General features: G+C 37.5%; 3 protein-coding genes and 1 non-coding gene across 9 annotated transcripts; 2 read left to right on the top strand and 2 right to left on the bottom strand.

Moving 5' to 3' along the window:
* Positions 1–36121: 36121 nt before the first annotated feature.
* Positions 36122–150366, bottom strand: PHTF2 (putative homeodomain transcription factor 2). 6 transcript variants are annotated; one of them, XM_035020436.1, is made up of 19 exons: positions 150210–150366; positions 120380–120459; positions 87479–87535; positions 87122–87133; positions 80359–80428; positions 79626–79784; positions 74194–74359; positions 73114–73278; positions 63670–63856; positions 61974–62129; positions 58304–58522; positions 51458–51586; positions 49769–50041; positions 49432–49563; positions 46531–46617; positions 42553–42708; positions 41461–41556; positions 39138–39263; positions 36122–38542 (listed from the first exon to the last, which is right to left on the bottom strand). In XM_035020436.1, the coding sequence occupies exons 2-19, from the start codon at positions 120422–120424 to the stop codon at positions 38522–38524; spliced, it is 2256 nt and encodes a 751-aa protein (XP_034876327.1). In that variant the 5' UTR covers positions 120425–120459; positions 150210–150366; the 3' UTR covers positions 36122–38521. The 6 variants fall into 6 exon arrangements, with proteins under 6 accessions (XP_034876327.1, XP_034876329.1, XP_034876328.1 ...); XM_035020438.1 differs by lacking the exon at positions 150210–150366 and adding an exon at positions 147496–148094; XM_035020437.1 differs by lacking the exon at positions 150210–150366 and adding an exon at positions 124210–124253.
* Positions 150367–150728: 362 nt separating this feature from the next.
* TMEM60 (transmembrane protein 60) lies at positions 150729–155204 on the top strand. Its single transcript, XM_035020442.1, has 2 exons — positions 150729–150939; positions 154515–155204. The coding sequence occupies exon 2, from the start codon at positions 154565–154567 to the stop codon at positions 154964–154966; it is 402 nt and encodes a 133-aa protein (XP_034876333.1). The 5' UTR covers positions 150729–150939; positions 154515–154564; the 3' UTR covers positions 154967–155204.
* An 8259-nt stretch (positions 155205–163463) lies between these two features.
* On the bottom strand, positions 163464–229239 carry RSBN1L (round spermatid basic protein 1 like). The gene is made up of 8 exons (XM_035020435.1): positions 228663–229239; positions 194421–194537; positions 185564–186204; positions 173705–173842; positions 172014–172156; positions 167850–168017; positions 166834–166942; positions 163464–166752 (listed from the first exon to the last, which is right to left on the bottom strand). The coding sequence occupies exons 1-8, from the start codon at positions 229237–229239 to the stop codon at positions 166111–166113; spliced, it is 2535 nt and encodes an 844-aa protein (XP_034876326.1). The 3' UTR covers positions 163464–166110.
* Positions 206040–206151, top strand: LOC118021422. The gene has a single exon (XR_004682168.1). It is a non-coding gene; the product is annotated as a U6 spliceosomal RNA (small nuclear RNA).
* Positions 229240–265345: the final 36106 nt, after the last annotated feature.

The raw sequence follows: 265345 nt of genomic DNA, 5'->3' as shown, positions 1-265345 counted from the left end.
AAAGAAAAGAAAAGAAAAGAAAAGAAAAGAAAAGAAAAGAAAAGAAAAGAAAAGAAAGAAAGAAAGAAAGATCTGGTATTATCCCAAGGATTTGTTAGAAACAAATGCTCAAGAAGGTAGGAGTAAGACAAAATGACATTTCCATTTACAAATCCTTTGAACATTGTAAGACCCAGCTGATCCTCCTGGTGATATCTGTTGTGATTTGCCTAATGATTGAGGCCTTATTTTATTTAATTAATTCAAGAAACATAAACTAGCCTCATTTCATTAGTGCTTAAAATGCCATTAAGATCCGGGCACTTGGTGGTGAATGGTTGTATTTGTGTTGTATAAAGTAGAACCTCTATTTGAATTGTGACTAATGCTCTCAAACTAGTCATCTAATGTATTTAAGTATGAGTGGGGAGGGGGAGACACAAAGGATGTTAAAAGGAGCTCATCAAACAGAAGGATGTACCATTTCTGATTGATTTCCAGACTCACTTTCTCACATTTAACATCTCTGTCAATGGCAGTGCCCTTTCTTTCTTAGCAATACACGAAACAATGATGCACTTTAAAATAGAAGGTATCTTAGATTCAATAAAACACTGTCCAGCAAACAACTTGTTCATATGAAATTATTGAGTGATTTATGATTTGGGGGAAACTAGAATGTAGCCATTTCCTCATACTAATATTTACATGTGGAAAAGAAGATTATCCATAATGTCTATAACACAATGGCAATCCCAAAGATTAAACTTGCCTTTGCTTCAGTCCACTGTGGCCCACCCAACATTTACTTTCTGGTAAGACCAGATGCTCTAAGACTTACATTATCTTTAACATACCTTACTCTGTTAGAGAAACAGACTGATTTGGTGACGATGACTTCGTCAAATATGGCCTTATTAACTGGAGAAAAGTAAAATATGAAAACTGATCTAGTTATAGACAATATAAAAAAGGCAAGGCCCTAACTTCCATTGTAGAATCAGTAGACTGAGTAGGGTTTTTTTTTTTTCCTTCTTTCTCCTTTTTTTTTTTAAATTTTATTTATTTATTTGAGACAGAGAGAATGAGAGACAGAGAGCATGAGAGGGAGGAGGGTCAGAGGGAGAAGCAGACTCCCTGCCGAGCAGGGAGCCCGATGTGGGACTCGATCCCGGGACTCCAGGATCATGACCTGAGCCGAAGGCAGTCGCTTAACCAACTGAGCCACCCAGGCGCCCCTTTCTCCTTTTAATTAAAAGAAAAAAGAACACTCTGATATATTTCAATTTCAACATTAATGATGATGATTTTCCCTGCTATGAGCACTTCCTATGAGTAAACACATTCAAGCCTCCCAAGGTGATATAAATCATCTCTCGGATCCAAAAGATGAATGCCAAGTTGTTTTCAGCTTCTGTGTTGTTGCTGACACAGGATAAAGACAATTCACAGCTAGTTCAGACATGAGTAACAAACGGTTGCTGGTTTTACTAAGAGATTTAATGCGGAACCTGAAGAGTGGGGTTTTGAGTGCAACAGAAATGACTGGGAAGGGAGTAAACTTACTGCATATAACATGATTTAACATGTAATTACAATGATTTTTGTCATTTATTGAGCAATTTCTATTGCCAACATTGTACCCCCATTTTATTTCTGGGAATCAAATAAACTACCTGCTTCTACCTGTGAAGAAATCAAGCCTCAGAGGGGAGACGTGCTTCTCCCGGATCTCACCATTGCTGGGTGAGAGCCAGATTCACACCAGATCCGCCTCCCGGGCCCGTTCACACTCTTAACCACGACCTGATGTTATTGGTGGGTGCTCAGGGCTCTTTGTAGGCTTCCAATCGTGACTTTGCTCTGGAACACGGAGACCGTGAGTCAGAAAGAGCAGTTCCTGCAGTCTGGGTCAGAGAATTGAGTGCTACCGCACTGCCCTATTCTCGGGAGCATTCTTCATCCAACGGGGGTGTCTCTGCGTGCTGGCAGACACTATCCAAACTTGACACCTGAGCTTGCAGGTGCTCGGCAGAGATGAGCCAGAGTCCTGCTGGCATGTGGTGCATGTAGACTAGGTAAACGCTTGAGAAGAAGGCTCAGGAGTGAAGGGTCTGCTTCTCAGGCAGTTTGCCTGTGGCTCCCCCCGCCACATACACACTTCTAGGGACATGCTCCTACCCTCCATCTCGCCCCTCACTCCCAGAGGTTGGGGGAAAATTCTCTTCTATTTGACCTCTTCTGAAAGCTTGTGAACTGCAGACCTGAACTTAAGCTCTGGAGTCCCCTCTGGGTCTGTCCTAAGAGACCTGATCATGCTCGTGCAGACAGGACTCCTGCAGGCCTAATGGTACAGCAAAGGGTCCTAAGGCGGGTGCACATGCCAGACACCGCTGGGATCCTTCCCTCAGAGCCAAGGCAGAATTGGAGTTTCCAGAATGCGGTTCAAGCCAAGGAGTTTTGTGGGCATCAGTAAGTTTCACGCAGTAGGTATATGTCGCTTAAACATAATTTGGTGTATGCCAAGCACTTTCACAATTTAGCATGGATGGAATTTTTAAAATTATATTATGAAAGTGGTATGTGTTCACTGCAGAAAACTTGAACAGTAGAGAAGAGCGGACAAAGAAAAATTAAGATCACACATATTTTCACCTCCAGAGACAACTTCTGCTAACTGTTTCGAGTGTTTCTCCCCTGCAGCCCACCCATTTAAGGGCACACAAGTGATTCTTGTCCTTACTGAACCATGAGCATTAACTGGATCTACAGAAGAGCAGGGGCTTTATAATTAATTCCAAATGCAAATTTGCTTGAATATTCTAGAGCATAATAACCACCTGGCATGTTGCCTTTTCATTTTGATAGTACTCATCTAAATATAGCAGGTAGGTGCTAAGCTGCTTTCTGAAACTATGCCAAAATGACACTAGTCATAGATATTATTTTTCTGAGTAAACAGATTCAGACTCTACATTTTCATTCAGTCCTTCTGGACAAAAGGGAAAAACACAAGAATGAGTTCCAAAGTGGATTAGTGGAAAGAGCTTTTTACTAGAGGCTGCTACTCCAGGGAGAAGAGAGTATGTCTTGCATACCAAGCATTTCTGGTGCAGTGACTAAATCCTTCACCTGTATGTTCACTCTATTTTGCAGTCCCAGGGAACCTGGAGGTGATGACTCAACTAAATGTTAAGTCTGATGAGGGCTCCATATCAAGAGATCATCCTCTTTGCCTTTTATTGATTTGTAGTCTTTTTGTATCAACCCTGACTCTACATCTCTGTTACACATCAGGGTTAAAGAAAAGGTTCAGGTAGAAAAGAGTTAGATAGATCTGAAAGGAAGCATGAATGTATTGGCAAGAATTGGAATCACTGACTTCCTGGGAATGCTCTGGGTACAGTGGACTCTATTCTTGACATAACAAAAGTTGGTAAAAGGCTTCAGAGCAAAGATGGAATTTAAAGCATGTAGATGAAATACCTGAAAAGCAGCAGGAAAGGATGAAACTGTTCCTAAGAAGAGAATCAGGGACTCAGAAGAAAATGTCAAATTCCCAGCAATGCTGTAATAGCCACATGGTTGTATTTCTTTTTAAAATCATTAACACAGGTGGCTGGGTGATAGACACTGGGGAGGGTATGTGCTATGGTGAGCGCTGTGAATTGTGTAAGACTGGTGAATCACAGACCTGCACCCCTGAAACAAATAATACATTATATGTTAAAAAAAAAAAAAAATAAACAAATAAATAAATAAAATAAAATGGAAAAAAAATCATTAACACATAACAGACAGAGTTTGCTTCACTTCCTGGCACTTCAAGAGTGCAGACTGAGCTCTGCTCAGCACCCCACTGTCCCGAGCTGCCCCTCATCTTAGGTGGTTCTGATGGGACTGCCAGTAGTAATGCCACAGCCCCTCCCGCCAAAGGAGTGGGCACATAACCCAGTCTGGCCAATCGTGGTTCTCCATGGTCCTGAGGTCATTGGTTCAAAGGATGGCCATGTGACCCAAGTACAGCCAATGAAAGAAAGGGATTGGGCCGCTGGCTCCTGGGATAGATTGCATCTTTGTTTCTGTCTCTGGGCTCATGATCGCAAAGGTCCATAAGAGCTTAGAGCTTCTGGGGGTTATTTTGTGGTTGAATGGAGAACAAAGCAAACAGGAACGCAGAAGGGAATGGGCAGAAAATGGGAAGGAAAAGATGGAGGGAAGAGAAAATAGAGTGAAGCCATGAAGACATTGAACACTTGGATCCAACTGCGTCAGAGTCAGCACTAGCTCAGCTTGGCTTCCCAGGTATACGAGTCAATAAATGCTCTTTGGCGCTTAAGCTAACTGATGTGGGTCCTGACACTTGCAAACAAAGACCTAGAAAATCTCCTCTCATTTTGTAAATGTAGAGAAGCTAAGTTCCAGCAAGGTGTTGGCCAAGATTAGATAGTAAGATGAGGGAAGATTCTGGTTCTCCTCACGGTGTATTGCCAATAGACTAACCAGCATACTGAAAATAACCATAAAATCACAGAACTTAGATTCCTTTTCCACACCTCGAAGTGTGATCTGTTAGTCTCTGAGCATCATGAACAGTATCAGCCTTTGTCATAACATTGTGATTTCTGGACTCCAAAAGGACCCTAGGCTCTCAAAATGTCTTCCTTTTAAGCCTACCATAGTGTTTTAATTTTTCCCACCAGTTTCTTTTTTCTCTCAAGGAGAAAAAGAATTTATTTTTAGTATTATCTCAAAGATTCCAAAGGCAGGAGGTATAACTGGGCCTTGCAAATGTCTAGACAAGAACTGGAAAATGAGAAATCTGTGCTACTTTCTGTGTCTCTTGGGAGCCAAATGGATTCTTAACTTTTCTTTTATTCTTCTTCTTCTTCCTTCTTTTCTTTGTTTATGGTTCTTCTAATCTTTGTACCCATGCTCTCCCCCACATGCAGGTTACCCAAATTTTAGGTTCAAGCATCCAACAATAACCACTTCAGTACATTTAGATCAACTGTTCTCAGACTTTTTGGTCTCAGAACCCCTTTACACTCTTAAAAATCATTGAACCCAAAAGTCTTTTGTTTACATGGGTTATATCTATTGATATTTACCATGTGTGAAATTAAAATAGAAAAATTTTAAGTATTTGTTAATTCATTTAAAGATAGTGATAATAGGGGCACCTGGGTGGCTCAGTCATTAAGCATCTGCCTTCCGCTCAGGTCATGATCCCAGGGTCCTGGAATCGAGCCCCACATTAGGCTCCCTGCTCAGCAGGAAGCCTGCTTCTCCCTCTCCCACTCCTTCTGCTTGTGTTCCCTCTCTCGCTGTGTCTCTCTCTGTCAAATAAATAAATAAAATCTTAAAAAGATAATTATAATAAACCAATTATAAGTTAACCTAAATGTTTTTATAAAAACTGTATTTTCCAAAACAAACAAAATAACTTAAAGAGTAGAATTGTTTTAAATCTTTGCAAATCTCTTTAATATCCAGCCTACTAGAAGATGGCTGGAATTTCTGCTTCCAAATAAGATGGAGTAACAGGAATCAGGTTTATTCTCTTGCTTGAAACATCTAAGAAACTTGACAAAATATATAATACAGTAAATTCTCAAGACATTTGGCAAAGAAAGGCAGTGATCTCTGAGAGATGAAAAACACATGAGATGAACCCTAAAATTGCTCAAGCCTTGAGAGAGTTCCCAGTAAAGTTCTGTGGTCTTCCTGAGTTGAGATGGAGCTGGAGTGTGGGTAAGTCAAATTGAATAGAGTATACAGGGCAGAATACCAAAAAAGACAGCTACAGAAAGAGAAAATTCCAGAGGCCTCAGAGAACACCTGTCAAGTATTGGGGTAAGAAGTGACCAGAGAATTCATGTAAGAAAACTACCTGAAGTTAATGAAAGAATCACCTGAAAAGATTGGGAAGTGCACACAAGATTGAAAACAGTGTCTATTTCCACAAGCCAGAGTGGAAAACTTCATAATTCATGAGGCATCAAAGTAGAGTACTCAGAAGAGTATGCCCCAGTAATGGGGAAAAATTAATCTGAAACTAATCCTAAACACTGTTTTGGTCCTGCTTTTAAAAGCTTAAAAAGTGGGACACCTGGGTGGCTCAGTCAGTTAAGTGTCTGCCTTCAGCTCAGGTCATGATCCCAGGGTCCTGGGATTGAGTCCCACATTGGGCTCCTTCCTCAGCGGGGAGCCTGCTTCTCCCTCTGCCTCCCACTCCCCCTGCTTATGCGCTCTCTCTCTGACAAATAAATAAATAAAATCTTTAAAAAATAAAAAAATAAAAAGATGGTACTCTTCTTAAAAAAATAAAAATTAAAAAAAATATAAAAGCTTAAAAGAAAGACCCAAAAGGATCAAACTGTTACCAAGTAACTTATTCACTTCCCAGAACAAAGTTTAAGAATACTTATAGGAGGGGCACCTGGGTGGCTCAGTCATTGGGCATCTGCCTTCCGCTCAGGTCATGATCCCAGGGTCCTGGGATCAGGCCCCGCATCGGGCTCCCTGCTCAGAGGAAGGCCTGCTTCTCCCTCTCCCACTCTCTCGCTGTGTCTCTCTCTGTCAAATAAATAAAAAATCTTTAAAAAAAAAAAAAAGAATATTTATAGGAATACAAAAATATCCAGCACCCAATAAAGTCAAATATACAATGTCTGGCATCTAATAAATCATTACCAGGCATTCAAAGAAGCAGGAAAATATAACCAAAAATTAGAAAAATCAACCAATTAACACTGAACCAGAAATGATACAGATAATAGAATTAGTAGAAAAGAAATTAAAATAGTTATCCTAACTATATTCTGTATGTTTAAGGAATAAGGTGGAAGAATGAACAGGTTAAGCAGAAACATGGATTCATAAAGAAGACCCAACTTGAAATTCTAGATAGGAAAACTACAATGTCTCTGATGTAAAATATACTGCGGATTAATGGAAGATTAGACACTGAAGAAGAAAAGATTAGTACACTTGAAGGTATCACAGTTGAAACCATACAAAATGAAACACGGAGAAACAAAAGGCTGAAAAAAAAAATGAACAGAGCAGGGAAGATTTTGAGCAGCTTAATATTCATGTTTTTGGATACCCTGAAGCAGATGAGGACAGAAAAAAAATTTTGAAGAAATAATGGCCAAGATTTCAAGAAACCAAATTTGATAAAATCTATAAACCCACAGATCGAAGAATCTCAATGAATTCCAAGCACAGGAAATATGAAGAAAACTACACCAAATCACCTCATAACCAAATTGCCTAAAACTAGTTGTAAAGAGGAAAATCTTAAAAGCAACCAGGAAAAAAAAAGACACATAATATATACAGAAAAGAGATAAGGATGAAGGTAGATTTTGTCATGAACACAATGCAAAACAGAGGACAAATGGAACTGGAAAAAAAAAAAAAAATCCCTACCAACCTATAAGCCTTTATTCCATGAAAATATCTTTTAAAAACAAAGGCAAAATAAAGACTTTTTCAGACATACAAAAGCTGAAAGAATTTATCACCAACAGATCCACACAATAAGAAATATTAAAGGAAGTCCTTTGAGCAAAAGGAAAAAAATCAATAGACAGAAATCTTCATCTACACAAAGGGATAAAGAAGACCAGAACTGGTAATTATGTCAATAATTATAAAGATTTATTTGTATTGTTTAAATACCTTTAAAATGTAACCAATTATTCAAAGTAAAAACAATTACAATGCATTGTGGAATTTATAACACATGTAGAAGCAAAATGTTTGATAAGAATAGCACAAATTCTCAAAGGGAAGAAATAGAAGTATATTAGTATAAAGTCCTTTTACTATATGTGAAGTATATAACATCAATTCAAAGTAGAATGTGGTACATTTAAAACAAATTCTAAAGCAACCAATGAGATCAACCCAAACAAATAGCTATAGCCAGCAAGCCAACAAAAATGATAAAAAGGAATTGTTAAAAAATGCTCAATCTAAAAGCAAGCAGAAAAAAAGATAAAGGAGGACAAAGAACTGATGGGACAAATAGAAAACAAATACCAACGTGGTAGGCTTAACCCCAGCTATATCAATAATCACATTTTATGTAAATAATGTAAACGTCCCAATTAAAAGACAGCAATTAGAAGATGGATAGAAAAGACCCAACTATATTCTGGCTACAAAAACCTCACTTTAAATATAAAGACACAAGTTGGCTAACAGTGAAAGCATGGAAAATATATCATGCTGACACTAGTCAAAAGAAAGCTGAGTGGCTACATTAATATTAGACAAAGTAGATTTCAGAACAGAGTATATTACCAGGGATAAAGATGGCCATTTCATAATGATAAACCAATCAATTTATCAAGAGTTCATGATAATGCTAAACATGTATGCACCTAATAAGAAGACTTCAAAATAAAACGAGGCAAAAACTGAGAGAACTAAAAAGAGAAATAGCTACACCAATAATTATAATTGGAAATTTCAATGCCTGTTCCTCAATAACTAATAGAAAAAGTAGACAGATAACTCATAAGTATATAGAAAACTTGAACAACACTACTGACCAGTTTGACCTGATTGAAATTTGTCATATAATCCACCAAACAAGAGCAGAATACACATTCTTTTCAAGTACACATAAATCATTTACCAAGATAAGCCATATTCGTGGTTGTAAAACAAGTCTCAATAAATAAAAGGATCCAAATCATACAAAGCTTGTTCTCTGACCACGGTGGAATTACAATCAACAACAGAAAGATTATCTGCACCCTTGGAGGCTTGAGGAGGAAAAAAGCAGAATGGAATTAAAGATCAAAATGTTTATCAATGGAACAGAAAACAAACAAAAAAAATAGAGAAAATCAATAAAAAATTGATTCTTTCCGTACCTCTGAAACAAATAACGTAATATATGTTAAGAAAAAAAAGAAGAAGAAGATAGCAGGAGGGGAAGAATGAAGGGGGGGAAATTGGAGGGGGAGACAAACCATGAAAGATGATGGACTCTGAAAAACAAACTGAGGGTTCTAGAGGGGAGGGGGGTGGGAGGATGGGTTAGCCTGGCGATGGGTATTAAAGAGGGCATGTTCTGCATGGAGCACTGGGTGTTATGCACAAACAATGAATCATGGAACGCTACATCAAAAACCAATGATGTATGGTGGTTAACATAACAATAAAAATAAAAAAAAATTATTCTTAGAGTATTGTAATAAAATTTATAAATCTCTAGCTAGACTAATCAGGAGGGAATATATAAATTTCTAGTATCAGGAATGAAGGAGGTGATATCACTACAAAGCCCATAGATGTTTGAAAAATAAGGGAAATAATGAATAAACTTTATGCCAATAAATCAAACAACTTAGATGAAATAAACAAATTCCTTAAAAGACACAAAGTACTGCAACTCATGGAAAATTCCCTGAAAGACACAAGCTACTAAAGATCACCCCTACTAAAGAAATTGAATTTGTAGTTTAAAATTTTCTACAAAGAAGAACCAGAGCCCAGATGGCTTCACTGAGGAGTTCTGCCAAACCTTCAAGGAAGAAATAATACAATTCTACACAAGGCTCCTCTAGGAAAAAAAACTGAAGAGGAGGAAATACTTCCCAACTTATTTTATGAGACCAGTATGACAAAACCAGACAAGATATAATGAGAAAAGAAAAACCATGATCCAATATTTCTCATGAACGTAGATATAGAAGTTTTTGACAAAATGTTAGCAAATTGAGTCTATCAATATAAACAAAAGAGAAATACAAACATTTATAACAATATTATGAAAACTTATATGCCAACAAATTGGACAGTTTAGAATGGATAAATTCCTAGAAACATATGCCCTACCAAAACTAAAGCAGGAAGAAATAGAAAATTTGAACAGACTGATAACCAGCAATGAAGTTGAATCAGTAATGAAAAAACTCCCCCAAAACAAAAGTCCAGGACCAGATGGCTTCACAGGTTAATTCTACCAAAAATTTAAAGAAGAGCTAATATTTATTTCTTTCAAACTATTCCAAAAAATACAAGAGGAAGGAAAACTTCCAAATTCATTCTATGAAGCCAGCATCACCCTGACACCAAAACCAGATAAAAACACTAAAAAAGAGACAACTACAGGCCAATATCTCTCATGAATATAGATGCAAAAATTCTCAACAAAATATTAGCAAACCAAATCCAATGATACATTAAAAAAATTCTACATCACAATCAAGTGGGATTTACTCCCAGGATACAAGGGTTGTCCAGTATTCATAAAATGTCACAACAATAAAAGAAAGCACAAAAACTATATAATCATTTCAGTAGATGCAGAAAAAGCATTTGACAAAGTATAACATCCATCCATTCATGATAAACACCCTCTGCAAAGCAGGTCTAGAGAGAACATATCTCAACATAATAAAGGCCTTATATGAAAAACCCACAGCCAACATTATACTCAATTGTGAAAAACTGAGAGCTTTTCCCCTAAGGTCAAGAACAAGACAACGATGTCTACTCTCACCGCTTTTATTCAATATAGTGTTGGAAGTCAGCCACCCACAGCAATTAGAAAATAAAAATAAATAAAAGGCATCCAAATTGGTAAGGAAGATGTAGAACTCTATTTGCAGATGACATGATACCATATATAAAAAACCCTAAAGACTCCACCAAAAAACTACTAGAACTGATAAATTTAGTAAAGTCACAGGATACAAAATCAATGTACAGAAATCTGTTGCATTCCTATACACTAATAATGAAGGAGCAGAAAGATAAATTAAGAAAACAATCCCATTTACAACTGTACCAAAAATAATAAAATATCTAGGAATAAATTTAACCAAAGAGGTAAAAGAACTTGTACCCTGAAAACTATAAAACACTGATGAAAGAAATTCAAAACCTCACAAAAAAATGGAGACATTCCATGCTCATGAATTGGAAGAATATTGTTAAAATGTCTATACTACACAAAGCTATCTACAGATTTAATGTCATCCCTATTAAAATACCAAAAGCATTTTTCACAGAACTAGATCAATCCTATAATTTGTATGGAACCACAAAAGACCCCGAATAGCCAAGGCAATCTTGAAAAAGAAAAACAGGGGGCAGAGCAAGATGGCGGAGGAGTAGGAGACCTGGATTTCGTCTCCTCTCAGGAATTCAGCTGGATAGGGATCAAACCATTCTGAACACCTACAAACTCAACAGGAGATCGAAGAAAAGAAGAGCAACAACTCTCTCATCAGAAAAGCGACCAGTTTCTGGAAGGTAGGACGTGCGGAGAAGTGAATCCGAGGCGATATTCGGGAGGATAGATGGTGGGGGAGGGGCCTCCGTCGCCGCTTCTGGCAAGTGATAGAGCCGCGGAGCACAACATCGGAACTTTTAAAAGTCTGCTCCGCCGAGGGACGTCACTCTGGTGGCTAAGCGGGGGGTGGAACCCTCCGGGACAGTGTGGTCTCAGGACCCTCGGGGTCACAGAAAGACCGGGGGTGCCTGAGTGTGGCCGAGCTCCCAGGTAACGGAGCAGGGAAGCCGGCTGCAGAGGCAGAGCCCAGGCGCGGGCTCTCAGCTCGGGGTGGCCATAAACCGTGATCCGCGGCACAGTCGGGCCCCTGCTCCTCCAGCAGGGACCCAACGAGCGGCAGATCCGGGGAGACTCACCTTCCTCCCCTGGGAGGAGCCACGAGGGAGTGCACCACAGGGATCTGCTGGGTTTGGAGACTCCACCCAGGGTTGGGTGCCAGAGATAGAAACGCGCGGTCTTGGGCCGGGCGAGCACGGAGTGCGGCCGGAGACCGGGGAGACGGGAGTGACTGACGGCTTTTCTCTGGGGGCTCACTGAGGAGCGAGGCCCGAGTTCTCGGCTCCTCCGGGGCGGAGATTGGGAGGCCGCCATTTTCACTCTCCGCCTCCAAAGCTGTACGGAAAGCTCGCAGGGAACAAAAGCCCCGGAGAGCAAACCTGAGCAGATTACTTAGCCGGGAGGCGGCAAGGGCGGGGCAATTCCGCCTCCGGCAGAGACATTTGGAAACCACGGCGACAGGCCCCTCCCCAGAAGATCAGCGAGAACAGCCGGCCAAGACCAAGTTTACCGATCAATGAGAACGGCAGAACTCCAGCGCTAGGGGAATACTGCACATAGAATTCACGGCTTTTTTACCATGATTCTTTAGTCTTTCAAAGTTTATTTTTTTTTAACTGTCTTTTTGTCTTTTTATTTCTTTTTGAATTTTTCTTTTTCCCTTTTTCAACCAACATCTTATCAATACCTTTTTTTAAAAAAAACATTTTTATTTTTCATTTTTAGAGTCATATTCTATCACTTCATAATAGTTACCCATATTTTTGGCTTATATATATAAGTTGTTCTGTCTTTAAAATTTTGAGATAGTTTCTTCTAACAGATTAAAATATACCCTAAATCTCTAGTATATGGTGTTTTCTATTCCCCTGCCTGATCACATCCTCTCCCTTTTTTTTTCTTTTTCTTTTTTCTTTTTTCAAACAACTTCTTTCTTTTTTCAAACAACTTCTTATCAATTCCTTTTATAAAATTTTTTATAATTTCCATTTTTACAGTCATATTCCATCCCTTCATCATATCAACCCTTATTTTTGTACATATATAAGTTTTTCTTTCTTTAAAATTTTGGGAGGCACTTCCTTCTAAAAGACCAAAATACACCCCAAATCTAGTGTGTCGCACTGATCTATATACCATATAGATCATATTTGATCACATTCTGGGTTTTTTTTGTTGTTGTTGTTTTGTTTTGTTTGTTTTTGTTTTTATCTTTATCTTTTTCTTTTTCTTTTTTTTCTTTTTCTTTTTTCTCTCTTTCCCTTTCTTATCCCACTGCTTCAGGTCTTTTCTGATTTGTTTAGAGTATATTTTCTGGGGACGTGGTTACTCTGCTAGCATTTTGTTCTCTCAATCTATTCTCCTCTGCACAAAATGACAAGATGGAAAAAATCACCTCAACAAAAAGAACAAGAGGTAGTACCGACTGCCAGGGACCTACTCAATACGGACATTAGTACGATGTCAGATCTAGAGTTCAGAATCATCACTTTAAAGATACTAGCTGGGCTTGAAAAAAATATGGAAGTTATTAGAGAAACCCTTTCTGGAGAAGTAAAAGAGCTAAAATCCAACCAAGTAGAAATCAAAAAGGCTATTAATGAGGTGCAATCAAAAATGGGGGCGCTAAGTGCTAGAATAAATGAGGCAGAAGAGAGAATCAGTAATATAGAAGATGAAATGATGGAAAATAAAGAAGCTGAGAAAAAGAGAGATAAACAACTACTGGATCACGAGGGCAGAATTCGAGAGATAAGCGATACCATAAGACGAAACAACATTAGAATAATTGGGATCCCAGAAGAAGAAGGAAGAGAGAGAGGGGCAGAAGGTATAATGGAGCAAATTATAGCAGAGAACTTCCCTAATTTGGGGAAAGAAACAGGCATGAAAATCCAGGAAGCACATAGAACCCCTCTCAAAATCAATAAAAATAGGTCAACTCCCCGACATCTAATAGTAAAACTCACGAGTCTCATAGACAAAGAGAAAATCCTGAAAGCAGCTCGGGAGAAGAGATATGTAACCTACAAGGGTAGAAACATTAGATTGGCAACAGACCTATCCACAGAGACCTGGCAGGCCAAAAAGGACTGGCAGGATATATTCAGAGCACTAAATGAGAAAAATATGCAGCCAAGAATACCCTATCCAGCTAGGCTGTCATTGAAAATTGAAGGAGAGATAAAAGCTTCCAGGACAAACAAAAACTAAAGGAATTTGCAAACACAAAACCAGCCCTACAGGAAATCTTGAAAGGGGTCCTCTAAGCAAAGAGAGAGCCTAAAAGCAACATAGACCAGAAAGGAACACAGACAATATATGGTAACAGTCACCTTACAGGCAATACAATGGCACTAAACTCCTATCTTTCAATAGTTACCCTGAATGTAAATGGGCTAAATGCCCCAATCAAAAGACACAGGCTAACAGACTGGATTAAAAAACAAGACCCATCGATATGCTGTCTGCAAGAGACTCATTTTAGAACCAAAGACACCCCCAGATTGAAAGTGAGGGGGTGGAAAACCATTTACCATGCTAATGGACACCAAAAGAAAGCTGGGATGGCAATCCTTATATCAGACAAATTAGATTTTAAACCAAAGACTGTAATAACAGATGAGGAAGGACACTATATCCTACTTAAAGGATCTATCCAACAAGAAGATCTAACAATTGTAAATATCTATGCCCCTAACATGGGAGCAGCCAATTATATAAGGCAATTAATAACAAAAGCAAAGAAACACATCGACAACAATACAATAATACTGGGGGACTTTAACATTCCCCTCACTGAAATGGACAGATCGTCTAAGCAAAAGATCAACAAGGAAATAAAGACTTTAAATGACACACTGGACCAAATGGACTTCACAGACATATTCAGAACATTCCACCCCAAAGCAACGGAATACACATTCTTCTCTAGTGCCCATGGAACATTCTCCAGAATAGATCACATCCTAGGTCATAAATCAGGTCTCAACCGGTACCAAAAGATTGGGATCATTCCCTGCCTATTTTCAGACCACAATGCTTTGAAACTAGAACTCAATCACAAGAGGAAAGTCATAAAGAACTCAAATACATGGAGGCTAAAGAGCATCCTACTGAAGAATGAATGGGTCAACCAGGAAATTAAAGAAGAATTAAAAAAATACATGGAAAACAATGAAAATGAAAACACAACTGTTCAAAATCTTTGGGATGCAGCAAAGGCAGTCCTAAGAGGAAAGTATATAGCAATACAAGCCTTTCTCAAGAAACAAGAAAGGTCTCAAGTACACAACCTAACCCTACACCTAAAGGAGCTGGAGAAAGAACAGCAAATAAAGCCTAAACCCAGCAGGAGAAGAGAAATAATAAAGATCAGAGCAGAAATCAATGAAATAGAAACTAAAAGAACAGTAGAACAGATCCACGAAACTAGGAGCTGGTTCTTTGAAAGAATTAACAAGATTGATAAACCCCTGGCCAGACTTATCAAAAAGAGAAGAGAAATGACCCAAATCAACAAAATCATGAATGAAAGAGGAGAGATCACAACCAACAACAAAGAAATACAAACAATTATAAGAACATATTATGAGCAACTCTATGCCAGCAAATTAGATAACCTGGAAGAGATGGAGGCATTCCTAGAGATGTGTCAACTACCAAAACTGAACCAGGATGAAATAGAAAACCTGAACAGACCTATAACCACTAAGGAAATTGAAGCAGTCATCAAAAATCTCCCAAAAAACAAAAGCCCAGGGCCAGATGGCTTCCCAGGGGAATTCTACCAAACATTTCAAGAAGAATTAATACCTATTCTTCTGAAACTGTTCCAAAAAATAGAAACGGAAGGAAAACTTCCAAACTCATTTTATGAGGCCAGCATTACCTTGATCCCCAAACCAGACAAAGACCCCATCAAAAAGGAGAATTACAGACCAATATCCCTGATGAACATGGATGCAAAAATTCTCACCAAAATACTAGCCAATAGGATCCAACAGTACATTAAAAGGATTATTCACCATGACCAAGTGGGATTTATCCCTGGGCTGCAAGGTTGGTTCAACATCCGCAAATCAATCAATGTGATACAATACATTAACAAAAGAAAGGACAAGAATCATATGATCCTCTCAATAGATGCAGAAAAAGCTTTTGACAAAGTACAGCATCCTTTCTTGATCAAAACTCTTCAGAGTATAGGGATCGAGGGTACATACCTCAATATCATAAAAGCCATCTATGAAAAACCTACAGCGAATATTATTCTCAATGGGGAAAAACTGAGAGCTTTCCCCCTAAGGTCAGGAATGCGGCAGGGATGTCCACTATCACCACTGCTATTCAACATGGTATTGGAAGTCCTAGCCACAGCAATCAGACAACAAAAAGAAATCAAAGGCATCCAAATTGGCAAAGAAGAAGTCAAACTCTCACTCTTTGCAGATGATATGATACTTTATGTGGAAAACCCAAAAGACTCCACCCCAAAACTGCTAGAACTCATACAGGAATTCAGTAAAGTGGCAGGATATAAAATCAATGCACAGAAGTCAGTGGCATTCCTATACACCAACAAGACAGAAGAAAGAGAAATTAAGGAGTCGATCCCATTTACAATTGCACCCAAAACCATGAGATACCTAGGAATAAATCTAACCAAAGAGACAAAGGATCTGTACTCAGAAAGCTATAAAATATTCATGAAAGAAATTGAGGAAGACACAAAGAAATGGAAAAACGTTCCATGCTCATGGATTGGAAGAACAAATATTGTGAAGATGTCAATGCTACCTAGAGCAATCTACACATTCAATGCAATCCCCATCAAAATACCATCCACTTTTTTCAAAGAAATGGAACAAATAATCCTAAAATTTGTATGGAACCAGAAAAGACCCCGCATAGCAAGAGGAATGTTGAAAAAGAAAAGAAAAGCCGGCGGCATCACAATTCCGGACTTCAAGCTCTATTACAAAGCTGTCATCATCAAGACAGCATGGTACTGGCACAAAAACAGGCACATAGATCAATGGAACAGAATAGAGGGCCCAGAAATGGACCCTCAACTCTATGGTCAACTCATCTTCGACAAAGCAGGAAAGAATGTCCAATGGAACAAAGACAGTCTCTTCAACAAATGGTGTTGGGAAAATTGGATAGCCACATGCAGAAGAATGAAACTGGACCATTTCCTTACACCACACACAAAAATAGACTCCAAATGGTTGAAAGACCTCAATGTGAGACAGGAGTCCATCCAAATCCTAAAGGAGAACACAGGCAGCAACCTCTTCAACCTCAGCCGCAGCAACTTCTTCCTAGAAACATCGCCAAAGGCAAGGGAAGCAAGGGCAAAAATGAACTATTTGGACTTCATCAAGATAAAAAGCTTTTGCAAAGCAAAGGAAACAGTCAACAAAACCAAAAGACAACTGACAGAATGGGAGAAGATATTTGCAAATGACATATCAGATAAAGGGCTAGTATCCAAAATCTATAAAGAACTCATCAAACTCAACATCCAAAGAACAAAGAATCCAATCAAGAAATGGGCAGAAGACATGAACAGACATTTTTCCAAAGAAGACATCCAAATGGCCAACAGACACATGAAACAGTGCTCAATATCGCTTGGCATCAGGGAAATCCAAATCAAAACCTCAATGAGATACCACCTCACACCAGTCAGAATGGCTAAAATTAACAAGTCAGGAAATGACAGATGTTGGCAGGGATGCGGAGAAAGGGGAACCCTCCTACACTGTTGGTGGGAATGCAAGCTGGTGCAACCACTCTGGAAAACTGTATGGAGGTTCCTCAAAAAGTTGAAATTAGAGCTACCATATGATCCAGCAATTGCACTACTGGGTATTTACCCCAAAGATACAAAAGTAGGGATCCGAAGGGGTACGTGCACCCCGATGTTTATAGCAGCAAAGTCCACAATAGCCAAACTGTGGAAAGAGCCAAGATGTCCATCGACAGATGAATGGCTAAAGAAGAAGTGGTATATATATATACAATGGAATATTATGCAGCCATCAAAAGGAATGAGTTCTTGCCATTTGCAATGATGTGGATGGAACTGGAGGGTATTATGTTGAGTGAAATAAGTCAAACAGAGAAAGACATGTATCATATGATCTCACTGATATGAGGAATTCTTAATCGCAGGAAACAAACTGAGTGTTGTTGGAGTGGGGGTGGGGTGGGAGGGATGGGGTGACTGGGTGATAGACACCGGGGAAGGTATGTGCTCTGGTAAGCGCTGTGAATTGTGCAAGACTGTTGAATCTCAGATCTGTACCTCTGAAACAAATAATGCAATATATGTTAAGAAAAAAAAAAGAAGAAGAAGAAGGTAGCGGGAGGGGAAGAATGAAGGGGGGAAATCAGAGGGGTAGACGAACCATGAGAGACGATGGACTCTGAAAAACAAACAGGGTTCTAGAGGGGAGGGGGGTGGGAGGATGGGTTAGCCTGGTTGTGGGTATTGAGGAGGGCACATTCTGCATGGAGCACTGGGTGTTCTGCACAAACAATGAATCATGGAACACTTCATCTAAAACTAATGATGTAATGTATGGGGATTAACATAAGAATAAAAAAAATAAATAAAATATTTTTCAAACACACAAAAAAGAAAAAAAAAGAAAAAGAAACAAAACTGGAGACATCACAGTTCCAGATTTCAAGTTATATTACAAAGTGGTAGTAATTAAAACAGTATGGTACTGGTATAAATATAGACACATAGAACAATGGAATAGAACAGAAAACCCAGAAATAAACCCACAATTATATGATCAATTAATCTTCAACAAAGCAGGAAAGAAGAGTCAATGGGAAAAATAGTCTCTTCAACAAATGATGTTGGGAAAATTAGACAGCCACATGTAAAAGAATGAAACTTCATCACTTATGGACCTGAAACCATAAAAATCCTTGAAGGGAGCACAGGAAATAATTTCTCTGATATCTGCCATGGAAACCTTTTTCTAGATGTCTCCTGAGGCAAAAATAAACCATTGAGACCACATCAAAATAAAAGTTACTGCAGCAAAGGAAATAATCAACAAAACTAAAAGGTAACCTATGGAATGGGAGAAGATATTTGCAAATGACATATCCAATAAAGGTTAGTATTCAAAATATATAAAGAACTCAACACACACAAAAATAAATAATCCAATTTAAAAATGAGCAGAAGACAAGAACAGACATTTCTCCAAAGGAGACATATAGATGGCCAACAGACACATGAAAAGATGCTCAACATCACTTATCATCAGGGAAATGCAAATCAAAACTACAATGACATATCACCTCATACCTGTTAGAATGGCTAAAATAAAAGACACAAGAAACAAGTGTTGGTGAGGATGTGGAGAAAAAGGAGCCCTCTTACACTGGTGGGAATGCAAACTGGTGCAGCCACTCTGGAAAACAGTATACAGGTTTCTCAAAAAGCTAAAAACAGAACTACCCTATGACCCAGAAATTACACTACTAGGTATCTATCCAAAGGATACAATAATACTGATTTGAAGGGGCACATGCACCCCAATGTTCATAGCAGCACTATCAAAAATAGCCAAAATATGGAAAGAGCCCAAATGCCCAACAATTGACGAATGGATAAAGAAGATGGGGTATATATATACAATGGAATACTACTCATCCATCTAAAAGAATGAAATCTTACCATTTACAACAACGTGGATGGAACTAGAGTGTATTATGCTAAGTGAAATAAGTTCATAAGAGAAAGACAAATACCATGATTTCACTCATATGTGGAATTTAAGAAACAAAACAGATGAACATAGGGTAAAGAAAGGAAAAATAAAATAAGATAAAAACAGAGAGGGAGGCAAACCATAAGAGACTCCTAACTATAGGAAACAGGTTGCTGGAGGGGAGGGGGGTTGGGGCATGGGGTAATTAATTGGGTGATGAGCATGAAGGAGGGCAGTTGTGTAAGTGATGAGTCACTAAATTCTACTCCTGAAACCCATACTACACTATATGTTAACTAATTTGAATTTAAATAAGATCTTGGAATTAAAAAAAAAAGAACTCAGCTTGGCACAGGTATGTTGTTGGAAAAGAGAAATATTTTATTAGGCTTCTGATAATTGTAGATATTCTCCTTTGCTACTGTACCAAAACTTGGCATGTTATCTTCTTTAAAAAAAAATGATTTTATTTATTTTAGAGACAGAGAGCGAGCATGCGTGCATGAGTGTGGGAGGGGCAGAGGGAGAGGGAGAGAATCTCAAGCAGACTGCCTGCTGAGTGTGGAGCCCTACTCTGGGCTCAATCCCACAACCGGAGATCATGACCTGAGCAGAAATCAGGAGTCGGACACTTAACCAGTAAAGCCACCCAGGCGCCCCTTGGCATGTTATTTTCTTAAAGGTAAATCACAGGGTGGAATCTGAAGCCATACCATGCACATTTTATACTGTTACACTGAAATCCATCGGTCCATAATACACTTTTATGAATCTCTTACCTGTGCATGATTTTAACCTTGCAGACCCCTGAAAGAATCTTGGGAACCCCCAGAGCTCCCTGAACCATACTTTGACAACCAATGATTTAAATTATTCATTTTTTTTTTTTTTAAAGACTTCAGTTATCAACTAAGATGTAGGCAATTCTTGCAGCTGAGCCAACCATAAAGGATCTGTGACAAAGTGAGGAAGGCAGGGTTCATGCTGATTTAAAGGCTAGCTTTCCTAGGTAGTTTGGATTAGTTCACTTTCAGCAACAAACTGCTACTCTGTCCTTTTTAAATATCCTCTTGAAACAAAGTTCCTAAAAGACTTGGAGTACCTGTGTACCACTGATGAGCACCCAGGGGAACACAGAGGGGCTAAATGTCATGGCCACTACTCAGCGGACATACACTGTCTGAACATACCGTTTATCTCTAAGTCCTTGAAGCAAGAACAGTAATCACTTGGGTGTGTTGTCAGCATGTATCAAGGATCAGGGGCTATGGCAGGAGAAGCGCCCCCCCACCCAATAAATAAATAAATAATAGAAAACAGTGATACATTATTTAGGACACAAAATTTTAAGTTGTCAACATAGTAGATACATTTGTTCTCGCCTCTTTGCTCATGTACCCACTGACAATGTCTTCATCACTGTCTAAATTCTTTTGATAATGTAGATCATATTTTAGTAATGACAACTCTTGCTCCCCAAGAACAACTTGGTGAGGAGTAAAAAAATCTCCTCCTCTCAGAATCTCTAGGAGTGGAGCAAAGATATCAGTATTTTCGTGTGTGTGTGTGTGTGTGTGTGTGTGTGTGTGTCCAGGCCTTTCTAACAGGCAGCCAGCATTGAGTCCATTATGAAGACATCACATTCTTAGTAAACCTTTTGGTCTCCCTCTGCTGCTCCTCCTTTATCCTACCCTCAGTGAGTACCCATGTTCAAAGACCTACGTTTTGAGACTAGATGCTTATAAATTACATATTTACATTAGGAAATTACAACCACAGTGAACTCTCTGAAAATAAAAGAATTCTTAATTCTATTGCTCATTAGGAGAGAGAAAATAGTAAGACATCTCAGAATGGTAAAGCTAAAGGAGGATAGATAGATCAACAAATTCTAATTCTGAACTATTTCTATTTAGATACAGGGTAAACGGCTACTCCAGGTCATGCAGGAAATCAGTCTAACAGCAGATAGGAGCCTAGGTTCCTGGTATTCCGAGTGAGACCTTCCGTCCATGACATATCTCACTGCGTATTTTAACTGTACATGAGAAAATATGACTTTCAGGATCACTGGCTAAGTGACAAAAGCATATGCAGAATCATAGTATTGAGGAGGACCCAAAGTATCAAGTAAGCCAGTCCTCCTTTCCTAGCAGGTGAACTCCACCAGCGTCCCTGGGGTCACGACATCCACAAATTCTATTAGCATTCTGCATTGAGTAAGTACTTGATACTTTGTGTGTGTGTGTGTGACCAGCCAAAATCTCACAATGCAATTCAAGTTACCATCCGCTGCTTTAAATCCTGGGATTGATGAAGAACAGCTCGCTTGTCAGGACCCTGGCTGAAACCTGTCACATGCTTAAAGACGAATGTAAGCCTTCCACTTGTCTGATTTCCATACTGAAAAATCCTAATGCTTTCTCCCAAAGCCTTATTTTCATCCCTTTAACAGTTTAGACTTGTTCCTTTAGACAGCTTCAGTTTCTCCAGTACATTTTCTAGTTGGATAATTTCTTTAATTTACTGAGATCTCTCTGAACCCTTGCCTATTAGCCAAAAGGGATGCTAATAAAAATAATGCTAATAGTTAATAGTTATTGTGAGATGACTGAGCATGTTCCCTAAGTGGCAAGATAACTTGGGATATTTGCTGCTGAAAGAGACTCAGAAGAATAAGCAGTGTCTTTCCTATCCACTGTTCCAAGAAGATGGTTACACAATCCTCTTTTGAACTCGATTCCCTCCCCTCCATGGGGATTACTGCTGCTGGAGTTCCTGGGCTGACAGGAGAAGTTGTCAAGTCCCAGAAGACAAGTCAGCCAGGCTTTGGCTTGGGAGTCCAGTGGATTGAAGGCAGCTAGTGGAAACTGAGGGAGCGGGAGTTGCTGGGAGAGGGGCTCCTCCTCCAGAGAGGTTGCGGATGTGTCTGATGGAGCATGGCTGAGGGGTATGTGTGGGAGATGGGCACCGAGATCTAAGGCCTTGAAGGAGAGGTGACAATTGTGAGGCTGAGTCTGGGGTCAGCAGGGAAGGACTCTATGGGGAGCATCTCTGAGTTGGCTAGAGCATCAGTGCCCAACAGACACAGGAGGTGTCAGCCGGACAGAAGCGCCAGGATGGAGGAAGAGCTACCACCAGAGAATAAGGACGGGGCCATTTCCACACTTCCCAGGTGCTGGCTGAATCCACTGGATTTCTGTATCGAGGAAGGAGGGGCTCCTCCAAACCTGAATTGGGTTTTTTTTTAAGATTTCATTTATTCTTTTGACAGAGAGAGCGATAGTGAGAGCAGGAACACAAGCAGGAGGAGTGGGAGAGGGAGAAGCAGGCTTCCCGCTGAGCAGGAAACCTGATGTGGCACTCAATCCCAGGATCCTGGGGTCATGACCTGAGCCGAAGGCAGACGCTTAACGACTGAGCCACCCAGGTGCCCCAACAGATTGAATTGTTGATAGTGTTTTGAGCAGGTGCTCAAGGCCAGATTTAGTTTGACAGAGGACAGATACGTTGATATTTTGTTACACAGGAGGACTGTAGGGCAAATCCATGCCCATTACACAAACCCTCCCCGATTTCATACTTGCAAGAACTGCATTAGGCTCCAGCATTAGCAGCCCTGCCCTGTATTTTACAGAGGAGAATCAGGGAAGTAAGGTAACTTGCCCAAGGTCATACACATGCAAAGAATCCCAGCTTTGCCTGACTCCAGAACCCATAATCTTTATCATAGTGCACATGACTTGGTGCCCCTTATTCTGTAATTTAAAAAAAATCACTTTGCAAATAATTATAAATTAATTCCATCACCCAAATGTGGACAAAGAAACTGAGGTAAATTTAATTATATACACTCTGGGATACAAATTTGTGACATCTCAGGTTGTTTTTTTTTTTTTTAATTAAATAAAAATTCTAACAGAGTCCTTAACATGTGCTAAAATTTTAAGTTAGAAAAATTAATTCTCGGGGCGCCTGGGTGGCTCAGTTGGTTGAGCGACTGCCTTCGGCTCAGGTCATGATCCTGGAGTCCCAGGATCGAGTCCCGCATCGGGCTTCCTGCTCGGCAGGGAGTCTGCTTCTCCCTCTGACCCTCCCCTCTCTCATGTGCTCTCTCTCATTCTCTCTCTCTCAAATAAATAAATAAAATCTTTAAAAAAAAAAAAAGAAAAATTAATTCTCAGTCTGGAGCCAGTGACTAAGTGTCCCTGTAAAAATGTGACCCCTCGGTTTGGTATTCAGCAAGCAACTACGACATGCCCACACTGTAGCAGGCTGTCCTAATCTTTGACGAGAAAATTCAAATTCCTTGGCTTCACAAAGGCATCTTCCAGCCCTACTACTGTTTGCATGTGACGTTTACACTGAGCAACTCCATTACAGCACATGCCCTCCACAGACTGTAACTGATTTGCATGGCTGTACCGCTTCCTACTTCCAAGGTAAATGGAAGGATGGACTATATTTTAATTTCTGTATAGCTAGTGCCTTGCTCAGTGCCTGGCACATAATATTCAAAAACTGCTCACGGAATGGATGAAAGAGAAACTGAATAAAATTGGAAAAGTATTTGGTCTGTTTCCCACATTTCCGAGGCTAATGTCTTCCAACGTCTTCCCCCAAACAGCAGCATTCGTGTTGTGAGGACTTTCCAGCACCACTGCTCTGACCCAGCAGTTCTGTCTGAGAGCGAAAGGAAGGATATAAATAGAGGGTAGAAGAGGTGCTAGCTCCACGTCTGCATTTCTGGGTACAAACAGGGAAACGAATCTGCTGGCACTGGGTATAGATCCCAAGGGACACAAATTGGTCATAGCCTTTGGCAACAAGTCTATTTTTTTTTTTTTTAAGATTTTATTTATTTATTTGACAGAGAGAGACACAGCGAGAGAGGGAACACAAGCAGGGGGAGTGGGAGAGGGAGAAGCAGGCTTCCCGCAGAGCAGGGAGCCCGATGCGGGGCTCGATCCCAGGACCCTGGGACCATAACCTGAGCCGAAGGCAGACGCTTAACAACTGAGCCACCCAGGCGCCCCGGCAACAGGTCTATTTTGCCTTAAAGCATACCTCTTGGTACCAAAGTTGGGAAAAACAGAAATTCTCATATATAAATAATTAATCAAGACTTGTACGAGAATTTGACTAAGACAACCCCGAACTCCTGAAAACCTACCTGTTAAGGAGATTATTGAATAACTACAGAAAGTCAATGATTAAATTTGGCAGTAAGAATTGGATTAGCTTTAAAAGACAATAAAAAAATCAAGCCACTAATTTGAACTTCAGGTCACTGTTGAATACACAGAGCTGAATAACTTTATATGAACTAAGCAACAAGCACAACTCTTGGTATGGAGATTGAGAACTATTTCATAGACAGAGGATGTCTAAATATGCTGAAAGAGTGGATTGCCAAGTACTATATTTAAGTAGATATGGGGAGAAAGACACAGAGTGAGAGCAATCAGAGAAGAGAAAGGGCTTAAGATGAAACAGGAAGCCTAACGTGCGAGGCTTGTTCAGGCTGAGAACCAGCCTTCGGTTATTTCGCGTGATGAATTTATCAGAAGATAAACGGGGACATCTTGGCCTCACGATTCAGGCTGCAGAATGAAGCCACCACAGTCTGAAACTAAGGACCCAACAGCATGGCCTGCCAAGCTATCAGTGTTTTTCTGCCTCTGCCCGTTTGGGGGCAGTTTCTGTTAGCTGCTTCTCCCTTCTCCACTATAACGACTTCCTCTCTACTTTATGGCTCTGCTTATTAATTCCTGGCTTCTCTTGGGGTCTCTGCTTTTCTAGCAAGTCTCCCTGCTCACACTGTGTCCTGACTCAAACTTGCAGTGACAGAGATTCTGACTGGGTTGGCAAGTCGCCACCAAGGACAGGGTGCCTCTACTGGGCACAGCTCTTGTCCAGCTGGTCTCAGAGGTTACTCACAGGCCCATAAAATCGTGGGCTACCTTAGGGCTGGGCATCAATCACTGTCCATTCAGCTGTGCCTGAGAGAGAAAAGTAATAGAGTGTTCCCTTGCTGCCTGAAAGAACAGCATTCCTATTTTGGAAACTGAATAGTGTAGAGCAAAGAAGCAATTACCATTATTACTTTATAAAGAAAACTTTTTTAGTGTCCCTAGACCCAAGAAATAGCCTGTCTTAGGCTTTTCAGATACCTTAGGACTCATCTTGCTAATGGATGCACAGAATAAACGGAGATAAAGCACAGATACTCATAGACACAGTTAAAAACTATGGCAGCTTGATGCTGAGATTCTGTCATTCCCTGGAAGGAGCTCGACAGGGCCACTCCTGGGGCACGGGGTGCTTGCTGCTTCTATAACGGCTCGTTGCAAAACGAACTCTGAATGCTACTTTCACTTTTCACCTTTTCTTTATTTTTTTTTTTAAAGATTTTTTTTTTATTTTTATTTATTCATGACAGACAGAGAGAGAGAGAGAGAGGCAGAGGGAGAAGCAGGCTCCCAAGGAGCAGGGAGCCCGATGCGGGACTCGATCCCGGGATCCCGGGATCATGACCTGAGCCGAAGGCAGACGCTTAACCATCTGAGCCACCCAGGCACCCCACCTTTTCTTTAATAGCCAAAATCTTCTTCAATTTCTTTTGGTTAGAGAAAACAGGTACTAATGTAAGTCCTTCATAAGAGCATAGTGGCATCACACAAACTTTCAAAAAACAGGGGATACCTGTATACAGGTCCAACAGAGCTTGATGAACATGAAGAAGCAAATTCCTGCTTTGTTTAGACGAGGGCTGAGGGTATGGCAAGCCCCTCACACTGCCATCCAGCATACCATAGTTCCAACCAACCCATAAACCTTAAATAGTGCTCTCATACTCTAGATTAAAGCACCTCTCATTGAAATCTAAATAGCTTATAGCATGAAATCAGAAAAGGAAAAGATTAAAGATGATGGTAGGGCAAAACCAAAGAGGTATCATATAGAAGGGCAGCGACAGAGTCCTGAGTGCTGATGGACAGCAGGCCTCACAGAGCAACACCTGTTCCATGGACTTGACAAAGGGAGAAAGTGATAGAATTCACACATGATGACTTCTATCTCTTCGATGTAGAGGAAAAAAATGCTGATAGTGTTAGGATGAGAGGGATTTAGGAGCTCCAGGATGACAGAGAAAGTTTGAAAGAGCCATTGTAGGGAACATACAAATGTACAAGAGATTAAAAAAAAAAAAAAAAACCCTGCCAAATATACAACTCAGAGTTTCCAGTAAAATCTTCATAAGCATGATTTGTAGAAAGTCAAGTCAGATGTTTGCTACCAAGTCAAAGCATGAACAGTGAGCAGACAACTTAAGGTTGAGAGTTGAGACAAGGCAAAAGATAAAAAGGCTCCTGGGTATTATTAGTGAGGGAATCCACATATAAATGAAACAGAGCTCTAACTAACAATAAAAAGATATGAATGGGATATGCACCTGAGAATTAAGCAAAATTGTTCATAATTGGATAGAACATATAGGCTTACAAAAGAATGAGAAAACTTCCCTTCCATATTTTATTATGCCTGCTTATGAACAAATTAAATGTTGACTCCCTGTAAAAGAATTCTTCCTGTATGATAATTTATATGATGTGTAATTCTTAATTATGTCTCATATTTGCCAGAAATGCACATGATATCATATGTAATATGAATGGTTTAGCTTGGAAATTCTTGTTAATTGCTCTAGGCCATTACTTCTTTGAAGAGGAAAAAGAACCAATCTTTCTGCATAACCCATACATGTCAGTTCTTTGCTAGGTGCTTTACATATGTTGTCTCATTAATCCTCCTAATAGCCCTGTATCTTATGTATTAGTTATCACCATCAGTAATTTACAGCTGAGAAAACCAAAACTCACACGTGGCTAAGGAATTTGCCCAAGACTGTAAAACAAGTGTGACTCCAAAGCATATACACTTTCCAACAAACCACACTGCCAAGAGTTGAATAAGGATGTCAAATGACTTCTGACTTTTTCCTACTGCCAAGGCCTATTACCTTATATATAACCTCACTACCAATATGGACAGATAATTTATCAGTATCTTTGCTCTCTCCAGAATATTTTTCCTATGATTAAGTATTTTGGTCAGTCAAGAGGTACAGAGGTACTATTACAGAATATACTTTCTTTTCTTTCTTTTTTAAATAGGGGAGTCTTGAGTTTATTTTTAAGTTTTTATTTAAATTCTAATTAGTTAACACATAGTGTAATATTCATTTCCGATGTACAATATACTGATTCAGCACTTCCATATAATACCTGGTGCTCATCACAAGTGTGCTCCTTAATCCCCATCACCTATTCAACTCACCCCCCCACCTACCTCCCCTCTGATAACCATCAGTTTGTTCTCTAGTTAAGAGTCTGTTTCTTGGTTGGCCTCTCTTTTTTTCACCTTTGCTCATTTGGTTTCTTAAATTCCACATATGAGTGAAATCATATGGTATTTGTCTTTCTCTAACTTATTTTGCTTAGCATAATACTCTCTAGCTCTATCCATGTCATTGCAAATGGCAAGATTTCAATCTTTTCTATGGCTGAGTAATATTCCATTGTGTATGTATACCACTTCCTGTTTATCCATTCATCAGTTGATAGACATGCGGGCTGTTTCCATAATTTGGTTATTGTAGATAATGCTGCTATAAACATCAGGTTGCACGTGTCCCTTTGAATCGGTATTTTTGTATTCTTCAGATAAATACCTAGTAGTATAATTGCAGGATCATAGCATAGTTATAATTTTGACTTTTTGAGGAACCTCTATTCTGTTCCCCACAGTGACTGCACCAGTTTGCATTCTCACCAACAGTGCAAGAGGGTTCCCCTTTCTCCACATTCTCGCCAACACCTGCTTTTTCTTGTGTTGTTGATTTTAGCCATTCTGACAGGTGTGAGGTGATAACTCATTGTAGTTTTGATCTGCATTTCCCTGATAAGTGATGTTGAGCATCTTTTCATGTGTCTGTTGGCCATCTTTAGGTCTTCTTTGGAGAAATTTATGTCTTTTGCCCATTTATTAACTGAATTATTCATTTTTTGAGTGTTGAGTTTTATAAGTTCTTTATATATTTTGAATATTAACTCTTTATCAGATATGTCATTTGCAAATACCTTCTCCTATTGCCTTTTAGTTTTGTTGATTGTTTCCATCACTGTGCAGAAGGTTTTTATTTTGATGTATTCTCATTAGTTTATTTTTGCTTTTGTTTCCCTTGCCTTAGGGACCTATCTAGAATAAAGCTGTTACAGCCAATGTCAGAGAAATTTCTGCCCATGCTTTCTTCAAGGATTTTTCATGGTTTCGGGTCCCACATTTAGGTCTTTAATCCATTTTGAGTTTATTTTTGTGTATGGTGAATGAAAATGGTTTAGTTCCATTCTTTAGCATGTTGCTGTCCCCTTTTCCCAAGACCATTTGTTGAAGATACTCTCTTTTTCCCACTGGCTCTTCTTTCCTGCTTTGTTGAAGATTAATTGACCATATAATTATGGGTTCATTTCTGGGTTTTCTATTCTTTTCTATTGATCTTTGTGTCTATTTTTGTGCTAGCAACATACCGTTTTGATGACCACAGCTTTGTAGTATAACTTGAAGTCCAGAACTGTGATGCCTCCAATTTTGCTTTTCTAATACTGCTTTGGCTACTCGGGGTCTTTTGTAGTCCTATACAAATTTTAGGATTGTTGTTCTACCTCTGTGAAAAATGCTGTTTTGATAGAGATTGCATTAAATGTGTCCACTGCTTTGTATAGTACATTTTTTTTTTTTTTAAGATTTTATTTATTTATTTGACAGAGAGAGACACAGTGAGAGAGGGAATACAAGCAGGGGGAGTGGGAGAGGGAGAAGCAGGCTTCCCGCCAAGCAGGGAGCCCGATGCAGGGCTCGATCCCAGGACCTGGAATCATGACCTGAGCCGAAGGCAGACGCTTAATGACTGAGCCACCCAGGCGCCCCAAGTATAGACATTTTAAAAATATTCTTTCAATCCATGAGCATGGAATGTCTTTCATTTCTTTGTGTCCTCTTCAATTTCTTTCATCAATGTTTTATAGTTTTCAAAGTACAGCTCTTTCACCTCTTTGGTTAGGTTTATTCCTAGGTGTCTTATTAATTTTGGTGCAATTGTAAATGGGATTGATTCCGTATTTACTCTTTCTGCTGCTTCATTATTGGCATATGAAATGTGCAGATTTCTGTACATTGATTTTGTATCCTGCAACTTTACTGGGTTGGTGTATCAGTTCTCACGGTTTTTGGGTGGAGTCTTCTGGGTTTTCTATATATAGTATTGTGTCATCTTCAAATAGTGTAAATTTTACTTCTTCCTTGCCAATTTGGATGCCTTTTATTTCTTTTTGTTGTCTGATTGCTGTGGCTAGGACTTCCAGTACTAGGTTGAATAAAAGTGGTGAGAGTGGACCTCCTTGTCTTGTTCCTAACCATAGAGGGAAAGGTCTCAGTTTTTCCCCATTGAGGATGATGTTAGCTGTGCATTTTTCATATATGGTCTTTATTATGTTGAGGTATTTTCCCTCTAAACTTATTTTGTTGAGGGTTTTTTTTCATGAGTAGATTTTGTACTTTGTTAAATGTTTTTTCTCCATCTACTGAAATGATCATATGGTTCTTTTTTTTTTTAAGATTTTATTTATTTGAGAGAGAGAGCAGATGGAAGAGCAGAGGGAGAGGGACAAGTAGATTCCACACAGAACACAAGGCGCGATGCGGGGCTCAATCTCAGGACCCCGAGATCAGGACCTGAGCTGAAACCAAGAGTCAGACACTTTAATGTGTTGTTGCACTTGGTTTGCTAGTATTTCGTTGAGGATATTTGCATCTAGGTTCCTCAGAGATATTGGCCTATAGTTCTCTTTTTTAGTGGTCTTTTTTTAGTGGTTTTGGTATCAGGGTAATGCTGGTCTCATAGAATGAATTTGGAAATTTTCCTTCCTCTTGTATTTTTTGGAACATTTTGAGAATAGGCATTAGCTCTTCTTTAAATGTTTGGTAGAATTTGCCTATGAAGCCATCTGGTCCTGGGCTTTTGTTTGTTGGCAGTTTTTTGATTATGGATTCACTTTCTTTCCTGGTTATCAGTCTGTTCAAATTTTCTATTTCTTCCTGTTTCAGTTTTGGTAGGTTATATGTTTCTAGGAATTTATCCATTTCTTCTAGGTTGTCCAATTTGTTGGCATATAGTTTTTTCATAATATTCTCTCACAGTCCTTTGTATTTCTGTGGCTGTGGTTGTTACATCTTTTCTCTCATTTGTGATTTTATTTTTTTGGGTTCTTTCTCTTTTCTTTTTGATAAGCCTGGCTAGAGGTTTAACAATTTTATTAATTCCTTCAAAGAGCCAGCTCCTGGTTTCATTGATCTGTTCTGTTTTTTTGTTTTTGTTTTTTTTTAGTTTCTGTATCATTTATTTCTGCTCTAATCTTCCTTCTGATGGCTTTAGGTTTTGTTTGTTGTTCTTTTTCTAGATGCTTTAGGTGTAAGGTTAAGTTGTTTTTTGAGATTTTTTTTGTTGTATTGCCATATACTTCCCTCTTAGAACTGCTTTTGCTACATCCCAAAGGTTTTGGACTGTTGTGTTTTCATTTTCATTTGTTTCCATGTATTTTTTAATTTCTTCTTTGACCTCCTCGTTGGCCCATTCATTGTTTAGTAGCATGTTATTTAACCTACATGTATTTGTGGTCTTTCCAGATTTTTCTTCTGGTTGACTTCTAGAATGGTCCATGTGCACTTGAAAAGAATGTGTATTCTGCTGTTTTAGGATGGAATGTTCTGAATATATCTGTTAGATCCACCTGTTCCAGTGTGTCTTTCAAAACCTCTGTTTCCTTGTTGATTTTCTGTTTGGATGATCTATCTATAGATATAAGTGGCATGTTAAAGTCCTATACTATTATTATATTATTATCAATTTGTTCCTTTATGTTTGTTACTGTTTTATGTATTTGGGCGCTCCCATGTTGGGTGCATAAATATTTACAATCGTTGTATCTTCTTGTTGGATTATCCCATTTATTATTATATAGTGCCCTTGTTTGTCTTTGGTTACAGACTTTGTTTTAAAGTTTAGTTTGTCTGATACAAGTATTGCTACTCTGGCTTTCTTTTGACATGTTTTGTATGATAAATGCTTCTCTATCCCCTCACTTTTTTTTTCTAATAGAAAAATATTGAATTAATGTCATAAGTTGGGTGCCTTGGTGGCTTAGTCGGTTGGGCATCTGCCTTTGGCTTGAGTCATGTCCCGGAGTCCTGGGATCGAGACCCATGTTGGGCTCCCTGCTCAGCGGGGAGCCTGCTTCTCCCTCTCCCTCTGCCTGCCGCTCCCCCTTCTTGTTCTCTGTCAAATAAATAAATAAAAAATCTTTAAAAAAAAGTCATAAGTTTCAAAACCAAAATTCAAAAAGTTACTTAGACATAACCTCTAAGTTTCACGATTTCACTGCCTTATAATATTTTGCATTAAGCCTTTCATTGTCTTTTTTTTTTCAAATTTTTATTTAAATTCTAGTTAAGATAACATATAGTGTAGTATTGTTTTCAGGAGTAGAATTCAGTGATTCATCATTTGCATATAACACCCAGCGCTCAACACAACAAGTGCCCTCCTTAATACCCATCAACCATTTAGCCCATCCCCCACCCACCTCCTTCCATCAAACCTGTTTGTTCTTATTGTCTGGTTCCCTCTCTCTTTTTTTTTTCTCTCCTTCCCATATGTTCATCTGTTTTGTTTCTTAGATTCCACATATGAGTGAAATCATATGGTATTTGTCTTTCTCTGCCTGACTATTTCACTTAGCATAATACACGCTAGCTCCATCTATGTCATTGTAAATGGCAAGATTTCATTCCTTTTGATGGCTTTATCCCTTTTATTTTTTTTTTTAAGTTTTATTTAAGTAATCTCTACACCTAACATGGGGCTCTGATTCATGACCCCAAGATCAAGAGTTGCATGCTCTTCTGAGTGAGGTGGTTTCTGGTTTAATCTGCAGGTGGTTTGAGGTTTAAAATGTCTCTGGCAGGCAACATATACATGGGTCTTGTTTTTTTTTTTTTATCCTTTTTGACACCCTGTCTTTTGATTGAAGCGTTTAGCCATTTAAATTCAAAGTAATTATTGATAGATACGTATTTATTGCCATTTTATTAGTTGTTTTGTGGTTGCCTCTGGAGATTTTCTCTGATCCTTTCTTGTCTTTCTCTCATGTTTTGATTTTCTTTAGTGACATATTTGGATTTCTTTCTCTTTATTCTTTGCATGTTTATTAGTGATTTTTGATATATGGTTACCATTAGGTTTATATGTAGCCTTTTTTTCACACAACAGTCTATATATAAAGTTGATGGTCATTTAAGTTTGAACCCATTCTTTTCTCCTCTCCTCCCCCATTTTTAAGTATATATTATTACATTTTATATCCTGTGTGTGTGTGTTCCTGATTTTTTACAGAAATATTTTTATTGCTTTTGTGTTCCCTACCTTTATACTGTCATTTTTGGTCTCTCCTATCCACTCAGAGTCCCCTTTAATATTTCTTGCAGGGCTGGTTTAACAGTTTTTAACTCCTTTAGTTTTTGTTTGTCTGGGAAACGCTTTATCTCTCCTTCCATTCTGAATGATAGCCTTGATGGATAGAGTATTCCTGGCTGCAGACTTTTCCCATTCAGCATTTTGAATATTTTATGCCATTCCCTTCTGGCTTGCTAAGTTTCTGTTGAAAACTCTCCTGCTATCTTTATGGGTTTTCCCTTGTAATTTACTAACTTTTGTCTTACTTTTAAGATTTTTTTTATCACTATATTTTATAAATTTAATTACAATATGTCTTGGTGTGGGCCTGCTTTTGTTGATTTTGGTGGGAATTTTCTGTGCCTCCTGGATCTGGATGTCTTTTTCCTTCCCCAAATTAAGGAAGTTTTCAGCTATTATTTCTTCAAGTGAATTTTCTGCCCCTTTTTCTCTCTCTTCTTCTGGGACTCCTATAATACAAATGTTATTATGTTTGATGGACTGAGTTCCCTAAATCTATTCTCGTGTTGCATAATTCTTTCTCTCTTTTGTTCAGCTTCATTGCTTTCTATTACTTTGTCTTCTAGGTCATTCATTCATTCCTCTGGTTCTTCCAACCTGCTGTTTATTGCACCAGGTATGTTTCTAATCTCATTTATTGCACTCTTCATCTCTGATTCTTTTTTAACTTTTATCTCTGTGGTAAGGGTCTCACTGATGCCTTCCATTCTTTTCTTAAGTCCAGTGAGTGCCCTTATGATCACTGCTTTAAATTCTCCATCAGGCATACTACTTATATCTGTTTTCACTTAGATCTCTGGCCATGGCCTTATCTTGTTCTTTCACTTGGGATAAATTCTTCTGTCTTCTCATTTTGTCTAAGTCTCCACCTGCTTCTGTGTGTTAGGAAAGTCAGTCGTCTCCTGCTCCTGAAAGTAATGGTGTTACGAAGAGATCACGGTAATGTCCGGGGCCTGGCACTTCAGGGAGTGTCTCCAGTGTGTGTGGTGTGCTCTCAGCTATTGTGTTCTGGCTGCTCTATCCTTCAGGCCAGTTGTCTGCACAGGCTCTCCTTGCCTGCTATGGGCAGTGTGTGGTCCTTGGCCAGAATGTGGTGACTTTTAACTAGGTGTGCTCTGGTCTGTTTGTGAGACCTGTCACCACCACCACCAGAAAGGAGGCCCTGCAGAACTCACTGGTTGGAAGAAGTAGTGTGGGCAGGAGTTTGTGCTAGTCTTCTGGGGAGGGGCCCACCATGCTGGGACTAAGGTAAGTGTGACTGAAAGGGCAGTTCCACCAGAGTGCAGGGGGCTGGGGCTTAGCCCAAGAAGTGAGGCAACCAGTGTCCACACTGTGCTGCTTTCCACAGGTAGCTTTATGTTTATGCTGGGGGCGGGGGAGGGGAAATGGCACTGGCCAGCTCCCTCGTCCGGGAGAGGAGTCTCCATGAATACTGCCACTCTGGGATACACTCTGAAAAAAGCAATTAGTCTCCCCACCGGGTGCTCCAGGTGCTCTTCAGATCGCTGCTTCCATGCTGTATGCCCGCCCCCGCCCCAGGTTGTTTGCCTACCTTTTCTCCAGCACAGTGCTCTCTAGGCTGTATTCCAGCCAAGCCTGCTGACCTTTAAAACTCCAGGCTTGGGGGCCTGGGTGGCTCAGTCGATCCTAGGATCAAGCCCCACATCAGACTCCCTGGTCAGCAGGGAGCCTGCTTCTCCCTTTCCTGCTCCCCCTGCTTGTGCTCGCTCTCTTTCTCTCTGTCAAATAAATAAATAAAAACTTAAAAACAAAACAAAACAAACTCCAGGCTTTAAGCCTCACAGGTTGCAAGAACTCACAAAATTCAGCCCCTCTCACTTTCCAAACCAATGGCTATGAGGAAACATTCTCTTTGTGCATTCCCTGTGACTCCTCTTTCCCTCTCTCTCTCCCTTCTGTGCAACCACAGTTACCTCCCCTCCACAGCAGCCAGGATCTGTTTCTCCCCTAAACCATGTCTCCACACTTCCTACCTTCTTCAATGTGACTTCTTCTCCACCTTCAGTCGTGGAGTTTATTCTGCCAGTCTTCAGGTCAATTTCTGGGGTACTTAGGATGATTTGATAGTTATCTAGTTGTATTCATGGGATAAGGCGAGCCTAGGGTCCTCCTACTCCACCATCTTCCTGTCTCTACAGAATATACTTTCAAGGAGAATAAAAGAGAGTGTGGGTTCTATCATTAACTAACTAGGGCAACCTTGGGCAAGCTTCTTAACCTCTTTTGTGGTTTCAGTTTTTTTACCTGGTAAAATAAGAACCTTGGACAAGGTGGTGTCTAAGGTCCTGTTTCACTCAGGTCATTCATTCATTCAGTCTGAGATTTTTCTATGTATTAGGCACCGTTTTATGTGCTAGGCCTGTAGTTAAAATCTCATGGAATTCCTGATCTTAAGGTAGTAATTCTCAAGGTGGTGAGGACTGACAGGTGAGGCAAATTTTCCAAATCGTTTGGGGAATCTTTTTGAAAATATACTGCCTCCTAGATCTGCAGTCTCATCTCCAGGAGGTAAGCTCTGTGGGGAGCCAGTGTTATTGATAAGCATTTGTGATATCCTTTGTATAGGCTTGGCAGAAAAAAAGGTTGAGAATTAGTGTTCTAAGTGATATAGCAATTCAAGGAGGTGCCAATCATGGGCTCTATTTTGCAGTCTGAAAGGAGATTCACTAAAAGAGCCAATTCTAAGCTTAAGGTAAGTTTGAAAGTACACTTGAATTAACAGCCCCTGATTTATTAAAATCCTATGAACGCTTGTACCAATTAGGTAATAGAAATATTAGAATGCTTACCCATCTTATTTTTGGCCATGATCTGTCCTGCTGAATTCATGTGGCAAAATTGTTAGATTAAAAATACCACTATCCTTCTGACAGTGAGTTTTACTATCCCAGGCCACAGCCAGTTTTCTGTATTTAAATACAAACAAACAAGCAAAAAAAAAAAAAAAAAATTAACGATATGATAGCATTTTGGTGATGAAAGACCTGCATATGTATTATTATTCTTTCATGTTAAGAATCATAACAAAATCTTAAATGTCAGGGAGTTTAAAAAAATTTACTTCCATTCTCCTGAAATCTAAGAGTTATAACTAAAGTTCATGCTATAGTAAATACAAAATTACCATAGAAGTGTATATGGATTGCAAATGGGAAGAAAAACAAAACAGAAAACACCTCCAGCTTAACACTGTCAGCATAGAATATTTTATTTTAAACTTGCTGTTCAAACTTTCAAATACAACACATGTGGCAAAGAAACAACAGTTAACACACAACATCTGCCACAATTCTATCTTTGAACTGCCTTTTCTATATTATGTGATATGTTACAATTTCTTTCGATTTCTTACATTCATGGTATTCTTAAAGGCAGCAAATGTCAATTTTTCTGCTTTGAAACAGTTCCATTAATGTTTTGAAATTGCTTAAAATGACAACTTTTTCCTTTTGGTATTCTACTGCTGCCCACCTTAGTGACATAATTCATATTATTTATAGGTCATTGAGAGGTATACTGTACTCAACAAATCAACTCCCAACTCTAAGTTAAAATGAACTTCAATCCAAAACACGCATACTCAGCTACCTTTCTCAAAAATATTTCCATTCTGAAATAAGTTTTTTTTTTTTTTGTGAGATACAATAGTTTTATCTTTTATTCCTAACAGAACTCATGCTGTACTTTTTTTCTCAAAATATATTTGATATATTCTGTGCAAAATGTTAAGTTCTGTATAGGTATGTACCTTATTCTGAAAAAGTTTATAAAATATAATTCCTAAAAACAACCTCAACATTAGACAATAGAGGAAGAAGAAACATATCAAACAAAGCCTAATTTTTCACATGAGAAAATAAGTATGTTCTTAAAGCTCCAGTAATACATTCCTTGAAAAAACTCAGAATGCACTTTGGTCATTATTAAACATATGAGAACACAGGCAAATAAAACAAATTGCTTTTGTTGTTTTCTACACAAAAAAAATACACTACACAATGAGGCTGAATTGAGGCTGATCAAAAGGAATGGTAAGAGCAAAGTGATATTATGACATGGCTCTGTTCTCTACGCATTCCTGATCTTAAGATTACGATTTGGGGATTAAAACGGCACCAATCAAATAAATCATTTACAATTAATTATTTTAAATTCCCTAAAACATGGTAAAAAATGTGAGGATATTCAACATGATACACCTTGCACCAAGAAAATTCTATACTGTTTCAAATAAATTCTTTGTTTTAGAAACTAGATACCCAGTTTAAAAAAAATTGCAAAAACATTTCATGTTTCATGTAATTCCTAATATATTCTTGATTGTACAAATGTAACAACTTAAAATCAAGGCCCAATGTAAGATACCATCATATTCACTCTATTTACCTAACATGCCAACATGTTAAGTTCTCATTTGGACACTTGGCAAATTGCGGGTTTGTGTGTGTGGTGGTGGAGGGGGGGAGGGGGAGTAGGTAACTTTCCAGGTTAAAAGCATCTAAAATAGCCCTTATAAAATTGGGGGTAAGGGGGATGCACCAGATTAAGTTTAGAAGATAGAATTTGCAAACTGAAGCTCTTTTCTGAAAATCTGGATATAGTTTTAATAACTAGCAATCAGAGGAATATTTTATTGGTTCTTAACCTTATTCTTAAGTTGTTCATTTGAGTGTGTATACACTATAGTGTACCATGGGGAAAAATTATTTTACTTGAGTAAACATAATGTACTTTAGTAATATCAATAGGCACTTCACTTGTGAGATGAGTGTATACCTCACTCAAAAGGATACCAGATCATGCCCTAGTACACTATAACATATCCCATATAAAGATACGCATTTAAAAGTAACAATTTTAAAAAGTGCACATTTTGAGCATGCACAGTTGGAGCTGTGCAAACAGCCCAGTGTTTCAAATAAATACAATTATTACTAGTTAATTTTTATCAAAATATCTTACAGTATGGTAACCATTTACAATTATTGCTCTATTAAGAGTTTTATCATCAAAGAGCACTTGTTGACCTGTTATGTAATACCATATATATTAATACTGAAGGGTGTGTAACTGCAGCTTAATCAGTGTAGATCCTGGCATTGTTCCAAAATAATTCAAAAGAAACCCTGACTGGATCTTGATTTACCAAAGAAGATACTTCCTGTGTCTAGCTGAGTCCAATGCAATATTCCAAAGTTAAAGAAGTTTTCCTTTCAAGTAAGGCAAGTTCACGGCATTGATGGAGAAACAGTGCTTAGAATGGCTTCTAGTCTCACGATTTGTTATTTTGTCAACTATTTATGAACAATTACCAGGATCTCAAGTATCTGGATATCAGTTTTATCACCCTTGCAACAACTAAGTACATCAATGCTAAAAATAAAATATAAAGACTAAAATAAATGTAAAAAAAAAAACAGTGAACAAGTAAAATAAATATAAGAATTGCACAAGACAGTCTGATGTAAACACTTCGATTTCCCAGCTGAGACTCCTGAAGCAAAGAGTCAGTGACTGCTTGCAGGCAGCTTAGTTGGTACTCTTATTCTGGAAAAGAGGCTACATCTTCTTTTCTCTGAATTGTCATGATTTAATCTTCCATAGCTAGTGAAAAAATAACAGAAGTAGTAACCATTAGAGTCAGTTTTACTACTGCAAATTACTAAATTACATCACATATTGCTTTTGTCTAAATTTCATTCATAAACAAGAGTAGGTTCTACTATTTTAAACTCCTTTATTCCTGTGTTTTCAAGAATTCACCTTAAAATAAAAAAGTGAAAATCAGATTTCCCCTGCTTTCTTGTACTGAGAAGTAGCAATATATACATACTACTGGTATAATATGAATATGTTAGAGGATGTATGTACTGCTATATAATAAATATCACTTTTAGCTAAAAAAAGAAATAGGGCTCTTCTTTTCCTTTTTTTATCACCTAAATTAGATTCAGATTATATAAGTAAAAATAAATCCCTTTACTTATTCTATACAAGAGTCCTATTTGTATGAACACTGTTCCAAATTAGGCATTCCGTCAGCATTATAAACCAAGAATATTATTCATTCTTTGCGTACAGTATTACTAAAATGACTTCATCACTGCGCATAGGTGATCTCTAAAGAGTAATGGGGTAAAATAAATGTCACAAAATATAACAGGGCACTAAGAAATAAAAAATACCGGGAAGGTCTTACCTTTAAATTAAATCCAAGCAAGTCACTGATAACACCAGAGACAGCTGACAGGATGACAACCTGGGTGATGTTATAAAGCAGTGGATTCATTGTAAGCCCATACAATCTAAAGGGACTGTCCAATTCCTAGCAGAAGAAAAAAACCCATGAGTCTGGAAACTCATCAGGAATTACCAGTTAATGGGATGGGTTAGCCTGGTGATGGGTATTAAGGAGGGCACGTATTGAATGGAGCACTGGGTGTTATACGCAAACAATGAATCATGGAACACTGCATCAAAAACTAATGATGTAATGTATGGTGATTAACACAACATAATAAAATTTTAAAAAAGCAAAAAGAAAAAGGATTATCAGTTAAACTAATTCAGGGCGATATACAATGAGAATTTTCAAAAACACTTTCAAAAAACAGTTACAAATTATGGGTACTTTTAGGAAGGATAAACTCGATTAAACTTGAAAGAAGTAAATACACTGTGTTTTTTTTTTTTAGAAGGGATTTTCATTAAAAGAACTCTATAACCTATATTTGTAACTCTAATTCCTGTCTCGAATGAATGACTAGTAAAGTATCGGTCCAGTAGCTACCAAGGGGTTTGGAAACATTTTCTAAGATAAGAAGAGAAAATGGATGGTTTTTGGAAAAATCAGAAAATTAGCCAAATTTTCTGCCATTATTAATACATACATACATAAACTTCCCTTTGAGACCATTACTTTTCGAATATAAGAACTGACTGATTCCAAGATTTAATATTCTTTGATTTATTAATTCTCAGATTTACAGTTATAGGGCAGGCCCTGTGTTAGGCTCTGGGAAATTAGGATTCAGTCCCTGTGCTGAAGGACTTTATGGTCTAACAGAAATGCAAAATAAACAATTCAGCTGTGAGCCTCCCACAGAAGAGGTGTGTATAAAACGTACAGGCCCTGGAGGGAGGAGAGAACAGGCATTCCGCAAGACACATGACAACATGGCATCTTTGAATGGCTACAGGTTGCTCAGCATTTGAGAGCCCAGGGGCAAGGAAAGAAGTCCTTCAAATTTATAAAACCACTGAGGTAAGGGTCATTCTTTATGCAGATTGTACTGACACAATGGCACCAGTGGAATTTAATTCGGGGAGAAGTGTATGAGATGTGCAGGTGAGAAAGACCACCGGCAGAGGGGCAGCAATGTGGAGGACCAGAGGCAGGAAGGCCTTGAAGGTTCAGTGGATAGTGAGACAATGAGGGTCTGACTCAGGGCAGGACTGACAGGGAAGCGGGGATGTACTGGAAACTATCTGAGAGGGTGAATCAATGGGCCTCAGAATTTCTTGGCAGGGAAGAGGGAGAGAGAGGGAACAACCGATGTTAAGTCCCTGGTTTCTGAGTAGAAGACTGTGTACGACTGTGTGTGATCAAAAAGGATCACACTGTTGTGCTCTGTACTTTAGTTATCTCCTATGTCTCTCTACTCGGGGACTGAAACTGCTTCTGAGTCTCATCCTGTCTAGCGTAGCGCCCACACTCTGAAGGTACTGCACACACGAGACAAGCCCCCCGCCCCTTCAGAGCCTTGTCGGTGCCAAATGTACGCTGGGAGGCCATACAGCCCATTAAGACTTTTTAATTGAAGAAATAATCGTAACACTGAGACACAACTAATTCTGTACCATTCTCTGAACACTTGTAAACAACTCTAAGAATTCATTCAACTTGCTATAGAAATTGAGATTTTAAACATTTTCCTTTTAAGAAAGAAAAGCATTACCAACACTGCAAAGCAGTGCTAAAAACATTTTATTGAATTACCTCCAAGGAGTTATTATTATGAAATCAGATATTTTGAAATTATATTCTTTTTGATTGTTACAAAAAATGATTTGAAAATTTAAATGTTTACTGGTAATATATACTTACTATAATTATTATGTATTACTACTTTTTAAGCTAACTCAGGCCAAGCAGAAGACTGCTCTCAGAAATACAAAATGAGAAAATTTCCAAGTTAACATTAAATCTCCCTTTTTGAAATCTATTTTAAGTTCTAGGAGGCAAAATTTCCAAAGATGCCAACCTCTACAATACTTTAAACATTATTAAAGTCTTAAATTTTTAAAAGTTATTAAAATTTCAAAATGAGATGATTTGGATTACTTTGATTCGTTTTACAGTAAGTAAAATGTACATGGCATAAATGTGTTCAAATATATTTTGGAAACAGTTTGGATAATCATAGAAACCAAACACAAGGTAGGATCTGCAAACAGAAGACTCAGTTATAATGTCAGAACAGCATATTCTACATTATATCCATTTTCAATTTCATTTTTACCTTTAGCAGTTTAGTAGCCAGCTTTAAAACATTATTCACTAGTGTCAGTTCCTCTTTTTTGTTAGGTTTCTTCTCCATTTTCAAGTAGAGGTTTATCTTTTTATAAAAAAGGAATAAATAGTTAAAAATACTGCACGGAGCACTGGGTGTTATACAAAAACAATGAATCGTGGAACAACACATCAAAAACTAATGATGTATGGTGACTAACATTAACATAATAAAATTTTTAAAAAATGACAATACTCATTTTTAAAAGGAACTGAAAGACAGGCACTGAAATATTAGTGGTGGTTCTCTGGTTATTGAGATTACAGATGACATTAATATTCTCCTTCATACTATATTTTATAGTCCAAATTCCTACAATAAACATGTTATTCTATAATAAGAAAACAAGGACTTATTTAAATTTTCAAATATAATGAAAGCTGACACAAGAAAGGCAAACCGGATGTCATTATTTAGTAACAGGTGAAACACTGTAGTCCCAGAGCAAAAGCAACCTCAAGAGTAAGTGAGAACTAGAGCAAAGTAAATCAACCGGTTTGTCTGTTCCTCTCCCCTTTCCCTTTAATTGAGCTCCTGTGACAGGGTTACCGATTTTTAAAAATCAAACTATCCCTGACAAAAACACTAAAAAGGTTTTCACTGGCTGTAAGTTTCTCTGAATAATTCCTATGAAACGGTAAGGAAAATATTAAACAAATTCATACAAAATACAGTTAACCATCAAAATTATTATGCTTTACCCTTCCTATTGAATAAAAATTCATACTTATTCAAATATGGCTCTGCTACACTGCCAAGCAAATATATCCCACTAATGGTTTAAAATTCATCATTTCTATAAATAGCACTTCCTTCTTGTCAAATAAAAGTGAAACAGAAAAACAGCAATTAGATTTGAAATCTGCATCAAGGCAGGAACACTGAAGATGAGGCTTGTGTTCTATCAAATTTCAAGTTTTGTTTTGTAACACAAATGCAATCTAACAGGTTCCTAAAAAATTTGAAGTAAATGAAAAGATTTTTAGTTTAATATGTAGATTATAGACATTAACTTATAACAGAATAAACACGCATTCTCACCTGTTCAGTAAGTAATATTGAGGTATTGCTATATTTTTTACTTGTTTCTGATCCAAGGGTAACAAATCTTAGGAGGAAAAGCGTTAACGAGATGCACCAGATTACTAGCTCCCAATTGTAGTGACAATCAAGGAAGATCTCATGCACATGAAGCAACTAAAAGTGTTATGAAAAAAGCAACAGGAAACAGCAATGTGATTCAAACAATTTCTTTTTAAAAGGAAATAACATTTTATTTCATACAAATGGATCATGAATGTAGTAGTACATTTTAAAAACATTCCACATTTATTATGGAATATTTCAAACACATAAAACATATAAGCAAAACCCATGACTAGAAGTGGGAGAGAGGATAACTGTCTCATTCCTAATTTAAAGTAAAGGTAATAAATATCATATGAACAATGTTTGCTCTAATTTTTTAAAGATCTACTTTATCAGATTAAGAACATACTTTCCAGTATTATGAATCTCGACTAAAATTCACCAATTTATTTTCTGCACCTGTTGAGATGATCAGATGTTCTCTCCTCTAAAAATCAACTAAAGGAGCTCAAGCCAGATTTGGGGATTTTCCAAATTGAAAATCTTTGCATTCCAGGGATAAATTGTATTGGTCATGGCATATTTATTGTTCCTAAGTTGCTGGCTTCATCTCCCTAGTATTTTGCATTGAAGTGAACAAGGAAAATTAGTTCATAGTTTCCCATTTTCATATTGTCTCTCCCGTCAACTGGTATCAAGATTCTTTTAGTCACCTAAAATGAGTTGGGGAATACTCCCTTTTTTTCTATTCTCTAGATATTTTGTGTAGGATTAGAATTAACTGTTCAGGGGCGCCTGGTTGGCTAAGTTGATTAAGCGTCTGCCTTCGGCTCAGGTCATGATCTCGGGGTTCTGGGGTCGAGCCCCGTATCAGGCTCCCTGTTCAGCGGGGAGTTTGTTTCTCCCTCACCCTCTGCCCTTTCCCCCTGTCTTTCTCTCTCTAATAAATCAATAAAATCTTAAAAAAATATAATGAGCTGTTATCTGAATAATTGGCAAAATTCAACTGCAAAACCACGTGGGTCTAGGGGATTTTTGTTGGTGGCAAATTTTTAAACTATTGAATCAATACTGCTTTATAGTAATAGGTCTCCTCAGATTTTCAATTATGTTTTGAGTCAGTTTTAATAAATTATGCATTTGTACAAAATTGTCCGCTGAAGCTTTCAATTTCAACAATATAAAGTAACTTATATTAGCATTCTTTAAAAAAAAACTTCCTAACTGTGCCAGTAGCTTATGGTTTAATATACTGTGCTTTTTCTTTTTAAACATTTGTTATTGTACATTTTAAAACTTCCAAATGCATGAGTTTTCTTGCTGCTGCCATTGTTTCCTACTATAACTGCATTAGATCAAGTGGCCTGAATGGTCTCAGCTGAGAATTACTTTGTGTCCAAGTACATGGGAAAGTTTTATAAACTGTCCTTGTGCCTGAAAAAAATATGTATTCTCTGATTTTAGAACAAAATCTTAACTGTTGCTTACATACATATATTCATTATATTTTTTTATCTGTTTAACCTATGAATTACTGAAAGAAATGTGTTGAGACCTCCTAATGAGGTTTTTTTCTACAATTTCTCACCTTAGTGCTATTGATTTTGGCTGTCTATACATATATTTGAAGTTATATGATTACATGCATGCAAGGTGGGAATTATTAGATCTTCCTGATGAATTATTCTTTTAATTTTTGTCGTTTCCCTTTATCCCTTGTACTTAAACTACAGTCTATTTCATCTAATACTAATATGAACTCACCAGCTTTCTTTTGCCTGCAGTAGCTTTTTCTATCTTACATTCAAAACCTTTCAGAGTTATTATGATCCATGTGTCTTTTGTTGATAGGCATAGAAAGGTTTTATGTTCCTAAGAGACAGAACTACTACAACATGTACTCCAGGAACATGGAAATTAAATCTGGAAGAAATGGCTGAGATGTGATAAGGAATTGTGAGTACAGAAATCAGTCTTTTCGGGGCACCTGGGTGGCTCAGTTGTTAAGCGCCTGCCTTCGGCTCAGGTCATGATCTCAGGGTCCTGGGATCGAGCCCCGCATCGGGCTCCCTGCTCAGCGGGAAGCCTGCTTCTCCCTCCCCCACTCCCCCTGCTTGTGTTCCCTCTCACTATGTCTCTCTCTGTCAAATAAATAAATAAAATCTTAAAAAAAAAAAAGAAATCAGTCTTTTCCTCTTCATTGCTTTTATGATTTTTCTCTTTGTTTTTGGTGTTCTGTGCTTCTCCACAGCATGTCTAAGTGTGGATTTACTTTTATTGCTCCTTCTCATTCTTGTGCTTCCTAAATCTGAAATTAATGTCTTTTATCAATACAGAAAAACTCTTAGCCATTATCTCTCCAAATATTGCTCTCCTTCTTTCCATCTGGAATTCCTACTGGATATTTATTGGATCTCCCATCTGTCTCAATCTCCTTTTCATATTTCCATCCCTTCATCTCTGTCCTATATTCTGGGTAACTTCTTCCATCTCCCATTCACTATTTTTAGCTGTCTTCAATCTGCTATTTATTGTTTATTGCGTTTTAAATGTCAATAACTGTATTTTTCATTTCTCTGAAGTGCTGTCAGTTCTTTTTCAAATCTGTCTGTCCTTTTTCCATAGTGTTATCTATGTCTTTATCTTACAGTTCCTATCTGATCAGTCTATCATCTGAGGTAGCTGGAGATCTAATCCCGCTGTTTGTTGGTCTGTTGACTCACTCACGATGGATTGTCTCTTCACAGTGTTTTGAAACCTGAAGGGGCTTCATCTGTGGAAATCCTAGGAGGCCTAGGTTGAAGTCACATCCCCCTAAGAACAACCTTGGTTTTATTTCTGCCAAGTATCCAGGTATCCAGGAACCTAGGACCACTTTTCACATTAACTTCTTGACACAGAGGTTACAGGACAAGATCTGTAATGTACATTTTAAACCCTGAACCTATAATAAGTGCTGACCTACAGTTATATATTCTTAGAGGAGAGTCTTATCCCCCCTCATTCTTGTCAGTCCAGGCAGAGTCAGATGAGCTTTCTTATTGTCCTCCTGTGCTGGTGAGCAGGCTGTTTTTCTTATTCTACCTTTTCACTGAGACTGTAGTCCTTTAAGGGGAAGCATGTATAAGGAGGCATGCAGGCTGAGGCCTCATTTTCTGTCCTGTGGACATAAAATCTCAAGTCTCTAGGATACTAAGATTGACAATGTACCTCATTTTATCTGAGGGCTGCCACAGCATTAACACATATACTTAATAGCTGTTTTTAATTTTATCTTCATTTTTGGCCCCTTACCGTCTTATAAACTCAGATAAGTCATATGTGTATAAAAAAATTTATATATGTATATTAAAAAGCTGAGTTTTTTTCTTCCCCCCAGCATTATATAGTGTTTTAAATAGCATAAGAATCTTCAGGTAATCTAGTATGTCATATTACTTGAAATGGAAGTTTAATTTTATAACCTAGACTATCCTGAGATATTTTTGTGCTTCCTGACTAATCTTGGACAATGAGAGTTCTTTTTCAGAGCCTGAGGCAGTCAAGTCACAGTGACAATCCAGATATAAAATGAAAAAATTAATACTAAATGTGAATAAAGCAGAGATTCATGAAAAACAGTCTGAAACAATCTCATAATTCTAGTCACTCATAAGTTTGTTTTGGGAAATAAATTTAGATAACCAAGTGAATGGTGGGTAAAAACTAATTACTATATATTCAATTAACAGACATCTGAGAATATGCTAGTCACTGTTCATACACAGAAATGAATAAAACACATTCATTGATTCTACTGAAAAAAGATAAACTGCAAAAAGTCAATTTTAAAACTTGTATAACTAGGTTTATTATTATTAGAAAGCCTTCTGGAGCTAAATAATTATAGATGTGATTATCTAATTTTTACACATTGGAACGTCAACTCACCTGGGCACAACAGATAAACACAACTGATATAGTCAACAAGAAAGCAGATGAAACTATTACATCAACTGATCGCTGAGGACCTCGACGCTGTGGAAAAAAAGGGAAAACACTTTTAAATATATTTACTAATTAGCAGCTAATTCCATGCTTTCAATTGAAGTGTTGATCCATCCCTGCAGGTTGATCATAGCTTACAATGTTGAAAATATACCTAATTTGTCAGATGAATTTTAATTACAAAGTGTTACTATTTCCTGAGGATTGCAATACAGTCAAGATGGTGAATACATAGCACAGAATTCTTGGCGTAACTTCCACATTTTTCATTTCATTTCATTCCAAATATTTTGTCAAACACTAATCATTTATTCAACAAATGTTTCTTGAGCACCTGCTCAGAATGGGGCCCTGTGTTAGGTACTGGAAATATAGCAGAGAACAAAACAGACATGGTCCCTACCCTTCACAGGAACTAGCAGGAGGCCAGACATCAAGCTTATAACCACAGATCTATGTGATCAATTGTAACGAGTGCTATTAAAGGAAAGGTAAAGGATGCTTTGAGAAAACTGGTAGGGAATTTGGTGTAAATATCACTTCCTTAGGGAGATCTTTCCCATTTCACACTCCTAACTCTCAATTACAAGTTAGGAAGATGGCCTGGGAAGATCTCCCTAATAAAGAGGTATTTATGCCAAAATAAGGTGCCAGGGCACGATGGCACAATGGCAGTGTTCCTGGCAGAAGGAAAGGCAAGTGCAAGAGCACAAAACAGGAAAAATAATATTGCAATTACAGAACTGAAGCGGTCTAGTGTGGCTGGAATGGAGAGAGGAAAGTGTTTCAAAATGAAAGGAGAGAGAGGCTATCCTCAAGCGCTAGGTCGCGAAGGGCACTACAGGCCCTATTCAGATTTTGTTCTTCAGCCTAAGAGCAATGGGGAACCTCCAAAAAGTTTTAAGAATTATATGATGAAATCTACATTTTGAAAAGATTGCTGGTGGCAGACTGAGGAATGTACTGGAAGTAGGGAATCGGAATGCAGGGAGGCCAGTTAACAGGCAACTACAGCAGCCCAAAAGCAGATGATTGACAGTTTCAGTTAGGGTGGTGGATATGGAAACAAAGAGAAGTAAATGGACCCAAGATATATTTTGCAAGTAGAAAGGGTGGGAAATGGTGTTAAGTTGGGTGTTGGAAATGCAAGAGAGGGAAGTAAACACCAAGGATAATTCCTAGGTCTAGGCTACATGTTTCCCTCGCTGAAATGTAAGCTCCTAAAGATAAGGACTCCCATGTCATCAGTAGTGGATATTACATGGTTAACATTAAATAAATGCTTATTAAATAAAACAATGTACAAAAGAATGCAACACCTACTTAGGGTTGATAATGAGTAGGAATTCCAGGTGGCTTCTTACTAAGCTACATAACAAAGATCATATTCGTCCCTCCATACAACAGAAAAGCCACAGTGGGCAAAAATAATCGAAGCCAATTTTTAGCATTTCCCAATGGAGACTAACAAGTTAAATCAATGAACAGAATTATGAATTTTTTAAATAGAAGGGTTGACAAATAGTGCAAACTTTTTTTTTACTTCTTTCATCGTCACTTCAAAAAAATAAAGATCTAGGTATATCAGAGGGTTTCTGGTCTTTGGGTCAACTTTATTTAAGACCTGATTACTCCATTAATAATGAAAATCATTGTGTCTTAATGCAACAAAGAAATAATCCTCAGAAGAAGTGCTTTCCTAAACCTAATTTAGGTGTTTCCCATCTCCCTCCTGAGTTTTTATATCTTACTTCCATAATTAGGAAAGTTATTTAAAAAAGATTAAAGGAAAAGAACAGCATGAGAAAAATGGCTTAGAACTGCAAGCTAATATTTTTAAATAGTAATAGGCCACTTCAGTGAGGCTACTCACTGATTAGTTTTTTTTTAATTCTTTTTTTAAGCAGTGGGCTCCCTCTGCTGGTTTCTGATAACCATTCTAGGTAGAAACAAAATCTTTAAGCTTTTTAATGAGTAGAAGTTGGTGAGATCTACGAAAAAAAAGATGTCAGACCTAAAAAACAAAACATATGGATAAACAAATATAAAGCAGAACCAGATCTATAAATACAAAGAACACACTGCTGGTTGCCAGAGGGAAGGGGGGTGGGAGGACGGTCAAAATGGGTGCAGCGGGTAGGGAGGTACAGGCTTCCAGTCACAGAAGGAGTAAGTCACAGGAATAAACGGCAGAGGTTAGGGAATATAGTTGGTGGTACTGTCATAGTGCTGTACGGTGACTGATGGTAGCTACACTTGGTGGTAAGAACAGCACAACACAGAGAGAGGGTGAATCACTATGTTGTACACCCGAAACTAATGTAACACTGTATGTCAACTATGCTTCAATTAAATAATAAATTAAAAGAAGATATATTTAGGATAATCCGATCTTGAATAACCTACCTAAAACGTATTTAAGCCTTTTATTATTTAAAAAAAAATTTTTTTTTTAAAGATTTTATTTATTTATTTGAGAGAGAGAATGAGATAGAGAGAGCATGAGAGGGGGGAGGGTCAGAGGGAGAAGCAGACTCCCCGCCGAGCAGGGAGCCCGATGCGGGACTCGATCCCGGGACTCCAGGATCATGACCTGAGCCGAAGGCAGTCGCTTAACCAACTGAGCCACCCAGGCGCCCCGTATTTAAGCCTTTTAGACCTCAGGTATTTTACTCTAAAGAACCAGTTTCTGCATATGGACTGAAAAGACCTCTAATTATGGCCACACAGCACCACCCTAGTACACAGGTAACTATACACCGAGATACACATCCATACTGACAAAAAGACTGAAACCCTGAGGGAGTTCGCATGTTAAGAGTACTTTTATCACTGTCATTCTACCTTAAGGTAGGACCGGAGAGATAGCCACATTTTTATATTCTGTACTTTCTTCAACCGGAAATGAGGAACCTCAGATTTTCGAGCCCTCCTCGCCGATGTTAAGTGTCCAAAGAGTTTTGCAAAAAGCAATCGCTAAAAAAGATTAGGGTAAGGATTAATTTTCAAGTAGATTACCATAGAAAAACACAAATTGACAAAATATGTCTTAAAAAAACAAAACAGGAAAACAATTAGCAGGTCAAAATGATTTAATGAAATACTAAAATACTTCAGGAATTCTTTAAATATTATGAAAAGGATAAAATATTCTCTACTCAGAATTCTGTATTATACCCACCTGTTTATAAGTTCTTTCTGCTACACAGAGCAAAAAAAAGAAAATCCACACAAGAGATACACGAACCACAAAGCTTATTATAACCATAGAAAGAACTACGACATCTTCATTAGAACCAAATGCAATCACATAAAGTTCTGAAGCAGAATGTGCTGTGAGTTGTTCCAAGTCTGTAGCTTGGGAGAGTCGGAAAACAAATGGAGTTAAACCCAGGATTAGAGAGATTGCATTTCCAAAAATCTGGTATCCTATTCCTGGTATATGGCTGTTCACCTTTACAGAGAAAGAAAAAATAAGAAAAAAAAAAGTATACAAATTTTATTTACAGTAAAATGAATTCCTATTAACCATTATTTTATTTATAGGCATATGAAACATTTTGTTAAAATATGAGTTTTAATACATGAATAATGAAATTCAAATTTACTCAAAGTTTGGAGAGCACATTACAGGGAAACTAAGTCATTATGTCTTCAGTTTTAAAAATAGTTCATTATCAGAGTTCTAATTCACTAAACAAATGCAAAAGGATGAACTATCTTGGTCTTACCTAGATCTGGAAAAAAAAATTCTATGTATCTCATTATTTCAAAAGTTAGAAATATTCATATATACTTTAATATTAAAAAGAATGAGGAGATCTCATATCCACTTAAGCTCAGTTCATAAAAACAAAACTTATAAATTCTACTTATTTGATAAATTTGCAATTTGTGTTTTCCTTCAAAGAGCACAAAATACAAATGGATTTCTCCTTAAACTCTAAAACCATTTCAGAAGACAGAGTATGTTAGAGGGGGAAAAAATTAAGAAAAGGGGAAAAGGGGAATTACAGAAAAGGAAATTGGAAATTAAATAATGGGAAATATAAGACTGGTAGGACTATGAGGGATCTTAAATCCCAGCTAACTTTCAATCCTCATATTATACATTCTGTAAATGACCTGCTGGTTCACAGGCAGTTAAGGTATGGAGAACTAACTAGAGCCAAATCTCCAGAGACTCCTTCTGCATTAGCAATAGGAAAGAGATCAATTTCTAGAGCAGTTACTTTCATTTCTGTCCTCCAGAAAGTGTGCACCATAGTTCTCACACAACGAACAACAGACAAGAAATTTAGAATTGCAAGTTAAATCATGACTAGCTTCCAGAGGAATCAGATAAAATTTAAAAACTGTGTCTGATAAAAGACACAATTTAATAGAAATGGAAATTAAAACCCATAGTGTTTGTACTCTACCTCCTCAAACTACTCACGATTTTTACGCCACTAGCTGCATTACTTCTATATATAAGCAAGTATCAAGACAAATATTCTATTTTGGAATTTTTGGGGTACTAAGAAATAAATGAAGCAGGAGGGAAGACACAGGAGAAGATAAGCCGTCATCAACACTTGTGTGTCTAGCAGCTCCTCAGTTTGATCCATGAAAAGCAAAAGAAAGAATTAAACATAAAAGAAGGAAATTTTAGATTGCACCATCTACTCTTGGTGAGAAGCATGAAAACACTACAAGATGACAGTGGTTTGGTGATAAATCACTATTTACAGAGCGCCAAATACAAATAACTGTCTTTTTCAGGCTGAAGAAATGAGTAAGTTGTAAATATAACCTCCTAGTAATTATTTAATGTATTAATAATCACGGTCTTATTCTTGAACTAAAAGAACAGAATTTAAAAACTCACTCTGTTCATTATCATTCCGCTGATTTCAAGCACGGACATGTCTGCTTTCTTACAGTCATTGCCTTCCCACACTATAGCACTGATTTTTTCTAATCCTGGGTGGGAACTATGGAGCCAGGGCAAATGACTCTACAAAAAATAAACAGAAATAGGTGAATACATTTGTCACATTTCATAAATAAAACGTGTATGTATATATAAACTACACTAAAAAACAAACTGGTGAATACACATATTTTATAAATAGAACACATATATATATATATGGGTATATGTGTATCTACACACACCCAACATCAGTGACATTAAAATTCCATCTTAATGTTAATTAGCATATACATTGAGCAGATGGCATATGAAATTACACAGTTATAAAAAGCATATAAGTGGGCGCCTGGGTGGCTCAGTTGGTTGGGCGACTGCCTTCGGCTCAGGTCATGATCCTGGATCCCGGGATCGAGTCCCACATCGGGCTCCCTACTCAGCGGGGAGTCTGCTTCTCCCTCTGACCCTCCTCCCTCTCATGCTCTCTGTCTCTCATTCTCTCTCTCTCAAATAAATAAATAAATAAAAAATCTTTAAAAAAATAAGTAAAAAAATAAAAAGCATGTAAGTTAAGAACTTCCTGTAACATTAGAGTATTAGTTAGGCAAGCTATTGTTCAAAAATCCTCTAAAATGTGTCAGCAAAAGCACTCAACTTGTCTATCTGTCTACATAGCTACTAATATACTAATGTTCCAAGACAAATGGCTATCAATTTGTTCATATTACTGACTCTCAAGCTTATGGTCATTCAATACAAAAGCACATGAGAGGTCTATTTAACCTTTTGGAAGACCAAACGGTGACACAATCTCATCCTGAAAGAGACTCTCCCTCACACCTTCAGCCTCAGTATTTGATTTAGTTACTTTTCTGATATTTTAGTCTAGCCATTCCCCAAAGGATCGATTTAACTTTTTTTTTTCATTATAAATATTGCAACCGGAAGCACATGGAACTAGAAGTACTCTCCCAAGAATAAAACACCTCTCAATGTTGCAAGAATAGAAAAAGAAAAGAAAAATTGAAAGCCTTAATACAAATGATCAGACACTTAAGTTTGGGGTTTTTTGTTTGTTTTAGATTTATAATTTAAAAAATAAAACTGCAGGGCTCCTGGCTGGCTCAGTCAGTGGACTCTTGATCTCGGGGTTGTGAGTTCGAGCCTCACATTTGGGTGCAAAGATTACTTAAAAATAAAACCTTTAAAAAAAATAAATAAAACTTCAAAATAGGATAGTTGGGGATTAAAGATAGCAACAAAATTAATACAACACTAATCTTTACATTGTCAGATATTGATAAAAGAAGTTACCATTAGAAGATTAGACCCCAAATGGGATGACTCTATTTACATTACAGTATTGTTAACTTATTTATATAATGTATTTCATTAAAATAACTTCTAACAATGAACAGAAGAATCTACTATAGTTATATTTATCCTCTGAAGAATAAAAATGTGATTAAAATATGGTAAAGATTTTTGGAAAACTTAAGAAATATAGTATTTTCCTGTAAGGAGAATAAAATTGTATTGATTCATTTTGATTAAAGATATAAAATAATACTTTAATAATATGTAAGAAAACAGATATGGGAAGTTATTATCATTCTGACTTATACATTAACTTTCTTGATGTAATGCCAGTAGCCATATTATTGGCAAAGCTCTTTTACATTTAGTTTATTTGACTCTGAAGAAGTTTCCTCTGAATATTTATCTTTTTCCCAAAGATTAGTATTTTAATATACATTAACCATCACAGCATATATTTCACTACTGGAGAGCCTTAAAAACTGTAAGATACTAGTTATTAACTATCCACTTAATTCCACAAATATTCCACGAAATATTCTAGCTAGCATAGAAGTAATTTGTACCAAAACACATATCCAACTTTCCATGGAAATCTAGGTAATTACGAAATGGAACGGAACTACAAAGCCAGGAACAAGCGGGACAAGCTGAATACAGAGTATGAAGTCTGAGAGGCAAGGTTTCCACCCCTGATTTACAGGCTCCTAATCTTTTTAAACTCTCAATCTGTTAACAGTGAATTAAAGGCTTCCCGATTACATGAAGCAAGGCATATCAAGGTCCACCTAGAGACAGAAATAGGAATTCAAGAAGTTCTTCACCCTCCTTCCAGAAGTATTCATTTTGCCCAGCTACCTTTGCAGTTACTCTAACTAGCATTTGATATCATCTTCCTATTTCTAGAAAGCCAGAAGGCAGGAGAAAAAAGAGCAACTAGAAACTGGTGAATTTAAAAAGAGTTAATTGAAAAAAAAAAAAACCAACCCTGTATCTGTGTGTGTGAAATATATTCTGAAGTAACAGTCTTGTTGAAACATGTACTGCCTACAGTGTATGAAGAACAACATTACATGAAACATTTTTCAAAAAGGCTCAAGGAAAACAGAGCAAATAATTCCATTTTATAATTTTATCACATAGGTTCTTCTTAGTGTTTTTCAACCCCAAATTTGGAACTCTTTTAATGATTGTTCTTTATCCTCATTCAAAATCTCAACTGCTTTGCTCTGTGTTCATTCAGAACTGCCTGAAAACCTTAACACTTAAATGATGGTGTGTTTTAAGTAAATTCACCATGACAACTGCTTTACTGGAGTTTCTACCTGTGGGAGCTGTACACATTAAAATCTGGCTTTTCCTACTGAAAAATGAATTTCACTTGAACATGGCCTCATACTTCATTATATACTCAGCCATGATTAGAGGAGAGAAATTTTCTGCTGTAGAAATGTTTCAGTTACTATTGCCAAAGAAAATAAAACAAAACAGGGACGCCTGGGTGGCTCAGTCATTAAGCGTCTGCCTTCGGTTCAGGTCATGATCCCAGGGTCCTGGGATCGAGCCCCACGTCAGGCTCCCTGCTCCGCAGGAAGCCTGCTTCTCCCTCTCCCATTCGCCCTGCTTGTGTTCCCTCTCTCGTTGTGTCGCTCTCTGTCAAATAAATAAAATCTTTAAAAAAAAAAAAAAGAAAAGAAAAAACAAAACAAAACAAAACTACAAATTTGGTAACATCCTGACTAGAACACATGGATTCAAATGCTCATTGTTTCTTCATAACGAGGGATTTTTTAGTCTTTATGGTGGGTAGAAAATGGTCCTCCAAACCTAATACAGACCTCAGTCAAATAAGAAAAAAAACTGGTAGCTTTTCATTAAAGGGAGCTAATTTCCATTACATGGCTACTATTAAAACTGAAAATACTGAGATTATTTTTTAGAAGCCTGAGAATACTAAATGTGTGTAAAATCAAGTCTTTAATCCAAAAGCAAAACCAATGTAAGCCTATGATACTAAAATTAATATGCAGACTAGAACATTAAAAATCTTATCAAAAAAGGAGCAGAATGGGGATAGATTTAGGGCCAATTTATTCTGTACAGCATTCATTAAAAAAATGTTATTTCCTTTCATTCACTCGATTTTATTTAAACACCTACTATGTACCAAGCACTGTGTGATTCAACAATGAGCAAAAGAACACCTGGTCCCTGCTTCTATGCCTCTTTATGGTATCACTGAGAAAATAGCTCTCAGGCATTTTCTGAAACCTCAATTCCAGTTATTATGCTCAGCGACGCAGATGAATCTCCAGATGACTCATCCAACACCCTATTCTCATGGATTGTTCATTGTTTTCTTTACTTCTTAAAAGCCAGGGACCTTCAGCTACTCCCATGGCCACAGCCCGGATCTTGTCAAAACACTGAATTGCTCGACTTCTGAACTGAGTCTTCAACCACAACTCCTCTTACCGGGTGTCTCAAACCTTCAATTCTAAAACACTTCTGAACACATCTATCCTTCAATCTATCAGTCCAAGTTTCTTGGTTTCATTTCCTTCTCAATCTAACACGTCTAGATGCTTACCATATCCATTACTTCTTGGCCTCTCCTGTACCTTGAATTGCAACTATTTATTGAGCACCTACAGTGCATTATTTAATTCCAAGCCTCAATTTTTCTCATCTACAAAATAAATATATACAAAATACATTGCATTGTCTTAGGTTGTGAGAATTACATGACATAATGCATCAGGATTACTATGCACAGTGCCCGGCTGATAGTGAATGCCTTTTAAAGGTTTGCTATTACTGATTACCGCAACTGTGTTCCACAGAGTATCACACAACTGTGTGGATTGGACAACCACAAACTCATGGTTTCAGATTCCAGCTGGACCCTCAACAATATGGCAGTGTGACTCTTAATGTGTTCATTGACTTGCATACATGTGCACACATACTCTCCATTTCCCACAAATGGTAACTTCGAGCCTTCACCACCATCTACAAGCCCCCCAATCCTATCATCTCACTTACTGTTAATAGACCTCCTGCATCCTCATCATCCTACTTTCTCTGTGCACTTCCTCCTCCTATCTCAGCAGAAGATGTGTTCTCCTTCCTATCGAAGGCAAAACTTCCTAATTATGCTTCCCCTCCAGAATCTTAAGAAATCTCATTCAACAACTTTTTCTCCAGTGTGTCTTCAGTCCTTCCCTCCTGATTTTCCCCTACGTACACATATACTTAACTATCTCACATCTCAGGGCGATGGGGACCACAACATTCCCTCAATTCTATTTCCCCATCTTTTAACAATGTTTATGGCTTAATTTGTAGCCCAAAATTTTAAATTTCAGGATATTCAAATTTATCAATCCCTTCATTTTTGATGTTTGCTTGTAGTTTTTGTATCTTCTTTAAAAAATTCTTCTCTTGAGCGTGGAGCCTGCTTGGGATTCTCTTTCTCCCTGCCCCTCTGCCCCTCCAACCTGCCACTCACCCTCTCTGTCTAAAAAATAAAATAAACTGAAAAAAAAAAAATAAAACATAATTTCTTCTCTTATCAAGAGTAACTAAGATTTTTCTCCTTTATTTTCTTGAAAATATTTTAAAGTTTGCTTCTTCACATTTAGAACTATTTGGAATATATTTTTGTGTAATCATTTGACCTACAACTATATACTGAAGAGTCCATCCTTTTCCCACTAGCCGTAATGCCACTTATGTCATATATTAGGGACCCACATAGACACGTACTACACTTCAGGGTTTTCTATTATGTCCCATTGGTCTATTTCTTTATACACTACCTTGGGCTGCTTGGGCTGCTATAACAAAATACCATGGACTAGATGGCTAAGAAACAACAGACGTCTCTTTCTCACAGTTCTGGAGGCCGGGAAGTCCAAGATCAAGGTGCTGGCAGATTTGGTGTCTGATGAGATCCCACGTCCTGGTTCACAGACTACCCTCTTTTTGCTGTAGGCTCACATGGTGGGAGGGGCAAGGGAGCTCTCTGGGGTCTCTTTCCTTGGGCACTAAACCTATTCATGGGCGCTCCAACCTTACGACCTAATCATCCCCCAAAAGCCCCATCTCCAAATACCATCACCTTGGGCATTAGGTTTCACCATATGAACTGATGGGTGGGAGGGGGTAGGCACAAACATTCAGGCCATAGCATACAACTATAATACCATACTATCTTTATTAATTACTATACTTTTAAAGTAAAATTTTACATCCAGTAGGGAAAGTCTCCCTGTTTTTCTCCAAAATTGTTTTAGTTATGCTCAACATTTTGCTCTTTACTGTGGACTTTAAATCAGTCTAAGTTCAACCAGACAGACAAACATAACTGGTAGGATTTTGATAGAAAAAGCAGTGATAATGGGTATCTCTGACATGTTTCTGCATTTAACAGAAATACTCCTAAAATTTCATTATTAAATATGATAGGTTTTTAGAAGGTTCTTTGGTAGCTACCCTTTAGCAGATTAAGTAAGCTCCCCTCTAACTTTAATTTTCTAAGAGCGTAGCTGTTGGTTTAATTATTAGGATTTGATGAGAAATTACATAAGAGAAAGAAGAGGAAGAGTGAGGATTTTAAATGACCACGGGTTTCCGGACTGGTGCCTGGATGGATGGAGATGTCATTCACTAAGATTTTGAGAGCCATAAGAAAAACAGATTTATGAGGGAAGATGGGGTGTTTGGTTAAATTTGAGATACTGGTGGGAGATTCAAAAAAAGATATGGCATAGACATGTGCTGTGCAATATGGCACCCTACTCACACATTGCCACTAAGCACTTAAAAAGTGGCTAGTCCAAATGAGATGTGCTATAAAGGTTCATAACAGATTTTGAAGATGTAGTATAAAAAAAGTAAAATATTTCATTAGTATTTTTCACACTGGTTATTTGGTGAAGTGACAATATTTTGAACATATGGGGTTAAGTAAAATATATTAAAATTAATTTCACCTTTTTAAACATTTTAAATGAAGCTCCCAGAAAACTTAAAATTACATAGGTGACTCTCATTAGACTTCTGTTGGAGAGCATTGCTAAAGCTCTTGGGAGATATAAATCTGATATTCATGAGATATAGATTTGTGAATTATAATCTTATAGGTGGAGTTAAGGCCACGGGTGCTGATCCATGAAGTATGCTGAGTGAGAAAAGGACTAATGCATCTAAAACACAATTTGACTTATAAAACTCCATTTACCAACAACTCTCAGGAACATACGTTTGCAAGGTGACAGACAAAACCATAATATAAATACTGAAATTCTATGTTCCAATGAAGCCAGACCACAGCTCACATAAAAAGAAAAAAAAAAAACAAAACCCATAGGAATTCTACTTTAATTGAATGTAAGCTTTTTTTTCACCTCTGTAAAATTTGTACATACATTCAAAAAAGCTGGACTGAGAGCCCCAAATAACCCAATGCTGTAAACCAACCTGATGAAAAGGGTCGTCTCTATATTCTTTTTTCACACTTGGATTAATTTGAGGATTTTCCATATCTGTCTCACTGGTACAAGATGACCGGCATTCTGCACAGTGTAATAAGTCTTCCCATAATACATCTTCTGTTTCAGATTCTGGCCTTGTACTCTCAGAATCCTGTCTGGAACTTGAACAGCGAGAGCTGCAACTAGTACCCGATTTAGGGGCATCCTGAAATCAAGATATTCTTTGACATTAATACAATTTATGTACCCTTTCCAACTCAAAGGGTTCTATCAGAACCATACATTGCTACTTTTTGCTACAACAACAAATACACCGTCAAATGACAGTGGGACTGAGAGCAAAACATTAAAAATATGTTAGTTTTTAAGGAATAACAAAATTTCCTCATATCAAAATTTATTTGATTTCACATCTCAGCTCAAGTGTTGTTTTGCATGCAAAGGTTGTGCCTGTTTCCTCCTAAACTTTTATACAAAGTTCAAAATTCAGGAAGGCAGAGACTAGCCTAAGTTCATATGGCTATTATTTTATCAGTATATATATTGGTATTATATTATCAGTGAATATTAACCAACTTTAACTGATGTGTTTAATGGAGTTATTTTCTTACTCTAGTCATGGGGCACCATGAATATAATATTTAGTGTGTTGATTAGGGATTTATTTATGGGAGGAGAATTATCTGTTTGAAGGAGAAGTAAAAATGTTTTGAAAGAGTTGAGCAAGAAAGTAAGTAGAGAAATAAAAAGAAAAAAAATTCAGAAAGAAAAAAGGTAAGAATCAGTCTGCTTTGTTTTATAAAAAACACTCCAAAAATGTTTGATTCACTAACGTCAACCAGAATACTTGAAGCATACACAGTTTTTATCACAACTGTTTTCATTAGGTAGTAAGGCACAGAAAGAATTAAGTAACCAGTAATTGATAATTTAAAATTTTTGAAAAAGCTAGCTTATTACCTATGACTAATTTCTGATGCAGACTTGCTAATCAGGTACAGAAATGAGTAACAAGATTAAAGACCTGATAATTATGTAACTGAAACTAATGGATGATTTCAGGGATAGGAAGCATCTTTAATTCTTTGTAAAAGTATTTTGCCAAATACTGATTAAAAAGTGGGCCACTTTACAAATGTAAAATCTAAAAATTATGACCTATAACCACTTACATGTCAAACAGAATTTTACCTGCCACATTTAGGTTATTAAGGGCCACTTTGAATTTCACTAAAAATTGCTGAAAAAAGGCTAAAAATTGGGAATTTTTGAACTAAAGAATATAGCTAACAGCTCATTTAATTTGGCTTGGTCTGCTTATTTTAAATCTTTAGACAGATAGTTAAAACTGAGCATATAATCAAATTAAGGGGAGAAAAATTATTTATTTGAAGGAATTAAGAATTTACAACATAAATGCTTTGTGCCAGGCAATTGTGCATAATCTTATTTAATACTAACAATCTGAGGAAGCTAGTCTCCTCTCTCCACCATACAGATGCAGAAACTGAGACTCAGAGAAGTTAAACAATTTTTCCAAAGTCACTTAAATGTTCTGAGTCTAAGCCCATGGTTTCTTCATTGTGCTTCCCATCAAATGCTACCTTCATTAGATGAAAAGCTAATTTTCAATAGGGAATAAAAATTGAAAGATGCTTGTAGAGTTAAACAAAACAGGAGAAAGTAGGAAACAGGGCAAATGCTTAAAGGAAGTTATCAATTCCACAGGACACCTCCTATTCCAGATAATCAAGTAACTACAAGAAGACAACCAGATATACATAGCAGATAGCAGAAAAAGGCAAGAAACTGGGGCAGGGGTAGGGGTGGGAGGAAGGGGAGTTAAGTGAAAGTCTACACATAAATGACAAGATCGCCACCTCATCCCCAATCTCCTGGATGCCAAACACTATGGCAGCCTAGTATAATATCTACTACTCCCACACCACCAGAAGATTGGATGATTCTTCCTGAAAAACTAAAAACCCCTAAAAAGTATATCTATAGATATTGACATATGGGAGGCTTATAACAAGTGGCTGTGTCCCTAACCAGTCATTTTATAGGAAGACCATGAGTTCTACCCAGGCACAAAGTGCTTTCCAAAATGCTTTCTTTGTGTCTCACTCTTAAAGAAAAAATATCACCAGTAATTTGAAGAGAACAGAATAATACATACATAAAGATGTCAAACAATAGTACAACACTACCCATATCCTGTCTCAATTTTACTTCTTCAAAGGAGTTTTTGTTTTGCTTTTTAAAACTACCCTGTGAAGCTGGCTTGATTTGGGAGAGTCAAAATTTTCTTGAACTGAAATGCACCTTTTAAGATATTTTCTAGTCTAAAGCTTCCTACTTTGCAGATAAAGAATTTGAAGTCCAGGTTTTAATTGTAGGTAATTTTTACATCATTAAAAAAAGATTTAAAACAATCAATGCTAACTAGCTAGTTATCAGTGTTACTTAGCTTGAAACCCAGAAGATTTTAGGCAACATATTTATTTAAAAGTTAAGATCAGTAGAATATTATTCTGCCTTTCAAGAACCTCAAGAGTTCAAAATATAGCTGCAAACCAAGGAGAGCAAAGATTATGGGGTGAGAATACTACCTCTAAAGCCAAATAATTTATCTACTGGAGACTGAAGACCTCCTTCTATAGAAGGCCCTGAATCCCTTCCAGTACGAACTGACTTCTGACTGAGAAATTCACAAGACTGAATTTCACAAGGATAAGGGGACAGTATATCAGATGATCTGGGTGAAGGCAATGAGCAGACACAGTGGCGTTAGTGTGTGTCTAACGGCAGCCACTGAGAGAAGAAACACAGCCAGAGTCACCACTAAGATTAAATAGAGATACAACCACAGAGAAGATTGTATGAAGAACAAGTAACTCTTCTAAGCTTAAAACAATCAAGGTATTCACACTCCAGAACAGCATAATATCTTATTTTTCAAAAGTATAGCCCTAAATCATCAAGAAAAAAATTCTAATATACCCTCGAAGGAGGAGAAGGCAATGTTTATCAAAAAAGTGTCGTAAGTGCCATTTGCCTTGAAGTGAGATAATGAAATGTTCTGTCCTTACAATAAAAATTAAAAATACAATTGAAATTCTTTTTCTATTTAAATAGTTTCAAGGGATGTGATGACTTCCAAGAGATGTGATAAAGTTGGAAAAGGGTTTAGGGAAAAACAAATATTAATAAAGAAAGAATCAAAGAAGAAAAAAGAATTGAATTTTATAATATGGGCAACTTAATAACTAGTGATAGTAACATGAAGAAAGTCACTTAGAATGATAACTGCTATGATCCAGAAGCTATAAAGCCTTTCAAACTGCGAAAAAGACTTAACACAGGAGTTCACAAAGTGTCTCTCTAGGGTGGTTGTCTTTAGAAGTAAACAACAAACTGAATGGATGAGTCTTCAGAGATAATGCACAAAATGAGTACAAATGTATAGCTCTCTATCATGTGTACAGGACAGAAATCTAAAACTGCTACCCTATAAATCCAGATAATATAACAAGATAATTGATACTGATCGGAAATATTTATTTCAATAATTATATTCAATTGTTGAAAGAAGTTGTAAATTAGTAACACATAAAATAGGTACGTATACATATACGTAAGGACAAAGTATATACCTCATTAGGGTAATGTTTCTTATAATGGTGTGACTTTCTGTTCCGAAGAATGCTCTCAGAAGTCCTGTCCACATGACGGCGTAATGGGTATCCTGTTTCAGGACCTTCCTCACTGGAGACTTCATCAGAGACATTTGCTATTGTCCTTTGAGTATCCTGGGGGTGGGGGGGTACACAAATAGAATTACTGGTAATTTATGACTGAATTTGTAGCTTTAAAACTGTAAAATTTTAAATTATATGTACACACACGTGCGTACACCTTCAAATAATCTTCAAAAACCTCAAAGTGATTGATTAGTATTACCTGATCTTCTTTAAAAATGTCTTAAATTAGTGACTCTACTATCATTTCAACTTTAAGAGTAATTCAACAGCCATTTGTCAAATATTGTCCTATAACATTTCTGTTCATGAAAGGATTTGAAGTAGCTTAGAAAATTAAGAATATAAAATAGGATAAGGGTAGAACAGAGGCCATTTAAAAGAAGCTGAGAAAACGGAGATGAACTAATTATACTATTTCTACAAACCCCAAATGCCATCAATTTTAAGACCATTACTGATTTAATAATGACATGAAGCAGGAGGAAGTAAATAGTAGTTGTATGCGTGTACGTATCAGACAGACAACATTATGTACGTATCAATTTGTAAGAGACATCCAGATTTTGGAAATTCTGAAATTGAGAGACCCCAGAGCTTAAGTTTTATTGATCTTTTCATGTTCCTCTCATATAACTTCAGTAGGTAATAAATAGCTGAAAATGTGTTTGAAAGCTGTATGACTGAAAACTTAGCTGTTGAGTGATGATAGTGATGTGAGGCTCACATTATCAGAGAGCTAAATGCTTCAAAACTCCAAAATCAGAATAAGGGATTCTATTTCACTGAAGACCCATGCTATTGATTGTATAGCTACTGGTACTGAAAACACATGTATTGTCAAGTAGTTAACACATACTTCACTCAAAATTGAAGAATCAACACAAATGTTCATGCTCCCATTTCTATATGTAACGAAGCAACATCTTTTAATTTGGCCATTTTTTTTAACTAAGTTTTTTAAAGAAAAAATTATTTAACCAAAAAAATTCAGCAAAACAAAGACAGAGATGATATTACATTAGGCTTTGTTATAATAAATGCAAGATTTCATTATTATTTTGGAAAAGTAAACAAATAATTGTTATTCTTAACAAATATCCTCAATAAGAATTTTTTTTCAAATTAAAAACAAATGTGTTGACCCCAAAGGTAATGAAGGTAGAAAAAAAACAAGGTAATATTTTCTTTTGGGGAACATGAATGGAAAGCCAGATTCCTAGTTCAGTTTCTAAAATAATTTAGATGTTCTATTTAAACAAATTCACGCGCACACACACACACACACACACACAGAAATGAGGAAAGAGAAGACAAGGTTTAACAAACATCAACTATAAATTACGAAGTGCCTTAACATTTTGGAAAAATTGGAGCCATCAATCAATTCAGAAGGTGCCAATTTAGAGTAGCAATCAAGTTTATTCATGTAACTTTATTTGATTTTCAACTTTATCAGTGTGATTTATAATGGTTCACAGAATAAATTTTGGAGAAAATACAGAGTTCAAAGGTGATTCCGATGTCTAAGTCACTTTTCATTCTCTGTTGTAAAATCACACAAGCAAACTATTTTGGAAATCACACTTACTTTGCTGGAAATGTTCCTCAGTGTTCCTGGGTGCCAGGCTGCCTCTTCTGGTCGAACAGTTTCACACTGAGGTTCATGGCTTTGAATTCCCTCTTCACTGCTTTTAACAGTCTTTTTCCCTTCAAGGGATACATAGCCATTGTCAGTCTCCGTTGATTTATCAATTGAATTCTTTGCTTTCTTTGATCTAAAAAGAAAAAATTGCAGAAGCATGTTATGTGGGCTTAGCTTATTTTGGATGAGTTACTGACTGAAATTATGATCTGTTAATAATTAAATCTGGTAGTTATTTTTCAGAATGGCTTCCTTATGTTTATAATAAGTAACTTAGAAATATAATACCTATCATATAAAATAAATCAATAGTTGTAAATCAATGCCCTCATTCAGCTTACTTGATAGGTTCTGAGGTCTTAACAAAAAGCAACTCTAAGAGACATGCCCTAACTTAACAAACAACTCTTGGTCAAAATCACTTGGTCTTTGCACAAAATCTATGATCAAAATTTTGCCAATTTTATTATGGTTAATAATATACTGTAAAGTTTTATTTAAAAAACTGTTTCTATAATTATTAATTTGCAGTTAGTGGTTTAACTTGGTTTTAACACTTTCACTTACCCAATACTACTAGTATATATACATAAGTATCTCTGATAAATTCATTTTACTGTTCAAAGGAGCCATAGGACCTATTGTAACATAAAAATATATGAAGAAAAGGAAAACCTTATAATACAAGTTTTTAAATAATGGAAGAAGTAGAAATGAAGAAAACCAAAAAAATAAAGAAGTAACTTCTCTCACCCACTGAAATACTCTGGAAAAAATATTACCATCATGTACCCATTAATTACCTAGAAGGCGACCACTGATGTTCTTCATCTATAGGAATTTAATTTTTTCAATACATAAAATACAACATGGAAAGTAATAAACAAGACATTTTGATTAATAGGCCAAAGCTTGAGGAGTCTTCTTCAGAGACTACAGTGGGTGGAAGAATAGCTACCAAAAGAAATGGTTAGTAGAAATATAGTGTAAGTCCCAAACAAAATTAAAATGTGCTCAATGCAGATTAAGTTTATCATGAAATTTATTAAAAAGCACCTGCATTTAATTTTACTTAAATAAGTCCCCTTGAATTTTCTGCAGAGTATCCATTTTGCAAGAAAAAAACATTAGTATATCGCCTTCATACAGGTCAAAAAACAAGTTTTTTAAAAATGCACAAAAGAGGGGCACCTCAGTGGCTCTCAGTTGGTTAAGCGTCTGACTTAGGCTCAGGTCGTGATCTCAGCGTCCTGGGATCCAGCCCCTCGTCAGGGCATCAGGGCTCCCTGCTCAGCGGGGAGTCTGCTTCTCTCTCTCTCTCTGCCCCTACCCCCACTCATGCTTGTCAGTGCTCTCACTCTCTCAAATAAATAATCTTAAAAAATGCACAAAAGTGGGGCATCCTGGGTGGCTCAGTCGGCTGGGTGTCTGCCTTTGGCTCAGGTCATGATCTCAGGGTCCTGGGACCGAGTCCCACATCGTGGCTCCCTGCTCAGCGGGGACCCTGCTTCTTCCTCTCCTCCCCGCTCGTGCTCTCTGTCACTATCTCTGTCTCTCTCAAATAAATAAATAAAATTAAAAAAAAAATGCACAAAAGAATTATCTTTAACACTGGAGTTACTCAGTCCTACCGGAATCTTTTAGAACTGTATAGGACCTTAGAACTCACCTATTCTAAATGCTCATTTTGCAAACAATGGATCAGAAAATATAAAGAGGTCTAAGTAACTTACGTCAAGTCACACAACCAGTCAGAGGCAAAGCTAGCACTAGAATATAGACCTTCTGACCATGAGGGTAATTATATTCTCCACACTATCTCCAACTGCCCACTCTTGGGGAAATTGCCTGATAGGATTTCTTAACACACTCAGCAAAGCCTAGAAAGCTTTTGTTTTATACAAAAACAAAAGCTTCTCCTTTCTGACCTTCTCCTGCAAGGTTACTAAAGGGGACAGACAGACAGACCCCCACTTCCCACCTGCTTCACAGAGCTCTGATGCTTTCTAGTCGTTCAGAACACATCCCAACAGAGTTGCAAGGCTCAGGAGCCCCATCTTCTGACCCTTTTCTTTCTATATGACCCTGAGAGACATGGCGAGACCAAGGGAAAGAGCCACAGAACGAAGATCACTTAAGAATGGAAGGAGGAAAATGGATTAAAGTAGAGAGGAAGGACAAAAATAGAAAATAAATGGTGCAGAGAAAACTTGTGACCTTCTCGGCCTCAGGAAGAAAGTGATAAAAACAGCAGTTATTAATTATCCCCATCACCTCTCCCTTGAACATTGTGCAACATGTAGATGTAGAAAAAGACCTGAGGGAGGTAAAGTTCCTGATATGCCAAAAATGTGAGAAACTCAAAAGACAGAGAAGGCGTGTGCTGGAAAGGTATCTGTGAAGTTTCCTGGAAATTACACTGGGCTGGAAAAACGGGGGGAAAAGGAGGTGGATGAGGTGAAAGAAGACTAGAGAGTTGGTAGAACCATTAATCAGACAGGATAAGCAAGGGGCGAAATATATTTTGGAAGAAGGATAGAAATGCTGGACCTTAAGGGCCTAGGAACACCCTTAGAAAGATCACTAGGCAGTTGAAAACATTGCCTGGAGGCAGGCAGTCAGTGTAGAAAAAGTGGCTGAAAACTTGCAGAGCGAACCAGAACCCCAGTGGGCAAAAAGATAAGGGCCTAGTAAAAAGGGCTTTGAATCCGTAAGAAGTGCCGCTTCCAGGGATTTTTCTAAGGGGAAAGTACTCCTTCCTCACCAGGACAGGGTGAAGACTGCTAAGCACTAAGAGTCCCCACTGCACACCACTTTCAGCTATCTCTCTCCTCTCTCAGGTCTGCCTACTTCCAGTCTCCTCTGGGTTGTTTCTTTCCCCACCATCTCCTCAAAGTACACAGGACACTCTCAGGAGACATGAACAAGAAGTCAGCAGCTTGCTGATGTTTCTCAGGAACTAAATGCAGGTTAAGTTGCAAACCGAGCTGAAAGGACAAAGAAAATACTAAATATACGTACCACCCTCAGAGTTTACAGTGTGGCTCAAAATACACATTGAGGCCGCTTGGCGGTGGCTGGTAGTAACAGCTCTTGCATGAGAACTGCGGCCACCACACGGCAGGGGCAGCCCAAGCGCAGGCAAGAATGGCGCCCCACTCGAAGACAAGTTTAGGCAAGGGGTCAGGCGCAGCCCAGTTGGGTTGGGAAGGCGCTACATCCAGGTATTAACTCAATCAGTAAGTGTACTGAGGACAGTGGGAACCAGGTTTTTCAGTGATGGAGAAGGAAGATATAAAGACAAGATCAAATGAACTTTGAGGGGCTGTATTTGAACTGGAGCTACCACTGCAAATCCATGGCTTATAAAACATCTAAATATAGAGATAAATACAAATGTGGAGGGATAAGCACACACATAGACACAGACACACACACAACTTTCCAGCTCTACCCCGGAGAAGGTCTGGGGGTAGTAACACCACAACAGCAGTAAGCACTTCTAGCACTCAGATCTTGCTCTCTATATACCACCCTCCTCGAAGAAATGGTTGACTCCAAGGCTGAGGCAGAGGAAGGACAAGCTGAACCTAAAAAACACTGTTGCCCTAGAAAGTAAGAAAGTGATCAAAGAATGAAAGGGACCTATCAAAAAAGACAAACTGCTCAAAGGGGTTCCACTGGCCAATTTAGGCCACTCTGATCATCAAAATGAATAATGACATTAATAAATTGAAAAAAATAGAAATCCGTGAGTAAATAAATAGGGGAAAGCTTAGCCTTAAAGCAAAATGCCAACTAATAAATGCAGAAGGAATGATGGATTTAGAAAAATCACCATTTGGCAACCATCACAGCAATAATTCACGTAATAATCATCAATGCCTGTTAAAACTAGAAGGTGAAGGTGGGATAAGAAATGGGTTATTTTTATAATCTTAGTGTGTCTCCACATAGGACATTTGTTGATTATAAAGGGAAAATAAATTTACAAGGGAGAAATCTGACAGATATTAACCAAGTGATTAATGTAAATATCATCAGTATGGGGACAAATTTATGTTGTTTGCCACTTGACAGGATGCAATAAGAAGAGCTACATATCACTTCTACCATATTCCTGCCAAAAATGCATAACTGGTTTTAATAAAGAAACATCACACTACTCAGTATTATGCTGCTAATTGTTAAACAACTAGCTCTCCAGAGGTAAAAAGTCCTTATTTGTAGTGCTTCCTGATTTCCATAGTGTAAATAATCCCACCATGGCCAATTTAAAGTGCCAACTGATAATGCTGACCTAGGAGTTGGGAAGAGACACACATATTCCACATTCACAAGTCACTTGGAGTCTGATCCCGACCAGGGACACAAACCAAAATTAAGGGACTTTGTGCAAAGTGACTGCCTTGTAGTCTTCAAAAATGTGAAAACCATGAAACTTGAGGAAAGGCTGATGTCTGCTCCAGAATGAAGGAGACTAGAGAGACATGACTGCTGTGGGCAGCACATGATCCCGGATTAGAGCTTCTGCCAGAAGGCATAAGGCTGTTAATGGGCTGTTAATAGGGACAGTCAGCAGAATTTAAATGGGATCTCTGAGTGAAAGATATATGGGAGTTCTTTGCATTGTTCTCTCAACTTTTCTAAAAGTTTAAAATTGTTTCAAAATAAAATCATATCTTTTTCAAAGTATAAGCTGATTTGTACCCTCATTAGGACATTTTGGATGTGAGCATAGGAAAAATGCTGAAAGGAGAAAGAGTTGGGAGAGCTAACTTCAGCTGAAAACCTCTGACTGCCCCAGGTGACGTTTAATTCTACCCCCGACTGCTGCTTCGCTCATACTGCCTTTAACAGCTGAAACTAAGAACCTCACAGAATAATATTAATTTCTCAAAAGGAACACAGGTTACCAAGACTCAGATGTTTAATTACCCCCATTCCCTTGTTTTAGGGCATAAAGATACTAGGGAAAGGCAGTGGGACTGAGAAATTTACTTAAAATACTAATATTGTAAAATTCTACTTAGACTATTTTTTAAAGCGAAGCTACTTCATTTAAATCAACTTTAAAATATGTCCAAAAATAAATTAAATCAAGGTGAAGAGCATTCTGGTTTTAAAATAAGCATATATATATATATATATATAATATATATATATAAATCATCATTCTCTACCCAAAATAAAAAACAGGGTAAAAGGGTGCCTGGGTGGCTCAGTCGGTTGGACGTCCGACTCTTGATTTTAGCTAAAATCTCAGGTTTTGATCTCAGCGTCATGAGCTCAAGCCCCATACTGGGCTCCTTAAAAAAATAAATGAAATAAAATAAAATAGAACAGGGTAGAAAAAAGCTGGTATCAGGGATTAAAAGTACTGCAGTATAGAAAGAAATGGTACTTTTTACTATTATCCACAAAAAATCTACCTTTTGACGGCTACACCGAATGCATGTAATATATCCACTTAGTAAAACCAGAGTTAACAATTTTTGCTTAGATCAACCCAAACACCATGAGTCATAGTCATGTAGGCAGTGAGGTTAGTACTGCCTTGAAAACAGGAGACTTACAAGTCTATAGTGATCTTACTTATTCTGTGATAGAAACATTGGATTTTGAACGAAAAGCATTTGCAAAGAAACAATGTGCAATTCCCCTGCCATGGTTAAAGTGTGCCATGTTTTATAAGTTCAGAGCTAATTCTGTAACTACCCTACTGCATTAGTCTTTGAATGGTATGGCCTGTGTAGAATTTTCTTTAAAGTGTTATGCTTGACATTCAAGAAGGATAGCTCTATGTTGCAAATACTCTTGGGAGGAAATGACTTTTAGAAACATAAGTAGTATAATTAGCGTAGTTCCTTTGTGAGATGAATGATGCTTTTGGTCTTGTCTGAAAAAATGCAAATAAATGTACAACCTACACCATAAATCAATCATAAAACTGGATGTGTTTTTCAACATTAAAAACTTTAACCAGAGAGTTAACACAACTTTTAAAGAACTTACTAGCTTATGAAATCTCAAATCTACTGTATCAAACATGAAAAACCAGTGTGCTTCTATTTGAAAAATCTTGTCAGGTAATCAAGAACACTCATGGTACTCTGTACTGCCACGGGGAAAAAAGTTGGAAGTATTTATTGGTGCTCTAGAACTCAGAGGTATATAAATAGATCCAACTGAAGATCATCCTTCCAGTACTAAAGGACATTAGAGAATAACTATGGGGAAAGTTAACAGTAGCAAATAGCTCTTGTTCTAGAACATGATATGAAATTTCTAGTCCTGCTCTCATTTCTACAGGGTTAGGAATCCAGAGGGAGGGGAGGCTAGAGTAACAGACTGCATAAAATCTTATAAATGCATTTATAAGAAAATGACACATACGCCTACATATTATCATCACTGCTGTGTGCAGCTATGCATACATCTTGATGACATGCTAACATAGCCCTTCAAAGACTTTTGGGTCCCTATGTTTCCCTAGGTATCTTCTACAACACCTGAGTTTGAGAGCTGTGTACCAAATTATGCATTATGTACCAGGTTTGTCTATGGTACCTGTAATTTTTCTAGAACTAGTCCAATTCTAAAATAGAGTGGCTATAGCAAAGTTAATGAGTTATCTAGCTATGGCCTAAGATACATATTTTTAAAAATCTGGGATATACTGACATTTACATGGTCTTCATCCTTGTCTGTGGGAGACACACTTCACCCAGTTTACAGCTTAAATGACTGAACTATTTTAACTGCAGGCACTAAAAACCAAATTTTTAATCCTTGTACCAAAAATTTATGGTGGGGCTACCTACATACCCACTCTTACTTACATTGTACACTATACTCCATTATGTGAAGAAAATCAATTTATTAAATCTTTAACATCCATTTAAGTGTTAAAAACATTCAATATGGAGGTTAAATGGGACAGCAATCTTTAAGGTAGGTCAGTCAGAGGGCACCTGGGTGGCGCAGTCGGTTAAGCGTCCGATTCTTGGTTTCGGCTCAGGTTGTGATCCCATGGTCATGATCTCAGGGTTGTGGGATTGAGCCCTGCATCCAGTTCTGCGCTCAGCACGGAGTCTGCTTGAGTGAGACTCTCTCCCTCTGCCCTCCACTCCCCCCACCTCTAAAATCAATAAATCTTTTAAAAACAAACAAACAAACAAAACCCCAAAATACCCTCTAGGCTTAAAAAAAAGAGTAGGTCCATCAGGCATGTGAGTTAACATGTGACCAGGTTTTACTCTGGCATCTGCATCTAATCCACCAAGTCAATTTATATTGACTGTTTTTCAGTGATACTGTGATGGTGAAATTAATCTTAAAGAACATGTAAAAAAACTTAGTATCTGAATTCTGAAAGGCATTATGCTGAAGAGATATACTATCTAGATGTAATTCTTCCTACTCAATCTTTTTAGTAGAGATTATAATTATGCTAATTTAAGACTATAATTCTTTGAAATTAAAGTACTAAATACTTAGGAAATACGGTTGATTTCTACATCTTTTTAAATTGATACTTTCTTTGGCTTTGTTTTCTCAGTTTCATAGAGTTCTTTTACAATAATTCTTATCTTTTTTCAAGTGAGAAATATTATGTCTTGTTTAAAAAAATAGTTTTATCCTGGGAATGAAATGTACTTAGAAATGATAAATAGGGCCCTTCCAACTTATAAACACAGCATGTAAAAATAGTAGTTTTCGTCCTAACATCTAGAAAACCAAAAGACACTATACACAAAGCTTAGACATTTGTGTGGTTATACATTTATTTTCCCATCGGTTATGTTAATTCAGATACTTTAATGGAAGTATCCAGCTTTTCAATTTATTATCACCAGAAACAATTTTAAGTCTCAGTTGATCTTTCAGTCTAAGGCCTTTCTGGCTTATCAAAACTTGAAAGAACAAGACATCATCAAGATTTCAGAACTCAGTTTAGAACTTCCAAAATTAACATTTTTCTTAAGATCTTTTTGTACCTAATATTTAAAACATTCTCATTCATATGCTAGCAAACCAGTTCCAAATGAGACAGCTGAAAATAGTGCATCTTTAAAAACATTTAGATTATGAAGTTGTCATTTTAAAGAGAATAAATCCAAAGGGATTTAGCCATTCTATTATCAATGACTGGTAGTCAAGATCATCCTACAGCCAGCCCAACAGAAGAAAATTGAAGTCTGAATCTCATTTGACTAGAGAAACATAACAGAATTCCAAAGGCACTAAAACCTGATCTAGGGGCATTCTGAATGCTATGTAAGAGAAGATTAGTTTTGGTCAACCGTAACAACTAAAGGATTCCCCCATAGCAAAACATATCCACTGTGCCATTTATTTTATAACTGCTCATCAGAAAGTCTTGAGAAATGCGCTTAAGAAACTGACTTTGCAGAGATAAAATTATCAGTTCCTACTGTCAGAAAGGAGAGCTATTTATTAAAAAGAAAAAAAAAAAAAGACTAACAAAGAGAGACAGAATGCAATTCGAATTCAAAACCAAACCAAACCAAACCTAAATCTTTTCTGGATGAAGAAGAAGTGGTTGGAATAGTCAGGGGATCCACCTCAATGCCATAGTTACTTCAAACTATTAGGCTTTTGTACAATTTCCCTCAAAATTACAAGCAATGAAAATATCCCAGGATACAACTGCTTAATTTTATAATGCAGGTATAAAGTTATAAAATGATAAACTTTATCATAAGAGCACAATCACAAGGGGATGAAATAATTATATTAGTAGAGGAGTTAACAAAAGTGATCAAAAACAGTTATGTGCAGTATCCCTTTTCTTGATTTATTAACTTAGCAACTTTTATCATTATACTCAGTAGTTTGACCATAGCGTTTTAACTTTTTTCAAATTTATTACATGTCTAGGTAAACTAGTAATATAACTCTGAAATGTTGTGAATTAACTATTCAAAATAAAAATACAAGATTGAGTTAGGTTTATTTTTGCAGTTTGCTATAATTATATTTTCATACTTGGTAAATCTTTACTGTGATACAAACTATACAAAAAGCCCAATTTGACCAAAGTGCTGATAAAAATAGAATAATCAATTTAATAGAAGGAAAATAGTACTTGTGAAATCACAAAATAAACCAAAATCAAGAAATCCCAACTAGATATACTTTGATGGTATCTACTTATGCTCACAGAGGTATATTTTTACACATATCCCAAAGTAAACTTTATGGTCTCTATTTTTCCATTTTCTAGATAGCATTATTATTTATCAAAACAAAATCCATAATGGGACTGTCATAGTTAAAGTCATTAATATTCATTACCTGAGACTGAAGTGCCAGAAAAGGGATAGTGCATCTCTATTCCATATAAAGCCTTGAATAAATACAAACCCTGATAAAAAGAAAGCGGCATGCCAGAGATCTCTGAAGACAGCACCAACGCTGTAAGAGGTGCTTGTCCCGTGGCTCTGAGCTGCTCCCTCCTGTGTGTTATCTGTGGTACTAGAACCATCTCCTTCCCTATGGACTTCCAAATGGGCTGCTTTTCTTAATTTCCTTCATCAGAAGAGACGAAGAGCAGAAGGTAGCTTTAAAATGTTAACAACCACTTTCTTAGTAGCACATTCAAAATTTTGATCAAACATAAAAACAGGAACTTCAATACACAATAAAATTCAGATTAACTGGAGAAAAGTTAAGGTACACATTGAAGAACAACTTCTATAAATGTTAGGTTATTGTTCCTCGCTCACACTGACAGGTCAGTGGACATTAGGCTGTAATGGTATTATTGGACAGATTTTTACAAAGCATTTCTTCCCTATTTGAATGCCACTTATCTGCAGAAGAAAGAAGAAAATCTAGATCAGAGAGAATTAGAATCTAACCGATGAACAATGCTATTTATCTAATGTAGGTATTATCTTTTCAAAACAAAAAGGGCTTAAATCTCAACACCCCCATACTGCAAATGTCTCAATCTCTTAGCAACGATATTCAAAAGAGGAATTGCTCCAAAGGACCCTTACAACAGAACTCCATTGTGCTGAGTGGCCAGCGAGACTTGCTATGTTTACTTAATCAAGAGGCAATATTAAACAGCTTTGAATAGCATTTAATAAACAGAATTTAGCTGAATTTTTTTCCTGGCTATCGATTTTGCCAAAGTATAAGTACAAGATTTTATAAATAGAGGGAATTACCAGCAATTCCAGCTTATATATTCCCTACAATGATATTAGGTGCCTTGGGAATGAGCTTTAGGAAAGAGAACAAAAACAACAAAAACAGGTATGTGGTCTCACAATGGCCTTGGAGCAAATACACAAACTAAATCATTTGGTAGGTTACTCTGAAGCTTCCTGCTCTACCTAAAAGAGTGACTTTACAAGGTAACATTTTATTCAAGTCGAGAACAATCTTAGATTCAAGTTACACAAATCCACAGAAAGACTGCTTTCAGCAGAGTACCTTCTTCTTTTACCCCCTGCACTCAGAGGGGGTTTTGGTGTTCTTGTTGACACGATCTGGCAGTGAACAGTTCCCAGGAGCAGCATCAGCCATACTGGCCCAATCACTTCCGTCAGAGGTATGCTGTGTGGGCTAGAAGCGGAACAGAATAATACTACTGCAGCAACTACAAAAAGGGAAAGAAAATATGTTTAATTATAGATCTGACAGTCACGTCTTCAAAACTTTAAAAACTGTTCTAACATTGCTTCTTGCCAGATTACTTTTCTAAATTTAAATAAGTTAAAAATGTTACTGCAGACAAGCTCTCTCAGACTATTTTTTTGTTTGCCACTGGCTAACCACACAACTTGGTAATAAACTCCTGGAACAAGATAACATCCAACATAGTCTCTAAAGTACACATTTTCATGCTGCAATGAAAACCAGCTGCATATGAATCTAAGGGCATTCCTGATAAGATCACAAACAATCAAAAGAACCACTAACCTCAGGTGTACTTAAGTTCTTTCTTTTACAAACAAGGGAAGTCTATGATGGTGGGTAGTAAGGCTATAAAGAGCTTCTTCTTCTTTTTTTTAAGATTTTATTTATTTGACAGAGAGATACAGAGAGAACACAAGTAGGCACAGTGGCAGGCAGAGGGAGAGGGAGAAGCAGGCTCTCCACCGAGCAGGGAGCCAGACACGGGGCTCGATCCCAAGACCCCAGGATCATGACCTGAGCCTAAGGCAGCCGCTCAACCGACTTCTTTTCAAATAGAGATTTATCTGCTCAGAAATAATAACATAAATTTACTTGGGTACATTTTTCGGGGAAACCAGTAAACACTCACCAATGTTAACCATTGCCACATGAAGAAGAAATCTTGTTTCTGCCTGCTCAGCATCCTTTATACTTTCCAGACATTAAATCTCTTTATCTTTTGGGAGTCTGCCTCCTATATTTGTCAATCAAATGGTCTTATTTCTCCCACTTCAGGGAAAGACATGTAATCTAGTTTTACCAGAGTCTTAATTCTGGGCACAGGAATTAGTAAGGAAATGGGCATGTAACCTTAGCAGGACCAATCAGAATCTTTCTTGGGGATTAATACAGGTAGTTGGAAAGAAAGTCTTTCTCTTACATCACAAACACTAAGGACTATGGGAATATGAAATTGCCAGGGGCCACCTCAGCCACCTCCTTAAGAGACCAGCATGATGAGAACAAAATCAACAGTATAAAAAGTGAAGATATCATCTGAGGCTCTAGATCCAGCAATACTTGGACACAGGGCCTAGGAGTTCCTAATTCTGTTTTGGAACAACTGGAGAATTTGAAAATTGGGAGATTTTTGTGCATTTTGTTAGGTGTGATTATTGTAATGTGCTTGTGTAATGTGCATATTTTGAAGAGATGCATGTTGATGTATTCAGGAGTAAAACATCATGATGTATATAATTTAACAAAATATATTAAGTAAATATTCCAAAATATTAATAATGATTTAATCAAAAAGATGGGCATATGCTATTTAGAATGACTATATAACTTATCATGTAAATCAGGACTCTTTTGAGAGTGAAAGGAGAGCTGTTAATAAAAGCACCAGGACGACACAAGTAGGTTTGGACAGTTGGACAGTCCCAAGCAAACCAAACAAATGGCCATCCCAGTTATTGTTTTTGTAGTAGCCCATCTAGTTTCCTGGTTTTTTTGAAAATTTTTATGATCAGCAGTAAAAACAAACAAAAAAACCCAACACTTTTTGCAAAAGCTAGTTTGCATTTGGTTTTTGCCACCACAACTGAAAGAAAGGATTCTATCATACCAAGATGAAGCTTAGCTCCTCACATGTGTTTAAGAGGTATCATAAACACAACTTACAGCTTTATATTCTCCTGAATAATAATTTCTTTAAAAAGAAAAAAAAAAAAAGACTTAAATTTTTTAAAATGCCAATCATCTTTATGAATTCCCTGGAATTTAACCCAAATTCTCTAGTTGTTTTTTATAAGAGTCCAGAAGTTTGAAAAGTATAGAGTTTTTGTTGTCTTTAATAGGAACTCTAATGTGACCTTTATTAAATTCCTTTACCTTTTTGAGCCTTGGTTTATTTTTTGTACAATAAAACAGGATATAGGTACTATAAATACATGTGAGGTAATACAATAAAACACTTTGAAAAGCTCCTTACATAAATAAATGTGTACCTAACGCTGGCAAATAGTACTTTTATTCACCATCATTAACTATCTTTAAAAAGAAGGGGGATGCAAATGCTACTTAAGATCTTGTTTCAAAGTTTCTGGTATAACCTCCAACCTATTTTTCCCCTTTGAGTGAAGGGTTAAGAAGAAATCATTCACCTCTCTTATATAATGCTAAATTATACTTTTTGATCATTTAATGAAGTCCGATGAACTAGACAGAACTACTAGAGATTTTTGCTAGGCAGTACTTCTACAGATTCCTCCAAGAGCTCAACAAGACAACATGTTTTATTAGCCACAAAAGTCCCAAGGTAGGACTCCACATACTGGCCAAGCAGAACCCTAGGGATAATTGTCAGAAATACAAAATATCTAAAGTTTAATTCTCAGGTCTGTCCATCTTTGAGATTTAGTGGCAGATGTTAGGCACTGGGAGTAGTAAGACAAATAAGACATAGTCTCTGCTCCCTGCCCCTCCTCAATTCAGAAGAAAAGGGGGACACATAAAGAAACAAAATACCTGTAATGGACTGAACTGTGCCCTCCCCCGTTCATATGCTGAAACCCTACAGTGCCTGTATGGGTGTAGTAAAGGTTGAATGAAGTCATAAGGATGGAGCCTTAATCCAAAAGCACCGATGTCCTTTTAAGACAAAGAGATACCAGAGATCTCTCTGCTCACACACAGCAGAAAGTCCATGGGAGGACACAGTGAGAAGGCAGCCATCCACAAGTCAGTAAGAGAAACCTCACCAGACACTAAGCTGATGGCACATTGATGTCAGACTTCCAGCCTCCAGAACTGTGAGAAAATAAATCTCTGTTGCTTAAGCCACACAGTCTGTGGTATTTTGTTATGGCAGCCCAAGCCAACTAATACAATTCCTATGAAGAGTGCTATAATGTGCACAGAAAGACCTATAGCTAAACTGGGGGTGAGGGGGTAGGAAAGGATTCTCAAAGAAGGTGGCACCGGATGCCTAATCTAACTGAGAGAACAAGTAAATGCAGATTAGGTGAATATAAGGCAAAAGGGCCACCCAAACAAAGAGAGTTGCACATTCAAAGGCATATAGGATTTAAAACAACAAACAAACAGGGCGCCTGGGTGGCTCAGTTGGTTAAGCAACTGCCTTTGGCTCAGGTCATGATCCTGGAGTCCCGCATCGGGCTCCCTGCTCAGCGAGGAGCCTGCTTCTCCCTCTGACCCTTCCCCCTCTCATGTACTCTCTCTCATTCTCGCTCTCTCAAATAAATAAATAAAATCTTTAAAAAAAAATAAATAAAACAAACAAACAAACAAAAACACCACAAAACAACACAAAAAAGAAAGAGCAAAGAGCTAATTTAGTCTGGTAAAACCTGGGGAGAGATTCAACAAGGGACTGGCTAAAAAACTTGGCTTTCCTCTTGAAGGCAATGATAACTAGAAAGAGATTTAGACCTTAAGTGGCTGGTTTGAATTTGCAATTTAAAAGGTAAATGGACAGAAGGCAGAATATATAAGGGCTCTTGGCAGTAATCTGGGTGAGAAATGATACAAGCAAAAAGCATAAACAGAGTTGAGAATACATAGTTGCGATACTTAAAAGGCATGTAATTGAAGTAAAAACCTATACTTAGTTATACAAAACCAAATCTGACTGCACACAATTCTTTCTACCTTTTAGGAGGTAAGGGTGGGATAGAGAATGAGGTAACTCAGAGCACTGCACCTTATATGCAAAAAGATGGAGGCACAGGGGTTTCGAGAGGTACCAGCAGATTCCTGAGGGTCATTAAGGGTCGTATCACTTTGTCACTGGCTGTGACTCGAAACAGGTTAAGTCACTTCTTTGATTTGGTAGGAGAATATTCAGTGTTCACCACTTAAAATGTTAAACTTTGGTTCTGAACTGAAAAGTATCTATTTCATGTCTGATCTAACCTGTCTTCCTTATTTAACGTAGACAAGCCAGTAAGTGAATTTCAGATACAATATGTGAACTTCTAGTTACAATGGAAACTAGTCATTATAATAGCAAAAAAACAGCAAAAAGCTTAAGTGTCCAACACTGATGTAGGATAGAATATTTTACAATAATTTAAAAATGTATTTTTAAAAGCAAAAAAACACAATTGTTTATACAGAATAATCTCAACATTTAAAAATGTTACAAAGTAAACTGCGAAAGGCAAGATTATGGGTGGGTTTTTTGTTTTTTTCCTATATTTTCCACATTTTCTGCAATGAACATTTATCATTCCTTCAATCAGAAACACACACATACTCTATTGACAAAAATCATAAATCTTCAGAGTTCACTCCTTTTATGTATATAAGATGTACCCTGGCTTCAAAGAAACAACTTTACCTAAATAAAAGTCTGTAGGTTTTATTACATTTTCATTTACTTAAAAGACATTTATCTGAAAAAAAAAAAGATATTTATCTTTTTACTTAGAGTTTGTTGATAAACCATATTTAAATAATCATTCAAGGTTACAACGATGTTTTTAAAAAAGCAAGACATTAGAAAGACTGAAAGGGTACCCACTAAATTAAAATCATTGCTTTTATTAGAGTGCGGGGATGAGTGGTGTCTCCTTCACACCCCCAAGCGCGCCACGGCGCCGTGTAGTACGCGTGTGACTCGGCAGTCAGAACGCTGAGACTTGAATCTGGACTCTCCCACACCTGCAAACTGTGACTTTGCGCCCTCAGGTCCTTCGGGTCCCCTTTCTATCAGCTAGGCAGAATACCAGTACTTACACTTCCCTGCATGGTGGCTGTGAGAATTAAATGAGAATCTGAAGAGCACTCAGAAAATGGGGTACAGACTCTCAGTACAGAATGAGGACAGTCTCAGAACACAGTGGTCAAAAGAAAAGAGAAACCATGGCTGAGACAGGAAAAATGAACTCCCACTGCTTGTATAAAAAAAGACTAGCGTGGTAGGTATATGTGGATGTATGTGCATTTGAAGAGACTGTGTAGTTGTTAAGTTCCTCTCAATCTGTATTTTTCTTTAGTCATCCACAGATTCTAATTTTCATAAAATTATACTGGAAAATAACTGCTTTGTTTTCTCAAACATTTTTAATACCAAACCAGTTGTGTCTTACTAAATGAAATATCACAATAAAAATGTATCTTCATACTCAGTATAATAATGTTTTTTAAAAAGCCTTAGTAACCCTAAAAATATAACATCCTGAAAGTTAAAAGCAAAATGAATTTCTATCATTTAATTATACCTTGCAGAAGATAAAGGACAAGAAGCCAGAAAAAGATGACTTTTGATGTTACTTGTAACCACCACCGGAAGAAAAAGGGGAAAAACACAACTCGAACGATTCCCTTTCTAGTCAGAGAAGTCCAAGGACTTTCAGGTTTTGCCTTAGCAAATGCAGACCCTGAAAAAAGTAAAATAAATGACAGAGCACATTTATCATTCTTTAATTTCCTCAGAGAAAAAATTTCAACATTTGAAGAACAAAAAACCATGTCTAATTTTATTTTGTATTACACTGTGAGAAATGGCCAATTTTGGGTAGTACACAGAGTTTAAAAACATTCTTCATGCTATCATATTAACATTAACTCAGGTACTCTGAAAAAAAAACGATTTTAACTGAAATGACAGCAGAATTTCTCCCACATATTTTATAAATATAAGACAATGTTCAAATGTCAGTTCCAATTAGGAATTAAAAGTTACCACTTTAATTTTTATAATCAAGCCATATAGCTTGCTAAGCAAACACAAGCTGGTTTTCTTTCCTTTTTATTATTTCTTGGACTGATCTCTAGTGGGAGTAAAGACTAGTAAAGACCAGTAAATACCTCCATTATCTCTTGTACGACTCCTGCCTTCGCTTATGCTCACATTGCTTTTATTTCTACAAACATATATCTAACCCGCTTTGAATTCTGTTTCTTCAAGGTCAATTTCTAATTGCATTAAGCTTTTATTTATTCAAGACTCACCTCTTACAAGATCAACATCTATGAGGTCTGGTTTCACATGTGCTGTTTTCTTTGGTTTATTCCTTAAACCCTATAATATATTAAAGTAGGATTGATAAGAGAGTAGGTCTTAGAAGTCCTCATCACAAGAAAAAAAAAATCTTTGTGACTAGTAGGGGGATGGATGTTAACTACTTATTGTGGTATCATTTCTCAATACATACAAATATTGAATCATGCTGTATACCTAAAATATAATCTATATGTCAATTATACCTCAATAAAAAAAACAGTATTGGAATTCAATAGATATATTTTTAAATCCAGAATAACAGAAAATAATCAAATTCTAAAGATCTCAATTAAAAAAAAATTTAATATACTGGAGAAAAATATAACACATTGTATATTTGTTACAACTGGAATGTAATTGTAGTATTGAATACATTTTATTACTTTCCAGAAGGATAAATTCAGGGATGTGTGTAACAGGGGAGGCCTGTTTATTACTAAAAGTAAAATTCTAGAACAAAGACTATCACTACCACTCAATTTGGATGTCCAGTCTGAGATGGTCCACGAGACTGTGTTGGCCCCAGATTTGCACAAGAGCGTGCACTGAGGCTGGCTGGGAGAGCAGGGGCCCTGAAAGGCCCTCAAGGTGTGATGATGGGGGCGTTGGTGCAAGAAGCAGTGGCTCACAAAGCTGGGAATGCAGACTTCTCAGCTGATGCCAGCATGTGGGGATGTATTAGCTGAGACCCAGAGAGGATGATGCATATCTCAGGGTCGCCACTATGTTCACATGCCAACCACTAACGAGACCACGATGCCACCTAATCACCTTAGAACTTAGACGCCATGCCCAGGCGGAGGAGGAGGAGGGAAAAGCAGGAGTCACAAACTGAATTAGTTTAAACTCGGAATTACTGAACACTAAGATTAAGTTTCTGCCACCAATGTACAGAGTGGGAATAAGGGTAGAGATCAAAATCATTGGGGAAAAAAAACCCTACACTTTAAACTAGGATGTTAAGAATTGGAAGAGCTTAGGCTAAATTCCGCAGGAGCCAAATAGAGGCTGAGATATGAGACGCAGTGTTTAGATGCTTTGTTTACTATTCATTCAATTAATCAAGTGTGCAGTAAATTCTGTTTGGTCCTGATCCAAAAAACAATGACCCCTGAGGTAAAAATTTAGTTAAGTACTGTTTGCATCTAAAACAAAGAAGAGGAGACTATTTGAGCTCAGAATTAACTGAGATGTTTAAACCAAAATGTACCCTGAAATCAAGAAGCAATTAACTCCAAACCCTTTCAGTCTGTCCATGTGAAGTTGAAAACTACTCAGAGGTACAAATACAAAAGAGAAGAAAAGAGGACAGAAGACATAGCCATGGTAGTAATTTTATATACAGTCGGATCCTCATATTCATAGATTCTACATTTGCAAATTTATTTTATCCCCAAATCAATACTTGCTGTGCTTTTGCAGTCATTTGGAGACATGCACAAAGTAAGAGTGGCAAAAAATTTGAGTCACCCAATGTGCACATTCGCCGCTGCAAACAAGGCAACAATCTGCTTTCTTATTTCAGCTCCCATGCTGAAAATAAGTATCCTTTTCACAGTCAATTAGTGCTGGGTTTTGCTTTTTTTGTACTTCTTGTTGGTAATTTTGTTGTTTAAAAATGGACCTCAAGCACAGTACAGAAGTGCGGTCTAGTGTTCTAAGTGTAAAGAAGGCTATGATGTGCCTCACTGAGAAAATGCACGCTAGATAAGCTCTGTTTGAGTGTGAATTATAGTATCATTGGCCATGAGTTCAGTTGTTAATGCATCAACAATATCTATTAAACAAGGTGTCTTTCAACAGAAACATACATAAAACAAGGATACGTACTGATCACCTGACGAAAGTGTTATGACTAGAGGTGGAGCAATGGTCAGTATTTGCTAATTCAGTGTTCATGGTGACGTCACAGAATGTAACTCCTGCGAATAACGAGACTTGACTGCACCTGTACTTAATTTCCCATTTTAATGTCATGATAGAGTGGCTCGCAGACTATGAATCACCCCCAATATTTTGCAAATTGGAAAACCAATTCTAATAATACAAACATGTAAAAACAAAATTTCATTAATAGAGCACTATTTAGATTTGATATGAAGTTTGAGATTTAACCTTTGTTACTGCCAACAAATGTGAAAACAGTAACATATTTTGATTTACTTCTATCTTTTATACTTTTTTTCTAATAATTTGAAAATAATCTTATTGCCAATGTTTTATGACAAATATGAAGCTTAATTTACTGCTGTACACCTAAAATTTTTATCAGGTTGTTTTAAGAACTTAAAGTGCTTATGAGAGGAATAGTAAATTAACCTGATTTATGCAACTGTGTTGTTTTTCAATATGTTCATTCTTCTTGACCTTTTTCTATGTGGTTCATTTCCTATTTAATATTTTATTAAAACATTTATTTTGAGCTACATTGTAGAGTCACAGCACAAATGCCAGTTTTATTGACTGATTGATTGACTTTGAGAGAGAGGGTGAGAGAGTTTGTGCTCATGAACAGGGGAGGGGGGAGGGGCAGAAGGAGAGGGAGAGAACGAATCTTAAACAGGTTCCACGCCCAGTGCAGAGACTGACATGGGGCTCAATCTCACAACCCTGAGATCATGACCTGAGCCAAAATCAAGAGTCAGATGCTTGGGGTGCCTGGATGGCTCAGTTGTTAAGTGTCTGCCTTCGGCTCAGGTCATGATCCCATAGTCCTGGGACTGAGCCCCGCACTGGGCTCCCTGCTCAACTGGAAGCCTACTTCTCCCTCCCCCACTCCCCTTGCTTGTGTTCCCTCTCTCACTGTCTCTCTCTCTGTCAAATAAATAAAAAAAATCTTAAAAAAAAGAGTCGATGCTTAACTGACTAAGCCACCCAGGCAACCCCTTATTTATTTATTTTATTTTTTATAATTGCCAGTTTTGATAAAACTCCCCTTCATGGTAACCTATCAGAATATTTAGAGGGTTTAAAGTAAGAAAAACAGGGGCACCTGGGTGGCTCAGTCGGTTAAGCAGCTGCCTTCAGCTCAGGTCATGATCTCAGGGTCCTGAGATCGAGCCCTGCATCAGGCTCCCTGCTCAGCAGAGAGTCTGCTTCTCCCTTTCCCTCTGCCTACCGCTCTGCCTACTTGTGCTCTCTCTCTCTGTCAAATAAATAAATAAATACCTTTAAAAAAAACAAAATAAAATAAGAAAAACAAAGAAAAGTATCACTGATAAATCTTCTAACATTAATGATTTTAAACACCAAACTAAAAGATATCAGCACCCATACGTAAGCATTCATAAAATCTGATTTTAAGTAAGTAGATATTTTAAGTTGGAAAATTTTAAATTGGTTTAGAGTAAACTATATTCACGCAAAATAGCACAGCTTTCCAGACTATCAAAAAGTTTAAATGAACAAACAAAAAATGAAAACTAAGTTCCAAAGAAAAGATTTAGTAACTACTGACTTAACTAGAAAGTAGAAACAATCAGGCACTATAAATACAATTACTCTCCAAGAATCCAAGTAATATATATATATATATTTTTTAAAGATTTTATTTATTTGACAGAGAGAGACACAGCGAGAGAAGGAACACAAGCAGGGGGAGTGGGAGAGGGAGAAGCAGGCTTCCCCGCGGTGCAGGGAGCCCGATGTGGGGCTCGATCCCAGGACCCTAGGATCATGACCTGAGCCGAAGGCAGACGCTTAACGACTGAGCCACCCAGGCGCCCCCAAGTAATATATTCTTTACTGAATATACACTTAAACTCTTACAGTATATTCCTAAGGCACAATAACACAAATTGTATGAAGTTTTGTATTTTTTCAAATCTGTAAGTACACAGCTAGTGTTGAGCCAAAAAGCTTGTAACTGCTGTTTAAATTTAGAAAGTACTTCTGTTCAATGATGCAGACGTCCCATATTTGGAACTATTATAATACCGTGACTCCACCAAAGGACGTAACCATCAGTTTCACTTTCCAGAAATCCTGTTTAGTTTCCCCCATCCTGTTTTTCCTCTATAATGACTTTAAATAGCATGGTTCTTTTTACTAAAGCTTTATAACTCTAGTAAGTACTAAAACTGGGGGAAATTCCACATTTACTTTTAAATTTGGGTCAAGGTGAACAGAAAGTGGTAAGTTTTTGGTTATAATTTCTAAAATGTTTAAGGAAAAAATAATTTGCGGGCGCCTGGGTGGCTCAGATGGTTAAGCGTCTGCCTTCGGCTCAGGTCATGATCCCAGGGTCCTGGGATAGAGGCCCACATCGGGCTCTCTGCTCCGCGGGAAGCCTGCTTCTCCCTCTGCCTCTCTCTCTCTGTCTCTCATGAATAAATAAATAAAATCTTAAAAAAAAAAAAAAGAAAAGAAAAAAATAATTTGCAACTTACAGAAAACTTCAGCAATATCAACTAAGGGTCTTCAATTTTAAAAAAATAAACATTTCCAAAGAATATATTTTGATTTCTTTAGTTGCTGCTCACTGCTGTGACAGACAGACAATTGAGTAGAGAGGACAAACTCAATGCATTCCGTATAGTGTTTTCTAAGTACCTGGTCCTTAGAAACCTTGGGTTTCTTTTTAAGTCAAATATTAATACTAATACACCACAGTTATTTCTCTACCTTTCTTAGAATGCAAAATTATTTTACACAATAAATAATTTGCCTCCACTAAAATGTTTAGCAAGAATAGAATGTTTTAGGCTTATCAACAAATTGACCCCTTTATTTAATTCAAAATAATAAGAGTAAGCTTTAATACTGTTTTTAATTCTTCACTTACTATTACAAAATACTATCTTTAAAGGGAGACATATTTCAGAAAAAAAGTTATAGTTCTTAGCCTTCTCCAAGTTCATCCTGTCAGTGCACCAAGGAACGGCTAATATAATTCCCGTTACACTAACCTCTATTTAGGCATTAAGATAGTTCTGAAAGTGAGGAATATAGCATTTTGTGATGAGCGGATTAAAAGGTTTCAAGGCATCTTTACTAAACCTGCATGCTGCTCTTCACTTGTTTGAGTATTCTTACTCTTCATGATACTCTTGCCAGACTACCATCTCATGGATCTCTTACCTCCCTCACTTACATCTCTCCCTTTACTTATCCATTAACTGTTGTTTCCCAGTGTTCTGTTCTCAGACTTTTCCTGTCATCAACCAGTGTAAATCTCACTCCTATAGCTGTATTGATATGTGTTATTATAGATAATATATACAGCACACATATACACATACCTATATACACACACACTTTCATACTGAGGACTCCCAAATCTCTCTCCCAAGTACCACCTGAATATTTCTAAAGCACAATTTTAAATCTGCTCCTCTTCTAGTATTTCCCATCACACTTGCTGCTGCCTGAGTGAAGTTTCTAAAACAGAAATTTAATCAGGTAACATTTTCTGTTTAAAATCCTTCAATGTCTCCCTCATTGTTTTCCAGATTATGTCCAGACTCTCCCGGGTGAGGCAGTCAAGCCCCTGCACAATCTGACTCCCCTTTTCTTTTCTAGTTTCATGCTTACGCACCCCAATCTCCTTCCTCCATCCAACCTATTACCAATCAAGCTCCTTGAGGATTCCTCAGTCAGTCATGCTCCTTCTTTCCTGCATGTTTATTTTCATACGCTCTTCATTCTGTCTGGAATGTTTTCCTCATTCTTCCTAATGTCTGTCAAACTCAGCTCATGAGTCACTTCCTCTGTGAAGTCTCTCCTAACCTACCCAGGGCTGCTTCCCCCTGCACTCCCCAACAGAGACCTACACTGAACCAATCTCATTTGTAATTATGAATCTCATCTACAAAATTATAATCCATTCCATCTTTTCCATGATTTAATCCTGTATTTAACACATAGCAGGTGCTTACGGCAACTTTAATTCTTTTTTTTAATTAATTAATTAATTAATTAATTTATTTATTTATTAAGATTTTATTTATTTGTGAGAGAGAGAGAATGAGAGACAGAGAGCATGAGAGGGAGGAGGGTCAGAGGGAGAAGCAGACTCCCTGCCGAGCAGGGAGCCCGATGCGGGACTCGATCCTGGGACTCCAGGATCACGACCTGAGCCGAAGGCAGCCGCTTAACCGACTGAGCCACCCAGGCGCCCCCGGCAACTTTAATTCTTCATGAAAATAGTTTAAAGATTAAAATTGACCAATGGCAAAGAATCTTGCTCATTATTATAGATGACTAAGTTGTTAAACACTGAGATTTTTTTTTGACAGATTTTTAAGAAACTATAGACACTAGTTTCCAATCTAACATAAACCTTTTCATACAAAATAGAAAATGTCAAGCCACTGAAGTAACATTCTCTGGGCTCAGATTAAATTTAGCTCGTGCAGGAACACACAGATTAGTATTATCTATGCAAATGAAAAATATAAATCTTATTATCAAAAAGGAGCAATTGCTGAGAAACAGAACAAATTCAGTTAAAAAAATATTTGTCATGCTAGCCAGGTAGCCTATGAGAACGTCTTGTCAGCATAAGTGATTACATGTTCAAGAAGAAACCACCTACTACAAAACATTTCCATTAATGCTTTACTTTCCTAAGTTCTTTTAAGAAATGACCAACTCCTCAGCGACTCTACTTGCGTTCAGGTCATTCTGTTAGTAGCACCAAAAGCAGATCTCAATGAAGCAGAGCAGCATTTGACAGGATCATTCAGGAGGGAGAAGTCCTGAAACACTTACCAGTTTGATAAACTGTACAGAGCAATGACAGCATCAAAAGGGAGGAAAAGCAAACTAGAAGTATAAGGTGACAAGTGAAAGGGGAGGAGAGCTGATAAAAAAAATAATCATTAGAAACGAAATTTTAAAAGAACAGAAAGATGCTAAAAAGCAAAAAAAAAAAAAAAAAAAAAATCATCAGAGGTAAAGACACACGACTATGCCAGGGTAAGAGTTTACCTCTTTATTTAAAAGTCTGGATAGAATAAGTAATATTTATACCTTAAAAGTGTATGGAAAGATAAAAGATAAAATGTTGTTAATAATCAATTTATAGAACTATATTTCAGAATATACAAAATTAAATAAACTTGTTACCTTGATTTCTCTTTGTTCAACAGATTTTTCCCATATTTGTTGATCATATGCTCCAATCTATGAAAATAAATAAAATACAACACTGCGTTAAGTGATCGCTGTTGGTACCCGTCCAATAGGTGTAACTCTGCTTGCACTATAAGCAACTCAGCGTTCGTTCAGCACAGAGTAGATTCAGCTTTGTCTCAGACTTCTGGGATCGATATTGTACTGCAGTAGTTCTCAAAGGTACAGTTTCAGGACCAGCAGTTTTAGCATCACCTGGGAACATGCTGAAAATGCAAACTCTCTGGCCTCACCCCAGAGCTGCTGAATCAGTAATATGGCTGTGGCACCCAACTATCTGTGTTTTAAAAATTCCTCTAGATGATTCTGATATACTACTAAAGTTTGAGAACCACTGCCCTAGGGAATCCTTTATTTTAAATAAAGACAGCTCTGGTACCTCCAAGAAAAAACCACCAATAATAAATGTTTTATGGAGTTATTTTTAAAGAAAAAAATACAAATGTTCTACAGAATTAAAAATTCATAAACATATAGATCAGAGTTACCACTTGGGTTACAGTTTAAACTGGAAAATAGTCTTGAAAGCGACTGAAGACACAGGGTAAACATCAAGAAGTAGAATTCCTTTTAGCTTCTATGCCCATCGCTCTCAGATGCTGGGAAGTTCTCTGAACTATACCTTCACCTGGGCAGGATGAACAAACCATTTTTACTCTCTGTCTCTAAGTTCTTTGCTGTTAACACCTATTGTCCCAGCACCTTAATCCCCAATGTCCAATGGGACACTGAAATGGGTCATTAGCTTATAGTTTTAACTGAGGATTTTCACTTTTGGCGTTAATGGAAAATTAGAATCCTGAGAAATTAAAATCACTTCAGTTAATTACAATTACAAGATGAGACAGAGACCAGAGACAGGCAGATATATTATGAGGATATTCAGCAAAGAGTATTTTCTGACTTATAACATCATTCTACCCAGAAGTCTTTTTTATCTACAACATTCTTTAAAATCTTGTTTCAAGAAATGAGAAATTGAGAATCCAAGCTGGTTTAAAGACAGACATGAAGGGGGTAGAATAAAATGATTACATGACTCCATAAGGACCTTCATTTCTATTATTCTCTCTTACACATCATCTTATTCGTACTAACTTCTCTGGCCCGTTAAATCCTTTTCTCTTTTTCATCAATTTCCTGTGACTCCTTTCTTATTTTTAAAATCACTTTGTCATATAATATACACTGCAAATTAGAATCTTAGAACATCTAGACCAAGCCACATGGACTGAACAACTCACTTAGATGTAACCAAAATTGCCATGAGTCTCTCTCTAAAGCAGGACAGATTAGCAATAACCAATTGGTTGGACTTAATGGCCGAGCTGACCTGCAGTGACTAGTTGCCCTTTACCCTCCTAAATTTTAAATTCAATCAATCATCCTCCTTAAAATCAAAAAAGTTAAGCATGGGGACACAGATTCCACAAGAGCAATTCTGCTTTAACTTGATAATTCAGAATGACTGGGTTTAATTCAATTAACATTTATTTTTTATTTTTTTATTTTTTTTAAGATTTTATTTATTCATTTGAGACACAGAGATACAGAGAGAGAGCGAGAGCATGAGCAGGGGGAGAGGCAGAAGAAGGAGAAGCAGGCTCCCCACTGAGCCAGGAGCCGGATACGGGGCTTGATCCCAAGACCCTGGGATCATGACCTGAGCCTAAGGCAGATGCCTAACCATCTAAGCCACCCAGGTGCCCCAACATTTATTTTTTTAAATGTGCAACTATTTCAATGGCACTGCATACTTTTTAGTGAAACAATAACCCAAACTAATAAAGAATAGGTACCTATATGTTTTAATGATTATTTTGACAGTATTTTGTTTTGATGTATAAAAGAATGCACTAAATTCTCTTTAAAAAGAACTCTATTTTTATTTCAAGATGACAAGAACATGGACATGGAAATACATGTCTCACAATCTTAAAATCAGGGAAAATAAAATAATGCATATGCAAAAAAACAAATCAGAAATGCACTGTCAATCCTTGGCCTACCCAGGTTTGATGCAATCCCAGCAAGGTACTCAATGGCTCCAGGCTTAAAAAGGTTCAGAAAGTCTAATAAATCTTGCAGGGAAGCGGTGGCTAAAAGTGGAAAAGCTTTTTGAAGGCCAAGGTACTTGTAAATAGCAGAATGTAACCCTAAAAAAAGGACAGTGGTGGTGAAGGATAGTCCTATAAAAAGGATGAAGGTGGCTTATTTTATTGGAGAGTCCATTTTTTTTTTCAAAGACTTGATGATGGGTTATCTTAACCTTTAAAAAAAAATAGATAAATGTCACTTTCCATTACAAGCAATTAAATGTCTCTCCAGTGGAGACATCAGTTTTCTTTTGCAGCAGACATTTTTGTTTTAAAAATACTACCAGATACACCCTTCAGTTACATAAACAAATAGACCACTTTCTTGAAAAACACTGTGAGGGTGCCATGAACCTAAATGCGGGTTCTTTACATGGTCACAGCTCTGCTTGCTAATGCATATACCCTTAACAAATTAGTCTTAAATATAAACTCAGACTGAATTGTGTCTGTATCTTGGGATGTGTGTGTGATACATCAGAGGCCTGTGAAATCAGGGTGGTGGCAGGATGCCAGAAGGGACAGGGAAGGAATTCTAAAGATCCCTTCTGATCTAAAGCCTCATTTGATTCCATGATGAAATCTGTCAAGATAGACCGGAACACCTGCAGCTGAGGTCAAGCTATTCCCCTGAAAGAAACATAATCTTTGGGACGCCTGGGTGGCTCAATCAGTTAAGCGGCTGCCTTCGGCTCAGGTCATGATCTCAGGGTCCTGGGATCAAGTCCCACATTGGGCTCCCTGCTCAGTGGGGAATCTGCTTCTCACTCTCTCTCTGCCGCTCTCCCTTCTTATGCTGTCTGTCTCTCTCTCTGACAAATAAATAAATAAAATATTAAAAAAAAAAAAAAAGAAACAATCTTCTGGTCAATCATCGTAGAGCAAGAAAAGAAGTGAAACAAACTGAAAGAGAAGAACCATCTGCTCAAGACTTAGGGTCAGGGATGAAGAATAACTTGTAGAGCTGTGCTAACAAAATTAAAAGCAAATAACAAATTTTCTAAAGATTCTATTTCTATTCTACCTCTGACATATAGACACTTGGCAGACTTGACTAAATCACCTAAACTTGAAACTCTTCTTTTTTTTTTATTTCTTCTACAGAAAATTAAATCAAAAGCTGAGTCCAATTATAGTTCTCTGCAAAAAATCAGGTCAAAAAATCACCTTATTTTTTAAATTCCATACAAAAGATTAAAGGAATCTCAGTAGTAACATTTGTCTAACAGAACAGAAATTTTAATCAGATAATATGTTCTTCAAGTGAGAAAAGAATATTATGTAATATTTTGGCTACTTCTATATTTCAGCTATCCTAACATATTCTCCCCTGCCCCCCACAAAGCCTCCACTATTCGAGTGTCTAGAAGAGTGCCCAACATTCTACAGAAACAAAAGGATGTATACACACAAATAATGCTTTGTTGGTAGACAGACTTACAAATACCGAGCTAATTAGTGTATGAGTCGTTCTGTGGCCTTCCAACCATATTCTTCATAACTGACAAGCTGTTTCAAGGAGGGAAAAACACTGCTTCTCTCACGAGAGAAGACTCTTAAATCCTGATTTACATTTGATGTGCAGGCAACAGTTCTGTACATGTTCAGAAAGTTCATTCTCTGGTGCTTGGCTATGGTAAGCAATTTTATTAACACTTTGGTTATTATTCGCACAGATGCCATGAACACCTTAAGCTTCCAGTGTCCTCTTACCCAACCAGAGCTGACCTCTTTTTTTTTTTTTTTTTAACTTGGTCCCTTTGCTCTCTACAAATTCATCCTGCATCTTCAACAGCAGGTCTGACAACCCTATATTGATCTCTTATAATACTTCCCATAATGACAGTAAGGACAATTCTAAATTTCCTTCCCACAGGCTTTAATTCCTAATTATTGTGAGCATTACCCTTCCCGGCAGAACATCTAGCCAACTACTTCAACTACTAAGATTGAAGCCATAAGATGCAAATATCTTTGTTTGCTATCTTCTCCATCTCTAGTATCCATTTTCTCGATTGTTTCTAGTATTTACATTCCTCCTATTTTTATAAATGAACTTTGCACCTTTACAGAGGTAAAGACTGATTAAAAGCAAACCAAAAATAATAATAATAACTGAGGGAACAGCATCCTGAAAGTGGTAAAAAAAATTTTTTTAAGGAAAAAATGAGAAGAAATTAAGACACTATAGTAATATCAAGTGAATTAAAATTGAATTAAATGAATACTATAGATATTTTCTGACCTCCTGAAGACTATCATAAAAGGAAAATGTATATGGTATAAATCTGAAATTAATGTAGCTAATGTTACATTAAGTATATATGTAAATATGAAGTAGATATTTAGAAAAAAACATGAAAGCCATTAATAGAAATTATCTAAAAGAAGTATATAAGAGAACAACACTTTTACTTTCTTCTTTGTATTCACTGTTACTGTACCATTTTTTTTTCTAATAACAGATATGACTACTTTTATAAAGCAGGATTCTAATGCAAGTCTGGTAGACTCCAAATTAATTTGAACTAATTATCTAGGAAATTAATGTTACTGTCACTAAATAGTATCTTTACAGGGAATCCTCTACCTCTACCTGTCATCAGTCTAATTTTTTACGTTTCTGTACACTGAGACAAACAAAATGGCGCAGGGGAAAAGGAGGGAAAGTCAGGGATAGAGAGGGATGAGGGAGGAGAGGATTGGTAGGTGGAGAAAAAGACTGTCTTTGTCTAGGTGTCTGCCAGAATCAGTCTTCTAAGAAAAAAAAATTTGTAATGAATATGATGGTATCAAGAGTACAAACGTTAAAACCTAGACAATTAGATGGTGAAATGAGAAACACGTATCACTCAGGAATTCTAGAAAAGAAACGTTTGAAAAACAATTTGAAAAGCTACTCTTAGGTGATCCGATTACCTCCTAGGTCATCACATTCAGAACAGCAGTGGCTCAGATATCAAGAGGCTAAAGAGAAGGTATCTTGCTTCAAAAAGGTAGTTACCAATAGTTTAATTAGATTAAGTGCTTAGATAAAAGATTTAGAGTTCACAAATAAATATAAGCTGGGCAAATAGAGGCCCAGATTTGCACACATATTTTAGGCACCTCATTTCCTTAGCGAATGAACAGATAGACCACAATACTATATATCGAAGTCCTAATTCTTCCTATCATTTTCTATCATGCTCAGTTTCATTTCTTGGAATCTCATTTCAGAAACTCTGAAAAGCAAGCTATTAATTCTCATAAACATCAAATTTAATTCAAAAAGTTAACACAGAGTCCAATCCCTTCCTAGCTTGGTACACTCAGTAAACAACAGAGGCCAATCGTGACCAGGACAAATGTAGTCCACCTTTGGTAGCAAGAGTGTGTGTTAAAAGCATGACAAGGATACAGGCTCAAGAATCTCTTGAGACCATTTCATCCTAAAAAACAAACAAACAACAACAGCAAATAAGAAGAAAGAGATGCCTGTGACCTTGCTGATTCTTTCCATCTCTAAAGTGACAGTAAATATATTCTATTTTTTTCTGTGACTATTTTTTGTACATACATCATCAACTACAAGACCCTTATAGGTAAAGTTCATATTGCTTTTACACTTATGACAAGTCCCATATTTTAATAGTGATTTAATAGCTGTACAACCAAAGATAACTTTTAACTTTGAGTCTTTTTTTTTTTATAAAAATAGAAGTTATCAATCAGAAAATACCCTGTTATATTTGGAGTGTTGGTTTTTAAACTTTCGTTCTCTCATTGCCTTAGTTGATCAGCTTCTAATGTTTCCTGACAGGAGTAGAGAAGACTCTGGATTGTGCAAGAGAAGTGGATTTTCATCCTGCCTCCTTCATAACTAGTCTTATGGTCTTGGCAAGTTTCTTGACCTCTGAGCATCTGTAAAATGGGGACAACGAAACATACTTCACAGAACGAGAATGTAAAAAGGTGATGTCTGGTATACAGTTGGTGCTCTTTAAATATTAGTTCTTTCCTTTCTTGGTAAGTCAGTCTCTCTAAGCCTTAATACCTCATTTTTAAATTGATAAAGTTGACCTATACTTAAATTAATTTTATAACAATATTTATATTCACTAATGATGATTTGGATGGCCACAACTGCTTAATGTGTGAGTATAGGGACAGAAAAGACCCATTACTACTATGAAAAAAAGAACCAACAAAAGCAGCTAGAAATGCCTGAGCAAAAGGTACAAAGAAGAAAACAAAAATAAGGTGTGTGGAGATAAATTCATTTTCTTAATTAAAAACCAATGTTATACTTTTTTAAAGAATTGTTCAGTTTAATTGTGTAAGACTGATGAATCACAGACCTGTACCTCTGAAAAAATAATACATTAAATGTTAAAAAAAAAAAAAAAAAGAAGATAGTAGGAAGGGAAAAATGAGGGGGGAGGAAATTGGAGGGGAGGAAGAACCATGAGAGACTATGGACTCTGAGAAACAAACTGAGGGTTTTACAGGGGAGGGGCATGGGGGGATGGGTTATCCCAGCTATTAAGGAGGGCACGTATTACATGGAGCACTGGGTGTTATACGCAAACAATAAATCATGGGACACTACATCAAAAACTAATGATGTAATGTATGGTAACTAATGTAATAAAAGAAAATTTAAAAAAAAAAAAAGAATTGTTCACAGTTTATAAATGAAAACAGGGCTGTCAACACCCAAAACCTAATTTGCCCAGACACCTAAACTATGTAACTTTCATTCTCACAAGTTTGATAAAAAAGAGAAATTGAAGTGTGGAACAATATAATAAAATTAAAGTTACTGAACAAAACAGTGACTCTGAGAATAAAATATCCAGTGAAAGGAAACTTATATCTATAATCCCCCAAATGATGCTGTCACAGCGGACATTCTGAAATCAGACCTAGTACTTCTGTTCATATCACTAAATTATACTAAAGAAACTACTTGGGTCACTCAGAACTATTAGAATTATTGATTAACCTTGAGATAAATCTCTACCTAGCATTAGCAGAAACTAATTCTTTAGACATTTTTTAAACTTTTAATTCCAAAGTATAGCTCTCAAAGTTTATCAAATAGGTTTTCACTGTTCTTTGCTCATAACTGCTGCCTTTCAAACAGACTTCTCTATTGAATGCCTGGCAATATCTCTGAGTCCTTATAACTGCTCCTGAAGAGCCTTGTTTCTAACCTATTATCTTAAAAGCAATTCCCCTTACTTCTCCATTTATATGCTCTCCTATTCTATTCTCTTGTTTCTTCACAATTGTCCTATTTTAATCAACATACTGCCCAATGTTTGTGATTGCCCATCATGTGCGTGCACATGCACCCCCTCCCCCAGACCTATAGAAGTCAGACACTCAGGTGACTTTAACGATGAGGAACAAATGAGGAAATTGAATCATTTAATTTTATGATATGAAGTATGAAAGAGGATGATGTCAAAAAGGTGTGGTCTGAGGACATGGCAAGAGCCAGTAACTCTTTTGAATGTATAACAACTACCAAATTATTTTACCAAATCTTTAATTCTTCTGAATCAGTCTTTTCTTAGAACTCTAAAAAACATGAAAAGCCAAATCACAGAAGCCTTTTAATCCAACCATTAAAATATTCCTCTACAATTCTAGAGTTATTTGGGGGTAGGGGAGAACATGGATAAGTATTAAAAGAAGTCTAAATCATGAAATAAATATGATAATTATAAGCAAAAAGTTTCTTTGTAACCTGTTTGTTTCAACTGTCCTTTATTTCTTCTATTAGTTATTAGCAGAATCATATTATCAAATATGTTAACTACAGAAAAGAAAAGCTGCTTGAGAAAAAAATACAAAACTTTTAAAAAGATTAAAATCCTTTTTTGGGGGGGAGGAGCATGGGGGACAATAAAAAACGTTAAGAAGCAACCATTCAGAGAGAAGCATACAGTGTCAACTAGAGGGTTAGATTAGGGATACCATGAAGAGCAGACACGGCTGAGTTGGTATTAGAAGCAGTGTACTGGGTGATATTTGTATTTTTCCTTTTACCACCAAGATCAGGATCAGGAGGGGAAGAATCAAATACATGCATGCACACCCTGCCACCAAATACCTACAGTATGTCAGGCACGATGCTATGCACCTGGCAAGACCCCTCAGTAAAACTTCCATTTTCCTTTGCCCTTTCCCCTGCCTTGCCTAAACAATTCAATGCTAAAGTCATTAAATAGGGCAGGAACCATGGCGGCCCCAAGCAGAGTGTGAGAGTGTCTGACACATGGGTGGGCTAGGTGTGAGGTATCAGCCCAAGTGGGGTATAAAGGGGGGGCCCATGGGCTATGGGGACTCAAGAGCCTGAGCAGGGTGAGAAAGGTGACCACATTTGGGGGTAACCCAGCACAGACAGGTCGTTGAAATCTATGCATAGTGAGGAGGACATTCAACTGGAGAATATCTTAATATGGGTGTCAGAGCCCAAGAAAGGTGAAGAGGTCTAGAATAAAAAGGCTGAACGAGATGAAAAGGGTATCCAGATACAGAATGGGATAGCAGCTGAGATGGGAGACTGGTTACATATGTGGAGATTGAGGTCTTGATAGTCTGAAAATGTTCACTCCTGTTTATTCAGAAATCTCTACCTATAAAGCTATTAAAGAAATAAGAGAGTAGTTCAATGACATGAATGCTATATATAAACAGGGGAAGGGTTTAAAAAATTATGGCATATTTATACAATAAAATATTATGTTCATTAAAATTATGTTTTAAAAGGATATTCAGTGATGTGAGAAAATACTTTTGCTATGTTACATGAAAACAGGATAACAGAAAAACTAAATACAATAGGATCCTAATTTTGTTTGGGAAAAGTCACAAGGTTAACAGTAGGGCAACTGCGTGATTTTATATTTACCTCCATTTTTCACTTTTCCTATGATAGACATTTATTACTTTTTTTAAAGATTTATTTACTTATTTGAGAGAGAAAAAGAGAGGGAAGAGGGGAGGGGCAACGGGAGAGGGGAGAGGAGAATTCTAAGCAGACTTCCTGCTGAGATCAGAGCCCAATGCAGGGCTCAATCCCACGGACCATGAGATCATGACTGAGCTGAAACCAAGAGTCAGACGCTTAACTGACTGCACTACCCAGGTGCCCCAACATGTATTACTTTTAAATCATGATAAAACATCATTTTAAAAATCAAGAGAAAATGAAAGCTAATAATCACAGTAATATCAAATGTTAGGTATTGGGCTTTCGAATACATTTTCTCATGGAAAAGTACTGTGAGGGGGCAGTCATTAAGAAAGCAATTGCCACTGCACAAAATCAATTTAATTAAGTATCATTATGAAAATAAGGTTTTCCCTATGAGTTATGGAATGGAAATTTCAGCCAAGAAGTTATACCTTAATTAAAAAAAAAGTTATACCTTAATAACAAAACTGTCAAAGTCTATTACATAGAAGGGCAGATAGATACCTACATCCTAGGATATAAGGGGAGGGGGGATGAGTTAAAGAATCAAGATGCTAAAATATATACCAAGTGTCCCAGAAAACAAAAACATTTCAAATGGGACTTTAGTGGCAGAAGGGTAACTTAAACTGCATTAGGTGATAATGGAAGGAATTCAAACGGTTCACACAGGAAAGGGAGGGAATGGAGGGAAGGGAGCCCAGTAAACGGCTACATGGTGGAACTGGGAGAACTCCAAGTTCTGGAAGCCAAGAAGAGAAGGCCATCATTAGCTTTTTAGCCCTTAGAGTAACCATCAGGGACTGGCCATATGAGAAAAAGCAGGAGCCATGGACTGTCTCATCTGACTCCTGTTCTCTACTCCCCTCAGTTCCCAAGACATTAAAAAGATTAACCTTCAGAGCTATTTACTCGATACAGTGTGATTTCAGGGGTCCCTCAATAATCCTCAAATGCCAAGCCCCCATCTTTAATAAGAACATAACCTTTGATTTAAGATTAAAAAGCAAATACCTAATTGATTCAATACCTGTCTCTCAATTATACTTAAGTAGAATCATTAAATCACTAAGCATGAAGAACTGAGGGCCTGCTGTATGGTGAGGGGTGCTGCCAAGGACCAGGTCTGTGTTATTTGATCCTGCGCACACCCCTCCACCACAGGGATCCAAAGCTAGATAGCTGACTCACACTGAGCCAAGCAGTTCTCTCCCCATTCCAAATGTCAGAAGAACAAGAGAAACAGAGATGGATGGCTAACAGAGGAGAATAAAATTAAACAACAAGGCCCAACAGACAAGTTTCTAGAAATTCTACTACTAAGAGGCCCAACACAGGCCTGGTTTGCCTTTCCTTCCCAGGTGTTGGCTATGGCTGTTGGCTCAGCTGACATGTGTAGTGAAAAGTAGAAGCAGAACACAGCGGTGTTTTTTCCTGGCCCAACTTTAATGAGAACATTGCTGTTAATGCAAACCAACACCACTCTGCATAATTTAAGAAGACTGTTTATTTTCCAACTTGCCGGTACATGGCAGTACATTCTTGGTGGATTTATTAATCAAGGTACTGCCCAATTAATAACCTTTCCCAAGAAGTCATCTTGGCAAAGATAATTTAACTTCTCCTTTTCCACTTAACCTAACCTGGCATCATGAATTGTGAAGAACCCTGCTAATGAGGAAAAAAAGATCATTAGTGGCTTTTATTAATCATATAAAATAATTCAAATGTGCCTTACTTCATGAATTAAACAGAGGGTCAAAACATATTATCCAGGGTAAATACCAAAGTTCTAGTTAATAAATTTATAACATTAATCCCCAGGTTTTAAAGTTTTTACGGCCAAACCCTTAAAATTTAACATTACTTAATTAATAATTATTTGAATTTTTCAGTAAATGTTATCTCAACAATTCATTTATTAAATAAAAAATTTAATTTTATTAAAAATAGTTAAAATAAATTATTAAACTATTTAAAATGGCTTTTAAAAAGCTATTTATTACTTAAAATAAACAGCTTAGTTAAAAAAAATTAAGGTTTCACTTCTTTAGCTTCTAAATTGTCAAAACTTAATGAAAGACCAAACACAAACTATTTTCTCTTTTACCACTAACAGTGCTGTTCATATTTTATATATCAAATTTAATGGGAGAAAAAACCCCTAAAAAACATGAACTTCATCTTCCCACCTAGTCTAAGAAAAGGCTTCCACCAACAACAGAGGTCATAATTCGCTTAGCCGAACATGCATTTATGAAAATTAATTTACTCGGTTAAATAACACTGACCAAAACCAGTCAGTATATGTACAAGACTTCCAATAGACTAGGCAAGTACATTCAAGCTAAAACAATAGTGCCATCAACTATAATTGCTGCTTTGTTTACTGAACACTTGCTGTCCCTCACGGGCTGCAGTGCAGGCAGGGAACAAGACACAAAAGGCACATTTAATGCCATCACCCACAACCATTTGAGAGCTCACAGCCAGGGGAGAAGAAATAGGCCAGGTTTGGACATAAGGTTGAAAGTGGAATCACTCACACTCAGTTAAAGAGTGTACATTCTGTAGCCCATTGTAGCTGGGTTTAAATTCTGGCTCTATCATGCATTCTCTGTGGGGCGGTAAGGAAACTATTAGAATTCTCTGAATCTTAGTTTCCTTAGTTATAAAATCAGGATGATGGCAGGAATGCCTATTTCATAGGGTTGCTGTGATGATTACATGCATGTAAAGTACATGGGAAAGTGGGTAGCACACAGTAAGTGCTTAATAAATGTCACCTGTTGTTATTCACCCAGTATAACACTCATGACAGAGGAAGCTCTGGGCCAACTACTTTACTTACACAATGTCATTTAATCCTCATAACACTCCCTGACATAGACAGTGTTATTCCAACTTTAAAGAGAACTGAACAGATCTAGAGAAGTTCTGTAACTTGCCCAAAGTCACAAGACAGCAAATGACAGAACCAGATTCAAACAAAAGATGTCTGGCCCCAAGGACCTTGATTTTTTGTTTACCTGATTGCTGTCTAAGTTATTAAGACTCACAGAGTATCTGTGTGAGGTACAAACACAAACTGTATCAACATGAAAGGGAATGTTTATTTTAAGCTCTCAGACGCTATGCTAGAACTTTCTCACAAACTATTCATAAATCAACATTTTCACTCCTATTTTTTTTTTATTTTTTGTATTAACATTTATTTTTTTCTCATCTACATCCTTCTCTATCTCTAGAATGTGAACTCCTGGAGGTGTGCAAATCATCTGTCTAGTTTTGTATTCCTAGCACTTAAGATCAACACATGGTAGGTTTTCAAAAAATGATTGCTGAGGGAATTAACATGATTATTATTACAATTTAAAGACAAAGAAATGGAGTCTGAGAGAGACTGAAACAACTTGCCCATGGTCAAACAGCTTTTAAGATACAGAATCTCTCCCATCTCCAGGCACAGATGCCCATAAAGGCTGGCTTTCCATTACACAGTGTTACCTTTCTAAGATAAATCTTAATTGTCTTTTCTCAAAATAATAGCAATCTGTAGCAACTGCTATGTCTTAGTAGCAGAAACCATTTCAAATTATTTGTTTAGAAAAGAATTAAGTAAACATACCACCTATTTCAGATATATCCATTCCTTCACTTGCCAAGATTTGTTTTTAATTAATCACATGCCCAAGAATAGCTATCATTTTTTCTTTGTATTCAGGATTATAATTAAAAGTCCAATTTTATTACTTCCTGTGCATTGAAGAGGTTAAGGGGCATCCCAGAAGAGTGGGGAAAGTCCCCACTCAAGGCACTTCAGGTAGACTGAGGGGGAAAAAAAAAAAAAGTAAACATCTCCTTAAAATTAATGTGTATATTTATAATGTCCTCCCAACTGTACTGTTTAACTATAACAGGGACTGGGCATGATTTAACCCAAAAATGCAACTTGTTTTAAAGTTCTGCCCAACCTGTAAATTCCTTAAACAGGGTTTCATCAGTCTAATAAAACCAAGAGGAAAATTCCAATAATGTTTTAAAGCATCAAACTGTAGATTAAATATTTACTTTACTACACCTTTTATTGCCCAACCTAAGAAGATGAAAAAAATGGAAATATTTTTTGCCAAGTGACATCTATTATTTGATATTTTTTCTTAGATATACCAGAAAGGGGAAAGAAAATTCCATGACTACTTCATCAATTGGAAAATGAAGTAATATTTAATGATAATAGGTAAGATCAAGACAAAAACAAAACAAACAAAAACCCACAAAACCGCTACAAATCAACTAGTCAATGGCAGAGCTAAAGTAGAAAATGATCAGTAATATGCCAACCAACAAAGATTGATTATTGTTTTTGTGACAAGTATTTATTCTCTTTTCCTTTTGATTTTACCTGAAGAGACCTAAATTTTAAATCACAATTCAAAGACATTATTTCACAGGATGAAATGGGAATCTTCTGGGAAACCAATATTTCACATGGTAAAGACAATCACGCCACTTTAAGTCTCTTCCAGGATTTCTAAAGCTACAGGAATTTCAAACTAAAATTATAATACCCAAAATAAACAATCAATGAAAAGAAAGAGCTATGCAAATTAACCTATGAGACTCTATTTCATACCTACTAAAGTGGCTATAACCAAAAGGCAGACAATAACATATTGGCAAGGACATGGAGAAACTGAAATCCTCATACATTGCCTGTGGGAATGTAAAATGAAGCAGCCACTCTGGAAAAACAGTTTGACAGTTATGACCTGGTAAATCTACCCCTACTTACCTACCCAAGAGAAATGAAAATATATGTCCATACAAAAATCTGTATATAAATGCTTATACCTGCATTATTCATAATAGTCAAAAACTAGAAACAATCCAAATGTCCATCAATTGTGAATAAACAAAATGTGGCACAATGGGATTCTACAGTGCAATTAAAAAAAAATGAAGTACTCAAACATGCTACATCTGAGGAGTGCAGAGCCTGATGCAAGGCTAGATCTCACAACCCTGAGATCACAACCTGACCCAAAACCAAGAGTTGGATGCTTACCCCAGCACCCCAGTAAAAATTATTGAATTGAATACTTAAAACAAGTGAATTTTATGGTACTTATTTGTACATTAATAGAGCTGTTTTATTAAAAAGGAGTACCTATATTTCTGTAAAATTTCTTCAAATAAAAATAACATGAGGGAAATACACACACCCCCACACAAAGACATTAGATCCTAGGGGAATTGGAATAAAAACATTTTTCCATCAAGTTTTGACTCGTAGCAGGCTTTTCATCTCTATATCCAGAAGACTGCTTCTGCTTTTTTTTTTTTTTGGTGCATATGCTAGATTATTATTAATTAATTTTAATACTGGCTTAACATTAACTTGCATATTAGTAAGATCTACTTCCCAAGGGATTTGAGATATTTAAACATTATGCAGTATAAATTACTGCAACTGAGAAAATCAATAACAAAGAAATTGTCAGGGTGTTTGGCTGGCTCAGTTGGAGGAGTCTGCGATCTTGATCTCAGGGTTGTGAGTTCAAGCCCCACATTAAGTATAGAGATTACTAAAAATAAATAAACTTTAAAATGGCTGCATTTGCAAACAGTTCTATTTTTTTAAAGATTTTATTTATTCATTTGAGAGAGAGGAAGAGGATGGAAGGAGAGTGAGAGGGAGAAGGAGACTCCCCCTGATAAGCAGGGAGCCAGATGCAGGACTCGATCCCAGAACCCTGAGATCATGACCTGAGCCGAGGGCAGAGGCTTAACCGACTGAGCCATCCAGGCACCCCTCTATTTTTTTTAAGTAGGCTCCATGCCCAGCATGAAGTCCAACATGGGGCTTGAACTCACAACCCTGATATCAAGACCTGAGCTGAAATCAAGAGTTGGATGCTTAACCAACTGGGCCACCCAGGCGCCCCTCAATGGTTTGCATTTCTGTGCAGTTACTTTTGCTTGAGATTACATAAATGAGGATTTTCCTCATAGGAATTTCTAATATATATCACCCAAGTGAATTAAAAAAGGAGTCTTGTGCTAATTTGTATCATACAAAGACATCAACCAAGGATACTGTACATATCAGACTTAATATTTAACTCCATTTTGATTTGATTTTAAAAATCTAACAATATCAAACTATAGTCTGTTGACACCACAGGATTTGCTTTCAGGAAAAAATCCTTCTATACTTAGAAAGGAAAGCAATTTTTTAAAAGATGGAACCTAGTCCTACTACGTGACCAACTTAAAACATTACCCTCTTTACAAAAAGAAATTAAATCAGAAAATCTATATTCACTCTAAAATAATTTGTTTTATTGTTTCTTTTTAAAAGCAGGAGAACTAATTAGTAGTAAGGGCACCGAATTAAATTCCTAGATTTAAATTCCGGCCTCACCACTTACTAACTCAATGACTTCAGTCAAATTACTTTGACTTCTCTGGGTTTTCTCATTTATTATAGTAGAGAGAGATTTCTGAAGAAATATCCCCATTCTTAGAAATCTCTCCCCTAACTTTTCCCCTCAAGAAATCCTAAAACAACATCATGTTTATCAGGAGTTTTGTTTGATAAATAATATGTATAAAAATTATGGGTAACTTGAAAATAAAAGTAAAAAAGTGTTGTTATTGGGAAATATTCATTGAAAACAAGTAACTTTTACACCACCCAAGATGGCAATAAGAGCTTATCTATCTCTAAAATAAACATGGACTGGGCGCCTGGGTGGCTCAGATGGTTAAGCGTCTGCTTTCGGCTCAGGTCATGATCCCGGGGTCCTGGGATCGAGTCCCGCATAGGGCTCCCTGCTCGGCGGGGAGCCTGCTTCTCTCTGCCTCTGCGTCTCTCTCTCTCCCCCTGTGTTTCATGAATAAATAAATAAAATATTTTTAAAAAATTAAAAAATAAGTAAATAAATAAATAAAAATAAAATAAAATAACCATGGACTGACTGGGACCCAGCCTGGATGGAAGGCCCCAACCCCAATCTTGATGAAAGATATTAGGGTCTCTGGTTTCCAGTCCTGAGAGAGTGCGCGCATGCACATGGGGCAGGGAGGAGGGGCAGAGGGAGAGAGAGAGAATCGCTCAAGCAGACTCCTGACTGAGCACGGAGTGCAATGCGGGGCTCCATCCAGGGACCCTGAGATCATGACCTGAGCCAGGGAGGAGGGGCAGAGGGAGAACTTTTGGCAATTAATATTGGTAATAACAACAATAATAAAGAGTTAGCATTTATTATTTATGAAACACCAGATACATGTTCCATGTACTAACTCATTTAATCCTCACAACTCTATGAAGTAGATATTACAGTATCCCTATTGCACAGTTACAAAAACTTAAATTATACAAAGTTAAACATAAGTAGCACAACACAGGAATTCAAATCCAGGTGACTGGCTCCACAACTGAGCCAGTAATTACCTACCAGTATTTTCATTCTTACCCTTACACAAAACCCACTTATGTTCTCTTGCCTTGACTCTGATCACTAAGGTGCCTGTGAAGAGTGGCATTTAACCCCTAACTACTGTCAGATACTTCTGTCTCTCTTGTTTCTCCGATTGCCTTGCCAAGAGGGAAGCTATCAGACCCTGTTAAAAAAGCGAAACATAAAACTTCACAAAGTCCAATTTATTCAGCCTAAAAATATGTAAAATAGTTAATATTAATCATAGGGTAACTATGAGGATACAATGTGCTAATAGACACTGAGCAAACAACAGTAACAGACACATAAGAGCTCAATAAAAGTTAGCTATTATGTCATCTGGATGAATTACCCAATGCTTGCTTTTCCCTCATACTGAAGCATGAGACAAGGAAGGAACACATATGCTTTATTTACATTCTTTCAATATTTATCATAGGATGTACTCTGGTTTATTATTCTCAAACATAACTCTGACTAAACCATGTGTACATAATACCAATCAAGATGACAGTACTTTCCTTGTTTACATATTTCTAACAGTGTACTATAAATAGCATAAAAATGTGTATCATATTTTTAAGTCAATTTCAATGCCAAGAGTATTAATATATATTGTTTATTTAAGTACATTTGTATTTTAGAAAATACCTAATATTACTGCTATTCATTCAATCATCTGAAATAAAAAATGAGACCATGAAACAGATCTAAATTATTCAAAATCAAATACATTAATTTGTTTGGCTTCCTTCCATTTATCTATATAGGATAACATTAAAATGGAGAAAAAAATTAAGATAAATTGCTTCTGGGTGCTTAGTCCAGATGGCTCAGAATAAGAATCTAAGGGAATTGGACCATCATCATCGTTGGTCAAGAAAAGGTATGCTGTGGGGCACCTGGGAGGCTCAGTTGGTTGGGGGGCTGACTCTTGATTTTGGCTCAGGTCATGATCTCAGGGTCCCTGGATGGAGCCACGCATTGCGCTCCGTGCTCAGTCAGGAATCTGCTTGAGCGATTCTCTCCCTCTCCCTCTGCCCCTCCTCCCTGCCCCATGTGCATGTGCACGCTTTCTCAAATAAATAAATAAATAAATAAATAAATAAATAAATAAATAAATAAATCTTAAAAAAAAAACCTCAAGTATATCTACAGAAGTTACACCGTTAATCTTTAGTATAGAGATTTAGGAAAAACTCTGCAGAGGAAGAAATAAAATATTCCCTTATAGTATTTGTTAAATTTATAATGAACTATTTATCTTGGCACTAAGACTGTACAAAGTACCAATTTTTGTCGAGTGTTTTGTAAAGGATTTGCAGTCTTACACCGTATAGACCAGTATTAACTTCTTACACTGATAAGACAACTGAGATTTTAAGAAGTGTCAGAAAGTCCTACACTTAGTATTTGGGGGCAGAAACCCAAGTTCTGACTTACAACTCCATGCCCTTTCCACTCCACCACATTCTCTGATGTAACTTGGCCAGCATTTTCCTAAGTATGTTCCATAAACACTTAGGGGAAAAAAACTAAGTCCAGTAAATTGAGAAATGATATCTTCCCTGTCTGCCTCTTCGGCAGTAAGTAACACTACACATATTTGCATAATAAAATCCTGTAATTAAAAACTTGTTTATCTTTGTCTAGCTCAGTATCTCCCAAACTTCTTGACAACAAAATTCCTCTATTCTACTAACACCCGTTAACATTATGCAGTACACACTTTGGGAAATGTTGTTATAGGCTAAAGCATTATGTTTATTAGCACTTAATGTAATAGATATAGTATAGGGACTATTTCACTACTATTACTACTAAATAAGTTACTTGAATAAGTGTCTAGCTTGGTGCATGCCACCTCCTAGGCACTCAATATAATAATGAAGAACTACATGAACTAAATAGAAGCTTAATATAAGTACTGTCTCCTGACAGCACTGTTATCAAAGCAGCAAACATTTACCAAGTACCAACTATAAGATAAGGCACTAGAATAATGGAGATACAAAAATAATGATTTCTACCCTCACAGATTAGCAGGAGGAAATTAATTATAATGCAAGTCGAGCAGTGATAAATGCCAGAATACACAAAATACCACTGTAACAAAGAGATAGAAGAAAAACTGAATTTATAGAAAAAGAGTTCCCTAAAATTGCTCCTGGATGGAGCAGAATGAGTTCAGTTTATAACTCTACCACCAACTCAGCATGTTCGTATCTGATGGTAAAAAGGATCAAAATCTCTCTGTAGCTTTCCCTGTCTCTATGCAGAAAGGATTGCTCCCATTTCAAATTTGTTTCTTCAAAAGAACACCAATATGACTAGAGACTCAGAAGCCACCTAAATAGGCTCCTGTGGCAAGACAGAACAGTCTGAGCATCAACAAATGCAACGGGCTGAATCACATCAAATATCTTTAGGCCAAGAGTTCACAATGATAATTAAAAACAAACAAATAACAGTGTTGATATTTGAAGGATGATAGGTAACTACCACATTACTTTGTATACTTGTAAAAAGAGAAAGAATCAAGGTAAAAAAAAAAAAAAAAAGAGCACTCCACGACTGCCATGAACAGAGCACATACAACTTTCGTAGAGGAGCACTAACCTGGGACCTAATCCAGTCTCCATGGGATTATGAAAGATTTCCTTGAGGGAGAAGACTAGCTTTGAGTTTTAAGGATCAATTTGAGTTAGATTAAAAAAAAGAGAGAGAGAGAGAAAGAGAAATAAAAAACAGAGGTGGGCATCCCAAGCAGGAAGGTGAAAAACAGCATGGGGAGACTTCAGCAAGTTGTATCTGGTGGAGGACAGTTAGTGAATAAAAAACCTAAAGGCTGGATGAGGCTAGAAAGCTAACTGAAATTAGATTTTTAAAAAATTCCTTAAAGGCCTTGTGAAGAAACTTGGGAGTTTCTACCACACTTGAGAGGAAGTCTTAGAAGAGTGCTATTCAGTAGGTAAAGACAAGGTCAAATTTTATTTACGATAAACCACCCTGGTGGTTGTGAGGAGAAAGTACTGAACTGTAACAAGAAGAAAACAAAGAAGAAAGGGAGATCATAGCAAATCTGAAAAATATTTAGGAGATAAATGTAGTGACAGAACAGTGACTGGAAAAACAAATTTAGATGGAACTTTCTGTGACTTCCCACAGCACTTTAAAAATAATTCTATTGTAGCATTTACCATAAAGTCTAATAGTTATTTGCATTTTGGTTCCCCCATGATGCAGAGTTGTATTAAGATAAGTACTCAGTGCCTGATACATAGTAGGTCTACCACAAATGTTATTTAAGTATAGAGAGATGCAAATTTTACCAGGACATTATGTTTCTGGGGAGAGAAAGAGGGAGAGAGAGAAAGAGAGAGTGTCTTGGTAATAAAAGTCTTTAATCCTAAAAGTCAAACTGTATGGATAAAACTAAATGTACTGGGGCGCCTAGGTGGCTCAGTCGTTGAGCGTCTGCCTTCAGCTCAGGTCATGATCCCGGAGTCCTGGGATCGAGCCCCGCATCGGGCTCCCTGCTCAGCGGGGAGTCTGCTTCTCCTTCTCCCTCTGTCTACCACTCTGCCTACTTGTGCTCTCTCTCTGTCAAATAAATAAATAAAATCTTTAAAAAAAAAAAAAAAAACTAAACTAAATGTACTGAATTTTCCCTATATGAAGTCAATATAATAAGGCTTCACCTAGCAATTTCCTTAGTTTTCTACCAGTAAATAAAAATAAATCATATAAGAAAGTACTACATTATCCATAAGGCAGTAGTAAAAACATATCCTGCTGTCTACCATTTTGAGATTGCAAAAATAAGACCTCATCTTCTCATTTCCTAAAGTTCTAAAAGAATTAAACTTTAATAAGGCCACCTGACTTTCTTTTTATAATACTGTCTTTTACCTGGTTACAGCCACATACCAACCCATTTCTCCATAAACAAGGTAAACCAGAACTCTTTACCTGTATTTCTAATCCCATCATGGGGTGGGGTAGGGAAGACACTAAAGACAGAAAGCAAACTAAAGTAAGATGCACTTTAAATGAACAAGTATGACATATCCATTTGATAAGGATATTAATTTTAGGCAAAAATTTGAATGAATACAACTTAAATGTTTAAGTTGTATACTTTGTTCAGCATTTTATTCTTATGAATCAATCCTTGGTACTGAATTAACAGCTTTCATTTGAATAAACTCTTCGGGCCATATGGCAAAGAGCAATTTAGCTTCTAAGTCACTGTTAAACAGCATTTATAACTGTTATTCTTTGTGGAACTATAAACATACAGCAGGTTAACACCAGTGTTGTAGACACTCTCAGGCTTTTTCAAACCTGGTACATTTGCCTAATTTTAGGCAGTCAGTGGCAACCTACCAACTTATTTCACCACTATGTCTGTTACCACGGTTAAAGACAAACTGACTGCAAGATATTTGGAATATAACTGGCAAACATTATATCCTTGACTAACATTTCTATTTTAAATCTATTCATCAGAAAATGAAAATGGTTAGAAACTAGTTTTCCAGGATGTCATAAAATAATTTTCTTCCCAACTCCCAAGAGATATACAAAGTTTTATCCATTAAAAACTTCAACTCTAGTCAAATAACACCGTTTCTTGGATTTTCTCATACCTGTGTAAACAACTACTTTAATTATTAGGCCCTGTATATGGCAACTGCTGTAGGCAAATAGATGTTTCCTTTTAATGCAATAACTTACTCCGTTTATCCAAAAGAAAAAAAAAAAAGTCATAAGCAAATTAAGAAAACCACAGCATTTCAAAGAAGTTATGTAGTATGTACAAATTCCTACTTCTGACGTATCAAAGTATTTGCAAAACAAAAACAAAAATCTTCTATTACCAAATACTCAGTTTCTAAAGAGGACAAACATAAATAATAACTATTGAGGTGTTTATGTATTCACGGTATCTAAACATGGTAAAAAGATGTTGCAAAAACTTTAAAAATAGATAAAGAATTTTCTACTGAAAGTGTTTTTGTAAAACCAGTACTTTTATACTTAGGAGTACTGAATATAGGTCCCTTTGCAGTCTGTAAACATTACTGGGTAGCAACCCAGAAGGACACTGCTAGGGAACAGTGCAAGGTATTTTTTTTTTCTATTTTTTCCATTTTCTTTACCCATGGGAGTTGAATTGGCTATCTCAATTAAGTATAGGTTCTGCTCATTCAAAAAGTGAAATTCTATAACTCATGGTACAGCTGACAAGATCTCCAGACTAGATTTAAAAAACAAAACAAAACCTTGTTCCCTTATCTCTCAGTGTCCTCATCTGTAAACTCAAAATATTAGAATGGTTACTTTCTAAGGTCTTTTCCCTCTCTACATTTCTGATTCCTTGGTAAGAAGCTAGATTCTAGCACCAAGCAACCTCAGGTATAGCCTCAGGTGAAGAGATATGGAAGGAAGGAAGGAAGGAAAGAAGGAAATGAAGGTTTCTCAACCATTTAAGGACCTGTCTGAAAAATCCGTTCACTGGAGTACTTGAATTTTTACCCAAATTGAAATTCCCTTGAGCTTTCCCTCAGGTTTTGCTTCAGGGCAATGCAATTAATTTACCTACAATTATACTACTTGATTAAACAACAAATGGAGATAAGTCCATAGAAATGAAAATTCACAGCAAAGGAAGAGAGATAAATCACAATGCATTCTACACCAAAGCTGTAATTAATAAAACAACCACTGCTCAGGAAAATATTAGAAGAGGCCATTTCTATTCCATTTGCAGTGAGTGTTAAAGAACTTTTGGAAAGAGCCAAAAATAAAACAAAGTTTGGTCATTTAAGGAAAGATACCCAGAAAATTCACCAAATAGTGCAGTGTGTGTTTGCAAATACTACGTAAAGCTAGGTGCTATTAAACTTAAGAAACTGCACCTGTCCTTCTCTATATTTAATCTATCCACTCTTTTTTAAAGATTTTATTTATTTATTTGAGAGAGAAGAGCACAAGTGGGGGTGGGGCAGAGGGAAATGGAGAGGGACAAGCAGACTCCCTGCTGAGCGCAGAGCCTGACAGGGCTGATCCCAGGACCCCAAGATCTTGACCCTAGCCAAGTCAGATGCTTAACCAACAAAGCCACCTAGGTACGCCTAATCTATCCACTTTTTAATGTATTTTTGTTTTGTTCCTTCCCAAAGCACCTCTCTTTGCCATGAAAGAAAATAATGATCTCAAACACATAATGACATAGGCTGAGAAAAAAACTATTTGTGCTAGAAATTAAAGCAAAGGATAAGGGAAAGAGCAATTAAATTCAAGTACAGAATTCTCAAAAACACAAAAAAAATTGATGTTTTTCTATTTTAATAGACACAAAATGTTCAGTTTAGAAGAACTACTAACCAAAACCTTTAGTTATCCAAATATATTATTAATATCAACACTCCATATTTAATGAAAGAGAACAGAGGGCAGAGGAATTGCTATTCAGCAATATTTACTGAACACAGATTATACACCAACAGTGTACTTGGTATTAATGTTATCTCATTTAATTATCATAGCGATCTTTAAGGATTCTCATCTCAACAATGTAGACAAATTAAGCTCAGTAAAGTTAAGAAACTAACTCAAGCTTAGCAAAATAAAAATGAAATCAGTTAATCTAAAATCGTTCAGGAAAGCCAAATACGTCCTCCAGCACATAATCAGTCTAACGTGTTGTACATATTTAGCCCCAAATACAAAATCCTGAAGCATCAAAGAGATAGAGGATTATTCAAAAGTCTGTAGCAATTACTGGAAAAAAATAGAAAAAAATATGTTCTTGTACATTTGATTCAATAAGAGTTTCAATTTTTCGGGGCGCCTGGGTGGCTCAGTCGTTAAGCGTCTGCCTTCGGCTCAGGTCATGATCCCAGGGTCCTGGGATCGAGCCCCATATCAGGCTCCCTGCTCAGCGGGAGGCCTGCTTCTCCCTCTCCCACTCCCCCTGCTTGTGTTCCTGCTCTCGCTATCTCTCTCTCTGTCAAATAAATAAATAAAATCTTTAAAAAAAAAAAAAAGAGTTTCAATTTTTCAAACTTCATACTTTAACTCAACTGCTATAATTTTATATCTGGAACAATAGATTAATATTTAATACACATTTAAATATTTACTTTTACATACAATATTGTCTGGTTCAAATAGAAACAATTGGCATTTTAAGAGACAGTCAAAAATTTATCAAAAAGTAGATCTGACGACCCTCAAAGACTAGAATATTGAGAAATACACACTGTGGTATAATTTACATGCACTTTTTTAAAGGGAAAGAATATTATTATTATTTATAATAAGTAAGACACTAAACCTCATATAATTAAAGAACATAAATATCTATGTATTTAATAAGAACTAGATGCAGAAAATTGTGCCTAATTCTACTACAAACTTATTCCTTAACATTTCATATAGGAGGAACTAAGTAAATCACAACCTTAACTTTTAAGAATATGAAGACAATATTGAGGATCCTGATCTTCTTTTACTCAGTCCAATACTGGTGGTCTAGGATACAGCTACACAGAAGGACATAAAGCTACACATCTCCACATGGAATCCATTCAAACCAATCCAATCCTACGCTTTAGACATACTTCCGTAGTGGGGAAAACAGTATCCCACAAAAATTCATGTCTGCCCAGGACCTTGGAATGTTACCTCATTGCGAAATAGGGTCTTTGCAGATGTAATTGGTTAAGGATCTCAAGATGAGATCATCCTGGATTTAGAGTGGAACTAAATCCATTGACTGGTGTCCCTGTAAGAAGAGTGAAGGAGGCAACGTGAAGATGGGGGCAGAGACTGGAATGATGCATCAGAAAGCCAAGGACACCAAGGATTGTGTTCATCAGAAGCTAGAAGAGACGCATGAGGCAATTTCTCCCTCAAGCCTCCCTACAGAGGGAACCAACCCTGCTGACACTTTGATTTTGGACTTCTGGCCTCCTGAACTGTGAAAAACATTAATTTCTGCTGTTTTAAGCAATCTAGTTTGTGGTCCTGTGTTATGAAAGCCCCAGGGACCTTATAAAACTTCTTTTAATATCTTGACATAGCCACTAAGTTAAGTCATTTCATTATCATAATAAATGAAACCTAAAAACAGAAATAGAAGCACTCTGAAAAATAAATGCTATTTAAATGTGTGGTGGTACTATCATCATCACTGTCATTACTGTTGTTAAATCAATAGATGTGTATATATAATACTCATCATCTTAAAAGAAGATGTATACCTCCCCACGTTCACATCAGAAGTCATCTAAAAAAAATTCTCAAATCAAATAAGGAAATTTTATAGAAGTTTCTTCAGTTCATTTTTCAAAGCAACTTTAGTACAGAAGGAAGAATGACCTCAAAGTCAGTACACCGAGTTTTGGCTTTATTACTAATTCATGACCGTGATCAAGTTATTAGATCTACAGGCATCAGGTTTCTTATCTATAAAGCAAAAAGTTTAACAGAAACTAGATGATCTCTAAAGTCCAACTACTGTGACTACTGCACAGCATAGTTTTTCTTCCTTGCAAACAAAACTGAAACTCAAATTATTTATGCTAGAAATAGCCAACGTGGGTGTCCTTCAAAAAAGAAGAAAAAAGGAAAATTAAGAGAAATAGCCAACCTGGGAGTGGATGAAGGTGGAAAATTAAGAACTTCATGACTAAAACGGGGAGAAAAATCTTAAGTGAAAAGGCAAATATTTTAGTAACTAAACCAAACAATCTATTTCTGGTAGGACAAGTCTTGTTTTTGGCAAGTAAGTGACATGAAAAAGGAAGAAATGGAAAACATGACTGGTGACTACAGTAAAGACAGCTGGGCTTCATAAATTACACTTAATCATGACTTTACTGTGTGAGTGTTAGACAGCAAACATCAACAAATACCCGCTGTTCTCACACTGAATATTAGAAGCCTGACATTCTAGGTTTTTCATTTACAAGTAAGAGTAAGGATCTTTTTTTAGCCTCATAAGAATTTTTAGAATCCATGAAATAAGTCTGAGGAGCAATTCATCTGATAAGTAAGGAGAATATGAAGTAAGAGTAACTGAAATAACTTTCATTTATTGAAGGCTTACCCTGTGGAGCACTTGGCTTAATACTTTACATATATCATCAATTAATCCTCAAATAAGTACCAAAAAAATAGCATTTACATATATGAAGAAAGTAAAACTCAGAGATATTGAGCAACCTGTCCAAAATCATACTGGCTTCCAAGAACAAGGATTCAAATCTCAGCTTTCCAACCCCAAAACCTATGTTCTTGTTACCCACTAAGATACACTGCCTCGTATAGTGGTCACCCTCAAAGAGGGCAGGTTGTGACTGAAAGGGGCAAGGAAGGCTTTGCAGAGCTCATAACATGGTTTCTTGACCTGAGTTCTGTTTCACAAACAGGACACAAACAGGTGTTCAGTTGGTCAAAATTCATGAAGCTGAAAGCCTAAAATCTGTGTGAGCTTCTGAGTATGTTGTACCTCAGTAAAATGTGTATATACTGCCTCTGCATTAGTCAGAACTCTTTTACAAGTAAAACTCCAACTCACACTAGCATCAACAAAAAGGGAGGCTTTAATGGCTGACATGGCTAAACAACTCAAAGTTCAGGGGTAGAGTGAATGTCAGGGTGGACTGAATCCAGGGACTAGAGCACCATGGTGGCCTGTGGTGTCTCTTTTTTCCCAATTCCTAACCCACTCTGGTGCTGTCTCATTCTCTTCTGGCTGCTGATTTTCATCCTTCTAGCTCCTTAAAAGAAGTAAAAAGGTCTTTTCAATCAGCTCTAATTAAAAAGAAAATGGTCAGGGGCAGCTGGGTGGCTCAGTCGGTTGGGTGGCCGACTCTTGATTTCCACTCAGGTCATGATCTCAAGGTCGTACAATTGAGCCCCCTGTCAGGCTCTGCGCTGGGCCTCGAGCCTGCCTGGGATTCTCTCTCTCCCTCTCCCCCTGCTCCTACCCTCCACTCCCAGCGCGTGCTCATGTGCACTCTCTCTCTAATTAATTGAAAAAGGGTTTGTAGAAGGACAGTTGGGTCATCAGATATACCTGGGCCAATTACTATGGCCAAGGAGATGAGGTACCATCTCTGGTCTTATCTTAGCCATATAGCCACCTCTTTGGCCAGATGGAAGGAGGAATACGTGCACTATAAATATGGTTATTAAAGAAACTGTTCAGTACACAAAACCACTCTAATTCTTCATCAATTATATCCTAACTCATAAAATACATAACTAATACTATTTTTAAGAGTGATGTTTCGTATATATTAAACAATTCATAAACCACTTCAAAAATTTTTTTAAAAATCATAGTTAAAATAGATTTACTCCTTCATAACCCTGTGAGGCACACAGGGGAACCATGACTATCTTCAGTTTACAAAAGAAGGAACTGAGGCTCAGGAGATTAAGTAACATGTTCAATATTACAAGCTGATAGATGTCACAACATCAAATACCAAGTGTTCTTTCAACCATAACATACTATGAGTCACAGTAGTCTAAAATTACATTAAAGACTTAACTGTACATATGAGAACACGGTTCAAGAAAAAGAATTAGGGTGCTCAGTCATTAAGCGTCTGCCTTCGGCTCAGGTCATGATCCCAGGGTCCTAAGATCGAGCCCCACATAGGGCTCCCTGCTCCGCGGGAAGCCTGCTTCTCCTTCTCCCTCTCCCACAACCCTGCTTGTGTTCCCTCTCTCGCTGTGTCTCTCTCTGTCAAATAAATAAATAAAATCTTTAAAAAAAAAAAAAGAAAAAATTAATAGAGAAAATATAATAAACCATTTGTCTGAGGCTCAGTACTTCTATTTTGGTAAGCCTTAATTTGCTATCTACTACTATAACCATTCAGAGGCAAAAGAGGACTGCATGGGAATCAACATCCCATTAGAATGCATTTCTTGTATATAACTTAGAATACTTTCAGCTGCAAGGAAATAAAACTCCAGCTCAAGTGACTGAAAAAATAAGGTATTTATTAACTCTCACAATAAGAAGTTCCTAAGTAGGACATTTCCCGAGTTAATTCTGTGGCTCAAAAATCCTGAAAACTCAGGTTCTTTCCATCTGTCACCTTTGCCATCCCCAGCCTGCTGACAAGCTCCCCTCATGGGAGCAGGTCACTATGACAGCTTCAGGCAGCAGAGCCTCACTCACCAATGTCCAGAAACAGGCAACAGACCTTCTCTCTCTCTCTTTTTTTTTTAAGTAGGCTCCACACCCAACAGGGCTTGAACTCACAACCTTGAGATCAAGAGTCACATGCTCCACCGACTCAGCCAGCCAGGTAACCCCAGACCTTCTCTTTCATTTATTTACCTCTGTTGAATTAGTTCATAAATGTAAAGCAATTAGAAAATGCCTGGCACACAATAAATGTCATGTAACTTTTGCTATTATTACTGTTGAGTCTCTTTTTAAGAGATGGCAGACTTGTCCCAGAAGCTTCACATCTCCTAAGCCAGAATTGGAATACATGACCCTTTCTTTCTTTTTTTAAAGATTTATTTATTTATTTTAGAGAGAGAAAGCACGCATGCAACAAAGAGCATGAGAGGGAAGAGGGGCAGAGGGAGAGAGAGAATCCCAAGCGGACTCTGTGCTGAGTGTGAAGCCCGATGTGGGGCTCGATCCCACCACCCTGAGATCATGACCTGAGCCGAAATCAAGAGTCGGATCCTTAACCAGCTGAGCTACTCAGTCATCCTAAAAGCTGAAATTTAATACTTCTTTAAGGTTTATTTATTTGTTTTAGAGAGAACTCGCGAGAGAGCTTGCAAGTGAGGGGAGGGGCAGAGGGAGAGAATCTTTAAGTAGACTTCCTGCTAAGAGCAAAGGACTTGATCTCAGAACCCATGAGATTATGACCTAAGCCGAAACGAAGAGTCAGACACTCAACTGACAGCCACCCAGGAGCCCCAAGACATAACACTTCATCATCTGTGCAACTCTGAAACGCTCTATGTAAATACTTAGTACACACACACACAAAACTGAACTTTACTAAAAACGTAGAGAATTTCAAGTATCAGTCAAGTTGATGTTACTTAGGCTAGTTTCTCATTTAAAACTAAACCTTAAATGAATCCCACTGTTAGCTTATATTTAAAAGCCACTAGGCATATCCATTCAAACTTTCTTGCTGGATATTGACTCCATAAAGGTAAGGACCAAGATCTGTATCATACAGTTCTTTCTCATTTCTACAGATGAAGTTAGATTTGAGGGTTATTTCTGGGCCACCCTTCTCTTACGTATTCACCTTCTGAAAACAAAACCTCATTCTCTCATAATTTGACCTGCGTATTTACAACGAAATCCTATGGGTCAACATCGTAGTGTGTCAATTATCTCTGAAACCACGTAACTCCAGGCCCCTATTTAGAATGACTTCCAAAAGACAAATAATCCCCTCTCCTTAGGAACAAGAAACTAGAAATATGAAAGCACAGTATTATGTTATAAAAAACATTTAACAGCCCAATATTAACAAACTACTCTGGTTTCTCCTAATTCCATTCTTGAAGCATTAATTGTTCCTCCGAATTAATGACTGAAAATTATTTTGTTTCAACAGGAACTTTCAAATTATTCATGACTCTGGATGGCTCTAGTAGTACAAAATGAAGTTTAAAATCAGATGTTAAAGAACTTTTAAAAATCTCAAAAATAAATAATGCACAGAATAATTTGTTAAAAGGTACCTGATACCTAATTAGATCTTCTACACACATTTTAATACTTTAAAAATTTTTGTTTTTATTTTCTCTTGGAAATTTCACATCTGATATTAGAGTTCATGGTCACAACAGTCTACAAATCAAGTCATGGTCTTTCAAGTTAGCTAGTGCTCAGTACTAAAAAAATATAAATATGTCACCATTTTCTAGTGGGAAAGGTGACACTGAAGTGAATTACAACTAAACATATATACATATATATGTTTTTTTTTTTCAAGAAAATTCAAGGTGAACATTGCTTGGTTTTTATTTATAGTGATACTAAGCTGAATACTATCAAATGGTAGTCACAAAATCAAAGAGTGTTCAAATACTAATGTTTCAAAAATTATTTAATCTAAGACTTACGAGGTTCAAATCAGATGTGAAATTTTGTTGTGTTTATATATTATATACACTTTTCTGGAAATAAGATCCTGAGAACTTGGAAATTTCATCACAATTTCAAAGGGATGCATGACTGAAAAGAGGCTGAGAACTTTATCAAGTTAATGTAGAGAGTGGTAAGTGAACCTCAAAGAAATGAAATGATTTGCCCATGGTCAAATAATCAGAAAGTATCAGCATCAGTACCCAAGCGTTCTTTGCACTGAAACATAACCCCTTCTAAAAGACTTTTTAAATAAACATACATTTAAGAAAAAAACAAGTCTGTATGACCTAAGAGCAGCGAAAGGAGCTCTCAGGCTGATGATAAAAGGGAGTAATACCAAGATGGCAGATGAGAGGTGTAACATGCTAACAACCCCCCCAGCATGGAGCATGGGGCAGAGTTCTAGGAGGCCATTCCCAAGGGGCGGAGAAAAAAAAGGAACTACTGGAGTTAACTACTGGAGTACTTGAATGTGAGAGACTACAACAAAAGGAGTTTTATAGTTCTATCAGAGACTTTGGAGAATTAGAAAAATCAAGCCAAAGGGGAAAAAAGTTGCAGACAGAAAATATCATAGTATATTACATGACACAGTTCTAAACAACAAAGGCTGCATACTGATTTCACCAAAATTTGTAGTCATTTGGGAGGACTGGAGGAAGAAAGACTGGGGCTAAATCTTTATCATACAGTCAGAAGTCAACAAGTAACATCTCTAATGAAATAATCAAGAAAAAGCAAGGTTTAAAAACATAAATCATAAATCATAAAAACATAAAACAAACACCATTTAAAAAAAAAACCAATCAATATAATTTAACAGAGCACTACTGCATTTTGAGCAGGGCAATTCTCTGTTGTGTGGGGCTATGTTAGAGCACAGATAAGCAAGCTAAGACCTGTGGGCCAAATCTAGCCCACTGCCTGTTTTTGTAAATTATTTACACAGTCGTCCCCATTCCTTTCATTTACTTACATACTATCTATGGCTGCTTTTGTACTATAAACCAGCAGAATTGAGTAATTGTCACAGAAACCCTATGGCCCTCAAAGCCTAAAGTATTTACTATATGGCCCTTTACGGAAGAAATTCGCCAACCCTAGTTTAGAGTATTGTATTACATTTAGTATCCTTTTTTTTTTTAAGATTTTATCCATTTATTTGACAGAGAGAGACACAGTGAGAGAGGGAACACAAGCAGGGGGAGTGGGAGAGGGAGAAGCAGGCTTCCCACTGAGCAGGGAGCCCGATGTGGGGCTCGATCCCAGGACCCTGGGATCATGACCTGAGCCGAAGGCAGACGCTTAACGCCTGAGCCACCCAGGTGCCCCGACATTTAGTATCTTTGATTTCCAACCCACAAATGTCAGCATTCTCCCAAAAGTGATAAATTTCACCCTACATTTGCAACCCATCCTTCCTAATTCCCTACCAGGGATGAGGAGTAGAACTTTGGTTTAAGCTGTAGAGAATTTAAAATAATTGCCTCTAGGGAGCAAAACTCCAGAGGTTGGGTAAGGATAGAGAAAGGCAGTATTAGTAGCTGCTATTTTTTTTTAATAGGCCTTAAAACAGTAATATTTCAAAGTATTCACATGTATTTCTTCAAGAAAATTAAAATTAAAAGCACAACTAAAAACAATAAAAATCTGGTTAATAGTTCTGGTGGCTCGCTAACATAAAATGTGTGATCACATTTGCTAGATACCATCTGTGACATCTGTAATGGTTGCTCTGGAGAATTTTTTGGTTGCACATATCCAAAGCTGCTAGGTAAATGACCCTCAGATAAGAAGGGTATTAGTGTACTCACTGAATGCAAGTATAATATTTCAAACCCTCTGTTACCAAGAAAGGTCAACCAAGGATGTTCTACAAATGATCTTCAGTGAAGTTCAAAATGTTTAACATAAAAAGCCAAATAGATTAGATGTTTAATAAACATTACTACTCTCATAAGTTGACAATAAGAGAAACGCTTTCAAAAATCTATGTAGGAAAGACAAAATAATTTTTAGTTTTATTTAATTCACTTTTAAGCTGACTGGAGTTCAAAGGCAAAGATGACACTAACATAGAGCTACAAAAGACTAAATAAATAGTATGATCAACGTCAGTACTTCTGAATCAGTATGAAACGTGATAGTGTGTATCTGTGGTATGTTCTACACAGAAAAGAAATAACACATCTAAAGATGGACTGTATTCTTAGGTTTGTTTCATCTTTAAAGCACTCTAACTACCACTTCCAATTCAACTAAATTTACAAACTGTTTGATTTTACCCCCCATGGGAAAAGCTTTCAATATATAAATAATTATATTTTGTGAACAGGGACCTGAAGAATCAGGCACCAAAAATGTTTTAAAGTATGAAAAGAAACATAATTCACTACATACACTAAAAACTGAAAATACCACATATAACAACATACATTTTAAAGAGTGTAAACAACACTCCTCAGGAGTAAACTCTCCTACACAAGTACAGTAAATACTGTATTTTCAAAAAAGTAATTTATTCTCTTTCACTTCATAAAAAATTACTTTGCAAAACTTATTTTGAAACGTATAGGATGACACAGCTAGTTAAGTAGTTATGACAACTAATCCTAAAACATCAAAATAAACATTTTAATATTTTGGTTTGAAAAATACAGTCCTCAAAGGTTTATTTTACTGAAAAGATTCAGCTGTTGAATTGTGACTTACAAGAAACAGATTAAGATTATAGTTTGATATAAAACAGTTATAAAATTATAACAGCTCTGCTAACATAGCTATAGAAGAAATTAATGCAAGAAAAAAGTAATGCTTTTATAAAATGCTAACTATATTCAAAATCCTGGAAATTTGGCTTATATTATAGCTGAAAATAATTAATCTAGCTACTTTAATAATGTGGAATAAAAAGTGGAGGAAAAAATAGTGTTAAGCATCATCTTTCTAACTTCTTTAGAAGTAAAATTAGCACAAGGGAAACCAAAATGCTCCCCCTTCCACTTGAAATATCCTGAAATCTATTTGTCATTATTTCAGGTAATATTTGACATAATTCCATGGCACCAAAAGAAAAAGTACACATTTTTAGAATAAGAATATTTAGAAGGTTGAAAACTTTAACTATGAACTTACCTTCTTTTGATACCAGACTATAGCATCTGTGACTTTGGACGCCATTTATTCCACTGAAATCACACATTCGTCATTTTAGGCTGTGCAAGAGAGAAAAACATACAGACGACTTTACTTCCACCTTCCAAAAGGAGACTGAACAACATGCGTATATAGCACTCTGGTTACTTGCAAAGCAAGGGGTGTATGACTATACTTACATTACACCCTTCCTCATTACTATTTTAGCAACAGGCTCTTCTTAAGCAAACAAAAATCAGTTGCCATAATAAAAGGATCTTTCTATGTGAATTAAACACCCGAATTTTCTAACATGATGGATTTTTTAAAAATAAGCCTTTTAAATAAATTTCAGAATCTCCCAGGTTATACTGCAAATTCTTCATTTATAAATTCATATATGATAGAAATCAATTCATTCACTCCGTAACAGATCGGTTTTGCTATAGTTCCCATCTGGGAACCAACGCCAATTACTGTTGCTAAAGGATGGCTTGATAAAGATGCCAAAATTTATAATCATATTTAATGTTCCCTGGCACTCAGTAAACACCAATTTGAAGTAAAATCAAATAACTGGAAAAACTTAATTAATTTATGTTAAATACTAAACCAATATTAGAGTTAATTACACAGAAATAATTAATATTAAAGACTTCCCAGATATCACAGTTTGCTAATATTTAGAAATTTACCACAGACCATTTCATAGGCATCTTGTTTGTGTTTGCCTAAACCAGTTTTGCATACTAAACCTAATGGTTCCTTAGCCCTGGAAAGAATTAATTCCAGGTTGATTCCAGTTAACTCTGGAATACTTCTCTGGTCATAAGACCCGGATGGCATGGAGGGCATCTCTGGTACGGTGTTAGGGATGAGCCTAAACAGGTTCAAACGCGGACACTGGCCCCAGAAGTCATTACAAACCAGGATCATCCAAGGCCACAGAGGATTTTGGGAAAATCCAGGGAGTAATGCACCGTAGTGAGCTGATCCTAGCACGCACGGATCTGTGACTGTACAGATAGATGCTACAGCTCCAGAGTTTGCCCAGAGTCCAAAGAATACCAGAGGTTTATAAATCATTCTTGGAAGCATATTAGGATTCAAATTTAAAGAAAATTACTATCCGGAAGGTCAAATGTTCAGATGATCAATCTCTAAATAAAATTTAAGTCAGAATTTATTTGATGCCTGTATTTTTTTTTAAAATATTTTATTTATTTATTTGACAGAGAGAGACATAGTGAGAGAGGGAAACAAGCGGGGGGGTGGGAGAGGGAGAAGCAGGCTTCCCGCGGAGCAGGGAGCCCGATGCGGGGCTCGATCCCAGGACCCTGGAATCATGACCTGAGCCGAAGGCAGATGCTTAACGACTGAGCCACCCAGGCGCCCCGATGCCTGTATTTTTGACAGTGTTGTAAACCAGATTGTTTTATTACCTTTCCTAAGATAACAATTCTGTCTTTAACTGACAAAATTCAAGCAAACTAGGTTTTGAAATCCCCGACAAATGCCCTGGCATTTGTCACAGAAGGAGCATAGAGTCAAAAGACTCGGATTCAAATACTATCTAGTATATAATATTGAAGAAGTAATTTAGTCTCTCTAACCTCAGTTTCTTTCACTTGTACAATAGGAATAACTACCTATTCATCCCCTGGAGGGTTTCTGTGACTGATGAGATATAATACATAAAATGCCTACCACAGTCCAGGATATATAGCAGCTGTTCAATTATAATTATTTTTATTATTAGTTTTTATATTAAAAATTCTGCAAGCCAGGAACTGGGAAATATTTGTATTTCCTTTTTAAAACATTGCAAACATTTTAGAAAAGGAATGCATGCAATCAGTTTTTGTTGACATTTAAAACAAAAATAGCCACCAGACTATCATAAAATCACAATGTCAATTCCCAACTATATGTACCTGGAGTATTTAGAGATTTCAAAGTTCACCTCCACTGAAGTTTCTCAGTCAGGTGTGGCTACTTTCACTTCTCCCACCAGTTGGGGAAGCTTTCCCTTACTGACTTAAAATCCCCCATTTTGGGTTTTCTGTCCTGGAGACCTCTGGGGGTAATTCATCAGCTTTAACACATTTCATCCCACAAGTTTTTTCCACTGATTCTGCTACAGGACTGTTCATGACAACATTACACCTTCATTATATTTGTTGAGACACATGCTTGTCAAGACACATGTTTTCCAAACTGGTTAGAACTCTCCTTCTCCCCTCTCCTGCCACCCCCCTTGCCAATTGCAAACTACAAAAAAATGGTACAAAAACTATGAGAATGTCAACTTTTCATTTTACCCTCCTTTCACTTCACCCAATCTTTACTGACAAAAATTCCAGATTATCTACCAAGATAAAGATCCTCTCTCCTAATCCCCCAAGAGTGTAAATAATATGCATTTCATATACAAAATGTAAAAGGATTTTTTTATTCACTCCATGTATTAATTGTATGAGATATTTAACATATTTGGGGAATATTTAAGTGGGTACATGTAAGTACTAATAATTTTTTTAAAAAGCTTCAATGGAAGTGAGGAAAACATTGCTTCCTTCAAATAAAATGATCTTTCATTATCTTTTAAGGTAATTTTTAATACACTTTGGTTTATACCAAGCTACACTTAGAAATAAATTTTGAAAATCAACTATAATAGGACACAAGGTATATGGAATGTTATATTTTATTTATATTTATTTGAATCTACAGAAGTAAAAATTCTATTTAAAAAAAACAACACAAGCCTTTCTTCAGTAATGGCAAGGTTTGCTCTGCAAACTCATTTAATAGTTTTTCCATTGTGTCAACCACCTTTCAGTGACACAACTGGCTCATACCTATTTTTAAAACAGGCTTTACAGCATGCTGAGAGAGTGTTCTGAATCAGACATCTGACAAAGCACACCCAGAGCCACCCAAATTTCACATGAATATCAATAACAAGCATAAGTCAACAAATGATTCCATGAATAATTAAGATTATTTCCAAAGCCTTTCCAACTTCTTTGATTCTGACAGTCCAGGAACACAGGTTTACAGTCTATTCTCATGACACTTTGAACCAACTGTTTTAATGCTAAATTATGAAATTAAAATTAATTCACAGGAAAAGAAAAAGAGCATAGAAAGCTTACTGGGTACCTTGAATTGAGAATCTTAATCTTTTTTGATCAACTGATCTGATAGAAGGATGGGTATTAAGATATAGAAATAATCCAATTATAAAACCACAGAGCTAACTGTAGGCATAATATTTAAACCTTGGTATAGACAGTTACTCTGAGCTAATTCTCTCCTTGACACTGCTTTAATCATTACTCCTTGTCAAAACATCTGAAATTATTCTTTACCATGTCAAGGACCAGACAAAATGCACTGATGATGTAAAAGCCCGGGAAGAGGAAAAGGAGGACTACAAGGAGATCGTATGTTAAGTCTGCCTTTATAAAATCTCACTATCAAATAGAGTAATACCCAGGGGTACTCTTTGTAGCCAAAGAAATGGTCATGTTTTTAACCATTCCCTATGTTAGAAAAAAAGGCAGTCTATCAAATACTACATGTTACAATGCACTTCTCTCATTACTCTGAAACAAATTTCTCCGTTCTAGTAACGACTCTCACTGTGCTCGGAAACAACTTATGTCTGTCCCTGACACTTGGCTTTTGCTGTTATTCTCACTCCTTTTCTCCACTCATCCATCCTCTTAAGTCAGTTCAAATCCTACTTACTCTAAGATGAAGCTTCCTACAAGTGTTCACTTGGGAAAGAAGTGTTGAAGTCTGATGGCTCTTCTAGCACTTACCTGTACTGATAAATCTGGTATTTAAATAAAAACGAGGGGTGCCTGGGTGGCTCAGGTCATGATCCCAGGATACTCTGCTCAGCAGGGAGTCTGCTTCTCCCTCTCCCTGCTGCTCCCCCTGCTCGTGCTCTCTGTCTCTGTCAAGTAAATAAGTAAAATCCTAAATAAATAAATAAAAGCAGTATACCTACATGTCATTTGATTATATATAAACACCCTAGAGGGAAAAAAAGAGGCATCTTTCCTCCTTCATGATTCTAATCCTCCAGTACATTATAATATGCAGGAGAGGAAGTAGAGCAGAGAAAAAGCTATGACTAAGTGTCAGGAGAATGGGTTCTAGATCCAAGTTCTGACAGTAAATGCTATGTGCTTTTGAATAAATTTCTGAGTTTTCTGGGCCTTAGTTTCTCACCTAAGAGAATGTTTGCCATCTAGCCAAACATTCCACAAATCAATAAAGGCTAACAATTCCAATAACGTACAGGAGTTTCTCTGAATTCCTTTACTAACTCACCCAAAACACTACTATTAGTTAAATCAATGTTACATATACAGAACTTAATACAGCAGAAACTTTTAGAAAAAATGGAACACGGGCTATTTTTTTTTTAATTTTATTTTTTATTTATCAAAGAGAGAGAGCACAAGCAGGGGGAGTGGCAGGCAGAGGGAGAAGCAGGCTCCCCGCTGAGCAAGGAGCACGATGTGGGACTCGATCGAGCCACCCAGGCATCCCCGAACACAGGTTATTTTTAAAAGGTAGTTTATGTAAATCTCCTTAGGCCCTGATCTCGGTATTCTTTTCAACAACCTTAGATCACTCCCTACTGCCTTTAGAAAACTATTTAGACCCACTACCCTTTAGAATTATATTCAGACCTTCTAAAACCTCACCCTAACCTACTTACCAATATTACTGCTACCATCCATCTTCTCACACATCCTGTTTCAACCACACTACATTTCCCTTTTTTTTTTTTAAGATTTTATTTATTTATTTGACAGAGAGAGACACAGCGAGAGAGGGAACACAAGCAGGGGGAGTGGGAGAGGGAGAAGCACAGGCTTCCCGCAGAGCAGGGAGCCCGATGCGGGGCTCGATCCCAGGACCCTGGGATCATGACCTGAGCTGAGAAGGCAGACGCTTAACGACTGAGCCACCCAGGCGCCCCTACACTACATTTCCTACACTTTCTACCTCTGTGCCCAAATTAACACGTCTTTCCAAAACACAAGGGATTTCCAGAAGAAGGCCTCCTAAATTCCACTTTCTCTACGGGTTTCTCCCAAATTCCTCCACTAAAGATTGCTTATCCTGTTCTATGTTCCCATTATACTTAATATATTGTTTTGTTTTTTATGTACTTGTTGATATGTGCCCCCATCCCATCCATAAATTTGAGAGCAGTCTAATGTCTTCGTTATCTCTGAATTCTTCTGTAGCTTTTTTGTATATATTAAACACAATGTTTACAAACCAAATTTAAAAATTGCTAGCCAAAATACCCTCACAGATGAACCAATTTAAGGACCAGAACTGAAAATTCTACCTGTTCCAACTCCTGTACTACCGCGACCTGTGCATAAACACAAAAACACACTCTTTCCTAACACTAAGAGGTATAAAAATATTGTGGGGATGCCTGGGTGGCTCAGTCGTTAAGCGTCTGCCTTCGGCTCAGGTCATGATCCCAGGGTCCTGGAATCGAGCCCTACATCAGGCTCCCTGCTCAGCGGGGAGCCTGCTTCTCCCTCTCCCACTCCCCCTGCTTGTGTTCCCTCTCTCGCTGTGTTTCTCTCTGTCAAATAAATAAAGAAAACTTTAAAAAAATATATTGTGAGGTATAATAAATACGGCGGGTTTTTACTGACATGTCAATCAACCAATATGTAGATAAATCTGTAGATTTAAAAAGTACAATGAAAAGGAGTTAAAGCCAAACCTGCCACATCGAGTCTAACTTCATTTCTAAATGCTAAAATTAAATATAACTCAGTTGCTTCCTCCACAGCTAAAATAACCAATTTCTTTACTTCAGAAACTAGGAACAAAGCGGTCCTGTCCTTAAAAAGATAAGAAATGCTAAGGTTCAAATCAAAATTTTTATGCTGATACTGAAAACAGTGAAACTGTGGTAGAGGGAACATGGTATGGGCAAAAGGAAATCTACTAGTTCCCAGGCTGCTATTTTCTAATCATGTGACCTATAAATTGTTACAATTTCTTAGAAAGTTTTTAAGCTGGAATGAGGATATGATTTCATGGAAATCTTGTGAGGAATAAATACCACATACTACATGTTTAAAGTTGTTTTCAATCTTAGGATAGAAAAATGAAAAGCAAAATGAGGTCTAATAAAAAGAGCTATCTATTTCCTCTTACACCAACCAGTTCATAAAAAGAGTATTTATAATTTTTATTTTCCTGCATGGCACCAATGTCTGTGTATTTTAGGCTAGAGGATAAAAGCTAATTGGAAAATTATAGGCAAGTAACTTCTCTCTAAAGCTGTATGTTCAAAAACATTTTGGGCTATTGTGAAATCTAAGAGAATCTCTAGAGTTCTCATCTTAATACTACCCACAAAGACCTCTGTGAACTTCCTGATGGGTACAACCAACCCACCCTGTATGTCCTTTAATGCAACTCTGTAAATTTCAGGGTATCTTAACCTTAGCATATACCCACAACATCTCTACTATTTCTGAAGAATTCTTTTGTGCTTTTTTAAAAAAAAACACTTAATACTTTTATTTAACTGTTGTGCCACTTGGAAAAATCAAATAGTTATAATCCATTTAAATGGTTTAAATTCCTCATTTACTCCCAAGAAATTTTTGCCATCAACCAACCAGGCTCCATTCAAATATGGATATATTATTATTGGCCTCTAGTAGAAACATTAACTAAATAAGTGGTCCAGGTACTCTTTATCAAAATAATAATGCACTAAATAATATTCAAATGGCTTAAAGATTTAATAGATCTTAAAAATGATTTTACTTAGGGCGCCTGGGTAGCTCAGTTGGTTAAGCGACTGCCTTCGGCTCAGGTCATGATCCTGGAGTCCTGGGATCGAGTCCCGCATCGGGCTCCCTGCTCAGCAAGGAGCCTGCTTCTCCCTCTGGCCCTCCCCCCTCTCATGTACTCTCTCTCTCTCATTCTCGCTCTCTCAAATAAATAAATAAATCTTTAAAAAAAAATGATTTTACTTAGAGATTAAAAAATGTTAACTATACCTCATCAAAAATGCTATGAATAAAATTTGAAAATCATTACTTCAGAGATATTTAATCCAGTGTCTGATCATCTAATAAAAATACTTATTTACCAACATTACAAATACTGCACTATTCTAAGCACTGAGGATACAGTGAACAAGAAACAAGGTCCCCGTCATGATGAAACTTACACCTCAAAGAGAAAAGATAGAAAATGAACAACAAACAAGATAATTTTGTGCTGAAGAAGTGCCAGGAAGGACATAGGGAGAGATGACTGGGATGCGGTGGGAAGTTTTGAAAATAGTGGTCAAAGAAGTCCCCGTGAGATGACATGGGAATTGAGATCTGAAGGATGAGAAGAGCCAACTACACAAAGAATTGAGAAAGGGCATCCTGAGCAGAGGGAGGAGCAAACACAAGACCTTGAGGTGGGAATGAGCTTGGTATTTTTAAGGAACAGAAAGGAAGCCAATGTGCCACAAGTATAATGGACATAAGTGACAGTGGTTCAAGACGGAGTATGAAAGGGGGCATGGGATCACAGGTACCTGCTCTTTGGAGTGCCTTTCTATTTGCTAGATGGGATGCCACCCAATTCAAGAATCACTGAACAAAGCCAACTGAATCTTTAAAATCACTCAGCTGAATTTTGTTTTTTAACAAAACTAACAACAGTTGCACTTTTACTTCTGTTAGTCCTAACAGAGGAAGTAAAGGGAAGACACCCAGTTTCACTTCTTATAAATTGAAGATACTAAACAGAAAATACAGGACCATAAATTAAGTTCTGTGAACCCGTTACAAATACCTCCAAGAAAAAAAAATAAAATGCATTTTCCCTCCTCAAATTGATTCCTTTTTTACTGTCTACCCAATCTGCTCTTCAAGCACAGAACCCTAGAATCCTTCTTGTCTCTCTCCCTTTCCTACCACCACCCATTCGGTATCTGGCACATAGGAACCATTTAGTAAATATGAAGGAATAAATTAATATAGTCTATTTGTCATACTGCCAAAAACACCTCTCATATAACCCCTCCCTGACCCACTAGCAGACCTGGTGCAAGTCCACATCATCTATTTTTTTTTTTTTTAAGATTTTATTTATTTATTTGACAGAGAGAATGAGATAGAGCATGAGAGGGGGGAGGGTCAGAGGGAGAAGCAGACTCCCTGCTGAGCAGGGAGCCTGATGTGGGACTCGATCCCGGGACTCCAGGATCATGACCTGAGCCGAAGGCAGTCGCCAAACCAACTGAGCCACCCAGGCGCCCGTCCACATCATCTATTACCAGGACTATTCTAACAGCCTCTTACTACTTCTTCATTTTCTAAACTCCCGACCTCATCATGTCTATCTCCTCCTTAAAATTATCTAATGATTTCCCATTGCCTAAGAAAATAGTTTAATCAGTACAGTAAACAAAAGATCTTTTTTTTTAACAACCTAATCACAGATTTATCACCTTTACAATCAGTAGCATCTATCATCTTTATCTTCTCCCATGCACAACCTCTCACCTACCCTCTCCAATCTGCCATCCATATACATATCCTACAATCTAGCCATGTGGGCTTCTTTTTTTTTTTTTTTTAATTTTTTATTTATTTGCAAGAGAGAGAATGAGAGACAGAGAGCATGAGAGGGAGGAGGGTCAGAGGGAGAAGCAGACTCCCTGCTGAGCAGGGAGCCTGATGTGGGACTGGATCCCGGGACTCCAGGATCATGACCTGAGCCAAAGGCAGTCGCTTAACCAACTGAGCCACCCAGGCACCCGCCACGTGGGCTTCTTAATGGACCATACATTTTCATGCTTGCCTTCTAGTCCTTGCCATTTTTTCTCTGTCTAAAATAATTTTCTCTCTGTTCTGACCTACTTGACAAGTCATATCAGATTCTTCTACGCCACGATCATCAGGAAATTAAATTATAAGAACATATCAGCAGTGGTGTTCAAATGACTTAATTACTTAAAGAGTAATTTTAGATTTAAGCATTTCAAACTAGCAGGGAAAAAAAGGCAGACTAAACACAGGCATCTAACTTTACTCCTTTACAATATATAACTGAAAACAAAAGATGGGTTAGCTTGGTGATGGGTATTAAAGAGGGCACGTACTGAATGGAGCACTGGGAGTTATACGCAAACAATGAATCATGGAACTCTACATCAAAAACTAATGATGTAATGTATGGTGATTAGCATAACATAATAAAATAAAAAAATAAAATAAAAATTAAAATGAAGCTTGAAATAAGATATATGATTAGTAACTGACCTAGAAGGTCTGAGACAGCAGAAAACAACAGTAGACCAAGGAGAGTATCAACCCAGTTTACACCATAAAAACCAACAAATTTTCAAAGACTATGGCACAGGTTCCACTTGAAGTGGGAGTAAAGGTGGGACTGAAAGGAGGTCTAGTTGAAAGCTATTAAAACAGCAGATCCGCATTCTCACTGCATACCACTGTGTGACTATTTCTCCATGTTCCTGCAGATGACAAAGTCCTATGTGTATCTCTACAAAGACAGGTAAGTAAAATTTATCAACTAAAAAAGTTAAAAGTATTTGCCTCTGGAAAAGGGAAAATGTGGGTAAGGTGCTCTAGGGCTGTTATTTTTCCTAAACTTTGTATAACCATCTCTTTGTGATATTTTGATTCATAGTAAGAAATGTAATTGACCCTTGAACACAAGGGTCGGAGCACAGATCCCCCTGCAAAGCTGAAAATCCACACGTAACTTCTGACCTCCCCAACACTTAACTACTAATAGCCTGCTGTTGACTGGAAGCCTTACTGATAACATAAACAGTGGATTAACACAAATCTTGTCTGTTATATGTATCATATACTGTATTCCTACAGTAAAGGACACTAGAAAAAAGAAAATCATAAGGAAGGAAAAATTAATTTGCAGTACCATATTTATGAAAAAAAATTTGCATATAAGTGTACTCACGGAATTCAAACCCCTGTTGCTGAAGGGTCAACTGTATTTGGTCTTCGTTCCTATTACCAGCCCAGAGCTCTTAAAACCCTTTGAATTTCCTATGATGAGAGTGATAAAGGTGTGTTTTGTTGTAATAGGGTGACTTTTGGAAAGCACCTAAACAAGGGTACTGGCTGCCAGCGGAGTCAACCATGTGATTAAAGGGTTGGAACTTTCAGTCTTGTACTCCCTACCTTCCCCCAACCTCCTGCAAGCAGAGAGCGGCTGGAGATTGAGTTCAACTGCCAATGGTCAATGATTTAATCAATCATGCCTATATAATCAAGCCTCCATAAAAACCCAAAAGTACATGATTCAGAGAGCTTCCAGGTTGGTGAACATGTGGAGATTTGGGGAGAGTGGTGTGCTCAGACAGCATGGAAGCTCTGTGCCCTTTCCCCATATCATGTCCTATGTATCTCATACCTATCTGTTCCTAAGTTATATCTTTTTGTAAAAAACCAGTAATCTAGTAAATACAATGTTTCTCTGAGTACTGTGAGCTGCTCTAGCAAATTAACTGAACTCCAGGAGGGGTCATGGGAACCTCCAATCTATAGGTAAGTAAGAAGCACTGGTAACAACCTGGACTTGTGACTGGCATGGGGGCGGGGGGGGTAGCAGTCTTGTGGGACCGAACCCTTAACTGGTAGGATGTGATGTTACCTCCAGGTGATAGTGTCAGAATTGAGGTGAATTACAGGACACCCAGCTGATGCTAGAGAATTGCTTGATGGTGCGGGAAAAACATACACACTGGAATTGGTACCAGAATTATACTCTTAAGATACATATTTGCAGAACTTTGATAAAATTACAAGTTTTAGATTTCAATTTCCAAATAGTTACAATTTCAGTAAACTGGAATCCTAGTATTCATAAATATGACTTGGTTATATAAATATCTTCCAAAATATTCATTTAACATTTTGGACAACCACCTCTTACCTAATATAGTCTTCATTATTCACAGATTCTGCTATATACAAATTTGCCTGCTATCTAATTTTTAATTTGTAAGCTCAAAATCAATACTCATAGTGCTTTCCTAATCATTTCCAGACATGTACAGAGTAGCAAAAAAATTGAGATGTCTGATGTGCAGGTTACCAGCTGAGATCGAACAAGATGATGCTCTGTCTTCTTAAGACAGCTTTCATACTATAATTAAGTATCCTTTTTGTGGTCTGTTTTGTGACAATTTTTCAATTTTTGCTTTTTGTTGCTAATTTTTTTTTGTTTAAAATGGCCCCCAAGGGTAGGGCTGAAGTGCTGTCTAGTGTTCCTAATGAAAGAAGGCTTTGAGAGGAAAACACAGGCAGTAACCTCTTTGACCTTGGCTGCAGCAACTTCTTGCTGGACACGTCTCCAAATGCAAGGGAAACAAAAGCAAAATATGAACTATTGGGACTTCATCAGGATAAAATGCTTTTGCAGGGGCGCCTGGGTGGCTCAGTCGTTGAGCGTCTGCCTTCGGCTCAGGTCATGATGCCGGGGTCCTGGGATCGAGCGCCGCATCGGGCTCCCTGCCTGCTTCTCCCTCTCCCACTCCCCCTGCTTGTGTTCCTCTCTCACTGTGTCTCTCTCTGTCAAATAAATAAATAAAATCTTTAAATAAATAAATAAATAAATAAAAAATAAATAAATAAAATGCTTTTGCACAGCAAAGGAAATAGCTGACAAAACTAAAAGGCAACCTACAGAATGGGAGAAGATATTTGCAAATGACTTAACAGATAAAAGGCTAGTAGCCAAAACCTATGAAGAACTTATCATATTCAACACCCAAAAAGCAAAAATTCCAGTCAAGAAATGGGCAGAAGACATGAACAGTCATTTCTCCAAAGAAGGCATACAGATGGCCAGCAGGCACATAAAAAATGCTCAATATCGGGCGCCTAGGTGGCTCAGTTGGTTAAGCGACTGCCTTCGGCTCAGGTCATGATCCTGGAGTCCCGGGATCGAGTCCTGCATCGGGCTCCCTGCTCGGCAGGGAGTCTGCTTCTCCCTCTGACCTTCCTCCCTCTCATGCTCTCTGTCTCTCATTCTCTCTCTCTCAAATAAATAAATAAAATCTTTAAAAAAAAAATGCTCAATATCACTTGGAATCAGGGAAATACAAATCAAACCACAATGAGATACCACCTCACACCGGTCAAAATGGCTAAAATTAACAACTCAGGGAACAACAGATGTTGCCGAGAATATGGAGAAAGGGGAACCCTCTTACACTGTTGGTGGGGATGCAAACCGGTGCAGCCACTCTGGAAAATAGTAAGGAGGTTCCTCAAAAAGCTAAAAATAGAACTACCCTACGACCCAGCAATTGCACTACTAGGTATTTATCCAAAGGATACAAACATAGTGATCTAAAGAGGCACATGCACCCCAAAGGTTTATAGCAGCAATGTCCACAATAGCCAAAATATGGAAAAAGCCCAGATGTCCATCAACAGATGAATGGATAAAGATGTGGTGTATATATATGTATATGTGTGTGTGTGTGTGTACACACAATGGAGTATTACTCAAAAAGCCATCAAAAAGAATGAAATCTTGCCATTTGCAATGATATGGATGGAACTAGAGGGTGATGCTAAGTGAAATAAGTCAAAGACAAATACCTATGATTTCACTCAAATGTGAAACAAAACAGATGACCATAGGGGAAGGGAAGGAAAAATAAAATAAGATGAAAACTGAGAGAGAGGCAAACCATAAGAGATGCTGAACTTTAGGAAACAAACTGAGGGTTGCTGGAGGAGAAGTGGGTGGGGGGTCTGAGGTAATTGGGTGATAGGCATTAAGGAGAGCACGTGATGTAATGAACACTGGGTGTTATATGCAGCTGATAAATCCCTAAATTCTACCCCAGAAACTAATAATACAGTATACATTAACTAAATTGAATTTAAATAAAAAAATTTTTAAAAAGAAGGCTTTGCTATATACCTTATGAAGAAAATGTGTGTTAGATAAGTTTCATTTACATATGAGTTATAGTGCTGTTCACCATGAATTCAATGTTAATAAACCAACAATAAAAAATAAATAAGATGTCTTTAAACAGTAACACATATGAAACAAGGTTATGTATTGATCAGTTGATGAAAATGTTGTGACCGGTGGCTAACAGAAACTTAACCCTGTATTTCCCCTAGGAGCTATGCTTTAATGTTCACGAATTCAATGTTTGCTGCCACCTTATAGAACACAACTACTGTGAATAACAAGAATCAACTGTAATTGGACTTAGTGACTGGGCTTAGTTCTCAGAAAGCAGATGGAGAGTTAATGGTAAAGTAGAAAATGAGAACTAAATTGTGTTCCCTGAGTTTTCTTATCCTATAGTTACAGTGGCCAATTTAAAACTAGGATTTATGGCTTTTATGCACCAGAATACTTCTTAGAGGACAAATTATCATTGGAAACCAAGTCATTTTTAAAATGATGAACACGCTGCTGGTCAACAAATCTCACTATTTTATGTAACACCATTATTAATATGTCCACATCATCAAGTCAGGATTAATAAAAATGAAATCTGGGGGCTTTGTTCCTTATTACTACTAACTACCAAGCCAAGTGGCCTAAACTGCCTGGAAACTCAAGAATGCAACACAATTTAACAGCCACTAAACTTACAACATTTTTTTTGGTAAGATTTTATTTACTTGAGACAGAGAAAGAACATGAGCCGGAGGACAGGGGCAAGGGAGAGGAAGAGTGAGAAGCAGACTCCCCACTGAGCAGGGAACCCGATGAGTATCGTGACCTGAGATGAAGGCAGACACTTAACCAACTGAGCCACCCAGGCGTCCCTAAACTGACAATATTCTTCTAATCTGAGGGAATTTTCTATAAATCAAGAAACCAATAGTTCAATTTCCAGCCCATTCAAATCCATACCACAGAGAAAAGTACTCTATAAACATGCTACAACTACTACTTAAACCAGAATCATTAGCTCAACTACGTATAGTTTATTCTTTTCATTTTTGCCTTATCTTTTCAACAATAAAAGGCCAGAGTAGGTGCTCAACAACTGCAACTATTCCATTTCTCTTCTCTCTGTCACAGCAAAGCTTTGCTATCTCTTCCAATTCCTCCACCCTCTCTCTTCAATCCAACCATGCCTTTACTCCCCACACCCTACTGAAAGCTCTCTTTAAGGATACCAATGACTTCTAGTTGCTAAATCCAATGGTCATTGTACTCAACCTACCTGCAGTATATGATGTAGCCGATTATGTTCCCTCCTCTTGGAACACTTTATTTATGCCGCTTCTTATTTATGTAGCTTCTAGGAAACCTCTCTTGGGTTTGCTCCTAACTGTCTGGCTACTACTCAGTTTCTTTGCTGGCTTTCTTCTTCTCCCTGAGCTCAGCACTTGGACATCTTCTCTGGCTTTATTTAGTCCCTTGATGATCACTTCAGGTACCTTGGTTTAAATACCAGGTATGTAGATTCCATCGGCAGCCTAACCTGTCCCCTAAATCTACTGGTTTAGAAAAACTCAGATAAAAGTTTCCTTACTTAAGGACGTCTCAGAGCCTTCTCCTGTGCATTATAAATATCCAAAAGAAGAGTATGTACACGTTATGTCTTACACTTATTTAGAACAGAATCTTTTCCTCATGATGCATCTTGTGAGACATACAATTAACTAAGCCACTAAATATAGCATACTAAGCTGTCTTTCAAGTAGTTCCAAATTCCCACAGCATGAATTAATTATATAAAAATGGGCAAACTTTCCCTCTGATTTTACAGAGGTAATAACTGAGTTTGAAGTTTTCAAGGCAGCTCACTCCATTAAAAGAGTTTGCCTCAGTTTTCCTTATGCAGAGAGAAATTATGTCTCTCTTAAGCTCCATTCACCTGTATTAGCTATACACTCTAAATGAGTACAAAATATATTTACCACATCTTCAGGCTTCGAATAAAATAATATAATAAATATATACTATTGTTAATCTTTCTTTTCCCAGACTAAATGTTGGTAGCTCCTTCAACTGTTCTTCATAGAACATGATTTCCATTCCTCTCACCATCCAAGTCATCCTCCTCCCCAGATAAGATATAAATAATTCCTGAAATCTAGTTGGTCAACAAAATAATCTGTTTATCTGAAGAATACAAAACACAGTAGACTTATAACTTCTATTAATTGGGACAGGGTCACTTGGTTATGCAGCTTAAGAATATATTCACTTTTTTATTCTTAGCAGCCATGACACTGCTTAACTCAATAATCCTTTCTGAAAATAAAGGTGTATTACACAGATCCACACACAATACATACTCATATATACACATTTAGCTATGTCCACTAAGAGGGCCTAGAAGCAATGATTCCTTAGTAGCAATAAGCACATGTAGCAACCAGATCTCTAAATACCATTCTACAGTAAAAGAAACCAAGGCTGCTTAGAGAAATGTCTGATTCTAGTTGGCACAGAGACAGTACAAAATGATTCTGGAACATCTCATGGGGTCAGAAGTTAAGAAGGCTCAAAGAATGATAGGGACATTGCCAAAAGTTAAAGTAAGAATCAATGAGTCTATACTGATATGAATGAATGAATGAATGAATGAGAGGGAAGCTTTTTGATATAGCAGGAAGCCAGCTAACACAGAAGAAATTAGAGAATTAGGAAAAAAAAAAGTCACCATTTGGCAACAATCTTTTTTCCCAGTTTTACTGAGATATAATTGATACAGAACACTGCATAAGTTTAAGTTGTACAACATGATTTGATATATGTATATATTGTGAAATGATCACAATAAATTTGGTTAACATCAATTACCTCAATTACAATTTTTTTCCTTGTGATGAGAACTTTTTTTGGGGTAGGCTCTACACCCAACGTGGCACTTGAACTCACAACCCCTAGATCAAGAGTTGCATGCTCTACTGACTGAGCCAGTCATGCACCTCTATGATAAGAACCTTTTTTTTTTTTTTTTTTAAGTAGGCTTCATGTCCAGCGTGAAGCCCAATGTGGGGCTTGAACTCATAACCCTGAGACCAAGACTTGAGCTGAGATCAAGAGTCAGACACTTAGCCAACTGAACCAACCCAGGCACCCCTGTAATGAGAACTTTTAAGCAACCATCTTAATAATGGATTCATGTAAGAAACAGCAATAAATATTAAAGCTAACACACAAGTTTGAGAGTAATAGGATATTTACATAATCAAAATATCTCCAAAGATATTTACTAGCTACAAAGAGTGACTCTGGAGAAACCTGGCAGGTGTCACCTTAACTAAATGATCAAAGTTATCATCACCTGTAACATGAGAAATTGCAGCATTTGCTTCTTGATATAATGTACTGTGAAAAACACAACATTATATCTGTGGTATCCCTGCCCAAAGTATATAACCTGAATCCAATCATGGGAGAAAAATCAACCAAACTAAAACGGAAGGCCATTCAACAAAATAACATCTTAACACTTCAAAAAATGTCAGTATCATGAAATACAAAGAAAGGCTTAAGAAATATTCCAGTTTAAAGGAAACTAAAGAGACCTGAAGACTACATACAGAATGTGATCCTGGATTTTCTTTTGCTATCTGAAGAGTATTGTGACAACTGGTGAAATGTGAATAAAATCAGCAGATTAAATAATAGTTATTGTATCCATGTTAATTTCCTGATTTTTGATCACTTGCACTTTGCTTATGTTGGTGAATCGTCTTGTTTTTAGGAAATAAAACTGAGGTATGTGGAAGTAAAGGAGTATCATGACTCAAATGAGTCAGGAAAAAAATAATATATATATACATATACGTGTATGTGTGTGTGTACACATATGGATAAAAGGATAAAGCAAATGTAGGAAAATGTTAATATACAGTTAATCTTGGTTGAAGGGCACACAGAAATTCTTTATACTATTCTTTTTTAAAGATTTCATTTATTTTAGAGAGAGAGAAAGCATGAACAGGGGGAGGGACAGAAGGAGAGGCAGAGAGAGAATCCCAAGTAGACTCCCCACTGAGCGTGGAGCCTGATGCAGGGCTCAACCTCAGGACTCCAATATCATGACCTGAGCCTAAATCAAGAGTCAGATGCTCAACCAATGGAGTTACCCAGGCACCCCTATACTTTTCTTATATAACTTCCTTAAAGTTTGAAATTATGTCAAAATAAAAAAGAAATAGCTATAATAAGCTTTAATTCAGTTTTAAAATACCTCCTTTTTCATGTTAATTTTCTATACACAAACTATCAACTTAATATACATAAAGCCGTCCTCAAGCTTATTTTCTCATTTAGTATGGTTGCAGTGATGGAAAAGAATAGGATAAGCACAAGAGAACTATCCCTATGTTTTGATTTTACAAATTTACAAATCCACCTCCATCAAAAGAAAAAGGTCATACTCAGTTGCCTATGATCAATGAGGAGACAGATTTTTAGATACACTCTTCTAATATCTTAAAGCCCATTTCCTCCAGAGATTTTTAACAGTGTATTTAATACCTATTACTTCAAAGGTTAAGTTAAAATGATTGCTCAAAATATAAACTAAAACTCTGGATCATAGCAGCATTTTTAGTCATTGTTACAAGTATTTTCCAATGATGATAAAAACTGAATAATTATACTCTTAGAGAAATAAACACTTCTCATTAATTTCCCCTAGTAATAATCTAGTCACGTTTTTCACACTCACACAATTTTTTTTTTTTTAAAGATTTTTATTTATTTATTTGACAGAGAGAGAGATAGTGAGAGCAGGAACACAAGCAGGGGGAGTGGGAGAGGGAGAAGCAGGCTTCCTGCCGAGCAGGGAGCCCGATGTGGGACTCGATCCCAGGACCCTGGGATCGTGACCTGAGCCGAAGGCAGACGCTTAACGACTGAGCCACCCAGGCGCCCCACACTCACACAATTTTTGTCATGAGAACTGGGTTTATAAAAGAAGAAAATGCAATTAGTTGCTCACCTTTTAACTCATCATACTTTCATACATTTGTTTTAAACGAAATAGAAACGGTAAGGGGGATGAACATAGACACATTCATCCAGTCAAAACATACGGTATATTTTGGTTCTGGATATGCAAAGCTAATACATTCTGAAATCATGGGACTTAATTAAAACAATAAAAAAATGGTACTTTATGTACTTACTTTAAAACTTAATATACAGGGACTTCCATTTCTAACCATGATGGAGTATCAGGGACCAGATTAATCTCCCCATCTTAAATACTAAAAACATGGACACAATAGTGAAAAGTTTTCAGACATTGGGCAACAGGCAGCACAATCTCTGAAAGAGGCAATAAAAGTAAGCCGGATGACTTCCCAAGGGTAGAGTTTCCGGGATACAATACTAAGATAGGAAAATCAGATCCAGACAGACTCCCCAAATTGAGAAGACAGATAAGGGGGTTCAGGGATACCAAGGCAGCTACAGTTCCCAGGGCAAAGTACCAGGAAGGAGAAAAAAGCACAAAGAAAGCTCTGGAATTCTGTAGAACATTTCCTCTGAGTCTCCTGCTGAATACTGATCAGCACATGTATGCAAGGAAACTATCTGAAACCAGGGATAGAACCACCAGAAAGGAGCAAGGAGAACAATTACCAAAGTTCACCTAGGGATGATAAGAGTTCACAGAGTGAAGAAATCCTGTAACAATGGGCAATAGCTAGAATATCCAGAAGGGCATTGTGCCTGTACTAGGAACAAATTAGCCTTGTACTAAAGGATGCTCAGGTCTCACCTAACGAAACTTAAAAAACAAGCCTTAGAAAATTAAACTGTTTCTAAGTAACTTAACTATATCTCAGAAGAAATCTCAAAATATTAAAAATAATACAAAGGAAAGGCAGCTCCAAACAACAAAATTCACAATGTCTGATATCCAAACAAAAATTAGCAAGCATGCAAAGAAAAAGGAAAATACAATCCATCATAAGGAGAAAAATCAGTTCTAAAAACGGACCCAGGAATAACAGAAGTGATAGGATAAGTAAGGAAGGACATTAAAACCGGTGTCTTATATAAAACATTGCTGAAAAAAATTAAAGGAAGCAAAAGTAAGTGGAAAGCAACCTTATGTTCATGGATTGGAAGACTTAGTATTATTAAAGAAGTCCACACTATCCAAAGTGATCTACAGATTCAGTGCAATTTCTATCAAAATTCCACAGTATTTTTTTGCAAAAATAAAAAATCCATCCCGGGGCGCCTGGGTGGCTCAGTCATTAAGTGTCTGCTTTCGGCTCGGGTCATGATCCCAAGCGTCCTGGGATTGAGCCCTGCATCAGGCTCCCTGCTCAGCAGGAAGCCTGCTTCTCCCTCTCCCACTCCCCCTGCTTGTGTTCCCTCTCTCGCTGTGTCTCTGTCAAATAAATAAATAAAATCTTAAAAAAAAAAAAATCCATCCTGAAATTCATACGGAATCTCAAGGGACCCCAAATAGACAAAATAATTTTGAAAAAGAGGAAGAAAGTAGAAGGACTCACAATTTATTTCAAAACATATTACAAAGCTATACTAACCAAAACAGTGTACTACTGACATAAAGGCAGACAAAAAGACCAATGGAATAGAACAGAGTCCAGAAATAAACCCTCACATATATGGTCAAATGATCTTTGACAAGAATGCAAAGACTACTCAGTGCAAAAGAATACACTCTTCGACAACTGATGCTGGGAGAACTAGAGAGTCACGTGCAAAAGAATGCACGTGACTCTCTAGTTACAGAAATTAACAAAAAATGAATAAAGAGCTAAAACTATTAAACTCCTAGATTAACTAAGGGGCAAAACTCCAGGATTTTGGACTTGGCAATGATTTCTTGGATATGACACCAAAAGTACAGACAACAACAGCAAATATAAATAGGACTATATCGAACTTAAAACTTTTATGCATCAAAGGCTACAATCAACAGAGTGAAAAGCATATAGAATGGAAGAAAATATTTGCAAATTATATAACTGATAAGGAGTTAATAACCAGAATATATAAAGAACTCCTTCTTAACAACAAAAAATCACTCAATTAAAACACAGGCAAAAGACCTGAATAGACATTTCTCCAAAGATGATGTACAAATGCCAACAAGCATATGGAAAGGTGCTCAACATCCCTAGTCATCAGGGAAATACAAATCAAAACCATGAGATATCATTTCACACCCATTAAGATAGCTACTATCAACAAAACTGAAAATAACAACTGTTGGCAATGATGTAGAAAAACTGGAACTCTTTTGTACTGTTAGTGGAATGGTAAAATAGTGCAACCACTATGGAAAACAGTATAGAGGTTCCTCAAAAAATTAAAAACAGAATTACCTTATGACCCAGCAATCCCACTTCTGGATATATATCTAAAAGGAGTGAAGGCTTGGTCTTGAAAAGATATTTGCATACCCATGTTCAGAGCAGCACTATCCACAATAACCAAGAGGTAGAAGTAAGCCAAACATCTACCAATGGATCACTGGATACAGAAAATGATGTATATACGTACAATAAGATATTATTCAGCCTTAAAGGAAATCCTGTCATAAACTACAACATGGATGAATCTTGAGGACATTATGCTAAATGAAATAAATCAGTCACAAAAAGACAAATACTGTATGATTCCATTTATATAAGGTACCTAGTATAGTCAAATTCATAGAGACAGAAAGTAGAAGAGTAGGTACCTGGATCTGGGGGGAGAAGAAAAGAGGAGATATTTCAGATTTGTAAGATGAAAAAGTTCTGGGGCGCCTAGGTGGCTCAGTCAGTTAAGCATCTGCCTTCGGCTCAGGTTGTGGTCCCAGGGTCCTGGGATCAAGCTCTGCATCGGGCTCCCTGCTCAACAGGGAGCCAGCTTCTCCCTCTCCCTCTGCCTGCCACTTCCCCTGCTTGTGTGTGCTCTCTCTCTCTCTCTGTGTCAAATAAATAAATAAAATCTAAAAAATTTTTTTTTAAAAAAGATGAAAAAGTTCCAGACAGTTGTTTCACAACAATGTGAATATACTTAAAACTCTCAAATTGGTTAAGTAAAAAGGGTGAAAATGGTTAAGATGGTAAATTTTATGTGACGTATTTTTAACCATGATTTAAAAAAAAAAAAAAAAACCCGTCTATTATAGACTCCATATATTTAAGAAAGTAAAAGAAGAAAACATGACCACTGTTAAGGAAAGACATGGAAGATATAAACAAGATTCAAATCAAACTTTTAGAGATGAAAAATACAATGTTTAACGAGAAAAATACAATGGATAAGATTAACAGCAGATTAGAAATCAGTAGAAGAAAATGTTAGTAATTTTGAAGACATAGCAATAGACATTCAAATTGAAACAAGGAGGGGAAGAAAAAAACCCAAAAAACAAAAAAACCCAGGATCAGTTAGGTGTGGAACAATATCTATTTGTCAATGTATGTGTAACTGGAGTACCAGAATGAAAGGAGAGAGTGAAGGAAGAGAGAAAAACTATTTGAAGAAATAATGGCCAAAATTTTTCTAAATTTGATGACAATGACAAATCCACACACCCAAGAAGCTCAACTAACCCTAAGCATAAGAAACATAAAACTACACCAAAGCACATCATAATAAAAGTGCTTTAGGGCGCCTGGGTGGCTCAGTTGGTTAAGCGACTGCCTTCGGCTCAGGTCATGATCCCGGAGTCCTGGGATCGAGTCCCACATCGGGCTCCCGGCTCAGCAGGGAGCCTGCTTCTCCCTCTGACCCTATCCCTTCTCATGCTGTTTCTCTCTCTCTCTCAAATAAATAAATAAATAAAAGCTTTAAAGAGTGCTTTAAACCAGTGGTAAAGAGATCATTCTAAAAGTAGCCAGAGACCAAAAACACTTTCAGTATAAAGAAATAAAGATAACAGTAGATTTCATGTCAGAAAAATGCAAATGAGAAAATAGCGGAGCATCATTAAAGTCGTATCATTAAAGTCCTGAAAGAAAAAAACTGTCCATCTAGAATTCTATACCCAGTAAAAATACATTTGAAAACTGAAGTACAAAAAAAAAGGGGGGGGGGTTCAGACATATAAAAGCTGAAAAAATTCTCAGCAGTAGTTCAACTTACAATAAATGCTAAAGGTAATCATAGGCAGAAGGAAAATGATACCAGATGGAAAAGGAATTTCAAAGGAAAGAAGAGCCTTGAAAATGGGACAAATGTGGGTAAAAATAAGAGTGCTTTCCTAAATATCATTTTTAAATCCACTTAAGAGAACTGACCATTTAAAGCTAAAAAACTAAAACCATATTGTGGGATTTAAACATATGTACAACTAAAATGTATGACAACAACACAAGAATGAAAAGGAGAAATAGAACTATAGTGTTTTAAGGTTGTTATATAATATGTGAAGTGGTATTTTACCCAAAAACAGACTGTGATAAGTTAGATATATATAAACAAACAAACAATAAACCCAAAAAACAAACCAAAACAAAAACCTATAGATGATAAAAAGCAAAAAAAAAAAAAAAAAAAAAAAAAAGATATAAAGGAGAGTCATAAAAAATACTCAAATAATACAAAGTAGAAGGCAAAGAGCAAAAACAAAACAGATGGGACAAATAAAACACAAATCACAAGATAACAGATTTAAACCCAACAATATCAATAATCACATTAAATATAAGTGGTCTAAACTAAAAAGCAAGAATTAGAAAACTGGATTAAAAAACGAAGACTGAACTATATGCCATCTACCAGAAACTACTTCAAATACACACAAATGGATAAAAGTAAAATGATGGAAAAATATGCACCATGCTAATACCAATCAAAAGAAAGCTAGAGAGGCAATATTGTCAAAGTAGATTTCAGAGCAAAGCATACTACCAGAAATAAAGAGAGCCATTTCACAATGATAAAGGGATCCAATTCATCAAGAAATCACAACAATCCTAAATATGCATACATCTAGTAAGAGAACTTCAAAATATACAAAGCCAAACTGATGAAAGTATAAGCAGAAACTGGCAAGTCCAAAATGATATTCAGAGATTTCAATACCCTTCTCTCAAAAACTGCTAGAACAAGTAGACATAAAATCAGTAAGGATAGAGAAAACTTGAGCAATTCTATCAATCAAGTTGATCTGACGTTTAAACCACTCCACCCAACTTTCTTTTCACGTGCACATGAATCATTTACCAAGACAGACCATATTCTGGGCCATAAAACAGTCTCAATAAATTTAAAATGATTCAAATCTTACAATGTATGTTCTCTGAGCACAATGAAATTAAATCAGAAATCAATACCTAAAAAATCCCATGTGCATACTCATTTGTAACCAATGGGGTCAAAGAAGGAATCACAAATAAAATCAGCAAGGATTTCTGAACTGAACAAAAATGAAAATACAACGTATCAAAATTCACGGGATGTAGCCAAAGCACTATTTAGAGGGAAATTTTACAGCATTAAACATTTATATCAGAAGACAATAAATTAATGAGCTAAGTTTTTAAGATACAAGCAAATAAAATGCAAAGTGAAGAACAGAAAGAAAATAATAAAGAATAGAAATCAGTGAAATTGAGAACAAAAAATCAATAAAGAAAACCAAAAGCTGCTCCTTTGAAAATCAATAAAACAGACAAATCTCTAGCCAAACTGAAAAGGAAAAAAAATGAAAAAATACACAAATTAACAATCAGGAACGAGAGAGGGGACATAGCCATAGATCTTATAACATTAAAAATATAATAAGAGAATATTATGAACAATTTTATGCCAATTTAACAACTTAGATAAAACAGACAAACTCTTTGAAATAACCTATTGCTGCACCTGGATGGAGCAGCCCATTAAGCATCCAATTCTTGGTTTCAGCTCAGGTCATGATCTCAGGGTCGTGAGATGGAGTCCCGAGTCCAGCTCTGTGCTCAGCATGGTCTGCTTAAGACTCTCTCCCCTCTCCCTCTGCCCCCCCACCCCTACTCATGCTCTCTCTCTCTAATAAATAAATCTTTAAAAAAAGATACAAACTATTGATGTTCATTCAAATACAAATAAATAAACTAAGTAGTCCTCTATTGATGAAAATAAAGTAGTTGTTAAAACCTTTCCTACGGGGTGCCGGGTGGCTCAGTCGTTAAGCGTCTGCCTTCGGCTCAGGTCATAATCCCAGGGTCCTGGGATCGAGTCCCGCATCAGGCTTCCTCCTTGGTGGGAAGCTTGCTTCTCTCTCTCCCACTCCCCCTGCTTGTGTTCCTCTCTTACTGTGTCTCTCTCTGTCAAATAAATAAATAAAATCTTTAAAAAAATAAATAAATAAAACCTTTCTCACAAAGAAAACTCTAGGTATAGGTATATAAGTCACTTAGTACTATCTTAAGTTTAAGATACATGGACGGATCTAATATTTATTAATTATCATCATGTGCTGGCATTAAGAATATAATTTTAATAGGACTTATTAGTATTCAGCAACATCATTCTAGAAGGAAGTTGTGTGAAGAACTGATTAATATGAGGCTAAATTAAAACCAAGGAGACTAAATAATCTGGGGGAAAAATGATGAGTACCTAAAATAAGTCAGTGGCAATGAGGGGTGGGTGTTGGGACAGGGCATGGTTAAAAGATGGATAGCTAGTAAAGAGAAAGACCAGTAAAGAGAAAGACCAGATGAAGTTATTGACTGGATATGAAAGGTACAGACAGTGAAAGAGTAAGGATGCTCCATGATTCCTGGCTTGAACAACAGAAGAACTATTCATTAGGATTGGGAATACAGAGGAGAAACAGATCTGGGAACAAGAAGATATGTTTATTTTCCAACATATAATACATTTAGACATTCACTGCCCAAAAGATATATAGTAGGCAATGAGATATATGGAATCAATACTTGGGAAATATATGTAGTTAAATTAACCGGCTCTATCTCCCAAGATTACTTGCAATTAAAGCCTTCTCTATGACTGTAAAATTAATGGCTTTTATCTGTTGGAAGAATTTCAGAGATAAGAATGTGGCTAAGGGATTTGAGGAAAAAAGTCCCTTTCCGTGTATATAGTAAACTCACAGTACAAGAGACCCAATTTCAGTATTCTTTTTATTGCCATTTAGAATAGCAAAATCTTATTTACTTTATCTGGTTTAATGAGTCTGACGTACTTTCTTCAGGAAAAAAAAATTGAGAATATGACGCCCTTTCCCTATCTTTTCCCTTGTTTTGTATGTGGCTGCAATGACTTGTTTTTTTAATTCAACTGTGCCTATTGCCTGTGTAACACCCTATCGTCTCCTCTTAAGGTTTTATTTGTTTGTTTGCCATTTTCTGGCTCTCCTTACTCTGTTTGAGAATTGTATTTTTTTAAAAAAAAACACATCTGTTCAGGGCACCTGGGTGGCTCAGTCAGTTAAGCCTCCGACTCTGGATTTCCGCTCAGGTCACGATCTCAGGGTTGTGAGATTGAGCCCTGTCTCAAGATCCACAGCCAGTGTGGCGCCTGCTTAAGATTCTCTCTCTGCCTCTCCCTCTCTGCACCCCACCCTTTAAAATAAATGAATAAATGAATGAATGAATAAATAAAATAAAAATTACACCTATTCAACTTAGTCAAATAACAGCAACAACTGTTTTTTGAACATGTCTTATAAGCCAGACAATGTGTCAAGTACTTTACGTACATTAGCTAATTTAATTCTCAAAATCTTGCACAGTATCTCCATTTTATGATTAAATAAAACTGAACCTCGAAAAGATTACATAATGAGCCCAAAGTCACACAACTGATGGACTGTAGAACTGAGACTTGAACGTAGGTCTGCAGAGCACCAAAATTCGTGCCACACAACTTTAGTTTTTTGCTATCTGTAACAGACCTTTTATGGAATGTTTTACTAAGGTGCTTTCATTTATGCAACAAATATCAGTGCCTACTACATACCTTCAAAACTTCTATAGAAACACTTTTTTTTTTTTTGTAGAAACACTTTTAACAGTCCTTTCCCCCTACTGTTTCTGAAACTGGAAAGCTGCATACAGTGCACTTTTTCTCTCCTTTACTTCCTCTCATTAAATGTCAAATTCAATCATGTTATGATTATTATCAGGTAGTGGTTCAGCCACAGCCATTTCCTGCCCAGTTCCTGTTCACCACTCAGAATGAAGTCCAGCATATTTTCTTTCCTAGTACTCTAAAACTACCTGGTCTAGGAAGCAGTCCGTTTTTCTCATGTGAAATCTGATCTTTGTGTCATTTTAGCAATTTGTATGAGAATAACAAGTTGGAATACAAAAGCAGCTTTCCTAAATGGCATTTAATATTTTCAACTTAGATAATTCTGGTCATGAATTTACATGTCATACATGTACATACATACATTACATATAAATCTACCTTTATAAATCCAGTGGAAGTATTCATGGGTCTGTGCTAACCTGAAGGGAAGATTTACACATGGGACTTTTTCTCAGATTTTTTTAAGAACAGCCCCAATTTGAAACATTCTGTCTCACCGTTACATCTCAAATTTGGATTCAGAAAAGGCAGTCAGCATATATACAAAGGGTAGTTTGCAATAGTGGCCCTATGTGGCTACATACTCGGTAAAAGGGTTAAGGGAAGCAACAGTCACTTTAAGATTCTTCTTTTTAAAGTAATCCCAAAATACATTCCACAAATTATGTGCAAATGCCTCTAGTGGTGGTGTAAGTCTTCCTTTATAGCTCAGAATGAACTACTGCAATGAAATAATGAAAGTGCTTAGCTGGACACGTTTGGAAAAGAAGTTTTAATTGTCACTGGGGAAAAAAAGTCTTAAACGGTAAATATTAAATAAAAATGTAACAATTCCCAAACCGTTGAGGATTTCCTATAATTTTAATCAAAATTGGGTAGTACTCACCTTGCCTAGCCACATTTATACACAATTACCATTTAAATTTTGGCCTTCACAAATACTTTTTATACAAAGCTACCATTACTTGCCATTCCCTCAACAATCCACATTCCTGTTCTGTGACCCCGCCTCCTGTTCTATCTGTGTAGGATGCCCTCCTTCCCCAACCATGAAAACTACTACTTACCCTTGAAGGCTCCAGTGGTAGCCACACCTCCAACCCCTTCTCCACTCCGCCTCTGAATATTATTCAGTCTTCTTTATTCAGGGCTTAGCAGTGTGCCAGTACTCTACATATTCTGTTTAATGCTTAATACTCCGCTTTGAAGTAATTCATCTCACTTAACAGATAAGAAAACTGAAGCTGAAAAAGGTTTACTATCATGTTAAAGGTCACAAAGCCAAACAGGAATTCAAATGCTGGTATGCCTAAACTTCAACTGAATTCTCTTCTATTAAATCACAAACTCTATGGCACTCTTCTATGGTATACACTGTATTGTATTATGATTATTTGTTTATTTCTCTCCCCCACTAACGACAGGACAGGTGACTCCATCCTTACATCCCCAACAATACTCAACAATGCCTACTATACAGTGACTCAAAGTGTTACTGAATATGTACAATATTCTTACTCAGTTTATGACTTTGCAGCATTAGTTTTCACTGATTAGTCTCTCCTTTGTACCAGGTCTCTACGAAGCCACTGTGGTGGTAAAACATACTGGCTTGGAATTTAGGCTTTGTAATCAGATTGCCTGGATTTGAATCCCACCTCCACCAACTTATGAGGTGAGAAATCTTGAACAAATGAGTTAACCGAAGTTTTGGTTAACTCATCTATAAAACAGAACAGTAATCACAGTACATGCCTCACAGCATTATAAAGATTAAACAAGACAGTATAGAAGCAATCCAACTATTTTTCGACCCTCATTTTTTCTACATGCCACCCTAAATTGTCTTTGGCTTAGTCTAGTGTAGCCTTTTTAATTACAAATTCCTTAAAATTTTATTAAATGGGCTGGCAAAAAGGTTCATAGGTTTAAAAATTGTTCAGGCCAAAAAAAGTAAAATAAAATAAAATTGCTCAGGCCAGGATGCCTGGCTGGCTCAGTCAGTAGAGCATGTGATTCTTGATCTCAGGGTTGTGAGTTCAAGCCCCACACTGGATGTAGAGCTTACTTAAACCAAACAAATAAACATTTAAAAAATAATAATAGAATAAAAAAATAAAAATTGCTCAGACCACCTACTTGATTTTTAGGGCCAACTGTCCACTGCCAGTTTGGACTCAAAAAAGAGTTTACTCTGGGAGGTTTGACTATACAAGAGTGCCCCCATTATACTTTTTTCTCTTACTATGTTTTCATGGCCTATCAGAAAGTGGTAAAAGTCAGAAAAGACACTTTCTACCTGACTAACACCTAACTTAATACTATTTGATGCATGCACACAACTAACCTGCATGGGAGACAGGCTATTTCCCCAGCCAGAAATTTTCCTGGAACCACCTTGTGTCTGGTCTCAGGCATGGCTCATTCTCCTCAGACCTCTAGATTGCTTTCCTCTGGAATCTGGAGGCTGAGCCACTACAACTGAACATTTCCTTCTCTTAAACTTAGCAATGTTTACTCCAAGAAGTTAGGATTTCAAATTGTTATGCTATTTTACAGCTCTTTAGGCTAAAGTGCATAGTTTCCAAATTCTCAGAATGCTCCCTTCCAACTTTAAAATGCTATGAAAAAATCCAGCTGGGGAGGAAACAAAAATTTTTTTAAACATACATGATCTCTAATAACAAGAGCAAATAAAGTGGCTATGCCCAAAGTCTTAGGGGGATAAAGAAAGAAAAATCCTAAAATATCTAGTTGGCTCAAGCTAACCAAAAACTAAAATCAAAGCACACAATTAACAAAATAACCTCAAAGTAGGCAGGATATACCATAAACAAAGACAGCAAGTATAAATTACAAAATATTTAATAATTCACGAATTTAAAAACTACTTGGTATATAAATACTTAGATTAATATATTATTCCAGATTCTGTACTTCCCAGGCTGTACATGATGATATAAAGCAGTTCGTTTTTTTTTTTTTTTTGGTCAGGCTAAAAATAAAGAGTGATGGATCAGTGACAGAATGATCTCCAAAGTTATAGAAGGAGGTTGAGTTTAGAAGTCATGACTCGAAGGAACAATACCAAAATACTGGCTGTCAATATCAGGCAGATAAAATAAGAAAAGGTAAAGCAAGCCGATGGACTGCAGTATTGTTTCCAGAGGGGAAAACAGCCCTTAAGGCCCCCGAGAGAATTTCAGCACCCGCTCCGCAGTGCTGGAATCAGAACTAAACTGTTGCCTGCTCAGTGGGTGCAGGGCAAAGACCCTCCCTCCAGCCTGCGTCCTGCGTGCGCACAGTCGCCCCCTCCGCCCGAGCCCACTCCTCCGGCGGCTAGCTGGCCTCCCCCGCCCGCCCGGGCTCCGCCACCCGATGCCCCTGCACGCCCTCCAGGACCCGGCGCGCCCCCAGCACCGCGCCAGGGGAAGGAAGCGGGGGAGAGGGGCCGCGAGAGGGGGCGGAGGGGCGGGAGGCGGCGCCGAGCTTCGGCCCGTCACCATTTAGGCTCGAGGACGGCACGGGCTCGGGAGGAGGGAGGCTGAGCCTCTGCCACCGGTCAAATGATGGGAGGGGACCGCGGTTGCCCCCGGCACGCAGGTGCCAGCGGCTGCCGGGGAAGTCACCGGCGGCGTAGGGCGATGCGTTGGCCCCGGAGCCCGCACCTCCATCCTGCCCTCCGCTTTCGTCCCTCGTCCTGCTCCATCCCCAGGATTCTGTCAGAACCCAACGACCTCCACACGGCCCGCCCAAGCACGGAGGTGATGCCGGCTCTTACCGTAGGAGCGGGCGCCGCGCCGCTAGGAGGCGGCTGGGGTGCGCGCGGGAGACTCCGAGGCGAGCGCCGCCGCCGCTGCGGGAGCCGGAGGAGTCACAACGAGGCTGCCGGCGGGAGCGCTGCCTCCAGAGCTGTCGCCCCACCCCCTCTCCCGCAGGATTTTGCGCCGGAGCGGGCAGTCTCCGCGCGCGGGCGGGGAGGGCGAGAGAAGGGGCGGGGCGCCCCTCGGGGGCGGAGCCGAGCGTTGGCTGGTCTGATTGGCGTCTGTGGGCCCAATGGGACCACGGATACTCCAGGCTGTGCTTAGACTGACTTTCCTCCTAGCCCGTAGCGGTAGGGAGGCGGGCCTAGTGGCTTCTCGTAGAGCAGCCTTTTTGACAAACCCGAACGTAAGAAAAGGTCGGTTGGTTCGCACTGGTGGCCAAATGGTCCAATTACCACAGGGAAAAGGGCCTCTGAAACTAGATTGGCATCCTCTCTACCTATAGGTAGAGAGGGTAGACCCAGGGGCGGTGGGAACCTGCCCCGGATGTGGGTGTGGCCCTGAGGTAGAACACAGAGCCACCACCGCGGTGGTTTGGGGAGGCGGAACTGAGATCTTTTTCTTGATTATCATGTGACGGGTTCTGGATTTAATGGAGGAGAAAGCGTGGAAAAGGCCAAGGATCCAAACTGGCGAGTTTTCTGATCTTCGCGCCCCTCCCCGCTCTCCGGCCAGCGGCGCTGCCAGGTGAGTCCCGGCTCCAATGGGCCGGCATTCTCCCGAGGTGCGTTTGCCCACCCGGTGCCCCGGAGCCGGCTTCCCGATGCCTCAGGGGGTTTGTCGCTGCCTCCCACCCCTTTACGCTTCCTGCCAAACGTACAGACACCTGCTTGGCACCAGGCTTCTGCGTGCGTTTTGGATCGTGTGCAAGAAACCGCGTTCAGCTCCCAAAATGTGCTGGGCCCAAAGCGCAGAATGGGAATAGTCCGAATTAGGGCGAAGCGTAGGTGTTGGAAGACTGAGGGCGAGGATAGTTTAGGAACGTCCTGAAGTTCTAGGGACAAGTAGGCCCCCAAATCATGTAAGTTGTGAGCAGAACGCTGTTCCTCTGAAGGAGGGTTAAGTTCGACAAGGCTGTTGAAGCGGGCGCCTTTCGAAAGCGACTCGTTATTTAGAGGAATTGTGTTGTGGGCTCCTAAGCAAAACTGTCTTTGGGATGGGGTGAGTTCATTTGGAAGAGTGCTGGCAGTAGCCAGGGAAGGAAATGGGGGTTGTGTAGACCGCACCGTGGGCACATTAATGAGTGCACACACAACTGCTAGATGCTGGAATTGTGGGCAGAGCCCTTTCGATTTCCATCTTGGGACAATGCAGAAGATTTTGACAATGGATGAGAAAGCATATGAACTAATACTTAACTATCTTCCTGGTACCAGAAGTAGTCACCTCAAATAGGACTTTACTAGAGCAAATTTTTGTTTTGGGGCATGCAGCCCCCTCTGTTGAGACAAAAGACGGCCAGTAGTAGGAAATAAATTACTTCAATTAATGAAGATTTATGAACAAGTAAAATTGGCGTTGTAACGCCCTGCATCTAGAATACTTCAGACCTCATTTAAATATCGGCATAGTGCTTCCCAGTTGAGGGCATTTTAGTGTAAGTGCGTACAGAACTTTGTTGCATCCCACATTATAAAACTCGAAGCCACAGGACTGTGCTCTTTCTATCATCCTTCCATCTCCGTCCCTGAAGTACCTGTGTTGAGTGCAGCAACCGTTTCTATGACCAGTTGCTTACTCAGTCCTATATGCAAAAATTTGAACCCTGACTTACCCAATGGCTGATGGAAAAGTTGTGTTTAAACAAGTGTATTGGGGCGCCTGGGTGGCTCAGTCCTTAAGCGTCTGCCTTCGGCTCAGGTCATGGTCCCAGGGTCCTGGGATCGAGCCCCTCATCAGGCTTCCTGCTCAGTGGGAGGCCTGCTTCTCCCTCTCCCACTCGCCCTGCTTGTGTTCCCTCTCTCACTCTGTCAAATAAATGAGTAAAACATTTTAAAAAAATAAGCAAGTGTATTATCATAAACTTTTTAAACGTTCACAAAAAATGGTCAGATAGATTGGAGATCAGGTTTGAGCAAACTTGATTTCCAGCATGAAATCCATTTGTAGTTAATAATCAGTTCACACTCTTTGCACCTCTTCTTCCAAATTCAGCCCCATATCCCACCATGGCAGCCTTTGGTCAGGAAAGGCGACCTGGAGAAAATGCCCTCCTGGGAGCAAAAGCATCTGCTTTTCATACTGCAGTATGAAGCATCCGATCTGCCAGCTAAGTAAACAAGTGCTAGCAGATGGGTGTCAGGGGAAAGGGGATTTAGGAGATCCGTAAGTCACTATTATAGTAAAACAGATACGCACTCTTGCCCCATGATAGCCACCCACTCTTTAAAGTAGTAGAGGTGTAGCAAACAATATCAAAATTAGTTTTATTTTTTTTAAGATTATTTATTTGAGAGCGAGAACGAGCGGGGGAGGGAAGAGGGAGAAGCAGACCTCCCACTGAGCAGAGAGCTTGATGTGGGGCTTGATCCCAGGACCCTGCGAGATCATGACCCCAGCCAAAGGCAGATGCCCAACCAACTAAGCCACCGAGGCGCCCCTCAAAGTTAGTTTTAAAATATAATTAATTAAACATGCTAGTCTAGGGCATTTTATTCATCTAGCCAGTTTCTTCACTTTTTCCTTGTTTCTTATTTCTTCCTGCATTTTTACTCCTACCCCTCATGCTTTTGCTACCCCACCACCTTCTGATGTTTACCTCTTTCCATCAGGTATCCTCTCTCCGTCTCTCTCTCCTTTGTGGCCTATTTCCCTCAGTTTATAATCATATTTAGATTCTTCCTTTACTGAAAAATTTCTTCCTGACCCTTTCTCAATCTCATTATATGTCTTGTCTTTCATCTTCTCTTCTTCAAATGTTTCAGAGAAATAAAGTGTTGTCAACTGTTTACATTTTGCTAACTCCTCACCCAACTGCTGCAGTCTGGCTTCTGATTTCCATTCTACTTACCCTTTTTCCAAATGGTCACAAGGTTGTTATAAAAAGCTTGAACAAGTATAGAACATACTATCAACCTGTATGTGAAGACTAAATAAATGCTTATACCTATGTATTATAGATTAATGTGTCCCAATCAAACTTCCAAGTTTTTAAGAATTAATGGTTTTAGCAGTGAAAAAAAAATGAAAGGGCAAAATATTCTGGAAAAGAAATCCATGAGTAGTAGGCACTAGTCCTTTCAGATATTAGAGTATATCCTAGAACATACCTAATCACAGTCATATAGTACTAGTGCAAAACAGAAATATAGGTCAGTAGGACAGATCTATAGACAGATCTTATATTTTAGGGATGTAAGAAATAACTTTCCGTTGCCTGGCTGGCTCAGTTGGTAGATCATGCAACTCTTGATCTCAGAGGCCTAAGTTCAAGCCCCACATTCTTTAAAAAAAGGGAGAGAGAGAGAGAGAGAAAGAGCCTAAATTATTGAATAATTTAGCATCTAATAATAACAAAATGTCAAAAGTTTAAGTGGTCTTGATTATTGGATAGCAAGTAGCAAAAAATCAGGATTTATACCACAAACCAAAAAATATATAATGAGTAGTATTAAAAAGAAAAATTCAGACTAATAGGTATTTATAAGAATTGCAGTGAGAAAATTTAATTTAAAAAGACCCACAGACTAAGCTGTGTGAAAATCCAGTATTACCAATATATTTTGTATTATTTAGCCCAAAGATCTCCTCACACTCTTAATTCTATTTAATATCTGAATTTTTGTTAACCATTCCCTCCTTATTAAAACTCTCCTCCCTTGACCTGATAAGCACTTCCTTTTTCACTACTTTTTGAATGCTTTTTCTTAGTACATCTTGAAATTGAATGAAAATTTATAGATGTACAGATGTACAAAAAGAATTTAAGAATATCCCTGAGGTACAGGAATAAAGTCATGAGTACCTGGACTTGAGTGACAGCAATGAAAAGGAACAGACTATTCTTGAGACATTTTGAATAGAGCTTACGCCCAGATGATATACTAAAAGTTTTATTGTATTTTGTCATGGCCTATAAGGAATGATGAATGTAATGTTGTCAAAGATGTCTACAAATTTTACAGGGTTTGAAAGGAAGAATAGAATGTTTTCAAAATTAGGAAATCTGTGAGTGGGGAAGAACAAGCTTTGTTCACCAGGAATGGAAGTGATTTTTTTTTTTCTGGTATCAAAACAATCCTGACTTTTTTTCCTTCTCTTAGGGTATATTTCCCTTTTTTCGACTCTGCAACAGCCTCTTTAAACTGTTTAAATGAGAATGTCCTTGGCTCAGAGAGTACTACTCACCTGGCTTTTCACATTACTCTTCTTGATCATGTTGGTGTTGAAACTGGATGAGAAGGCACCTTGGAACTGGTTCCTCATATTTATTCCAGTCTGGATATTTGATACTATCCTTCTTGTTATGCTGATTGTGAAAATGGCTGGGCGATGTAAGTCTGGCTTTGACCCTCGACATGGATCACACAATATTAAAAAAAAAGCCTGGTACCTCATTGCAATGTTACTTAAATTAGCCTTCTGCCTTGCACTCTGTGCTAAACTGGAACAGTTTACTACCATGAATCTGTCCTATGTTTTCATTCCTTTATGGGCCTTACTGGCTGGGGCTTTGATAGAACTTGGATATAACGTCTTTTTTGTGAGAGACTGACTTCTAAGGACATCATTCATTTTATTGCCGTTCAACAAGCTATCATTAAAGTGTTCTGAATCCTTGCAAGCTTGAAGAATACCAGAGAACTGAGAAAATAACCAAATGTAGTTTTATACTGCTTCCATAAAATAGTCTTTGTGAATCATGGACTTCTAGTCAATCCAAAGCTTATTCAATATTTCAGTTATTAATATCCTTATTATCCCTATATAAATAAAGTTTGTTTTTGACCTTATTTTTCTACTTGACTCTTAATAATCTGTTGTACATATGTGGTCAATTTTTAAAGTATATAAATAAGAAGTCTTTAATCTACATTATTTGGGTAGAAGTTTTAATAGATCATAGCCTCATTATGACCAAAGTAAATGATCATTTGTGCTTGTAAATTACGGAGGAAAAAAACCTAGTTACTGAAATAGTTGTGCCACTTCATGTTTACATTCAGAAGGAATCTGAGAGTTTGACAGATTTTTATCTAAGCTAACATCATTGCTACTTCTCCCTTTATGACCCATGAATTACAGGTGGCATATTAAAACAGAGCAGAGGCTTGCCTCTTCCTAAAGTTAGAGGGACCTTTCATCATGGTTGAATCAGGACAGTTCCTATTTATGCCTTTGTCCTGGGGTTCAGGAAGTTAGTGCCCCTTTCACTCTTTCTTTCTTTTTTTTTTTTTTTTAAAGATTTTATTTATTTATTTGACAGAGAGAGACACAGCGAGAGAGGGAACACAAGCAGGGGGAGTGGGAGAGGGAGAAGCAGGCTTCCCGCGGAGCAGGGAGCCCGATGCGGGGCTCGATCCCAGGACCCTGGGATCATGACCTGAGCCACCCAGGCGCCCCTCCCCTTTCACTCTTAAAAGTGTCCTGGCTTGAGAATTTATAGATGATCCTACCAAGGCACTCAACCCATTCCAGTGAAGCATAGGTGACATTAACTATTCCAAACAGTCTTATGGACATTATAACTCTAAAGCAGGTGATTGTTCTTGACCTATACAGCCCTCACTTTTAGCTTTGGGAAGAACCCAAAGTAGTATTTTGTCTGTTTTAAAAATATCTAACACACAAGAAAGTGATTTCTGGCTGCTAGTACTTGAGAGGATTGCTTTGAATATAGCACTTTGGTCTAGTTCTCCTTTGTAAAGCAGATAACATGACAAAGTTTAAGCTACAACACCACAAATTAATATAGCTGAACTCCTTGTTTGAAACTACAGAGCTACGCTAAATAAATAAAAATTGATCAGTTACAAGCGTTTTCCTGTCTTACAATTGGTATATATTCCTATTTTGAGCATCTAAAAATAGGATGGAAAAGGATAGTTAATATGGGGAACATAATGTTCCAGACTTGATTAGATATTCCTAATTCAGCTGAGAGATCCAAAAAAATTTGGTCTCTCTAATGATAGATTCAAAGTAGAAGAACGCTTTCATCTCAGTGAGAAACCAGATAGGAGGATTTTGAAATTCAGCAAAAGCTGTATTTGTGCAAGTATTATCTAAGTATGATCTCTCACAGGGAAAAGGAAAAGGACAGCACCACGTGCAAACAATTAGCTGGGTCAGGAGTCAGCAAAATTTTTTCTGTAAAGGTTTATCTAGTAAATAGTTTAAGCTTTGTGGGCTATACCATTTCTGTCTCAACAGCTCGGATCAGCTCTGTGATGAAAAAGAAGCCATAAACCATGGGTTATGTTCCAATAAAACTTTATGGACAATGAAACTTAAATTTTGTAAAATTTCCACATATCACAAGGTAGTATTCTTTCGACTTTTGTTCCAATTACTTAGAGCTATAAAAACTATCCTTGCCTCACAGCCATACAAAAAACACCTCTAAGCTAGGTCATAAAACAAGCAAAAGCAGAAATTCTGTGTGAGATTTCTAAGAGAAAAGGTGGGACAGGTCTCCAAGGAAATAAGAGAAACTGGTAAGAATTGTATCTAAAAGTCAGCACAATAACCAACCTGTTAACCCACTAGGATCAATTAATTGTAGTAGTGTCTGAGAGGTTCCCAGAAAGTAGAACTTTTTCTTAAAGTTAGTACACTGACAGCCTAAGCAAACAACTTGCAGCAGCATTGAGTTATTGACGTGCACCTCCTTGGTTCTGGCACCAATTCCAGTGTGTGTGTGATCCCCATACCACCAAGGAATTCTTTCAGTTCTGACACTACTTGGAAATATTATGTGATCCCACAGGTTAAGGGTTCGACCCCAGAAGACTCCTCCTCCCTCCAAACTTCAGATACCAAATACAAATCCAGCTATAGATTGGATGTTCCGACTTCCTTGATTAATCTGCTAGAGCAGCTCACAGAACTCAGACATTTTACAGACTAGATTACCAGTTTATTATGAAAGAATATAACTCAGGAACAGCAAGATGGAAGAAATGGTAAGGCAAGGTATGGGGAAGGGGCAAGGAGCTTCCATGCTCTCTGGGCATACCACTCTTGCCCCATCTCCTTGTGTTCACCATCCCAGAAGCTCTCTGAACCCTGTCCTTTTAGGATTTTATGGAGGCTTGATTACATAGCATATAAATTAAATCATTGGCCATTGGTGACTGAACCCTATCTCCAGTTCCTCTCCCCTGGGAGATAAGGAAGGAGGAAAGTTCCAACCCTTTAATCATTTGGTTGTTTCTCCCTGGCAACCAGCCCCCATCCTTAGGTTACCTAGGAGTTTTCCAAGTCACCGCATTAACATAAGCTCAAAAGACACCTTTATCACACTAACAGGAAATTCCAAGGAATTCCTGTGCCCAGAATAAGGATAAAGACCAGATGTATATTTCTTATACATTACAATGTCACAGTCTCAGTGGTTGGAATACATTTAAAACATTAAATAATTAGACAGAGCAGAAATTATGCTCACAGAAAAAGCAAAACTAACGGAATAATATATAAACAATATTGCAGAAAAATACTTTCCCATTTGTTTTTAGTTCTAGGATATTTCCTTTATAATACAAAGATTTAACTTAAACATGAAAGGTTCCTTATGAAGCCAGTATTTTCCAGGTCAGTATGGACAAGAAGTAACTTATTCTGGTTTGGGGCAAAAGATTTATCAAAAATTCTGAGTAAAAGCAACTTGTAAACAAAATAACTTTTTTAAGATTTGAAAATATGAAAAGTAGAAAATATTCAAAGAATTCACAACTTGTTCAGCAATATTTCATGAACACAGAGGCTGGGTGTGGTGGTACCATCAATCCACCACATGAAACATGAACACAAATCCACCAACAGAGAGCTTTCAAGCACCAAGAAAATTTGTTGCTCACAGCTTCTAGAAGTAAAGATCCATCTGTGGGCTAAAGTTTACTGTGATTTTAAAAGTTATTAACCACCTTACAAATTAGGTCATCTGCTTTCCTCTCTGCTGTTTTACAGTGCAGCAAATAAGAGAAACGGATGTGACCGATGAACAGAAGTGATGGCCAAAAAAGGAGAGGAAACCACAGAACTTTCATTAGAGGCAGGCATATTACTATGCACCTGTGTCATCAAGAATAGTTCTCTTTACTGAGAGAAAATTAATCAGAATCCTTTTAGCATTATATTAAGAAACAGGCCACAAACTACAAAAGGAGTTTCCTTTAATCTTGATTGGTCATGTTTGCACAGTAAATGTCAGTTGTTTGGTGTTCTTATAATTCATGACGTAGTGAAGGTACACGGGAATTAGTGTTAGAAACAGGATAAAACAAAGAAAAAACCCTCATTATAATAATGATGGAAAAACTAAAGCACAGGTAAATGAAATGAAATCAGTCCCTGGTCATTGATAAATGGAGAAGTTTTAACTCCAAATGCTATTTCCAAAATAGGTTTGCTATTGAAGAAAAAAAAAATAAGAATTCATCCATGGAAGATACATACCAGTTATCAAATATGCCAAATAAAGTAACCCTAGGCTAAAAACTTTTATGAGAGGGATCTACTTTACACTTCAATGTTTTACTCTCATTTTGCTTGTCCTATGTTCAAATTACCATACTGTAATCATACTGATATCTTACACCACAAAGTAAATTTACTACCACTATCATCTATATACTACAAACCCAAATTTGTAATCAGGAAAAGGCAGTCTGTAACATGATTTTTGAATTGCTGGCCCTGGGCAAAATAGTGAACTAGGAACAAGTATGTTTTGGAAATCTACCTACCTCCACCATACCTCATGACCCCTTGATAAACATCTTCCTCTTCCCAGATGCTTATCCTTTGCCCAAAATTAGAGGAATACAGAGAAAAGATAGTGAGAAAGGCATAAAATGATTAGGCTGACCCAGAACATAGCTCTTCTATTCTTTTTACTATGTTAATTCCAGAATCAGAAGCTAACATTTGTAGTATCTGCAATATATAAACCAATGCACTAAGCCTTGGGCATGTTCTGTCATTTAATTTTCACCACCAATTAGCAGAATAGGTTATTCCCTCCTCCCCTTTTACTGATATGAAATAAAAGCTAGGTGATTTCTCAACGTTATACAAGTGTATTCCCCTTTCATGAGCCATAGCTGTACTGCTCAAATGCCCTCAGCATAGTATCATACTAGTGAAGAAGGTCTGTGAAAATGTGCCACCTTTATGTCCTTGTCCCACTCCTGCAACAGAATGGATATTGACTAAAAATATGAGTGCATGTTATCACCTTCAATATTTTCAATTTTTGAGTATTTGTATCAATAGGGAGGCTTTATCTTGCCAAGTTAAGACTTAGCACGCTAAAAATCTGATTCAGACTATAAGATATTAAGGTGCTTCTTATATGATATTTGCCATTTTAATCACTTTAGGTCTAGTTTAAATTTACCCTCAATTTGTAATGAGTGTATCTCTAGTTAAAGAAAAAAGTTGGGTGAGTTTTACAGGTTTAACGATCTTTACAATACTTTCTCCACATTGCCCAATGGGCCTAGATATTTAACAGGTAGCTTCTTAAACTTTATTCATAAGACTGAAGTACAAAATAGAAACTCGGTCTCTTTATAGTGCCTGCTAATCTAATTTTCTCCACTTTTCTATTGCAATTCTAGAATTACATTACGAAATAAAGTCAGTTTTTATATCATAGAAACCCACATAGTTTTTCCCACCCCAGTAAAGTTAAGGTACAACTTTTGTTCCTTCAAATATTTATTGAATACCAAGTGTATATATTAGGTGTCAAGGATACAAAGGGATTAAAAAAGAAAAAACTTGTAACTTCTAGTTCATGGTTTAGGTAAAGCCCAACGTGTACTTAACTAATGTGTACATTAAATGATATGAACAAAGGGACACAAGAAGCAGAGCGAAGAAATGGTTCTACACCAGCTTTGGGGTGAGGGGACAGTTGGAACAGATGAACTCAGTAAAAGACACAGAAGAGAAGATGTTTAACTAGAGTTTTGAAAAAAGATTTCATGGTATTATATTCCAAGCAGAGATTTCCCCAGCAAAAGCAAAGAATTTTAAAAGTACACAAAGGAAATGGCAAGTCCTGGCTCCTGGTAAAGCTGAAAATTGGGCACATTAATGGAAGACTGGTGGATGAAGCTGGAAAGGAAGGGCCATATCATGAAGGCTTTTTGGTGTGATACTGAGATTTGGCTTCTAGACTTTAGGAAAGGAGCCACGGAATATTTCTAAGCAAAAGAGTAACAATCATATCTATCTTAGATTAATCTGGTAGTAACAAAGAATGGATTGGAATGGGGGTAGAGGCAGAGGACTGCAGGCAGCCTGGAACATTTTAGGCTATTTTAAGAGTCCAGGTAAGATGAACATCTACTATAACAAGAAAGTAGACAAATTATGAACATTTCCAGGGTCAACTCAAGAAAATCTCATGACACATTGTATATAGTTAGAAGAAAAGAGAAATCAGATAACTGCAATGACTAGGTAGAGACATAGTGATGCCGATACCCAAATTAGGAGGGAAAGGAAGAGCTAATGCTTGGGGGCAAGGGAGAAGAGAAGGATTTAATTCTGATTACACAGATCCTTAGAGCTGAAGTGAGAAATCAAGGCTAACTGAAGTCATGAGGTCACGAAGATAATTCGGGGACAAAGTGTAGAGACCTAAAGAACCTGAGATTGCTTTAAATAGTGGTGGCTAAGGCAAAAGAAGACATCCAAAGAAATGGAAAAGCAAAACAGAACAGATAGGTCATACATAGAGTTTTAGGGAGTAAAAGATTGCTAACAAGTGCCACAAGGATTAAACAGAAGTATTAAGGGGTGCCTGGGTGGCTCAGTCATTAAGTGTCTGCCTTCGGCTCAAGTCATAATCCCAGGGTCCTGGGATCAAGCCCCGCATTGGGCTCCCTGCTCAGCGGGAAGCCTGCTTCTCCCTCTCCCACTCCCCCAGCTTGTGTTCCCTCTCTCGCTGTGACACTCTGTCAAATAAACAGAAGTATGAAATGAAGCCAATGAATTTGGCAGTCAAAAGGTGACCTTTGAGAGAACCACTTCAGCCGGGTGATTAAATTTGAGGATTAAGACAAAATTATAGTGAAATGAGGAAGTGAAGGCAGACAGAGTTTTCTAAGAACTCAGGAAGAGGTATGGAACAACAGCATAAACAAAAGCCAGACTAAAGTTTCTGTTTTTGTTTTTTTAAAGAAGATAGAAGACTCGAGATTTTTCACATAAATGTCTGGCTCAGTTAAAAACAAAAACAAAATTTCAAAGAAAGAAGAAACTTGGGTAGAGGGAGGATGTAGAACTGCCTGTCCAAATAAAATTTTAAACACCATATTATGCAAAATATTTGCAACTATACTGACTTGTCTCTGAATCTGCATACTTTGTAGTCTTCAGTAGTACCAAGGCAATGAACTTTACAGAAAAGCATACAGACTTAACATTTTAAAAATACAGATGCATAAATTCTGAATTTCAAAATGTGTAGAAGGATCCAGAGTGCTAATATTTTAATAGTGCAGTTCTTGGAAGGCAAATAATAGTAATAAAACATATAAGTAGTATGTTTTAATTTTACTTTTAATTTCTAGTTAACATAAATTCTATTTGCCTACATTTTATTCTCAGCTCATTCACACTCCCTGATTGGGCCTAAAATCCTAGAAGGGAAGATAACCTGAAATGCAAGATGTTATCCCCTCCTTTTTCCCTATCTCCCAGTAGAGATATGACCTAGAACATCTGTAAACGTAAAGAAGAAAAGCCATCTCTGCTTTTAGCCTCTTGTGCTTGACATTCTAAAAAGTGATGGTTTCCATCTGCAATATGCAGTATGTTAAAAAAAAAAAGCCAGAGCAGAGATAGAGATTTATACTTCTTCTGAGTTGTCCTTTTAATTATTTTATCTGAGGTACACTGTCAGTGCCAAACATGTCAAACATAACTCTTTCATGAAATAGAAAAGGCATTCTAAAACCAGTAAAATTCTGTTTACATATCAAAGTAGTTACATCAGGTGGAATATTAATAATCAAGAGCTCTTCTATCACTCTGAAGACCTAAAACCCATCATGTCACTTTTTACCAGCTTAAAAGTATCTTGAAAACAATGCACTTTTGTCCTCCCCTCCTGGGACAGAAATAGTCCTGTCTAGAGAGAAGGGAAGTGATTTAGCATGCCATCCCAGCACCCACACTGAACTAGTTTAACAGCCTTGCTTAAGGTAATCCTCAATATTCTAGGTTGGCATGAATCAACTTTTGATAATTTTTAAGAGAAAAAAAAGACTTTCAGATTGGAATCACTTTCAAGATCTTATGGTTTCATTTGAAGACAAAGAAACAAGAACTTTTGAAGATGACGAGACGAAAATAAAATGTCAAATATAAGAAAATAATACAAAACAAAGGTAAAAAGATTACAGTTATCAATTTTAGTATTTATTGAAAGATGGAAGACAAGGAAAATTCCTCTCACTCTAAAAACAAATCTTGCATCTCTGCTAAATGTAAAATGAATTTTTAGATATTTGCTTTACATGACAATAAACTTGTCCAACAAAATAACTGAATGCAAATTTACCAAAACAGTGCTAATCTATTATTTACAAAAATGATCTCACCTGCCATTATGTATTTGGGGAAAAAAACCGTTTCACACTCAGGAACACTAATGAAATACCTTGAGGACATAACACAAGAAATAAAATTCGTCCTACCCTCTCTGGCCCTTCCCTCCCTAAAGTTATAGAATAGATTGAAAATGAATATATGTGGGAATAAACATAGTATTTCCAATAATCTTACACACACACACACATGATTGAAAATGAATATATGTGGGAATAAACAGTATTTCCAATAATCTTACACACACACACACCATGAGTGTTGTGCCTGATCAACCTAATTTTTATTTAAGGTCAGCAGCCTTAGGGACAAGGGAGATAATGAATAATGAATATGGCTTTAGTCAAGTTTTCAACTAAATATCACAAATGCTTAATTCTTTTGCTAGCTAACCAGCTAACCTGAGAATGGAAAAGATTCTACTTCTTCAATAGCTAATAGGTATGAACCAAAGTAATTAAAAAAAAAAAAAAAGCACTGTAGCAGACACCACTGAGGTACCTTAGTTTTTTTTAAAGGTCTGTGTATCGATTTAATAATTTACGTAATAACTGTTTATATAGCATAAGATCATATAGAAACTACATCTTAAGTGCTTTATCGTTCTGGTCCAAGAAATTGGAAAAATCAACAAAAAAACGTGTGTTCAGGTAAAGAACTGGAATGTAGTAACTAGGAAACCATTAATATAAAGCAATATTGAAATAGAAATTATGTGTGTTTAACAAAGATAATCAGCAAGTTCTTAGATTGCATCCAAAGAGGATTTTAAAAATTATAACCCGTAAGACAAGGGATGTAACATTATTCAAGGTGACAAAGCTGTATCTTGAAATCTTGAGCCCACTGATTTATGTTTCATATATTTATATTGTAAAATGCATACATATATGTATTTTACAAAACTTTATAAATTTTCAAAATATGGAGAAGTTTGAGTATTGGTTATATAAGAAACTCTACCTAAAAGCAACCACTGTGGTTGTTTTAGATATGTCTTTTAGTTAAAAGTTTAAGGCTCAAGATTTTGGAGGGATACCCTAAAGACATTTTATTACTGTATGATCTCATGTATCTACGTGTATACTACTGGAAAACTAAAATATTGTTAAATATATCACCCTACAATTAAAAAAGAAAACATTTTAACCACTTCAATTAAAAAAGAAAACATTTTAACCACATGCTCTCCTATTTCTCAATACTGGTTTGCTATGAACTTTTATATCCCCAAAAAGTAGATGCAAATGATAAATTTAGCTTAAAAGAGAAGATTAAAGTGGTGAGGAGTAGGCTAAGACGGTAACATATAAAACAAAATCCCTATTTACATTATCATGATTTATACCTTCCTTAACCCATGAAAATTCCTATATTGCAAATATATTGATTTCCTATAAACCACTGAGATTTCCTACAGTATTTGCCTAACCCTTTTAAACTGCGGGCCAGAAATGATGTCACTGCTGCAACTGATTTCAGTGGCTTCTCCCTAACCATAAAGATAAGCAGTTTTATGGGTACCACAAATGAGGCTGGAGCAGAAACAATTTCAACAGCAACACTAAACAAAAGACAGCACAAAGAATCTCAGTTAAAAGTCATCAACCAAAGTATGAGCCCAGAAAAATACCAAAGATAAATAAAATAAATGTGCAATGAGCAGTGTTCCTTACACCAAAGCATACATTAAAGACATTTGTTTGACTTTTAATTACAGTAGTGGAAGCAGTCTCAAATAGTGCTGAAGCCCATCACTGAAGAGATCTATTTTAATCTTTAGCTAGGCAATCTTTAGCACTGGCAATCCTACCCGAATTTTACTTTCCAGGGCTTTTTTGGGAAAAAGGTAGGGAGAAGGATCCTTAGAAAAATGAGGTAACGCATCTTATTTTGTTAGTTATATCTCTGTATATGGCAGTTGAGTCATGGCCCTTAAGGTTTTGTATTTGTCAGACTTTCCTCCTGTTCTGCGAGAAAAATGTAAAAGAGGATTTTAACTGCTCACAACTAAACATTCTGTAACTAAAGATTTTTACTCAGCTACTATTAAATATAGTACAGGTGCTTATTAGTAAGAACATTTTCTTAACTTTTTCTCATTCCAGACACTCTATATATATAGAGAAGATTTACATTAGGGCTATGTAATCTGGCCACGTAACTTCATGAGTTAGAAGAGTTCAATACCACTCACAGACCTTGTTTCTCCCAACTTTATAAAACTGCTTCTATTACCTAAACTGCTTTCTGAATGTTGAATATAAATATTTTAAAATGTATTCCAGGGAGTGAGGCTAGGAAGTTTCACATATTCATCTTATTCAGCAATTTAAGAAGTTATGCAAAATATGATATACATATCTATATATATTCCCATACATACACGCATTACATAAATATGCTTTCATAACTGAATCTTGTTTTCAAAAATGCTTACACAGTGTGGGGAATTTAAATATTCACTAGATTCGAATACTTACATTTGCACTCCATTACCACTCTAAATGGATACACCAGCAGAAACGTAATAGACCAAATAAATGACTTAACTGAATTGTCAGTTTGTCTTTTTGCAGACCCAACAGAAAACATTTTATTATTATGAACCTTTATTAAGTGGCTCCCATTTCAGTATAAATCACACTAAAAAGATTTTTTAAAAGCTATTTACACTACAGTGCTGACACATTAAAATGAAAAAAAAAATTGGTATAAATAAGCTCTATGGAAAAGCCTTAAATTGTCAAAAAAGAATTCTGGCTCATATTACAAAAAATATATATATATATGTTAATGTCAGCTCTATTCTAAAACCTACAATTCCAAATCAAATGATTCTTTAAAGACTCCTTTTGTTTAAACCTGTAATATTTACAGTGCATCTGGCCCTAAGTGCTTTGATCCTTCACAGTTATGGACAGGCACTGAGGAATGTTACAAAGCTACATAAACTCTATTTTGTAACAGACTTGGGAGCAAGTCCTTGGCTTGCTTTCAGAATTCATGAATCTTTATTACATTATTAACTTTAAAAAAAAAAAAGAATTTTAAATGGTATGTACAAATTTAGCACAAAATGTCATCATCTTTTCTATCTTGATTTGAAGGTGCTGAACTATGTTGCCTTGTATCAACTAGACTTATGAGACTTCCAGGGCACAATTCTTCCTTTAAATCTTTGTTGCTATTTTCAAATTTAGAGTCCATGTCAATCTTAAATTCTGTAAATTGAACATGATCCAATTTTGCTTTAACATTCTTGCCATCCGTATTATTCGGTGCTCTAGTCTTTTCAGGAATATAAACATTCACAGGTTCTTCCTTGATTCTTACAGCTGCAATAGGTTCATGTTTAATCGGCTGTAATTCAGATTTAGAATGAAGTTTGTCTGAAAAATTAGAATCCAAGGAGGTTTTGCTTACAGCACAAATCACATGGTCAGTGTGAGGTCCAAGAACTGATGTTGTGGAATCTGGTGATGTGCCTGTTTCGTGAGTAGCTGTATTCTGAGCAGTCTCCTCCTCTGAGTGATACAACTTGAGCCGAACATGCCATGCTAAACTGCATACTGCTGAAACTGTCTTGAACTGATGAACAACATTCCTTGGAATAAAATAAATGTCATTATCATACAGCTGAATCCTGGCATAGCGGATGCCTTCCCTCCTCAGTTGATTAAGTTTTGCATCATCAACCCACTGGACACACTAAAAAAAAGAAACAGGAATACCATTAAGTCTTTTCTACAATAAAAATTAAACTGAAGACAATAATAGTTTAAGATATACCTGGGACAGTGGAGGTTCATGTAAATCTAACTGCATTCGTTGAACTACTTCTAAGAAATCTTCAGCATGAAAACAAATTACATCTTTGGTTATTCGGGGTTGAGCAGGCCTAAAAAAGAACATGAGATAATGAAGAATCTTCCATTAATGTTTCACTCTGTTAAGTCCTTATTAAATTTAAAGCAAAAATAGTTTGTGGTCAAAACAAAAGTACCTAGAAATAAAGTTAAAATGTAATTAGAAGATCACTCTACATATTTAAACAAAGGGATAAAACCATGAGTTTTGACCTAAACACAAATAAAAACTAACCTCATTTTATTATAGCTATGTATATAACCATATTTTGAAAAATTAAAATAATCTGAATTGGTTAATTATGCAAATCAAAAAACTAAGGGCTTTGTCTTAAAGGTCAATACTTCAACAAATTAAATGCTAAAGATGAAACTACTACATAAAAATTAGAGGTAGAGGGGCGCCTGGGTGGCTCAGTCGTTAAGCATCTGCCTTCGGCTCAGGTCACGATCCCAGGGTCCTGGGATCAAGCCCTGCATTGGGCTCCCTGCCCAGTGGGGAGCCTGCTTCTCCCTCTCCCCCTGCCCCTCTTGCTGTCTCTCTCTAAGTGAATAAATAAAATCTTCAAAAAAACAGTGATAAAATCTAAATGTTAGGGCTCCTGGGTGGCTCAGTCGGTTAAGCGTCTGCCTTCAGCTCAGGACATGATCCCAAGGTCCAGGGATCGAGTCCCACATCGGGCTCCCTGCTCAGCAGGGAGCCTGCTTCTCCCTCTCCAGTCAAACCCAAAGAGTAAGACTACATTCTAACAACTGAAAACCTTTGGTGCAATTATACAATTAGGATATCCAAATACAGTGAAAAATGAACCTTACTTTCCTTACAGTAAGGAGAATTACTGAGAAACTTCCCAAGAAAAATTTTAGAAGCCAAAAAAACCTATCATTAAAATAGCAATAGCTCAAAAACAAACACAAAAAGCAGTAGTTAATATATACCACTCTCCACAGTGCACAGCTTTCAACACTCCGACAGCAGCCGTAGTCTGTCGTTCAAAACCTTGTCCTATATGATCTGCATGGGCTCTTGTTCTGTCTTCAAAGAGCATCTCACGGGGCTCACTGGTTCGAGGTAGGTACTGCAGGTTTTTTATCTCATTGGTAGTTCTGTTAAAATAAAATTACATATATATAATATAAAGTGGAGGTGGGAGAGAGAGGCAGGCCTATGTATTAGGGCTTAATTGCCTTCAAACATTTGTATTGATGTACTGAGACTTAATTGCCATGAAGCATTTAGATCACGTAATTCAGACAGAAGGAAATTTTAAATCACCTGCTCCCAAATCAGGTTCTATTTTTAAAATGAACAAGTACAAACAAAAACATATATAATCCCCTCCTTTTTCTAACATACGCTTCACAAAAGTGGCAGCTGTAGTGTGGATAGACTACTAAATTACAGATGGTGTGGTTTACCCGAAAGTTCCCCTGTCCAGAATCTTTACCTGAGGTTTGTTTGGGTCTTACCTGTAGAACCATGCCCCCACTCAAGTCACATGGCTAACGTAAGATATATATCTGGAACAAACAGGTAACTTTAAAAATGGATTAATATTTATAGAATACCTATTATATACCAGGTCCTATCTAGGCACTACAGCTAGTGAACAAGACAGTAATGAAAATAACAGACAAGTTTCCCCACTTTCATGAGAGTTCATACTCCAGTGAGAGAAAGACCAACAAATACATAGCAAGAAAACACCAAATGATAACTGCTTCCACAAAACACGCAGGACTTATTGGAGGCAGAAAGAAAACCTTAGCTCTCTCTTGAAGGACAACCACCTGCCACCGGCACTCTCTCAGAGCTACTGCTCACCTAGATATGCACACAGAAGCTGCTACTTAGCCTCACTCAATGCAAAAACCCTCTAATTTTGCTGCAGAAGGGAAAATGAGTGAGAATTCCTTTGGGAGTCATCATCTTATTTATCCCTCTGTAGAGTTTTTCTGTTGCTTTCAGAGACAATTCCAGATTGCCCCCACAATTTTCTCCTCTCATCCTCATCTAAACCCCTAGAGTCAGTCGCTCTTCCTTATACTTGTTCTCTAATTTCCCTAGAATCACTCTTTTCTTACTAGTTCTCTAATTTACCTAGAATCACCCTTTCTTACTAGTTCTCTAATTTCCCACTCTCAATCTCTACTACTTACTGCTCTTTGTGCACTCTTGTATTACAGTCGTATTACACACTCGCACACACAGGTGATGCTACAACATACCTTTTTTGCCCTTTGTGATTGATGTTCTATAGGTGTCAGAAAGCTAGATAATGACCTTAATTCCTATGGAAAGCTAACAGACTTTCAAGCCTACAACTTTGGTCCCATTAACACCACTTTTTTTTTTTTTAATTTTATTTTATTACGTTATGTTAATCACCATACATTACATCATTAGTTTTTGATGTAGTCATTAACACCACATTCTAATGATTTAAGACTTTATATGAAGCCGGGCACCTGGGTGGCTCAGTCAGTTAGGCGGCTGCCTTCGGCTCAGGTCATGATCCTGGGGTCCTGGGATTGAGCCCCATGCCCGGCTCCCTGCTCAGCGGAGAGCCTGCTCCCTCTCCCTCTGCCTGCCACTCTGCCTACTTCTGCTCTCTATCAAATAAATAAATAAAATCTTAAAAAAAAAAAAAAAAGACTTTATATGAAGCCTTTAGCACCGTGCCTTGGGCAGTGTTAGTAGTTGCTCAGACTACAATGTGATGTGAAATCACATTACATGGATGCTAATCCCTGAAGTACATACAAGCAGGTTCCTCAGAGGCCTGGTGAACTCCCTTAAATTACATGTAAAACTCTGTGGATATCTGTACTTGTTCTGGGGAGAGGCTTTCAGATCTCTAAATGATTTATAAATCCTAGTTAAGAACCACTGAGAAATACGCCAATTTTATCATTTACTACCAGCTTATAAATTAACTTGTAAAAATTTCATTCAACAGATATTTATTAAGCAGCAGGCACTCTGTTTATGTGCTAGAGACACATTAAGTAACAAGTACAACATGGGCTCCTGTCCTCATGCAACCTACAGTTTACTCAGTGACCATTTTCCCTGGTTTTTAAGATTAATAATCACTGTAATTAATAATAAAACATCTTTATAGACCTAAAAAAAGGTATCACCCACTCCATTCCCACCAATGTTAATTCTGTGTACATTTTTTCCACACTTTTCTGTGTTCACATAAATATACACTTAACACATGTTTATTTCTTTTCATACAAACAGAATCATACTGGCCATATTACTCTATATTTTGCTCTTTTCAAATGTCCTGAACAATCTTCCTGATCAACACACATAAATAACTCATTTATTTGAACTATTTCACCGTATTTTTTTTTAAGATTTTATTTTTTTAAGAAATCTCTACACCAAACATGGGGTTCGAACTCACAACCCCAAGATCAAGAGTCACATGTTCCACCAACTGAGCTAGCTAGCAGCCCCAAAGGAATGGATACTGGGGTTTTGGGGTTGTCTTTTTTTTAAAGATTTTATTTCGCCATATTCTTAATAGGAATGTACCAAAATGAATTCAACCATTCCACTGTTTATGGGCATTCAGACCATTTTAAACTCTTTCTCTCACTCCAAATAATGATGCAATTAATATTCTTATACATTTACCTTTAGTGCTTTCATTTCTTAGGACAGATTCCCAAAAGTGGTAGCACTGGATCAAACAGTGTATGCATATATACATGTGTTAAACTTCATGAGCTACTGTTAAATTACTTTTACAGAATGATTATAGCAGCTCATCTTTCTACCAATAATATATAAATGATCCTGTTTCCTCACATACCTATGAGTCTAATATTATTGTTCTACTTTTTTTTGCCAGTGTAATAGGTAAAAAATAGTATCTCATAATTCTTTTAATATAACTGGCTGAGGCCTATTTTTCTACTGGGATATGTTACATTTTTCTTATCAATTTGGGAATGCTCTATGTCTATTAACTTTAGTCTGTCACATGTTACAAAATGTTTTAGTTAAGTGTATCATAGTTCTGAACTTTGTTAACTTTTCTCTAATAGTATTGTCGTTACATATTTTTATATTGCTTAGAAAGGTCTCTCCTAGGTTTAAAAACTTTATTCTTATATTTTAATTTTTTTCTCTATTATGTTCAAATCTCTAACTTACTTCTTTATTATTTTCTTTCAAATGGACTTCAATTATGCCACCCTTACTCATTAAATAAATCTTCCTTTTCCCATCTATCTCATACATTAAGTTCTCAATATACTTTGATCTATTTGGGTACTCTACCCTACTCCAGTGATCTTTTTGAGCTTTCTAATAATTTTTAGTATCTAGTAACACAAGGCCCCCCTCACTTACCTTCTCTTTCACAGTTTTCTTGGCTATTTGTTGACTTTACTTATTCTTCCTTCTAAACTTTTTTTTTTTTTTTTAAGATTTTATTTATTTATTTGAGAGACAGAATGAGAGAGAGAGCACATGAGAGGGGGGAGAGTCAGAGGGAGAAGCAGACGCCCTGCTGAGCAGGGAGCCCGATGTGGGACTCGATCCCAGGACTCCAGGATCATGACCTGAGCTGAAGGCAGTCGCTCAACCAACTGAGCCACCCAGGCGCCCCTTCCTTCTAAACTTTAAAATCATTAAATCCAGTGCTGAAAGTGTGAGTTCAACTAAAATGCCAAAAATTTCAAAGGACTATCATTTTTACCCAATCTGGAACATAGTAGGGTTTTTTATTTGTTTCACTATTATTTTATACCCTCCAGAAGATGTTTACGCTTTCTTAGTATGGGTTCTGAATATTTTTTATTAAATTTATTCTAAAAGCTTACAATGTCTTTGTTGTGAAGGACATTTTTTCCATTCCTAATTACAATTTATTGTCATTTGCCCACATTTTTCAAGCCTTATTTATATTTGATCTATTATGAGAAATTTCATTAGCATGTGTAGCCATTTTTGAATTCACATTCCAAGTATGCTCTAAACGTTCCCTTTCTTCTTTCTCCGATTTTCAACACACACACACACACACCACACTCACCCAATGTACATCTATCCCTGGCAATAAAAATTGGTATTCAACATACCTTTTCCTTTTGAAAGGTGACTTTGGCATATCAGCCACAGGGATCATTTGTTCTCCTGGGCGTACCCACATGATGGGACCATCATCACTGTCTTTTCGACTCTCCAATTTTAGACTAGACAGGGTCCCCCATGGCAGCGTACACTAGAGGCAAACAATTACACAGAAACCAATTATTTTCAAAATGCATCTTCAAGTATACATTACATACTGCCCCCTTGACAAACCTTCATATGTACCTTTAATACTTATACATTTGAAATACAAACCTACATTGAACATATTCCTATGTAGTCATATATTTTCCTTCAAAAGTAGGATTTCAGACATACCAAGAGTAATTATTCTTGGATGGCTCCCTCCTTTTAACCCTGCCAGAAATATGATTCACTATATTCATCATTTGTTATTCTTCCTTCTACCAAATATAATAAGGGTCATATGATGTTAGTAAGTTGGCAAAATAAGCAAGTGTTCTCCATGAGAATCTATAAAAATGAACAATTTGTTTTAAAAAATAGAAATCTCAAAAAAATGGATACCTCTTTGATTCGCTATAATGAAAATTTAACAAAACAAAAAGGGAAACCAAATCAAAATCAAAATTTATTTGTTTAGTAGTTTCTTAAAGAGTTTGCTGGTCTAAAAGCAACTTTTCTTAAAAAAAAAAAAGAAATGTCTAAGGGCCATTGTCCATGGAACAGTGAGAATGGTTATTTTAAAAAACCATTCATCCCATCCCCTTTTAAGAAAGGGTAGAACTGTCACATGAAATTTCTCCTAAAAGAATGCATTTAGCTCATTTGTCTTTAAAATTAAAATCTGAAACATAAATATTTAAATAATGGTATTTTAAAAATACCACTCAAAATAAATGCAATCAAATTCCATAGTATTACTAGTTGGGAAAAAGAGAAAAGTAACAAAAGGTTTAAAAGGAATAAAAAAGGAAATGAAAGGGGAATGGATTGGAGTCAAAAAGATAAGTTAGAAAAAGTTAGAAAATGGAACAACAAGAAGTGAAAAAAGAATAGATCTATAACAGATTACGTGGCAAATATTAGAGACAAATGGATTCTGTCACATTCTGACCTCTGAATTACTGATTAAATAACTACACAGCTCAGAAATTTCTCTCTCAATGGGATAGCCCCAGCAGCCCACAAGAAGAAATATTTTCTAGAATGCACAGATTACTGAAAAAATAAAAAGAATTTGGCTAGAAATCATTTAAAGAATTCAAAGGGGCCTTAAAGCTATGTAGCCTAAATGCAATGTTTCATGGATGCGGAAACTGAAGTCCAGAAAGTTTAAATGGCTTGCCCAATCCAGCGAGGTAGAGCCAAGATTGAAATACAGATGTACGATTTCCCAAGCCAGTTTTCCACAATGCCAAATTGCCATTCTTTTGTCCTAAACATTTAATTTAGTAGGCATCCTTCCTATACTTCTTAAATCCTCTGATACTCAGCTTATAAAAAGTTAATAAACAGATGGAACCTAATTTCCTAAAGTGGCAGCAACAAGCGTTATTTTTTGGTTCACCACTTAGCTCTGCCATTATAATTAATATCTGAGTCACATGCACACACACTATACAAGAATTATATTTCTGAAACAACTATGATTTGGTCACCAACAGCATGTGAGTGACACCCACAATTTAGACTGCTTGATATTGTTTTCTCTTACTTTTAAAAACGGTGAATCTTCCAACATGTCAAGGAATTCAGGGAAGTAATCTCCCACCTCTTCATCAACTGCTCCCACCAAGCTGATCTGTCGCATTGGGCCAGCTCTGTAAGTACCGTGAGAATATGTTCTTTTTACCTGAAGGATATGGATTTAATTAAAGGTTATAAATAAGATAATGCTTGCTATCACTGTGTAACAACAAATTATATTGTCTGAGAATATTAGAACATAATGTGAGGTAAGCAAATCAAAACAAAAAGGCCTTTACAAACAGTAAAAAAATAAAATAAAAAATAAGGCCAAAAAAAAATCCATACCAGAGCAAGCTATTTTACCTTCTCTAGCTATTCCTATACACTGCTTATGAAAACACAGGTAAGATAAACAGTACAATTCTAGATAGCAGACTATAACTTCTCCTCATTATACAGTTTATTATTTGATCTATAAGGCCAATGAAATTTATAGTCAAAAGTTCATATACCTACATTTTCCTAAACGGTTCATATCCTTTTATCAGAATTTCTAAAAGTAGACTGCCTGAAATGTTACATTTAACCATTACCAGTGGTTTGTATGTCTGAAAGGCCGCCAGGAATGATCTTCCCTTCTAGATCATACCATATTAATTAGGATCCAGTTTATATTTCTATGATTAACTCTGAGAAAAACTACTAGAGATTGAGAATCAGGAGTGCTAGGTCCCAATGCTACCTTTACTATCTAGCAGCTATGTGACCTTCAGAAATCACACAAATTCCTGTATTTTAGTTTCCTTAAGTGGAATGATCTACCTCAGACTGCTGAAGGAAATTTAATAATTACGTAAAGCTATAAAGCCACCCGCACAGTGCTAGCAGGGTAGCATTCAAGTATCAACTGAAATAAAACCACCTGCACCTCAAGAATCTTGATACATGGGTAGGGGAGCCTGGGTGGCTCAGTCGTTAAGCGTCTGCCTTCAGCTCAGGTCATGATCCCAGGGTCCTGGGATTGAGCCCTGCATCAGGCTCCTTCCTCAGCGGGAAGCCTGCTTCTCCCCCTGCTTGTGTTCCCTCTCTCGCTGTGTCTCTCTCTCTGTCAAATAAATAAATAAAATCTTTAAAAAAAAAAAAAAAGAATCTTGATACCTGAATTCTGGCAAGCACATTTAAATCCTGCAAAGAAATCTATGCCTTTTCATACCCTAACGTTAGGAAACAAGAATCTTTATAAAGCAAAACAACTTCCTTTCATGGGGCGCCTGGGTGGCTCAGTAGGTTAAGCATCCAACTCTTGATCTTGGCTCAGGTCATGATCTCAGGGACATGAGATCGAACCCAAGTGGGGCTTCATGCTCAGCGGGAAATCTACCTGAGATTCTCTCCCTCTCTCTCTCTGCCCCTTCCCCCTCCACATGTGTGGCATGCACTTCCTCTCTCCAAAATAAACAAACAAATCTTAAAAAATAAAGTACACTGTAATACTTTTACTTATATACCATTTAACCCAACTTTCTAGTTTAATAACCCAATATTCAAACATTCACTAAGTCAGTTGGAATCATTAATTTAATGTTTTAAACATGGCAAATTACATAAAACAATGCAACTAAATTAAAAAACATGTATCTCTTGAGAAAATATACAGATGGCACTTAAGCAGTTAAAATAAAATATAAGAATACAATCCACACACCTTTCAGAAAAATAGAAATAGTTCTCAATTTAGGTGACACCTATTTTATTAAATACTATATAACAAATATCCCCTACTACATGGAATGAAATAAAATCTACAATATCATAAGATTAAAAAGCCTCAATTCTCCAAAAATCATCTGTCCAACTACTATTACACTCAAGGGCAATGGGCAGGGGAGGAAAAAGATAAGGGTTTAAAGAATCTCTAGATAGCCAAAATAAATGCCGTAAGACCATGACTCATAAAAGGGTCTCTTCTGACACATGTTTCTACATTAGGCACAATTCTCACTAACCTCTAAAATCATAAAGGATAAGAAACTACAAATTTGAAGGGGGAGGAGTAGCAGGAAGCAAGCATACATAGCTGCAGCTCCCCTAGGATGTATTATAGCATCATAATGACAAACCTAGACTGAAAAAGGATAGCTTCACTAAAATCTTGGTACCCAAAACTAAAGACTTCCATTATCTAGAAAAATCACCTATCTCAAAAACCTCACATCATGGTAATACTAGACATGAGATTACTGTATTTGCTTTTTTTCCACTTCAGTAAACATTAATCAAACCATCAGTTTTCTGATGCAATTAAATTACTAGAAAATATCAAAACATGTCACTGTTTTAAAACATTCTATATGCTTCCTAAAAGAAAAATGCGTTGTTACAAAGAGTACACATATTTTTCCTCCCAATTTAGGTATAGCTCTTTCAAAAGACAACACAGTAAAAGAAACAATACTTATTTATGTATTTGCAAATACTTATATTTCAATAGTTTACATTTAAATAGTGCCTGTTAGAACAGATAGATAGATTTTAATCTAAATCTCCTCCCTACAGCTCCTCCCCTTGCCATCCCCAGCCCTGGTAAAAAACCTACCAATATCGGGGCGCCTGGGTGGCTCAGTCGGTTAAGCGGCTGCCTTCGGCTCAGGTCATGATCCCAGGGTCCCTAGGATCGAGCCCCGCATCGGGCTCCCTGCTCGGCGGGGAGCCTGCCTCTCCCTCTCCCTCTGCCTGCCTCTCTGCCTACCTGTTCTATCTCTCTGTCAAATAAATAAATAAAATCTTTAGAAAAAAATAAAAATAAAATAAAAAACCTACCAATATCATAACTGCATGTTTACCTTTCCCCTCATATATTCTCTACAAATGTTATAGAGGGAAAGAAAAAAACAGGAAATAGGAGACTTCTTGTACCCACTGCCAGTAAGTGCCAATAACAAAATCTCAGAAATACTGGTTAACAAGAAATGAACTATTTAATTAAATTATATTTAAACTAAAATCCTAGGGGTGCCTGCATGGCTCAGTCAGTTGAGCATCTGCCTTCGGCTCAGGACATGATCCCGGGGTCCTGGGATTGAGCCCCTGCATGGCTGCCCCACCTCCGCTCAGTGGGGAGTGTGCTTCTCCCTCTGTCCCGGCCCCCACTCATGCTTGTACTCTCTCTCTCTGAAATATCTTTAAAAAATAAACTAAAATCCTATTCATTACTTGTTCTATGAAAAGTAATCTTTAAAACAAACAAACAAAAGACCTTATGATTCTGAGGTCAGCCCGCTATAAAAAGAATAAAGTAGCTTTTCTGACAGGGAATACATTGCCAAAAATAAATCTGTTAGACTTAAGACTGTTTTATGTATAAAAATTGCTACAACAAGGGAAGAAGCAAATATGGTAATAAGTAATTCAAAAAAACCATGAATGACTCACTTGAAACGACTTGCTGTTTCCGAAAATATGTTTCCTTATATGGCAGCCCCTGAAAAGAGGATTCTATACAGTCCACTAAGTTTGGGAAACTCTTCTGTTTGGGAGGTTTACCCACACAACACTATTACTGAGTTTCTGAGAGGTCTTAAATGGTAAACATAACTTATTTGGCTCAGTACTACACAAAGTATTCTGACTTCAAAACCTGTTTTTCTCATAGTTGTTTTAGCATACCTATCAACATCTCAAGACATTAAAAGTTCCACAGGACAATGGTGAACCATAATAAATACAGAAGATATTACAGATGTTCCTACCTAGCATAAGCATCAATCTGAAGAAAATACAAAAACAGGATAGTTATCAGAACAAAAATTGAGGGGGTGAGGGCAATTCTGGGTGTTTTGTGGGGAGGGGTGAAGGTGAGGGAAAGTCTTATCTTAAAAAACAAGGTTTAGCTCATCACACTCTTTCTGAGGCAATCTAAAATCTAACATAAATGAGTGTGCCACAAGAGGGAGCCATTTCCCATCACATCTGGCATATTCTTCCAAATCAAAATATAATAGGTAATGACATTTAGTCAACATTCTATTTCAAAAATATCCATATAATTTCATGTAAAATAAGGATGAAAGTGTTATTATTCATTTTAAAATCAGTACAATAAAGGAAAAAGTCCCCTTTCTCAATTAGAGCATCTGGTACCAGCCACAGTAATATTTTGTACAGATCAGCTCATAAGCTTTCAAGGAAGATGTGACAGGCACAAATGGTCAAAATGAGAATTTAGTGCAAAGGTAGCCAATGGTTCAAAGATGGCATACCAAATTATCTTTATTGCCTAGCACAGTGAATGATTCTAGCAAGAAGTTAATTCTCCATTTTGCAGAGGGGCAAAGCTTAACAGATCAGATCAGATTTAATAACTGTTTAACTATTAGATATTAGCCACTTAGTCATGATTAGTTAACACCTTGACCTAAGTTACCTGATACAAACAACTTAGAACCAGGATAAAATAAAAACAAGATTTAGAGTTTGGGGGAGGGGAAAAGGTGGTGAGAAGACAACTGCTCCGTTTTCATATCCTTACAGCTCTAACTACAGGGTTCAGAGTATATGCTGCTTAAATACTGAGTAACAAGAAAGAAATCTTATTTATTCCTTGACAGACAAAACTCCTATCTCACTTGCCTTTTTGTTTCCCTACTATCAAATGAATATTTGAGCCAAGTGGAGATGGTAGAAAAATTAGAACAAATGTGGGGTTGCAAATAGCCAAAAATTCTTCTCAAGTATGTATGCTCACTTCTGAGCAACATGACTGCACCAGTCCTATCATCATGAAGTGAATGTGGTTTTGGCCTTTTCACTTCCTTTGGCCAATGGACATTAGCAAACACAGCACAAGCAGAGGCTTGTGCACTGGGGATTGCTCTCTTTTTGCTCCAGGGAACCCTACAACAAGCATCATGTGTATGAGCTCAGGCTAACCTGCTACATGATTAGAGAAATGTGATCATCACTCCAGGTGACACTGCACCAACCACCAGACATACAAGCAAGATCTCCTAAGACCAACTGACCTGCCAACCACCAGACATGTAAATGAGGCCACCCAGCCCCAGACAAGATGACAAAGACCCTAAGAACTCTCCAGACAGCCCAAAGAACTGTGAGAAATCACTTTAAGGCATTAGGTTTTCAGGGTTTTGTTTTTTACAGCAAAAGAACGGATACAGATAGGTTACAAACTTACGATAAAAATCGGGTATGTTTCTATTCTCAAAGACTTTTATCATACAGTTTGACTGACACTGTGACTCAGAGCCACAACTCAGAGACATGACATGACCTATTAAAACAAGATATAATTTCACATGGCCTTTAAATTTTTCAGGCAACTTGCAAGGATACAGATGAAGACGGAAAACATTACAAGTAAAAAGAATTCCATAACCAAAAGAATTCAAAGGCTAGGATGTCTTGATCCTCTGTCACTGCCGTGTGTGTGTGTGTGTGTGTGTGTACTGTTGTATACACATGTACACACATATCCACCAAAAAAACTCAAACTAACGTTTTAAGGATAAAGGCTAAACAGGTGCAAAAATGAGTTTTTGTGACAACTACAGAGTAATTATTACAAAGATAAACACTATCACTATAAAGATCATAGAAATAGCTACATAATTTGTCATCTTTTAGTTTCCACAGAATTGAGGGCAAATGTATTTTGGTTAAATTTTGGTTGCTTAAAATTTTTAATTGGGAAGGAAGGAAGGAAAGAGGGAAGGAAAGAAGGAAGGAAGGAAAGAGGGAAGGAAAGAAGGTAGGAAGGAAAGGAGGAAACAAACTAGTCTCACGAGGATGGACTTAGTTTGGGTTCCATAAGCCAGTGGTAGTCAGGGCCACCAGGTTGCATTATCAAGAGTTGTAGTAACAATTTACATCATCAAATACAGTGGCCCTGCTGGTGGTATTAATTCTTTGGGTCTGATCTAAACTTGGGCATATGAGGACGTGTTTTAAAGTTGAAATTAAGGAGGTTTTATTTACATTTCAAGCTTCAATATTTACACAGAGTACAATATTAGAATGCAAGAAAACAATCAAAAACTAATGATGTAATGTATGGTGAATAACATAATAAAAAAAATGCAAGAAAACATAGAACATATATTTTAAATTATTATATATACTATTTTATCCACTAAAAAATTGTGCTAATTCATTACATAGATACTCATCATCATTATCATTATGAATTTCTTTAATGCTGCTAAATGTATTTTCTAAACTAAGATTAAATAAAAACAACGAAGGTCAGATTTCTTTTTTTTTTTTAAGATTTTATTTATTTGACAGAGACAAAGCGAGAGAGGGAACACAAGCAGGGGGAGTGGGAGAGGGAGAAGCAGGCTATCTGCGGAGCAGGGAGCCCAATGTGGGGCTCGATCCCAGGACCGTGGGATCATGACCTGAGCCAAAGGCAGACACTTAACGATGGAGCCACCCAGGTGCCCAACAAAGGTCAGATTTGTACCCTTCTCTATCAACTCATTCAATTATCTCTTCTCATGTTTCTAGATCTTTTGAATACTGCTTTTCAGACTGGTTTTGATTGGATCAAAGGTTTGTCAGAATATAAAAGGTAGAAAGGGGAATTAAAGGGTAGTTACTGGATTACAAAATTTTATTTTTTAAAGATTTTATTTATTTATTTGACAGAGAGAGACACAGCGAGAGAGGGAACACAGCAGGGGGAGTGGGAGAGGAAGAAGCAGGCTTCCTGCAGAGCAGGGAGCCCAATGCGGGACTCGATCCCAGAACTCCAGGATCATGACCTGGGCCGAAGGCAGACGCTTAACAACTGAGCCACCCAGGCAGCCCTGGATTACAAAATTTTAAAATTCAAAACTTCTCTACAGCTCTGCTTTCCTCTGCTCTGTAAAAAGCATTCTTTCTCATATAAAGCAGGTTCTACTGAACCTAACCCCTTGAACTTTGTTAACAAGAAGTTATGACCAAATCATCAAGCTGGAACATGAATTTGGCTTTATTTCCCACAACTTGTCTTTGTTATGGTTGATATTAAGTGAAACTACATTCCAATACTGATACCTCCTTTCCTTTCTCCCCTAGAAGACTAACACACAATTAGTTCAGTTAACGTTACCTCAACCAATTCTTTTGGTGAAAACAAATTCACGTGGCATCATGTAAGCTAATTCATTTAACATCACCAAAATACATAGCTTCACTATGTGATTCTACTAACAAGTGTGCATGATGCACAATAATACCATAGATAAGGGGGGAAAGGATGCTGGAAGAGAAATAAGGTACAAGATACACTTTCAATTTCTCAAGATGAGTGTTAATGTCATATTCTAAAAGTACTCAGAGGGCACCTGGGTGGCTCAGTCGGTTAAGTGTCTGCCTTTGGCTCGGGTCATGATCCCGGGGTCCTGGGATCGAGCCCCGCATCGGGCTCCCCACTCAGCAGGAAGCCTGCTTCTCCCTCTCCCACTCCCCCTGCTTGTGTTCCCTCTCTCGCTGTCTCTGTCAAAAAAAAAAAAAAAAATTAAAAGTACTCAGAGCTTCCAAGTTCTCAAAAAGAGTGATCAATAAAATGAAGTCCTCAAATACCTAGGAATAAATCTCAAAGGATGTGTAAGATCTATAGGATGAAAAAAATATATTATTGAGAGAAAATAAAAGACAAATGAAGGGAAATACCATGATCACAGACTGGAAGATTCAATATTGTAAAGACATCAATCCTACCCAAACTTGAACTACAACTTCCATGTAATCCCAATCAATATCCTAAGCAGATTTTTCTGTGGAACCAGACAAACTGTGAAGTTTATATGGAAATATAGAGAGCCAAGAAAATCTTGAAGAATAGCAAAACTGATACTTATTCTACTAGAGACCAAGTTTTATTATAAAGTTAAGACAATTAAGACAAATAGAATAATGAAATTAGAGGGAGTCCAGAAACACCATATATATGATTCAGATGATTCATGGCTAAGATGACATGACACTGTAATGTGGAATGGGTGCCTTTTCAATAAATGATCATGTCCACTGAGTACCTATATGGAAAAATATGAACCTTGAAGTTTACCTCATACCATACACAAAAATCAACTCCAAAAGTACTGTAGATTTAAATGCAAAAGGTAAAACAATGAAAGTTTCAAGAAAAAAACTTTAGAGAATACATTAATGACCTGGGGTAGGCAAAGATTTCTTAAACAGGACACAAAAAGCACTAATCGTAAATGGGGAAAAAACTTACAAATGAGATCACATTAAACTTGAGAACTTCTAGTCATCAAAAGACACTCTTAAAGAGTAAAAAGGCAAGCCACTCAGTGAGAGGGCGTATTTGCAATACACATATCTGACAAGATTCTTATCCACAATATATTAAGAAGCCCAACAAACCAATTAGAAAGAAAAACCAACAGGAAAATGTACAAAAGAGTACACTAGTTTTAGAAAGAGGATATCCAACTGGACAATAATTACATAAAAAGGAGCTTGACTTCTTTAGTCATCAGGGAAGTGCAAATTAAAACAATGAGATACTACTACACAGCCACCAGAATGGCTAAAATGAAAAAGACAGACACTATTAAGTGTAGCCAAAGATGTGTACCACTGCTGGTGGGAATGTAAATTGAATTGGTACAATAACTTCTGGAAAACCTGTAGTAGCTAGTAAAGCTGAACATTTGTGTACTTTCTGATCCTGAAATTCCAATCTTATATACATACCCAACGGAAACAAATACATTATGTCCACTAAAACACATGTACAAAAATATTCACAGCACCCGTTGTAACCGCCACAAACTAGAAACAAATATCCATCCACCATAAACAGAATAAATTGTCGTTTATTCATACAACAGAATGCCATACAGCAATGAGAAAATAAACTGTTATTATATACAAGATGGATGAATCTCACACACATAATGCTAAAGGAAGGAAGCCACATACAGCAATTCACATACTAGTTGATTCTATTATAAAAGTCCAAAAACAGGCAAAATTTATCTGTGGTATTTGAAGTCAGAAAGTGGTTACCTGGGTGTTTGTGTATGTATGGGTGGGGGGCACAAAGTAGTGATAAAGAAGGGTTTGGAGGAAGCTCTGACTACTAGTAATATTCTACTTCTTAAAATTATACATGTGTTCATTTAGTAAAGCTTCATTAAGCTATACATTTATAATGTGTGCATTCTGTGTATGTATACTTCAATAAAAAGTTTATTTAAAAAATCAGTTTAACTGGGGGTGCCTGGGTGGCTCAGTCAGTTAAGCATCTCCTTTCGGCTCAGATCATGATCCCAGGCTCCTGGGATTGAGCCCCGCCATTGGGCTCCCTGCTCAGCAGGAAGTCTGCTTCTCCCTAGCCCTGTGCCCCTCTCCTCCCTGTGTTCTCTCTCTCTCTCTCTCTGTCAAATAAATAAATAATAAAATCCTTTTAAAAAATCAGTTTAACAAAAGCTTCAAAAAGTTTATCTTTAAAAATTTTTTTAATTGAAAATGAAAAACAAAACTATCATATGATTCAGCAGTTTCACTTCTGTGTATTTAACCAAAGGAAATGAGATCCTATCTTGAATAGATAGATGCACCCCCTATGTTTACTGCAGGTCCCTTTCCCCCAGGTCCTGGCAGTCACCAATCTGCTGTCTGTTTCTATAGATTTACCTATTCCCATTATTTCATATAAATGAAATCATACAATATGTGACCTTTTGCGACTAGCTTCTTTCACTCAACATAATGTTTTGAAGGTTCATCCGCACTATGTATCAGCATGTATCAGTATTTCATTCTTTTTTTTTTTTTTTAAGATTTTTTATTTATTTATTTGAGAGAGAGAATGAGATAGAGAGCATGAGAGGGAGGAGGGTCAGAGGGAGAAGCAGACTCCCCGCCGAGCAGGGAGCCCGATGCGGGACTCGATCCCGGGACTCCAGGATCATGACCTGAGCCGAAGGCCCAACTGAGCCACCCAGGCGCCCTATTTCATTCCTTTTTATGGCTCAATAATATCCCACTGTGTTCATGTATTGTAATTTAGTCAATTCCTTATCAGTATATAAAACATTTGTGGTAATTTTTGATCTTCAGTACTTGCTGAACTCCCTACCCTAAATTAACACACTCAAAAATCCTCATTCAGGGGCACCTGGGTGGCTCAGTCATTAAGCATCTGCCTTCGGCTCAGGTCATGATCCCAGAGTCCTGGGATCGAGCCCCGCACTGGACTCCCTGCTCGGCGGGAAGCCTGCTTCTCCCTCTCCCACTCCCCCTGCTTGTGTTTTCTCTCCCGCTGTGTCTCTTTCTGTCAAATAAATAAATAAAATCTTAAAAAACAAAACAAAACTCCTCATTCAGAAACTAGCCATCACCTATTCAACCAAATGGAAAGTTGTAATATTATATACCAAGTCAGTGTAACAACTCTCTTTGTATAACCTGTTAATATTCTATGAAATATTTCTAACCAACAGCCCTGTGAATTGAGCAATATTATCTTTATTTTGTATGTGAGGAAACTCAGACATACAGCTTAAGTAGCTGTCTAGTGTCACAGCTGGTAAACGACAAGACCAGGACTAGCTCCCTTCTCTTTGCATCCACCCCATATCAGAGCTCATCCAGCTACCCACACTAACCCAGTCACACTACAATGACTACACAAAAATTTGGAAGAGAGGTTCTCACATTCAGGACAAGAAAAGCCTCAAGTTATAAACTGGTTTAGCATGTAAGTTAGTCCCTGTAATTCATAAACCATTTTCCCAAATTAAAAAGCTCTATAAATATGGTTAAAAAAAATCATTCTCTGGAGGGATACCACAAATTAGATTAAGTGACAAGCTTTTCCTGGGAAGAATGAAGAAATTAGAAATAAAAGTATGTGTGCATGTGACTGGACATCCAGACTACCATTTAAGGCGGAGACTATAACTTAAACACGTATCAAAAAAAGAAATATACTCAGAGTAAGTAAAACAGTTCTGGATGAAGACTAAGGAGATTGTGTTCTACTCCTGGTACTGCTGCCAACCTTAAAGTAGAAGTCACTCCTATCTATGTTTGTTTGCATATCTGTAAAGTGAGAAAGGTTGGGATAGATGATCACTAAGATCCCTTTGAGGCTTTACTTTTTTCCCTCCTTCCAAACTAGAATGCTGTCAATTATTCCTTAGAAAACTGGGAACTTTAGCACCCATAAATATGAAAATTGGCTGATCTCCTGGCCTAAGCAGTCCCTGATCTGAGAGTGGGTAACAAATGGCAATGGCCTTTTAGATGCGCCCACATTGACTTTCAAGAGCAAATGGACTTGACTCTGCCTCTGCTTTCTAAAATAATGTATATTCTACACCATAGAGAAGGGTAGGAAAAGGAAGTCAGCTCAATAAAAGCACTGCTACACTAATCTCCTCACATAAATGCAGAATTAACTGACTCCTTTGTACCACAATATATTTAACAGCTAACATTTACTCACCACCCACTATCTGATGCATCCAGTGTTAAGCAATTTTAAGGCATAAAGCAAAAAGACTTTAGGTCATTTTTAGGTAAGAGAACTGCTTACATGGGAAATACATGGCTGAATTCATCTCAGTCCTTTCATTTCCAAAATAAATACTTGCAAAAAAGGACAACAAAATCTTATTTCATTAATTATCTTTAAGAAAAAAAGAGACTAAGTAGACTCTGAAATTTAAAATCTTACGTTCACATCAAGAAGGTAATTTATTCTTAATATTCCGAAGAGTTGTCATTATATTCTTACCTTTTTATTTCAAATCTATAACAAAATGAAAAACTGAAACTTGTCTAAAATCATGTAACTAAAAGTTTAAAAAAAAAAAACAACTAACTAAAAACCTCTTACCTGAGCATGAAAATTGGACATAGTTGTCGTTTCTATATCCTTCTTTCCTAATATCTCCATTTTCACTGGCGAATTGGGAAAATTAAATGAAAAGTAGTCTAAAAAGTCAGGTAAATAAGTAGCTGCCCCATGAACAATACCCATTACATAGAAAGCTGCAGAGTTTTCATTTTCACTGAACACCAGATCCACAAACTCTTCGGCAAACCTCTCCATCTCCACAGGAGAAAGGTGGGAGAGTTCATTACTATAGGCATGGATAACGGATGCACCTCCATTAGGCTGGTGCTCAATATGAATGAGCTGTTTGAACTCCAAAGTGTCCAACCTTTTGAGGTTATTCTGAACCCGTGGCTCCTTTAATGAGACAAATGGAAACTCACTATTCTCAGGAATTTTGGAATCATAGTTCTTGTTATCCAAACTCTTTCCACTGTAATCCTTTACGTTATCATGTAGCATGCCTTTGGCTTCTTGATCTTCAACGTCAGATAGCAATCCTGAGCAGATGGTTTGAATAGATTTGCTATACATTTTTGGACGCTTCCGTTTTTCATTCTCTTTGTGTTTCTTTTTCTTTTTCTTCTTTACTTTTTTAATTTGTAAGTCTTCAGCATTTGCTTTTGGTTTCTCCTTCCCACCTGTTGGGAAAAAATTTCTTTAAAAACTCCGTACTTTAGTTACTTAGAAAAATCACACTTAAGGAACTGTCTTAAAATAAATAAGCAAAGTTTACTCAGATTTAGGCTTATATTTGGGACTTGTTTCACACAGTATTGGTAATCATAATTTAGTCTCTTTCCCTTTCTCTACACACACACACACACACACACACGAAGGTCTAGGACAAACTCACACCTATAGTGTGCAGGTACCATTCTGACATGTAGTAGATGCTCAGTCAGTGTTTACTGAAGTAATGAATGGAAGTTTTAGAAAGCATAATCTTCAAATTTAAATGTAGAAAATCAGAAATGGGAAGGTGAACAGACGTCAATATGAATAATGCCCTCCAGATGTTTTCCACTGATATATAGCGTCATTTTTATTCATCTGAGTTCTCCAAAATTGCGTATGTGTCAAGACTTGTAAATCACAATGGGAGAAAATGACTTGCATAATAGAAGAGTAACAAAACACACCAATTCCTTAGCTTTTTACCGTATTTCCTCCTTAGTAAACTACTCCTGCATCTAAAATGGGCTATTTTAGAGATCTACTGGAGTTTGCAAAGTTCCTGATGAAAACCCAATAAGGCACCATAAAGAAGATGACAGAATTAGAATAATTTCTCATGTCCTAAGCATAAATGATACCATGTACTAGTAAAGAGATGAATATAAAAGTAAAAGATTTGGGGCATTATAAGTTTATATATTAATGAGCTTCTGTAACTGAATTCAGGTAGACTCTGCACCCAGAAATTTAGAACTCCAAAAAATAAAAGAGTAATCCACGGAGTCTATACAGCTATAGACTAAGTGTACATATAAACACATAACATTATCACAATATATTTCTGTAAAATGAGAAAAAAGGAGAAAGTAAACATCTTCGCAAGAAAATATTATGCTTCCTAAGATAATATGAGAAAGCCATTAAGGTAAGAGTTAAGAAAAGAAGGCATTCACTGTTTCCACCTGTTATTTCACTTTTATAGACAACCTGTTATGAATTAAATCTTCCCACTCTGCTTCCTTACCTGAATTTTTCCATATTCACGTATGTCTTTTATTCCTGTCTCCAGTGAGTGAGATGTCCTGCCTACTTTTCAAAATAAGTCCTTCCCACCAATTCCAAAAACCCTTACAAAAATAGTTCCCTCTCCTCTTCTTTTGACCACACTTCTCATAAAGAACCCTCTATGCCAAGTGTCTTCCGTTTATTATCTTATCATTCTTGTTCCTTAAATTCTAGGTCTGCTTCCAGTCTACTCAAATTTACTTTCCCATAATGTTCAAATATCAAATCCAGTGATATTATTTCAAATCATTCTTCCTGGTCTCTCCAAGGTTTAACAATTATCCAGTTCATCCTTGATTTTTTACTTCTTTATAAATTTTTGGTCTAACAGCTTCATGACCAGCATCCTGAATTCTGGAGCCATATTAATCTTTCTATAAGTTTTATATATTGTTTGATCATATTCATCCCTTGAGTAAACTTCTTTCAAGTGTTCTCAATACCTACCAAATAAAATATAACCACTCTAGTATGGAGTCCCAAGACAATGCTCTCAAGTACTTTATTCTCCGGTCAATCTGCATTACTTAAAATTTCTTATAAAACACTTAGTCCTGCCTTTTCTTTCTACTACTTGCAAAGGCATTTCCTCTCCCTAAAATACTCTTGTCCTGACCTCTCTCTTACATATTCTTTAAAAACAACTCATATCATTTCCTTCATTTTGCTTTCCCTCATTTCTCTAGCTGGAACTGGAATCACTTCATTCTAAATTCATATATTTTTTTCACTCATAGGATACCTATATATCAGATGTCCTTCCACATATTGTATGAGTGAAACAAGTCATTTTTATATGAATTCAGAGTGAAGTGATACTTCTCCCCCGTCATTGTAACCTTTGTGGCATTTAATATATCATTACAGATGAATATTTAATGAATCCATGAATGAAAACATTTCACTCACCAACAAACTAACTGAGGTTTGTGTAATTTTTCCTTGTCCCCCTTTCAGCCAAAGTTTTCCACAATATAAATGCCACTAAATCCTAATCTTGGAAACAAACATAAAAATTCTCTCAAGTTGGGGCGCCTGGGTGGCTCAGGCTCTTGGTTTCAACTGAGGTCGTGGTCTCAGGGTCATGAGATCAAGCCCTGCAACGGGCTCCACGCTCAAGCTTAGAGTCTGCTCGGGAGTCTCTCTTCCTCTCCTTGCCCCTCCTGCTTGTGTGCACTCTCTCTCTAATAAATATTTTTTTAAAAAAGAAAATTCTCTCAACTTGATGGCAATTCTAAAAAGGGGAAGTTTACTGTTAAAAGCAAACCATCACTTCTAAAAATTCATAAATAGGGACGCCTGAGTGACTCAGTTGTTAAGCGTCTGCCTTCAGCTCAGGTCATGATCCCAGTGTCCTGGGATCGAGCCCCGCATCAGGCTCCCTGCTCGGCGGGAAGCTTGCTTTTCCCTCTCCCACTCCCCCTGGCTTGTGTTCCCTCTCTCGCTGTGTCACTCTCTTTCAAATAAATAAATTCTTTAAAAATAATAAAAATAAAAATTCATAAATATTCAATGAATACTGACTTGGTATAATCATGAAAAGCAAAAATAAAAGCCTTTCAACTTTATTGATTACGCAGATTTGTAAACTCATAAAATTCTCTGAGGAGTCTACTTAGAAGTAAATATATTAACAAATTCATACTTGCTACCTAGGATGAACTATCAAAACATGAGATTCAGGTTAATATCTTAACAAAATTAATGAAAAAAATTAAAATAGGGAGGTAATCAGAATAAAAGATAAAAGAGGTTTTATATGTAAGCAAAATCAAAAATGTGTCAAGGAAAAAAGCAATGAATTAAAAAATACAACTTAAAGTTTAAAAGGCCTAAGTATAATAACTAAGTTGAAAATACATGTAAAATTATACAAATGGATTGCCAAAATAAACAGAATTTCATTTGAATGAAAATATAAGCTTAATATCCTATTACATTTATGCCTAACACATGTTTAAAAAGTAAAATAGAGGGGCGCCTGGGTGGCTCAGTCATTAAGCATCTGCCTTTGGCTCAGGTCATGATCCCAGGGTCCTGGCATCGAGCCCCGCATCGGGCTCCCTGCTCCGCGGGAAGCCTGCTTCTCCCTCTCCCACCCCCCTGCTTGTGTTCCCTCTCTTCGCTGTGTCTCTCTCTGTCAAATAAATAAATAAAATCTTTAAAAAAGTAAAATAGAAAATATCTAGTCAATAGGATATATGTTACTTTGAAATGAAATAGGCACAACAGTCTATCTATTCTCTAGTCACGAGGATGGATGAAAATAGCAATAGTATTAAATAGTCAGATGAAAAATGCAAAATAGTAAAAAAAAATCAGTTAAGAGAGTCTCATAATGAGCATTAAGGAATTAAATTCCCAAGACAAGCTGCTCTGTAATTAAATACTAAAGTGAGCACAGTATGCAGAAGAGAGTTAACATAACATGGCTGAGGAAGGCCTGCTTGCAAGGTTGGCCCTTGGCTGGCATCTGAGTAACTTGTTCTTTGGGAATGTTCCCACAAATCCCTGATAAGAGTGGCTCACTGTACCTAAACTTTTTGTGTAAACAATCTGTTTTATACTGAACACATGTTTTCCTTCTGAGAGCCTGGAATTTTGGTACATGCTAGACAGAAGGTGCCTATGTAATCAACCCCCAATAGAAACCCTGGGCATCAAGTCTCTAACGAGCTTCCTGGTAGACAACATTTCACATGTGCTGTCACATGTGTATCCTGTATGATTCCACTTGGACAGTACTCTTGGAAGCTTATGCCTGGTTTCCTCCAGACATCCCATGTGCCTTTTTTCTCTACAGATTTTACTTTGTATCCTCCACTGTAGTAAATCATAGCCATGAGTACATCTCTATGCTGAGTCATATGAGTCCTCTTAGCAAATCACCAAACCTGGGGGTAGTCTCGGGGACCTCTGATGGACACAGGTAAAATGCATTCTTTACATTTAAACCAAACCGAGGCACTAGCATTTACTAGATAGGTTTTTAAAGTTTTATATAATCTGTCATTCATTTCCTGTCTTAGAATGACATATGAAATGCAGTAGATATATAATGAGAAAATTTTAAAAATACTTTAAGGAAAACCAAAAATAAAAATAAAAATAAAAATAAAATAAAATAAAATACTTTAAGGAAATTAGACAATTTTGAATATCAATGTTCTTCTATTACACTAAAAAATACTTAAAGTACACCTTTCTCTAAATCCTGTAAATCTTCAAATCAGACCTATACTTTATTAAAAGGATCCTAATAAGCACCCATAACAGAAAGAATAGAAGTGTTGTCAGTAATTTGGACCCTCAAAAAATATAAAGGTATAAGGTTGATAGGGAATCCTCCCTCCACAGATCCACAGATCTATGCACACAGTGGACCCCAGACAAATACACATAACATGGCACCACAGACACACAAATGCAAACAGAGGCAAAGAGAGATTCAGACACAGAGAAAGGTGCACACACACAGCCAGAGAGAAAGAGACTGTCACTCAAAGAAAAAAACACACACAGAAACAGAAACAAAAACAGTGTATGTTAATGGCTAATTATACCAAAAAAACCTTTAAAAAAATCACAAATTTACTGGCATTTATTTGCACCACTAGCCTTAGGATACTTTGTGTTAATAGAAAAAATAAAGGCTGTCCAGAAAAACTGGTTCTGATTTCATGTCTAATATGAGTTAATATTTATATATAACTCCATTCTCATACATAGAAAAAAAAGTAGTAATTAGCTTAGCTATTTTCAATGTCTGGTCTTGGGGGAATGACTTTGCTTTTTTTGCACAGCAATATTTTCACTCTTCCTGACAAGAATTACCCACCTATGACCGACCGACCGACCTTTGGTATACTACCAATAATCTTGGATATTGGCTTCTTTTAACCCCCATGCCCACTGCTCACCAACAAGCTTCTTTGATATACTAGAATGATAAAACTTACTCTCAAAAATACTATAATCATAACATCTCTGTTCTTACAACTTTTCACAACAAAAAAAATGGCTGGAACATATAGCTGGCAGACATTATAAAAGGATGAGCTGATAAGCTTATGTGTCAAATATATTTGTCCCTTTAAACTATTTCTCATAAAAGAATCCTATTTCATCAGTGAAAAACATTTACAGGATTTCTGCATTAATAAAAACTTTTTAGGGCGCCTGGGTGGCTCAGCCGGTTAAGCAGCTGCCTTTAGCTCAAGTCATGATCCCAGGGTCCTAGGATTGAGCTCCTCATTGGGCTCCCTGCTCAGCAGGGGTCTGCTTCTCCCTCTCCCTCTGTGCTCTCCTCTCTCTCAAATAAATAAATAACCTTTTTAGCATGTATATAATTATGTACATATCTCTAGTATACTCAGTTTGATGCAGTTTTTGATAAAAACCTGAAGGAAATGAGGACTGGTGTGAATTAAGAGTTAGCATCTATTTTAGATGTTCGAGTGCTGTCATCAGTCAATGCCTGAATAGCCACAGCCTGCAACATTAGTCTTATCAGAAGGAGAAAATTGTAAAGACAAAATAAAGGTTAAAAGCCATGAAGGAAAAAGGGGCACACAGTAGTAAGTAACAGCACACCGCCCCCACCATATTGATTCTGTTGTTGTTGCATGACACCAATAACAAAGAGGGCCTTTCCCTGATCATAAATTAGCAGAGCAAACTGTTTTTACTAGACAATAACAACAGCTAACACTTACTTGCTGCTTACAAGGGGACAGGCACCACTGCCCAATGAATCGTGTTTTATTCATTTAATTATCTGCATCTTACCCAGGCAGGAGATAATTTTGTTGTTTTGCAATCACAAGAGTTAATCTTTCATACATGTTTACAAACAAGATTCATATCCACTTCTTGAATTATCTGTGGGCCAAACACATTACTTGGCACTTCACCATACCTTACCTCATTTAATCTTCACAACCCTGTAAGGCAGTAATTAAATTATTATTTACCTGTTTTACAGGAAATACACTTTCCCCTGGTCATCTCAGAGGTCACTAATTCATTTCCAAAACTATCTCATTTTTTCCCCTTTATCATCACTAGGTTTTCAGTTTAGCTCAGTTCAAAATATCTCCTAGATTTTTCACTTACTTCAAAGTCAAAGTTATTATTGCCTATTGCTGAAAAATCTCCATTTTCTGGGGCTATTTTAAATTTTATTTGTATATGTAATCTCTAGATTCACATATTTTACATTAATGGTATGTAAGGAATCCCACATTCAACCCAGTAACATCACTGTACATTCCATTGGATAAGAAAATGATTATATGACTAAACCAGTAAAAAATGACTATTTGACCAAACCAACAGGATAAAGTTAAGTAAACACTTCAAGCATGAATCATTAGCTGCTGTACAGCACTAGGGTGGTTAGACTTGACTCCTTCTTCAAAAGCTTACAATCTAATTGGAGAACACAACAAAAACACAATGTCAAAAGAAACAGAATCAAAGGACCATGAGCATTAACTAAGTAGCTATCGACTTAAGCTCTGACCTGCTTCTTCCAAGGTCAAAAGAATTTTATAAAATATAAAGTTCTGACAAGTAGAAAATAGAGTTTAAAGTGTGACCAGGGAACATGACAAAGAATGAAATGAAAATACAGAATCTAATATTCTGTTTATCTTAAATAATATAAATTTTAACCAATTATTTCATTATACATACAGTACTACAGCCTTTTCTTCTTAATGTAGATATAATGGTTTATTAACACGTAAATTCAACATCCAATTAATCAATGTGTTCTGATCTACAAATTGTCAATAGGGGCAGGTAATGAATTTGTTAGCTGCCTAACAACCAAAGTGCCACTGATTATCTTGCTACCAGAGTGAATTTAAAACTGTCCTGGGGCGCCTGAGTGGCTCAGTTGTTAAGCATCTGCCTATGGCTCAGGTCATGATGCTAGGGTCCTGGGTTCGAGCCCTGCTCCTCGGGAAGCCTGCTTCTCCCTCTCCCACTCCCCCTGCATGTGTTTCCTCTCTCACTGTGTCTCTTTCTGTCAAATAAATAAATAAAATCTTTAAAAATAAATAAATAAATAGGGGCGCCTGGGTGGCTTAGACAGTTAAGCATCTGCCTTCGGCTCAGGTCATGATCTCAGGGTCCTGGGATTGAGTTCCGCATCAGGCTCCCCATGGGGAGCCTGCTTCTCCCTCTGCCTCTCTCTCTCTCATGAATAAATAAATAAAATCTTTAAAATAAACAAATTAAGTAATTAATTAAAATAAAACTGTCCTTACTTCTATTTCTACCACACATATTCCCTGATAAAGTTCAGATTTACTGATAGGATTTGTATTATTCCCCAACCACCCCCCACCATGTATAAACAGCAACTGAAAACAAATGTAACAATAGAAAAAAAACAGCAAACAAAAAGAAGATGTTCTTTAAGCCTGCAAGAAACACACAGTAAAACAATATACCTTTTTTTTTTTAAGATTTTTATTTATTTATTTATTTGACAGAGAGAGAGAGACAGCAAGAGAGGGAACACAAGCAGGGGGAGAGGGAGAAGGAGAAGCAGGCTTCCCGCGGAGCAAGGAGCCCGATGTGGGGCTCTATCTGAGGACCCTGGGATCATAACCTGAGCCGAAGGCAGACACTCAATGAATGAGCCACCCAGGTACCCCAAAACAGTATACCTTCTAATTCAGCTCAGAATAAAATGTTCCCTCTATGATACCAAACTATGATAGGGTGATTACATTCAAATATTTTTAAGCTCACTTCTTCTACCATCCCTACCATACTAAAATTGTTTTAGCCTGTTTAGATGATCTAAATATGGGTAAAGACTAGTAATGCAAACAGAATTAGATAACCTATGTTTAAGGAATCTAATAGTTTAATGAAGGCTAACCTTTTCTACTTTTTCATAACTCACTAATGAAATATACTAAAGACATTACTATACAGATTAGAACTCCACACTATTAGAAAACTTTCCATATTCTTACCATTAAAGTTTATTCTCAGCAAAATTCAGCAACAAACATTTCTTATTTGAATCACTAAGCCAGTAAGTACACTGAGCAATATAATATAGTACAACTAAAATCACTGAATATAAACTTACTTTTCAGCAAAATCTTTACTTCTCCATTTTCTTTCTTGATCTCATTCATTACTTTATGCTTTTTCTTCTCTCTCTCTTTTTCCTTATCTCTCTCTTTAATTTTGTCTTTGATTTTATCTGAAAGACAAAACCAAGTAAATATTTAAAACTATTTTATAATTTTTCCCCAAGAACTATGTGCAATTTCTAGAATACACCAAAAATCAGAATGAAAAACAAACATGCCTTTTGTTCTTCTTCTCAGGTCTGGGGAAAGAGATTTCCAAACTTCCTGTCGTATATTAACATAGAACACATAACATACACATCATAAACTATCAAAATTTATCATTATATATTTCATTCTAGAGATTCTTCTTCTTTAATGCATGTCAACCACAATATTAGACTAACTTCAAGTCATTTAAAATAACTTTAATCAAGATAATAAACTACAATGGATAAAGTGCTAGTTTTGAAGTTGGCCATATCTGAATTAATACCATAACAATGGAAAAATTACTCAATCGCAGTGTCTTAACCTATAAAATACTGGTTATCTTTCTCACAGGTTACCATAAGGATTAAATGAAAAAAAAAAATAAAATGACTACCCAGACCCTGGTATATATATGACTAAATGTTAGTTCCCTTACCCTTACTCCTTTTAAAAAGGATATGACTGATCTGGCTACCTGGTGATATTAGGATGTTAAAATAAAAGGTATAAGAACTCTAGGAATCACTGATCTGCTTTCTAAAAATTTAAATTTGCATTTATAAGATTATTTGATGTCCTATTCTTGCTTAATCAAGCTACTATGCACACAGCAAAACAGAAGATGTAGAGGAGAATTTTCAAATAGTAACATAGCCTTTGCCTTCAAAAAAAAAAAAAAAGCTTACTATTGATTACAAAGTCATGACTGAAGCACATAAAAACTGTAAAATATCTTGTAACAGAGATTATACAGTGTATATGCATACTGCAGAATTTCTTAAAATCCTCCCTTACTTTCCTTTCTATAAATACTACCCTAATTCAGGTCCTAATCACCTCATGATTAGATTACCGTCTAGATCAGTACTGCCCAGTAGAAATAAAATGCTTACCAGATACGTGAATTTGAATTTTCTAGTAGTCACATTAGACACAAAAACCAACAGGTGAAATTAATTTTAACAATACATTTTATTTAACCAATAGATCTAAAAAATGTCATTTCAAAATGAAACCAACACTAACAAATTATTATTGAGACATCTTACATAGTTTTTCACAATAAGACTTCAAAATCCAGGGTATATTTTACACTTAACAGCACATCTCAATTCAAAGTGTTCAACAGTCACATGAGACTGGTGGCTACCACACTGAACAACTCAGGTCTAGGCTACTTAAGCAGGTAATTCTCAAAAAATTAAGTACATGTACTTAATAAACATTTTAAAACTTGCACTCATTAATAATAAAAAAATACAAATTCAAATAAGATACTTTACCTTGAAACTTACAAAGTGCTTTTTTAAAAGTGATAATACTCAAAGCAGAAGAAAGGATAGTTGATGGGAGAGCAAACAAAAACAGGGATTCACCAATTTAACAAATATGCATCGCTGAGTATAAGAAAAGGCTTAGGGAGACAGAAGTGAGTAAATAAGGTCCTCATCTGTTCATATACAACTTAAATTCTAGAAATAGATTAAGCGGTTCTCATGCTTCAGACTAGTTTGCTACTCTTACTTTTTAATGTCTAAAGTCCTTGAAATCCTGTCACAGGCTGTCGTCCAGCCATCAAGTGTTACTCCAAATAGCTGGAGCTTAGACACATATATAAGTTAATATTTCCTAAGTAAACATACAATTTTTTTTTTTAAAGATTTTATTTATTTATTTGACAGAGAGAGACACAGCGAGAGAGGGAACACAAGCAGGGGGAGTGGGAGAGGGAGAAGCAGGCTCCCCGCAGAGCAGGGAGCCCAATGCGGGACTCGATCCCAGGACCCTGGGATCATGACCTGAGCCGAAGGCAGTCGCTTAACCAACTGAGCCACCCAGGCGCCCTAAACATACATTTTTAATGAACTATTTACGTATCTTTTAAAAATCACAACTGAAGAAAAGTCACCTATCTCTACATTTCTTTTCCCAATCATCCCTATTAACTTTATTAACCTTGTTATTTCAAGTACTGAACTTTTAAAGTTTATTAAGATATACATACAGAAAAAACATGTAAGGTATATAGCTCAATTTTCACAAAAATAAACAGCACCTCAGGACCCCTCTGTCTTCCCTTCCAGTCTTGATGCAACATCCCTAAGGGTAACCACAATCCTGACTTCTAACCACAAAGATTAAAATAAATATGGCATATATATAAAAAATTATGATATAATATAACCTATCAGTCACAAAATATAAATATTTTTCAGAATACAATTAAACTAGCTTCTCAGGAAATAAAATTATAATATGGTATTACCCAATTTTTAATAAACTTTATTTATAAATATATTTATTACATTACAGACCTTATTTTTCTTGTTTTTTTGTTTTTTAAAGATTTTATTTATTTGACAGAGAGAGACACAGTGAGAGATGGAACACAAGCAGGGGGAGTGGGAGAGGGAGAAGCAGGCTTCCTGAGGAGTGGGGAGCCTGATGCGGGGCTTGATCCCAGGACCCTGGGATCATGACCTAAGCCGAAGGCAGACACTTAACAACTGAGCCACCCAGGCACCCCGATAGACCTTATTTTTTTAAGATTTTTATTTCTTTATTTGAGAGAGAGAGCGTGCACACACATGCACGTAAGCAGGGGGAGGAGCAGAGGGAGAGGGACAATCAGACTCCACGCTGAGCAAAAGAGCCAGATGCAAGGCTCAATCTCATGACCCTGAGATCATGACCTGAGTGGAAATCACGAGTCAGACATTAACCAGTTGAGCCACCCAGAGGCCCCTAGACTTTATTTTTTAGAGCAGTTTTAGGCTCTCAGCAAAACTGAACAGAAAGTGCACACAGATTTTCCATATATAACTCCTGCCCCTATACATCCCTATCTATCTATCTGTCTACCTACCTACCTACCTATTTATGAGAGCAGAATGTGGGTGGGGGGCAAAGGGAGAGGAAGAGAGAATCTTCAGCAGACTCCACGCTGAGCATGGGGCTGGATCTCATGACCCTGAGATCAGGACCTGAGCTGAAACCAAGAGTTGGCCACTTAACTGCTTAAACTGTACCACCCAGGCACCCCAATTATCATCCCAATTTTTTGAAATTATAATTAATACACATTCAAAAATCAGACTGAAAAATAATAATGCAAATTATTAAAAGCCATTATTTTTTTAAGGTAAATTCTACACCCAATGTGGGGCTTGAATTCATGACCCCAAAATCAAGAGTCACAAGCTCTACTGACTGAGCCAGCCAGACACCCCTAAAAGCGATTATTTTTAAGTAGCAAAAAGTTTCAAAGTTTCTGCAATAGGACCATATTAGTTTCATAAAACAGGAAAAAGGGTCCTAGAATATGCCTTCCGGTATAATATTAGGTAAAGATAAATTGAAGATGTTAAGTCATTATATGAAAAACATCTAGAAACAAAAACAATGACATAGCCAAGACAAGAAGAGTGACTGACAACATAACTAGTTACCCTCCCACCCCACACTTAGAACCTTCTAAGGAAAGGAAGCAAACACAAATCATCCTATATATTCATAGCAGAAAAGCGTTTTTGGGGGGTAACTGCTGTCCCAACCTACACACCTGTCTCAATCTTTCAATCTACCTTCAACCTTCCTAGAATTTTTTGCTTCTTGTCAGGGCATATACTTTTTCAAAATCCAACTTTAAATTCCTCCATTAAATGTTTCATAAATCATGTTACAGATAACATAAAGATGTTGTAAGACATGTTTATATGTTACAGGTAAACATGTTACAGCTATAACAAAGTGGAAAGCCTACAAGTTCAGAAGACCTAGGTTCAAGTTCTGCAACCTTGATAACAAACTTTCAGATCTCCTATCTCAGCTGTAAAATGGAGTTTAAATAAAGATTAAATAGGAAATATATACAAAAGCGTACTGCAAAGATATGAGCCTTATGAATGCAGAATATTATCTATGTCTATCCATAATATTGAGCCATAATAAGCATTTTTTGTCATAACAATTTAGAACACCGTCTATAAAATCGCAATTCTGCTGTTACTATATTTTAATGCATTCATAGTCATAAAAGCCACTTCTACATGTTTTCACAAGGAAAACAGCTCCCTGGCATCATGTTTACTGTAAAATATTGTTCTTTAAAAAATGGTCATTCTTGGGCGCCTGGGTGGCTCAGTTGGTTAAGCGACTGCCTTCGGCTCAGGTCATGGTCCCGGAGTCCTGGGATTGAGTCCCACATCGGGCTCCCGGCTCAGCGGGGAGCCTGCTTCTCCCTCTGACCCTCTCCCCTCTCATGCTGTTTCTCTCTCTCTCTCTCTCTCTCAAATAAATAAAATCTTAAAAAAAAAAAATGGTCATTCTTAAAAAATCATTTCTCTTCATGACCAAGAATTTGTATGGTTTTACCCTTCATGGTCTAATCTAAGGTTTAGAAGGAATTTTTAGCTAATTATTGGGATAAAAGTAAAAATTATTCTACCATAAGAACAAGAAATTATCGGTTTTGAAAAGTCCAACTTAACATAAGGACTGCAAGTTTTATTTAAAAATAAAGGGGGGGGGTGCCTGGATGGCTCAGTTGGTTAAGCGTCTGCCTTTGGCTCAGGTCCTGGGATCTAGCCCCGTATAGGGCTCCCTGCTCAGCAGGGGAGTCTGCTTCTCCCTCTCCCTCCCTCCCTGCTCATGCTCTCTCTCTCATTCTCTCTCAAATAAATAAAATCTCAAAAAAAATGAAAATAAAAAATAAAAAAAGATAAAAATAAAAAGGGGGCGAGGGGAGAGAGGAAAGACAGATATAAACAGACCCATGATAGAGTTTGAACCTACAGAAGCAGAAGGAATATAAGAATGAAAGAAAGGAGAAGGAATAAATGACTAAGTCATTATGAAACCAGAACAAACTACAAATTACACGTGTGGAAAAATACACGTGAAGACTTACACTGTATGTAAAAGTTATGATATAAAAAATAAAATTGATTAAAATAATTTCAAATAAGATATAAATGGGATTTTCAAACATATATTCAATTTACTGATTTAACAATATATTTCAGATTTCATGCACACAATATATTTCTATTGAGCACTTATATGCAAGAGATGAAAATGAATAATAGTGCTGTACTAAAGAGTCTTAACATCGATATCATTTGATTCTTATTGGTACCACTATGGAAAACCAGCTCTTAAATAAAAATCATTGTTTTCATTTGGTTATAATAAAATTTACTAGTCTTCACCTGTATTAAAGTCATTATAATAATATAGAGATGAAAGCACATACACAAATATTAGATGAATCACTTCAGTAAGGAGAAAGTCAAACTTATAAAAAGCATTGTTAGAGAATCCTTTTAAGAGATATTTTTAATTTTCTTAGAGAGGAGTGAGGGGGAGAATAAGAGGGGATAGACAGAGGGAGAAGGAGAATCTTAAGCAGGCTCCACACCCAGCATGGAGTCTGATGGGGGCCAGATCTCACAACCCTGACTTCATGACTTGAGCTGAAATCAAGAGACAGACTTGATTAACCGACTGAGCCACCCAGGCACCCCTTAAGAGATTTATAATACAACAAAAATCCATTTATCTGCAATCTTAAGAATTCATTCATAGTTTCTAGATAACAGAAGATTGGCACTATTTTTTAATCATTCTAATAATTTTCAAAATGTATTACATACTTCCCTGTTTACAAAAATCTAAGAAATATAATTTAGTCTTTTCATTATGACAAATATTTAAACTCATTATCATATTCATATTGATGAACTCAAAAGCAAAACAAAATTCACCTGTTCAAAACTACAGGATTTGAGCATCATTTAATTTTTATTGTCTTGGGTGTCATTTATTATTCCACATATGAGAGGTGACAGTTATAACTTCTGGCAGTCATCAATAGGCTCATTCTCATCTGCTCTGTGCTAAGAAATCAGACCAGGTCCATTAAAACTATCCTGTATAATACAGTAGGCAGGTTCTCTCTAGCCTTATTACAGCAAATTTCACACTGTATTCTTTCTGATATAAATGTATCTTTCTCTTTATAATCATTCCTCCCCCCACCAGAGTACAGTGTATGTTCCTTAACGGTAGAGAAGGCTCTAACCCAGTAAGTGCTTGTTGGATTCATGAAACAGGTCCTGCGATATAGTAAGAAATTACTGCATTACTTTCTACAATACATGGTAACTTTCTTTCCTCTTAGGTGCTCTATGTTGATCTTTGTTAATTCTTCCTTCTTTTCCTAGTCATACCACAGCAAGGAAGGAAATTCTTAGTCCTTACAGCCTTCCAGAAGTAGTTCCTCAAATTTATTTCCCTTTTCTAACGGGCCTGGTTGTTTTTGACAAAAAAAAAAAAAAAATCCTAAGATTTAATGAAGCTACTCCTCCAAAAATGTTAGGGATCCACAATTTTTCTATGTGTCTCAATAAAAACAAATAATTTTCCTTAAAAGACCATGGGGTAATTTCTTTTTTATACAGATCTCTTTTTATAGGAAGAATTCTTACAACTTAGTATTTTTTTAAAAATAAGAAAAAATAGAGAAAGAAAATAACAGTGCAGGGGTGCGTGAGTGGCTCAGTTGGTTAAGCATCAGACTCTAAGATTTCGGCTCAGGCCATGGTCTCAAAGTCTTGAGATGGGCCCTGCTCAGTGGGGAGCCTGTTTGGGATTTTTCTCTCCCTCTTCCCCTCTGCCCCTCCCCCCCACCCCTGGGAGCACAAGCATTCATGTGCGCTCTCTCTCTCAAGTAAATAAATAAATCTTTTTTTAAAAAAATAGAAAAAGGTGCAAAGGACATAAAACAAATTCCAGAGAATGTTAATGTCAAGTAAATATTAAAAAAAAGTTCAACCTTATCAGTCTTCAAAAAAAACCACAAATTAAAACAATATAAAACCATTTTCACTTATCAAATTGACCATTTTTCTTTTTTTTTAAAGACTTTTTTTTTTTTAAAGATTTTATTTATTTATTTGACAGAGAGAGACACAGCGAGAGAGGGAACACAAGCAGGGGAAGTGGGAGAGGGAGAAGCAGGCTTCCCGCGGAGCAGGGAGCCCGATGCGGGGCTCGATCCCAGGACCTGGAATCATGACCTGAGCCCAAGGCAGACGCTTAACGACTGAGCCACCCAGGCGCCCCCAAATTGACCATTTTTCTTAAGAGTAATGGCAAAGGTTAAGTAAAATAAGCACTTCTACAGAATGATAAGTATAAACTAAAAAGTCTTACTGGAAGGCAATTTAACAATATGATGGAAAGCATTAAAACTGATCATTCCTGGGACACCTGGGTGGCTCAGTCGTTAAGCGTCTGCCTTCGGCTCAGGTCATGATCCCAGGGTCCTGGGATCAAGCCCCACGTCAGTCGGGCTCCCTGCTCCCGAGGGAAGCCTGCTTCTCCCTCTCCCACTCCCCCTCTGCTTGTGTTCCCTCTCTTGCTGTGTCTCTAATAAATAAATAAAATCTTTAAAAAAAAAAAAACTGATCATTCTTGGGTGACTCAGTAGGTTAAGCATCAGACTTTTGATTTTGGCTCAGATTATGATCTCAGGTCAAGAGATGGAGCCCTGCGACAGGCTCCGTTCTGGGCATGGAGCCTGCTTGAAATTCTCTCTCTCCCTCTCCCTCTTCCCCCCACAAAAAACAAAAATAAAACAAAACAAAAAAAGCCCAATCATTCCTATGATCCCAGAATGCCACTGCTAGGATTCAATAAAAAGGAAATAACAAGCCAGCACAAACATACATGCCCAGGAGTCCTCATCTCATATTATTTATAATTACGAAAAACTGTAAATATCTTAAATGTTTAACAAATGGAGACTGATTAAATAAATTTGGGTATATTCATTAATGGGAAAATACGAAGCCATTTAAAATCATGTTTGAGGGATGCCTGGGTGGCTCAGTCGTTGAGCGTCTGCCTTTGGCTCAGGTCATGATCCCAGGGCCCTGCTCAGCGGGACCCACATCAGGCTCCCTGCTCAGCGGGAAGCCTGCTTCTCCCTCTCCCACTCCCCCTGCTTGTGTTCCCTCTCTCACTGTGTCTCTGTCAAAAAAAAAAAAAAAAAAAAATCATGTTTGAATAATAGTTAATATCATGAGGCAGGGATAATGTTCATGAAATATTAGAAGAAAAAGGCAATTTAACATATATAAATGTAAACATATAAAATGATCCTATGTATCATATATATATATATCTGTGTAAATATATGAAAACTCATACACATATATTTAGGTATATACATCTGTGTATACACACCACACACAGGAGTCTTTAAATAAGGGAAATCGTTTAAAAGTTTACATAAAAAACAGTAGGACTTCCCAGTCTTCCCACCCTTGTCCCAAAGAGTCAAGTAATCATTCAATCTCACTCCTTAAGGCAAACATCCACTTTTCGTTTTCAGGAGAAAATGAACAGGCTTGAACCTCAGGTACCCCAGGCAAGGCAAAGGGTGGAGCTAAAAACAACCTGATTGTACTTCTCTAAAATGCTTAAACTGAATTGAATTGGGAAATTAAAAAAAAAAAAGAACTTTTAGAATTTAAAAATACAAAGGCAAAACTGAAAAACTCAAAAAGTTGGAAGGTAAGTTGAGATAATCTTCCAAAAAGAGAGCAACAAGACGAAGAAGTGGAAAATAGCAGAAAATAAGGTAACCTGGAGGACCAAATTCCTAAAGGATTCAGGAGATCCATTATCAAATTAACTGAAATTTCAGAAAAGGAAAATAAAATTTTATAGGGAAGAAAAATACCAAAATAAATAAATAAAAGAAATTTTCTCAGAAAAGATCAGTCACCAAAATTAAGATTCCATCAAGGGATGAGTACAAAGAATGGAATTCACAGTGGTAGCCCCCCTTCCCACACACACACCAGGCACACCATCATGAAATTTCAGTACACTAGAGATAAAGAAAAGATCCAGTCTCCAAAGGAATTAAAAAAACAAAACAAAACCAGATCACATAAAAGATCAGGTAATAGCGTGGAACTCTTCAACATGACAGTAGATGCTAGAAAGCAATACAACAAACAAGTGCCTTCAGAATGCTGAATGAAAATAATTTTTAACTTAGAATTCTTTAATCTGCCAAACTATCAATCAAGTATGAGGGAAGACATGATCAGACAAGCAAAAATTCAAATATTTTTATCATACACGCATCCCCTCTTAGGATATGCTCAAGAAAATTTTAAGGACTAAACAAAGAAGGAAGAAGGCATAAAACCAAGGAAGCAGGAGACCCAGCACAGGTGGGCACACAAGGAACTACCTGTATGAAAGCTGTGCAGGTGGCTTAAAGGGTAGCCAGTTCAGACTGAAGGACAGCAACAGAGCACTGCAGAAAGTACCTCCAGGAATAAAGAGGAATTGCTATATCATCTCTTATCACACAACACAGAGAACAGGACAGAAAATGAAGATGTAATAGATATAAACAGAGCTTCCTGACTTACAAACAAGGGGATTTCATCTCAATAAATCCATTCGTTGTAAACTGAAAGTATCATTAAGTCAAAAATGCATTTAATACACCTAATTCACCAAATGTGCTCAGAGCACTTACATTAGCCTACAGTCAGACAAAATCATCCAACACAAAGTCTATTTTATAGTAAAGTGTTGAATATCTCAAGTAATTTATTGAATATTGTACTAAAAATAAGAAAAAGAACGGCTGTATGGGGACAGAATAATTTTAAGTGTATGGACTGTTGACCCTTGTGATCCCATGATTGACTAGCATTATGGCTCACTGCCCCACCCAGCATCACCAGAGAATATCCTACCACATATTGCCAATTCAGAAAGTACAGTTCAAAATTCAAAAGTACAGGGACACCTGCGTGGCTCAGTCATTAAGCGTCTGTCTTCGGCTCAGGTCATGATCCCAACGTCCTCGGACTGAGCCATGCACTGGGCTCCCTGCTCAGCGGGAGGCCTGCTTCTCCCTCTCCCACTCCCCCTGCTTGTGTTCCCTCTTTCACTGTCTCTCTCTGTCAAATAAATAAATAAATAAATAATCTTAAAAAAAAATTCAAAAGTACGATTTCTACTGAATTGCATCACTTTCGCACTATAATCAAGTCAAAAAATTGTAAGTCATTGTAAGTTGGAGACCATTTATCTGTGTGTAAAGAGAGCCAATTCTTTATTATGAAAACCCAGAAGACCATACAGAAAAGGATCTCTGATCTGCACTCAACAGTATTTGCAAAGTCATAATTAACACTGATTATTATGTTTCAACTAAGTTTTATGAAATTACTGGGTAGGAAAGAAGCTAGGTTATAAAAGTGCTAAATTCTTCTTAATCTTAAGAAGAATGCAATATATGTCTAAAACTGACCAATAAAAAATTAAAAGGCAGTATGAGCACTTTATTTAGAAATTTGGAATTAAAAGAGTTAACAGCTGGGGGCCAGGGCAGGGACTAGAGAGAGTTAGGGCCAATTCTCATTATAAACCTTTCAGTACTGGGACACCTGGGTGGCTCTGGGTGGCTCAGTCGGTTAAGCACCTGCCTTCGGCTCAGGTCATGATCCCAGGGTCCTGGGATCGAGAACTGCATCGGGCTCCTTACTCAGTGGGGAGCCTGCTTCTCCCTCTCCCACTCCCCCTGCTTGTGTTCTCTCTCTCTGACAAATAAGTAAAATCTTTAAAAAACAAAAAACAAAAACCTTTCAGTACTACTTGATTTTTTTTAAAGATTTATTTATTTGAGAGAGAGAGAGAAGAGAGTGCATGCACGTAAGTGGGGGGAGGGGCAGAGGCAGAGAATCTTCAAGCAGACTCCCTGCTGAGGGGGGGATAGACCCCAAGACCCATGAGATCATGACCTGAGCTGAAACCAAGAGTTAGACCAATAACCATCTGAGCCACCCAAGCACCCCTTGATTTTTTAAATTAAATTTTATTTTTAAAATTTACAAAGTCATGGGCCTTCCTCTCAAAAACCGATAACCCCATTCTAATCATGAGAAAAACATAGGACAAATCCCAATTGAGGGACATTTTACAAAATGCCTGACCAGTACTCCTCAAACCATCAAGGTAATCAAAAGCAAGAAAAGTCTGAGAAACTGCCATAGCCAAGAAAAGCCTATACAGACATGATGACTAAACGTAATGTAGTATCCTGGGTGGGATTCCTTGAACAGAAAAATGACACTGGGTAAAAACTAAGGAAACCTGAATAAAGTATGGCTTTAGTTAATAATGATAATGTGTCAATACTGACTCATTAATTGCGACAAACGTATAATACAAATGTAAAATTTCAGTAAGAGAAAGTAAGTACGGAATACATGGACACACTCTAATTTTTCTGTAAATCTAAAACTCTCCTAAAATTAAGAGATTACTAAAGGTCATATATATAAATTTATAAAGGCAAAACTTAATTAAAAGAAAGAAATACAGTGCTTACTTCAGCAGCATATGTACGAAAATTGGAATTGAAACCATACAGAGAAGATTAGCATGGCCCCTAAGTAAGAAAGGTATCAAATTCACGAAGCCTTCCATATTTATGGGACAGACGGTGGCTTCCTTGTGGTGAGCACAGCATACGTATAAACTGTCACATCACTACTGGTGTACCTGAAGCCAATGGGCCATTGTGTGTCAACCACAGTCAAATAAGTAAGTAAGAAATACAGTTTGTGTGCATGAGGCTACCGTGGCACTGGTGTCAACTCTACCTACATACGTAACACAGACACACACAGTTTGTGTACATGTGTGTATAAATTTCACTCTGTGTAATGGACAGAGCTCCAAGACACACTGTTAAGTAAAACGAGCAAGTTATAGAAAAATACATATAGCATATTTAGGTTTTCAAAAACTGGCTACATATTCTTTTCTGTGTGTACATGTATTTATGTATATATGTAAATGCATAGGAAAAAGTCTGGAAGGAAGAACACAAAACACCTAACAGGGTTTACTCCTGTAGAAGGAATAAAAGGAACTCTTGATTTTTATTTCCTTTACTTCTAAACTTATATTTATTATTATTATTAATTATAATTTCTACAACAGAAAGGGATTCATATTTATTACTTATGTAATTGTTAGCCTACATCTCTTTCCTGAAAGAAAAACTGATAATTATGTTCAGACAAGTACTTTTTTTAAAGATTTAGAATCACTTAAGATCTATCAGAAGAAATAAGAAAAAAGCACTTCAAAATAAAACAATGAATATATAACCTAATACACACATACATGAAAATACTCTTCCTTTTTACAAAGTCCTCCCTTCATTACAATTGTTCAAGTGCATTTCTACCTCACTTTATATACGTTATGTCAAGTTCACGCTATAGTTAACAAAAAGAAGAATGAAAGGAGAAAATACGATACAATTATATATGTATTCTGAATATGTATATATACATGCACTATTTGTTACATTTAATAGATTTTAAGGAAAAGACAGAAATCCCATACTATACCATGACTCATTAAACCAAAGATTTTTGTTTAAAAAAGGATCTTTAGGGGCGCCTGGGTGGCTCAGTTGGTTAAGCGACTGCCTTCGGCTCAGGTCATGATCCTGGAGTCCCAGGATCGAGTCCCACATCGGGCTCCCTGCTCAGCAAGGAGTCTGCTTCTCCCTCTGACCCTCCTTTCTCTCGTGCTCTCTGTCTCTCATTCTCTCTCTCAAATAAATAAAATCTTAAAAAAATAAAAAATAAAAAAATAATAATAATAAAAAAGGATCTTTATATAAGTTCATTTAAAAAAAAATTTTTTTTAAGAAGTGTCACGGGGGGCCTGGCTGGCTCAGTCAGCAGAGCAACTCTTGATTTCAGGGTCATGAGTTCAAGCCCCACGCTGGGCATAGAACTTACATAAAAAAATAAAAATAAAAAAGAAGTGTCCTAAAAATCCACACTTACTTCTTAAGAAGTGTTGGTAGAATTTCCTGCTAAAGCTTTCAGCCACAATATATTCTTGTAGAACAAACCTCAAATAGGCTTCATGCTATCAGTTTTGCCTGCTTTGGGTATGTGCCATGATTCACACTGTAATAATGCAGTCTATGAAATCAGTTAGTCTGAACAACAACACTGATCTTCCTGATCACCCTCCCCAGACAGAAGTATAGCTAGAAATAGATCTGAAAACAAGCAGGAAACAGGAGAAAATGAGAAATAATACAGAATTGAAGTGGGGAGGAAGAGGGAAAGTAACATTACAAAAATGGAAAGGAAAAGATAAAAGATATAGTAAAAAGGAGTGATGCCTTCTCAGTCTTTTTTTAAAGATTTTAATTTTCTTGGGAGCCTGCGTGGCTCAGTTGGTTAAGCGACTGCCTTCGGCTCAGGTCATGATCCCAGAGTCCTGGGATCGAGTCCCACATCAGGCTCCCGGCTCAGCAGGGAGCCTGCTTCTCCCTCTGACCCTATCCCCTCTCATGCGGTTTCTCTCTCTCTCTCAAATAAATAAAATCTTAAAAAAAAAAAAAGATTTTATTTTGCTTGTACAGAAATATTTATTGAAAATCTCATCAACAAATCACTGAGCCATTCTATATATGACATAGAAGTAGTGTTTGGAACACTTGTTTTTAAAGAGACTTGCTTTAAGGCTAGTTTTCCGTTTTTTTATTTAACTCAATTAACCAACATATAATGTATTATTGGTTTCAGAAGTAGAGTTCAGTGATTCATCAGTCTTATTATAATACCCAGTGCTCATTACATCACATGCCCTCCTTAATGTCCATCACCCAATCACCCCATTCCCCTATCCACCTCCCCTCCAGCTACCCTAAGTTTGTTTCCTATGATTGAGTCTCATATGGTTTGTCTCCCTCTCTGGTTTCATCTTATTTTTTCCTCTCTTCCCCTATGATGCTTTGTTTTGTTTCTTAAACTCCACATATGAGTGATATCATACGATAATTGTCTTTCTCTGATTGACATATTTCACTTATCAGCCTTTTTTTTTTATTGGTCCTCACTGCAAGAGATATTACTAGCCTCTTACTCAAAACTTCTCCCTAAAGTCAGTGGAACTCCACTATCGTGACGACTCCATAACTCATGATCCTACCATCAAAACCTGCACATTCTCCTTAGGATTTTATCTTAGGTGTACCTCCTTTCTCTATACTTGTCTAAAAATGCATTCCTAGGATTTAAACTGTAACCATTAGGCAAATGAATCCCCAAACTAATCTCTCAACCCAACCTCTTGGCCAAGCTTCACCACGTCATCTCCGTAAGAGATATTTAACATCCTGGGGCACCTGGCTGGCTCAGTCAGCAGAGCCCGCAACTCTTGATCTTGAGGCTGTGAGTTCAAGCCCCATACTGGGTAGAGAGATTCTTAAAAAAATAAAAAAATTTTTAAAAATTTTAAAAAGAAAAGAAATATTTGGGGCGCCTGGTTGGCTCAGTCGTTGGGCGTCTGCCTTCGGCTCGGGTCGTGGTCCTGGGGTTGTGGTCCTGGGGTCGAGCCCTGCGTCGGGCTCCCTGCTCAGCAGGAGGCCTGCTTCTCCCTCTCCCACTCCCCCTGCTTGTGTTCCCTCTCTCAGTGTCTCTCTCTCTCTCTGTCAAATACATAAATAAAATCTTAAAAAAAAAAAAGAAAAATATTTAACACCAAAATTATCATCTTTCTTATATAAATAAGGTTCAAGCTCTCCTTTTAATTCCCTGTTTAGGTTAATGGCACAACAGCCCCTGACATCCAAATTCAAAATTCTTAAAACCTTTACACCTCCCTCTTTAGTTTTTCCCCTAACATTAAATCACTTGTTTAGTTCAGTCTACTGAAATACGTCCATCTTCCTTTCCCTTTCCACAGCTATTACCATAACTGATTAATTATCTTTTGAAAGAAGTGATCTTCCTACTTAAAATTTCTCTCCTCTCCACCAATCCACTCAGCAGTGACAAAAAAATATTCCTTGAAAATATAGTTTATCATGTCACTCTCCTCTACTTTAAACAAGTGAACAAATCCACCCTATGTAAAAAAAGAAACTTCCCACAGTATGCCATTCAAGAATCTGTATAGTGAAGACTCATACTTTAATCATTTCTTCTACTATTCAACCATATGTATATGTACACAAGATTCCAGATTGTTTAATTCATTACTACTTGAGTCTTACTCCATTCACTTAGAATGCCTTTGCCCATCCCTACTCTTGCCGACCAGAATCCTACACATCCTGCAAGATCCAGCTGAAATTCAGCTTTTCATTAAGGACTCCCTGATCCCTACAACTAGAAATGACCCCACTGCCTCCTTCTCCCTCTCTTATGATTTGAATTCTGCTTCTTTGTGTACCTGTTCTATCTGCCCTGCTGAATATAAACTCTTCTGCAGTTTTTTGGTTTGTCTTTTTTTTTTTAATTTTATGTTATGTTAATCATCATTAGTTTTTGATGTAATGTTCCATGATTCATTGTTTGTGTATAACACCCAGTGCTCCATGCAGTATGTGCCCTCCTTAATACCCATCACCGGGCTAACCCATCCCCCACTCCCCTCCACTCTAGAACCCTCAGTTTGCTTCTCAGAGTCTATAGTATTTCATGGTTCGTCTCCCCCTCTGATTTCCACCCCCCTTCATTTTTCCCTTCTTACTATCTTCTTTTTTTTTTAATATATAATGTATTATTTGTTTCACAGGTTCAGGTCTGTGATTCATCAGTCTTACACAATTCACAGCGCTCACCATAGCACATCCCCTCCCCAGTGTCCATCACCCAAGCCACCCCATCCCTCCCACCCTGTTTGTTTCCTGAGATTAAGAATTCTTCAGCAGTTTTTGTATCTAACACATCTTTGTCTTCTTCTATAGAATCTAGAATAGTGTTTTGCACATAAGATGCTCAAAATCAATGAAGTTTCCGTGGGGCAAAAGAAGAAAAGAGTTAATGTATATAAAAGCAAATTACTGATAATCATCTGAAGGGTCAGCAGTCACAGAAGATAAAAAGAAAAAAGCAACATTCAGAAAAAGAAACAAGATGCGTAATAATACAAAGTGTCTCTTACATTGCAGCTAATAATCTTTCCAATTAAATTATAAATTCCTGAAGTCAAGAAATATAAACAGCTTTCCTCTCTGCATTCCCCTACACAGTGCCAAGCATATAGCAGGCAGTAAACGTTTGTTGAATCATATAAGAAGCAGAGGACAAATTAGAGAAATTGTGACGTAATTTAAGAAAGTAAATGCTCTTATAAGACTCTAGAAATAAACAATAAAAAATAGCAGAGGTATGACAACAATCAATAAGATAGTGTTGAAGTGGGGCAGCTGCCAGAGAAGTTTCAATAAAATTAGTTTTTTCATAGAAACAAATTAAAGATTTTACCTACTCTCCTCGTCAAGGCCCAGAGCATTTAAGATTTTCTCAGGGACAGAGACTAAGTGGCAGAAGTAGGAAAAGTCCTAACCAAGTCCCCAAATTTCCAGTTAAAAGCTCTTATACCACACTTTAGGGGAAAAAAAAAAAAACATAATGAGAATTCTTTGGACCACAAATGTTTCATTGTATTTAGCTAATAAGGGATAGTTCCTAACTTATAACTGGCACATACAAGGAGCACTACTTCTAGCTCTTCTGCACCAAATCTTCTCCAGTAGATAGTTATATAATAGGGGAAGGAATGACATAGAAATGGGTTCCAGAAAGTTGGAAGGCAAAGAAGAAAAACCCTTTCTTCTAATTAAGGGATGGCTGAGATCTGACAGGCATGAGGCAGACGGTATTTAAAATACCTGACTCCTCCTCTAGGGTTGTCTGCTCATCTATACTGAGGGCAACTGTTAAAGGGTGAAAGGTCCTTATGGACTTAACTGTAAAAATTGCTGTGTTAAGAACCCTGAGATATGAAAGATGTGTGCAGTTCCAGTAACTTAGAACATAAGGACTTGCGAACTGCTGAACTGAAGGAGTGTTATGGAGCTTCTGTTGCTTGTACTTGTAAAATCAGGGGCTTATGCTATCTCTGATGAACCTTTCTTTGCTAGTATTTTATGATTCTACGTTTCTGCTTTTTTTAAGAAGGGGAAAAATTTAGTATAATGACTCATAAAGCAAAAACGTCCTATGTTTTGTACAGTAATGCAAAAAATGTTTCTGCCTGAAGATATTATGAGGAAGTTCAAATTGTACAATACTTATCTCTCTTACTATTCAGGAATAGGCAGTTTGCTCTAAATACTGAGACCAAAAAAAACAAGGAAGAGAATGTTGAAAATGATGTAGTTTAAGACGGCTGTGTATTAAGAAATTCTAAACATACTATAATACGTTGGAAATAACTCAGGCTTTGTAATCAGACATACTTAATTTCCAGCTGCTCCTGCCACCAACTGGCACAAAACAAATTACTTATTAACTATGTTGTGCCTCAGCATTCTCACCTGTCAAAGACAGTAGCACTTATCTTTTAGATTTTTATGAGGATTAAAAGCAACATATGCATTATTTCCAACACTATGCCCAGTATATATCACAGGCACTTAACAAAGGTAGCTAGCATTTTATTAAATATAAATAGCAGAATTGTATTAAGAAGGCATCTAGTAACACACATAGAGTGACAAACAGTATAGTAACAGTCGTCCCAAAAACACAGAATCACTAAAAGGAAAACAAAAAATAAATATATATATACCTACATGAAAGCCAAGCCAGATATAACATGAAATAGTGGTCTGGGCTCCCTCTCCTACCCTAATAAAAAATTTCAGGTCAGGCTTACTTCACTGACCGACCACGAAAGATCTGCCTCCAAAACAGAAGTACAAATAGCTTTCCTCCTCTCAAAATACTGTAAAGGCAAGATATAAAAGTACTGAGGCACTCTACTTGGTATCTAGATCACAGACTTAAATCATTCTAGTCACTGAACTTTATACTATAGCTGTCATATAAAATGTGATTCACACATGAACTGGGGCATTCTAGACCTCTGAAGTCAACATTATACAATTACATTATTTAATTACAATTATGCTCTATAATGCAAACAGTAAGTCATATAGTTTGTAGTTAATGATAACAGCATATATGGGAACCACTGCTCTTATTATATACCCTTTATGTTTTTCATGCAACCAATTAAAGTTCTAAATTTTAAAAAGTTATGTATTGGGCGCCTGGGTGGCTCAGTTGGTTAAGCGACTGCCTTCGGCTCAGGTCATGATCCTGGAATCCCTGGATCGAGTCCCGCATCGGGCTCCCTGCTCAGCGGGGAGTCTGCTTCTCCCTCTGACCCTCCCCCCTCTCATGTGCTCTCTCTCATTCTCTCTCTCTCTCTCAAATAAATAAATAAAATCTTTAAAAAAAATAAAAATAAAAATAAATAAAAAGTTATGTATTTAGTTAATATCATTAAATAATGCTCCTATAGGTGCTTTATCTATTTTCAATTTAGAATGTACTCTAAGGGAAATTTTACAAAATATACCTATTATATTATGTAATGCATTACAAATTTTTATTTTAATTTATTTAAATCATTTTAATATATTAAAATTTGTAATACATTATAAATATTAATGCCCTACTATATGTACAGGGAGGAAATGATTCAGACTTCTAAAGCTAGGTTATAAGAAGCCTCGCTGTTTCCACTCAGGTCTCTTGGAGTCCTGAGCTGCCATCTAAGAAATCCAACTATCCTGATGAGATCACGTGGAAAGGACCCAAGATAACACAGAGAGAGAGGGGCTCGGCTTAGCATCTAGTTATCAGAGGGATGAGAAAACATCCAAGTGAGTAAAGCCATCTTGGGACCTAGTAAACAAGACCAGCCACCAACTGACCACCACTGAGCAACCCCAATCAACCCCACATGAAGCAGAATCACCTAGTCAATTCTGCTGGAATTCCTGACCCATAAAATCACTAAATATAATAAAATGGTTGTATTTTACGCCACCAAATTTTAAGTCTGTTACACAGCAAAAGATAATATATCCTTCACAAAGTCTTAGAGTCAATGAAGAAGTTGTTTGGTATAAGTTACGTATGTATAAAACTTGCACTGACTTCAGGTCAATGTTAAAACAGAATTTGTCTTATAAAACACGCTGATATTTAAAAATCAAAAGTGAAGGGCTAGAGGGGTGCCTGGGTGGCTCAGCTGGTTAAGCATCTACCTTCGGCTCAGGTCATGAGCCCTGGATCCTGGGACTGAGCCCCACATTAGGCTCCCTGCTCAGCAGGAGCCTGCTTTTTTCTCTCTCCCACGCCCCCTGCTTGTGCTCTCTCTCTCTCTGTCAAATAAATAAATAAAATCTTTAAAAAAAAAAAAGTGAAGGGCTAGAATAAAGATGCTTAGCAATATATAATGTCAGAACTATAATCAAACATCTCGGAATTATTTTCTTCCTTAAGCTTTTATGGCACTGCATCGTTGTTTTCCTATCTAGTTCGATGAATGTTACACTTCAAATAATGCTCTCTACCTAGAATTCCTTCATTTTTTTTAAAAAAGATTTTACTTCTTTACTTGACACACACACACAAACACACACACACACAGAAAGTGTGCACAAGCAGGGGGAGTGGCAGAGGGCGAAGCAGGCTCCCCACTGAGCAAGGAGCCGGATGACCTAAGCCAAAGGCAGACACTTAACTGACTGAGCCACCCAGGCGTCCCAATTCCTTCATTTCTTTACTGATAACCTACCACACTGTCCTTCAAAGGTTCTCTCAAGCATCCCCTCCTCCCTCCTGCATTCCTTCTCCCTTTCTTAATATCTGCCTACTCCCATTTCCACTAGTATCAACACTACTGTCCATCTGTCTTGGGGTATTTAACTTAGAGCATTAAATATTATAATTACTTTTTCTGGTATACTGCTAGATTGCTTAAGGTACTTGAAGGCAGAAGCTTTATATTGATTTTGTCATTTTTACTAAAACCTACCAGGACACCTAAGCACTAAAAGTGTTTGTCAAGTTGAATAGTTATACTCTGCTAACAGAGATCTCAGATTTCAAAGACAAACACAATGTTTGAAGAACCACAAAGAAATCATTTCCTGAATATTACAAAGTACCTTATTGTGATTCAATCTGTTCCTTAGGGCCCCTGGTTGGCTCAGTCAGTAGAGCATGTGACCCTCAATCTCAGGGTCATTAGTTCAAGCCCCACATTGGGCACAGAGCCTACTTAAAACAAAAACAAAACAAAAACCTGTTCCTGATTATGAAGAATTGATAACCTTTCAATACTACACACTTAACATACCCAATTATCAAGTATATGTAGAAACAACAAAAGCTTTCTTATATACCAGTAACAATCTGGAAAAAACTCCCCAAAATGAACAAAATACCAGAAGAAAACTCATAATCTGTATTAAATATCAATAGACTTTATGGAGATATAAAAGAATATAAGAGTAGGTAAAGACATACATGTAGCTTGTAAGTATAAAGAAAATTCTGTAATTACAATCTGCCCCTACTTTAATCAATAAATTTAATGAAAACCCCTAGGTGACTGGAGTCGGGGGAGGGGGGAGAGAGTGGACTTCACAAAATAATTTCCCACTTAATCAATAAGGAAAAATAAAAGTAAGGGAACTTTGATCCAAACCTCAAATACAAAAATTTTCAAAATGCACTACAGCCCTAAAGGTAAAACCTAAAACTATAAAGTATCAAAAAGAAAATGTAAGAGAAAACGTGTGTGACCCTGGGTTAGGCAAAGCTCTCTTGGTTAAGACACAAAAACCACAAACCATAAAAGAAATAAATTATGAAGTAGACTTCACCAAAATCAAATTTTTCTGCTCTGAAGAAGTGTGAAGGATAATATTAAGGGAATGCAAAGCCACAGAATGGGAGAATACATTTGTGAAATACATATCTGATAAAGAACCTGTACACAGAATATGTAAAGAATGATTACAATTTGAAAATAAAAACAACACATAATCTGAACAGACACTTCACCAAAGAAGAGACAGGGATGGAAAATAAGCACATAAAATGATGCTGAACATCAGAAGTCATTAGGGAACTGCAAATTAAAACCATAATGAAATACTACTACATATCCACTAGGATGACTAAGATTTAGTAGACTATAACAATATCAAGGGCTGGTGGGAATGAAGAAAGTACAGCCACTTGAGAAAAGTATGGAAGTTTCTTATGAAGTTAAGCATAAATTTAACCATACAACCCAGTGATTCCACTTCTAGATATTTGCTCAAGAGAATGAAAGCTTATGTCCACCACAAGATTCATCAATGAATGACTATAGTGGGCTTATTCATAACCATCAAAAACCAGAAACAATCCAAATGTCCACCAACTGGAAAATGAAAAAACAAACTGTGGTATCTCTATGCAATGAACTACTACTCAGAAATAAAAGGAATAAAGTGATTAATGCAACACTGATGAATCTCAAAAGCAATACGCTAAGTGAAAGAAGCCAAACATAAAAAAGACAGTGTAAGATTCAACTTATATGACATTCTGGAAAAGGCAAAACTATTGGAACAAAAGAAAAATCACACCCGGGACTGGAAGTATGAGCAATGAGTGGCAAAGGGAACATTTTGAGGTGACAGAAAATATCATGACTGTGCTGGTGGCTACAATGTACACTTATTAGAACTCAGAGACCTATATACCTTAAAGGGGTAAATTTTATCTTATGTAAATTATGCCTCAATAAGCCTGGTATTTTATTTTATTTATTTATTTTTTTTAAGATTTTATTTATTTATTTGAGAGAGAGAATGAGAGACAGAGAGCATGAGAGGGAAAAGGGTCAGAGGGAGAAGCAGACTCCCTGCCGAGCAGGGAGCCCGATGCGGGACTCGATCCCGGGACTCCAGGATCATGACCTGAGCCGAAGGCAGTCGCTTAACCAACTGAGCCACCCAGGTGCCCCAAGCCTGGTATTTTAAAAAGCCAAGAAAATTCTGAAAAAGAGTATGGAAGCAGGGGGGCCTTGCCCTATAGATATTAAAATCTAAAGATACAGTAAAATGAGAGTGTTACTTGAGTAGAAATGAACTGATAAATGTAAAGAATTGGGAATCTAAAAATAGACCTGAGGGGGCACCTGGCACTCAATCTGTAGAGCATGGGACTCTTGATCTCGGGGTTGTGATTTCCAGCCCCACACTGGGTGCAGAGATTACTTAAAAATAAAAAAATCTATAAATAAATAAAATCTTTTTTAAAGATTTAGAAAAATAAAAATAGATCCAAGCACACGTGATTTTAGTATAGGATATAAACTGGCATTCCACATCTGAGTGCAAAGAATGACCTATTCCATAAATGGTGTTAAAATGGTATTAAAAACTATCTGATTGCTGGAACAAAATTAATCTTAATTCCTATCTAATTTTATGTCTAAATAAATTACAAATAGGATTTCCATTTATAATGCCCTTACGGGTTTTGAAATACATGCAGATTAAAAACAAAATTTCCAGGGCACCCGGGTGGGTCAGTCGTTAAGTGTCTGCCTTTGGCTCAGGTCATGATTCCAGGATCCTGGGATGAAGCCCTGCATCAGGCTCTCTGCTCAGCGGGAAGCCCGCTTCTCCCTCTCCCACTCCCCTGCTTGTGTTCCCTCTCTTGCTGTCTCTCTCTCTGTCAAATAAATAAAATCTTTAAAAAAAAATAAAAATAAAAAAATTTCCTCTTCGTATAATGTAGTGATAAGCTTTATTTTTTTGAGATTAGAGTGTACAAAATGGCAATTCGGAAACTCGAGTCAAACATAATACAATTAGTATTATCCACACAGTGACTTTCCTTTCTAGTTCTCATACCATTAATATCTGCCTCTTGTGCTCACTTGACAATTTAACCACTGTCTGTGAGCTGTTGATCAACTTCTCATCCCATTATCACTTTTCTACTGTTCTTACTTTGAAATACCTGCCAAAATTTTCCTGAATAACAACTAGATATCTCTTCTCAGCAGGCAGAAAGGGCTGAAATGCAGTACAACTCGTTAATTTCCCAAACAGTTACTGACTACCCAGAGGTACCCTGACCTGAAACAAGATAACCACAGCCCCCAGATTTCACAGGCTGTGTGTCTAGTGAAGAAGATAACTAAATAAGTGATTAAAATGAAGTGAAGAAAGTCAGGAAGGAAGAAGTGCAAGGTGACATGGGAAGAGACAACAAGGGGACCTAACCTAGTCTAGGGAATAATAAAGGCCTCCCTTTCAAGTGGAGTCCTAAAAGATGAGTAGACATTAGCTAGGTGTAGTAGAACTGTGGAACGAGGGATAACGCGTAGACAAAGTTCTAGGCAGCAAGAAGCACTGAGGAGAAGTTAAAGAGCTAAACAAGAGCCTTGTAGGACATTTTTAGGAATTTGAACATCATCTCATAAACAGAAAAGTGACATAACCAAATGTGTTCAGATCTCTAGCCATCACTTAGGCTGTAGCATGAAAAATGAATTGAAACATCACAGATTTGAAGTAGGGAGCCCAATAAGGAGGCAGTTATACAATAATCTAGGCTAGAGATAATGGTAACTTGAACTAAGACTAGTAGAAAGGACAGTGAAAGGAGACAGATATAAAAGATGGTGATTAGAACTAACAAGATTTGGCTACAGGTTGGATGAAGGTAAAGTGTAGAATCCAGTTTTCAAGCTTGAGCCACCAGATACAAGATGGCACTGAGATAAGGAACACACACAGCAGGACAAATTTGAGTAAGGAAGGCTGAGTTTTGAACATATTAATTTTACAGTTCTGTGGAACATCTAATAGTGACTATGTCAAAGATGGATCTAAAACTCCAAACTAAGCTAAGATTTGGGGAGTGCTAACAATAGACAGTAGAAAACCAACAGGGTGATTAGCAAAGCCAGAGAGAAGAGTACTGTAAAAGGGTCCCAAACTAAACTAAATGCTGAAATAGTAGCAGCAGAGATAAGGCCAATGATGAGGGAGGCCAGGAAAGGGAGGACAAATGGAAGGTAAACTGTTAAATTGTTAGACCAGAGTAAAAGTTAAGGAATCATGCGTAATCTTGATTTTTTTGAGACCGTTTTAAAGGCTGTTAACAGCTGGCTACCTAAGAACTAAGAGAGGATCTGAGATTATTTCCTCCTCACACAAAAAGCAATCATTGTTGTCTGCCACCACAAGACTTTTACAAGGGTCCCCTCCACATATGCAATACTGAAGCATACACACACTAACAGAATCTCCTATACATAGAACAACATTTTAAAACTTTACATATTGACTCACCATTAATTTGAGCGGCATCTGATAAGAGAACTCTAATATAAGGCACTTGCCTATATCTCAAACTCATATCCATCTTTTCCAACTAGTTCTCCTGCAGGCCCACCAACATTTTTTCAATGATATGCTTACTTCCTCCATCTGAAACCATAAAATTAAATATATAAATCCTCCTCTCTTGCTACATATTTGATAATCATGAAGGCTGATCATACATTCCCTCTCAAAATCTTTTCCTTTCCATGTCCAGGAGTACCTCATTTTACCACTAAAATTAGTCTCCAATATCCCTGTCTCTATTTTTTCTCTCAGCCAATTCATCCTATACAATGCTAACAAATTAGTATTCCTTAAATACCAATTTGAATAAATTATCACTCTATTAAAAACAAACAAACTGTGCCTTGCTGTTGCCCACAGTACGAAGTCTTAACTCCCTATCCTGGCAAATAGAAAACATATTGTGGCAAACTTTCAACTGACATGAGGTGCTATTTCCCAACTTTGTACAAAATCACCAATCCCAGCTGAATGGTTCTATTCACAGACCACTGAACATGGCATGCACACTCCGGTCTCTATGGTCTTGCTCACACCATTTCCCCTAACAAGCCTGTTCCATCATCTCCATTTTCCTAAGTCCCACTTTTCCTTCAAACTCTGGTTCATTTATTTAGCAAACTAGCTCACAATGTAAGGTACAATTCTGGATAAAGGAGATTTAAAAACATTAACACAGTTTGCACAATAGTTTATAGAGCTGGAGCTCTTAAGTCAAACTACATAATGATCTAAAATTTAGATTGTATACTTATTTAATATCCTTGGGCAAGTTACTTAAATTTTCTGAGCTTCCATTCAGCACTTATAAAAGGCTAATATCTAACTAAACTTTAAAGAAGTTGTGAAAATTAAATAAAAATACATATAAAGTGCCAAGTACAGTTCTATGTGTTAATTATTATTATTGTTGTTGTTATTATTGTTTCTGTCCTCAAGAAGCTTATATTCTAGTTCAAATTGCACCCAAGTACTCACTGCATCAGCTTTTGGTCCAACTCAAAAAAGCCTGACAGAATTTACTAATCGTGATATTTTCATCATCCTCAAAGGAGAAAAGTGAAAAATGGTGACTATATACTCCCTTAAGGTATAAAGTTCATCAGTGATTCAGCCAGAAAATGAATGCCCCAGGACACTGGCTTTCCAGAATATTGTTCCACATGTCAAACCACTGAAAACGGTTCTGAATTAAATAATATCTAAAGAAAATGTATACCCTTTCTATAAAAAAACTAACAAGAGGGTGCCCGGGTGGCTCAGTTGGTTAAGCGACTGCCTTTGGCTGAGGTCACGATCCTGGAATCCCAGGATCGAGTCCCACATCGGGCTCCCTGCTCGGCAGGGAGTCTGCTTCTCCCTCTGACCCTAACCCCTCTCATGTGCTCTCTCTCATTCTCTCTCTCTCAAATAAATAAATAAAATCTTAAAAAAAAAAACCAAAAAACTAACAAGAGTAGCCACTTAAGTTTGTAATGCAAAGAGAACAGATAAAATTAATTTCTTAATGAAAAGTATTGTTTTCTTCAAATCACTTATTGAGTATAAGGCAAAGATCATAAAATGATGACTAAAATGATGCCTGCTCTGAAGGAATTGATATAATCTATTTAATATAGGAATTCATATAGGTATACAGTTAATTTATATTAGTCCACAGAGAACATTATGTAATAGAAATTATAATTTTGAAATATATATAGTATTTAACACACTATACTAATTCATATTTACTACATTAAAAAAAACTGGTAGGACTTCTTATTTTTGGCCCATGTTACCAATATTATAACAGATCATCAATTGTAACTGACTACACTCAATCTTTAACGAAAAGCATTCTGCAAGTAGCTTTCCAAAATTCAAACTATGATGAATTTAGAATTTAAGAAAACTGTTTACCATAAGATTCTAGTCTTATTACTTATTTACTTTGGTACCCAAAATCAAAATAGACTGCCAAATTTTAATCTAAATACAAGAGTAGCAAATTATTTTGAATTCCCCATTCCCAAATCGAATTCCTTTTTTATTTAGAAATAGTTTGGCATCATTTTTTAAGTCCTAACAGAATGGGTGACACAGGCAAAAATCATTAATTGATACTGAAGCCATTAAGTAAAAAATTGCTGGGAAATTGGATATTCATAAATCATCGACACACCGATTACAAACTAAATGCAAATAGAAAAATGAACTAGTATAATGGGGATAATGGTCACCTCAACCAATTTACTAATGGCACAATCTTAATATTATACGCCTCCTGATGGGATGTAATATGAAGCACACCTATGAAATATTCTTACCAAAACTATTTAATCTGGATTAATCAGCCTTGATCTTGATACCTAACTTCCAGTTTGTAATAAATACAAAGAATCAAGCTAAATACCACAACATGGATGTAGAGATTACTTAAAATCTTTAGTGGCAGCTGGGTGGCTCAGTCTTTAAGAGGCTGCCTCAGGCTCAGGTCATGATCTCAGGGTCCGGGGATCCAGCCCCATTGTTGGGCTTCCTGCTCAGCAAGGAGTCTGCTTCTCTCTCTCCCTCTCCCTCTGCCCTTCCCCCTGCTCGCGCTCGCTCTCTCAGGCTCTCTCTCTCTCGCAGATAAATAAAATCTTTAAAAGAAATAAAATAAAAAATAAACAAAATCGGGGCACTTGGGTGGCTCAGTCGTTAAGTGTCTGCATTCAGCTCAGGTCATGGTCCCGGGGGCCCTGGGATCGAGCCCCATGTCGGGCTCCCTGCTCAGCGGGAAGCCTGCTTCTCCCTCTCCCACTCCCCCTTCTTGTGCTCTCTCTCTCGCTGTGTCTCTCTCTGTCAAAATAAATAAGTAAAATCTTTAAAATAAATAAAATCTTTAAAAATATATATCACTATATATGTTTAGAAATCATGAATATAAAAAAATCTACAAGGTAACAGGTATATTAAACTAGTATCTTCAAAAAGTCAATGTCATATGAAGAAAACAGTAAGTGGAACAGTTCCAGATTAAAGTAAACAGAGAGGGACGCCTGGGTGGCTCAGTTGGTTAAGTGACTGCCTTCGGCTCAGGTCATAATCTCAGCGTCCTGGGATTGAGTCCCGCATCGGACTCCCTGCTCAGCGGGAAGCCTGCTTCTCCCTCTCCCACTCCCCCTACTTGTGTCCCTCTCTCGCTGTCTCTCTCTCTGTCAAATAAATAAATAAGATCTTTAAAAAAATAAAATAAACAAGACATAAAAAGAAAAAAAAGAAAATATCACTCAAGAAATGGCATTATAAAAATAAATACTTAGTGTTGTTTGGGATACAATGGGAAACATGGGGGTTATTGGAAGACTAAAAATGCATTGGCTATATGATTATTTTAAATGTTTTATTTTTTAAATTTTTTTAAAGATTTTATTTATTTGGCAGAGAGAGACACAGTGAGAGAGGGAACACAAGCAGGGGTAGTGGGAGAGGGAGAAGCAGGCTTCCCGCGGAGCAGGGAGCCCGATGTGGGGCTCGATCCCAGATCCCTGGGATCATGACCCAAGCCGAAGGCAGACACTTTACGACTGAGCTACCTAGGCGCCCCTTCTTAAATATTTTAAAGTTATTGTAATTATCTACTTTTAGAAGATGAAGGCTGAAATATTTAAGAATGAAGTATCATGATGTCTACAGTTTACTTTCAAATGATTTACTTTCAAGTGATTCATTGCACATATAAGATAAAATATTAACAGTTGTTGCATCTAGGAGGAAAATCTATTCTTTCAGCTTTTCTGTGTGCTTAAAATTTTTTATAATAAAAAGTTACAGAAAAAAGAAATAACTTGGAAAAAGTTTTAAAGTTCATCTTCACTTTCTCCTTCCTGTTTATCACAGTCTAAAGGGAAAAAATTAAGTTAACTGTGGCATTCTGTAGTTAGGCTCACACTCTTGCAGAGATGGGGTTGATCCAAATTCTTTACACATTAGCAATGCAACTCTGAGCGAGCTAAGAAAAACTCAGTGTTTTAATCTAAAAATATTGAGATAATACCATGGCATATGACAAGCACTCAGCAGATGCCTTTTCTTTCTCCCACCAAATCCCCAAATTTTATTTCCTAAGCTATCATGGCTGACCGCACACTGACTTCACAAGTATCTGCTCCAAATAAATGTTACTGGGAGTTTTTTGTCTCCTTACTTAGATTTACTTTTCTGATACTAAATAGTTAACCCAAACCTTGGGCACAGCTGGTGGGAATGTAAAATGGTGCAACTCCTATTGAAAACAGTTATGGAAAACAGTATGGCAGTTCCTTAAATTAAGATTACCACATAATCCAGCAGTTCTACTTCAGGGCATATATCCAAAAGAACTGAAAGCAGGGACTCAAACAGATATCTGTTCATCCATGTTCATAGTAGCATTATTCATAATAGCCAAAAGGTAGAAGAACCCACATGTTATCAAGGGATGAATGTACAAACAAATGTGGTATAAACATGTAATGGAACATTATTCAGCCTTAAAAAGGAAATTCTGACACATGCTGCAACACACACACACATAGAGAGAGAGAGAGAGTGAGTATGTGTAAGTGTGTATATGGGAGGGGTGGGGGTTGATTCTGCCCTCTTGCATCTTTTACCATCTCCAATTTCTAAGCCTTTCTAGGGGTACTGCAAAGTAAATAGGATTGTTTGGGCCTTACACTAACCTTCTATTATGCTCACTCACCCCCTCCTCCGTTCACTGCCCCCACCACAGGAATGAGGTAGGATCTCCAGCAAAACTGAATCAGAATGGCTCCAAACTCAGGTGCATCCCACACATTAAAAGGGAGAAGTGAAATGTGGGTGTGAAAGAAGGGAGACTAAGTGAAAATTTAGAAACTGAACGGTGAAACTTACAGCTTTCTTCCTCCACCAAGCACTACAGCCCCGCCATCTAAACTCATTACCTCTGCCAATCCCCTCCTCTCCATTATTCCAGTTACACAGACAGACAGAGAAATGAAGGACCTTTATCTGAAGAAACTGAAAACCCTCTTACCCACTACCCAGAGAAAAGAAGTAAAGGTAAAATATGGGAGGGGCACCCAGCTGGCTCAGTCGGTACAACACGCGACTCTTGATCTCGGGGTTGTAAGTTCGAGCCCCATGTCGGGTATAGAGATTACTTAAAAATAAAATCTTAAAAAAAAAAAGGTAAAACATGGGAGTTTATTAGTCACTAAGCCATGCTCATGCATGCCCAGTGAGCTTTCAATCAGCTTTGAACATTCCTTGAATATGAAGGAACTGCTAAGGATCACACAAATCTGAAGAAAGCCTCCAACAAGACCAAAATCAACGACCAAAAAAAAGTTTTAGAGGAACCAAAAACAATGCAAGAAACGAAGAAACTATAATTAATATCCTTGAAGAGGTAACAGAAGATGCTGCACCCATGAAAAAAGAACAAGATGCTACAATACAGGAACTAAGAGCAAGAGCTCATGAAACATTGTTTTTTTAAAAGAGAGCTAAAATTTAAAAATTCAATAAAAGGGTTGAGATCTCCCAGATTGTGGAAAAAAGACAATTTTTTTGGAGATCAAATTTCTCAACAAGAACATTGGAAGCCAGGCAATAATGGGAACACCTCCAAACTTTTGAGGGAAAATGATTTCCAATATAGAAATCTCTCAACAGCCAAACAGTCTAGCATGAGGGTAAAAATAAATTAAAAAAAAAAAAAAATTTCCAGTGCACACTTTCACAGTAATAGTAGAGGAAACCAAAATGAAGGAATAAACCAAAGGACGGCACAGGGTCCAGAGAAAAGGGACTCAGCGAAAGTGAAGGAAATTCTCAGAATGTCAGCTAAGGGAAGTCCCAGATGACAGCTTTGCAGCAGGCCTAAAGAGAAAACAATCCAGACTAAAGCAGGAAGAAAGACAGCTACAGAAGAGATGACTACAGGAACAAATGGAACTGATAAGTTTATCTGACAGATTTGACCATGTGGAAAATTGTACCGAGAAGCATTTTATGGAGCCGCTGGAGGGTACAGAAAGACTTTGCCAGACCAAACTAAGCAAATGAAAAAACTAGGTATGAAAAACAAAGGTTACACAAGAAAATGAAATCATAGTAAACTATTTCAGCAGTGACAAATACTTGGTCATAATGATGAAACCTCTGAATATGAATTTAACCTAAAATTGTGGAATTAACATTAGAAAGATAGGAAAAAGTCTAGTTTGAAAAATCTTCCAACACCTATCCCTTTAAATCACTGACATTTACATACCTTAAATTATTCACTTCTAACAGACTCTTTAACTACAGAGAACAAACCAATGGCACCTAGTGGGTGGGGGAATGGGTTAAATAGGTGATGGGGATTAAGGAATGCACTTGTGATGAGCACCTGGTGATGTATGGAATTGTTGAATCACTGTATCGTACACCTGAAATGAATATAACACTGTATGCTAACTGGAATTAAAATAGAAACAAAATAATTATTATTCAATTCTTTAAAAAAGCCTCTATTTTCATTAGTTAAATTCTGTAACTATACTTTCAAGGCAAACATTCTGTGAAATGCTCTGGTTTTATCTTGGGATACTTAACAGGATCATTCTAAGGAAAAAAATAAGTTAATAAATGCAAAGCAAAAACACTAACAAAAATGAGAAGAGCTATACAAGTTTTATTAGTTAGTGCAATTGTTAAGGCACTCTGTTATCCAATAATATGTTTGTTCTGTTTGCTATAACATAATTCTAAATGTTGGATACCTTCAGTACATGTCCACTCTTACCTTCCACATTTACCAATTCAAAAATTTATTCAATCTTATAGGAAAATGGGCTGTGAACTCTTTAGTAGATTACCTCTCACCACTAAATCTGGTTATTTTCTAGTTTTAAATATCTAAAACATTTTGCACATTTTCTTTTTATAAGAAATAAATTTAACTTTTACATGATGACTCAGGCTATCATGGAAGTCAGCTACCGCACTATGACTAGATGACCTCACAGGTTTTTGGTGTGTAAGGCACCAACCCTTATGCTAAATGGGCTTAGACTGCTACGCTTTTGTGATTCTGTTGTTTTATCACTCTTAACTTTCAAATCTGTCAATGATTCTTACTCTATCTGGACTGATCCACTTTTTAATTGTTATAAGGTTAAACAAATCATCATATTTCTGACTCAAATAACATTTACTAAATGGCTTGCCAAGCCTTTTCATACACAGTTTCATTTAATACAAGTAATTCCTGTTAAGATGGTAGCCAATGTAAAAATTTAGCAGTTCTCACTAAAGACTTAAAAAAAAAAACCTACTAGCATACAGGAACTCAACTGGTTAATGGAGTTGGGAGCTAGATTTTTTGGATGTCTGTTTGCCTTTTGAGGGAAGGATCTATTTTCTTTGCTTAGGTGTCTTTATAGCTCACTTCCTGTTCTGATTCAGCTTGTTCAATCAGCCAGCTATGGGATAAATGGGGTCACTGAACTATCCTCTGTGCTATCCATGAACTATCCAACTTAGAGCAACATTAGAAAGAGTTATATATCTAAAAAAACAGACATATCCACTAAGATTTTTTTTTTTTAAGATAAGGCTAAGCCCAAGGTGGGGCTCGAACTCACTGACCCGAGATCAAAGAGTTGCACGCTCCCGTGGCTGAAGCAGCCAGATGCCCCAACCACTCACTAAGATTCTTACATAAAGCCCAGAGAAACGGACTGTATTACAAATTAGAATTTTCATATTTATAATTACACTTTATTGAATGTATATAATTTTGTTTTAATAACACTGTTGCTGAGGAATTTTCTTAATTAAAACAGAACTTCAATTTAGTTAAAACTGAACTTTAGAAGGGTAATACTTCTTAAGATTTTCACCATTAATCATTAAGACACTGAAAAAAATCCTTTGATTTTTAGATTTTCTTCAGTAAAATAGCAGCATTTCTCTCAAAAAAAAAAAATGAAAATCTTACAATAGTGTTCATATTTAGTCACTACGAAGAAAAAAACCCTATAGAGGTCATGGAAAAACATGTTCTCCACATCCTAATGTAGAAGCTATCATTCCTCATATTAAGGCTTCATAAAATAATCTGTAGCCTTCGAAAGAAGAATTCTAAATGTAATTTAAAAAACTGGACAAATTTCTCTTTAACAGCCATTTCACATTAAGAGCCATTTTTATGCTCCATATTTTAAGTTAGACTTGGGAAAGAATGCTTATTTATTTTCAGCCATTCCAATACCCTGACAATGTTATACCCCACACTCACTTCCTCATTCAAAGAACTTAGAAGAATACACTGTTCACACATCAAAAATGAGACTAATACCAAGCTGCAAGCGCACAGACTTTCAAGCACTTTTTACTTTTAAAGGTAAGCATTAAAACGAAATAGCTTTAAAATACTAACCACCTAAAATTCCAGACTAAAAGTAGTGTAAGTTCCATCCTCAAAACCACTTTCCTAGAAGCAACACTCTCCAAAACTGAGAGAACTTTACCCTGTGCCAGAGCACCTGATGGCTATGCTTAGTTGTCCAAGGTTTTCTACAGGCAGAACAGCAGGGAAGAAGTAACCCTGCTACTACATACTCCTGTGCAGCATTTTAAAAAAATTGTGAGAACAGCCATTTCTAATTCAAACATACAGAGAATTATTCATGATTTAAGCTACAATTAGATCAGCAATACTAAAACTGCTTGACATGTCATTTTTCCTCAAAAACACTTTCACAATACATTCTCAATGTACATTTATAATAAAGGTCACTATGTGCTTTAGGCTTTTGATCACATAAATACCTAATTTTCAACCACTCTCCATGTTGTACCACCGTCAGATCAACTGTGTATCAACAAATAAGCAGCTCCATCTATTTCAAATAAATACTTTCTGAAAATCATACGGCTAGCCTACATCTTAAAAGAAAATCGCCTAGCCCTGTCTGAAAAGGACCCTTATGAATTTGCCATTTTCTGATGCTAAAACATTTTGCAGTCACTTGATCTGGCAAAAAAAAAAACACGTCAACGCTCCTGATTTTATCATTTGCTGCAGGAGAAAAGAATATGGCTGAAATTTCTTTCTGAAGGGTGGTGGTATTCCAAACAGGACCACTCAAAACACCTGAGAATCCTGAGCGGTGCGGAGGGTGCAGGGAGGCTACCTTATGAGACAGCACACACTTCGGGCCCTGCACACTACCTCATTTCCCTAATAGGGATGAAAAGCTCAGGCCTCTGGTAGCTTCCAGCTGACGCCAAAGCTCTCCACACCCCTCTTTTTGACAGGATTTTCTGGCGTTGGAGTCTGTGTCTCAAATAACGAATTCTGTGATCACGTCTAAACGGTCTAATAATGAATCAAGCACCTTTTACAAGACCAAACCCTCCGCGATCCCATTCCCTCCCCCCTCCCTCCGCAGCCCAGCACACCTAGGCGGGCACTCTAGACCGAATTCCACAAATCTTGCAGCGCATTAACTGGGAGATAGAAACAACATAAAAAATAAGTTTCGGCCATTCCCCTCGCCGCAACCGAAATTACAGGCTCCATTTCCTGTCCCCAAGGGGACTGCAAAGTCGCCTGCTGAGAACGGGACGCCTCCCGCCCCCTCCGGGCTGGCGCCCGCGGCCCCCGCGCTCCCCCTGCCCGGGCCCCGCGGGCGCGAAGAGGTGGCGGGGACCCGCGGCGCCCTCCCCTCCCCCTCCCGGCGTCGACACCCACCTCGCGGCAGCGGCTTCAGCTCCCCGTTTTCCTCCCGGGCGGCCCCGCCGGCCTCGCCTGCCCCGCCGAGGCCGTGCCTCCTCCTTTCCTTCTCTCGCTTCTCCTTAGGTCGGCGCGGCTTGGCGTTGGCCGAGGAGGCGGCGGCGGGCAGCAAGAGATGGTGAGGCTGAGCGCGCAGCAGCGGAGGAGGGACCAGCAGTTTGCGCGGCACCGGCTGAGACGAGGAAGCGGAGGCTGAGGAAGGGACCGCGGAGCCAGCGGAAAAAGAGAAACTGCTCCGAGCAGAGGAGGGGGACGCGGCAGCAGACAGACCGGGAAGGCTCCAAGACGCGGGGCTGCCATAGCTCTGAGGCGAAGGTGCCGCCAGCGGCTGCAGCTGCCTGCTGTTCCCGCCGTTGCCCCCCTCTCCGTTCAGTCTCCGCGGCGCCTTCTTCTCCTCAGTCCGGACCTTCTTGGCCGACAGAGGACCCGGTGGGTCCCGGAAGGCGGGCTGCAATTTGCCAAACGGTTCTTTCTCCGAGACGGCGGCGGCGGCGGCGGCGGCGGCGCCGTGCACTGGGCTCGGCGGTTCCGCCATTTTGCGCTCCTGTTGTATTTACTCTCCTCCGCTCCCGGGCGCGGGGCAGGGGCGGGCCCTCAGCGAGGGGCGGGGGAGGGGCGGGGGAGGAGCGGAGCGGCCGGGCCATCGGCAGAGCCCTCTATTGGACGAGCCATGCTGAAGGATCCCTCTGGGAACCAACCAAAGGCGTCAATCTGGAGCCCAAGAGGCGGTATCGCCAAGCGGACCAGGTTTGGAGGTCAAAGCTCCGCGGGGCGCGGCTAGTGGTGGAGCGAACTGTGAGGGGAGGGTCTTCCACTTGTCGCCAGCGTGAACCCTGGTGCCGCGCGAGTGTCCGGAATGAATCCCCAACTCCGGACCCTCAACTCTGCCCCCTTCCAGGCGCGCTCGTCTCTGCTCCAACTTTGTCATGTGTCACTTTCTCTTCCTTTTATCCCCTGGGGTCCTTTTGGTCCCTCCCCGTCTCTTCGCGCTCAGAAAGCCGAATTTCGCTGATGCTTAGCTCAGAGAAGAAAACTTTGTGCGGAATTCAGTCCTTCCTTCTGTTAGGCGGCAGTCGTTGGATGGGAGGGACTAAAAATCACTTGGTGTCCTGACAAGATCTGTTACTGTTGCTGAGATCGTCAACGCTAATGCTTTAAGGGAGGTAACTTCGTGCAAAGCCAGAACTTTCGGATTACTTCCGAGCTTGAAGGTAAGACTTCCCTGGATAATTTTTCTTTTAAACTTTAGTGGTACACTCTTAAAGCTCTTAATTTTATTGCAATTATTATAACTGAGGCTTGCTAAGAAAAATCCGTTAGCGATATTTACTGATGTTTGAAAAGCAAGGATTTTTTTTTAGGTGTAAAATAGCGGTTAGCACCCTGAGTGTTCAGTGCTTTATAAATGTGTATTTTGATTTCTAGCTTAGAAAATAAGGAATTGGGGGAGATGGGTTACAGTAACACGGTTGCAACCAAAGCGAGGAGCAATATTTTAATTCAACTCAGGTCTCACATAAGATTAACAAGTCAAAGGAATAGATGTAAAAATAAAAGTAGTCAAATCAGGAAATGAGCACTCGGAGAATATGCTAAGTCCTAAAAGGAGCCCTATGTTACCTGTAACTTTTTAGAAAACAGAAGTAACTTTCCAGGATTGCCAATTCTTGTGACCTCACGAAGTTGGAATTTTTTATTTTGTTTTCCCTTTTTTGTTTGTTTGGAATACTTCGGAGTCAAAATTTAATAATGGACTTTTTTTTAGGTGCCTCAAATTTTTAAAGTAATGAAAGTATTTACTTCCTTTAATACCTTAAACGATGAAAGAAAGTGAAAACTTTGTGGTTGGAATTGACTGTCAGCATATGTCTTCATGAAAAGTAGCATTGTTGGAAGAGTGGACAGAGGATGGGGCTGGAAATCACTGGGTAGTAACTAGCTTTGTAACCTCAGTCACAGTGTTTCATCTGTCAGAACCTCTGTTTTATTTGAATAAATTCAATTACATGATCACTAAAGTCTCTTACATGCTCTTAACTTCTGCCATATTCAAGAATCTTTTCAAAATCACACTGAAACCATTACAATTAAAATAGCCTCTTAATTGTTGACCCTCCAGATACATAAATGTATCTCATATACGTTAATATAGTACCTGGAAACTTGTACCATTTATTTTCTCATCACCCACATAGAAGTCTGGAAAATCCGATTTGGCCCAGCTAAAGTGTACTCTCACTCCCATGAATTTGTTTCTGCTTGCACTATAGTCCTTTATACTGTTATACACGCTTATCAGTCCTAACCCTAAATTTGCATAGCCTGGGCAAGAGTATGGCTTGGAGGCTCACATACTATGTGTCTAAATATTTAAGTTATAAATCAAGATAATAAACTATTATAAAAAATGTATTCTGGGACACCTGGCTGGCTCAGTCAGTGGAGCATGTGACTCTTGATCTCAAGGTTGTGAGTTTGAGTCCCACATTGGGTGTAGAGATTACTTAAAAAAATAAATCTTAAAAAAAGATAAAAATAAAAAATGTATTCTACTCTACCACCTTGACTGAAATAATCTGGAAGGCCAGGTTTAAATTTATAATTCTCAGACTTCTAGTGTTCTCAGCCGGATCCTGTTCTCTTCCCATTCCCAGCTTCTTCACCCACCACACCAGAAGGGACCATGCATGTGTGCACCTAACATGTGCAAGCTTATGTCTGCATCCCTTCTTGCAAATACTGATGTGTAATCAGCAGCTCTGTCTGCCCTCTGATCTAGGCAGACATGGCCCCTTGATTTCCTGGACTTTCTGCTCTTTGCAATAGGAGGAGGATCCTTCCAGGTCTAAGGGCAATTCAGTTATCTGTTATCAGTGCTCAATTATCTGTTTTCTCTCCTGTGTAATCAGACATCCCCTTTCAGCTAGATCAATCCTCATAACAGTGAAGTAGGAGAGAATTCCCACCACTATCACCAATTCCTGTTGGCTTCATCTCTGCTACCACTAAAACCATCCACTTTTCTCCATGCCCATTGTTGGCACCCTATTCAAAGTACTATCCCTTCTCACCAGGATGACTATACTGGCCTTTTTTGTCATCTCTTTATAGTCTTGTTTTTCAGATCTGTTCTCCATTCTATCCAGAATGCTATTTTTAAAACCTAAATTTGATCATATCACTTTCCTTGCTTCAGACCTGCCAATGGCTTCTGTTGTTTTTAGGATAAAGAACAAATCCTTAATGTGACCCATCATGAACTAGTCCCTTCTTCTTCTGTATCAAGGTGAAAGCTCTTTAGTTTCTAGATTGCACCATGCTATCTTTCAACATAAGAATATTGCATATGTTGGGGCGCCTGGGTGGCTCAGTCGGTTAAGCATCTGCCTTCGGCTCAGGTCATGATCCCAGGTTCCTGGGATCGAGCCCTGCATCAGACTCCCTGCTCAGCAGGAAGCCTGCTTCTCCCTCTCCCTCTGCCTGCTGCTCTGCCTACTTGTGCTCTCCTATCTCTCTGTCAAATAAATAAATAAAATCTTAAAAAAAACAACAAAACAATATTGCATATGTCGTTTCCACTGCCTGGAATGGTTTTCTCTTTACCTGATGCTTATATGATGGTTAGGATAATGAGCACAGTGGAGTAAGATACAATGAATACCTCCTGTATTTCTAACCTGCGTGACTTGGACAGTCGTACCATTCACTGCCCTAGGAAACATTGGAAGCGTGACAAGTTTGGGCTACTCCTTGACCTTGGACCTGATGAACATGAGGTGCCTATGAGAAAGCACATCTTTTGGATCTCAGCTCAAGCCAAGTCTCAGTTGTTTGGAAAAGCCTACCTTTTCTTCTCCATCAAGACTAGATTCTTACCTTGTTTGTTCCTGTTCTCTTTATCCCCATTTCTTTCGCTTTTGGTTGTTGTTGTCAGCTCACTGGTAATCTCTCCCATCCGTTTTCATTCCCTTCTCTATAACAACAGCTCTATTGAAAACATACTACCATATATCCTGCTTCTCCATCTTGTTTGAAACTCTGAGGACACAGTCTGTACATTTGAAAGTTGTTCCTTCTCTCTGAGCTGGGGATCACTTCCCCTGTTCTACATCACAGAATTTCAAGTTATTATTACTCTTTCAATATCATGCCAAAAGCCCTCCCTTCTATCAAATTTTTGTATTATGACTGTACCATCCTCCACTGACTTGCTGGTGATTTTGCCACACTTAATGACGACTTTCATACTTTGCTCATGTTCATCCCCTCTACCCTTCAGCCAACATTTTAACTGACCTCAGTGTCCATGCTAATGAGCCACCAAATATTCTTGCCTCTGTTTCTTCTTGGACTTGCATTTCCATTCCATTTCAGTCACAAATTCCAGTGGACCGTCCTTGATCCTTTTCATCACCCTTCCATCTCTGAAATCCTAAACTACAATGCTTTAATATTCAGGGTCCTCACTCCTCTATACCATGCCTTTGTCCTTTGACCTCAGGAGAACTCCCAGACTCTAGATCTTTCTTTTTCACCTAATTATGATTGCCAAATAAAATACAGGACACCCAGTTAAATTTGAATTTGAGATAAACAATGAATAAATTTTTAGTCTAAGTATGCCCCATACAGTATTTGGGACATATTTATACTAAAAAAATATATTCTTTGTTTATGTGAAATTCAAATTTAGGAGCTCCTGGGTGGCTCAGTCAGTTAAGCATCTGCCTTCAGCTCAAATCATGATCCTGGGGTCCTGGGATCAAGCCCAGCATTGGGCTCACTGCTTAGCAGGGAGCCTGCTTCTCCCTCTCCCTCTGTCCCTCCGCCCCTCCCCCCACGCTGTGCACTCTCCCTCTCAAATAAATTAAAATCTAAACAAAAAAAAAAAATTCAAATTTAACCAGATGTCCCTTTTAATTTTCTCAATAGAGCTGATAGCCCTGCACTAATCTATCCTTTTTGTACTTTCTTCACTATCCTATCTAACCTAGAGCCTATGGTATGTAATTGGTACCAAACATTTGCTAGCATCTCAGTTCCTCACACTCTAATCCTCTTCATCTCTATGCTGCTGGTAACCCCTCTACCTGCTCTTCGTATCCAGCCTCCTGAGCATTAGCTCCCTCTTTTCCATTTAAGTGTTGGTGGTTCTTAGGTGTATGTCACTGCTCTTGATCTCACTTTGCACACTTCTGTGTGATATTATGCATCACAGTGTCTGCTGATAGCTCATAAATGCTGACACTTCCCAAGTTCCCTCCTGCCTTAACCTTGTACCTGATTACTGACTCTTATCCAGATGCCAAGTGGACGTCACCACCTTTGTAACCACAAGCACCTCAGAGTTCATGCCACCCATTTCCATCTTCCCATGTGTCATCTCCTACATTCCTTATCATTCAAGCTACAAACTGGGAATCTTCTTTGACTTCTTTTTTTCCCTCCTCCTCTACATTCAATCAGTTACTATCTCTAGTCAGTTTCTCTTCATTCTCGCTGCTGCTTCTTGCCTTCAGGCCTCAAGTCCGCTTGAGTTTTGTCAATGATTTCCTTACTGACTGGTCTCTCTGCCTTCAGTCTTCCATCTTCTAAACTGTCCTCCATGCTGCTACCAGAATTGTATTTCTAAAATGTAAACCTGAGTATGCTTCAGTCTCTTCAGTAATTCCCTTTTGCATATGGAATAAAAGTCACACTTTTTAGTGTAGATATAAGCCATTCTTGATATATAACCCCAGCAATCCTATCTTTCTCATTCTCCTACAGCTTCCCTCTCTTTCATCTATTCTGAACCATTGTAATTGCCAAAAGAGTTGTACTCCATGTCCCTGTGTGCATTCTCTTTCCTCTGCCTGGAATACAATACTAAAGGTCTATTTACCCTTCAAGATTTAGTTCAAAAATCTCCCTTGTGTGGTGCTCCTGACTTGTCAGTCAAAATTGATCATGCCTTTGCACCATCATCATTCTGCGTAGGATCATTTAACACACTGGTCTCTGCTTCTAGCGTGTGAGCTCCTCTGTGGTAGGGATAATGCAGTATTTATGTTTGTGTGCAGAGTATCTGGGATATAGTCAGTGCTCAGTAAATGTATGTTGAAAATAAGTGTATAAAGTGCAGGTTTGTGATCTTTATGGAAGAGGGGACCCGGGGTTACAAACTTGAATGCGAAATGGTTTTGGAAGGCTAAAAAGTAATAAAAATAAGACAGGATGAATGTAATATAATAGGAAGTGGTGAGGACTATGGAAAACTGGGAATACATGCTTTATCTGCAAGGTACATTTGCTTCTCAGCTCTAGATGATTGTTCCCATATGAAAATGAAGTGGACCTACCTGCTAAATATGTAGATTTTTTTTCTAATGTGAAGTTTCCTAAGAAGCTGTGTAAGCCAAACAGAATTTATCTGTGGGTCATTGTAACCCAGTCTGACTCTGATCTAGAAAAGAAGAGCTTAGTTTGGGTCAGGTACCTTTTGAGAGTTTTGTTTGTTTGTTAATCCACAACCCTACCTTTGTCAGTTGCTGGAATGGATGCTAAGCAAATAAAAGTGGTCCTTGAACAGCGCAAGTGTCAACTGCGTGGGTCCACTTACATGAGGATTTTTTTCAATAAATACAATACTCGAAATGTATTTTCTCTATCTTATGATTTTCTTCATAACAGTTTCTTTTTTCCAGCTTACTTTTTTATAAGAATACAATATATAATACAACATACAAAAAATGTGTTAATTGACTTACTGTTAAGGCTTCTGGTCAATGGTAGGCTATTAGTAGTTAAGTTTTGGGGGAGTCAAAGGTTGTATGCAGATCTTTGTGCACAGCACCCCTAACCCCTGCATTGTTCACGGGTCAACTTATACTCAGACTTCCATCCATAATAAGTGTTTGTTAGCAGCGCTTCAAGCTGCCCTCTGCACGTCTTAGAATCTGCTTTCTCTATACATGATGCCCTCCAGTATTCCTGAGCTGAACTACGTTTTCACTCTTTTTCACTCTACAGGTATACTATCCTCTGGCCTTGTCCACATTCCGGACACTCTTGGATAAAGGTCCTTGTGCTTTATAAAACCCTGTACGAACCTTAAAGACATCTCTTTTACCCATCTGGTTTGGACATCTCAAAGTCCTGCTTCTACCACATTGACCTGCTCATTTTTATGTGTCTTTCTGACTTGAGTTATCACTTGTAAAGAGTGCTTCTGTGCTTTAGGAAAGCCTGACCTTTTCAACTACACTTTGTCAATTCTAATTTAGTCCACATCTAGTACAGGGGCCAGCAAACTTGTTTTTAAAGGGTCAGGTAGTAAATATTTTAGGCTTTGCCAACCACATGGTCTTCCTAGCAACTACTGCTTGTTGCCGAAAAGCAGCCATAGACAGCATGTAAAGAAATGGGTGCAACTGTGTCCCAGTAAAACTTCATAAAATTAGGAAGCAGGCTAGATTTGACCTGCAAGACATAGTTTGCAGACTCTTGCTGTAGGATTTTGATTTCCACCTTTAGACCATGTGAAAAGATTGTTGAGCATCTCATGCCACACTCCTCTTTGCTCATGCTGCATCAGCCACACTAGCATTCTCTCTGTTCCTTGATCATGCCCATCCTGTCTGAGACCCTTTGCCCAAGCTGTTTTCCCTACCTGGAATGCTTCCTCCTGCCCACCCACAACTCTCTCTTCTTACAGATGTCATAAGGCCTTCCTTGACCATTCTTAGGTGGCTCTCTTTTCATTATTCTCTATCATAGTACTTTCTTTCGGAACACCTATCACTGTAATTATTTTACAATTATTTCTTTACTTTTTATCGTCCGTCTCCCTCAGTAAATAGTAAGCTCCATAAGGACTTTTTTATTCACTCTTATTCACCTATGTATCTGTTGAATCTAGTAAAATGCCTTGTATACATTAAACACTCAACAGGTGTTTATTGGATATATCAGTATCGATAAATCAGTCAGTGACTCAGCCTGTATTATGATTTGCCAATGTAATTGTTTTCACCAGAAACTGATAGAATAGCAAAGGTATATCCACCAAAAAAAAAGTCAAAATTTTAGCTCTCTAACGAACCAAGTTATGACTGCATGTGGGTTTCAGTCATGGTCACTGTTTCTTAGTGTATTTTTACATAGATACATTGAAAATTAGTACAACTAGGGGCCTGGCTGGCTTAGTCCATAGAGCATGAGACCCTTAATCTCAGGGTTGTGAGTTCAAGACCCACACTGGGTGTAGAGCCTACTTAAAGCAAAAATTTTTTTTAATTTAAAAAAAAAAAGAAGAAAGAAAATTCATACAACTAGAATGCCATTCTATAGCTTTTCCCCCAAAGGTACAGAATAGCTCCAGCGGCAGATCTGAATAGGTAAAACAACACCAAGTTTATAGCATGAGATTTTATGTGGTATTATGCCTCCATAGGGATGGTCAAGGCTATAAGAAAAACACTGATAAAATCCTGTCCTTTAGGGGAGACTGGGTGGCTCAGTTGGTTAAGCCTTTGCCTTCGGCTCAGGTCATGATCCCGGAGTTCTGGGACTGAGCCCCACACCAGGCTCCCTGCTCAGTACGGAGTCTGCTTCCCCCTCTGCCCCTCACCCCGCTCCTGCTTGCTTTCTCATTCTTTCTCTCTCTCAAATAAATAAATAAATCTAAAAAAAAAAAAAAAGAATTCCTGTCCTTTAGGAAGAAAGGTCTGTTTGGGTAATAGATGAGGTAGTGACAGGAGTCAGAGGGTCAGTTCGATTCTTTGATAGCTGTCTTCAGAACCTGGAGTTAAGCAACTCTGAATAAATTTCAAAAAGAACTCTATTAAAGTAGAACAAAACATAGTATCCAAAGCTAGTCTCTGTATTCATCTGAAAACCTTCTGTTGTACTATTGGAGTAAAAAGCTTTTAGATCAACATTGCATCTGTCCAAACATAACCCTGTTAAAAGAAGTATTGGAATTAACTTCAGAAAAGGAAATTTACGAAGCTGCATGACATTACATTATTGCCCTTTCTATTAGCAAATAAGATTTCTGTCAAGTTTGAAGTCCATGTATACATATATGATAAGAACCCACTGAACCATAGATTCATCATCAGTTTCTCTGGCATACCAACACTGGGCTCTGTAATGATTATGTAAATCCCTTCCCTCACCCTGATTATAATCATTAAATATAGGAAGTAGAAAAGAACCATTTGAGATCCCAGGGTTGAAATATATTATAGTTGTAAATAGGAGTGTTGCATATGGAAATAATTAAAATAACTGTGGTTAAAAAAATAAAAGGCATTCAATTATTATTAGAATTACAAGAAAAAAATTAAAGCACCTAAATAGCATTTAGTTAGCCATATAGTATCCAATATAAAATATTTTTTAAAAAAATAAAGAATGGGGGCGCCTGGCTGGTTTAGTCGGTAGAACATGACTCTTGATCTCAGAGTTGTAAGTTCTAGCCCCACGTTGGGTATAGAGATTACTTAACAATAAAATATTTTAAAAATAAATAGATAAAAATTAAAAAAAATAAAGGATGGATATGGGGACACTGGGAGAGAATTATCTGTTAAATTCAACTGCCACTGTCAGTTCCATTGGATGTCTCAAAAACATTTCAGATTTATCATACAGCTCCTGCTCACAATATTTTACAGATTTCTCCTCTCCTCAAGCATTGTTAATGGTGAAAGCCCTCAAGTTTCAATTCAAGGACCCTTTTTTCCCCCTGTCACATTATTCTTTTTTCTGGCCAATCTCAAAATGCCATAACTTCAATAAATTGGTTTTATAGTAACAGCTCCCCAGTGGACATCTCTAAACCTGATTGCTCCTCTGTGTTTGTGACGTAACTACTCATCTTCCACATATATGTCAAAAACACCTCAAGCTCAGCATGTCCGTGGCAGAGATGGCTAGTATATGTTTGCCCCTCTTCTTCCTTACTACCTGAACCTTTATTTCATTTAGTTTGCAATGTGCCTAGCTTAAATAGAAAAAAATAGCCTGTCCAACCTCCCTTACTTTTGGAGATGCCAGTGATGTGGTGGAAGTCTTTGGGTAAGGTTTTCAGAAAGCTCCTTTAGGGGTGGGAAGAGGCGCTTAGCCTGTTTTCCTTTCCCCCTTTCTCTCCTGCCTGGAACTTGGGTAAGGGGAAAAAAGAAAGGGCAGTAACTGGTCAAGATTGAAAGCTTTCAGCCATATATATATATATATATATATTTTTTTTTTTTTTTTAACATTTTAGGTGAGTTGAATTCTCACCTCTTAACCAGTAATACCATTTTCCAGCAAATATGAGCCACCCACTTGCTCAACCACAACCTTCTTTCCAGTTTGAGTATGTACTCAAGTTCAGCGGAAGGAGAGCAAAGTAGGGGAAAGTGAAGTTGAAAATTTTAAGGGAGGGAGTGGCCCATAGTTTAAAGGCTTCATTGAAGAACCAGGAGCAACCACAAAGCAGGAAGAAGGTATAAAGAGTAAAAGGAGCCAAATAGAGTAAACAGAAAGCATCCATAAATGTTTCTTTTGGAGTTAATTTTGCTGCCAGAACTTTTATATGGAAGGACATCACATCACTTTAGAAAGGGATAGGAAGCCTATAAAATGTATGACAGGAGGCTTATTAAATGTTGTAAAGCTCTAAAAAGAAAAGCATGTTTTGTTGTCCTACTCAGTTCTCTGGAAGAAGGAGCTATTTTAGCTAATAACTGGTGGGTAGAGGGTAAAGTATACTGTAACCATGAAACCTAGGTGTGGCAAAGAGGTGTAAAGAAAAATGATAAACTCATAGAATGTCTGGATTGAAAAACGAACCCGTACCCAATTTGTGAATTTTCTTTACCACATATCCTTCCTTTCCTTTCTTCTTGAACAGGAACACTTTGCCTCCAGAATAACTGTTCTCTCCTTCAAGTTTCAGCCACACTACCAGATCATCACTGTGGCTAGAAGTGTAATACTTACTGAGTGCCTCATATAAGCCTCATGTTTGTGGACATTTCACCTCATCCCATGCTTTGAAAAGTTTTCCAGGGCCCTTTTCAAAACTAAACTGGAATTCCACATTCATTCTGACTCTAAACCAGTTTTCTTTCTAATATGTCCTATCTTGCAAGTGGAAGCAGAAATCTAAAGCATCAAAATTTTAAATTCAAACGTTGACCAGGCCTTTTTAGAAGTTTCAGTTAATTGAATTGCTATATTCAGAAAATAGGCATTCAAAAAAGATGCAGTGTTCCTTAGGGCACTGGTGCTTTTATCTCCTAAAAAAAAAAATAGGCCAGGATTATTTCTAGGGGAAGGAGTGAGAATGGGAGAGAGTAGGGAAGACCAACAGACCTATAGAAACAGTGGCCTCAGCTTCCAGAGACACTTTATAATTCAGTTGCCCAGAGAAAGTCTGGGTAAGCTGAACATCCTGAAGCAGGTCTAACAGATTCCAAGGGGAGAGGGGGATGACCCACAGTTAGAAGAAAAGAGCTTTGTGCAAATACTGTACCTAGAGCCAGGAAATTTCAAAGCTATGACTGTCACGAAGTTATTTCATCATGTTAGTTTCACAGATTTTACTTTGAAAAGCTTTTCTGTATAATTTATTTACAGGGCCATGAAATAGCATGTATCTTGCCTTAGATTCAAGTGCTGGCTCTTGATTCCCCTCAGATGAATTAGTACTTCTCTATCTTTGATTGAAAAATAGATGTAACTTTAAACAGTTAAAGAACCATCAAATAAATAACCACTTTTTAACTTTTAAATCTAACTCAAGCTGTGATTAAATCTGCTTACATTATAATTCCTATTCTTTTTTTTTTTTAAGATTTTATTTTTAAGTAATCGCCACACCCAACATGGGGCTCAGACTCCCAACCATGAGACCACGAGTCGCAAGCTCCACCAACTGAGCCAGCCAGGTGCCCCTGTAATTCCTATTCTTAGGATTTTAATCCTGGTCTTTTCCCCATATTTAATTTTTTTTAAAGATTTTATTTATTTATTTATTTGAGAGAGAGAGAGAGAAACAGCATGAGAGGGGAGAGGGTCAGAGGGAGAAGTAGGCTCCCCGCTGAGCTGGGAGCCCGATGTGGGACTCTTCTCTTTCCCAGGACTCTGGGATCATGACCTGAGCCGAAGGCAGTCGCTTAACCTACTGAGCCATCCAGGTGCCCCTCCATATTTAATTTTAATGCATGAAAAATTCAAATTCTATACTATTGTCCCTAGGAGTTTTACATCTATTAGGGAAAGAGGACAGAAAAAGGAAGGTACAAATCCAGTCCTTAGAAACCTTGAATACCAAGGCCCAAAACCTGGGATCAAAGTTTGCCGTATCCAACCTTGCCAACATAGATGCATAAGTCTAAGTCCCAAAGAGGAGAAACTCTCTTTTTGTAAAGTTATTTTAACTTGGGTGGAGTTTGCCTTGAAGGCTTAATCTTGCCACCTGGCTTCACAAATACCAGCAGTGTCCCTTGCTCATCACCTTGATCTAGGTCAGAAGTGTGAGGAGTATGGACGTTCAGTCTCTTCAACTTGTTCACAGTGAACTCTCAGTACAGAGGCACAGATATTAGAGTCACACAAGTGCTAAATACCAAGGGAAGTACTTCAGTGATTATCATAGGAAAATAAGCCCAAAGCAATGCAGCACCAGTATAAACAACAGGTATATGGTCATAATGTGTTACGCTTATAAATGAATAAATAACTTAGTTGAGATTCAATACTACTTCTGATAGTCTAGGTAGAGGCATTAAACAGAAAAAGACAAATAAATATATTAGCAGCAAATGATAATAGATTTGTTTGAAGATGTAAAGGACATCATTATTTTATTTCTATTGGCATACTAATAATGTCTGTTTTCACTCTATAAATAATTAAAAATATAAATCCTATTTATATCAATTCACATTGCCTCTTCTGCCCCCCAGAATAATCTCTCATGTTTATGATGATATGTTTAGTAATTTTTTTAAATTTTTTTGCTAATCAGTGATGTTATTATTTTCTACAATCTCTTTATTCCTTGGTATACTACCACTTATGTTAGAGATGCTTCTCTTACTACGTTTTATGGATTCCCTCTTTTAGTTTATTTTCAAGTAATTATTAGCTAGTCTGCCTTTTCTTATTTTCCATGTACATTGTGTCCAGTTAGCAAATGCTTATTTTTTTAAAGTTTTTATTTAAGTAATCTTTATACCCAACGTGGGGCTCGAACTCACAACCCCCAGACTGAGTCACCAGGCACCCCAAGTTAGCAAATACTAATTAAGCATGGTCCTAGGCAGTAGACTAAGTTCTGGGAATATAGCAGTAGACAAAGCAGACATGGTCCCTGTCCTCATGGAGCAGACGTTACTTTCTAGTCACAAAATACGTTTCCAATAAGCCTTTCTTTGGTGCTTTGTTATTCAAGACTGTAGTTTCATTTGTTACTCATTTATTCATACAACAAACAGTATTGAGTATCTGTATGTACCCAGCACAGCATGACGATATAATTAAGATAGACATAACAGGGGCGCCTGGGTGGCTCAGTCAGTTAAGTGTCAGACTCTTCATTTCGGCTCAGGTCATGATCTCAGGGTCATGAGATCAAGCCCCACATGGGGCTCTGTGCTCAGTGCAGAGTTTGCTTGTCCCTCTCCCTTCTCTCCCTCCTTTCCCTCCTCCTCCCACCACTTGTGCATGCTTTCTCTCTCTCTCTGTCTCTAAAATAAATTTTTAAAAAAGACATAATAGATAAATTCAAGCACTGTGGTTAAAATAATGAAATGGTAGCATGAACTATGTACATTGAAGACAGAAAAGGCAGATCAACAGCTCTAGCTGGAGAAACAGGGAAAAGCATCCTGGAGAAGATAATATTCAAGCTGATTAAAGATTAGTAGGCAAAGAAGATGGAGAAGGACTTTTGAGGCTGAGGAAAGAGCATTTGGAAAAAGATAAGGAACCATATGTTCGATGTGATATTCTCTGTAAGTTCATTGTAGTTCAAGTATAAAGGACATGAACTATCATAAAAGGAGAGGAGTTTCTCAAATGGGCTAAAGCCAGACTGTGAAAGGTGTTGCTTGCGACTGCCTTGGCATGCTGAAGAGTCAGTGAACACATCTTACTAACTTAACTTAAGGGCTTTAATGAGGAAGAGTGAAAAATGTTCACATAACTGTGTTTCACTTCCTGCTAATTGATCATGGTTTCACCAGGTACTGCTTCCTGACTTTAGCTGAATAGTTCTGCTTGCCATATAAGACTCGTTTGCCTTTTGACTATCTGTGTGATACTTAAACACTATCCCAGTTATCACAGCTTTTTTTATTATTATTATTCATTTTAGAGAGAGGGGCAGGGAGGGGCAGAGGGAGAGGGAGTGAGAGAATCCCAAGCCGACTCCGTGCCCAGCACTGAGCCCAGTGCAGTCCTGATCTTACGACCCCAAGATCATGACCTAAGCTGAAACCAAGAGTCAGATGCTTAACCAACTGAACCACCCAGGCACCCCTCACAGCTTTCTGCAAACCAAATAATAATTGGAAAAATTTGAAATTCTGAAATTAGATTTATTTTTGCTCTTACTAAAAAATCATTGGAATTTAAAATGTCATAATCACTTTACACAACTAATGTCTTTATTTAGCTGTCTTATTTATATTCCTATTTATGACTGTTTACTTTTTTTATTTGAGAGCATAAAAATACTTTGAAAGTAGAATCATTAAATACTTTGGTGTTGGTTGTAAAACAATGTTTAGGTAGCTTCTTTCTTTTTCTCTTTTTTTAAAAATTAAATGTCTATTTTGAAGAGATATTTGCCACACATATAGATGCCAAAGGAGAGAAGAATGGTTTAAAATACTGTTAAACTAGGGACACCTGGGTGGCTCAGTCGGCTAAGCATCTGCCTTCGGCTAAGGTCATGATCCCAGGGTCCTGGGATCAAGTCCCCTATCAGGCTCCTTGCTCAGCGGGGAACCTGCTTCTCCCTCCCTCCGCCTGCCTCTCTCATTCTCATTCTCTCTGACAAATAAATAAATAAAATATTTTTAAAAATAAAATAAAATACTGTTAAACTAAAGCTAATGAAACTTAAATCAATGGTTATTCTTACAGGAGGGATCAAGTCAATACTTATCCTATTCTTGAAAAGGAATATCTGAAAGTGGACTGTTAGTGGTGTTAAAAGTAAGACTTTCCTTAATTTCAAGAAGCATATATTAAGCACTTATTTTGTGCCAAACTCCGTTTTAGTCACTGGAAATACAAAAATGGATAAAACACAATTCCTACTCTCAGTAGACTTACTGTCTAGTGAAATGTTAAGTTGAAACACATGAAATTGCTTTGTTTTTTTTAGGTCAAAATGGTCAAACACCAGTTCAGCCTAACATGTATATGTGAACAGAGATTTGCCATGATAGAGACAGGAATGAGGTGCTACTACATGCACCAAGAAAGTGCTTCATGCTGCCTAGAGCACTCAGTGAAAGCTTCCCAAAGGAGATGACATTTGAGCTGAGTTTTAGAAAATGATTGGGAGGGGCGCCTGGGTGGCTCAGTCGTTAAGCATCTGCCTTCAGCTCAGGTCATGATCCCAGGGTCCTGGGATCGAGCCCCGCATCGGGCTCCCTGCTCAGTGGGAGGCCTGCTTCTCCCTCTCCCACTCCCCCTGCTTGTGTTCCCTCTCTCGCTGTGTCTCTCTCTGTCAAATAAATAATAAAATATTAAAAAAAAAAAAAAAAGAAAAGAAAATGATTGGGAGTTCACTGTGTATTTCCAGGAAGCAAAGAGAATGAGGGCATTCCAGAAATAGGAAAGAGCATGTGCAGAGTCGTTGAACCGAGAATGAGCCTCGCACATGTGGGAAACTGCAAATAGTTCAGACTGGTTGGTATGCCAGATATGTCCCCTGGGGGTGACAGGAGACAAGGCAGGTAAAGTAAGCAGAGGGCAGAGGGTTGGGTGTGGTAAGCCAAAGAGCTTGATTTTATCCTTGAAGTTGGTGAGATGTATGTAACCCAGAGAGTGTGTGAGGCAATCTGTCAGGGTTCAGAAAGAAAATATTACCACTTACATATTTACCTTTGCCTTATCTTTTTAAATTTTCCAATTAAACAGGGGTTATAATGCATGTAATTCCTAATGCAGTAGTGGATGTAAATAATTTATGAATAAGTAAATATGCATGTATTATGGTATGTTACAGGTTGAGTTGTGTCCCCCCACAATTCATGTTGAAGTCCTAACCCCTAGTATCTCAGAATATGACTTTATTTGGAAATAGGGTTCATTGCAGATGTAATTAGTTAAAATGAGATCACACCAGAGTAGTGTGGGCCACTAATCCAGTATAACTGGTGTCCTTATAAAATAGAGCACGCCACGTGAAGATGAACGCAGAGATTGGGTTGATGCTTCTACAAGCCAAGGAAGTCCAGGATGGCCAGTGTACCCTCAGAAGCTATGGGAGAAGCATGAAACAGATCTTTCCCTCACTGCCATCAGAAGGAACCATCCATGCTGCAGAATCATGGATTCTAACCTCCAAAACTGTGAGACGATCTTCTATTGTTTAAGCCATCCAGTTTGTGGTACTATGTTATGGCGGCTTTCAAAAATTAATACATGGTGGGCGCCTGGGTGGCTCAGTCGGTTAAGCGACTGCCTTCGACTCAGGTCATGATCCCGGAGTCCCGGGATCGAGTCCCGCATCGGGCTCCCTGCTCGGCGGGGAGTCTGCTTCTCCCTCTGACCCTCCTCCCTCTCATGCTCTCTGTCTCTCATTCTCTCTGTCTCAAATAAATAAATAAAATCTTTAAAAAAAAAAAAAAAACAACAACTAATACATGGTGCATGGTCAAAAAGTGTGGAGACCCCAGTTAGAGAATGAGAGCCATTGAAGAGTTGATTTATGTTTAAGGGTCCACATTATTGTATGTACTCTCTGTATTTAATAATTTATTTTAACTCGAAGAGATTTCTTGTCTTCTCAGCACTTACTCTATTTCTTAAAGCCATTATAGTTGGAAAAGAATCTGTTCACTTTTGTGTTTGGTGCAGTTTATGTTAGAGTAGGAAGGAATTAGGAAATATTTGACCTTTAGGTCAAAGCAGGGTGGTGATATTCAACAGTTTTAGTGGGGAAAAAATTTATGTTTAAGAACCCCATTATGCAGAGGTGGAGCCAAAATCAGAAATAGGGTCCTACCAACAGAACTCATAGCTGTGGAAAGTCTGATAGTGTATCATCGGTGCAAGGAGGACTGTGGGCAATGCATGTATTATTCTGGCTGTGTTAATCTTCAAGTGCTAAAGACAACCAGTCCTTTTTATACAAGTTATACATTAGTCATGTGCCTGAGGTTCCAAAATAGTATGATTGAGAGAGTTCTCAAGGCCAGAGGTAACACCTTAAACTCAGATATAAGTCTTTGGAACCCGTGTGTGGGTCTACAAAGTCCAGAAGTCGGCAATACATTAATTATATTACTTAATATTAACTAATATATTAATGTAAAAACCAGGTCAGTAATATATTAATTAACATATTAATAAATTATTGTGTTTATATATTAACACAAAATATATTTACATATTGATGCAATTAACATATATATAAATATTTTGGGGTTTTTTGTTATTTTAGGTCTTTGTAGGCCATGGAATATTTGATCATTTCTGGCGTTATTTATGCAAGTCAACTAAAGCATTTTGAAATAGTACTACTTTTCTGAAAATTCAGATGTATTTGTAATAGCTCTGTCATCCTTTAGACAAATAGTTTTTAGACTTTTTAAAGTAACAGAACGCTTTCTTAAAATAAATGTCTAGGTGGAAGCCCAATATGCCATAACTGCATTAGTAGTTTACCCGTCATAGAGGACTGGCCATTTGTAAAGTTCTATATTTTGTGGATATATTTTCAGTATTCACTGTAATGTGCTAGCAGAATGAGAAGGAATTTATATAGAAGAGGATAATAAATATGCTACTGACCTATGATCATAGAGCTTGTGCTTGGTGTAGCTTTCCAGTGGTGGGACTACATTTATGAATCCCATCCATCATCTCTAAGTCGGTCCCCTTTGTAACCAGCACGGCAGTCTGTGACCTACAGCTACTTGGTCCAGAATATAATGTCTACTGTCCCAGAGAAACAGATTTCTCATAAGGGACTTCCTTTTCCAGCTTCCACCACTGTTCTTTTAACAGTTTTTGTTTTTGCGCTATTCATTTTAACTATGCTTTGCCACCTTTGGACTCTAATAGACTCAAAAACCTGTTTGTCCAGTTTGGTACATGTTTGTTTGTTTTTTTTCCTCACTCATGACTTATAATCATATTGCTGTAGGCTGATAAGGATTTGGAGCTATATATACTTTTTATATGTTTAGATTGTTACAAAAGCTAGCACCATATGGAGAAGTTGGGGATAGCAGTGGAGTCTTTCAGAATTAGAGTTTTTGCCTTCATGGTATTTATCAAATGGCTCATTTTTTAAGAACAAGATAGGTCAGGTAGCCAATCTGCCAGTAAATTACAATTCAGACTTTTCTACCTTTTTCTAAAATGTACATATAAAAGGATAGAAATAATAGGCTATAAGTGGTCATCAGTGAATCTTTTCAATAAAAATATACCCAGAGTCTGTATTCCTTTTTTGTGGTTGTTGAAGTATAATCAACATACAGGGTTATATTAGTTTCAGGTGTACAATATAATGATTTAACAATTCTATATATTACTACCCAGAATCTTGTATCAAATGTTTTTTGAGCCCCTACCATGTGCTCATTATGCTAAGCTTTAAGTATACAGTGACAGACTAAATGAACATGATCCTGGCCTCATGGGATAAATATATTACAAACACATACATACCCACACTAAATATATATATATGTGTGTATATATATATTTATGTGTGTATAAATATATATATGTGTGTGTATATATATATATATATACACACACATATAAAATATATAATATAATAATAAAATGCAGTAATATAATACTCTGATGCAAGTTATGAGGGAAATAAACAGAGTTCTTAAGTGGGAGGAGAAGAAGCTACTTTAAATAGAACAGTCAGAAAAGGAATGAGAAGTGAAAAGAAAGCATTCTAGGCAAAAAAAATAGCTTGTGCAAAGGCCCTGAGGCCCAGTAAAGTACTGGGCTTATCAAGGAATGAGACCTTAAGTTCCCTGAGGAAAAATGTTTTTTCTTTTGTCTAGAACATGCATGTTACATAACAATCACTATAGAAATATTTGTTTACAACTGAATGAGTATCTGTATACTTAGGATTTAGTGAGTACAAGTTGAGGTTGAAGAAGTAGGAAAGGACTGGACCATGCCAAGCCCTGTTAAAAATTGGGATCCAATTTACATTTTATAAAGATCACTTACAACTGTGTAAGGAATTGTTTGGTAGAAGAAGGGAAACCCAAAACTGAAAGAAGAGAAATCAGGTTTGTGATGCAGTGGCGGTAGTGACAGGTAGACCAGAGAAATCAGTAAATAACTGAATGTTAGAGCCAAGGTCAATGGGTTTAACTTCCTGCCCACTTCACCTCTTCAGCAGCTTAGCAAAGTGATTGTAACCAATATATATTTTTGTACCCCTAGAACTCCCACAGCCCCTCGAACCCCCAGACCAAGGCTGGAAAGAAATTAACCTTTGTCTAAGAATTTAATCAAGCCCTTGAAGAAAGTAATTTCAGAGTTTCTCCTGAGTCTTTGTATAACTAAAGGAGTGACCATCTTAAATGAAGTCACCAGGAAGATCAGAAGTGTAGATTATTCTACATAACTGACTTGGTTTATGCCCAATGAGTGTTTCTTTTGAAGAGATTTTACCACACACACAGAAGCAAAAGCAAGGGAAAATTATTTTTTTAAATATTGCTAAGCTAAATAAAACCATGATACTAAACTAATAGTTATTCCTCCAGAAGGCTTGCCTCTCTCACACCTCCTCTGGCAAAGTTGCAAGGAAATAGTTCTTTTCATAGAAACTCTACCTGTCCTTCTGGGCAGTGACCGGCAGAATTGAGCCTAGGGACTGGTGGAGAAGTGTCTGAGATGCTAAGGAGCAATTGCTTGGTGCATAATTAAGAACGTTAAGACAAAGTCTCATGGGGCGCCTGGCTCGCTCAGTTGGTGGAGCATGCAACTCTTGATCTCAAGATCTTATGAGTTTAAGTCCCATGTTGGGCTTGGAGCCTACTTAATGTAAAAAGTAAAAATAAGGGGCACCTGGGTAGTGCAGTCGGTTAAGCAGTGGCCTCTTGGTTTTGGCTCAGGTCATGAGCTCAGGGTTGTGGGATCAAGCCCCGCATTGAGCTTCGTGCTCAGCGGGGAGTCGCTTGAAATCATCTCTCTCTCCCTTTCCCTCTGCCCCTCTCCGCCATGCACTTCTCTCTCACTAAAATAAATAAATCTTTAAAAAAAGGGGGGGGGCGGTGCCTAGGTGGCTCAGTCATTAAGCCTCTGCCTTCGGCTCAGGTCATGATCCCAGGCTCCTGGGATCGAGCCCCAAATCGGGCTCCCTGCTCCACAGGAAGCCTGTTTCTACCTCTCCCACTCCCCCTGCTTGTGTTCCCTCTCTCCCTGTCTCTCTCTCTCTCAGATAAATAAAATCTTAAAAAAAAAAAATGAAGTCTCTTTTCCCCTAGCATACACTAAAAATAACATTGACTGGGGCTGTGAGGCTGATGATTGTTTTATAACCCTGATTAGCAAGCACGTAGGTTCTCAGTGACTCGGGATTTGCTACCTCACAAAGTAGCCTGTCCCACTTTTGTACTGCCCTAGTCTTCAGACAGTTATTTCTTTCACTGAGCCAAGTATTTCCCCCCCATTCCTTCCCCCTGTAAATAGTTCTACTCTCTAGAACCTCAGTAAATAAGGCTAATCCCTTTTGTTCGAATTTTAAGATTTTATTTTGGAATGGCTGCCTGGGCTGCTTTTAATCTTTTAATCTATTGCAGGAGAAAATGAAGCAAGGGCAGGAGTTAAACTTAAAAGATGCAGAGGACAAAGTGCCCCATATGAAGGCAGGTTTTGTCTTAAGATTTGCGAGTCGCTGCAGCCTTTTCAATGAGGCAACTCAGTCTGCACCTGCATGACTGCCTCGATATTCTCCTGGATCTTAAGGGAACCTCAGGTTCCGGGTGGGCAGGCCTCTGCTGGAATAATAATAATAATAATAGCCAAAATAATTAAAAAGCAGATCATTGCCCCCATCTCTTCTCCTTCTCCAATCTTAGGTCACTTACAGAACTGGTAGAAAGTTATCTAGATCCTCCCTTTGAGTTCTAGGATGCCCATCCTCTCACTTCCTTGACCTTGATATAACCTGATGCTTCCCAATCCTGAGATACTCCTGGGTTCTGTAGAAAGGAGTGGCTGTGTTCTCCCTCAGCATATTCTGTACTATACTCTCTCCTGCCCTCTTTCTTCAGGAACTATTCCTCTCTTCCAGAAATGTAACCTCTGTGCCATACTCTTCATGTTGTAGTTTTACACCTTTTAAAAAAAAAAATTCCTTTAGGGGTGCCTGGGTGGTGCATTCAGTTAAGTATCTGACTCTTGGTTTCAGCTCAGGTCATGATATCAGGGTTGTGGATTGGAGACATGGTTTGGGCTCTACGCTCAGGAGGGAGTCTGCTTGTCCCTTTCTCTCTGCTCTACCCCGACCCCTGGTACGCACGCTGTCTCTTTCTCAAATAAATAAATAAAATCTAAAAAAAAATTAAAAATGCCTTTATTATCATTATATTGGGACTTCTTGTAGGAGAAGAGCTAAATATGCACTGTCAATGAGCCAGGTTGTGCTAGAAACAGTAACACGACATGTATGGTCGGCTGTACAAGCATATCAAATTTGGAAAACAGAGAAAAGTAAGCATCTGTAATTGTACCACACTAACACAAACCCAGTGATCCATTTTTTTAATACATTTATTCATTCATTCAAATCAGAGATATTTACTGAGTACCGCAGGCCTCAAGTTTCAAATTTCATAGCATCAGGTATCCATTTGAGGTCTGGAGCTTTAGCCCTCGCCTGGTTTCTTCTCTCTTTGTAGTTACAATCATATTTTAATATAACTAAATCACACCCCAGTATTTTTTTTTTTTTTACAAATCAGTGGTTTTTAGCATATTTACAAAGTTGTGCAACCATTACCACAATCTAATTTCAGAACTTTTTCATCACCCCAGAAAGAAACCACACACCCATTAGCAGTCACTCCTTATTTCCCCTACTCTTCTGCCAGCCCTAGTTAACCACTCATATACTTTCCATCTCTGTAGATGTCATTCCTGCTGCTCGCAGAGAGGATAGGTGCAGATGTGGAGAAAAGTGAGCTCTGGTTTGGAAGTGAGCTTCTACTTCTGATCTCTGCTTCTCTGCCATCCCCAAAATTTGAAGTTAAACTTCCTGCCCTTTTGAAGATGTTATTCCAAAGATTTTCATCTGATCTCCAAAAGATAACCATATATAATATATGTAAACAAATATATTCCTAAATTTAATCTTATTTCCTGTGAATGAGTCATCCTAGTGCATACACATGCACACACACTCACCTGGCCCTGACTTACATTTCACAGCCTTCTTGTCTGACCGGACAGTGAAGGACATCATGCCTCAAACACTGTCCCCTAATTCCCTAATTCCTAGGTTCTTCAAAGCAGGCTGTCATACCTCTATCTAGCTGATTTTAGGTGAGATGTTTCAAAAATACTAGGTAACTGTAAAGAGTGGGAGCCTGTAGAATGAACCATGGGGAACGACTTGGGGAAGCACCACTCTCTGTCGTGTGTACAACCAGAATTGAACGTGGAGAGACAAAGAGGAGTGGCACGTCAGGGTAAGAAGGCTCCTTAGCAGTTGCCTTTTCCAACTAGTGCATCTTAGCCAACCCAGCCCCCCCACCCCACCCCTCAGGAGTGGTCCTTTGTGATGTCTAAGCTCCCCGTGGCCACCACTGGCTGTGGTAAGGGCCCAGCTGACCAAACAAAGCTGAGTGGGTATGAATCCTCATTGTCCCGGGAGAGGTATATATACAGAGGACGGGAATCCTGGGGTAGACACCTGAGAGGCTGCACCATGGCAAAAGTGGCAGAGAAATCATGGGAGCCACAAACCACAAACACCAAGCGGCGGAGGAAGAGGAAGAACCCCTCTCGATCCAGATCAAGAGGCGCTAGCAAGGTCAGATGATCCTGCCCAAGCTCTCTTCCTCCTCATTTATGTTTTCTCCCCCTCCATTCCCTCCCCAGATAATCCTGCCTCTGCCTGGCACAAACCTCCTCCTTAGCTCCCCACTTTCCACCCAGCCCCCATTCCCTCCTCCCAACTCAGTGCCCTCTGGGCTCACCGTGTTGCCTTACCAGGTGCTAAAGATCTACAAAAAGGTAAAAAGATCACTTCACATGAGTTCAAGAAAAAAATACTCTCCTAAAGTTATAAGTACTTCCAGAAGAAAGAAGAGAGCGAGAAGGGCCAACAAGTTTCGTCGATTGCCATAGACTGAGAGCCAAAAGCAGCCAGGCCAGACCCAGCGGACGCTATGGGGCGACACCACTCCAAGACAAGACCCATGGCAACATACCTACAGAGCAAGCTTCAGAGACCTCAGACAGTCTGCATCTAGAGTCCTGGCTGCAGAGAATGGCCAGCTGCATAAGACTGACTCAGACCCTAATGTGGAACATGGAACACAAATGGAGGTGATCAAAATAAAGCCAACAGGGTGGGAGAAGCCCCTCCAAAAAAATAAAATTAGGCACTCTGCACAACAATGAGTTGAGTTCTGTTGCATTACTGCTTGAGATCGCTCCTCAGAATGAGAGAGTGAAATGACAGAGAGGCTTAGCATCTTTGCCTGTAAACCAAGTCCCTGGCCCCCTGACATCGACCTCAGGAGAAAATGTACAGACATCTTACCAGGGGTGGAAAAATATCCTTTCCACCAGATTCCCTATCTATGGCAGACGAGTTTAACAACTTCCTTAGTTGGTAGTCAACATTCATTTTAAATGTGGGTGAAATCGGGAGAACACAGCAATGCCCATGCTCACTCTAAGAGGCTTAAAGGGGAAGGGAAAGGGGGTCAAGGAAAAAGGAGAATGCCACAATGTCCCCAGGAGGCAATGACTTTGTCAGTCTTGATGCAGAACCAAGCTGCTCCAGTAACTTGGAAATAATTCAGTTGGAAGTTGAAGGTCCCTGAACTTCAGAGGCTATCTCATCCTCTGTTGACCTAGTGGTGAGTTGTAACAAAGGGCAGCAGCACCAGGCGCGGCCACCAGGAGAGGGTACTCATGGGGTCACATCAAGCAGAGACCTCACAGTTACCCTTCGCGGGTCTGATTTTGCCCACCTTCCCCCCACCCTCCCCATCAGTTGTTCTTCCCCTCTAATGCCCGGAATGGAGCACTCACTCCATGTGCCCTGCAGAGGCAGAAATGGTTGGGGTTCAATATTTATAGGTTAGAACAATGATCCTCAAAAAACTGTGAATCTCGGGCGCCTGGGTGGCTCAGATGGTTAGGCGTCTGCCTTCGGCTCAGGTCGTGATCCCAGGGTCCTGGGATCGAGTCCCGCATCGGGCTCCCTGCTCCTTGGGAGCCTGCTTCTCCCTCTGCCTCTCTCTCTCTGTGTCTCTCATGAATAAATAAATAAAATCTTTAAAAAAAAAAAAACAAAACAAACTGTGAATCTCTCCAAGAGAATGTGAAAAACTGTACACCTTCTTGTACAATTTTAAGTTCACATCCCCAAATTTTTATCATGAGCTTAAATATTTACTAAGGATATAATTTCTCATTGATGATAAATATATTTAAAATAGAACTATTACATTAGTCATTTTTTTTTAATTTACAGTCTGATGTATATTATTGTCCAGATAAATTCTGCCTCACTTTGCTCTGGAATTACTCCAGAGAGATGCCACCAGACGGGGTTATTATTTGGCCTGTATTTTTCTCAGAAAACTTTGAATCTGCTCAAGTATTTAAACAAGCACATGGTGAGACCATTTTTTTGCCATGCCATATGAAAGAGATGATTTTTTCTGTGAATTTTTAAAGGCTGCTGTTATCTGCTACTGGCCTGAACTATTACAAGTAGCAGTGTGACTCCTGCTTGCAAGATGTGTTGGTGCAAAACCGTAGCCCAGCAGTAGAGCAAATAAACTAATTGCGTGCAGTTTAAAAATCAGATGTCCAGTGTCGTATAGCATCTTTTGTGAGCAGGAAAGTTGGGCTATTTTACTAGTGAAAAATATAACACAGGTGTATTTATATCAATTAGCTGAAATTTAACATGCTTATGGCATAACATTGAAAACAGTCTCTCCTTCATCACCTGTGGCACTTTCCAAATCATTTTATTAAATTTAAAACAAATTCCTTTGTCTCTGGAAAGATGGATCCACAGAAAACTGATAGCATTAGTTGCCTCTGGGAAAGGGAACCTCATGAGTAGCTGGCACTGGTGTGGGAGGGGAGTTTCCATTGTAGGTCGTCTTGTTATCTATTGAATTTTAAGCCATGGGCATTGTATATTCAAATTTAAAATACAATATAATTTTAGGGATGCCTGGGTGGCTCAGTCAGTTAAGCGTCTGCCTTCAGCTCAGGTCATGATCCCAGGGTGCTGGGATCGAGTCCCGCATCGGGCTCCCTACTCAGCGGGGAGCCTGCTTCTCCCTCTGCCTGCCGCTACCCCTGCTTGTGCTCTCTTTCTCTCTCGGACAAATAAAATATTTTAAAGAAATAATAAAATAAAATACAATACAATTTTAAAAATAAGAGAGTTAACTAATTATGTCATAACTTCAAAAAAAAAAAAGATTTTGCTGGCCAAAATTGTAATAAGATGTATTTATTTTGGTTTTCAATCATTAAGACATTTCTCTAGTTCTCGAAGATTTATCCATGAGGCATACACAGTAATAACATAATGGCAACAAGAAAATTACTAGTAGGGGGCGCCTCGGTGGTTGGGGGGGGGCAGTCTGTTGAGTGTCCGACTCTTAGTTTTGGCTCAGATTGCAGTCTCAGGGTTATGAGATCGATCCCCACATTGGCCTCACACTCAGTGCGGAGTCAGCTTGGGTCTCTCCCTCTCCCCATGTTCCTCCCCACTGTGCGTGCACTCTCTCTCTCAATAAATATTTTAAAAAGAAAGATAGCGGGAAGGGAAAGATGAAGGGGGAGAAATCAGAGGGGGAGATGAACCATGAGAGACTATGGACTCTGAAAAACAAACGGAGGGTTCTAGAGGAGAGGGGTGTGGGGGGATGGGTTAGCCTGGTGATGGGTATTAAAGAGGGCACGTACTGAATGGAGCACTGGGTGTTGTACGCAAACAATGAATCATGGAACACTACATCAAAAACTAATGATGTAATGTATGGTGATTAACATAACAATAAAATAAATAAATAAATAAATAAATAAATAAGAAAGAAAGTTACTGGTAGGAAGACATCAAAACAGATTAATGAAACCAGGTTAGCACCAAGAGGCCCAAACAAGAAACTAAGACTCAGAGTATCCCAACTTTTTATTTTTAAAAATGAAAAGATTAGTACAGTGAACCACCATGTTAACACTCTTCCCCTGAATCTCACCATTAGTTAAATATGTTACAAATACCATATTTGCTTTATCACTACTCTGTTTTGGTCTTCAGTAGGCCAGCTTCATCAGAATGTCCTGACAGGACTTTGCCCTGTGAAACCCTATAGCACATTGTTCTCCTATCACCAGAGCTGCTGGTGTGGGATCCTCCAAGATCCTGCGCACCTGCAGGTGTTGCCTGCTTTTACAACTTGGATCTGGGCCCTTTTGTGATATAATCAACAGAATTCCACATTAACTGAATTGATCATTAACTTTTGTCGGGTGCATTGTAGGGAGGTGCTGTGGAACTGGCATAGAGGAGGGAAAGTCTTAGAGCGCCTTGAAGGAGTTCTATCCATTTATAATCAACTGGTGATCCAGTAAGTAATACGTTTCTCTGAGTGTGAGGCATGCTAGCAAATTAATCGAACCCAGTGACGGGGCTGTGGGACCTTCCAGGTTAGAGCTCGTCAGTCAGAAGCACACGTAACAACCTGGACTTGTGATTGAATCTAAAGGGGGGGGGCGGGCGGTCTTGCCAATCAGAATCTTTTTTTTTTTTTTTGGTAATTTTTTTTTATTAACAATGTATTATTTGTTTCAGAGATACATGTCTGTGATTCATCAGTCTTACACAATTCACAGCGCTCACCATAGCACATACCCTCCCCAATGTCCATCACCCAGCCACCCCATCTCTTCGACCCCCCACCACTCCAGCAACCCTCAGTTTGTTTCCTGAGATTAAGAGTCTCTTATGGTTTGTCTCCCTCTCTGGTTTCATCTTGTTTCACTTTTTCCTCTCTTCCCCTATGATCCTCTGCCTTGTTTCTCAAATTCCACATATCAGTGAGATCCCTTGATAATTGTCTTTCTCTGATTGGCCAGTCAGAATCTTTAACTGGGATGTGATGCTATCCCAGGTAGATAGAGTCAGAATGAAGTTGAACTGTAGGACATCCAGCTGGGGTCTGAGAATTGCTTAGTGTGGGAAAAACACACATGGTAATTGGTGTCGGAATCGTATTAAACACAGGGTTCAAGTGCCTAACAGAGAGAAAACTAGAACACTTAAATGAGATTATTGTTAAATTATCTACATTTCTAAGTTAAAAAACAAATTATCATCAGGCTAATAGAACAGCTTTAAAGTAAAAGAAGATAGTGCAGACTTTGCGGTTTCATCTTTCTCCCTTTGCATTTAGGGGGTGAAGAGTGTAAACTGGAGAATAAATATTTGTCTACATGCTTTGCCCAACAAGATTTCCAAAAAGCAGAAGATACTTCAGAGAGAGAACTATTTCCCCTGGACAAACAGAATAGCTTAACATTTCAGAACCACTCTGGAGAGAATCACTGTGTCATGATGGGGATTCCTGGTAACCACCCCTTCCAAGAGGTCAGAGAAACTGCTCACCTTGCTGCCTCCCCACCATACACACACAGAGGAACTATCCTTAATCAGGAGCGCAAAGACTTACTATCAGCTCCTTTCTGTTCTTGCTATCCTGGATCCCAAAGAAGACGTCCAAATACAACATTTTTTTTTTCTTAAAAATATTCCTCATACTTGATCTGATGATTTGTACTTTTTTTTTAATTGAGGTATAACTGACGTACAATATCCTATTAGTTTTAGGTTTATATCATAGTGATTCAATACATTCAGTACATTACAAAAGGATTCCCATGATAAATCTAGTTGCCATCTGTCCCCATGCAATATTTTTGACTCTATGTCCTGTGCTATACATTACACCATCCTGACTGACTTATTTTACAGCTGGAAGTTTGTATCTCTTAATTCCCTTCACCTCTTTTACTTGGCACCCCAACAGCCTCTCCCAGCTCAGATAACTAATAGTATGCTCCCTGTCTGAGTTTGTTTCTGTTTTGTTTTGTTTTTTCATTTGTTTTATTTTTTAGATTCCACATGTAAGTGAAATCATAGGATTTATCCTTCTCTGTCTGACTTATGTCGCTTAGAGATTTTTATATTTAATACAATCCATTGAGTGCTTTTTACTTTCTAAATTATTTCTGTTTCCAATTTTATTTTATTATTTTTAAAAGATTTTATTTATTTATTTGAGAGAGTGAGCGAGAGAGAGAATACAAGCAGGGCGAGCAGCAGAGGTAGAGGGAGAAGCAGGCTCCCCGCTGAGCAGGCCCCAGGCCCCCGGGATCACGACCTGAGCCAAAGGCAGACAGATGCCCAACTGATCAAGCCACCCAAGCGCCCTCTAAATTATTTCTATTTAACTAAGTACAAAATTGAATTTAATTGTCTTCGTAATCATTTTTGCAAAAGTCCAAATTATAGATCGCTCCATTCATCAATTTCTTAAAAGTTTTTTTTTTTTAAATATTTTGTTTATTTATTTGACAGAGGGAGACACAGTGAGAGAGGGAACACAAGCAGGGGGAGTGGGAGAGGGAGAAGCAGGCCTCCCGCTGAGCAGGGAGCCCGATGCGGTTCTCGATCCCAGGACCCTGGGATCATGACCTGAGCCGCAGTCGCTTAACGACTGAGCCACCCAGGTGCCCTCTTAAAAGTTTTTTAGTTTGTTTTTACAGTATTTAGTTTCTAACTTCCATTGCTCTGGTTTTTGTTTTGTTTTGTGTTCTTAATCCCATGATTTGACTTTCTGTTTAACCTAAACCTCAGGCTTGGGAACCATCTTTTTATATACTTGTAGGTAATTGTTCATCCTGCCTGAATGTCTTGTATTTGACTGAACATGCCCACTTCTTCTCACAATTTCTCAGAGGTTTAATTTTACAAACCTTTAATCAGTTGCTATTCTCCTCTGAACGCTCTCCAAGTTTTTTCTCTTTATACAGCATGACATGAAAATTAAATATAGTTTGTTCCAACCGAAGCCTGCCCAATGCCAAATAAAGCAAAAATAATTGCTTCTTTTTTTCACACCTATGCCTTCATGCAGTCCTATAGAGCATTTGTCTCCTGTTTCAACAGAGAAATCTCATCCAATTTAACACCAACCATAATTGTTGGATCTCACTTGGCTTTGTTTCATCTACAGCTGTCTTAAGCAGTATTTCCACATGTTTGTTACAGTTCAGTAGCATATTAAAAGTTAAATGTTAAGTCTATAAAATTTTTTTTCCACCTACTTTTACTTCAAAGATTGTTCCGTGAACAATTAGTATAAATATGAATTCAGGGGCGCCTGGGTGGCTCAGTCGTTAAGCGTCTGCCTTCGGCTCAGGTCATGATCCCAGGGTCCTGGGATCGAGCCCCGCATCAGGCTCCCTGCTCCACGGGAAGACTGCTTCTCCCTCTCCCACTCCCCCTGCTTGTGTTCCCTCTCTTGCTTTGTCTCTCTCTGTCAAATAAATAAATAAAATCTTTAAGAAAAAAAATAAACAAATATGAATTTAGTGCTAGGAGTCTCAAGAACTAAGACTTGAATGATCCAGAGGGGTTTTGTTTTTTGTGTATTGCAACCTCAGTGAAATAACACATTTGTGTGTCATGTTCTGATATGAAGTGATGACAAATAATTTACCATAATAAATCACCAAGGTCTTGAATTATTTATGTATGTACATGTTTGTATACACACACACACATGTTTATGAGTGATTTGAAAATCACTTTCTCATATGCATTCCAATATGAGTTCCTGAGAGAGAAAGAGTTAAAATTACAGCTGACATGCAGGGAATTATACATAATCCACAGCCTATCTTTGTGGCCATTTTGAATTACTTTCATGTTTTGAGTCATTTTTCAAATTTTTGTCCATGACTAGGTAGAAGAGGAAATTGCAAATGAGTGCATCAAAATCTATATTAACACAAAAATAAAATGTCTCTAAGCATTATTATTAGTTGAGAGCTAACAGTTATGATGGCCAAAGGAGAGCTCTCAGAGTGATGTAAAAGTCCTTCTTACATTAGTAACAAGGGGGTGGGGGTGCAATCTACCAATTTTATGTTTTTATTTTAGCAATAAAATAAGGTTAATTTATGTGGTTTTCAATAGTATGAACTTGTTTTATTAATGTTAATGGAAGTTGAGGTTAGGGGAGAATTGTGACATTTTTAAAAATACATGAACTGTACCTTGTTGACTCTTAAATGACAATTTTATTTTATTTTTTAAAGATTTTATTTATTGAAGAGAGCACGCATGAGCCGGGAGGAGGGGCAGAGGGAGCGGGGAGGAGGGGCAGAGGAAGAAGGCGAGGGAGAAGTAGACTCCCTGCTGAGCAGGGAGCCCGATGCGGGGCTCAATCCCAGGCCCCGGGGATCCTGACCTGAGCCGAAGGCAGTCGCTTAATGACTGAGCCACTCAGGTGCCCCTGAACCTTTTATAATGGACAATAAGCTTGTTTGCTCTTTGCTCCAAGAGATACTATTTCTGTCTTCTTAGGGTATTTGCCAAGCAAACATCTTGAAGAGATAGCCCAGAACAAAGGGCAGTCAGGGCTTTACTCAGGAAGCCTGCTTCTCCCTCTCCCTCTCCCCCTGCTTGTGCTCCCTCTCTTGCTGTGTGTCTCTCTGTCAAATAAGTAAATAAAATCTTAAAAATAAATAAATAAATAAAAGGTTCAGATTCCCTAAGCTGAAGAAGGTTCGTCTCCTATAATGCAACCCACTGCATGGCAGGGTATTGGGACTCTATAAACGAGTGTCTTCCTCCTCCCAAGAAAGCTGATATTCTAGATACTGCTGTTGCTGTAATAAACTCTCCTTCATCCCTGACTCAAGAGTCTCATATCTTCTACCAACATCCATGAGGCAGGCTAATTTTTTAGCTTGCAAGTAGGGTAATATCTCAAATCATTTACAGTTCTTGACATTGCCTTAAACCAAATGCATGAGCTTTGACTCCTAGAAGCCTTTTTAGTCGCTCATGTAAATACATCCTCAGGTAAATTGGCTCCACAGGGTTCTGGATAGACCCCTGGCTTAATCTTAGCGTGAACAGAGCATAGGCTCAATCCAGGACCCCTGCACAACTCTACAAGTGTGAATTGTTATTATAAGTCAGGCGCTTTTTTATACTATGCTTGAAATATACTTCTGCTTTATTCTGCCACTTTATATTCCATGTGTCCATGAAGCTTTTTCTGAGTACCCCTGCTGTGTTAGATCTTATCCCATTGCATTCAACAGAACTTGAATTTCTAATTAAGGACTAAGTATTAGCTGATGACTAATGAAGCATAGTCAGAAGAAAGGCAGGCAGGGACAACGGGCCCCTGCCCTAATAGGAAACCACCCTTAAAAGGATTTTATACCACCCTGGAAGGAGCTCTCCACCCTTTCCCATGTGAACAACCACCTGATAGGTAGATGAGCCTGTGGACAAAAACCTGATTGGGTGACAGGCCCATAGAGGGTTAATCAGATTAAAACAGCCTTCTAGCAAGCCCATAAAAACCCCTAGACTTAGGACTCAAGCGGCAACTCTCTTGGGTCCCTTCCTTCTTGGTGGGGTTTGTACAATCGCTCAGTAAATTTTGCTTTGTTGCCCACCCCTTCATCTGGTCTACCTCTTCATTCTTGAAGCTGAGTGACCAAGAACCAGGGGCACTAAAGGAAAAGAAATCCTGTAACATGACCAACAGCTACCATGAACACATTCATTACTTGGTCTGCTGATCCCTATATTCTCAAAGCTAATTTCTTTGAGTCAAAAAAAAAAAAAAAAGAAATCATAAGTATTGACTGAGCTTATTTCCTGGCTTGAAATGGAAACTTATGAAGGTCAGACATAAATGTAAAATGAAAACACCTATTTACTAATAACCCAAATAGCATTCTTATCATTAGGATTCTGAAGAACAGGGGCACCTGGGTGGTTCAATGGGTTTAGCATCTGCCTTTGGCTCAGGTCACGATCCCAGGGTCCTGCTCATCGGGGAGTCTGCTTCTCCCTCTCCTGCCCCTCCTCCCCGCTTGTGTCTCTCGCTCACCCTCTCTCTCTCTCAAATAAATAAAATCTTAAAAAAAAAAAAGGATTCTGAAGAACATAAGCCTATTAAGACTATTTAAATTTCTGGGGCAGTGCCTAAAGCAATTCTCCTAACAGCCCATGGTACCCCCTAAATTTCCTCCTTACCCTTTCTCTTAGGAACAACTCAGGATATTTTCTTCTACACATTATTGGACATTTTCCTCTCCCCTCTTCTTTTTCCAAATATTATTCCCACTTTCTCTAACCCCACTTATGGACTGAATTATTTCCCCTCAAAAATTCATATGTTTGAGGTGGGAGGGGGATGGGATAATTGGGTGACGGACATTAAGGAGGGCACTTGATGTTATGAGCACTGAGTGTTATATGCAACTGATGAATCACTAAATTTTTCCTCTGAAACTAATAATACACTTTATGTTAACTAAATTGAATTAAAATTTTTTTTTTTTAAATTCATGTGTTGGGGCACCTGGGTGACTCTGTCAGTTAAGAATCTGCCTTTGGCTCAGGTCATGATCCCAGGGTCCTGGAATCGGGCCCTACATTGGGCGCCCTGCTCAGTGGGGAGCCTGTTTCTCCCTCTCCCTCTGCCCACTCATTCTCTCTCTCTCTCTCAAATAAATAATAAAATCGAAAAAAAAAAACTAAAAAAAAAAAAATTCCTATGTTTAAGTCCTATGTTACCCTTAGCACCTCAGAATGTGACTATAGGGGATAGAGTCTTTAGAGGGGTGATTAAGTTAAAATTGGGTCATTAGTGTGGACCCTAATCCAATATGATTGGTGTCCTTATAAGAAGAGGAAATTTGGACACACACACAGGGAGGACATCATGTGAACATAGGATGGCCATCTACAAGCCAAGGAGAGGGGCCTTAGAAGAATCCAACCCTGCCAACACCTTGATTTTGGACTTCTAGCCTCCAGACCTGTAAGGAAATAGATTTCTGGTTTTGTAAGCCACCCAGTTTGTGGTACTTTGTATAGCAGCCCTACCAAACTAATCCATCCAGCCCTTCCCATCAGCTATACACTCAGTCTTGCTGTTTGCACCCTACCCTTACCTGGCACCTTCTATTTCCTCTGAGCCCCCATTTCAGTATTTGATTCAGCAAATCCTTTAAATTACAAATTATTTCTTTGAGGGCTACAATGAATCACTTTTCTTTTTTTTTTTTTTAAGATTTTTTTATTTATTTATTTGAGAGAGAGAGAATGAGAGAGAGCACATGAGAGGGGGGAGGGTCGGAGGGAGAAGCAGACTCCCCGCCAAGCAGGGAGCCTGATGCGGGACTCGATCCCGGGACTCCAGGATCGTGACCTGAGCCGAAGGCAGTCGCTTAACCAACTGAGCCACCCAGGCGCCCTGAATCACTTTTCTTAATGATTCCATTTCCAGCAGATTACCCCATCATGCCACTTGAAGTTGTTAGCATTAGCAGGTAACTCAACACCGCTCTTGTCTAGCAAGACTGGTTTTCTGTCACTGTCTTTAAAAATAAGGAGAGGGGCCTCTGGGTGGCTCAGTTAACTAAGCATACAACTCTTGATTTCAGCTCAGGTCATGATCTCAGGGTCGTGAGATTGAGCCCTACGTTGGGCTCCACCACACTGGGCCCTTTCTGTAACCCCAGTTATGAGAGAGATTCTTTCTGTCTCTCAAAAAAAAAAAAAAAAATTAAGTTTAAAAAAAAAAAAGAATCTTTTCTGGAAGTTTCCAGCAATGCTGTCCTGGAACTGAATTAACTAGTATTGGATTATTTGCCTATTGTTAGCAAGAAGGAATAGATGAATATAGTTGGCTTAGAGTCCATCCCTGGAGCTGGGAATTTGACTAGCATCTGTAAGTCTCATGGGCTACAAGGGCAAGGGATGCCTGGACGAAGGATCTGTTAAGAAGGAGAAAGAGAAAAATGGACATTCAGTGGGCAACCAACATTGTCTGTTGTACCGGAAATAATGTTCTGACAAATTGATAATAACAGAGCTTACTATTCTAGATGCATTGTACGTATTATCTCATAAACAGCCCTACTTGTAATAGATACCTTTAGTGTTCTTTTTTTTTAATAATTATGTTTATTTATTTATGTAATCTCTATACCCAACGTGGACCTAGAACTCACGACCCCAAGATCAAGAGTAGCATACATTTCCAACTGAGCCAGCAGGGGCCCCTATTCTTTTTTTAACTTCAATTTATTTAAACTAAAACAAAAATAGTTCACCCATTTCTCTCACCCTCCCACATCTGCCTCTGGCAACCACCAATCAATTCTCTGTATCTCTGTATATCTGTCTGACTTACTTCACTTGGTATATTGCCCTCAAGGTCCATCCATCAGTGTTGTCACTAATGGCCAGATTTCATTCCTTTTAATGGCCAAATAATATTCGTGTGTGTGTGTGTGTGTGTGACATATTCTTTGTCCATTCATCCACTGATGGAAACTTGTTATTTCCATGTCTTGGCTATTGTAAATAATGCTACAATAAACATAGGAGTGCATATATCTTTTAGAATTAATGTTTTTGTTTTCTTTGGATAAATATCTAGAAGTGGAAATTCTGGATCATATGGTAGTTCTATTTTTAATTTTTTGAGGGAGCTCCATACTGTTTTCCATAGTAACTGCACCAATTTACATTTCTACCAATAGTGCACGAGGATTTCCTTTCTCCACATTCTTGCCAAAAACTTGCTATTTCTGGTCTTTTTGATTAATAGTCATTCTAACAGGTATGAAGTGATATCTCATTGTGATTTTGATTTGCATTTCCCTGATGATTACTGATGTTGAACATGTTCCTGTTGGCCATCTCTGTCTTTGGGAAAATGTCTTTTCAGCTTTTCTGTCTGTTTTTAATCAGATTATTTGTTATTTTGCTATTAAGTTGTATGAGTTCTTTATCTATTTTGGATATTGGTCCCTTATGAGATATCTGATTTGATAATATTTTCACCCATTCAGTAGGTTGCCTTTTCATTTTGTTGATAGTTTCCTTTGCTGTGCAGAAGCTTTTTAGTTTGATGTAGTCCCACTTGCTTATTTTTGCTTTTGTTGTTTTTGCTTTTGGTTATCTATTCTTATTCTACAAATGATGAAACTGAGAGCATTTAAGTGACTTGCATTAATATTGCACAAAGATGGGCCGCCTGGGTGGCTCAGTTGTTGGGCATCTGCCTTCGGCTCGGGTCATGATCCCAGGGTCCTGGGATCGAGCCCCACGTTGGGCTCCCTGCTCGGCGGGAAGCCTGCTTCTCCCTCTCCCACTCCCCCTGCTTGTGTTCCCTCTCTTCCTGTGTCTCTCTCTGTCAAATAAATAAATAAAATCTTAAAAAAATATATTGCACAAAGATGAATTACTGACAGCTTTATGGTGATTTTATTAGCACAATCCATTTATTTGGGGGTGACGGGATGTGAAAGTCAGTCCTTGTATGATTTTTGTAGCTTGTATATAAGATCCTCCCAAAAGTAATAAAATACAATTTAAAAAATAATTCAAGTAGGGGCGCCTGGGTGGCTCAGTCAGTTAAGCGTCTGACTCTTGATTTCAGCTCAGGTCATGATCTCAGTCTCTTGATATTGGGCCCGAGCCAGGCTCTGCGCTCAGCACAGCGTCTGCTTGAGAGTTTCTCTCCCTCTTGAGATTCTCTGCCCCCGCGCCGCTCATGCATGTGCTCTCTGTCTCTCAAATAAATAATTGAAGTAATTTATTCATAATATGTAATGTGACAATAGCCAAAAGGTAGAAACAGCATGAATTCCCATTGATAAGTAATGGATAAACAAAATGCGGTATATCCATACACTGGAATATTACTGGTCTTAAAAAGGTGTAAAGTTCTGACATGCTACAACGTGGATAAACCTTAGAAACTTTATGCTAAGTGAAATAAGCCAGACTCAAAGGACATGTATGATTTCATTTATATGAGATGCCTAGATTAGTCAAATTCATACAGATGAAAATAGAATGAATGGTAGTTATCAGGGTCTCCAGGTATTGTTTAATA

Source organism: Mirounga leonina, unplaced genomic scaffold (genome assembly GCF_011800145.1).
Source record: "Mirounga leonina isolate KUSES-001 unplaced genomic scaffold, KU_Mleo_1.0 Mir_174, whole genome shotgun sequence".
In the NCBI taxonomy this organism is placed as follows: Eukaryota; Metazoa; Chordata; class Mammalia; order Carnivora; family Phocidae; genus Mirounga; species Mirounga leonina.
Note: the sequence above shows the minus strand (reverse complement) of the source record. Positions and strands in the feature narration are given on the sequence as shown.

What these genes read in the sequence shown, in the direction of transcription:
- TMEM60 (XM_035020442.1), top strand. Translation starts at nt 154,565, where the DNA reads ATGAGAATGTCCTTGGCTCAGAGAGTACTACTCACCTGGCTTTTCACA.
- PHTF2 (XM_035020436.1), bottom strand. Translation starts at nt 120,424, where the DNA reads ATGGCGTCCAAAGTCACAGATGCTATAGTCTGGTATCAAAAGAAG. An exon ending in AGATGTTGATCTTGTAAGAG is followed by an intron (nt 79,785 to 80,358) that starts GTGAGTCTTGAA and finishes TACTTTTTTCAG; the next exon opens with GGTCTGCATTTGCTAAGGCA. An exon ending in GCAGGGGGTAAAAGAAGAAG is followed by an intron (nt 73,279 to 74,193) that starts GTACTCTGCTGA and finishes CTTCTGATGAAG; the next exon opens with GAAATTAAGAAAAGCAGCCC.
- RSBN1L (XM_035020435.1), bottom strand. Translation starts at nt 229,239, where the DNA reads ATGGCGGAACCGCCGAGCCCAGTGCACGGCGCCGCCGCCGCCGCCGCC. An exon ending in AGTAAAGATTTTGCTGAAAA is followed by an intron (nt 186,205 to 194,420) that starts GTAAGTTTATAT and finishes TTTTCCCAACAG; the next exon opens with GTGGGAAGGAGAAACCAAAA. An exon ending in GCTGTGCACTGTGGAGAGTG is followed by an intron (nt 166,943 to 167,849) that starts GTATATATTAAC and finishes GTTCTTTTTTAG; the next exon opens with GCCTGCTCAACCCCGAATAA.